Source organism: Lissotriton vulgaris, chromosome 3_1 (assembly GCF_964263255.1).
Source record: "Lissotriton vulgaris chromosome 3_1, aLisVul1.2, whole genome shotgun sequence".
NCBI classification, from domain to species: Eukaryota; Metazoa; Chordata; class Amphibia; order Caudata; family Salamandridae; genus Lissotriton; species Lissotriton vulgaris.
The window spans coordinates 1883048380-1883336737 of record NC_141689.1 but is presented as its reverse complement, the minus strand read 5'-3'; the positions used below and the strand labels follow the sequence as shown (position 1 = coordinate 1883336737).

Here is a 288358-nt window from a genome sequence, read left to right as displayed (position 1 = left end):
CGTACAGCACTCCTAAGAGATACTCTCTTTCGTTTCTTAATACATCCTCTTCCCTCAGCTCAGCTTTCTCATTTTTCAAAGTGGTTATTAGCATGGATCTGCTAGAAAAATGGCAGAGGATAGGGTTTAAGAAGTTAAGCGATTATATGGAAGATGGCGCTTGGATTAGGATGTCTGATATGACATCCCGGGTTCAAGGAAATTTCTTATTGCTGGGATCGTATAAGTTGATTTATGGAGTTTTGTCCTAATTAGACCCTTCACTCCTTTTTTCCCCTGCTCCGTTATTCAATGCATTATTTTTCTTAATACGAGAAAGAAAGCCGGGGGAGTGGAAACGATGCTTAACCGCGAATAGGGACCCGTACTTATGTCTTAAAGCAATTAATAAGTGGCAAGGGCAGGAAAATATGGTATTAACTTCTGCTGTATGGAAGAGAATTAATGTACTGAATTTTTCTGTATTAAGAGGTGCCAACTGGCGCAGAATGCTGTTTTTTAGTAAATGGCGTCTGTATTTCACTCCAGCAACGATTAGTAAAATGTATCCTAATTGCTCTTCCAATTGTTATAGGTGTCTGCATTATAATCCTGTTAATTGGTCTCATGTTGTTGCTCAATGTTCTAAAATTGTACCTTTTTGGGAAGAAATATTTGTATTTATGCAAAACCAGTGTAAAATCTCAATTTCGGTTAATCTTAAATTGATTTTGTATGGATTTGATCCTGAATTGATGTTAGATGGGCAACTAGTTAAACTAATATATATAGCTATGGCTGTAGCGAGATCGCTAATTCTTCAGAACTGGCGTTCACAATATTGCCCTAATGTACATGAATGGTGCTATAAAATGCAAAAAGTCAGAAATAGCGAACAATTGTATGCTCAAAGAGTTGGGGCGATTCGCAAATTTGAGAAAATCTGGGGTTCGTATTTCGATTTTGATTGATTCAAATTGATTATGTTGTTTTTTTTTTCTCTTTGTTCAACCCTTATGAGATGGCCTTGTGTGCGGCTCCTGAATTTGTTGTGGTATTTGTACATTCTGGTTAGCATATGATATGTCAGTATATGTTTTTGCTTAGCTTATCCAAGACTTCAATAAAAAAATAAAAAAATAAAAATAAGATATATGCTGATTTAAGAAAGCAGTATTTCCATTTACATTGCATAAGAGAAAAGCTCAAGCCCACACAAGTTAAGGTATTCAGTTATGTAAAAGTACTCACACATACACATAAATATTGATAATAGAATTTGCTAGACTGTAGTAATTGTGCTTATTTCACAAGTGCAGTCAGGTGTCCTCTATGAAGGAGTCCAGTGACGATACCGGTGTGGCAGTCTTTCTTTCTCTCCCATTCCCCTTTCCCCCCCTGTGTCTGGCATCGGAGTGATTCCGGTTCAGGAGCATACGGTAGTTGGGAAATATTCTTGGAAGATCTTCGGCCATTCAGCTCCTGTGGAAGGTTTGATTTTTGGTTCTGGTTTTGACAGCTGGTTACCTTCACCTTGGCTTCAAGCTGGACTGGTGCTGACTCCCCAGGCTGAATCTGATGTCGGGCCCCTCTGGCAGTGGTGGAAGCAAATATCTATTGGTGGACAGAACAAAAGGTCTTTAGACAAGGCACAGAAACAATCTATCAACAGAGAGGATAGTCTCAGAATACTTCCTAGTCCAGGGACGCCCCTTATATTAGCACGGCACCCAAGAACCACTTCATTTATCTATGTGAGATTAAAAAAAACAACAGCCTGGACCTTTTGGCAAGTATAAAAGGAACTCTTTAGTGAACTGACAAGAGTAATACATCACCCAATCCCAAGCAGCCAAGGAAGTCTGTGTTCATTTACTAAATTCAGAGGAAAAGAGAAAAACAACACAGACATACCCTAAATCCTTACATTGGTGTATTCCTTTGTACTCATCTGGAAACCCTCAAGAATAAAGGAAATGTTCTACACTTTTACTCATAGATTTTAAACCACTTGTACAGAACTGCAGACACTTCTAAAATGATTCTTCTTAATAAAAGCACCTACATTGTACGCTTAGGACCATGCTCTCATGTTATAGGAGCAATAAGAAAATCTAAAACTGCTAATTTAACAGGGATCAAATTTTCTCCAGCAGGACATGTTATGACAACAAACTCCTGTAAAACAATATTTTCTTCAAAAATATTTGCTGAGGATCACATGGGCATCTTCCCCGCGTTCTACTTTTCATGATCCAAACTATGCAACATCAGCTCTAATAAGGACTGTCAGTTTATTTACACAGACTATCTAATAAAAACTAACAATGCCCTTGCAAAACTATGTTATACAACAAAACAAAATGCCAGTACTGCTCAATGACTTGTGGAAACTTCACAAAACAATGAATTAACCCCTTCCATGCGGGGCTCTTTCCCCCACTGTGCTGGGGCGGGGGCGTGTACAGCGCCCCCATGCTCATGACGAGGTCAGCTCATCATGAGCTACAGCGCTCCGGCGCTCATGACGAGCTGAGTTCGTCATGCCACACCCGTTCCAATAAACCGCTCAGCACAGCAGGGGAATCAGCCTAGCATGCGAGCGTTCCACGGAACGGGCGAGGTCATGATGAGGTCAGCTCGTCATGAGCACCAGAGCGCCGTAGCTCATGACGAGCTGACCTTGTCATGAGCACACAAAGGGTTAAACAATTGTCCTGTTTAGAACAATAATACAGTCTTGACTAAATCATCTAATCAAATTGATTTATTTTCATTTATCAAAACTTCATGATTTTTTAGAATTTTTCATTTATTCATTTTCTAATACAAAACATTGGATTCTATTTACAAAACAAGTGGAGCCCCTATTTAGTAAATGTTCTGGGGGAGCTATCTCAGAAGATGAGTGAATAGAAAAAAGATTGTTTGAATTCATTCATACTATAAAACTGCATATAAACAACTCAGTCATTCGGTGATGCAGTCAAACTCATACCAAAAACAAAACACTCATACAACAGTTGGAAAAAAGTGAAAATTAAAAATAAAGAAAAGAAAAGGACCACACCTAAGAAGAAATTCTCTTTTCTCTTTTAGTAGGGGGTGTGATACTAAAATGAATTCCTTATATCCACAGATGTCTTAATCTCTAACAGAGGACATCTCTCCTACTCAACATTTTTCATAAAACATTTTTATAAATGAATTGATAAACCGATTGGCCCTGTAAACAAAGGTCGACCCGTTTTGAATCTCCCAATTGCGGATATTCTCCTCAGGACCATAAAGGGGTTCTCTGAAATACAAAAATAAATACCATTCTTACTTCTGAACCACACACGCAACCCTCAACTTAATGGACAGTCCTACAACGCTCATGCTTTATCTCTCGGTCCTTGGATTTTCAATTAGTTGATGTTCTGTAAAATTGGCAAAGGAAACCAATGAGTATATCTATAATCAAAGGGGGTGATAGACGGTTGCTTGAATCCAGTGGCAAAGTGAGCAAGGGACTCACATCTGAGCATACCCTGCCAACTTCAGGCTGGACTGTTCCCATGAGGCACAGGGTCAGACTGATTTGCATATGGCCATGTCTGAACTGGGGTGGCAGAGTGGGCTAAAGAACGGTGACAGATTAAACCCAGATCAGTTGACTGGGGGTGAGTGCTTGTATTGTCAACGCTCCGTACATCATTTCCATTGGTTTTTCTTTGTTCGCCATAAATTGGCTGGGTAAGCTCAGACGTGAGTCCCTTGCTCACTTTGCCACTGGATTCAAGCAAGCCGGGCTGAAGAAGGCTGGAATGCCAGAAACCGGTCCTCGGTAGCTTGTTTCCGGTCCAGGGAAGGCATGGCTTGGCAGTTCGGGCTGGACTGTTCCCATGAGGCACAGGATCAGACTGATTTGCATATGGCCATGTCTGAACTGGGGTGGCAGAGTGGGCTAAAGAACGGTGATGGATTAAACCCAGATCAGTTGACTGGGGGTGAGTGCTTGTATTGTCAACGCTCCGTCCATCATTTCCTTTGGTTTTTCCTTGTTCGCCATAAGTTGGCAGGGTATGCTCAGACGTGAGTCCCTTTGATCACTTTGCACTGGATTCAAGCAAGCCGGGCTGAAGAAGGCTGGAATGCCAGAAACCGGTCCTCGGTAGCTTGTTTCCGGTCCAGGGAAGGCATGGCTTGCCAGTTCGGGCTGGACTGTTCCCATGAGGCACAGGGTCAGACTGATTTGCATATGGCCATGTCTGAACTGGGGTGGCAGAGTGGGCTAAAGAACGGTGACAGATTAAACCCAGATCAGTTGACTGGGGGTGAGTGCTTGTATTGTCAACGCTCCGTAGATCATTTCCATTGGTTTTTCTTTGTTCGCCATAAATTGGCTGGGTAAGCTCAGACGTGAGTCCCTTGCTCACTTTGCCACTGGATTCAAGCAAGCCGGGCTGAAGAAGGCTGGAATGCCAGAAACCGGTCCTCGGTAGCTTGTTTCCGGTCCAGGGAAGGCATGGCTTGGCAGTTCGGGCTGGACTGTTCCCATGAGGCACAGGATCAGACTGATTTGCATATGGCCATGTCTGAACTGGGGTGGCAGAGTGGGCTAAAGAACGGTGATGGATTAAACCCAGATCAGTTGACTGGGGGTGAGTGCTTGTATTGTCAACGCTCCGTCCATCATTTCCTTTGGTTTTTCCTTGTTCGCCATAAGTTGGCAGGGTATGCTCAGACGTGAGTCCCTTTGATCACTTTGCACTGGATTCAAGCAAGCCGGGCTGAAGAAGGCTGGAATGCCAGAAACCGGTCCTCGGTAGCTTGTTTCCGGTCCAGGGAAGGCATGGCTTGCCAGTTCGGGCTGGACTGTTCCCACGAGGCACAGGGTCAGACTGATTTGCATATGGCCATGTCTGAACTGGGGTGGCAGAGTGGGCTAAAGAACGGTGATGGATTAAACCCAGATCAGTTGACTGGGGGTGAGTGCTTGTACTGTCAACGCTCCGTCCATCATTTCCTTTGGTTTTCCTTTGTTCGCCATAAGTTGGCAGGGTATGCTCAGACGTGAGTCCCTTTGATCACTTTGCCACTGGATTCAAGCAAGCCAGGCTGAAGAAGGCTGGAATGCCAGAAACCGGTCCTCGGTAGCTTGTTTCCGGTCCTGGGAAGGCATGGCTTGGCAGTTCGGGCTGGACTGTTCCCATGAGGCACAGGGTCAGACTGATTTGCATATGGCCATGTCTGAACTGGGGTGGCAGAGTGGGCTAAAGAACGTTGATGGATTAAACCCAGATCAGTTGACTGGGGGTGAGTGCTTGTATTGTCAACGCTCCGTCCATCATTTCCTTTGGTTTTTCTTTGTTCGCCATAAGTTGGCAGGGTATGCTCAGACGTGAGTCCCTTTGATCACTTTGCCACTGGATTCAAGCAAGCCGGGCTGAAGAAGGCTGGAATGCCAGAAACCGGTCCTCGGTAGCTTGTTTCCGGTCCAGGGAAGGCATGGCTTGGCAGTTCGGGCAGGACTGTTCCCATGAGGCACAGGGTCAGACTGATTTGCATATGGCCATGTCTGAACTGGGGTGGCAGAGTGGGCTAAAGAACGGTGATGGATTAAACCCAGATCAGTTGACTGAGGGTGAGTGCTTATATTGTCAACGCTCCGTCCGTGGAGAAGTGTGGCTCACTGGTTAGAGGAGGCAGACCTGGAAGCAGAGGTCAGCCCGGGACCAGGGTTCAATTCCCGGCTCGGCTGGGTCTTGAGTCTAAAATGTCCACGGACTCGACAATTCTCACTCCGGTGCCTACTCGAACCACGGGTTCACACTCTGCGACTCTGGGCAATAGCTTGCTTAATCTCCACAACGGCCCCTCGCGGCGGGATGCCTGGCTTTCACCTTGCGGATGCCCTGCCGGGTATCTCACAGGGGAATACCAGGACGGGTTCCCTAAGCAAGCGCCGGGACGCCCCGTTGGGGCAGCTGTGCGCTATACAAGATACACTACATTTACATTTACATCATTTCCTTTGGGTTTTCTTTGTTCGCCATAAATTGGCAGGGTATGCTCAGACGTGAGTCCCTTGCTCACTTTGCCACTGGATTCAAGCAAGCTGGGCTGAAGAAGGCTGGAATGCCAGAAACCGGTCCTCGGTAGCTTGTTTCCGGTCCAGGGAAGGCATGGCTTGGCAGTTCGGGCTGGACTGTTCCCATGAGGCACAGGGTCAGACTGATTTGCATATGGCCATGTCTGAACTGGGGTGGCAGAGTGGGCTAAAGAACGGTGATTGATTAAACCCAGATCAGTTGACTGGGGGTGAGTGCTTGTATTGTCAACGCTCCGTCCATCATTCCCTTTGGTTTTTCTTTGTTCGCCATAAGTTGGCAGGGTATGCTCAGACGTGAGTCCCTTGCTCACTTTGCCACTGGATTCAAGCAAGCAGGGCTGAAGAAGGCTAGAATGCCAGAAACCGGTCCTCAGTAGCTTGTTTCCGGTCCAGGGAAGGCATGGCTTGGCAGTTCAGGCTGGACTGTTCCCATGAGGCACAGGGTCAGACTGATTTGCATATGGCCATTTCTGAACTGGGGTGGCAGAGTGGGCTAAAGAACGGTGATGGATTAAACCCAGATCAGTTGACTGGGGGTGAGTGCTTGTATTGTCAACGCTCCGTCCATCATTTCCTTTGGTTTTTATTTATATCTATAATCAACAGCCTTTGTCTCACAGGGTTAAGACAACCTTTGTCTCACAGGGTTAAGGAATTGAAATGGTGCTTACTTGGCAAGATGTATTTCCCGTCAAGAAAAGGTGGAATTGTTTGTATATTTTTTTTTTATGTCGGCTGCAAAGATCAAAAAGAGTAATGCAGTACCCATTAGTTGCAAAAGACTTGTATCACCATGAACCAAATAAATATATTAGTGGCCAGTGTAAGAAAGAGTTACCTTAATTAAGTCCAGTGCTGGCGCATAGTTTTCTTTTTTATCCGTGTGCCAATTACTCTGTAACGTAGAAGAAGTGATCATTAAAGCCTATTTTGCGAAAGCGTGTCATTTAACATATCCCGAGGTTAATTATGGCGGGGGGCTGGATTCGCTCGTTAGCAGCGCAGGGCGGCGTAGTCTAATAATTAAATGACTTCTTGCAGTCGTTTGCAGTTTGTGTCCCGGTTACAATGCTAAGTATAAGCAAACTACAAAAAGTTTCAACAGTGCCTCATTGCTGCACAAAAAGGGCACCAAATCCTCCTGGGAGCAAATGTGTGTGTTTACATTTATTCATGAAAGCTCATCAATCGCGGGAACACGTACACAATGCTATATCTCCTGACAAGGACTTTGTATGCACCAATGTCTAAATTACCGCAGAAGTTTACTTTTTAATTTTCCATGGGGCTATTAGAGCGAGGGAACAGCAACTCGGTCCTCCGCTGTCTCACGTTCCAGTGAGGTCTTTTCCGGCGCGTTGATTAAAGCGTCTGAGGTGGAGGCAAGCATCATGGGAAATGTAGTGTTGCATTGCCACTATGTTTACTATCGCGGAATTAGTCGCGCCCAAAAGTTCAACTTTGGACATATGTGGATGACTCAGCTTATGAAAAAACAACCAAAATGAGTTGGTATCTCCTCCTTTACATTTGAATATATAGTGCAAAACCAATTCAAGCTAATAGATTATTTTGTGCTGGCAATTAGCCCGTGGTCGGGAAAGCCTTAAGATTTCCAATGGCCTTTTTAAAACTTCGATCTATGCATACCTGAAGCATCTTAATATGCGAAGCTTTTAATGTATGCTATGAACAAAATATTGCTGGAAAGCAGTTGGATAATATGGTATCTGACCTTATTCACTTATAGATGGTACAGTTCTGACATCTCATTTAGACCACTTACTGCCACATAATATTTTAAAATTAGCATTGCCTCTCTCTTGGACAGCTTTATTTCCAGGTCGCCTCCTCTGGGGTCTGATTCAATTTTTGATATAACTGTCCATTTTAAATCATTCTCGGTGTGTGCGTGTTCAATCCAATGTTGCACTAATGGTGAACTTAGAACCTTTTTACGAATTCTGGACTTAGATCCGTTGTCTAATTTCCTGATTTGTTTTCCCAATATATAATTTCTTACAAGGACAAACGATGCCGTAGACTACATATTTTGATTAGCGATTTGCAAATTTGTCATGTTTCCATGAGATTCCGTTGTGGTGGAACAGGTCTCCTTCAAGGGTAAGTGGACAGTAAATGCATGTTCCACATTTGTGATGACCAGTGATTAGGGGCAAGTTGCCATAATCTCGCAGTGTCAGATTTTTTGTTTTTGGAATTGCTGCACGTACGATTTGGTTAGCGTGTGTGGTTCAGAAGTAAGAATGGTTTTTATTTTTTTATTTCAGAGAACTCCTCCATGGTCCTGAGGAGAATCTCTGCAATTGGGAGATTCGAAACGCGCCGACCTTTGTTTACATGGCCAATCTGTTTATCAATTCATTTATAAAAAAGTTTTATGAAAAATGTTGAGTAGGGGAGATGGCCTCTGTTAGAGATTAAGCCATCTGTGGATATAAGGAATTCATTTTAGTATCACACCCCCTGCTAAAAGAGAAAAGAGAATTTTTTCTTAGGTGTGGTCCTTTTCTTTTCTTTATTTTTAATTTTCACTTTTTTCCAACTGTTGTATGAGTGTTTTGTTTTTGGTATGAGTTTGACTGTATCACTGAATGACTGAGTTGTTTATATGCAGTTTTATAGTATGAATGAATTCAAACAATCTTTTTTCTATTCACTTATCTTCTGAGATAGCTCCCCCAGAAAATTTACTAAATAGGGACTTCACTTGTTTTGTAAATATAATCCAATGTTTTGTATTAGAAAATGAATAAATGAAAAATTCTAAAAAATCATGAAGCTTTGATAAATGAAAATAAATCAATTTGATTTGATGGTTTAGTCAAGACTGTATTATTGGTCTAAACAGGACAATTGTTTAATTTATTGTTTTGTGAAGTTTCCAAAAGTCAGTGAGCAGTACTGGCATTTTGTTTTGTTGTATATCATAGTGGCGCGGCCTTGCTGCTCTTTAGCCAAACCCTTGTTGTTCCTTGCTTGCAAAACTATGTAGCATGAGAATAACATACAATAATGTTGTTATCACCTAAGAATTTTAGAACAAAAACTACCCACATCTAGTTCCCCTTAAAGGTCAAATAAGAGAACAGCAATTTAGGCTACTAATCCTTTCATAATTTCATCAAGCAGGATGGGCAGTAGCATCACATATATACATATTAATTTTATTAATGCTAACAATGTTTAAAACAGTATTACTGAATAGCCAATTAAATGGCTCATTGCTATTTTACAGACAGCTTAGACAGGCTAAAAAAATTGAGAATAAAAGAGAGAAAACATAATTTTGCCTACCCATAATTTGTAGAGGAGCCAGCCTCCTTCCCTCATTTTGACAGTAGGAAACCTGAAACAGGTTTCACTTCTGTCAACACTATCAACCCTTATTTGTATCAACTGGGCATAAACAACGTTATAGGAGGTAAAAAGAACATGAATAACCAACCACCAATCCCTTTGGCAAGTATACTAATCATAACATGAGGGCGCATGAATTCAAATGAAATTTCATTGCCTCTGCTTTTGTACAGTAATCTCCAAACTAAAAGCATCAGTGCTATATATATATCAAAACTATCTGTTAATCAAAGTTCACATATACCATTATATTGCCTTTTGATCATATGAGTGCATATAGAGCTTGTTTTTGCCCAAAAAAAGTAAGTAAAACTTCTCCTTCTCTCCCCGGTCATCTTTCAGAAAGTTTCAGAGGTCAAGTTGTCAAAGCAAACCTTGCTCTGGGAGCCCTGCTAGGCTTCTAAATATAGAACTCGATCTTTAACCCATTAGCAACTGTCACATTTTGTGTGCAAGGGTTACCATGCGGTCCTCCTAATTCAAAGCCACCCTGGAGACAGAGAGCTGGACAGCAAACTATTCCCTTGTTTGCCAGTTTAGAGGTAAGAGGATAACTTCTGCTGGCTTTTCAAATTTATTTTCCATTGTAAGCAGTGTGTGGTATACTTTTCTAGCAATATAGAAGTCAGCTGTTTGTGTTCTACCTAAATGTGTGCATTTAATGAAGCCTAGGCAGTTTAAAAGCTGCGCTGAGTGGCAGAATTGTTTTCAAATAGTGAATTTTACCCAATTTCAACTTTGGTATTTGGGGCACTTAAAAATGAATATCCTACAATGTTTTTTCATAATAGTTATCCCCAAAATGTTCTCTACACATTCCAGAGATGGGGCATCAGAAATATATAATGTATACCCTTATAAAAATGAGTTTTTTACGCCAGCACAGAGTGACATTTCACATGCAAGTTTCCTCATTATGCAGTACATCACTACTTACATTTCTTTTAATGCTAGGAGGTCACAGTATGAGTATTAAGTTTTACAAAGATTAAAAACAAAATAATTTAATGCACATCTTTTTTAATTATTATTATTATTATTATCATTATTTTAATTAAACCAATCATTTTGATAATTCCATATATGAAAAGCAAGCTTCATTCCTTGTCTATCATATTTAGACATATTCATTCATAGGCCTAAGCACAGAAGCCTAACTTGAAACATGAGCAATTTTGCACCACTTTTTAAAGGACAGTCATTATATAACATAAGAACCACGAATGTGCTTATGTAAAAGGGCATTAAGAAAGGAAATCCTTAGTATAAATGTTTTTTCTGTTATCCAAAATAATGAACCTGATTTTTGTAACGTTTTAAAAGCATGCAAGCCTCTATATCAGTTTGACACTGACTTAAAATCCTAGCTGAGTCAGCATCCCTTTCTCTCCGTGGCCTATAGTCAAAAAGCCAGCTGCTTCTCAGCGATAGTTAAAACACAGCTGTTGGAAAGCTTCATTTTTAGTGTTGAAATGTAAGCACTGTGACAGTCTATTTAAAACTGAGGCATTTCAATGTATCGGTCTATAAAGTGTGTTTAGTTCAACAACAACCAATTTACTCAGATGATATGGAATGTCTTTTAATATCTAATACAATGTATCTAAGGAAATGCTGTAACATTTTATATGTTAGTCATAATCATTACAAAATACACAATTTCATTTTTGAGGCCTATTTTATTCCTATTGAATGTGAATTCTAATTTTATCTTTAGCAATGTGCACACATGTATAGGGTCTTACTCCGTCAATTTAATAGTAACATGCAGTTATGTATAATATGTTATATAATTGATTTCTGGATTTTTTATTTAATATTAAATAAATGACATTTTGCATAACAGAATGATGACAGCAATAAAAAAAACACAAACAAACACATTGAGCTCATTCCAGACATTTACAGAAGGGAATTATACACTCAGAACACACAATACAGTGCACTTAAGGCTAGCCATTCTTACACAAAGAGCGCAATCACTATTTACTCACACAAGTACCACCAATGTGAAACCACAAACCACATAGACATTTAAACACACATTTAACCCACAGATCAACACTTAGGACAGAAACAAAGGACAGCCCAGAGACTGTACTGAAACCAAACCATTTGTAAATACTAGTTGTAAGTCATATTTACAAGAAGAGCTTCTCAAAAATATTCCAAAAGACTGCACAAAACAGCCCAACAGACTGTTCCATTTTCAAGAAGTCAAAATACACTCAATTCACTAGCTTTGGCTGGCAGAACACCAAAAAAACACTCTGCATCATTACTAAGTGCACAGAGCAGAATCCTTGTACATATTTTAATTCCATGGGGTACTGAGTCACCAAGGAAGAAATACTTTTTTTATACCTAAACCTATTTAGGTATCACCTCCAGGGGAGCCAGCTAATTCAATTCACAGCCCATTATGGTACCTCCAAAAAGCAACACATTCTTTGATGTGTGCTTGAAACAGGCATGCCAAAAATATTGTAAAATATACAATACTATACGCAAAGTGCACTTACTTAATGTGCCGTTCAAATTTTATAAAAAGTAGAGAAAAGTTTCCTCCTTACCTGCCTACACAAATTTCAATTTATATATTTCCATATTCCAAAATCCCAAAATTGGCCAATGCAAATACCAAACTTAACAGCAAGCGTCGCATCAAACGACCTTACTAATCCCAAATGTCCAGATTCCAACTGCCAAGTTCTGAGTGGCCTAACAGCCGTTTTCAGAATACTCACGCCAAAAAGGTTCTCAGTCAGGAGTGGTAAGCATGTGGAGGATCAAAATCAGGAAGACCAGAAATATACTGGGCAGCAGAGACAGAGAATCTCCGCACATAGTACCTCCTTAGTAGAGTCCTGTCCTGTCCTCCTCAGTAGATTTCTGTCTCCTTTCAAGATCACTCCCTTGGATAGCCACTTCTCGGATGAGGTCCATGTTGGGGCACCAATTGTAGAACATAGAAACATTTTCAGGGGTCTCACTGATAAACCTGGTTCTTTTAAACCAACAAAGAAGATATTGGCACAGAAGCTGTAATATAAAAGACATCTTTTATTCACCTCAGATGAGGGAGATTATGTCACACAGTACCCTCAGGAAACTGTATGAGGCAGTCTAAGGAGTACAGAAAACAGGGACCTTATATATGCTTAGGTTACATTATTCAGCATAAAACCAAGGGAAGGTCCTGCCACATGTAAGCATGCAAAATGACTAATATGGATATACAAGATTTGCTTGCTCAACAAAGTGGGAGGAGAGTTACTTCTCCTTACATCAGCAAGAATAGCCTGACAGTTCTAAACTAGGAGCAGGTGCATTCTACTATCTAGGCCTCTCTGAGCATGCGCAAGGCTCTGAAGAGGGAAACAGCACATGGCAAGCACGTGGCTAACTAAAATGGCTGCCAAGTACAAAATGGCTTTCAGCTCTTGCTAACAAATCCCTGCAATCTTCAACAAGTCTGCTTTCTGCATTTTCTGCCTGGTCCTGGACTTTAGTCTGAACACGATGTGCAAGGTTGATAATCAATGCCCCTTGTTATTCTGTTTTGGTCAGTCCCTAGCACCTAGACAAAACATGCTAACAGCTGCACTCCTGGAAACTCATGCTTTGATATTACAGGGATGCATGTTGTTCAAACACACACTTGAAGGGGGACCTTTCCAGGGCGAAGAGCTATGATGTTCCTATGATGAAAAAATTCCATCTAGAGACTAAGGTATGGGGTCTGCTGACAAAGCCCAGAGATCTTCCTTTAAATAATAAAACTTAACCTTACCAAAGGGGAGGGTGGTGAGGCCTGATAGTCCTTTACCCACTGTCTGTATACAATGACATCCCCCTTTATAGTCTATGGAATTGTAACAATGCTAACTGTCTGTTTTAGGTTTATGCATTTCGCTGCTGGTAGTGGCTCGTATACTGCATTATAGATCACATTGGTTAAAATAAACATTTTGAACTATACAGTGATTCTGTCCATTCATCCCAAAGGGCATAGCCAAAATTGGTAGTGCCCATCTGGTGTGGAGAATGTTGTCCTCTTCTTTGCCCCATCAGTTAAGGCGATCTGATAGTACCCAGACATTAAATCAAAGGTACTGAGGTACTGTGCTGCCCTCAACCAATATTATGGACAAGTACGAGTTAGGCAGTGAAAGGGTATGTCTTGCTACCACGATTTCAGAGAGAGTCAGGAGTGTTGTGTTCTGGGTTGTCTAATCATTTGTAGCTTCATGATTATGTAGTAGAACAAATGAGACACTATAACTCGTCGGTTTTTTGGATTTTGGATACTAAGGTGGTAGGAAGGTTCAGCCCCTATACACTGAGGTCCTGTTTTCCTGCGCATAGTTCTGTGTATGTGCATAATCCCCGCAACATGGCGCGCAACTAATCCCTGTGTTGTTGAGGGTGAGATGGAAACTACTATAGACCTTTTGCCTGTTCTGCCTCCATCCTCTTCCAACGCAGAAGTGGAGTATACTTACCCCGCAGATGAGTCCCACAGTGAAGTCCCATGCAGTCCTCAACGACACCTGACTGATGCTGCCCTACGACCTTTAATGAACATGGGTGAAAGCGAATATTTTGGTACCCACGCAAGCTTCTCTTATGACTCTGCCTCCTCGTCTTCCACTTTGGCACTTCCACCGACAAAAACAAGTATTTTCATCTCTTGGTTCAAAAAGACTTACCTGCTCTTGCCCTGGACCTACATCTGGTTGGTACTTATCCTGATTTTCTTCTTCATGTCGATTGGATTTGTGAAAGTATTTTTCTAGCTCATCAATGGTCATTATTTGCCAGTAAGCTCTGCTGTGAAATTGGTCGATGGAATTCTGGCCCCTCATACATCGTCACATATCATGAAACGTTATCGAACTCTTGTGAACATTTCAGCTTTCCCGGTTGCAGATGGCATCGTCAGGGATAAAGTAGCATTCAAAATTCACAGCCTGAATGAAGTCCTTAAGATACCATATGTGTTTCATTTTTCATTAGATGTGGTAACACAGGACATACATTCTTATGATTGGGATGTACAAGCGTACATTCACTGTTTTCTGATTAAAAGTATTATGCTGCTTTTGATGCTGAAGATGTATATTTAAATTCTGCCAATTATGCTGATTTATTCTGTTATCAACACTATGGGCATCATTTCTTACACAAAACAAACACTTTAAGACCTGTTTTTAATTACACGCAATGGGAACATTGTCCAACTCCCTTACAGGCGAGTTCTAAAACCCTTAGGGATAAGTTCACCCATTTCACTGATTATAACACGTCCAATCCAGAATTCTATTTCTTTAAATTGCAGTTGTCGTCTCAATCCAAATTTATTCTGACTTACACAAAATGAATCTACTCCAGTTCCTTTAGAACTGATTTGGCCTTACACTGATATCAGCACTGGAGATATACCATTGATTTGAAATCTATATGGGGCACCAAGTCTTGGCAGGTTCAGGGAACTGACACTTTGCATCGTGCCTGCCTAATCCTGACTCAAATGTCATCTTTAAATGATACAGTGCACCAAACTACTTGTATTGGCCTGGCACCTGCCCAAAAAAGTAAATATTCCATCCATTCCGTCTTTAGCGGAATATGACAATTGACGTACACAAATAAATTAAACGATCGATGTATTACAAGCTTTGTTTCGAAATGACACTTTCAATGTCTCTGATGTAGACCCGTCTGGATGGTTGTTGTTGCAAACCAATTCAAATGCATGTCAAATGCGTTTTTATAATGCAACGCCTGGTTTCACGCAGACTAGACCAGATCCACATTCACATTCGGTCACGACATATTTGGTGGGTAAATTGTGCCAACAATGGTTGGAACACTCCACTTTGTCCTCAGTAAAACAACACCTGTCACTCTTTTCGAGCGAAATCAATTTGGCTCATTTTATCTTAGGTCCTAGAATTCCTAGAACAGAGAGGTTTATCTATGCAGCTTACAATGAAGTATGGAAACATTCGCAGATTGAGGCAGCGCTTAGTCTCCGCCAAATTGACGAAGCAAATTTCGAAAAAGTCTTGCAGTGGTCGACAATAGCATCAATACACAGTCTTTACACATTTATACCTTGGATAATATTGTTTAAGCTGTTATTGATATTGTTCAGAATGATATATCTGTGTTATATCATCAGTTACAATCAGTGATGCAGTTTGCATGGACATTACAGACTCTCAAAATGGGAAAAGTCCATTGGGATTATTTGAATGCTACTGCTTTGTTTTAACCATTATCTCTAACTGATAAACAGAGATGCATGTCTATGAAAGATGCTACATACACACTATTACCTACTGAACGATTAGAACATCTGTCATTCTCTGTGTCGGAGACAGATTCAGCTGTATGGTTAATTCATGGGGTTATGTCTCTCCCATTTTCGCTGTTTCAGTTTAATTTTTGCATGAAACATTTCCCACTTGGCCGCTTTGAACCCCTAGGTAGTGCGATTCTCCATGAATTATGGTATCTGCCTTTCACTTACAGATGAGGTATGGGAAGGGGTCCCAGTAAACATGAACAATAATAACAAAGAAAATATAAACAATCAAAGAAACCAATTATAAAGACACATTGTTTTATTCACAATGTGCTAGTATCATGTATATACGTCACTTTAAACATACATTGATCAGTGACTATTTTGTAGTGCCCCAAAGGTTGGGAAAGGGGGGAGGGTTTGTGATACGTGTGGGTAATCGGTGAAGGAAAAGAGGGTTTTTAGTGACAGTAAAATCGGCGAATAAGAGTAATTCAATGTAGTTACATATCAATGTACCCAAACAAAACGACCAATAAGTTCATATAAATTCTTTCACAAAAATCATACTCCAAATGCACAACTAATGAGAGCAATAGGGTGTGGAGTTGACTGCATAAAACAAAATGATGTCGACGTTTCGACCCTCGTTCGCAGATGTGGGTTTAAATCTTGCCGTGGGGTCTTCTTCAGGACTGGGGAGATGGGGGCACGTGACCTAGTTAATGTACAAATATACACGTATTAGTGTGGGGAAAGAAATTCCCATATATTACTCAGGCTTAAAAAACACACCAATCTTTTGATGAAAGTGGCTGAAGGTTAGCAAAATCTTGTTGAATGCATATAATTCAAACAATGTGTCGCCACGAGTACGACTTGTTCAACCAATGGATGTATTGTTAATCCTCAATCGAGATCATTATGCACAAAAAAGGGGGGAAGCAGTCTGAAGATAGGTCACACCGCACTTGGGCAACCCATCCAAAATACCAATGGGCTATACGTGAATTAGCAACAAACGCTAATAAGTACAGGTCCAATATGTTGATCGACACTATACAATCCAATCCATGGATACCAAATATACCGGTTAAAAGGTCAAACTCGGAGAGGTTATAACTTACCACCGAGGTGGTGTGCAAAAGGACCCGTTAGGTGGAGGGTAGATATCGGTAGTAGATCTGTAAATTAAAATTAAGTAAGGGTCTTATTATACTGATAGTGTTATTTTACACAAAATGCAGAAATCACCGCATGGTAGAGGACTTACCGAGGTATCACTCGGAACCGCCTAATGAATTATTGGTCGGGGGTCCGTAGAAGCATCAAAAGGGAAAGTAGCTCTAAATGTAAAAAAGTATAGAGAGAACCTTTAAAAACTGTCCCCGCAGGGCCGGGAGGGTTAGAGCAAAAAGCAGAGACCAATCTAGAAACTTACCCGACAGCCGTGTTGCTTCAACTTTCGGCGTGGGGTAGCAGGCACTCGCGCTGTGGCGTCGAGTCCGTGGCAGGACTAGATCAGGAGATAAAAGAGTATGCAAAGCGTTACTAGTCTGCTGGGAGGGCGCGGACTGAACGCATGAACTCGAAGAATTACTGGTGCTTACCGGGGTGAGGAATTAATCCGGAGCCGTTCACTGCTCGCCGAGGGAATGGCGAAGCAGAGTTCCGCTTACAGGGACGTTGCCAGGGTTACACGTCACGTGATTAATAGGCATGGTGGACAGACTCAATGAGTCAGTGGGTCGCATAAAGTCAGGCACTTGTTGGAAACACACATACGGATTGGTACCCATAACGCTTAGTGGGTTAGTGCACATTTTTGATATAGCCATTAAAGGTGACTGAAATAACATATTTAAAAATAGACATAGCGACTGGATGGAATCCGGTAACGGGATATAACCCTCAGAACGGAGGTATTAATAGCCAAACCAAAATAGGCAATTGGGTACTTATTGGTGGAGCAGATTACGTGCATATGAGTGAATGCATCGATTAGGGGATAACTGTGAACATCCACAGACAAATGCTATTCTTTATAACAACCTAAACGCTGGCTATGGCACGAATATAAATGGGTGAATAATAGCAACATGCCCACGAACTAATTAGTCTCATCACTTAAATAACCCTTCATAAATTGGCTGGGTGCTCTAATACAGGGCGTACCTCACGCACGTGGGTATAGGCCACTGTCGCTCCCTTCTGATGGTTATTTATGGGCAAAAATGCTGGTTGTTGCGCAAAAAATGGTTCCTGGATAATATCACCGTAATCACAACACAGTTGGTCCAGATCTTGGACACCCTAACTGAATTTATTGGCAATGCTCAAAATACATGGCGTACCTCACACACGCGGGTATAGGCCACTGTAGCTCTGTACTGATGGTTGATAATATACACATAATTAAGGTTATTGCAACATTGTGGGAGTGGCGTACCTCGCACACGCGGGTAAAGGCCATATACACATTGTCGCTGCTCGTCGGTGCAAAATTGGGCTACTGATGTCTTAACTATATGCTAAGGCCAGACATATTGAATCATCATACTAGGTAGATTCACTGATAGACAGAGTGTAATGTCAGGCTCATAGTTAATTCTAAGTATGGATACAAGGACAATATCATTGAAACAATCATCAAGGTAGAATAGCCAGTTGGGAAAATGAACTATCATGTTCGTTTAGCCCAGATTCAATGGAGTTAAAGGTAAATATCCACTTTAATTCCCGGGTGTTAAGGATGTTTGAGATATTACCTCCCCGTGGACCCAGTGTCGCTTTCTCTATGACTAACCACTTGAGGCTTTCTGGTGTATGGCCTACTGATAAGAAGTGGTCAACTAGCGGAGCCCCCTGGGTTTTGCATCTGATCCGGCTCATATGCTGAAGTATCCTTGCTTTCACTTTTTGTTGGGTCTGGCCAATATAAATCAATTGACATGGGCACAAGATGGCGTAAATGATGTTTTCAGAATTGCAGTTGGTATGCGATTTCATAACAATTCTGTGTCTTCCGTGTGAGAATTCCTTTGTTTGAATGGTGCTGGCACAGGCTTTGCAGCAACCACATCTAAAGTGGCCCAGAATGGGAGGCAGATTCCACATTGTTTGGATAGTTGGATCCTCCGGTGCTTCTGGCCTTTTTGAATGCATGAAGGGGCAAGTCACTTTGTTGAATATCATCAGAGATAAGGGCCCAGTGATGGTTTATTATCTTTTTTATTTTGTTGCTGGCGGTGTTGAATGTAGTGACACACACGACAAAAGTCTCTGTTTGAGTTCTTCAGACTCGCTGAAATAGTGATCTTTATTGGAGCAATTGCGGCGGATGCGCAAAAATTGCCCAAAGGGGAGGTTGTCTCGGAGGGCACGTGGATGGTGACTCTCGTAGTGCAGAAGGGAGTTTCTTTCAGCCGGTTTTCGATATAAAGTGGTGAGTAATACACCAGCCTCCTCATAGATGGTGAGGTCTAGAAAATCGATCCGATGATTGTCTGATTGAATAAATAAGATCACTATTTCAGCGAGTCTGAAGAACTCAAACAGAGACTTTTGTCCAGGGGTTACCCAAAACAACTTGTCAAGCGTGCACGGAAAAGAGCCTGGTTCTATCCTCGAGAAGAACTTTTGACCCCCAAAACCGACAGAGATGAATCTGAACAGAAAATCGTGTGTGTCACTACATTCAACACCGCCAGCAACAAAATAAAAAAGATAATAAACCATCACTGGGCCCTTATCTCTGATGATATTCAACAAAGTGACTTGCCCCTTCATGCATTCAAAAAGGCCAGAAGCATCAAGGACCTTGTGGTACGTTCCTTCTTGAAAACACCGGAGGATCCAACTATCCAAACAATGTGGAATCTGCCTCCCATTCTGGGCCACTTTAGATGTGGTTGCTGCAAAGCCTGTGCCAGCACCATTCAAACAAAGGAATTCTCACACGGAAGACACAGAATTGTTATGAAATCGCATACCAACTGCAATTCTGAAAACATCATTTACGCCATCTTGTGCCCATGTCAATTGATTTATATTGGCCAGACCCAACAAAAAGTGAAAGCAAGGATACTTCAGCATATGAGCCGGATCAGATGCAAAACCCAGGGGGCTCCGCTAGTTGACCACTTCTTATCAGTAGGCCATACACCAGAAAGCCTCAAGTGGTTAGTCATAGAGAAAGCGACACTGGGTCCACGGGGAGGTAATATCTCAAACATCCTTAACACCCGGGAATTAAAGTGGATATTTACCTTTAACTCCATTGAATCTGGGCTAAACGAACATGATAGTTCATTTTCCCAACTGGCTATTCTACCTTGATGATTGTTTCAATGATATTGTCCTTGTATCCATACTTAGAATTAACTATGAGCCTGACATTACACTCTGTCTATCAGTGAATCTACCTAGTATGATGATTCAATATGTCTGGCCTTAGCATATAGTTAAGACATCAGTAGCCCAATTTTGCACCGACGAGCAGCGACAATGTGTATATGGCCTTTACCCGCGTGTGCGAGGTACGCCACTCCCACAATGTTGCAATAACCTTAATTATGTGTATATTATCAACCATCAGTACAGAGCTACAGTGGCCTATACCCGCGTGTGTGAGGTACGCCATGTATTTTGAGCATTGCCAATAAATTCAGTTAGGGTGTCCAAGATCTGGACCAACTGTGTTGTGATTACGGTGATATTATCCAGGAACCATTTTTTGCGCAACAACCAGCATTTTTGCCCATAAATAACCATCAGAAGGGAGCGACAGTGGCCCATACCCACGTGCGTGAGGTACGCCCTGTATTAGAGCACCCAGCCAATTTATGAAGGGTTATTTAAGTGATGAGACTAATTAGTTCGTGGGCATGTTGCTATTATTCACCCATTTATATTCGTGCCATAGCCAGCGTTTAGGTTGTTATAAAGAATAGCATTTGTCTGTGGATGTTCACAGTTATCCCCTAATCGATGCATTCACTCATATGCACGTAATCTGCTCCACCAATAAGTACCCAATTGCCTATTTTGGTTTGGCTATTAATACCTCCGTTCTGAGGGTTATATCCCGTTACCGGATTCCACCCAGTCGCTATGTCTATTTTTAAATATGTTATTTCAGTCACCTTTAATGGCTATATCAAAAATGTGCACTAACCCACTAAGCGTTATGGGTACCAATCCGTATGTGTGTTTCCAACAAGTGCCTGACTTTATGCGACCCACTGACTCATTGAGTCTGTCCACCATGCCTATTAATCACGTGACGTGTAACCCTGGCAACGTCCCTGTAAGCGGAACTCTGCTTCGCCATTCCCTCGGCGAGCAGTGAACGGCTCCGGATTAATTCCTCACCCCGGTAAGCACCAGTAATTCTTCGAGTTCATGCGTTCAGTCCGCGCCCTCCCAGCAGACTAGTAACGCTTTGCATACTCTTTTATCTCCTGATCTAGTCCTGCCACGGACTCGACGCCACAGCGCGAGTGCCTGCTACCCCACGCCGAAAGTTGAAGCAACACGGCTGTCGGGTAAGTTTCTAGATTGGTCTCTGCTTTTTGCTCTAACCCTCCCGGCCCTGCGGGGACAGTTTTTAAAGGTTCTCTCTATACTTTTTTACATTTAGAGCTACTTTCCCTTTTGATGCTTCTACGGACCCCCGACCAAAAATTCATTAGGCGGTTCCGAGTGATACCTCGGTAAGTCCTCTACCATGCGGTGATTTCTGCATTTTGTGTAAAATAACACTATCAGTATAATAAGACCCTTACTTAATTTTAATTTACAGATCTACTACCGATATCTACCCTCCACCTAACGGGTCCTTTTGCACACCACCTCGGTGGTAAGTTATAACCTCTCCGAGTTTGACCTTTTAACCGGTATATTTGGTATCCATGGATTGGATTGTATAGTGTCGATCAACATATTGGACCTGTACTTATTAGCGTTTGTTGCTAATTCACGTATAGCCCATTGGTATTTTGGATGGGTTGCCCAAGTGCGGTGTGACCTATCTTCAGACTGCTTCCCCCCTTTTTTGTGCATAATGATCTCGATTGAGGATTAACAATACATCCATTGGTTGAACAAGTCGTACTCGTGGCGACACATTGTTTGAATTATATGCATTCAACAAGATTTTGCTAACCGTCAGCCACTTTCATCAAAAGATTGGTGTGTTTTTTAAGCCTGAGTAATATATGGGAATTTCTTTCCCCACACTAATACGTGTATATTTGTACATTAACTAGGTCACGTGCCCCCATCTCCCCAGTCCTGAAGAAGACCCCACGGCAAGATTTAAACCCACATCTGCGAACGAGGGTCGAAACGTCGACATCATTTTGTTTTATGCAGTCAACTCCACACCCTATTGCTCTCATTAGTTGTGCATTTGGAGTATGATTTTTGTGAAAGAATTTATATGAACTTATTGGTCGTTTTGTTTGGGTACATTGATATGTAACTACATTGAATTACTCTTATTCGCCGATTTTACTGTCACTAAAAACCCTCTTTTCCTTCACCGATTACCCACACGTATCACAAACCCTCCCCCCTTTCCCAACCTTTGGGGCACTACAAAATAGTCACTGATCAATGTATGTTTAAAGTGACGTATATACATGATACTAGCACATTGTGAATAAAACAATGTGTCTTTATAATTGGTTTCTTTGATTGTTTATATTTTCTTTGTTATTATTGTTCATGTTTACTGGGACCCCTTCCCATACCTCAATTGATAACCCAGGTCCCCGTAATTCTATCTGGGTACAACCCCCCTCTTTATATTTCACTTACAGATGGCAATGGGAGCATAAGGAAATTTCCTAACAGGGGATGACAGTGATTCCACAGTGGGACATTCCCTAGTCTATAAACACATTAAGTTGAACGGTGCTTAATGTATTCATGCCTAATCTTTCTTTTTTTTTTTTAAAGGAACTCCCATCAAAGCAATAATTCCTGCATTTACATTGCTTACTAACGGCAGTTATCTTATTTTGAATAACGACTGCTGTGGTTTACAGACAGGAATCCCGTATATAGTAACAGTTTCACAATGTGTTACTTGTTGCTATATTTTTTTCCACACCCGCATGGGAAAGTAGATAATTCCACTTGGCCTTCCATTACAACTTTGTAAACAGATTTCAACAAATTAAGCAGATTAAAAGCGCTATTGTGTAAACAAGAAGTGGCTTCTCACTTCGGCTCAAGAGACCTTTGAATTGCAGGTGGCAAGAAGACCTAGCGAGATTCAGTCACTTCTGAACACGAACTTCCTACTTCACTTTGGGGAGCTGATACATTAAATATTTAACGCGTCTGATGCCAAAGGTCTTTCTCATTTTTTTAAGACCTCTTTTCAGATGATATTTGGAGTAATACCTGCTTTTATTCATTCTATTTTATCTAGCGTCTCGTGAGGGTTCCCATTATTACTAGCGCTAGCTGGTGGAATCCTGATTCTTCTGCTCCTCCTCTCCTACGCAATGGCTGCTGCTCATCTTGTGGTAATGCACAGACCAGGCCAGTTGCAACTGTATCGTGACCGAATTTAACAACTTGTTGGATTCTTGCCATAAGCAACGCTTAGCGTGAGTTACAGACTAACTTTTTGCTTTGCCTACTTCACTTGAGCGCAACCTGTGTTCTACTGTCAGCGGTGCCCCTTCTATGGGGCTTTGGATTTATGCCTCTCCAATAAATCATGTTCAGACCCAGATAATGACCAGGGCACTTAGTGGGCAATTGGCAGGCCTTGTTCTGGGGTTGGCCGTATGGCGCGTGTGGCTGCATTTGGAGTCTTGAATGAGTGGAATATCTGTGCGGCTGTGCAGAACCTCTTGCAACGGAGTTTCATTGAATATCATGCAAGTTGCCTGGAAATGCTCTTGGACGCATCAGATTACGAGGAGCACGTCTCTTCCTTAGGTCTACTTGATTGGATGACATCGCTTTTTTCTAATAATGATAGGGATGATCTTTTGGAATGAATTGCATTCTTAAGTTCATGTACTTTGATGAATTTGCCACCTCCATATTAATCACATTTTCTGTGCAACAACCCAAAAAAATTAGAATTTTTCCGATTTGGTTTTTTCAAGCGCTTCTAAACTCTTCTTAACTTTGAATTCTGTTTTGGTCTTTTGTCTGTTTACTAGGACCTTACCAAGGGGAGGGTGTTATATGGCCATTAGGGTCATTGTCGACATTGCTAAGTTAGCATCAGCTCTCCTGCCTTGATGCTGCTTTTGCGCACATTACTACACAACTTTATTTCGCAAGACTCTGTTTGTGCCCTTCACATGAGAACTGTATGCTTTCTGAATTTGCTGCCTGTTCCTGGAGTTTAGTCTGAACACGATGTGCAAGGCCGATAAACAATGCCTCGTGTTATTGTGTTTTGGTCAGTCCCTAGCACCTAGAAAAAACATAGCTGCACTGCTGGAAACTCATGCTTTGATATTACGGGGATGCAAGTTGTTCAAACACACACTTGGGGAGGGACCTTTCCATGGAGAAGAGCTATTCCGTTCCTATGATGTAAAATCTTCCATCTAGGCACTAAGGTATGGGATTACTGACAAAGCCCATAGATCTTCCTTTACATAATAAAACTTCACCTTACCAAGTGGAGGGTGGTTAAGCCTAATAGTCCTTTATCCACAGTCTGTATACAATAACATCCCCCTTTACATTCTAAGGAATTGTAACAATGCTAGCTGTTTTAGGTTTAAGCATTTTTCTGCGGGAAGTGGCTTGTATACTACATTATAGAGCATGTTAGTTAAAATAAACATTTTGAACTATACAGTGACTCTGGCCATTCTTAATGTGGACAAGTACAAGTGAGTGAGCTAAAGGGTATATATTGCTACCGCAATTCCTGAGAGAGTTGGGAGTGTTGTGTTCTGGGTTGTCTAATCATTTGTAGCTTCATGATTATGTAGGAGAACAAATGAGACACTATAGCTAGTCAGTTTTGGGATTTTGGGTACTAAGGAAGTAGGAAGGTTCAGCCCCTATACACAGAGGTCCTGTTTTCCTGCGCATGGTTCGGTGTATGTGCAGAATCTCGCAACAAGATTACTCACCTTATAAATACTCCTTCCAAATGGTCCAGAAAACTAGGTCCCCAACAGAGACTTTTCAGCCCTGTCAGGTGTTCCCACGCTACCAGCCATGACATAACTGGAGTACATTAGGCGCAATCCAGACATGGGCATCAATTTCTGATCTTTTTTCCAGCAAATACAGCACCCAATATGTTTGCATACCATAAGATTGTATTGCTATCAACACTAGTTGATCAGGGTGGATTACTGATCACAGCACTAGGTTATTGGGGAGCAAGTGGGACAATGAGGAATCGGACTGAAGATTGTGTATCCACCAGAATTATTGTCTCTGAAGGCAATTCACTTTTATTTCTCATGGATACATCTGTCCACACATTCTTCTTCTTCTTATGAATTAGTCCCATAGCAGCACTTCTCAGGGAAATGTGATTGAGTAGTGCTGGTTATGGGGAAATCATGCAACACAACTCATGCAAAGTACCTGACTATGTGCTTGAGATCTGAGGCAGTAGTGCTTTGCAGAGGTATGCAACGACAACCACATAGTTGCCTGGCATATGCCAGCCTCTAGAAAGAGAAAGCATCTTTAGCCCTTATGCCATTATGGAGAAAACACAAATGGCCTTTGGAGAATCTCTGTTGGCCAGATCTTAAAAACAAGAATGACCCAAATTGAATTGGTATGTCTGTTCACTGTCCTACCCTTTCTAACACCAGCAAAGCACACAACGCGCTGCTGTGTGCAGTCATTGTGGAAAGACACTGCATATCTGGAGCCTAGCCTATGCAAATGTTCCTCCTCCATGGTCGGATGCAGATAATGAAACAAAGATGGAAGGTTACTTTACTGGCCCATAAGAGGTAAATAACCTACTTGGGGAAGAAAGGATAGACAAGCACAAAGCATCAACTTACCAGAGTAGGACATTTTCTGATAGGGTCTGAAGTTCTTCAACCAAAGTAATTGCTACTAGCAGCACTGTTTTGAGAGTAAGGAGTTGAATTGGGTAACACTGTTTTGGCTCAAATGTAAATGTCACCAAGAAAGCTGAGCCAAGATTCAAGTCCCTCTGCAGGATACTAAAAATAGTTGAACGTAGCAAATAAAGCAAATCTTTCAAAAATGATTAGTGGAGATCATGATAGAGGAAGTTGATAGAAAGACAAAAATTCAGAGGTATCCTGTAACTGCTACTTTCAAAGCCTGCTGTGTAAGGACACCTCAAGGCGTCATATTGGAAAGATGTTATAGGGTTATTCCTTTCTGCTCACATCATTGTGCAAACTTGTACAAAAGTCCAGTGTAGATGGATTTTGTGGTAGGCTTCCTGGCTGCCAAGATGACTTCAGCGACCCCATCAGGAAGGTAAAGTGAATCTTACTAACATCACACTACAGCCACCTGTGCAATTGCAGTGTATGGTTATTGGGGTGGTGGACCTGATCATCCTGTTGCAAGATCAGGTCCACCCAATGTGGGCAGGAAATGATGTCCGGAGATCAGGGTACTAGACCCGCCTCACCCAGTCTATAGTAATCAGGATCAGCTGTACCTGATCCTCTCACACTTTGTGCAGTATTTTATCCAGACGTGGGATCATCTGGAACAACTCTAGCATCCCAAGAGCAGATGAACATGAAGTAAAAGTTACCTACCTTCCGTAACTATTTTTTCTGGTGGATAAACTATCTAACCACAGATACTCATCTTGTGAATATTTTTCTGCCTCAGATTGGCTGCAGAACCTTTTAAAGCGGTACCCCTGGCTCTGCGCCAATATTGTTCTGCTCCGGAAGTGACATTCACCATACCTATGCATGCTAACGTCAGTTACTTTTGTAGGGTAACCACGCTAGTAGGTGGGTATGCAGTCCCATGCACACTGTCATTGGAACAATACCAAGGAGATGAGCCCTACATAGGGCATAACCAGTTCTGGGTTGCTTGTGTTCTGGTTCAGGGAATACCACCCTGGCAGTTTGGATTGGATTGTTCCCATTGGAGCGGGAAGAAGGCTGAGTTTTAAATGGTTGGGTCCAAAATGAAGTGGCATGGTGCGTAAAAAAGATAGACTGGGATGATGCCTGAGTTATTAGCAGTGACTGAGATAAATTCAAGAATTACACCCATCACCTCAGAACAAAGCTTGTAGAGGAGAAAATCCACTTTCCAAGTGTGTGCCTTTTTGACTCATCATCAGCCTGAGCGGTAGGGGTAGCAACAAGCGACCTGCCTACCAATAGGTATATCTGAATATGGTTTCACTCAAGTGCCCAAAAAGGTATCTGTGAGGACATCATTAAATGGCAACAGATTTTCAGTGGGGGCTTGACCAGGCTGAGGTACCTCACTCAAAACATTAGTGTTTACCTCCATATTAGGTAGCTGTAAGTCCAAAGCTTTTGCTGCCTTTTGCATAACAACTGAAAAGTAGGAGCATTTCTCATTAACAGGACCAGAGACAGACACATGGTCAGTATCTGGAGAAGTATCCATATCACTGGCATCTTGGAGTTCTTCATACCAGTGTTCCTCATTATATTGATGGACATAATAATCCCTTCTTCATAACTGTCAATGCTTGGGTCAGTGCCATAAGCATTGTGCAAAGTGTGGGTCCTATCGTGTTATAATGGCAAAGTAACAATCAGAAGAATTCCTTGTTTGCTGCATGCTGGCTAGAACAGGATGCAGTCTCGATCAAGGTCATCATGGATTCAGCTCAGAGTCGTATAGAACAATTGGCTGTAAATCCTTTGCTGGAGTTGGCAATGCAAATGGAGCCAGCACAAGAGGTCATGCTGGAAACTAAGTTGGCTCCAGAGCCGGTCATAAACTGGATGCACATTCAAGGGTCACAGACAGCGCAGAGGGTGGATCTGCCGGCAGAAACCCATCTGGAGGCCCCTGTAGATCCTTGAGATGCAAAGGCATGCCAGAAGGAACTAGTAAAATACCAACATGTGCAGTGTGCCTCTCTGAATGCATCTACGTTCTGCTGCATTGTAGAAGGATCTGGAAACTCAGGATGCATCAGGAGTAGAATCTGAATTGGCTTAGATTGAGATCGGGAGTGAGACCGGGAGGCACGCCGACACCCTCACGCCCTCTGCACAGCAATGACTTCAGGAGTGGGACGTTACTTTCAACTTTGACCAGTTGCAGCATGGAGTCTCCTTATATTTGCTGATATACAATTAAAGTCTTGAGGAACCCTATGCCCTTCAGATTCATCTGGGCGGTCATCACAGGTCCTCACGTTGTGCTCTAACCCCAGGAATCAAAGGAACACTTTGTGATGATTCGTCACAGGCATCTGTTTGGAACAGTCCCTACATTGTTTAAACCTTGTTGTCTTATGAGGTGACATTTTCACTTGCACACTGGTAAACTGTTAAATGAGGTTTAGAAAACCAAGGAGAAGCTCCAGATCTGCATCTGAAGGCACGGAAAGGTACTATGTCAGCATAAAAGGCACTTATATTCCACTCCACTCTTAACCTACAGAGCAGAAAGACAGTGCACACCTGTGGGACATAATCTACCTTCCCATAGATGTACTGGTTTAATAATTTTGGGATCCAATATGACGTCTGTGGAATACTCACAAGGCAAGAAATCTGTGGTTAGAAGTATCTATCAAAAGGTATTCTGCAGGAAACCATCCAGTGGGAATTATCTGGTGCAAAACTGGCGGCAGTACCAAGCCATGGGAAATAAGGTCTATCAAGGACAACACCAATATAGAGAATACTGCCTCGGTCACCTTGGTGTTAAGTGCAAAGTCATGGTCTATTGACAAAACATGACCGAAGACATCTCCTCTCACAATGAGGGAGTAGGCTAGATGGGCCCCTACTGGGAAGTATCCACATTTCTGCGCTCATGTCCACAGGCAAATTCTTGAGCAGCTTAAGGCCAGTGAAACCATGCCATGTTTTTAATATGACAGATGGAAGTGGTGTTATCAAACAGAGTCTGAATGTCTACCCTTAAGATGGAAGGGAAAAATACATTCAGGACAAGGACTGCCTGGAGCTCAATCGCTTTTATGTGCAATTGCTGCTCCGTCTCCAACCAAAGGTCCTGCGCTGGTCTGTTGCCCAAATTAACACTCCAACACAGGCCGGCAGCATCTTACATTTGGTCTGAGCCTGTAGAGGGATGAATAGATGACCCCCCTAAGGAGGTTTGAGGATGACTATCAGTGCAGATCTTACTGCACGAAGTAGAAAGTCAGCATATGAGCCAGAGACTTATCTGAGGAGGCAGTGGCTTCAATATCAGGGGGGTACATGAAAGGATCTAAATCGCCAACTGGCATGAGGCACCAACAAGATGAATGAGGCTCAGAAGGTGCATGACCTGCAGGATTGGGATTTGACTAGGAGTCAGCCACATCATATTTGTTGCCTGAATATCTGCCATTCTTTGAGGAGGAAAGGCCTTCACAAGGGTTTTGTTGAGTACCTTCTCAATAAAGGTCCTACTGTATCAGAGCGAAGTGAAACTTCTGGACGTTGATGGTAAAGTCTAGGTTGTGAAAAGGAGCAATCATGTTTTGAAGATGGACTGGGACCACTGTTAGAAACTCTGTCATAACCAACCAGAATTGAGGCACGAACATGTGAGTACTTGCTGAAGGAAGGGGGGGGTGATCTGTAGAAAAGATAAGAAGGGACGGCATTGCCTCAGAGAACTAGCTAAATCACCCAGTGGTCTGCTGTAACACTCTACCTTAAGGTGAGAAAATGGGAAACCCTATCCATCACCAGAAAACTACACGGTAATTAGGGGTGGTGGGTCAGAATGGTTTTGGTGACAGCAGCAGAGCAACAAATGACAGTGGGGAAGGAATCTGCTGGTCATGTTGCTGGCAACACCCTCTTGATCCAACCCATGACTCTAAAGGAGCACTACTGTTGTTTTGTCAATTGATAGTTGCATCTTGAATAAACAAGACACTTGCAATACTGTTGATGAAAATGCAGAGTCAGCCTTCTCACCAAATAGTGGCTCACCATGAAAGAGCATATCCATAAATGAGCTGAGAGGTCTCCTTAATATTCAGTGTAATCCTTCCAAGCATGTTGACGCAAAGAGACAGTCACACCCACAGAAAGAGCAACAGTGCTGAATCCATACTTTATGATCGGATTTGATTCACCGAGACTAAATACTCATCAAGTCAGAGAATTACTTTTTCAAATGGTCTGACAGGCTGACAATTGCAAGTTTCAACAGTTCCCATAATATATATTGACCATAAACTCAGATGTTATTATTAAAGTGATAGTCCCACTTACAACCCAATGTGTCAAGCTGCTTGAATTACAGGTTTGCTTGAATAAAGACCTGGGTATCTCCATTGAAAACCACAACTTTCTGGAGAACGGGAGGAAAAAAGTGCAAGTCACCTGGAATGGGCCTATGGTGTCTGACAGTCTGCCCGTGAACTGCAAAGGCCAAAAAAGGTTCATCTCAAGCAGTCATTAAAGGGTTCAGAAACAAGGGCTCTGCATTAGATGTGGAAGATTGCACGATTTCTGTCAGAAGGTTTAAACTTTTGTAAACGGCAAATCAAAACCAAATCCTCTGCCACTTCCAAACTGTTGTAAAACATGAAACCTCCTTCAAGATAGGAACAGATTGTTAGGAGACTTCTGACGGAGTATCCAGGATTCTGGTATATTGAGCATCTAAGTGGATGTGGCATTAATATTGTAAAGTAGCAGGCCTGCTCAACCTTAGAGTTGTCATCCTCTGTGCAGCCTTAGACCTTATCCTCCACAGCTAAGGCATCTGTATCAATCGGAAGGTGTCTACCTTAAACACCCCCGCATTAGCACAGCCTGTTGAAGAGCTATCTGGGAAAGAAACATACATCAATAGTCAGAACTCGACCTGGATGTCTTCAGCAGAAGAAAGTGAAATCCTGCTCTCATTTGTGGTGCCTAGGGGGTGGATTTGGAAGAAGGATATTTACCTGATATGGCATAGCATCTAATAAGTGGAACTCTCAACATGTCACACTCCTCAATGATAAGCCTGGAATACAAACAGAGCATCTATTTTTCCATGACGCTTTTTCAGACACTTGCAAAAGAAAGCCAGTATAATGACTGAGACACCAAATGAGGAATCTCTTAGGTGAATTTTTTTTTTTAAAGAAACCTGGGCAGCTAACATCCTAAGTGATCAATGTTGACAAGAGAAAAAAAGACCACCATACAAACGTACTCAGGGTGAAAATAAGGCACAGCTGTGTTCCAGTGATTCTTGTTCCTCAGAGAAAATAATTATACAGCCTATGTCATACGGCCACCTACCTGGAACCCATAGGATCCCAATGAGGCCGCAACGCTAGTTCTCAAATCCTTCCGAGCCTTGCGCTCAGGTTAAAGGAGGAGACACTACTTTGGTGGCAAATCCCAGGAAAATGGAGTTGGAGTAGAGAGAGCGAGTAGAGTCAAAGATGCTGTGGCTCATCTACCCACCAGCAACACTGCAGCAGGCTTATACAGGAAGTCTGATGAATGGTACCAGCAGATATAGTACCTGTAAACAAACAAATAAGAAGGCTTTATTTAGTCTAGTATTAACTATATCCCTTTAGGTATCATCTCACTAAAGCTTTTCAAATGTTAACCAGGCTTTTGTTTTGTTGTTCTTTTGTTTTCATTTAGATTGTCCGTAGAGGCTCCTTCATCAAAGTTCTCGAAACTGTAGTGAGTATGATTTCAGCATCAAACCCACAAGCAAATTTGGATGGGGTTAGCTTCACCCAAGTCCTCTGGCAGAGCCCTGCCAACAGTATGTACAAGTTGAACAAAAACACTGGTTAACATTGTTTGCAGCACCATGTTGCGACTGAGCTCACTACCTAGTAAAATCAAGTTTGCTAATGCCTGTCTCCTTTTTCTTGTTTCCATCCAGGCGCGAGACTAATGTGGGATGTTCTTTGTAGTGAGGTTGAAGTGGGTGGCTTAAGGCAGCTGGCAAGACAGAGTCCTAGAAGCCGGGAAACAGGTAAGTGGCAGGCGAAGAGGCTAAGCGTAAGGGGAGGAGTGTTGAGGTCTTTAAATAGGACTGCTTTAGAACGTTCTTAAAGGTCACATTCTAATTGTTTGTAATAAAGAACAGGTGCAGATAACTTGATGAGGCTGCCTTCTAGAAGGTGCTTTAGAGTGTTCACAAAGGTCATGTTCTAATTGCTTATAGCAAGGAACAGGTACAGGGGATTCATTTGATGAGAGCTGTCTTCCGGAAGGTTCATGTTGAGGTCATCTATGGCGTTTGCCTGATACTTATTTGGATTTTCTGGATGTTTCTGTGGCACCTGAAACCTGACCTTGCATATGCATGGTAAAACATTTGTAAAAGCTATTGAGCCTTTTCAAAGAACCCTTGAACACCAGATGCAGCTAGCTATTATCAACAGCATGTAATATGTTTAAAGGGCAGGGTACAAGATGTTTGATCATTCATAAGTGTTGGAAGGAATGATATGAGTCATGCCGGTATATTGTGATAGTCAAGAGAGGTGAGCTAAGGCAGGAGTCCTGACAGCCTAAGTGATGCGACTTGCCAATTCCTGGATATAAGGGTTCCCAGATTTGTAAAGAAAGATCAAAATTATCCATGTAGGGAGTACTGCCTACATGTACCAACTAATATTAATTGTTTTGCTTATCGACAGTTAAAGTTGTTTTTTTAGTATAATGTAATTTACTGTTAAAAAATAAAGACAAAAATTATGTTCTCTATGGTTTTCTTAAATTAGGTTAGGATTTGACAATGGTTATAAGTATTATAAGAAGAATTCCCTCTACTGATCACTGCAGTGGCACCTGCCAAAAATAACTGGATAATTTGTAACCATGGGCGTAGTTCGCGTAGTCACTCTACATGTAGCTATGCGAAGTGCACTTCGCACTATGCAAGCTACGCGAGCTGCGTAGTGCAGTAGGGAAAATGCTGTTCACACTGATTTCACAGTGCCGGATGCTTGTCCGCACTGTGCAATCATTGCAAACGGCATCTTGCACAGTGCAAGCGGTCGTTTTCTGCCGCTCGAGTATAGTTGTGCTCGAGAGACAGTTTTCTCAACGCGGACTGGAAGTTTCTCATTGCTAGCGGTGGTGAGCATATGCGACTACTCGCAATGAGAAACCTTACCTCCCCTCGTTGAGATCTCGCCGGGAGGGTTTTTTTTCACGCTCGCGATCAGCAACTTGATGTTGCTGATCGCAAACGAGGAAAAAGTCTCGCTGGGATGTCATTTTGCTCACGCGCGGTCACCAACTTGATGTTGAGGACCGCGAGCAAGCAAAGAATGCCCGCTACGCGTTTTTGCACTGTGCTACCTGCACTTTGCTTAGCGCGTAGTTGTGCAAACTACACGAGCGCAGCATAGTCCTACGCCCAGGGTTAATATTTTGTAGGTCTCAGAGAGCAGGATTATGTTCCCTAAAGATGAAGGGTTCTCTGAAAATGCAATCTACTTCACAAAGCATGATTGGGAGCAAAAATACTTTAAAGGCATTTACAAATTATTGCTTATGCTTTGGAAGAACAATAGATTGTTCAAATATATTCAGATGCAATGTATTTAAATGTACTATGATGCCGCAATTTTCAAACTTTGGGCCTGCAGAGTGGCTCAGTAAATGTATTCAAATCATTGTTCTACTCTGACTATATGCATGCTCACTAGCGGTTGCCAAACTCGAACACATACCCAAAAGTGAGAGCTCAGCCAATCACAGAAGACATATATTATGTAAAATAGTATCTGGCAATAGACTGCGCCAGATAAATGCAACATTGTCTTGCAACAGGCACTGTCTAGAATCAAGAACAATACACACACTAATGGCCCAAAATGTCACTGGTTATGGCCAAGGTTACTTTGTATGCAACACAAGCTAAAGCCACCTGGAAAAGGCACACCGTATGTTTATTGTCCTCATGGTGAGAAGCTTTGAGCAATAAAACTAGGTATAGAGAACTTAGTAGGTAGGTGGCTCTGGAATAAGTATGACAGAAAAAAGGGCAAATAAAGAGGCACAGAATGATGACTCTTATGTCTATGAATACTTGTAGTTGTAGCCCGTTATGTTGATCTGTTAATAAGGGCCTGCAAATTAACTTTCAGGTGTGGTTTGTTTTAATTGCATAGATATTTCACCAGGGCTGTATGCAAGCAAGAATAATTGACCCTCTGGTTTTAGTAGTTAAAAAAAAAATGCTCGAACTGGGGTGAAGAGGGACAAAGGCATGCCTGGGTTTTGGTGTAACTGTACTTACTATCTATGCCCCTGGCATATTTCAATTTACTGTGATGCCGACAGATTAATAAACCAAAATGTACATGCAGTTGTTTCTTTTCTATTATAACATACAAAATTACTCCAATTCACTGCTGTCATAACTAATGTACTTTTTTTTCCTGTTCTGGGTATTTCCCTGCCTGGGCATCATGTGTTAATCAGTTAGTCAGAACGCTGAATAAGTGACACTTTGGCTAATACTATATTCTGCAATGTGATAATCAAGTGTATGTGAATATATTTGCAGCATTTAATTTAAAATGGTGGCTGCTTCCTTCATTTTTTATAAGCTTGATATTGAGAATTTCTAGAACAGTTATGTGCCTTTTTTTGATATTCAAAAGAAACTCTTGGTGAACGAACATAATTGAAAGAGCATCAGACCATTTTCTATTAATTGTCTCCTCTAAGAGTTTTTAACAATTGAGAATATGTTATAAAAGTCAAAAGCAGAAGACGAAGGACAGAGAGGAGTCTGCACGCCAGGCGATACTGAGAGAGGTGGTAACAGGGACTGGAGGCTCTTAGCCTTTGCTCTCTGGTTGATCAGTGCAGCCGGCCTTATGAAATGAGAATAGCAGACCTTGCTATTTTATTAAACACAGAACTCCATTGTTTAAAGAGATATATACGGGTGTGCCCTGTTTCTGAAGCTCAAAACAGCCTTTATTTTCTGCTTTGGTAGAATTAGATTAGTGCAGAATAAATGTAGGATTATTACAGATTAATAAAAACAATCATGTTCTAGTGGCATTTATTATTTGCTCTTTTGGTAACTTTTGCCATACTGTTTATCTTCATTGTAGGTACAATTCATATTGTGTGTAATACATGAGGCTTTTAAAATATTTTAAATGTATCATTTGTGTTCTAGTGTTCTTGAAAGTGTTATTCCTTTATTAAAGAAGATTTGGGGTTTCGCTTATTATACTTATGACATCTCATTTGATTAATCGTTACCTGGAATACAGCTTGTTTAAATATTGTTAAGTGGGTTGTGGAATGGCTATAAAATCACACATTTTCTGATTATGGATGCACATTCATTAAGTCCTTAAGGTTGGGGGTCTAGAAAACAGACATCTGTCTCTGGAAAAATCTAGAGAACGTGTTATTTGGTGCCCGGCTGTGGGGCTTGAATTTTCAAAATCTTTGAGTAGTTTTCAATGATGCACCCTAGAAATCATTATTACAGTAAACAGAGATATACATTATAATACTGCGTATGTGCTTAGGCTTAGTAAGGTATTTTCTATTTGCTGTAGATTGGTCAGTTTCTTCCCTTAAAATAGGATACTCCCCCATTTTGTTTGAATCTTATGTTTTTAAGCCTGTTTGTTGAAAATGGCACAGGTTACTATTTTAGTAGGTCTATACTACAGGGCACCGGTCACACATTTCCTTGCTACGGATATCCCTAACACGTGGAGTAAAGAAACGCTTGTTGTTAAAACACATGCTGCATATCGTTTCGATTTTTATTTCTAATGGATGGAGTTTGATCCTGTGTATACTAATACTTTGGAAGGAGTAGTTTCTGTCCTGTAACTCCAGTTCTGTAGTAGGGGTATCTCTGTTATAGTCATAATCTAGTGAATAGTCCCGCCCATGTGCGTGGACCCCGGCAATCAAAAATAATCTCTTAAGTTGTCAAAAAATGCAGAACTGCAAAGACACTTAAGAAAGAATTTAAAGACAAATAATGCAGCCTATATCCACAGGCTACACTGTCCAGTACTTCAACTAGAAATTCCACCAAAAGAACCACACATACAACACAGCCTGCCCAGTTTCTTCCATAGAGAAAATTGCCTCTACCAGTAAAAGCCTCTGGAATGATAGCGAGGAAGGCATGGACAGACAAGCTCCATAGGGTGCCATTATGTGGCCTAAATAGGATACTGTGCCTTTAAGAGAACTTTCCAGAACTTCTCCCAGTATCCCTGAATGCATAGCAGGTCCCTTTTACTTTCAGTTCTTTTTGAAGGCGTAACACGCCAGACCTGAAGCATTCCTTACATGAATATCCTTCTCCACTGGGAAGGAGGGCGGGCGCTTATGACTATAACAGAGATACCCCTACTACAGAACTGGAGTTACAGGACAGAAACTACTCCTTCTGTAGTAGGGGAGCTCTGTGTATAGTCATAATCTAGTGAATAGAATGGCAAGCCCATCCAAACACAAAAGCGGCGGTGGAGAGAAGACAATTAACACCACTATTGTGCGAACAGATTTCGCAGCGAAGCCTGCCCAACCTGAGCGTCTGTCCTGGCATCAGTGTCCAGACAGTAATGCTTAGCAAAGGTATGAACCGACTTCCAAGTGGCTGCCTTGCAGATTTCTGCAATCGGAACGTTACGGAGCAAAGCTGTCGTGGCAGATTCGCCCCTGGTGGAATGAGCCTTAGGCTTACCTCCTAAGGTCTTATTAGCTTTTTGGTAACACAACTGTATGCAGGACACAATCCACCTAGAGATGGACTGCTTAGAGGTAGCAAGACCCGTCCTGACCGATCCATAATTGATGAACAATTGGTCTGACCTACGAATATCTTTGGTTTTATCCAGATAAAATTTCAACACCCTGCTAACATCCAGGGAATGTAGAGACCTTTCCGCTGAAGATGAAGGATTCTGAAAAAACATAGGCAAAGTTATGGTATGGTTGACATGAAAATCAGAAATAACCTTGGGCCGATGTAATGGCCACAAGGAACGCCACCTTCCAGGACAGGTGCTGCAACAAAGCCTTATGAATAGGTTCAAAAGGCTCCTTCATCAACCTGGACAGCACCACATTCAATTCCCATGAAGTCGAAGGAAGCCTGATAGGAGGGAACACTTTCTTCAAGCCTTCCAGAAAATCTTTGATCACAGGGATCTGGAAAAAGGAAGCCTGTGAAGGGCATTCCCTGTAGGTAGTAAATGCAGCGAGATGAACCTTAATGGAGAGCACATTAAGTCCAGACTGCTCCAAATGTAGGAGGTAAGGAAGGATGACATCTTCCTTGCACGTCGTCAGGTCATAGTTCTTGGACTTGCACCAGATACAGAACCTCTTCCACCTGTAAGCATAGGAGGTCCGAGTGGAAGGCCTCTTAGACTCCTTCAGTATGTCCATGCAATCTTCAGGTAGATTCAAATGGCCATATTGCACTCTCAGGAGCCATGCCGCCAAACTCAAAGACGAGAGGTTGGGGTGCAACATCTGCCCCCGAACTTCGTGAGAAGGTCCGGCCTGCACGGCAGCCGTATGTGAGAAAGGAGAGACCGGTGAAGCAGGTCCGTGAACCACCACTGCCTGGGCTATTCCGGGGCAATGAGTATCATGCGAGCTCTGGACCGGGCCAGCTTGATGAGTACCGCCGGAATCAGGGGAATGGGTGGAAAAGCGTACAGAAAGCTGTTCAACCAGTTGATCCATAGCGCATTCCCCAGAGTCCCCTGCTGGTAGTACCTGGAAGCGAAGTCTCGGCATTTGCTGTTTTCGGTGGTGGCGAACAGATCTACTTCTGGAGTCCCCCTTCTTGCGAAGACTTCTCCTAGGACTTCGTTGTTTATGACCCATTCGTGGTTTTCCTGAATCAGTCTGCTCAGTGCATCTGCCTGAAGTGGTACAAAAGGGGGTGGTGATGGACGGAGCATCTGAATCGCACAAACACTCACACCCAGTCAAAAGATCTGGGTTTAATCCATCACCGTTCTTTAGCCCACTCTGCCACCCCAGTTCAGACATCGCTATATGCAAATCAGTCTGACCCTGTGCCTCATGGGACCAGTCCAGCCCGAACTGCCAAGCCATGTCTTCCCTGGACAGGAAACAAGCTTCCGAGGACCGGTTTCTGGCATTCCAGCCGTCTTCAGCCCGGCTTGCTTGAATCCAGTGGCAAAGTGAGCAAGGGACTCACGTCTGAGCATACCCTGCCACACTTATGGCGGCCCAAAGCGGTACAAAAGGGGGTGGTGATGGACGGAGCATCTGAATCAATCAAACACTCACACCCAGTCAAAAGATCTGGGTTTAATCCATCGCCGTTCTTTAGCCCACTCCGCCACCCCAGTTCAGACATGGCTATATGCAAATCAGTCTGACCCTGTGCCTCATGGAAACAGTCCAGCCCGAACTGCCAAGCCATGTCCTCCCTGGACCGGAAACAAGCTTCCGAGGATCGGTTTCTGGCATTCCAGCCATCTTCAGCCCGGCTTGCTTGAATCCAGTGGCAAAGTGAGCAAGGGACTCACGTCTGAGCATACCCTGCCACACTTATGGCGGCCAAAAGCGGTTCAAAAGTGGGTGGTGATGGACGGAGCATCTGAATCAATCAAACACTTACACCCAGCGTAGGTGTCCTCGTGGAAGGGAACCCCTCTGAGGAGATTCTCCGCTGAACACCACCACTTCAGGGACTGAAGAGCATGTCGAGACAGTCGTATCTTGTCGTCCCAAGATCCTTTCCTCTGATCCCACTGGTCCTCCAAGCACTCCTGCAACAGTCTCATGTGCAGTCATGCGTGCGGCGTTAGGAAGATACAACAGGCCATCGATCCCAGTAGAGAAGACACCGTCCTCACTGTTGTAGATGGAGTGGTCATAAGAGCCTGAGCCTTCCGAAGGAGTGATAATCGTCGCTCCTCCGAAGGAGACACGCTTGCTGACAGCGTATTGATGGAGGCTCCCAAGTACTGTATGCATTGGACCGGAGTTGGGACGGACTTGGACTTGTTGATGTGCAACCCCAGCCTGTTCAAGAGAAAGCACATCTTCTGGAAGTGTGCTTGAGCTTCCGAGAAGGAAGAGGCCTTGATCAACCAATTGTTCAGGTACGGGTAGACGAACACCTTGTTCTTCCTGAGGTGTGCTGCTACCACCGCCATGCACTTCGAGAATGTTCTTTGAGCAGACTCCAGTCCGAATGGGAGTACTGTGTATTGATAATGATTGGCGCTGACTTGGAATCGCAGGAACTTCCTGTGTTTGTGTGCAATGGCCACATGGAAGTACGCATCCTGTAGGTCTATAGCACATAGCCTGTCTCCCTGTTGCAACTGAGGATAAATCTGATGCAACGACAGCATGCAAAATTTCTCTCTGCGAATCCACTTGTTTGCCTGCCGCAAGTCTAGAATGGGCCTGAACTCGTTCCTGTCCTTCTTGCGAATGAAGAAGAACCGGGAGTACAGACATCTTCCTCTTTGAGACAGAGGAACGTCTTCCATCGCTCTTTTCCTTAACAGGATATCTGCCTCCGCCTGAAGCTCGCGCAGTTGAAACTGTGAGCTGACCGGCGGAATTGCTGGAGGCGGGCTGGTGAACCGAAGACTGTATCCATTGCAAGCAATATTCAGCACCCACTTGTCCTTAGTAATTTTTCTCCACTCTGCCAGAAAAAATTGAACGCTTCCCCCCACCGGAGTGGGTAATGGATGCAGGGGAAGTAAGCGCTCAGGGCCTAGACCCGGCCGGGCCTTTGGTCGCTGGTGCCGACTGTTGGCCGCCTCTGCCTTTCTGGCGCTTCTGGAACGGCCTTCGTAACTGCTGCTGTTGTTGCTGCTGCTGTCCCGAAGTTTGGCCACGCCCTCTGCCCTGTCCACCGAATCGTCTCTGGAACGGGCGGTACGATTTCTTTGTCTCTTTGGGCTTTTCCAGACCCACAGCTGTGAGTGTCTCAGCCTCAGCTTTCATGCGGGCCATTTCGTCATCCGCATGTTTCCCGAACAGGGTTTCGCCAGAGAATGGCAAATTGGCAACCCTTTATTGTGCGGCAGGTTTCAGCGACGTAAGGCGGAGCCAGGCGTGTCGTCTCTGGTTAATCCCATGGCAGAAGCAATGCGCCGCCAGGAGGGAAGAATCGGCCACAGCACTGATGACCTGATTCGCCACCAACATCCCCTCGTTTAACACCTCCTGGAAATCTTCTCTCTTGTCGCGAGGCAGGTGTTCCACAAACTGCTGGAGGGACTCCCAGAGGGCGCGGTCATAGCGCCCCAACAGGGACGTAGCACTCGCCGTCTTCATGGACGTCGCCGACGTCCCACAAACCTTCCTCCCAGCAGAATCCATCCATCTAGATTCTTTATCTGGTGGGACTGTGGATGACGGAGTGGTGGCATGCTGTTTACCAGCCGACGTCACTATCACAGAGTCTGGAGGGGGTTCCACCCTTAGAAAAGCCGGATCCAAATCGGGAGCCCGGTATTTTTTCTGTAGTCTCGAGGGGGCTGCCTTAGTCACCGTCGGGGTGAGAAAAAGGTCCATGGCCGGATCCTCCAGGCCCGGTACCAGTGGCAGTAATGGTCGAGATTACCGACGTCTTGGCCGTGGGCACAGTCAACGAGATGCCCAACTTTGCTGCACCCCTTAACAGGACGTCGTGAAAAGACGCCAGACCGTCGACCAGTGACACCCTTGTCTCCGGTGACTCCGACAAAGTTGGAGAGTAGTCCCTGGTCCCTGAGGACCTCGTATGGAAACGAGACCTGTGCCTCCTGTGGCGTCGTTTCGATCTCATGGATGACCTGTTGCGCGATCGTTCCCTCCTCCTGGAACGAGAACGCGATCTCCAAGTCCGTGGACGCTCCGCAGGTTTCCGTGGAGGTGTCCTCCGTGGCCTATCCTGGGTTTCGGCTTTAGCGTCCCCTTAGGCGGTGTCAGAAGTGGAGGCAGTGACTCCGATCTTGGTGGAGGAACTGGAAGTGTCTCCGACCGAGGGACGGGTCCACGAGGCGGAAGTGGTGGAGGTGGTTGTCCTGAGGGAGGAAGTGGTGGAAGTGGAGGGTTGATGGGAGGATCCTCCTTAGGTACAGGGGGAGGAGGCTCCTTCGACCGAGGTGGTGTATAAACCACTGAGTACACCGAGCCCGGTGACTTCTTCGGGGGAGGGGACTGCGAACCAGCCCCTCCAGCAGGTGATCGCCGTCTCCGGCGGCCTCCACCAGATCCAGCGTGACTTCTGGCTCCAGAACTCCTTCTGCGCCGCTTAGGAGAGTTGGAAAAGCTCCTAGACGCCGATCTCTTCCTTCTCAACGCTGAGCGTCGTTTTTCCGGCATCGAATAACACCTCCGCGACTCTGGCGTCAACCGACGCCTACGCGACGTCGAACGCTTCTTCCTCGATGCCGAACGCCGCCTCCGCGACATCGAACGTTCAGCCCTCGACGATGAACGTCGGCTCTTCCTTGACGCTTCCTCGAGGTCCTCGATGTCGAGGATCCCCTCGACGCTGACCGTCTTCTCGACGCTGACCGTCTTCTCGACGCCGACCGGCGGTGTCGCATTGACGGCGAGTGCCGATGCCTGTCGCTCCTTCTTCAACGTCGATGGCTCGACGCTGACGTCGACGACGACGACGAAGAAGCCGTCGACGGTGATCTCGACGGCGGCCTACTCAGGCCCTTCGACGTCGATCCTTCACGCCGTCTCGACCCGAAGCCCCAGGGAGATGGGGAACACACCGTCGTCATCCCTCTCGACGTCGTTGATGCAATCGACGCCGACGGAGACCGGGACCGTTTGCTGGTCTTCCTGCATCTGGGGAGCCCCCCCAGAGTCCTCAGCAGAGGCAGAGGGAGCCTTCCCAGTCTGCCCAGACCCACCTGCAGCCTGCAGTCGTCTGTCCTCTAGGCCTTGAAGCCTAATCTTCAGCCTTTCCCTCAGGGTCCTTGCTGAAAAGTTCTTGCAGATCTCACAATCCTCAGGGACATGTGCTTCAGGAAGACAGATGATGCAGACGTCGTGTGGATCAGTCTTGGACTTCTTCCTCCCACATGCTGGGCATTTGTCGAAAAGAGCAGGCATTTTAGAGACCTAAAAAGCCTGAACAAACACACAGGAGTGAAGGGAAACACCAAGACACAAACTGAAAACACTTTTAAATCACAAAGTGCACAAAAATCCAATAAACCCTTGAAAAAGGGAGAGCTCAATGCACCAGGGTCCTGTTTGCAGGAGCCGGAAAAAGAACTGAAAGTAAAAGGGACCTGCTATGCATTCTGGGATACTGGGAGAAGTTCTGGAAAGTTCTCTTAAAGGCACAGTATCCTATTTAAGCCACATAATGGCAGCCTATGGGGCTTGTCTGTCCATGCCTTCCTCTCTATCATTCCAGAGGCTTTTACTGGTAGAGGCAAGTTTCTCTATGGAAGAAACTGGGTAGGCTGTGTTGTATGTGTGGTTCTTTTGGTGGAATTTCTAGTTGAAGTACTGGACAGTGTAGCCTGTGGATATATGCTGCATTATTTGTCTTTAAATTCTCTCTTAAGTGTCTTTGCAGTTCTGCATTTTTTGACAATTTAAGAGATTATTTTTGATTGCCGGGATCCACGCACATGGGCGGGACTATTCATTAGATTATGATTATAACAGAGATCCCCTACTACAGAATTAAGTTTATTATACACGATAGGGGCATACTGACCTCAGTCCTATGCCAAGCCTATCGTGTATGCTATTCCAATGCGCAGAACCTGTCAGGGAAATAGGAATTACACTACATGAGGGTAACTCCAATGCTTTCTGAGAGCGGAGTAATTCATTCCTCGCAGCATCTCACCTACAAAATGGCGGGCCATCGGAGTTCGCTGATGAAGCAACATTTCTCCTGGACCTCACCAAACGCTCCAACTGGGCAGCCTGGTAACTATGTGCGGTGTTTTTTCACCTAATCTAATCAGACCATGACTTGCGCCTCAGTTCGCAACAGATCTACCCTGCTTTTTCCAACGCAGCAGCTCCCAAAGTTCATTGTCTGTACCTAAAATGGTGGCGTCTGGCCCTTATTAAACTGCACATCTTCCCTGTAACTCGCAGTCTTAGATATCTACATGGCGTATCTGTGGGGAGCAGTGCAGAGTATAACTGAATTACCTCATCATCCCCAGGGTGCCCCAGTGTGTCCAGACGGCACCTAAAGATCCTTAATAGCCTTAATATCCAGGTGGAATATCCTGGAGGAAGAGCCTTAGAGCTCTAAGGCTCTTCCTCCAGGATATTGGCGGGCGCATTCACTGCAGCTTGCCTCAGAACCTCTTGCCACAGAACCTCTGGCCCCTCACTGCTGCTAATGTGACTGCTTTTGTTGTGAGTGCCTTGTTGGGTCATAAATGTTCTCATGTTACCACATCCCAGCATGTATGCCTGACAACAATTTGGATCCTACTGGATCAGTTCGATCAGCATGCTTAAAATTCTAGCCTAGTGGCCTTGGGCTGCCACGGCAAATTCTACCTGCCGGCCAGCCAATGGGCTGTTCTGCTTGCCTGCCTGCCACTTAGAGCTCTTGCCAGCACCTCGCAGGAGCAGTAATGTGCAACGCTGGGCAGTAAGACATTTTGGGTTCCACAAACAGTGCTCTACACTCTCCAGTCGTTATCTGCCAGACTGCAGTTTAGTACTGTTTAGAGTTGTGAGCGTGCTGGAGTATTACCTGCCATTATGTGCCCCTTGAAATCCGCTCATCTCTATAAGCAGTAGTGTTCTCAGTAAGTACGGTGTGCCTGGTGGAGTGCTACACAAGCAGTAGTGGTTACTGAAGCAGGTGCCAAAATAAACTACACCAAATACACCAACGTACCTTCTGCCCGTAGTTCTCCCACAGCAGCGCTCCACCGCTGCCTCAACCCATTATTCAACAGTTGTCTGGCTTGGTGGCATAGCTCGTCATAGCTCATCTGGCAGTCTACTGTCAACCATCTGGCACTCCGCTGACAAATGATACAAAGGGTGCATCAGTAGATCATGTCTGAAATAAAGCCAAACTACACTTCAAACGCTCAAAGGCCTTATCGTCTCATCGGACTCTCCAATTAAGGCTAAGGCAGACATTAACAGCACTATGGAGATGATTCGGAAAAAGTTAGCAGATGTACAAGATCTGGCAAATTCAACTAAAAAAAATACGGACGATATGCAGCAAGAGATGACCGCCATCAGCACTGATATCAATCAACTCAAAATTACAGTAGCCGAACAAAGGATAAGCAATGTTGAAGATGCCAGTACTCGCCACAACAATGACATTTCATACCTTCTATATTCAACCAAAAGCAAAAAGAGAGAAATTGCAGATCTCTAGGACTACAAAAAGCGAGGAAATAATAAGATCTTTGGAATTCCAGAGGGCCCAGAGGATGTGTACAGTTCCTACATTTCCTTCTTGGAAAAATGGATCCCTCAAATTACAGGAATCTCATTTAACAAAGATCTGGAGCTAGAACGAGCCAATAGAGTCCCAACTTATAAACTAATCATCTGCAAACCACTAAGGTTCCAACACGCTGAAGCTATACTTAACTATGTCCGCAAAAACCGCCAAATCACTTGGAAAGGCCACAAAATAATTTTCACACAGGATTTCTCAAAACCTACTGTGGAAGCAAGAAGGGGTTTTCTATCCCTCAGAGACAAACTCTGTGAAATGAACATTCAATTTTCCTTCTCAGGCCCAGCCAAGTTCAGAATTACAGAAAAAGGGAAGTAACACATCTTCTCAGACCCATATGGCGTCTAAAAATTCATAAACAAAATGACCTCGCAAGAGATGGAACACTAACTTGTTTTCTAACAAAAGGAAGTCATAGTGCCCCAACAATAATCCTCTTCATCATTGTTAGACCTGGTATAATTGGCGTGAGTCTCCCTTCCATTATTTACTGATTGCCTCCTCTGTTTTTGATCTGTTTTGCTGGTTAGATGCTTTGGGCACTGTGCCACTGTTATTCAGTTCCACAGTGCAAGTGTGCGCCCTATGTAAGTTGATACATTGATTAGTGATTCAATGATTGGGTTCTTTGATTTACTTGTCAGACCCTAGTACAGTGCATCATGTGTGCCCAGGGCTTGTAAATCAAATGCTGCTGGTGGGCTTAAGCAAAAACAACAGTTGATGGACAGAATGCAGAACAATGTCATACATTCACCCCAGTACAGAGATCTGGGCCTAAATCCATAGTTTCTTTGCACTCCACACCACCCCAGTTCAGACATGGCCATATGCAAATCAGCCTTGACCCTGTGCCTCACGGGAACAGTCCAGCTCGAACTGCCAAGCCATGTCTTTCCTGGACCGGAATCAAGCATCCTAGGACCGGTTTCTGGCTATCAGCCATCTTCAGCCAGGATAGCTTGACTCCCAGTGGTGTGGAGAGCATGGAACTCACGTCTGAGCATACCCATCCCACTCGGGTGACAAATGCAAAAACAATAGAATGCAGAACAATGTCATACATTCACCCCAGTACAGAGATCTGGGCCTACATCCATTGTTTTTTGCACTCCACACCACCCCAGTTCAGACATGGCCATATGCAAATCAGCCTTGACCCTGTGCCTCATGAGAACAGTGCAGCCCGAGCTGCCAAGCCATGTCTTTCCTGTACTTGGAATCAAGCATCCTAGGACCGGTTTCTGGCTATCAGCCATCTTCAGCCAGGATAGCTTGACTCCAGTGGTGTGGAGAGCATGGGACTCACGTCTGAGCATACCCATCCCACTCAGGCTGACAAATGCAAAAACAACAGTTGATGGACAGAATGCAGAACAATGTCATACATTCACCCCAGTACAGAGATCTGGGCCTAAAGCCATCGTTTTTTTGCACTCCACACCACCCCAGTTCAGACATGGCCCGAACTGCCAAGCCATGTCTTTCCTGGACTGGAATCAAGCATCCTAGGACTGGTTTCTGGCTATCAGCCATCTTCAGCCAGGATAGCTGAACTCCAGTGGTGTGGAGAGCATGGGACTCACGTCTTAGCATACCCATCCCACTCGGGGTAACAAATGCAAAAACAACAGTTGATTGACAGAATGCAGAACAATGTCATACATTGCAGCACTGGTTGTGCCACCCACAGAAGCAGCTTGTAAATAAGCATGGGCGAATTTTGCGAATTCGCGATCCGCGAATTTGCGGATTTGCGAATTCGCGATCCGCAAAATTCGCGAATGTGCGCAAATTTTTGTTTTTTGCGTGTTCGCTGGGTTTTTTGCGTATTCGCAGGGCTTTTTGCGTCTTCGCGAGCCGCTTGCATAGCGAAGTTACCCATGCAGTCGTTTATGGGAGAGGGAGGGATAGAGAGAGAGATAGATAGATAGAAAGAGAGAGAAAGAGAGGGAAAGAGAGAGGGAGAGAGAGAACGAGAGAAAGAAAGAGAGGCAGGATCTCTGAAGGGCCAGATTCCTGAGTTGCCCCTACAGAACATACAGCTTTTTATTTTTAGCAAAATGCATATGAAAATTATGCTGTAAAGGTCTCTTTTAGTTTAACCCCTCCTGACAACTCAAAATGGGTGTATTTGCCATCCTCTCCCTTCTTCCTGTTTTTTATATCTGTAAGTGCTTCCTGATGAGGTTTAATTCCTTGGACAGGTGCCTCGTTGCCTACTTGTAACTATTCTCTGACTCTGCTTCAAGGGTCAGAGCAGGGTCAGAGAATAGTTCCAAGTAGGCAACGAGGCGCCAGGAAGCAATTAGCAGCAGGTGTCCAAGTTGAAGTTAATTTCTTTGTAACCCTTTTGTAAAAGGTTACAAAGAAATTAGGTTCAACTTTTGCACCTGCTGTTGTAACCCTTGCTTGGCTGAAAATTCGTCTCCGCTGATTCGCAGATTTTACCGCGATTCCGCGAGATTCGCGGATCGCGAAATCGTGGAAAATCCACAAATTCGCCCGCGAAACGGACTTTACGCCCACCCTTACTTGTAAAGTGTGTCTCAGGCTTGCCATTGCAGAGCCTGTGTGCAGTCTAGTACTGCCAGGTTAACTTGGCAAGTGCACCCATTTGCCAGTCCTTAAACCTTCCCTTTTCTTCATATCAGAAACCCCTAAGGTAGGCCCAAGGGCAGGGTGCATTGTAGGTATAAAGTAGGACATACTCTGATATGTGTGGCTTGTCCTAGTAGTGAATTACAGCCATTTTCATTTTTCACTATTGCAAGGCTAACTGTTCTCCATAGGCCAGAATAAAATCTTATTATCCTAACTGACCCAGGGAACATGGTAGAAATTCAAATTTAGTATGCCTGAACTCAGAATGATGAAATTCGTCTTTTAGTGAAGTTGGTTATAAGATTCTGTGTTTGAAAATACCACTTTTAGAAAGTAGGTATTTTCTTGCCTAACCATCCAGCCTGCCTCTGCTAGCTTGTGTATTGGGTGTCTGGTTTTTTGAGGGACAGGGTCTGGGGGATTCCAGGAGACAGGGTGAGTCAGCACAAGGCTAAATAGACATATCTGTATGCAGATGGGTGTGAAGTGTAGCACCTAGGTCTAAATAGGGCTGTGCCTGCCTCCCACAATGCTGGATCCACCTTCTGTGGTGTGTCTGATGACCCTGGCCCACCCTGCCAAAGGAAAGCAGGAGCCATATTAACAAAGTGTTCCAGGATTGCACAGAACTGGCTTGGACTGGGTACAGGACCTTATGCCTTCAGATGAGAAAGGATTTGCTAGTATAAATATGGGGACTCAGACCCCAAGACTTTAGATCACTTCTGGAACAACCAGACGAACCTCTGCCAAGGAAAAGAACCAAGGAAGCTGTAGGAGTTGGACTGCCCCCCTGCCAGTGTGCTTGTTGGTCTACAGTGGTGTCTTCAGTGCCAAGGAGAGGAGAAGGAGCTTTCAAAGAACTTTCATCATCTTGCAGAATATTAATCCAATGGCTTGATTTAAACATGCTTTCTGACTGTAGTCTCAGGGATACCAGACTTCACCCCTTCTGTTTGCCTGCATCCAGAACTTGCTGTTCTAGCTGCTACAGAAGGAATTCTGCAATACCGATCCTGGCGAGCGACGCCGTCATCTGCATCAAAGCCCTGAGCGCTGCTCCGACTTGCAACATAGACCAGGCGTGCCTGGTGGGGACCCAATGATGAAGCATGTCACCAACTAAGTTGGTGAGTAAGGGTTCTTTTAAACAAGATTGATTCCTCGTGTTGGCTCTCCCTCTCTGTCCATTGTATGGCCTCACTCTTTCTTTGTTTTTTGGTATTCATTAGGGAGACTAATAGTGACTCCTACAATTCCCTCTCTCTCTTGATATCATCCTCTAATACGTTTAGCCATCTCCTCCTAGAAGGCGGTGATTTCAACCGCCCCCTTGAGACTACCTTGGACCGCCAATCCACCTGTAGATACTGTCCAAAGAAATCTCACAACCTACTACAAAAGATTTGCTCAAAATACAATCTCAAAGATACGTAGCGCTTACAACGCCCTGATAGCAGGGATTATACCTTCTATTCAGCCCATCACAATTCATACACTAGAATCAATTACATTTTAATCTCGGGTAATTACACCCACTTGATCAACCAGACCAATATTTTTCCAAAACTTGTTTCCGATCACTCTTGTATTAACAACCTTCTTAGTGGTAGCCACGTAGGACCGCCTACTAAGATTTTGCTCTTCAATAATGACATTCTAGCTAACCCGGTGGATGAGGGAAAAATCTAAAATTACCTGGCTGCAAAAATCCTGGCAACTAGACTTAATGTTTATCTCCCCAGGCTACTAAGCAATTCTCAAGTAGGCTTTCTCAAACATTGAATGTCTAAACCACAATACACGTCTCTTTTGCCACGTTATAGATAAAGCAAATAAATCCTCCATACCCTCAGTCGCCATAACACTCGACACGAAGAAAACGTTGGATAGAGTTTCTTGGGCTTTGCTACACCAATGCATGATATCTTGACCTGGGCCCTCATTTCATCAATATGGTCATGGTCCTTATAAACATCCAACTGCTCGTATCTCAGTTAATGGTTCGCTTTCTCAACCACTTACCCTTCAACAGGGAACAAGGCAAGGTTGCCCCCTCTCCCTATCACTTTTCCTTTTATCTCTAGAACCCCTGTTATCAGACATAAAACAAAACCCTGCAATCAAAGGTGTAGGATTTAATGAAAAATAAATCAAACTAGCTGCATACACTGACGATATCCTGATAGTGACAGAGGACCCTAGCATATACAGGCCCTCATATCTACCATAGACCTCTACTACCTAAACTCAGGGTACAAACTTAACAATGATAAATCGGAGGTGAAGCTACTAAATCTTCACTGTACAAAAGAGGTGCTAAGCCCTTCTGGGCTAACCTGGCAAACTGGTTATATAAAATATCTGGGCATTGAATTTGGAGCTGATCAAATTGCCACCATTAAACACAATTAATCGATCACTCTCGACTAGACTAACTACTAGCAGCATGGTACCCCAAATTCATCGCTTGGTGGGGCAGAATCGAGACCATAAAAATGATGATCACCCCTATAATAAATAACCTGATCAGAATGCTTCCAATACTTCTCTCCGATGACTTTCACCATAAAATAGATAAACAGATCTCTAAATTCATTTGGCAGGACAAAAAAGCCAGAATATTCTTGAAAAATATCAGACTACACAACTCGTTGGGGGCGCCAACCTAGCCAATTTCAGGGAAAACAGAGCTCATATTTGATTCACCCTCTGTGTGATTAAACCCCAGTCTGGCTAGAAATGGAGAGGATCCTCCTAAATAACCATAACAAGCTAACACTACTTACGTCCGACACCAAACACCTCAACAGCTCCAAATATATTTTCAGAAACACAAAATGATCCCTTTTAATAGATACAATCCTATCAGTTGGAATAAAGCTATCCAATTCCACCTCAATTTGGAACAACCGCAACATTAAATATAAAGGCAACATGCTGTACACCTCCAATAATGGATTGACCACCCCCAGCACACAACCACTTACCGTCACAGAACCACAAGCAGCCTATCGCACAAGTTACTACTTGTGTAACGATATATCTGTAAGAGACATTAGTTAGTGATAGATTCCTTACCTTAGAATATCCCCAGGCGTCAGACTGGATCCGGAAATTTTTGCGTAGCAATACCCCATGCGCGCCGGTAGGCGTCGTCTGCGGCTCCGCGTCCGTCGTCGGCGTCGTGAGCGCCGGGATGACGTCGTCGGAGTACTTAGACGGCGCCCATGCGCGCTGACGTCAGTTCTGATTACACAGCTTTTCCGCGCCAGATACTCAGAGCCATGATAGAACTAACACTGGTGCCATGAAACTAGGGCCCTGAAAGGGGATGACCCTAACCCTAGATATCGGTTCGCAGAACGGGGAGGATGGGTGGGTCGGTAAGGAATCTATCACTAACTAACGTCTCTAACAGATATATTGTTACACAAGTAGTAACTTGTGCATCTGAAAGAGACACGTTAGTGATAGATTCCTTACCTTAGAATAGATACCCCAGCAATACCAACCCCGGTGGTGGGTCTGCGAACCAATATCACACCAGAAAGTCCTGGAGGACGGAACGGCCAAAGAAGCCATCCCTCCAGACTTGACTGTCCAGGCAGTAGTGTCTTGCAAACGTGTGCAGCGAGGCCCACGTAGCTGCCTGGCAAATGTCCTGTAAGGGGACTCCTCGGCCCAGGGCAGTTGTTGTCGCCGTGGCCCGAGTGGAGGGAGCCCGCAGCCCAGCCGGGGGCTCCTTCCTCGACATGGAGTAGCATGCTTGAATACACAAGATGATCCACCTCGAAATGGTCCTCTTGTGTACAGCCTTTCCCTTCTTCGCGCTCACGTAACCAACAAAGAGTTGGTCATCCACCCGGAATTGGCGTGTGCGGTCTAAGTAGTAGGAGAGCGCACGTTTTGGATCCAGACGGTGGAGCCTCTCTTCCTCTTTCGAGGGATGCGGAGGCGGAAAGAAGGTGGGCAAAGTGATGGACTACCCGATGTGGAAGGCCGTGACAACCTTGGGCAGAAAGGAAGGTCGTGTATGTAACACCACCTTGTCAGGATGAACAGACAGGAAAGGTGGAGAAGAAGAAAGAGCCTGGAGCTCACTCACTCTCCTGGCAGAGGTGATGGAAACCAGGAAGGCAGTTTTCAACGTGAGAAGACGGAGAGGACAGTTATGGAGTGGCTCAAAGGGAGCACACATCAGATAAGTGAGAACAAGATTCAAGTCTCACTGGGGCATCACGAAGGGAACAGGAGGGAACATGTGTGTGATGCCCTTCAGAAATCTACTTACAATGGGGGACTTGAATAAAGAAGGCTGACCAGGTAGCCTCAAGAAGGCGGATAGAGCAGAAAGGTACCCTTTAAGAGTGCCCAGAGCAGACCCCTGCTGGGCAAGGGAAAGAAGAAAGAGCAGCACTTCCGAAAGGGGTGCAGAGAGAGGATCCACAGCCTTTGCTGTGCACCATGCCACAAATCTGTTCCACCTGCAGGCGTATACCGACTTTGTGGAGGGACGCCTGGCTGCCAGAATGATATCACAGACTTCAGGAGGCAAGTCAAATGGCCTCAACTGCCGCCGCTCAATCTCCAAGCTTGTAGGTGGAGACTGGACAGGTTCGGGTGCAGGACCGTCCCCTGCTGCTGCGACAGAAGGTCCTCCCGAAGAGGCAGACGAATCGGGGGATCGACTGACATGCTGAGTAGCTCAGGATACCAGTATCTTCGTGCCCAGTCCGGAGCCACAAGGATAACCTGGGCCCGGTCGCGACTGATCTTCTTCAGTACTCTGGGCAGAAGTGGTATAGGCGGAAAGGCGTACAACAGACCGCAGCTCCACTCGTGACGAAAAGCATCTCCGAGCGAGTGCCGCCTTGGAAATTCCAATGCGCAGAACTGATGACATTGCGCATTCTCTTCTGTGGCGAATAGATCTAACCAAGGCTCTCCCCACTGCTGAAAGAGACCTTGCGCCACGTCCGAGTTCAGACGCCATTCGTGATCCATTATGCATCGACGGCTGAGTTCGTCCGCCCTGGCATTCAGAGAGCCTGCCAGGTGTTGAACCACCAGGGTCACGCCCTGATGTTCCAGCCATTGCCATAGGTGCAGAGCCTCCTGGCAAAGGGTCCACGACCCCACTCCGCCCTGTTTGTTGCAGTACCACATGGCGGTGGTGTTGTCGGTGAACACTTGCACTGCACTTCCCCGGACAGAGGGGAGGAATGCCTTTAGTGCTAGACGAATCGCCCGAAGCTCCAACAGGTTGATATGGAGCCGGGACTCCGCCGGAGACCAGAGGCCTCTGATCTCCACCTCTCCCATGTGGCCTCCCCAGCCCTGGAGGGACGCGTCCGTCACAACTACGTGCTCCGGGTGGGGCAGGGAGAGGGGTCTGCCACTGACCCAGTCGCGGTCCGTGAGCCACCACTGCAATTGTCTCACAGTGCCCTCCGAGATCAAGACATGATCGGACAGGTTGCCCTGATGCTGGGCCCACTGAAACTTCAGGTCCCACTGCAGAGCCCGCATCCGCCACCTGGCGTGACGCACCAGAAGGATGCAGGAGGCCATCAGCCCCAGGAGTCGCAGCCTCAACCTGACCGAGACTCGGGATAACGGCTGGAAGATGGGAACCAGAGCCTGAATATCCCGAACCCGCTGTTCGGGTGGGAAAACCCGAAACTGCGCCGAGTCGAGAACCGCTCCGATGAAGAGGAGCTTCTGAGAGGGACACAGGTGTGACTTCGGCACATTGATGGAGAACCCCAGCAGGTGCAGGAGGTCGGCCGTAGTCTGGAGGTGGCTGACGACTGTCTGGGGCGAGCCCGCCTTCAACAACTAGTCGTCGTCGAGATACCCCCTGCCTGCGCAGATGAGCTGCGACCACCGCCATCACCTTCGTGAACACTCGTGGGGCGCTGGTAAGGCCGAAGGGGAGCACGGTAAACTGAAAGTGCTCTTGGCCTACCGTGAACCGCAGGTAACGCCGGTGGGCCGGCAGGACGGGGATGTGGAAATAGGCGTCCTGCAAGTCCAACGCTACCATCCAGTCTCCCGGGTCCAGGGCAGGGTGGGATGGGTGGACAAAAAGCAAGGGTCGCCCGGGGCCTGGCGGTAGCGTCTGGCCACGTTCCTATCCACAGGTGGGCCTGTGGCGGGCTTGGACCAAGTGCCCAGAAGAACGTCACATAAGGCCTCATTGAACGGCAGCAGGGGCTCCGCGGAGCTTGACTGCGGTTTGAGGACCTCAGTGAGGAGATTAGTCCTCACAGCCGCGACAGGGAGCTGAAGGTTTAAGGCCTTAGCTGCCTTCGTCAACACTACGCTGTAAGTAGAACCCGCCTCCGAAGCCACAGTCGGAGGCGATGTAAATCCAGTGTCTGGCGATGTGTCAATACCACTGGCCTCCCCAAGCTCATATGTCCAGTCCTGCTGTGACTGGCAATCCTGTGCCAGAGGGTCCTCGGACCCCTCCCAATGCTCCTCGTCACCTGTGTCCAGGAAACCAGGATTAGCAGACAGGGCCTCCTCGTGGAGATAAAAATCCCCAAAGGCCGACGGAAGCGGCGCCCTTCCGGCGCCTGAGTAGGACCGCAGGAAACATTGGGGGCGGCAACCACATTGGCCGCCGGGGGCGACACCTGAAGGGACGGCGCCGGCGAGGTCGTAAGGTCAACCGTCGAGGTCCTGGATCCGGAACCGGATCCAGCGAGGTCCTGCGGCGCCGAGACCGAAGTCGCCAGCGGCGTCGGAGCCGAAGCACCCGACTGCGTCGGGGCCGAAGCGCCCGACCCGGAAGGACCTCCAGACGGAACCGATCTGCCCGAAGGCGCCACGGGAACCGACTGAGGAGGGAGGGCCCTCATGGCCATGAGGTACCTCTCGACCTCCTCCGGCGTCGCGCCGTGCCCAGGGACCCGAAGGTGTGGGGCAGGCGGCGACGCTTGCGACTCCCGCGGAGCCGCGTGGGCAGTGTCGCCCGAGTCCCCGGCCGCATCGTGCGAGCGTCGGGTTGGGTCAGAGGATCGATGACGTCGCTCCGACCTCTCATGCCTCTTACCTGAGGACTTGGAACCAGACGATCGGTGTCCACTCCCGGAGCGTCGATGACTCCGACCTCGCGACCTGTCCCTCGACCTCCCGTGGGACCGGGAGCGGCGAGGGGCCGACTGCCTCAGCTCGAGACGCTTGCGGGACCGCTCCCGCCTAGCCTTCGACGTCAGGGCCCGGCAGTCGGAGCAGGTCCGATCGTCGTGGTCGAGGCCTAAGCACTTCAGGCACCGGCGATGGGGGTCCATGACCGACATGAGTCGACCGCACTTCGAGCAAGACTTGAACCCGGGCATCCCTGGCACCGATAAGTCGAGAATTAGACAAAAAAGAGATAGATCAAAAGGATCAAAAAGTTCAGTCAAAAATTGACTGGGGGTAGAGCTTCTTCCGGATCTGCGCTAGCTGGCGCGGAAAAACGAAGAACTGACGTCAGCGCGCATGGGCGCCGTCTAAGTACTCCGACGACGTCATCCCGGCGCTCACGACGCCGACGACGGACGCGGAGCAGCAGACGACGCCTACCGGCGCGCAGGGGTATTGCTACGCAAAAATTTCCGGATCCAGTCTGACGCCTGGGGATATTCTAAGGTAAGGAATCTATCACTAACGTGTCTCTTTCAGATACCTAGAGCCAATAGAATTCTATAACTTCCTTAAAATCAAAGTAGCCATCACAAACTCTAAGGTTCATATTGACACACCCTCCCTACAAAATATTATCCTGAAAATTAATAAATCTGGCTACCAAGTTTCCTACCTTTACTAAAATTCTATGTCCCAAATCATCGCAACTAAACAAGAACTTAACAACCTTTTGGTGAAACCACTCTTCCAAGGCCATTTCACCCACAGACTGGCGCCCGGATTTGGAAATCAGTTACCTACCAAAACATTTCCCCTGTACTTTCGCAAACTAAACTCTGGATCCTGCACAGAACATTCTGGACCCCAGCCTGCTTACACAATGAAAATCCTAGACAACCCTACGTGTTGGAATTGTAAAGAAGAGGTTGGGGATATAGCTAATCTCAACCTGCACTGCAAGGTCCTCTAACAATTTTGGGATAACATTTTCTCTTTCCTATCAGACCTATTCAAATACAACCCAAAAATTGGATTTGTATTCCTCATTAAAGGGTTTCTCATCAGTAACTTAACCAACCCCGCAGATAAAGCTGTGCTTGACTTACTATTTATATCTGCGATTAAAGTAGTCCTATCGAACTGGAAAAATACGCATTCTCTTTCAACATTTGGTTAAAATGGGTCACTCACCTTAGAGGAGCTGCCAACATTTCTCTTCAGCACTCACCTTGGAAGTCTACCCCCAAATCCATTTGGGTCACCCTAGACTATTACTTTGCCACAAATAAACCCCCTTAGACACAACTGTGCCTTACACTCCTCTAAAATCGTACATTTGCAGAGACCTTTTATCCTCATACACTGTATGCGCCCCTCTGGACCTATTTCACGCTCATCCCCAATTCGCCCACTGCAAGCCCCCTTGCACCTACGTGTCTATATCATGTCCTGGCTCAACTTATCCATATCAAAATAGTACTGCTGTGAACGTATTGGTGTTTCATCCTCTCCCATACTTGCCTATACCTTTGCCTTTGTACACACACTATTACCTTAATAACCAAGTTCTCCCTCAAATGCGCACAACTTTTGCAAATATCTACTAAACCCCATTGTTAATTTGCCCGCAGTAATTCAGACTACTACCAATAGTCCGACCCCCGTTTAATGGGCATGCATAGACAAGTTACTGCTTCCCCTTTGGCTTTTCTTTCCCCCTTTTGTTTTATATACTTAGGGGTCTTTGTTCTCTGCATACATAATTTGATATCTTATCTGATGTTCTCCACGAAGTTTGCTTTGCACTGTACTGTATCATTGTTTTATAATATCGTACTTTTTCTATCTCAATATAAAACCTAATAAAAAAGTTTATAATTAAAAAATGTTGACAGTGTGTCATTAGTTTCTAAGAGTTTGTAGAAGGTTATTACAAAAAAATACATAATTAATTAAAAAATTTAGTAGAACAAAAATAAACCTGAAAGTGCTTCAGGCCCCTTTCTGTAAATTTTCTCTGGTGGACAAGTTACTTACCTTCGGTAACGCCTTATCTGGTAGAGACATGATCTAGCCGAAGATTACTTACCTTTGAACTTACAGGCGTCAAGTTGGAGCTGGAAGATTATTTTTTTTGTTAAATCTTTTTATGAACATTTAAAATAAAACAATTTAGCACCAATGCATCACTTAGGCCACATGGGCTCAGTCGTCCACTATGCCCCCCAAAACATATTGACAATGACATGTAAAACTTCCACATATAGCTGCAACTGGGTCCTCCAATCTGCTGTTTGCTCTACCAGTAGAGTATCTCCTGGTATGTGGAGGGTTACATACACTACCTCTAAATGTGTTCCACTTTCCCGAGACACGGTCCCACTTCCGGGGGCAACATCTAGTCTTGTAAACTTCCACAATCATACACCAATCCATATCACGCTTCCATTCAGCCAGAGTCGGTGTCTCCGCCACTCCCCATCTCCGAGGAATATTGTGTTTCGCAATTACTAGTCGCATAGTAGTCCAGAGCTGCTCTGCTCGATTGCCTCTCATACATTCAGCAAGCACACTGTAGGGGACAGTGAGATGGCGCCACCATTTACATCCTTTATACATGCAGTTATTGCACCCCAGAATGGCTTAATAGAGGGACACTCCCAAAGAGTATCGAAGAAGGCGCCAATACCTCTGCATGATCTTCTACACCCTGCTTCTTCGAGCCTGCCCATTTTAACGAGTGTGGTGCATGTAATATATGATCTGTGCCGTATTTTCAATTGGACAAGTCGCAATCTTGAAGATATTGCCACCTTGCTAGGAGAAGGAACGCCGCCCTCCATTCCTCTTCCTCTAGGTGGCCGACGTCTGCCTGCCACCGATTCCGAAGACTGAGGACTGCCTTTAAAAGGACTACAAGCACACAGCAGCGCACACAGATATGGTAGGTTATTGATGATTATATATATATATATATATATATATATATATATATATATATATATATCGGCGAGATGGCCTTACCCGACTTGTATTCAGAAAGGAGCCGGCCTTCCAGAGGTGACGCCTCCAGCAAGTCCTCCCCTCCTGAGACTGCCCCCCTGAGGGAGTGACTGATTTGGGAGTATCAGACAGCTCATATTCTCGCTGCAGTACCGTGAATGGGATCATTGCCCTCCTTGCCCACAGGTCTTTTACCCTCAATATGCCAATGATATTCCATTTATGAAACCCTTGATAATGAACCAGCTTTCCCAGGCCTTCTGACCACCGGAGGGGTGTGGCACATGCCACTTTGTTACTCCATTCCAGCTGTTTTGTTACTGTGCCAAATTTCGACCTTCTGGCCCGTAACTATTGATAACCTCCAACTTAGCCACCCAGTAGTATACACGAATATTGGGAAGTGCAATTCCTCCATCGTACCAGCCTCTGGTGGCTGTATGACTAGCCATGTGGGGTGGTCTCCCATTCCATAACAAGTTTCTAACCTCCCTGTCTATTGCTTTGAAGTATTTATCCGGGGTTGTGTAGGGAAGATTCTGAAGGACAAATAGGAATCTTGGAAATGCCATCCTTTAAAATAAAGCTGCTCTTCCCAGCAGTGAGAGCGGCAGAGCCCACCAATGTTGCACATCTCCACTCAATCAAACAAGTGGAGCAAGAAGGTTCCCCTCGTAAAAGACATCCTCCCTGGAAAGGACATCGATGCCTAGGTAGGTGAATCCCTCGGTCTCGATTTTAGTTCCACAGCCTGCTCGCTGGGGAACAGTACCGATTTGGACCAGTTGATGGTAAAGCCAGAACACCGCCAAAAGTGGAGCATATCTGGAGGACCTTGGCAATGGAGGACTGTGGTGACGTGCCGTACAACAGCATATCATCTGTGTATAGCAAAATCCTGTCCTCCCGCCCCACCGTCCATCTTAGTCCCCGTATAATTGGATCTCCCCGTATCCAGCTCTCCAAAGGCTTCAGTATCAAAGCAAACAGGAGTGGGGACAGTGGGCAGCCCTGCCTTGTTGCCTGATTTAAGTGAAATGTATGGGATGCATGTCCATTAACTACTACTTAGGCCAGTGGTGCTGTATATAATAATTGAAGCCATGCCAGAAATTTGCCACCCTAACCCATGCGCTCTAGGACTGCGAACATGTATAGCTACTTGACTGTAGTGAAGGCCATATGGGTCAGGCGACAGTATCACAGCGTCCTCCTGTATGTGGTCTCCTCGGCCTAGAGTTGAATTCAGCCACCTCAGTTTGAGGGCTGTGTTTTGACCCAGCAAAAATCCGGACTGAACCGGATGCACGAGCTTGGTTACCACTGGGATCAGTATTCAAGCCAGAACCGTGGCCAGAATTTTGACCTCTTTATTGAGGAAGGAGATGGGCCTATAAGAGGAACACACCTCAACTGGTTTGCCATTTTTGTGGAGCACCACCATGGACCAAAGTCATTGATCCTTGGGCAGTTCCCCCACCGCTTGCTTTCTTCATACATGTTAATAAGATGGGGTGCCACCTTTGTGGGAGTTAACTTAAGAAGCTCGATTGTGACGCCATTAGGCCCCATGGCCTTGCCGGATTGTATATTATGTATAGCTGCAACTATTTCCTCTGCCGTAAAATCTTTGTCAAGCTGCTTCCTATACTCTTTCAGGAGGACTTGAATCGGGAAGTCCTTTAATAAGTCTATGGAATCTTTGAGCATGCCTGATGTCTCCGAGGAATAGAAATGTGCATATTGGTCCGCAAAGGCCTCTGCGGTATCCTGTGGTTCATGCAGCCACTCTCTCTCTCTCGGAGTCCCTTATGGTCTTCAACCATCTCCCTGCCTTTTCTCTCTTGTCAAACCAGGCAAGTAACTTGCCAGCTCTATCTCGGAGCTCATAAACTATGCTGCATCGCCCAAAGTCTACTTTTCAGTTTCTGCCACTAGGTTTCTATATTCTTAACGCTTCACTGCAAGTGTATGCTGAGTATGTTCATCTAGTAGGGAGGCGGGGGACTGTTCCAAAGTCAGAATTTCTCACTCGATTGAGTCTAACTTGGCCCTTTTTCTCTTTCCCATGTCCAACCATAAGGGAAAGAGCTTGCTCCTTAACAACCATCTTATATGCTTCCAAGATGGTCTGAGGGGATTGGACAGGCTCCATATTTTTTCTATAAAAATAGTACTGTGTTTTTTACAATATCTGCTTTCATGTGCTGGATCGTGAGGTACCAAGGTCTAATTGATATGGATCTTTGCAAGGATTTTTTGCCCAAACTATATTTGGCCCACAGTGGAGCGTGATATGAGATCCCTCTAGCTAAGTGGCTTACTTTCAAGAAGTACTTTTTGTCCCCTGCAAAAGTGAGGATGTGGTCAATCCGAAACAGTCTATTATGTGCCCCCGGGTAGAACGTGAAATATTGCATTTCAGGGTGGGCTTTACGCCACACGTCTATTAATACCAGGGCAGTCAAAAATTCAGACATAGTATTGCGTGTGTTAATTCTCGGCAGGAGTCCATCTAGCTGATCATTGAGGGTCATATTTAAGTCACCTCATATTACTAGTGCGCCCCATCGGAAAACTCAAAAATTATTTTGCTCATATCTGGTAGTGCTATGTTGTGCAGGGCAGAGGGTATATATGCAGACATGACATTGACCCTTATGCCCTCCCAGCATCCAGTCATCCCTGCAAATCTACCTTGCAGATCAGTGTATATGTCTGTCACCGTGATGGGGAATTGCTTGTGCATCAACATCCCTGCCCCTCTGTAGCCTGAAGTGAACCCTGAGTGTACTATGAGCCTGTACCCCCTTCTATTGAGCGCTTCACAGGTGTTCCTGATCAAGTGGGTCTCCTGGAGCAGTACCGCGTTCAGAGCGGGTCTTCTAATATATTGAAGTACTATCACCCTCTTGAGTTAGTCCATTAAAATTCCAGGTGAGTAATCGAAAGGAGGCTGCCACACTTATCTCCCTCTCAGGAGCACCCATCCCATGCACTTAGTCAACCACCATCTGTGTGGTCGCAACTTGAAGGAAAGATTGTCTCTGACCATGGTGTGGGCACGGCTTACTCTTGTCCCATACTGCCCTGGTGATTCAATGGTGTACTAATTGAACTAGCCTCAGGAGTGTCAGTAGTGATCTATTTTGCTGCTGCAAGTGAACAATACAACAAACAACGCTACAACCCCACTCCCTGCCTCCCTACATGACGGGGTCAATAGGCCCGCCTCCCCAATTGTGCAGAGTGCCCGTCGCCCAACCATCCCTACCACCTAATGTTCAATAACTGTATATAGTGGTGTTCTATTGCCCTCTGGGATCATCATACGTCGTCTACGGGTCACCTATGTTACCCACTTATTATATACCGGTCTTGTAGGTAATGACAAATACCTAATGCCTTACACCAGCTTTATCTTTATGTTTTAGAACTGTGTACTGTAAAGCGCTCCGATACCCTTGTGTGTCACGTTCGCGCTATATAAAACCTTATAAATGAATAAATAAATCCCTGTGTTGGAGGAGTGTTGTGCCAGACCCAAACCCCACCGTCACTCCTCATTCTGCTACAAAAGATACATGAATATAAGTATTGTTATACTCAACCGCTCCTTATTTTGCCGACCTCCGGCCGGTATCCCAGCCCTTTACACACACGTAGTATAGCTAGTATCTCTTTAGAATCTGTTGGTCTCAATGGGGCCACCTAAATGACTCCTCGGGTCGAGTTGCAATGTACCTGAATAAGCTGTCCCAGTCTCCCATACCCCAGGAAAAGTCCCCCCCATCCAAGATCACCAATGTGGACCCTGCTGGACAGTTTACGAGCTACTCCTAGTGGGATGGTCTTTGTCTCCATGATTGGGATCCTGCCGCTTCTGTGGTTTCCCTGCTGGCAACTCTCACCAGTCTGAGTTGTCTCGGTCGCCCACTCGCCGCCATCCTTGCAGCCAGTCCAGGACTTCTAGCGGCAGGGTGAAGAACCAACTTTTGCCTTCTGCCTCTACTCTCAAGTTTCGCTGGGAACAACATGGCATATTTAAACTCCCTCTCTCTGAGGGTTATTTTAAACCTCTAGAAAGGTTCGCCTTTGCCTCTACCTTGGAGATGAAGTCCGGGAAGAATGTTATTGTGCAGTTTTCATACTTAAGAGGCCGCGCACTATGTGCAGTTTGAAGAATAATGTCCTGGTCTCTACAGTTAAACACCAGAGCCAGGATGGGTCGGGGGTGCGTCCGGCTTAGTCCTCCCCCCTGGCACACGATGCACCCACTCTATGGAGAAATGATTGGAGAGGTTCTTGGGTTGTAGATGCTTCATGACCAGGTTCTCCACAAGGAAATCCGCGATGGGTCCCTTGGATAATGGAGTAAACCCAGATCAGTTGACTGGGGGTGAGTGCTTGCAATGTTCAACACTGTATCCATCATCCCCTTAGGTTTTGCTTTGTTCGACCCTAAGTTGGCAGGGTATGCCCAGACATGGGTCCCTTGCTCACTTTGCCACTGGATTCAAGCAAGCCTGGCTGATTAGCCAGAAACCAGTCCCAGGATGCTTGTTTCCGGTCCAGGGAAGACCTGGCTTGGCAGTTCGGGCTGGACTGTTCCCATGAGGCACAGGGTCAGACTGATTTGCATATGGCCATGTCTGAACTGGGGTGGCGGAGTGAGCTAAAGAATGATGATGGATTAAGCCCAGATCAGTTGACTGGGGGTGAGTGCTTGCAATTTTCAACACTCCGTCCATCATCCCCTTTTTTTTGTTTTGTGTCCGGGACTAGGCCTAGAGTTGCATCCCCCTCCTTTTTGACCCTGGAGTCCATTTTTCTGAAGTCTGACCTGCAGTAGGGATATGTTTATGGAGACTGAGTCTAGGCGCCCCTCCAAGGAGGTGCAAGCACTGGTAATAGACCCCATTAGATCATGCATCGTGGAGGATTCCTGCTCGGTCAGCTTCTGCTGTCCTATTATACTAAGCTTGATTGCGTTGTCCCTCCATCCTGAACTTTATGCCATGAGAATTTGTCTAGCTTGAGCCACGTCTGCCTTTATTAATCGACATTATTACGACCGGGGTAGCTAACGCCTAAGCTGGTGTGTATACGGTTGGGGTACTCAACGCCACCTACTGGGAGAACCCCAGGTGGCCTATCGGTGTTCCTCTTCAAATAACCTTGTTGCCCCCAGAGTGCTTGCCTGCAATGCTGCAGTGTTATAGCAATCTAGTGCAGCCTAACTGGGGTGGCAATTTTGGGCCTTCCTGTGCTAGGCTGCATCTCAAGTGCAACTTAAAGTCAGGATGGCTCCCTCACGTAGATGGAATGTCTTTATAGTGCTTTGGTTGTATAGGCGTTCCATAGGATCTCCGGTCGAACGCACAACCGGCCACACTGCGTTATTCTGGTTGCCCCGCGCACACCCCACTGGGTGACAGTTGGTCCTGTGCTTCCACTGGGGAGGGGGGGTGCTATATCACTGGGATCTTACTTGCCAGTAGCGCCCTTCTCGGGAGTCCACACCTCGGCTGCCCATTTCAGAGCCCCATTTGCCACCATTCACTACTCCGATAAGGAGTGTGCCACTTCCGTACATCTGGGTCTGCTGACTCAAGGTCAGGCTCGCGTCCACTTCACACTGCAGCTTCTTTGCTCTCCCAGGCCAATAGTGTTGCGGGCTCCCGGTAGCACTGACAGCCGCCGTTGATCACTCTGAGCCGCATCGCCAGGCTCCAAACATCACGGCTGCCCGATGCAGGTCTTGTGCAGATGGATTACTTCAGGATATTTATGGAGCAGCGACGGTAGAGGCCGGAGCCGAGCTAGTGTGTGACCATCTTTTCCGGCTGTTCGCCACGCTCTCCCACCCAGGATCCGGAAAGGTTTTCATAGCAATACCCCAATCTGGCACAGCTCAAACAATGGGTGACTTCTCCAACTCACGTAAAAGGTCATCTCTTAGATCTAGTGTGCACTAACTTTCCCATCAAGGCGTTAAGCTTAGAAAAGGTAACATGGTCGGATCACGATCTTGTTAGATTTTCTTGGGAGGTGGAAAACGGAGGTAGATCTGCTCTTGCACCGCCCGTTAGCCACCCCCAGAAGATCAACTTGGTTGCGTTCGGCCAGGAGCTATTTAAAACCCGCCCGAAGCTTACCCCTAAGATGGATGAGGCGGTTAACGATTTTAACGGGTGGGTGTTGCAGGCAGCTAATGAGTCTACTAGACATGCCACTGTATCTCGGTCCCGGCACATCCCTTCTCAACCCTGGTTCTCTCCTGCGCTGAGGGAGTTGAAACTGGGGTGTAAAAAGTTGGAGCTATCTTGGAGGCGTGGGTACAGCTCAGACGCAAAGGCCGCCTTGTGCTCATCCCAAAAAAAACTACTATGCCGCAATTAAAATAGCTAAAGGGAACTACTATGCAGGGAGAGTTGCTAAAGCGGAAAATAACAGTAGAGAAATCTTCTCTATTGTCAAAAGTTTTGTTTCCCCGGCTGCTGAAACTACCATACTCCCGTCTTCCGGGCAATGGTGCGAGGATTTGTCCAACTTCTTCATAAATAAAATAGTAAAAATTCAGCAGGATTTGCTTTCCGCACTACCGGCGGATAGCTCAGGGGATGGCCTCCCTATCCTGCCATGCCATTGTGTAACTCAGCAGCTCACAAAATTTTCGCTGGTTGCGGAGGATGATGTCATGCCTCTTCTTCAGTCCCTTAAATCGGGCTCCCCCTCCGACCCCTGCCCTGCCACTTTCGGAAGTGGCCAGTATTGTCTGCAGTGATGTCACTCAGATAGTGAATCTTTCCCTATCCTCAGCAGAGGTCCCCGCAAAGTGGAAGCAGGCTAAGCTTCTGCCGCTTCTGAAGAAACCAGGGCTAGATGCTACTGTTCCCGGAAAATATCGTCCCATTTCCCTTTTGCCAGCATTGGCCAAAACATGCGAGAAAGTGGCCTTTCACCAATTGGAGAGCTTTGTGGAGACCTCCAATGCCCTACATCCAGCCCAGTCAGGCTTTAGGGCGGCCTACAGCACGGAGACGGCTCTGGTAGAGATGGCGGAGTAGATTCAGGAGTGTCTGGACGGGGGCGGCAGAGCGGTCCTGATTTTGTTGGACCTCTCTGCCGCGTTCGATACCGTCCCCTACGAGCTCCTCCTTGCCAGGCTATCCGCAATTGGCATCGGCGGCAATGTCCTGGCCTGGCTGTCCTCATTTCTCTCAGACAGGACACAACAGGTCTGGATGCCACCCTATGCCTCTGAGCCTAAATCACTTCTTACCGGGGTCCCACAGGGATCTACCCTTAGTCCACTACTTTTCAATATCTACATTACCCACCTGGTTTATCTAGCGGAACAGTACGGGGCTAAGATTATAGGGTATGCTGATGACACGCAGCTGCTCTTCACTTGGCCGGATGATCATCTGGACACTACAACGGTCCAGTTATGCTTGTCTTCAGTTTTTCGCTGGTTAACTTTGGCTCAGCTAAAATGTAATGAGGATAAATCGGAGGTCCTCTTTTATGGCTTCTTCCTCCCCTAACTTCAAAAATTCGCTGTGGCCCCCGAATATTCCCAGTCCCAAGGTGATGGGTGGCCCTGCCAAAAATCTTGGTATATGGTTTGGGAAGGATTTAAGATTTGAGGACCACATAAAGAAATTATCCGGGACATGCTTTGCTACTCTAAGAATGCTTCGAAGATTTTTTCCATTGCTTCCTAGAGAGGCTAGGGAGACTGTCGCTCGAGCACTTATTCTAGCAAGGCTGGATTATGCGAACGCCCTGTTTAGCAGCATTGCCGCTTACCTGGTTAAGCGTCTGTTGGTTATTCAGAATGCCGCCGTCCGTCTCCTATTTAATGTTCCGAGATGGAAGAGCGTTCGCTCTCATATGTCTAGCCTTCATTGGCTGCCAGTGCCACAGCGCATCCTTTTTAAATCCTTAGTGCTCTCATTTAGAGCCACCCCTGATCAAGGACTTGTCTATCTGAAGAAGAGATTTACTCTCTATGCTCCCACAAGAGCGCTTAGATCGGCCTCCTTGTTTAAAATGACCCTCCCTCGCTTTAAGCAAACCAGACTAGGAGGCCAGTCCATTGCAGTAGTGGCAGCCCGAGCCTGGAATGCCCTTCCCTTTCATTTGCGCTCCTCAGTGTGTAGCCCAGTTCGAGAGAAACCTGAAAACCCATCTTTTTAGGAGTGTGACATAAGCTGCCTCTTGTTTGTTTCTCCTCTGCTCTTTCCCATCGCGCCAGGATACTCCCAAGTAACAGAGCGCGTTATAAAACGATTTATACATACATATACATACGCGCCAGTAGGTGGTGTCAGTAGACTCTGCGTGATGTCCTAGGGGTCGTGTTTGTCGTCCTGACGTTAACATCGTCAATATAACCGCCACTCCGACACGCTGTCAGTACTTTTCATGACATTCCAACCCAGAAGTGCGGAACCATGAAGGACTGGCAGCCGGGTGGTAAAAAAAAAAGGCAACTAGGTCCCTGAAACGAAAAAGCCCTCAACACTAGAACCAATCCGCTGTACGGGGAGGATGGGTGGGTCAGTAAGGAATCTGCAATTAGATCATGTCTCTACCAAATAAGGAGTTACTGAAGGTGAGTAACTTGTCCATCTGATACAGACATCTAGCAGCAGATTCCTTAACTTTGAGCAGACACCCAAGCAATGCCATTCCAAGAGGAGGGACTGCAGAAATGTCTAGACCAGGAAGTCCTGCAAAACAGAGAGACTTAACAGGCCTTCTCTTCAAACCTGGGAATCCAGGCAGTTGTGTCTGGTAAACGTGTGCAGCAGTGCCCACATGACCGCTTGGCAGATATCTGAAATGGAAACACCACACTGGAGAGCTGTGGTGGCCTCTTTTGCCCTGGTGGAATGGGCTTCAAGCCCTTCAGGAAGATCTTTCTTGGCTAAGGTGTAATAGATTTTGATACAGAGAATAACCCAGCAGGATATAGTCTCTTTTGGACAGCAGGCTCTTTCTTTGCACCCCGGTTCCCTTTAAAGAGTTGGTCATCAACCTAGAACTCTTTTGTTCGCTCGAGGTAGAACAATACCTATGTTTTGGGGTCCAGACGATGGAGACACTCCTCTTCTTTGGAAGGGTGTGAAGGTGCATCGAAAGTGGGTAGAGTAACTGACTGCCCCATATGGAATGGTGTCACCACTTTCGGTAGAAAAGATGCCCTTGTGCAGAAAACCACTTTATCAGCAAGATAGTCCGGTAAGGAGGCTCTGATTACATTACCTGCAGTTTCTTCACCCTCCTGGCAGAAGTTATAGCCACTAAGAAGGCAGTTTTGATGGCGAGCAGCCGTAGAGGGCATTTGTGCAGTGGCTCGAACAGTGCACACATCAGAAAGATGAGAACCCAATTAAGGACCCACTGTGGTATAATAAAGGGAGATGAGGGCTAAACCCTTCAAGAATCTGCACCAGTGGGGATTTGAAAAGAGGAGGCTGATCAAGCAGCCGAAGTAAAGAGGAAAGGGCAGAAAGATAGCCCTTCATGGTGCCCAGAGCAGAGCCCTGCTGGACCAAGGAAGGTATGAACAGGAGGATATCAGATTAAGATGTAGATAGAGTTAATAGACCGTTCTGTACAATATTTGCTAAATTTGGACCATCAGCAGGTGTATAAAGACTTTGTGGAGTGACGTCTGGCTGCCAGAATAACCGGACAGACTTCGGGGGGGGAAGGTCGAAAGCTGTCAGCTGTTGCCGCTTAAACTCCACGCAAGGAGGCGGAGAGAGGACAGGTTCGGGTGGAGAACCCTCCCCTGCTGCTGCAACATGAGATCTTCCCGAAGGGGCACCCTGATCGAAAGATCAATGCTCAATCCAAAAGCTCAGGATACTAGAATCTCCGTGCAGAGCCACAAGAATGACTTGTGCCACTCCTGATCTTCTTGAGCACTCTGGGTAGGAGTGACATGGGTGTAAAGGCATACAGGAGGCCGGAGCACCACTCATGATGAAGAGTTGAAGAGTGAGAGCTGCCTTGGAAACTCCAGCGCACAAAACAAACATTGTGCGTTCTCTAAGCAAGGCTCTCCCCACCGCTGAAAGCGTCCTTGCGCCACTTCCGGATGGAGACGCCACTTGTTATCTGCTAGGCACTTTCAGCTGAGTTTGTCCACTCTGGCGTTCAGAGAACCGGCCAGATGCTGAACCAACAGGGTAATACCCTGCTGTTCCAGCAAAGTCTGGAGACGCAAAGCTTCTTGACACAGGGTCCACGACTGCACCCTGCCTTGAGAGTTGCAGTATCACATGGCACGTGTTGTCTGTGAGCATCTGAACAAGCCTCCCCTTGATGGATGGCAAGAAGGCTTTTAGTGCCAGCCGGATCGCCTGAAGCACCAGCAGGTTTATATAGAGCCGGGCCTCCACTGGAGACCAGAATCCCTTGATCTCCATCTCTCCAAGATGGCGGCCGCATCCCAGAAAGGACGCATCTGTCACTACTGTGAGGTCTGGATAGGGAAGGGCGAGGGGTCTGCCTCTGACCCAATCAGGGTCCGATAGCCACCACTGCAGGTCTTTCGAAGTGCTCTCCGAGATCTGCACCTGGGAGGTGAGATTTCCAAGGTGCCGCGCCAATGGAACTTCAGGTCCCACTGCGGAGCCTGCATGAGCCATCTGGCATGGCCCACAAGCAGGATGCAAGAGACCATGAGGCCCGACAGCCTCAGTCATTATCCCCGAAATCCAGGATAGAGGCTGAAATATTGGTATTATAGCCTGAATAGCCTGTACTCGAAGCTCGGGAGGATAAGCCGAAACTGCACCATGTCCAGAACTGCTCCAATGAAGGAGAGTGTCTGAGAGGGAGTTAGGTAAGACTTCGACATGTTGATAGTTAAACCAGTGAATGCAAGAGGTGCACCATAGTCTGAGATGGGAGACGACTACTTGGGTGAGCCCACCTTCAACAGCCAGTCGTCGAGATAGGGAAAGAATGGATCCCCTGATCTCCGCAAATGAGCTGCGACCACTTCCATCACTTTGGTGAACTCCAGCAGGGCCCTGGTGAGGCCAAAGGGGAGCACAGCAAACAAAGTGCTCCGGGCCCACTGTAAAGCACAGGTAACTACGATCGGCCGGCAGGACAGGATTGTGGAAATAGGTGTCCTGCAAGTCTAATGCTAAGATCCAGTCTCTCTAGTCTAGGGCAGACAGTACCAGAGTCGGTGAGCATTCTGAATTTCTCCTTCTTGAGGAAGTAGTTGAGGGCTCTGAGGTCGAGGATAGAACAGAGGCCTCAGTCCTTCTTTGGAACCCAGAAATAACGGGAATAGCAACCCCAGCCTATTTCGGGCCGGGGAACCCTCTCTATAGCTCCCTTGGCCAAGAGAGCCTGAACTTCCTCACGGAGTAGTGCAAGATAATTATCCGTTAACCGATCATGAGTTGGAAGCATAGATGGAAGGGTAGTCTTGAAGGGGAGGGAGTATCCCCATCAGACGATCTGCAACACCTATCTGGCCGACGTGATGTTGCACCAGTGGTGCAGGTAACGGCGTACCCTTCCACCCACTGGACACTCCTGCCCCGAAAGTTCCAGACTAGGAAGGCTTTGTGGTGGAGGAGGGGATTGTGGCTTGGCTCGACTTGTGGTCTCCTGACCCTCGAGGACAGGATGAACCGTGGCCACAGCCATGCAGAGGTTGTTGAACTTGTGGAACCCGCTGGCTGGAAAAGATCAGTGTGGTTGGAAGCCACTTCCGTAGCCACAAAAGGAGCTAAAACAGACGCAGGCCGGGGTGTAGTACTGAGGTCCAAGGATTTGGCCATAGCCCATGAATCCTTGAAGCGCTCAGACGCTGCATCAGCCTAGTCTCCCAAGAGACGTGAGCCATCAAAAGGCATGTCCATAAGGTTTGCCTGGACATCCCCCGTAAAGGCAGACATCCTGATGGCCACTGTTGAAATCGTTCGGCCCAGCGAGTCACTCGTGTCTGAGCCGCAGCAACCTCCACTGCATCTCTCCCGTCTTATAATGCTTGGAAGAGCAGGATCTGCCTCCTCCGACGAGACCCTAGGCAGCATCTGCACAACAGTATCCCCTATAGAATTGGTGTAACGGCCCAAAAGGCATGCAGTGTTCGAAGCCAATGCAACGCTGGAGGAAGAGAAAATGTTCTTCCCAAAGGTCTCCAGCCATTTAGATTCCCTGTCCAGAGGGGCGGAAGGGAATGCACCAAAGGAAGAGTACCATTGGGTTGGGTAACAATAAACATCTGTTATTCAGAGCCAAGAGACCTCTTCGGGGTGAACGTGCGCTTTACAAATACACGTTATGTAAGTGGATGCCTGCACCACCAAGCTTTGGCGGGGGAGGGGTGGGCAGTGATGAAAATTGGGTCGCCTGGTGCAGGGCTACGGCGGCGGGCAATCATTCAATTCACAGGAGCTCCGGTACTCCGAATAACGTCCATTAAGGCTTTGCTAAAAGCCAGCAAGGGTTCCGATGAGGAGACACCAGGCTGCAGGACCTGAATGTCTTCACAGCCACTGTAGGAAGCTGCACGTTCAGGACCTCCACAGCCCTACACACCACTATAGCAAACAACGTATCCTCCTCAGTAGGCAGGTTAGGGAGAGACAGCATGCCAAAATCTAGGGAGGTGTCTAGGCCACTGGCATCCCCAGTTCCTCATACCAGTCCATGTCCTGGGCCTTCGGGATTTCCAAGGAATCCTGCTCCCCCTCCCAATCCTCTTGATCCAACCCTATACCTTCAGAGAGGGGCTAGATGGAATGAAGCTGTACGGTTCTGTTAGCGCCGGCCTTGGTGGATGCCAGACTGGCTCTGTATTGTTTGGTACGCGGGTAGGTGATGCGGCGCAGGAAACCTCGGCGTCTAATGTGGCGCTGGGATTGTCTCTGTGGAGGTGCCCGCTCCACGGAACGGGGCCTAGAATGCTGAGGCCACTCTGTCTCGGCAGATGATGGACGGTGCTAAGTCAGAGCATGATTCGACTACTTGTGCTTCTTGTGGTGCCTCTTACGTGTTGACTTTGACGAAGAGGACTTTGAGCCCCCAGAGCTATGCTTGGACCTTCCTCATGACTGAGAGCAGGACTGGGAGCGAGATTGATGAGGTCGTGAACAGCTTCAGGGAAAACTCCCTCAAGCCTTCGGCACCACAGCCCCGTAATCAGAACAGGACTCTGTCATGGTCATGATCCAAGCAGCAGAGAAACACAAGGTGGGGGTCATTTACCAACCTGGCACAGTGACTGGCCCTGCATGGCTTGAACCCGAATTCGTCGTACTGGACATCCTAACACACAAAAAGGAATCAACAAAAGGTAAAACAATCTCGGTGAAAAAGTGACGGGGTAGCTCTCTTCAACGGATCGAAGCTGCTGGTGTGTAAAGAAAAGAACTGGCGTCAGCAAACCAGAGTGTCGGTATACTGACGACAAGGACGCCACAACCATGACGAACAAGACCAACACCACTTACCAGCCCGGGTACAGCTATTAAAAATCTTCCTGATCCAGCCTGATGCCTAGAAGTTCAAAGGTAAGAAATCTGTGACTAGATGTCTCTATTGGATAATTTTTTTTACAAGAATTGGATTATGTTCTAAATGTTGAGCGCAGAAGACAAAGGGCAGAAAGGAGTCACCATGCCAGGTGACACTGGGACAGGCAGTACAGAATCATATCTATGGTTCATACTGAAGGTTTCCAGGATGAGAGGCCCTTAGCCTTCCCTCGCTGGCTTATCAGTGCAGCTCACCTTGTGATTCATGAATAGCAGACCTTGCTATTTTTTTTAATAAAGAAGTTGACTTTCCAAACTGGCATTCAAGAATGTTCCATCTCAAACACGAAATAGGCCTTATTTTCTAATCGTCTAGAATTAGATTAGAGATTAGAAGTTGCAAAACGAGTTGGGGATTTGCTGTAGAATAATAAAAGCAATCATGTTAAAATTGTATTTATTATTCACGCTGTTGGTACCTGTTGCTGCCATATTAGTTGCCTTCATTGTAGTTAGAATTCAAACTGTGTGCATTAGAGAATGATTTTGAAAATTATTGAAAATGTATCCATTAGGTTCTAGTTTTCATGCAATCTTAACCCCTTCCTCTAGCACCACTGACCCCCTTTTATTTTTAACCCCTTCGAAGCTAATGACGAGCTGGGCTCGTCATGGCGCTTACCTGCCGTGCGCGGATGACAAGGCCAGCTCGTCATGAAATAAAGTAAAACAGCAATTCCCAGCACAGGAGGGGAAAACGCCTAGCAGCCATGTGGTTAAACAAGAAGTAAAAGAGTTGAAGCCTACAAAGCAGGGCTGCCTTTATCACTAAATTGTACTGAAGTAAAAAAAACGGTAAAGCACTAGCAGGCTGGACCTCCCTTTTCCTCCACGGGCCAGAACGACAGCAAGTTGTACAAAATTCCCTTTATTGTCAAAAATAATCTGTAAATGTACATACCTTAACTCAACGTCCTTTATTCAGGTAATTGTAATGTTATTCATGTACTGCATACAGTTTGTTTTTACAAAAAAGTAGTTTATTTTCAGATATTTATTTTTTCACAAACATTATCTGTTAATATATTGTCTCCACCTACAAAGTTGAAATAATATGAATACTGTACAAGGCAGATCGTTCAGCAATGGTGCCACTAAGTTAATACAAGGACAAAGTCTTTTGTTCCCTGAAAGGAAAGAGCTTTTAAGTACTACATGTATGGTCAAAGGATATTGAACTTTAATGACACTCAGCGTGCACATGAGTTTTGCTGCAGAAACAATGCCAACCTTTGCATATCAAACAATGGAGGAGAGACTTCTGGGTTTTATAATTACATGTTTTGCCGGATGAATCATATATTCCTTTAGCAGGATGTTCGCTGTACATTTATATACAACATCAGTCGGCTAGAGCACAGCAGTGTCATGCTATCATTCAAAATAAAGATGCCATAATTCCTAACAATCCCAAGGCATCTAGAACGCAATATATTGCTTTGAAAATGCAGAACATTTCAGATACTGACTGGCTATATGATTTTTTTTTTATCTTGGGAGTGGGGGGAGGGGGGTTGTGGAGGAGGAGAGTAGAGAGGCAGGTTCATGAAATAGTATACATCTATTTATATAACTTATTTTACATTTAAGGAAGCAGACCACGTTATCATAAATATACAGACCAGTATATAACATTAAAGAACAAGAATGTGAACGGGAAGAGAGCTCTGGCATAAAGATCAATCCGCTTGGCTTCTGACGGAATGACTGGCTTGGCAGGAGGTGGCTTCTTGGCATTCTTTGCTTGTGATTTCCCCAATCCATTGAGTACCTCTATGGGTTTTCCGTAACAGTCATAGTTTGACAATTCAAAATCACGAGGTAAGCTTCCAACAATGCTGAAGTCATTTGTTCTCAGGTCAGATTTGGAAGTGCAAACTTTTTTGCATCTGTTTTCAGCCACCTGAGAGATAGAAATTAAAGAATTATACAGAACACAAGCGGAAAGGGAAAACAAACGACCTTGTGGTAAAATATGTTAATTGCGAAAGAAGTCTGAAATAACGTTTGGATAAAGAACTTCTAAGGTATCAAAAATAGCTGTAAAATAATTTCACATTTTCAAAATAAAATTACATTATCATACGTCAAACAGTGACAATAGCAGCTTTACATAAAAGAGGCATGAGTAAACACAGCTCAGTTTAGATTAACATAGCAGAATTAATGCAATTTAAATGCGTAACAGAAATAATGCCGTTCACCTTCATGGACTGTTCTTTACTTCAGTTAATGCAATGTTATGTTAAATACCCTCTCAAGCACTTATGCCGGTAGACGTCACAGCACATTTTTAATCTATACTACTATTATAAAGAGAGAACACAAACCTTTGAGCCAGGTAAACTCGAAAAGTACACCATCAATCAAAACACCCAAGACATCTTTGAAAACCTCAGGGCAAGCAGAAGGACATAGGCTATTAAAAAAAATATATATACGTTGTTTAAAAAATTTCGAAATAAAAATAAAGTAGTCCCTAGCAAGTAGCGCCGGCCGCGACGTCTGCGTGATGACATCATTTGCGTTTGCGCTCCCTGGCAACACTTCCGGAAATGGCGCCGAAGATCGTGACCTGCCGGGAGGACTGCCGCGGCCCTGCTTGCTGCTGTGCGAAGTGGCGGCCTGTGCGGGTGGGGTGCCTGGAGAGTGGCGGCCTGTGCGGACGGGGCACCTGGAGAGTGGCGGCCTGTGCGGGCGGGGCGCCTGGAGCGGGACCGGCGGCTGAGGTAAGGATCTCTGGGACACGGGCGGGAGGGGTCCGGGCGGGAGGGGGCGGGAGGGGGCCAGGGGCAGAAGTGCACGCAAGCATCAAATACTGCCCCCAGCCCCTTTCTGCCCCAGGCAACGCTGGGGCGGGCTGCTAGTATATATTAAAACAGAACGCAAATCTGAACAATCCAGATTTGCGTTCTGATTAAATATATTAACAAAAATTTTTACCAAACTCGAGTTATTTAAAAAAAAAAAAATTTTTTATTGGTTTGAGGAAAAATCAGCCTGAAGACGCAGATGTATAAATAAATCAGGCTGTATTTAAAATATATTGAGATAATTCAACTTCTCAATTAAACAAATTAAGTTGCTATACGTTATACTCCTCAAACCATTTCAAAAGTAGCTCCAGGTAGTTTAAGTGATAAATCACCCTGCAATATTGACTTGGTGTAGATAACCAGCATGCACAGGTCTCCAGATTATTTTTTTTTAAACGGCGAGTGTCCTTTGACAACTTTTGCAGGAATAATGTTATTCTCTAGTTGATAAATGTATGGAAACGTATTCCGCCACTGATCTGAAACTGGTGGGTTATTTAGTGACACATAATCAAGCGGCAACAATTACAACACATAGCCCAGGAGACTCTTCTGCTGCCTGTACATGTAAATCTCACATCACAGTTGGAGTATTAATTATTACTTACGGTCACATATTTTGAACCATCTTATTTGGAATATTCTAACAAAACTTCTGTTGACAGTCTGAGAACATGTGTAGATCTCTAACATCCTCTAGTTCACACCTTGTGCTGTTAGAATTCACCCTTCCTTTCCATTTAAAAACTGTGAAGGAGTGTAACATAGTTATTGATTATTTTGAAATGATGAAGTTTGTCGTTTTAGGCACCTTATGATCCTGATGAATGGAACTTAAAATCTCTTCTTTAGAGGTTAAGCTATCCATATCACTGCTCCAGCGTGATGCAAGTGCTTCTAGACCATTGTTCAATGTGTTTAAAATACTGTATATTTTTTTCGAATCACAATTTCTGCATACCTTTCAAAACATATGTACAATACTGGGATAAACTCTGCGTTAAGTTAACTAGGTTAAGTGAGATTTAAATATGTCCAGATCTATAAAGATACTTTAAAAAACTCCGTCAGAGGAAATCCATACTCATTTAGCAACTCTTGGTAAGAGTAAAAAATAACATTATTATACAAATTGCCTATAACCTTAATCTCCTAGCGGCCCACGTTTTACAGCAAAGGTCTTCACAGATTTCGGGAGAGATTTATTATACCATTAAGGGCTGTATACCGTAATTGGGGTAATACCTAGCAGCTTTCGTAAATAGCTGATCTCACAAAGCATCTACCGATTTGATTAACCAAACAGAAATTATATATCTAGGGAGATAAAACTCATGTAGAAGATGATACTAGTGAGGATATGCTTCTTTTATAAGTTCAAGTTTATTGAAACCAAGCAAAATAGGAGAATATAACAGTGCATCCAAAGGGTAAAAAACAATATATGTAGAAAGAACTGGGCATAAAGCAAATATATAGTAAAATGGAATCAATAAACACTTATTCTAAGTCAAAGAAAAAAGACAAGTTCAAAAAACAGAAGCAAGGTATACATTGTATGCATAAAAGCTATATATATCTCAAGTGAAAATAAAGTAAAAGCAATAACATACATCTGGCAAAGGTACAAAAGAAAGGATCTTGAAAAAGACACAAGTGGAAAATTCAAGGAGGTTTGCAGACTTCATCAGAGCCAGCAACGGGATTTGTAATGGCGGTGGAACTGGAAGGGGAACAAGTGAGATATGCTTCTGCCCCCATAAATGCCCAAGAGTAAAACAGAACATAAGGTAGAGTCAAACCCTCTTTTCCAAAGGAAATTTAACAAATAGGATTGCCGGTCTGCTCTTCTTATAGCCCCGTATAAAACTATTGATTACAGACTCAAATTTCTTAAAAAGGTAATTTAAAACGGGCAATGGAATTGAACAAAAAAGGAAATAGTCATCTTTACCAAACAAATCAGACTAGTATGTCACCTATGACAATTGTGCATCATTACAAGGGATTGCCTGTATGAAGTCTCAATGAATTAATCTTCATCCCTGAATACGTTGCCTCGCTGATACCCTTCCCAACATATAGTGTACTACCATGATTCAAGGTATCTGTGTTTTAGTAGAGTTGAAGTGCTACCCCAAAACCTTACCAAACTGAGAAGCCTAAAACTCTAATTGCACCCATTGTTCTATCCAAGGTGATTTTCAATAGCCACATCATCAGCATATGCAAAAACTTTCAACTTGTATCCATTGATTTAAACTAGCGCAATAGAGATTATCAATACATTTTTTTTAATAAGGTTCTAAATATATGGCAAATAATAAGAGGTGTATTGGGCATCCTTGGCCTGTTTCTCTAGTGACCTCAAAGGACAGTGATACACTGTCACTGATAATCCTAGCCTGTGGATTTTAGTAGAGCACTCCATCAGTGTAATGTAATGCATGCCAACCCCTCTCTTGCATACTGACATCAGGTAGAATCAAGAAATCTTATCAAATGCCTTTTCAGCACCTAAAAGAATCATGGCCACCTATTTCTGTTCAATTTGAACAAAATCAATAAAGTAATAGTAGTGTTAATATGTTCAGTAGTATCACATCGGGGTCTAAACCCATGCTAATGCTGGGATACCAACTGATCTATAGCTGTGGCTAATTGAGTTGCCAGAATTTTAGAAAAGGTCTTTGCATCGCCATTCATTAAAGCAATCTTCAGCTAGTTAACCTCTTTAGATAAAGACCAATAGATTTGCTGTTTTCTAGAATTCTGGGACTGTCATTCCAATATCAATACTGGTGAATACTTTATGTAATACTGGAACCAGTACTCTGCCACATATATTGTATCTTAGGTTAAGTTCTACAGATTTGTACAGCATATGAGGGTATCCTGGAGCTTAAGGCAGGGGCAGGTTGAGAGTTCTCTACTGTGGCCCTACTGTTGGTCAATTGTTTGTTGCCACTATAGATCTCATCAATGGTAAAGGGTTTATCCTGCTTGTTGGTGGTAGCATGCTTGAGGTTCTTATTGATTGAATTCAAACAGTTGGCACCTATACTATGTTGGAGCTCCTCATGTGTTTCTTTATATAGCTTCTAGTAATAAGCGTGAAATAAATAGGACTCTGGTATCTTTCACTAAATCACACTTGTCACTTACAGACATGATTGATTTTTCAGCCATTCTTTTGTTCTCCATGCCAATATACATCCTATACTCTCACAACATTCATGTGCCCAATTCTTTCTTAACATACACTGAGTATGCCATAAAGCAACTGAAACTTCCAAATAGAGTCAGGAGTTCTTCTGCTTAGTTACGTGACTGCTGCAAGTCTAATTTCTAATACTGCTATCCTGATCTGTCTTTTTTCCTCTAATATTAGGTATAGTTAATAATTAAACCCCACATATCGGTTTTTAGGGAGTCCTAGATGATAGTATGGGAGAATGCAGAGGCGCAACTAGAGCCAAATTTCGGGACGGGGGGGGGGGGGGGTGTGGGGGGGGCTGAACCTTTAATCAGTAGGCAGAGTGGGTGTTGCGCGCCTGGGAGAATGTGGTATTGCAGATGATCAATATGCTGCCTGCAATTACAATCAGCAACAGGACCGCTGTGTTAAAGCATTATTCTGAACCAGAAGTGGATAGGCATCCATGAGCATGTAATAATGTATCTGAATGAGCGGCAGACATGCTTTTATAACATTATTGGTCTATATATTATTGGTCTTGTGGAGAAGTGTGGCTCAATGATTAGAGCGGCAGACCCTGATGCAGAGGTCTAGCCCGGGACCAGGGTTCAATTCCCCGCCTCGGCGGGTCTTTGGCTCAAAATTCCACAGACCTGATAATTCTCGCCTCGGTGCCTATTCCAATCATGGAGTCCCACTCTGCAACTCTGGGCAATAGCTTGCTTAATCTCCACAACGGCCCCCACAACGCTAAGGATGCCTGGCCTCCACCTTGGGGGTGCCCAGGAGTGGACGCCTCACAGGGAAAGCCAGGATGGGTTCCACAGCGGTATTCGTACAAGCGCCTTGAGACCCTTGCAGGTGAGTAGTGCGCTATACAAGTATCAATTTACATTTTAGCTAGGCAAGAAGGTTTAGAACCTTTTACTCTCCAATCGTGACAGTGATTTCAAGTGACAAGCAATTCCTTCTAAAATTTGGTAAGGTGATGCAAGTTGCAGGTATCCTAGCTTGCCATATTCCATCGGTTATGTGGAGGTGGTGTGTGTCTGGACACATCATCATTGGAATTTCGTTGTTATCCATCTGTTCTACATCGTTTACCATTTGGCACTGCCACATAACTGTGTAGAAAGGTGGGTTGTTGATACTTTGTTTTATTCCGCAGTCAAAGACTGACATAGTTCTCTTCAAAACAACCAGGTTTACACCCCTTTTCTGAACCTTATATTTTCCTCAATGCCTCAAAATTCAGCCGTTAAGGAATTCCAGATTTTGGCCACTTTGACCAAGAATACAATCTCCCTATGGGTTTCTTATTTTAAGACAGTATGATGATGCGAGATGCAAGCCTAGAAAGTATGGTCCTGTTTTGTCTGTAGTGCTTTTATTTTATCTGTACGTGTAGAAGTCCTTTTCTGTGAAAGGTTCTGTAGGGATGAACATCAATTGTCTGCCTAATGGTATCCAGAGAAATGGTTGCCAAGACTAGAGTACTGTGTTCCCTGGGGCGAAATAGAAGAGACTATCTGCTGCATTATTATGGTCACAACAGTTACAAAAGCCTACATATTATATGGGGTGAAGGCGGCTACTGCAAGTCGCCTTGGAGTTCCGGGACCAAAAAGTCCCTCAGTCCTCTGCCTCGTCATATACTTATGTACAGAAGGGGGCACTGTATCTCAAAACAATAACACATCATAAAGGCCATACCCATGAAAATTATGCTGAAGTGACATTAATCTGTGGAACTTTAAAGTTGCAAAACAGTACTAAAAGGGAGCGTACCTCCACTTTTGTAATTTCTTGGTGGCAGAAGTAAACTACTTTGAACAACAAAGCTTTTGTCCTCTGATGAATGTACAAAAACAAACACAAGCATACATAGTTTAACATTTTGGGCCCTCAAAATAAGGTTAATGTAAATTCTGCTCGGTTCGCTGTAACGCTGGCAAATAATTAAACAATGCATGTTGATTTTCATAGAAATCTTGTCACAAGGCCAAATGCAATGCTCAACCGAGCCCAATTCCATCAATTGGTCATTAAAGGCAAGACATTTAGCCTTAAGCATGTTAAAAGATTGCACAGTTGTTGACTAACGGCCAATGTCGTATACAAATGAGCGTCTGAGGACAGAGTGGTACTGCAGGTCTCAAAAGTGGGATTGCTGAGCTCACAAGTCTCTAACCCAAGTAATCTAAAATGATGGTTAAAAGGTAAAACCGACTGGCTGAAATCCTTATGAATAAAATCTCCATTGCTGCTTAAGAAAGATGACATTTCGAAACATCAGGGTGCAGAAAACTGTCCACGCGAAGAGATGCTGTGCTAAGAAGGTAATTGACATTCATCCAAACTTTAAATTATTCTCTCGCGTTCTACGATACAATACAATTACCCCGTTTTTAGCAGTAAGGTGTCGTCAGCATAGCCCCACTACCTTTCATCCATAGACTACAAAATTAATTGCCAGCATGCAGCGATTTCACTCTGTAACTTGTAAATGTGCACAGGCATCTGTGTCAAATGGTCAGACCACATCTACATATTTACTAGTCCCTCAACACAAATCGTTTTTTTTTTGTTTTTTTTTTAATTTTGAGCAAAAACCCCCCAAACCTTTAGCATTTACAAGCTATTAACATCCATAGTGAAGAACGGGATGTAAGGACCAGAACATCCACTGTAAAGTCGTCAAATTGCCAATAGGCCTACAGATTGAGTAAATTAATGACGTTACTAGAGTCAGACAGTCTCCAACTCAAACCTGTTTTCTTGAAGTAACATTATAGAACAAATTACTAACCTTTGGTAACATTTCTTCCGGTCAATATGAGAGCTCCAGCAGATCAACTTATAAACCTGAGAGCCACAGACTGGCTCCAGAATTTATTTTTAGAAAAACAACGTGTCATTGGCGACACCTGGCACTACTAAGCAGGAGGACTCGGTTTGCATCCCTGACATCAGCTGTCTATTTTACCATGTCCCTACAAAGGCCGAGGACGTTCGGGTCACAACCAGAAATTATTCTTCTCTTGCGGGCATTTTGTGAGACAATATTACTAGAGTTGTGTCCTCACTTAAGAAATGTCAGCAACTTGTATTTCATTACTACACTTCCGACCGTCTTCCACAAGTTAGGATCTTCAATTGCCTACCAAAATGAATCATCTACACTAAATGGATGAGCTCTGTGGATATATTGACTGAGGCCCTTCCTGGCGTTCAACTAATACGATCGCCCATCTTCCATGGAATGGAATGGAAGGAATTGTCAGGAGGACGGAAGAAGGCAGGACAGGCAACGTAATTACATGTTGTTAGATCAGGCATCTTTTAGCGTGTTTCCCCTGGCTTTTTGCTTTCTGACCTCCCGGTTTTGACTCCGTTTTTGCTGGTTTTAGGTCTCTGCGCACTTTTTCACTGCTGTTCAGTTTTAAAGTGCAAGTGCTCCCGTTGTAAATTGCTTTATGGATTGGTGTTTCCATGATGGCCATATTTGGTTTACTAGTAAGTCCTTAGTAAAGTGCATTAACAGTGCCATGGCCTCTAAATCAAATGTTGCTAGTCAGCCTGCAGCACTGATTGTGCCACCCACCCAAGCAACCCTAAAAAGGGGTCTCAGACCTGCCACTGCAGTGTTTGCGCACAGTTTCTAACTGCCATGTTGACCTGGCAAGTGCACCCACTTGCCAGGCCCTAATCTTCTAATTTCTTACACATAACTCATCTCTAAGGTAGGCCCAAGGTACCCATGTGGGCAGGGTGCTGTGTATGGTAAAAGTAGGACATGTACTGGGTTATGTGACATGTCCTGGTGGTGAATTACACTGCATTTCGTTTTTTCACCACTGCAAGGCTATCTGTCCCATAGGATAGAACGGGAGTTAGTTATAACATCTTATAAGCCCATCTTCCCATTGGGACGAGATAGGAAGATAAAGGTTAGTATGCCTGAACTCAGAATGTAAAGATGCATCTTTTAATAACGATTTTTACATTCTATTTTTGAAAATACCACTTTTAGAAAGTAGGTATTTTCTTGCTTAGTCATCCTGTGTGCCTCTGCTAGTTTTGCGGCTTGACTGTCTGGCCTTGGAGTGACAGGGGCTGGGGATGAGCATTCACTGTAGACAGCCACTCTGTAGCTACCGGCGTGGAGATGGAGGACGCGAGATAGGCGCGGAAGAGATTCTGGAGACTGGCTAACGGCGGAAGGAGTAGTTTCTTTTCTGTAACTCTAGTTCTGTAGTAGGGGTATCTCGGTTATAGTCATAATCTAGTGAATAGTCCCGCCCATGTGCGTGGACCCTGGAGCAATCAAAAATAATCTCTTATGATGTCTTCTTTGCAGTCCTGCATAGGCACTTAAGAGAAAATCAAGACAAATAATGCAGCCTAACACTTCCAAGGCTACAAAGGCCACCACTTCATCTAAACAGTGAAAAGGAAAGCTAACAATGTCAGATTTTACAAATTTTACCAAGTTTCCTTCAAAGAGAAAACTCCCCTTCACCAAAATCCTTGAAGTGATGGAGATGAAGAATTGGACAGACAAGCCCCCATAGGCTGCCATTATGTGTCTGGAAAAGGGATACCGTGCCTTTAAGGAACTCTCCAGAGCTGCTCGGTATCCCAGGATGCACAGCCAAAGTCCTTTTACTTTCAGTTCTTTTTGAAGGTGTATGAAGCCAGGCCTGTAGCATACATTACAATACCATTTTCTCCACCGCGGAGGAGGGCGGGTGCTTATGACTATAACAGAGATACCCCTACTACAGAACTGGAGTTACAGAAAAGAAACTACTCCTTCTGTAGTAGGGGATCTCTGTGTATAGTCCTAATCTAGTGAATAGAATGGCAAGCCCATCCCAAACAACTAACCCGGCGGTGGAGAAAAGACAGACAACACCTCTATTGTGCAAATAGATTTCTCAATGAAGCCTGCCCAACCTGAGCATCTTCTCTGGCATCAGAGTCCAGACAGTAATGCTTAGCAAAGGTGTGGACCGACTTCCAAGTGGCAGCCCTGCAGATCTCTGTAATGGGAACATTACGAAGCAAAGCTGTTGTAGCTGCTTTGCCTCTGGTAGAATGAGCCTTAGGCTTACCCCCTAAGGCCTTGTTAGCCTTCTGATAACATAACTGGATACAGGACACAATCCACCTCGAGATGGACTGTTTCGAGGTGGCAAGACCAGTCCTGACCGACCCATAATTGACAAACCATTTGTCTGACCTACAAATGTCCTTGGTCTTATCCAAGTAAAATTTCAACACTCTCCTGACATCCAGGGAATGAATAGACCTCTCCGCTGGAGTAGAAGGGTTCTGAAAGATCGTAGGCAACGTTATAGTCTAATTGACATGGAAATCAGAAATCACCTTAGGAAGGAATTAGGGTGAGTACGCATCACAACCTTAGCAGTATGAAATACAGTATAAAGTTCTTGGAAACACAATGCCTGAATTTCACTCCCCCTGCGTGCCGATGTAATGGCCACAAGGAAGGCCGCCTTCCATGACAAGTGCTGCAGAGAAGCCTTATGGATAGGTTCAAAAGGCTCCTTCATCAACCGGGACAGCACCACATTCAGCTCCTATGATGGCGAAGGACGCCGAACAGGAGGAAACACTTTCTTCAATCCTTCCAAAAAATCTTTAATCACAGGGATCTGGAAGAAGGATGTCTGTGAAGGGCATTTCCTATATGCAGTTAATGCTGCGAGATGAACCTTAATCGAATGAAAATTAAGGCCAGATTGAGAAAAATGCAAAAGGAATGGAAGAATGACATCTTCCTTGCAGGTCGTCTGATCATAGTTCTTGGAAGTGCACCAGATGCAGAACCTCTTCCACTTGTAGGCATAGGCAGTCCTAGTGGAAGGTCGCTTAGCCTCCTTAAGTACATTCATGCAATCGTCCGGCAGATTCAGGTGTCCATATTGCACTCTCTCAGGAGCCATGCCGCCAAACTCAACGGTGAGAGGTTGGGGTGCACCATCTGTCCCCCGAACTTCGTGAGAAGGTCCGGCCGACACGGCAGCCGCAGGTGAGGTAGGAGAGTCCGGTGAAGCAGGTCTGTGAACCACCACTGTCAGGGCCACTCCAGAGCAATGAGGATCATCCACGCTCTGGACTGAGACAGCTTGATGAGCACCGCTGGAATCAGGGGAATGGATGGAAAAGCGTACAGAAAGCAGTTTGCCCAGCTGATCCATAGCGCGTTCCCCAGAGTCCCCGGTTGGTAATACCTGGAGGCGAAGTCTCGGCATTTTCTGTTTTCGGCGGTGGCGAACAGATCTACGTCCGGAGTGCCCCACCTGTCGAAGATGTTTCTTAGCACTTCGTCGTTCAGAACCCACTCGTGGTTTTCTTGTACCAGCCTGCTGAGTGCGTCCGCCTGCGCATTCTGCACACTTGGCAGATGGGTAGCCGTTATAGTCAGTCCTCTGGCTAGCAGCCAGTGCCAGATCGCCTGCGCTTCTTGTGACAGTGTGCGCCATCTCGAGCCCCCCTGCTTGTTGAGTTAATACATTGTGGTCGTATTGTCCATCTGTACAAGCAAGGAGCTGGTCTGGAAGGACGGATGAAAAGCCTTCAGTGCCAAGTGGACAGCTCGAAGTTCCAGGAAATTGATGCGATAGTTGGATTACGCCGGGGACCACATTCCCTGGATCTGTAGATGGTCTGAATGCGGCCGCCAGCCTTGGAGAGAAGCATCCGTGATGATAGTCTGAACGGGAATGTCCTTGTGGAATGGAACCCCTTTGAGGAGATTCTCTGCTGAGCACTACCATTTCAGGGACTGTTGAGCGTGAAGGGACAGCCGGATCCTGTCGTCCCAGCTGCCCCGCTTCTGGTCCCACTGATCCTCCAGACATTCCTGCAGCGGCCTCATGTGGAGGCATGCTTGTGGTGTGAGTAAGATGCAATAGGCCATCGACCCCAGTAGAGAAGACGCCGTCCTCACTGTCGTAGATGGAACCGCCATGAGAGCCTGAGCCTTCCGAAGGATCGATAAGCGTCGCTCCTCCGAAGGAGACACGCTTGCTGAAAGAGTATCGATGGAGGCTCCCAAGTAGTGTAGGCACTGGACAGGAGTCGGAACAGACTTGGACATGTTTATGTGCAACCCCAACTGGCTCAACAGAACTGCCATCCTGTTGAAGTGCAATTGGGCTTCCTGGAAGGTGGAGGCTTTGACCAACCAGTCGTCCAGGTACGGGTAGAAAAACACCTTGTTCTTTCTCAGGTCAGCCGCCACCACTGCCATGCACTTTGAAAAAGTCCTGGGCGCAGACTTCAGTCCAAACGGTAGTACGGTGTACTGATAGTGGTTTGTGGCGACCAGAAATCGCAGGAACTTCCGATGTTTCCGTGCAATGGGCACATGGAAGTACGCATCTTGCAGATCTATCGCGCAAAGCCAGTCTCCTCTTTGCAGCTGAAGATAAATCTAGTGCAGAGACAGCATGCAAACCTTCTCCCTTTCCCCTTTGAGACAAAGAACGTCTTCTATTGCCCTTTTTCTTAACAGGGTATCGGCCTCTGCTTGGAGCTCGAGCAGCTGGAACTGCGAGCAAACCGGTGGAATCGCTGGAGGAGGGCTGATTAAACGAAGACTGTATCCATTGCAAACAATATTCAGCACCCACTTGTCCCGAGTAATTTTTCTCCACTCTGCCAAGTAATTCTGTATGCTTCCCCCCCACCGGAGCGGGTAACAGAAGAGGGGGAAGTAGCACCTCAGGGTTTCGACCGGGTCGGGCCCTTATTCGCCGAGGACTGCTGTCCGCCTCTGCCCCTCTGACGCTTCTGGAATGGCTGCCGCCGGTACTGCTGTTGTTGCTGTTGACCAGCTTGACAACCTTGCCCTAGTCTTTGAGAACCATACCGCCTCTGGAATGGGCGGAAGGACTTCCTCTGCTCTCTTGGTTTCTCCAAGCAAATGGCTTTAAGTGTCTCTACCTCAGCCTTTATGCGGGCCATCTCCTCGTCCGCATGTGACCCAAAGAGAATCGATCCAGAAAATGGTAAATTAGCGACTCTCTGTTGCGCCTCCAGTTTAAGAGATGGAAGGCGCAACCAGGCATGTCGTCGTAAATTGATGCCACGGCAGTAACCATGAGCCGCCAGGAGAGAAGCGTCCGCCGCAGAGCTGATGACTTGATTGGAGACCAACATGCCCTCATTCAAAATCTCCTGGAAGTCTTCTCTCCTATCCCTCGGGAGTAGCTTCAGGAATTGCTGCAGGGACTACCACAAGGAGTGGTCATAGCTACCCAAGAGCGCCGAGGCACTCGCCGCTTTCATGGAGGTTGCCGCCGTCCCGCAGACTTTCAGTCCAGCTGAGTCCATCTGACGACTTTCCTTATCCGGCAGCACCGTAGAAGGCGGGGCAGTAGCAGGTTGCTTCTTGGCCGCAGTTACGATAACCGAATCCGGTACTGGATCTGATCTCGGGAACGCCGGATCGGAATCCGGGGGCCTGGACTTCTTCTGCAGCCTGGACAGAGCTGACTTTACTGAGGCCTGAGTCAGAAAAAGCTCCATAGCCGGTTCCTCCAGTCCTGGCAACAAGGGGCGAGACAAATGCCACTTGTGTAAGGTTCAAATATCACCAATATCGAAGGTGTGGGTACTGTTAAAGTGATCCCCAACTTCGCTGCCCCTCTCAACAGCACCTCCTGAAATGTTACGATGTCATCCACCGGTGACACCCTCGTATGGGGAGAATCCGATAAGGTGGGAGAATATCTCTGGCCACTGGAAGAGTCCGTATGACGGGACCGTGACCTATCCCTCCGGTGACGATGACGGGACCGTGTCGAAGACTGACGGTCACTCCGTGATCGGTGTCTCCCCCTGGACCGTGACCTAGACCTCCGAGGCCTCGGGCGATCCACTGGCCATACGGGAGGTGGGAGCTGCGGAGGCAGAACAGAAGTCCTAGGCTGTGGAGGCCTCGTAGGCAGTGACGGAAGGTGCGGCAGAGATGGCGGAGGCAGTTGCGGAGACGGAGGTGGAGAAGTCGGAGGAGGAGGCAAAGGAGGTAGTGGAGGAGGCTTCCTCTGAGGCAATGGCGGAGCCACTGGTGGAGGCGTAGGCGTCCTGGGCCTAGAAGGCTAATAAGTCAGAGAATATTCGTATTCTGAAGACCTAACCACTCTCCTCTTCTTCTGCGCAGGTCTTGAAGAGGATGCCCTGGAGGCAGACCTCTTTTCAGCCGGCGCCGCTGCGGCTGGGGACTCGTCGATGCAGAAGACAAACTGACTACTGAGGCAGAGGACACCGCCCTTGAACACCTCCTTGACGTCTACTTCTCCTACCTAGACGTCTATCTCTTCGTCTTTCTGCTTCTCGACCTCGATCGTCTAGACGTCGAACTTCTCTTCTCTTAAACGTCGGCTTGTCTTTCCTTGACGTCGAGTCGACCTAGACTGCGAACGGCGGTGTCGCCTCGGCGACGAACGGTGGTGCCCCCTGGACTCATCTCGACGTCGATGATATGTCGACGTCAGTGAAGTCCTAGACGTCGGCCTCGTCCGAGGTCTCGACGTCTTTGTCCTCTACGTCGACAACGCTTCGACCCAGAGCCCTGGGTCGACGGGGAACAAATAGTGGTCATGCCTCTCTACGCCGAAGCCATCGACGTCGACCGGGACCGGTGCCTTTTCTTGACTGAGGAGCCCCCCAGAGGCCGAAGCACGGGCCGAGGACGATGACTGAGTCCCTCCATGCCCAGACCCACCTGGTTCCTGATGTCTCCTCTGCTCCAGGCCTTTGAGACGAATCTTCTCCCTGTCACGCAGGGTCCTCCTGGAGAAGGATTGACAAATCTCACAGGCTTCAGGGACATGGGAGGAAGGGAGACAGAGTATCCATACTCTGTGGGGGTCAGATTTAGCCTTCTTCCTGGCACACTCAGGGCATTTGTCGAATAAAGCGGACATATTCAACAGAAAGAGTGGACAATGGCTAGAAAGCACAGTAAAAGGAAGAGGAAGACCCCAGACGTCGAGTGAAACACTCAAAACACTTGAAGTCCAAAAATTGAAGAAATACCAAAAAGGGTCAGCTCAATGCTCCAGGGTCCTGCTAGCAGGAGCCGGAAAAAAGAACTGAAAGTAAAAGTACTTTGGCTGTGCATCCTGAGATACTGAGGGTCTCTTAAAGGCACGGTATCCCTTTCCCAGACACATAATGGCAGCCTATGGGGTCTTGTCTGTCCAACTCTTCATTTCCATCATCTCAAGGATTTTGGTATTTTGGTGAAGGGGAGTTCTCTTTGAAGGAAACTTGGCAAAATGTGTACAATCTGACATTGTTGGCTATCCTTTACACTGTTTAGATGAAGTGGTGGCCTTTGTAGCCTTGAAGTGTTAGGCTGCATTATACCAAAAACTAGTGAAAGGACTGGACTTAACTTTTTTTACTTGTGCTGAGTGTCTCCCAGGGCTTGAAGTAGAGCTTGCCTCCTGTTATGAAATCTCAGGGAACTTCACCAACTTCTGGGTACCACTTCTGGAACCATCGTTTCAGTTGCCACAGAGAAGGGAAAAGCAACAGACTCATTCATCTACTCAGTCGCCGGCTCAATGTCCTGAAGGCACTGTCACATCTCGTACTGCAACCCTGGTCTCACCGACGACTGCCACCAGCCGCTGCTTGCACCGTGAAATATGGGCACTACACTCTGCACCGCCTCACTTCTATTTGCCATCCTGGTCTCGCCGAGGTACTCATTGGCTGCTGACTTCAACAGTCGTGACCGCATCATGGTTGGGGGCACCGCTTGTAAGTTTTGCGACACACCGCCTCATCCCACACAGCAGTCTGGGCTAACCGATGCCAGCTCCCGCTAACCAGCTCTGCCGCTTGCACCGTCACCTGCCAGTACCACAAATAGCACTGCCTCCCCTCCACATTGTAGCCCTGGTCTCACTGACAGCGCTAGATGACCGTCACCGAGCCGCTGCCTACACGTGCCTTGAGGGCACCCCACGCTGCAGCTCTTCACTTCACACTGCAACCTCAGTTGCCACGACCGGCTCCCACCAACGTGTCGGCCACAACGGAAAAGGTACTGTTTATGAGTCTGCTGACAGCCCGTCGTAGTCACACGGAACTGTTGGATTCTGTTTTCAGTATCGCGGTAGCCCCGAATGGAGCCATCGACTCGGAAAAACTGTGTTTTTGAGATATTTTTGCAATTTTAAAGGATATCTTACAAAGTACATATTTTTAAGTACTGTATGTTGGGTTCTTGTTGTTTTGGTCTTGTTTTGGATATATAAAAATATTAGATATTTTTCTCAACTGGGGAGGTGTCCTTTTGTAGTGTTTTCAATGTATTACTGTTGGTTATGTGCAAATAATTTGCACACTGCATCTGAGATATGCCAGACTGCTCATGCCAAGCTACCAAGAGGGTCAGCAGGGGTTATTTTAGGAGTGTTTCCCCCCCTTACCTGGACTAGGAAGAAGGGTTCCTACTTGGACAAAGGTGCAAACCATTGCCAACTACAGACCCATTTCTAAGGTGAAATTCCGTTCTGGCTTTAGTTAAAAAAGGGGTGGTTTGATTTGGCAAACAACTTTATCCTTAAACATTGTCTTTTAAGAAAACCGTGAACAGAATAAAGCTTGAAGCAGTCTGCAATTCATTAAACCATTAGGCCCTAGTTATGGTCAATGTAAAAACGATCCTCTAGGTAAGAAACAATAGAGGGTAAAAGTGCATTGCATTGGTTCAAAGGAAGGCCTCATTTAAAAAATCAAGCAATAATGTCACATTAATTAAATAAGATACATGGGCCATAAATGAAATTCAGATATATCCGCAATATGCTCACAGCAATACAACAGCTAGAATAAGTGTTATGTTGAGATTTCTCTCTTAATGTTTTTATCACTAAATCAATGAAACTGTCAATAGGTGCATAGACAGTTAGAAATCCCAGCATAATAAAACTCTATTGCGCTGTCCACAGTCCTAACCGGATTTAGAATTGAATTGGTCGTTACGTGCCATTCCATCAGATCATTTGCGTCAAGATAGATGCATAATAAGAGAACCAGGGATTCTGGCTTGAGTGACAGTCTGTAGATCTTACAACCTACTCTACTGGAACACAGCTTTTAGCGTATTCGGTTATATCAAGATGCTTGAATCTAAATCACTAAAGCAAGCACAAACAAAAGGTCACCAGCAATTCAATGAAGTACGCATCTTTGGTGGTCCATAATGGCTAAATAACATAGCTTCAAAGACTATTTTCTTTTACAACGGTAAACAAAACAAACCATTTTTACAATATCTCTTATGGAGTCGTTTTCTGGTGGATACTCTGTAAATTGAGCACCTTTTGAATCTTCCCATGCACCAGACTGGATCTGGATAAGTTGTACCAGCATTACTGCACCAGAAGGTGGCACTAAGCTGGGTTTGGATGTAGGGTTCCACCCCAGACGTGACCTCATTGTAGCCATACAGATGTCACCTGGCACCATTATGCTAGTTCCTAAGCAGTTTTTCCCATGCCCTTAGAAATCTTCACTGCAAGTGCGTCCAGTAACTACCCAGCAACAGCATCTCCTCCTCTGACACAGCAGGCTGCCTTGCCCCGCTGAACTTTACCTTCTCAGACATTTTTCTTAAATATTTCTTCAAAGTCTGGAAACCGGGTCCAATCCACTTCATGTATACTAATTGTGCTCCTTAATGGTCGGCCATAACTTTCGACTTTGCCCCGGTCTCGTGTGATTAGATGCGTGGTTGGCTCTTTATTCTTTTTAGGTACTATTTTTTTAGTTTAAACTTAAGAAATTGAAAACTTTGGTACCACTGATTGGATTTGTTTTTTTTGGTGTCAAATAATTTATTAAAAATGTACTCTTTTTCAAAAGTAGCATGGGATTTTTCTTGTGTTGTGTTTTCACTGTATTACTGTTTAACTGTTACATAATTACTTTACACATTGCCTCTAAGTTAATCCTCACTGCTTTTGCGCCAAGCTACCAGATGCTTAAGCACAGGTCAACTTCGGGAATTTGTGTTTCACCCTGACCAGGATTGTGGCTGTGGCTGGAGTAGAATTTTCCACCCTCAACTAACAACCCAATATCTTGCGAGTGTCCATCCAGACAAGGGACCAGAATATTTTAATGGATAGTAGAATCCACCTGGACAGTGTCCTCTTTCAGATAGCCTTGCCTTTTTTTTATCACCAATGGAAATTGCCTATCATCCCTATCGAATAACCAGGTCCTGTCAATTTAACAGCTGACTGCTCTACGAGGATTCAAATGAGGGGCCCCCTCCTTCTCGTTAATGGGATGAGGTATAGGGTAAACATAGTTGAGTGATTTACTGACCCGCCTGCATGGGGTCATAAACATTGGAAGGAAGGAAGAGTCTGTCCTCACAATTAGTTTGTCTGGAAAGAATGACATCACTGTGGGGCTGACTCAATGTCTGCAGCTCACATGTCGAGCAAAAGTAATGGCAATCAAGAAAACAGTCTTTTGCCAACAGTCTCGACGGGCAGCTATTCATGCGGTGAAATGGAGACCCTTCAGAAATTGAGAACCAAATTAAGGTCCCACTGAGGTATAATGAATGGTGACGTGAGAAACCCATTTGAGAATCCGCATCACGTTGGGGACTTAATAAACAAGGATGGCTTGGTAGATATATTGTGAAAGAGCTGGGCTCTAAACAAATTACTTTAAGCATTTTCCTGAGGATGGTCTCACTATTAAGTAGAACAGAGACCGAAACATCAACGCTTCTCCACTACGTGCATTTTCAGTAACAAGACTGTCATTATATAGATCTTTTCACTAACGGACTTATCGCAGGACTATTATTTTATTGCGAGAGGAAATCAATACTAATGCATCCTTTATCACAGACTATATTACTTAAACTCATGAAGGTCACACTGGTGTTGTGTGCCAGAACATTTATAGCACCCTAATTTATTCATGTGATTATTTTATTGTCATTAGTTTCGGTTTTCTTTGTTTGCTGTGTTAGTAAAGAGTTCTCTTTTGTATGCGTGGTTGTCAACATTTTTTTTTTACTATATTTGTTTGCATTCAGTACTTGCCCTTATGAATAGATGTTATATTCATTAGATTTAGAACATATCCCACAAATAGTACACAGAAAGATTGGCTTGTGTGCACCTTACAGTTGCTTACAGGGCTAAACCTGGCCAGGCAATATAAAGAGAAGTGCACAGCGCAACGTATCGCACAGATGTGCCTTAGGGGAAGTAATATTATCTCCGGATACAAAACAGACATGCCTGTCAGAATAAACACATTATTTTAGATGGCTAACATGCTGACATAATGCCTTTCACCACCACTGCCCATACCTGGAAGGATGGAAAGAAGTTGCTGTCCCTGTTGATCTCCAGTCATGGAGGAGCAGACTCTGGAGCCTAGTGTGCAGAACTTTCCTCTCTAACTGCATGAGAAGGTCTATTCGGAGTAGAAGCAGGAAATTATGAAATAGTGACAGGCATGATTACTCCGGATATCAAACCATATACAGCCAGCCGGGCACAAACCGAGTAATCTGTGCCTGTTCCAGTCACATCTCTTTCAAGAAACCAGATAGTAGAAGAATGGGAGGGAATACGTAATGCGGAGGGAAAGCCCAAGCTTGGATAGACTGCGTCTCTTAGAGCGCCATGAAACAAACTGCAGGACGCAGAACAATGTTCAATGTACATTCCTGCAAGTGGAGAAGAAATACACCTGAGGATTGCCCCAGAAGACAAGTCAGACTGGGGATCAGCAACTGGTGCTGAGGTCTATCCAAATGGGCAAACTGTAAATTAAAAATGGGTGGAGCCCACTACAAAAGCACAGGTAGCTCCTATGCAACTGCAGAATCGAAATGTAAAACGTCACATCCTCCTGTGGTTTGATGGACACCAACCAGTTATACCAGAGCCACAGGAATTATGCAAGCAACAACATTCCAAATTTCTCTTTGCTGGGGAATGGCTGGAGAATGGCATGAAACTTGCTATGTTGTTAAGTTCAAAACCAGCAAGAGTAACATTCCTGTCCAATCTTTTTCTGGGACTATCTTCACAGCACCTGTGTTTAGCAAAGTCAGGACTGAAGGCCAGGTCTGTTCCCTTTAGGGGAAGCTGAAGTGCTTTACTACTGGAGCAGATAAGGAGGAGAGCTTGAGCTGAATTTGTTGGCCCTTGAATCTGCCATGCCATCTACAGTGCCAGAAAATAGTTTTGGCTGCTGTTGGACTGGTGAAAGACAGATGCTGGCAAAACACATACCCCTGGAATAGCCATGAAGCTTGAGGATAGGGGAAGCCAATCCAAGTGTACAAGCAGTGTCCAACTCCTGCATAAAACCATCAAGGGCAAAATCAGCATTTTTGCTAATGTGAGAGGCATCACAGGGCATGTCCATCACATTTTCCTAGATGCCCCCGAAGAAGCCACTAAAGTGAAGCCATGCATGATGCTTGATGGCTACCAAAGAGCCCACTAACCTTGCCACAGTGTCCATGGCGTTTAGACCGGACATCAGAATATGGTTCGCTGCTTCCTTAACTATCATGAACCACCTCTTGAGGATAGGGGAAGCCAATCCAAGTGTACAAGCAGTGTCCAACTCCTGCATAAAACCATCAAGGGCAAAATCAGCATTTTTGCTAATGTGAGAGGCATCACAGGGCATGTCCATCACATTTTCCTAGATGCCCCCGAAGAAGCCACTAAAGTGAAGCCATGCATGATGCTTGATGGCTACCAAAGAGCCCACTAACCTTGCCACAGTGTCCATGGCGTTTAGACCGGACATCAGAATATGGTTCGCTGCTTCCTTAACTATCATGAACCACCTTCAGAAAAGTTATCCTTAAGATGGACTATGCGGCTAGGCAGACATCTGTGCTATCCCTCTACAGGACGAGGGATATTGATTTATATTAGTTAAGTGCGTGAATGCCAGAACGTGTCTTGGCACTAGCGTCTGCAAAGTTTGAAACAAAGAAATTAGTAGGGGAGTGAAAAAAAAAGACAGGGTTTCAGTGGTTTATTGAAGCTGGCCAGATTTGATGGTTTCCGAGATGCCAGAGATGTTTTTTCAACATTTTAAAGTGGAATAAACAAATCTTCTTACACCCCAAGACACTTTGTTACATTTGGGGTCTGACAGTTTTGGATACAGCTGGGCGCAAAGCTCTCCTTGGTTTGTTCTATGTGAATTTCTTCCTCAAGAAATCTGGTCCTGACCCATGGACTGAAATATATGCCATGCAAAGTACCTTAAAGGCCACTTGTTTCCTAAAATTGAGCCAGTGAAACTCCACTAGTGCATGAGAGACTGTTTGAAATTTGGGTATTACCTTTAGGAGAAGGGCTTTTGCATTCTGCAGTAGTTGGGGTTTGTATAAGAAGCGTTGATGAATGCTGTGATGACGGGCGTCACAATAAACACCAGCTCGGACAATACAGGAGCAAAAATTACTGACTTCTGAAGGTCAAAAAGGATAAATGAAAAACAAATTCTTGGGGTTCTTAAAAGGAAAAAGCAAGGGGAAGGGAGATTGTTGCTGTGATCTCCGAACGTAAGGTTGGTGTTGAAGATAACCCCAAAGTTCCTGACATTCGGGACCAAGGTAAGAAGGAGGCAGAGGGACTAGGGCCACCAAGAAGGATTGCAAAATAAGTTGTCTTTACCAAAGAGAAGTATCTCAGATTTCTGAGTTTAATCCATGACTGTTGCTTTTCATCCAGCTGCAGAATTCACACATGCAACTGTTGAAGCTGTGAGAAAGCTCTTCAACGTTGCTAGGAAGGGACACTATCATTTGGGTGCCATTGGCATAGGAAATTGTAGAGAAGCCCAAGGTTCCAATCAATTTGGCCAGGGCAGCATATATATATATATATATATATATATATATATATATATATATTAAAAAGTGTGGGGCTCAAAGATGACCCCTGAGGGACACCACATGGCAATAAGAAAGATGTTGACTGAAATTCTCCAAGGGAGACCGAATGCTCTGTCAGTAAAGAGGGCTGGAAGTAAATCAAGAGCTGTTCCATAAATCCCTATCTTGGGCAGGCGATCAATAAGGACAGAGTGGCTCACGGTGTCTAAGGCTGCAGACCAATGTAAAAGGATCAGCGCAGCCTTCCCACTGCTGTACATGATCGATCTTATCTTCTCAGTAGCCACTATCAAGGCCTATTCTGTGCTAGGATTTTTTCTGAAATTGTGTTGAGCACAGTCAAGAAGCTCTTTTTTGTTTATATTCCGATAGGGCGGTGTTGAGGTGCTTTTCAAGAATTTTCACTGACATTGGCAGGAAAAGAAATCTGCGGGTAATTTTTTTTCCTTGTTGGGATTGAGGGAAGGTTTCTTTAAAAGAGGAAACATGTAAGCCTTTTTCCATTCAAAAGGAATCTGCCCAGCAGTAATAACATTGTTCAAGAAGGTATTAACAGGAGCTGATACCGTCCCTGTATATATCATGAGGAGGAGTTAGCCTAGATGTAGGAGGACCGGAGTACCAGACTTCCTGAAGAAAAGAACAAGTTACTAACCTTAGGTAACACCTTTTCTGTAAAAACTATCTAGTTGGAGAATCCTTACTTTAGAATATTTCTAAGGCGTCAGACTGGATCAGGAAATCGTCGAGCAGTAGTCCTGTATGCCAGTAGGTGGCGCAGTTCAGCTTGGGTCATCTGTCAGAAGTGATGTGTGTGGTGCAATATAGACACCACCCCAGCATGCGTGACATCAGTTTCGTTTAGCAGATTTTCACGTCAGAAATGCGGAGCCATGAAGGATATTGACATACTGGTGTGCATTACTAAGGCCCTCAGAAGGGAGGCCCTACTGAATAAGCTCGCAGAGTGGAGAGGGTAGAAGTGCCGGTAAGGAATCGGCAGCTCAATCGAGTCTCTACAAGTGAAGGCATTAGCGAAGGTAAGCAACTTGTTCATCTGATAAGAGACTTCAAGCCTTCCTTACCTTACAATAGATACCCAGTGTTCAGCGCGGGAGAGGCGGGTAAACCTAAACCGTGGGAAGTCCTATGGATGAGAAGGTGAGGAGTAACACTGGTGCCGTATCGCTGTCCAGATTCTATCTGAATACGGGACCTTTCATAACTAGATATTGATCCCAATTACGTGTGCCCAGGACATTGTCGCTCTATTCCAATTTATCCCTATCAGTTTCTGCGAAGGGAGGATCAGCCAGTGTTGAGTCTGCAGAAGACGAGCCAGGATCCAGATCTCCAGTCTTGACCCTGTGCCTCATGGGAACAGTCCACCCCGAACTGCCAAGCCAGGTCTTCCCTGGACTGGGGGTGAATGTTTTGCCAATGTGCAACATTCCGTCCATCACCTTGTGTGTTTTGCTGTTCTCCCTATGTGAGAAGGGTATGCCCAGACGTGGGTCCGGTGCTCACTACGCCACTGGAGTCAAGCTATCCTGGCTGATGACGGCTGATAGCCAGAAATCGGTCCCAGGATGCTTGATTCCTGTCCAGGGAAGACATGGCTTGGAGGTTCGGGCTGGACTGTTCCCATGAGGCACAGGGTCGAGACTGATTTGCATATGGCCATGTCTGAACTGGGGTGGCGTGGCGAGCAAAATAACGATGGATTAAACCCAGATCTGTGCCTGGGGGTGAATGTTTTGCCAATGTGCAACATTCCGTCCATCACCTTGTGTGTTTCGATGCAGTTTTCTGACAAAAGTCTGCTTGTCCCTGAAAGCTGGGAAGAAGATGATTTCAGCACTACAAACCCTTCGTTGATACCATTTGCAGGAGAAAAACCAGACTCTTTCTTCTGCAGCACTTTTTCCTCATTTTCCCCCAAAAAATCCGAAGTTTAGCTTTATTTTGGCTCATTTCTGGTTCCCCTCCAGGGGAATACCCTAACCCTGGGTACCTTTAAAATCCCTATGATGTTAGAAGAAAAGGGCGCAAATTTGGAGTGGACACCTTATGTGGACAAAATGTTACAGGGGCCTAAGCGCAAACTACCCTAAATAGCAAAAATAAAGGCTTCGCACAAGGGTGGAAAAGACATCAGCGAAAGGGCTAAAGTGTTTCCATGGAATGAGAAAAGCGCAAAGTGTCTGTAGAGTCCAACTAAAAACATGATAGCCCTAAGCTGAGACTGCCCATGTTGTAAAGGGGAATAACACTCTGTAGGATGTCTATTGCAGACGACACAATGTTTCACAGAGTAAATCTTGGTGGATAGAGTAGTCCTACCATTATCAACTACTGCCACAGCCCTTTCTAGATATGTCTTGTCAACTTCACACATTCTTGCAACAGCGACCTGCTGGGAAGTTTTCCACACTTCGTTGTATATTGCATACCGAAAACGCTTTTGATGTGGTCTTTGAGGACACAATAAGAAGTCATTAAATCCCATGTCATCAGAAAGAAGTGTTTCACCTGAGACAACGTGGATCAATCAAGGCACAACTTTCCAATGGTTTATTTTGTAACCACCGTCAAGTGTTGTGTCTGCACGTAACATGGGTCTGGCTTATTGATCCTGAACACTTTGATGTTATCATGAAAACTTGCCTGACATCTGTTATTATTTAACGGCCAGACTAACCATCCCTCCAGATTGGTTCTTTGAGAATTTTATGTTCCGTTGCGAAGCATGTTGTCTAAATTTTCCTCTGTGTAGTTTGTGAATTGCTGCCAATTCGCAAAACGTGCAAATGAGGGAATGTTTGGTGCATTTATTTTTTTATCTTGACCAGGCCAAGACAGGGTATTTGCTGCTCAGTTTTGTTCTCGCAAATTATTTGGTGTGGTACAAGGCATGCTCTATATAAAGCTTTGTTCCCCTGAACTTGCCAATCTATTGTTCTCCAAGTGTATTTTAAAACAACTTAATCCTTCCAAAAGTCAAACTCTTGTACAAACAACAGGGTAATGAAAGATGCAGAATAAATCTGCTTGGTGTCAGGGAGCATAGTTTTCTTCACCCGTGAAGGTGTGAGTTTATGATAATAAGACTGGGTCAGCTGAATTGTGACCAGAAAAATAAACAGAAAAATATGGAAACTTCTGTGTAAATACTTTGGAGCTACCCCGAGGCGGTGTAGGGCATTGTTCCCAATGAGTGTAGTTCAATACTGCATGTGGAGTACTTGCTTTATGCAGAAAATAGTGACCATAATGGTGGGTTTGAAAATTCCATTTCTAGAAAGAAGGTATTTTCTTGCCTAACCATCCAGTGTGCCTCTGCTAAGTTGTGTATTGACTGTATGGCTTTGGAGTGAAGGGGGCTGGGGGTGTACATTCTGCTCAGACAGCCACTTGGGAGGCCAGGGGGAGGGCTAGGTGAGGCCTGTCTTTTCAGGGTGATTCAGGGCTGGGCTGAATTCAGAGTAGGGGTAGATTTCTTTCACACCTGAATGTGCCTGGTCTGCCAAGGACAGTGCTGTCTCCACTTCCTGCCAGAAAGCTGCACCAGAGAGGACAGGCTGGTTTTGGCTGGGCAAAAAGCTTCTTTGCCACAGAGAACACAGGATTTTGTATTATAAAAAGAGGAGCCCAGACCCCAGACTTTTAGATTACTTCTGGGAATCAAGAGGAACCTTTGCTAAGGAGAAGAGCTGGACAAACTGAGGAGGAATACTGCCCCTGTGCTGTTTGGGGTTGGCCTGCAGTGGCTACTTTTTGCCCATAAAAAGAAGAAATGACTTTGCTGTGTTTCTGTGACCCCTGCTTGAGGAAGATCTCCAAGGGCTTGAAATAAAGCTTGCCTCCTGTTCTGAAGTCTCGGGGACTTCACCCCAGTCCCCCCAGAACTCCTTTGCTGGGAGTTCTGACCTGCTGAGAGGTGCCTACCAGTGTTATGGATGTCTGGAGGTTGTTTTGGGACTGGAAACTGCAATAACAGTAAAAAGTGATGCATCGCCTGTTTCGGACGCATCGCAGCAGTGCAGGAAGAAAGGGTCTGCCATACCACGAATCCTGTGCACCAACGTCCGATATCACCGCACTGATTCTGACGCAGGCCCTGTTGTAGAAGGACCAACACATCAAGTGGACGCCACTGAAACCACTGCAGCACATCCCGGAACTTCACGCATCACACTGAAGAATCTAGTCTCCTATGCATTGCCTCCCCCGGAGCAAGGAACTGACGTATCACCTTCCCTGAGTGCAAGGAACAGACGCATCACCCTCCCTACACCCCTGTTTGCTTGTATTCTAAGATGCATCCAAGGTACTTTGTGTATATAGAAAAAAAGGGTTGCATTCAACATTTTCTTGGAATAGAACGGTTTCTACCTTTTAGGAATTATATTTTTAGCACTGTATTGTTGATAGTCATTTTTGGTCTTGTTTTGGTTTAGATAAAGGACACTTATTTTTCTAAAATGGTGTGCAGTCCATTTGTAGTGTTTTCACTGGATTACTGTAGTGTGCACAAATGATTTACACACTGCCTCTAAGATAAGCCTGTCAGCTCGTGGCAAGCTACCAAGAGGGTGAACAGGAGTTATTTTAGAAGTGTATCCCCCTTACCCTGACTAGGAAGAAGGGTCCCTACTTGGGCAAAGGTACAAACCATTGCCAACTATAGACCCCCATTTATAATGTCCCCCTTATTACACCCCCCCCCGACTAGCTAATTCTTGAGACCTGCACCTCCTTTCTTTTGGATGTTGTCACATCCTTTCAGAAGTACTAATCTATTACCTTACCTACCTTCTTTGCTTCGCCTGACCATTCCAAAGAAGAGGAGAGGCTCCCCCATCTGGGCCAAATAAGAGCGTTGTTGTCCTATATTGATTCCAAAGGAGAGTTCCAGGTCGACAATCAATTCTTTGTAGAACATGTTGGGGCTAAGAAAGGGAAGGCTGAGCAGAAATGTACCACATCTCACAATGGATTGTGCTCTGCTGCTCATTGGCCAAGAACCAACCCCCTGAGTGCTTGTGAGCTCATTCTACCTGAGCCAAAGCTGCAACCACTGTGTTAGCGCGTGGAGTCCCTGACCTGCCTGGACATCTGCCAAAAGCAAAAGGAACAAATGATCTACGGAATGCTGAAAAATGCAAACATTCACTCCGGTCACAAAGATCTGGATTTAATGCATTGTTCTTTTGCTCACCACACGACCTCAGTTTGGACCCAGCCATATGCAATTCAGCCTTGACCCTGTTCCCCATGGTAACAGTCCAGCCCGAACTGCCAAGCTGTGAATGTGCATTTGGCCGTGTGTTCAGGGTTTTCCCTGCTGATGCATAGCAAATTTGGATTGCTTCTACAATCCAACAAGCAATTGTCCCTTTTGTCACGGGTGCCCCTTTTTTGGAATCGGAGTAAGAAACGAACAACTAATTGTTTTTATGGATTCATTTTGTCTCTTGTAGATAGTACAGTATAGTCCTTATGTCCAAGGTATGGAGGCTTCCCTTTAGTCGGGTTTGTGGATCTTTGAAGAAAACTGCTAGCTGTATGCTTTGGTTCAAATGGAATCTGCTGTGAACCTTAGTTGGAATTGAGGGTTTGTCCTTAAGATAACTTTGTCTTGTGCATTTGTATTGTACGCTTGTAGTTCACTTACCCTTCGTAAAGATGTAATGGCTATTAAAAAGGTATTTTTGATGATGTATTTAATCAATCAATCAATCAATGACATTTATAGAGCGCACTACATACCCGTAGGGTCTCAAGGCGCTGGGGGAGGGGGGGTGCCGCTACTGCTCGAACAGCCAGGTCTTCAGCTTCTTCCTGAAGGAGAGGTGGTCTTGGGTCAGGCGCAGGTCGGTCGGGAGGGAGTTCCAGGTCTTGGCGGCCAGGTAGGAGAAGGACCTTCCTCCTGTATTCGCTCTTCGGATGCGGGGGACGGCGGCGAGAGCGTGGTTGGCTGATCGGAGGTGGCGTTTGGGAGCGTAGAAGTTGATTCGGCTGTTGAGGTAGCTCGGGCCTTGGTCGTGTAGGGCTTTGTGTGCGTGGGTGAGGAGGCGGAAGGTGATTCTCTTGTTGACGGGGAGCCAGTGAAGGTCTCTCAGATGTCCGGAGATGTGGCTGGTTCGTGGGATGTCGAGGATGAGTCTGGCTGAGGCGTTCTGGATCCGCTGGAGTCTCTTCTGGAGCTTGGCGGTGGTACCGGCGTAGAGGGCGTTGCCGTAGTCCAGTCGGCTAGTGACGAGGGCCTGGGTGACGGTCTTCCTGGTCTCGGTGGGGATCCACCAGAAGATCTTCCGTAGCATGCGTAGGATGTTGAAGCATGCCGAGGAGACGTTGTTGACTTGCCTGGTCATGGAGAGGGAGGAATCCAGGATGAAGTACTGCTTTGTGCATGGGCTCGAATGGCTCTGTCATTAGTTGTGTTAGGACTGTGTTTAAGCTCCACATCGGTGCTGGAGACTTTCTAGGGGTGCAATTCTTTTTGATCCTTCAAGCAATCTTTTGATGACTGGTGCTGTGAAGAAACACTTGCATGATTTTCCCCTGGTATAAGCTACAATTGCCACTAGGTGCACTTTGAGGCTTGAATAGTTTATGTTACTGTCAAGCAGGTGTGTCAGATATATGAGCAGTGTCCTGCGTGGAAATTGAGCTTGGGGTGTTTTCTTTTGTGCACCATGCGGTGTACCGTTACCACTTTGCTGAGTAGCATTGTCTTGTGGTTTGTTTTCTTGCTTCTTTTAGTATTTCCATTGTTCTTTGAGGTAAGTTCAAATGTCCGAACTCTAAGTATACAGGCGCCAGGCTGCTAGGCTGAGTGCTGATGGTTCTGGGTGAAAGATTCATCCCTCTTGCATAGTGAGGAGGTATTTGTCTGCTTTGAGCTAGATCATTTGTCCTTTAGACAGATCAAGCAGACTTGAGTACCAGGTTTTTCTTGCCCATTGAGGGGCTATAAGTAATAGATTTGTTCCTGATTGTCTGGCTTTCTCTAGGACTCTTCCTATTAGAGTAATTTGAGGAAAAGCGTAAGCAAATGTTCCTGACCAGTTTAGTGACTGACCTTTTGATAGGTGGTGACGAAACCTGGAGGCCAAGAATTGGCATTTCTTGTTCTCTATTGCTGCCGAATAGGTCTATCTCTGGGGTCCTCCAGAGGTTGAAGATTTGTTGCATGCAGGGTTCTCCGCTTCATTTCCCACTCAAGCGTGCTGCTGTTCTATCAGCTGAGTTGATCCGCTTCTCAGTTGACCTTTCCTGGCAGGTGAATTGTCTGTAGGCTGATTTTCCTTGAATTGGCCCATTTCCCCAAATATCCTGTGCTAGTTTGCTTAGGGTGAATGACTACATACCTCCAGGTTTGTTGAACTGAACATGGTCATGGTGTTGTCCGTTTGAATGAATACGATTTTCTTCACTATGTAGGCTTGGAATACCTTCAGTGTCAGGAACACCGTCTTCATCTCTAGGAAGTTGATGTGCTTTATGGAGTCTGAGTCGTTCCATTGATCCCGTACACTTAGGTACCCTGAATGTGCTCCCCAACCCTTGTGGGACGCATCTGTTGTGATGGTCACTGAGGGAGATCTGCGGGAGATCTGCCTAGTGTTATGTGCTTGGATGCCCACCATTGTACCTCCATCTAAACTTTGTTACAACCAATAAATCTTCCCAACTCCCTGTGGCTTGTGACCAACTGCTGCAAAGCCACTCCTGAAGAGGGCGCATGTGTTGGTGTGCATCGGTGATGAGGGGGATGCATGTTGCCATCATGCCCATGAGTTTCAGGACAGTCCTCACTGTCAGAGACTGACCCTTCTGGTACAGGCGAGTTTCTTGTTTGATAGCTTGTATTCTTTTTTTTGTGTTGGGTATGCCCACGCAAGCTTTGAGTTGAATCTTGACGCTAACAAGGTTTTTCCTTCCTCTGGTATGTGGATGACTTTTTGGTGGTTTATTGAAAAACCCAACTCCTGGAGTGTGTTGATTACTTGATGGACATGTTGTCTAATTAGTGGTAGACGTGGATCCCTGTCCTCCTTAGGAGTGCTGCAGCTGCTGTTAGGCATTTTGGGAAGATGCTTGGTGCAGATTTTATCCCGAAAAGGAGATCGTCGAATTGATAGTGAGTGTTCTCGTGGAAGAACCAGAGGTATTTCTTCTGAGCTTGGTTCCTGGGAATGACAGGTGTCTTTTAGATCTATTGTTGCAATGAAGTCTCGTTTTTGCAGTTGTGGGATTATTTCCTGTAGTGTTAGCATTTGGAAATGTTACGTGTGAATGAACTGGTTTATGAATAGGTGGTCTGAGATTGGTCTTCGTGTGATATCTTGCTCCGGGACTAAAGTATGGTAAGTAGTTTCTTTTGTTGTGTTTTCTTTTTGGAACCTTTCCTATTACTCGTTTCTGCAGGAGTTCCTTTATTTCTATTCTTAACTGTAAGAGTTCTGATTTTAGGCACTTTCTTCTTTGGAGGGTTTGCATGGGTGTATTTGTTAATTCTATAGAATATTTTGTGTTGTACTAAATTTAAACTCCAACTGTCTATGGTGATGTTTTCCCATTGTTGCAGGTGGTGTGCTATCCTGCCTCCCACCGATGTTGAGTGTGGTCCTCTGTTGTGGGCAAGTCACCTCTCAATGGCAGTTCCTTGCCTCTTCTGCTTCAATAGGGCTGCTTTGGTTGTTGCCATGCTTGGTACACGGACTGGTGGTTTGACTGTCTGCCGCTTTGATTATGTTGTTGGTGGTGGCCTGTTGAGAAGACTCCTCTTCCTGGGGTTCTTCTGGTGTTAAAACCACCTCTTTTGAAGGGTTCCCTCTGTTGTCGGGCTCCCATAGCTCTGGGAGTTTCATGGTCTTTATCTGTTGTAGTGACTTTTCTACTTCCTTTCCAAAGAGGTTGTCTACTGTGAAAGCCCTGTTAATAATTGAGGTTTGAAGCCTGATCTTCATAGCCAAGCGTGTCTTTGTAACGTGGTACAAGTGCACATTTGTCTGCTGGCTGTATCTGCTGTGTATAGGTCTGATTTCAGGCAGGTGTTAGCTATGTTTTTACCTTCTTGTATGATGGATTTAGGTCTTTTCATATCCTCCTCTGGGAGCTTGCTCATCAGTTCCTCAATGTTATCCCATTGGTGGTGGCCATACCCATTAAGAAGAGCAGTGGAGTTGGCAATGCGCCATTGTGTTGCTGCTTTTTCCATTTTTCTGCCCACCATGTCCATTCTCTTGCTTTCTCTTTCAGGAGGTGGGCCAGTGGAAGAGTGGGCTTTGCCCCTCTTTCTTGCTGTGGTGACAATGATTGAGTCTGGCACTGAGGTTCCCTTAATGTATTTAGGGTTCTTTGTGGAGGGTTTGTACTTCTCCGCCCTTAGCGTCACCCCTTTAGCGGAGGCTGGTTCTTTGATGGCCTCTTTTCCCTGGTCCAGAATGATTGGTAGCATTGGGAGATAGTGTTCCTTTGGTGGATCGTGTCAAAGTCTCTAGAAAGAAGCAGGAGTCATCTTTTTCCTCTTCTAGGGGACCCCGAAAATGTCAGCTGCTCTCTTGATGAGAATCTTGTAGAAGGCTATTTCATCCAGTGATGAAGCCTTTGAGGGATGGCAACAGATCACTTCTTCTGGGCTTTGTGTCGAGGTTGTTCCATTGTTCCTCTTTAGTCAGAGGCTGCTTCCTCTTCAGGTGCGTAGAATTTTTCTTTGACGTAGTCTTCGCAAGGTTCGGGGGTTGCCGGCGATTCGAGGACCTCTTCCTCTTCTTCAGCATAGACGGTGGGAATATGGAATTCCTTCAGCGCTTCGTCAAACTGCTTTTTTCTTTGAAAGCACGCCGCCATTTCCGCTTCGAGGCGCCTATTCTTTTCAACCTCAAGGGCCCTTTCGGTGTCTGAGGACGGGGAGATACTCTTCTTTGGTGTGGTGACTTCTGGCTTCGAAGGGGATGTCTTTCCCTTCGCGACCTCTAATACGGCATTTGTCTTGGGCGTTTGAGGACCTTTCCTCGTTGGTATCCCTGGGGGGGGTGGGTCCGAGGGGCTCTTTTGATTGTGGCTGACCCTCAATTGTCATTTTCTTCTACACCTGGGCTGCCTTTTGTTGTGCCTTCTTTTTATGGTCCTTGGGTTCCGACGGTTGGAGTTTCTCAACTTGTCCGTCTTTTTACCGGTGTCAGTCGCTTTCTACGCGATACGCCTCTTCTCAGCGTCCCCTTCGAGCATCTTGACGTCTGAGCCTCTTTGTGTTGATTTTGTGGGGACACCATGTTCGTCCTCATCGCTTGAGAGGCCCAAGTCCCTCAACGAAGGTTGTTTCTGGCTCTGTAGCATGGCTGTGTAATGGTGTCCTCTCTGCTTTCGGCAAACCTTACGGGCTTGCAGTCGTTATCCTTGTGATCCTCTGGTAGACTGAGGTTACAGACGTTGCGTGGATCGCGCTGTGCAAGTTTGTGGTGGCACTTCGGGCAGAATTTGAAAGGTGTATTTTCCCTGGCCATGGCCCTTACCTCGCCATCTGTTGATCCATGCATGTCAATTCGGTGTTACTTGACGTAAAAGTGGTATTCGGAGGTTCTTTCTATTCTCTGGTGTCTTCGTAGTCTATGATCAGTGGCATTTGTAGTCTAATTCTATGATTTTTTCCGGGATTTCGTCCAAATCTTCGGAGAGTCCCTTTGCTTCCAGACCCAACAGTGGAAAAAAGAATATGAACATGGCTACCATGCACAGGAACTTCAGGGGCGCTGTCTGACGTCACACAAGGGATGGACCTAGCACAAATTGGTGGTAAACGACGCCCAAAGCAGCAAAAAAAAAAAAAAAAATAGAAACAAAGACTATTGCTGACCCAACCACTAGATGGCAGAATAATGCAAAGCAGAAAAGGATTCACACTGCAAAACTAATGTGATATCGCTCATCAGGCGGCAAAGAGCATCAGGAACAGCTCCCGCAAAGCCTTGTGGGTGCAGCATGGCATGGCACTCAATGCATGTCTTCATTACATGGTCGCATTCCACAAACCAGAGGCAAACAAGATGCAGGTCTGTCAACTGTCAATGACAGGCCCCGCAGTGCTTGAAGCCTGAGTTCTTAGTGGGCATCCATGCCACACCAGAAGCACTTTAAAAAAACTTTGACAAAATGTTGAAAATATACAATAAAAAAGTGACTGATAGGGTGGCTCTCTCCGGATTTGCTTTGACTGGCGCAGAAAGAAAAGAACAGTGAACTAGGACGTCGCTTATGTAGGCATTGAGCAGGTCACTTCAGGCGCAGGCAATGCCACCCGGAGCCGATCGAAGCCACAGGGGTATGGCTCACCAAAAATTTCCAGATCAATTTTGATGCCTGGGGATAATTCTAAGGGAAGGCATATATGGCTAGAAGTCTCGATCGGATAAGCTGGATTACCTAGGTGAAGGGTCTCACTACGGCATATATTCACCTCCGACAAGAGAAGGATTCTGTTAATTGAAAGCTGGTCTTTGCTGAAGATGATGCCACTGAGAGGTGTTGACCCTCTAATGATGACAGTATCATCTCTTGAGATCAACAAGAGGACTATGACATCTTTTTCTTTTTATCAAGGTGATTACTTCCAATATCTTCACTTCAGTCTTCAAATTGTTCCTATGTCAATGAGGAAATTAACTAAGAGGAAAAGTCCAATAAGGAAAGGTTTTAATAATTTTTGCTGACAAAGACTTGAGACAAGTTAACCGGTGACACGAATGTCTTCAAAATGCATGGTGGCAGGAATGAAGGAATCATACTGCCAAATCCAATACATTTGCTCCACCACTCATCGCATACTTCAGCATCAGGAGGTTTCCATTTAAAACTTTCAAAAAGTGATCCAGCTGCATATTCTTTGGCAAGTCATCTGTAGAACTTTCAATGGTTTAACATACGGATACATATAGAGAGACTGGCATGGAGCATCACCAGAGCCTTCATGAAATGGCCAATGATTCACATATTTCTCATCCTACAAACTCCAACTTCATGTACTACTTGTCAGTACAAAGTGATGGGAGGGCACATCAACTTACATACAAAGACTACGAGGACAGTGTCTTGATAAGATTTTCCCTTAAAGAAATCCAGGATTATATGCTGGTGGTTTGTATTTCCTCGCCAGAAGAGTTATAGCTGTATTGGGGGTTGTAGGTGCAAACAAATGTTCCATGAGCTACTCAATTAACCCTAAATTCAATAGTGGAAGTCAGTTTCGGAATATATTCCTGGGTCTGAATTACAGAAGAATTAGGTGTGGGAAGCTAGCATGGTGACGCTATGCTTATCTGCACAGTTTGCCAAAGTTATACTGAGCATGCCTGCAACTCTGCCAAGACATCACAGAAAGTAGTGATGTGGTCTACAGTAGATATACTTACAGCCTTGATGGCTTCAATGTAGGTCAAATATGTATCCCAGCCTGTATCTCGGATGGTTATGTTGTTTTGAGGAGTATAGTTCCATTGTTGTGTGTGTAATCCCATTAGTGTATGATACCGTCAAGTTGTGAGCGCTCTTTTTGGTGTGAGCATTTAGCATGGAATGTAATTTCTCGAGCTTCATCATGTCTTTGGGTACACAACCAACATGATTTCAGTCGAAAAGTCAAGGTTTACTACAAAAAAAGCCCACTTGCTCTGTGAATAGCAACAATCTTAGTATTCAGATAAAGATGTGGTTTCAATGTTGGTGCTTTAATGCTATAGTATGTCTCGATGCTGAAGAGGGCAGGTTTCCTTGATGATTTAGTATTCCTCCATGTAGTTAAGGTTCACGATATGTTGCTGTTACACCTCTACTTGACATTCATCAAGTTAACAGAGTGGAAGAAGGCTGAAGTTGATGTTCCTTGTTTTCTTAGTAGTGCCGCCTGAGGGAGAGGGCCTAGAAGGGGATAGGTGAATAACATTGGCGGGTGTACGGTCCCTTCCCTCCAGCGATCTGATTACAAAGTCTGCTGGTATATTTGTTGATTATTTGCTGGCTGATGTCCCCTGTGCCTTTGGGAGTTCTCCCTAATGCATTTTTACAGCACTCACACCCCTTCATAGCATGGGTGTCCAAAGGTGGAAAAAAAATACAAAAGTGGTTCTGATCAGTCTTGTTTGCCCTACAAGAAGGGCACTTCTCAAAAGGTGACTACATACCCAGGATGAATGCCAAGAAAATGATTCACAATGATTAAGAAAAATAGTGTACAAATAAAAACAGATGTATAGTTAGACGAAGCAGAGCTCCATTTTCAGAGATTAATACACAAAGGCCACACAAAAGTGAAGCATGTGCCATTAAAGCCCAAAATGGGCTACTAAAGCTGGTGGATACCTTGGAGGTATATTGTAAAATGTCAGTTATTAGAAACTAGTGCCAATCTGGCTCTATTTCCAGGAGTTTCCTTCCTTTTCCACCTTTTACAAATGGTGTAGGAAATCAATTATCACATAGTTTTACACTAGTGAACTTGCCATAAGTCTGACTTAATATCTTTTAAATGCAAGTTTTTGTCTAAAAATATGCTAACATCTCCTTTAAAGGTTCTCCAGGATCCCATATGTGCTGGGATATTCAATGTAAAAAGAAAGCATCAATGGCTATCTAAAGATACCTTGATGGAGATCTCTTCTTAGGTAAACATTGCGAGAACTCTAAGAAGAGATTTCAGGACAAATGGCAGGACTTTAGAAACAAAACATTTATTGTTCACAGTGAACATGAGCATTTCAACTGCTTCTAAGCAAATGAGGTAGGTATGGAATAATGTGTTTTGTGGGTCTGTGTAATTCATTTGATCCACCAGCTGAAGTTGTAGGAAACTCTGGCAATGTTGGTTCGCATTCTTTCTTTATACATTTGTTGGCTGTTCTTCAGTCCAGAATGGGCCTCTTCTGTGCATCAAAAGGTATGAGGTGATAATGCCAGTGTTCTTATGTGAGAATGGTTTCCTTGGTACATACATTGTTTCTGATGTATTGGGTAAAATTCCTAGAGATGCACCATTTGCAATTTATTACATTTACTTCTCTTGCAAATGCTAGTGGGTAAGCTTTATAGCAGAGCAGGAAAGTCATCATTTAGTTGCAACAATGTGTTTACCCACTTATGCTAATAGAGGCTGGCCTGCCTTTTAAGCCAATAGTCTGCTCTTGGTGTAAAAGTGTTTGTTGGGGTTTCTACTGCTGTGAGAATAGCTGCTTCATATACCTTCAAACCATGTCCTCAATTACAAGATTCTGGAGGTCTTTAATACCACAAAATGTTGTATGAAAGCTTGTGTCCTACACTTTGATGCCTACCACCACTCCATCAGCCAATGAGAGAACATAACTGTGAGAAAGTGCCCTCTTTCTTGCATGGTATGCCCCCACTTTTTGCTGAATTACTGATGTTCTTTGACTGAGTGTGCCCTAGGCTCCTGCTAATCAGGTACCCAGGGACTATGTTCCTTCCCTAAAAACTGCATTGAAGCCTAACCCCAATTGGCATCTCTGGCCACATGTCAGCCCCTGGTAAATGGTACCACAAGTACCCAGGGCCCTGTGACCAGAGAAGGCCTCTAAGGGCTGCAGTACTTCTTAGAGATGCCCCCTGAAACTCGACCAACCTCTAGTGACCTGACTGAGTGGCTGCTTAGGTTACCGCCACCAGACATGTTTTTGGGCCCCGGGTCGAGAGCTGCTGCTCTCAGGGGTCTGAAACAATGCCCATCCTGGGACGAGGTGCCAAGCCTCCTCCCCCAGGACGGGCAGGGTTCACGAAGGAGAAGTTTCAAAGGCATGCCGCTTTTGTGAGCCTCTCTAGACCATTTGCTGCTTTCAGCAACTGGTCCTACACCCCCACTTTGGGAGGGAGAACCGGCCGGAAAAACAAGTGAGGATGAGGAGAAGTGGTCCCAATCTCTGCCAACTCCACCCCTAAAGTGGGGGAGGCGAGATGAAACACAAACTCAAGTCCCCGCCATCTTAAGGATAGGGGACCCAGCCAACCAGGGACAGGCTCCTGCCCCCCTTTCACTGGAGAGCGGCAAAATAGGGGATGTACCCAACCCAGGGATGGGACCCATTTGTCCCTGCCCTTTACCTACCTGTAACGACCCTAAATGTAGTATTAAGGGGCACCCTGAATCTTCCTTCCTCAGATCCAGAATCCACATGAAAAAGAATATAAGAAGGACGAAAAGCCGTGCAGAGCTAACAAGAGGACGCCGCCCACTGACTTGGCACCAGCCCCGTCTCCCCTCGGACCTGCTCCTGCGAAATCCTGGTGTGTCCTGCAGCCAGCAACCTCGAAAACCCCAGAGGACCTGCCTGCCTTCACTTCCAAGGCCGAATCTCCTGTGAACACAGGACTTGTTCAAACTGCAGCTTGTGGTGTCAACCAGAACCCGCGAATCCAGCCCACTCTGCAACCGCTGAACCCGGCCAGAGGAAAAATATCACAAGGAGGTCCCAGTGGCGATCCGGACCAGAGATCCGTCGACCCCGGACCTGCCTCAAGCCTCCAGACGACGCCTGCAGCCTCAATCCAGAGGACCCCCCCTACCGCGACCAGAGCCGGTAAGAAAATCTGATGTCCCAAGGCACCCCTGCACCAGACGCCCCACAGCCTTGTGTGCCCAAACCAACGGTGCCTAACAAACCCTCAACATCCCAACTTACCCCTCAAAGTGGTGGTCACCCCTGGAAGATCCTTCTTGTGAGCCTGCAGTGTTCCTTTGTCTCGGAGGTTCTCCATTGGAAACAGGGCACCCGACCTCAAAAGAGCACCCTGCACCAAGCTGCCCTAGGGCCGCTGAGGGTGCACCTTTGGTGCTGCTTGGGTCCCCAACTTGCCCTGAGCTAAACCCTAGGAGCTTTGCTCCCACAACCTTGCAACCTTGTGGCCTGCTTGCCAGCAGCCACCAATCGGAGACCCCCCTATCCTCCATAGGATAACATTGGGCCTCAACACTCTGCACCCGGCTGCCCTAGTGCCGCTGAGGGTGCAATTCCAGTGCATCACTGACCCTGGGAGACCCCCGAGTCTAACCCCAGAACCTTAACATCCACAGTTGTTTACTTACCTACAATAGCAATAACCTGGTTTTCCTCCATAGGATAACATTGAAAATTTTCCATCCAAAAAACGACTAAGTGTGGAGTTTTGAAAACGAAAGATATGCTTTAAAAATCGTAAAAATAACCAAAAAGTGTTTTCTCACCTGTTTGCAGGACATGCCCCAGTGCTGAACCTAAGCATCCAGCACTGAGTTAGAAAAAGTAACGTAGAAGTAACTTACCTGCAATTTGTTGACAAAGCCTATTCATTTCAATGTACAGCTCCAAAAAGTTGTGGCGTTTTGAAATCTGAGAATATTCTTTAAAAAAATCGCACAAATAACAAACGCATTTGCCCACCTGTTTACAGGAAATGTCCCAGTGCTGAATCTAGGCATCCAGCACGGAGTTAGAAAAAGTAACGTAAAAGTAACTTACCTGCAATTTATTGAAAAAGCCTATTCATTCCAATGTACTGTATGTGCCAAGTGTTGCATCCTGATACTGCCTTACTGCTCGACCAAGCTACCACTATTAGAGAGTTGGGTTGTATCTAATTTTAACCTCTGCCTACCTCTGGGGACACTTGGACTCTAATCACACTACACCTCATTTTGGAGTAGTATATATAGAGCCAGTTTCTTACAATAACTTGCAACCTCATGTAGTTCACCATTTCTTCCAAGAAAAAAAGACCGCATTCACATAAAACATTAACCTTTCTTTTTATCCTGAGCTCACCGACAGCAGGGTTCTCCGGTGCTAGTCTACCCACTTCACTTCTCTGAACTCGTGTCAGGTCCATGGCTACAAGATCCAAATTCATCTCAGAACCACACATAACTCACAGTTGCATCTCTTGGAAGGCTATGCACTCTACCAAACAAAAAATGCAATCTCTAGCGTGGTCTTACCTGATAAGCACAGAGAATTCTAGGTGGCAAGCTAACTGGCAGTAACATAACATCTGAGTTGCTACATATATTTTTCACTGGGATCAGATATACATCCCCACAAGAACAAATATTGTCCAATTTTCATGGTTTACTCTCATGTTAGACAGATTTATGGTCTCAGCTCGTGGCTCTGTCGTTGGATCTTGAGAGTGCCTTATGCTCCCACTGTTTGCTCTATACAACCTGGAAAAAAGGCTTGAGAGGCCATGTAGCCATACTGTGTTGAAAGAGTGCAACATTCTAGCATATGCTTGGTGGGATCATACTATACTTATTGTGGTTTCTCTAGCTGGGACACTTTGAAACGTTATAAAACCTTCCACAAGTGAAATCATGGAGTGCAACTTTGTTAGGGAAGACCAGGAATAACATCTTCGCAAAGACTCCTAGACCGTATTCCTTCCTACAGTGATTTTCTTTCTAGCATAGTCACACAATTTCACGTCCTCGGAGTACATCTTCCAGACTTGCAGTCCTTGTCAGGAGTTAGTATATGAATTTAGAAAATCTTCTCACAAGCAGGGTCTATGGGAATCTACTGATCCGGTACTTGCTTGCTAGGTGGGACTGACACAAGTAGTGCTTTATCACATGCATTCTAAGGACAGCTATCTCCCTACTCAAAACTGACACCCTTATTGGAATACTTTTTGCTGTTGAGTGTTTAAATGTATGAAGCTCTTCAATTACAATTCTCTTGCAAAGAAATGCTTCGATATTGCTGTCCATAAAGTTGAAGGTGTTGGATTTGTGCGATTCAGATCAAATGTCATAGTAGGGTGTGACATGATGGCAACAGTAAGTGTGAACAAAGTCAGTCTTCGGAGTTGGTGGGGGCGAGGGGGGACTGCTGCTCTCTCTCTCCTGTTCTCTGCACCGACCTACTGGGGGAGGTGAGTCAAAAGCAGTCTCAAGAACTAAGATAGAGTCAGCAGCTTGCCTAAAGTTTTCAGTAGGACAAGAACATGAAGCACACTTTGAAGAGGTTCTAGAATGCTTACTCCTTATCTCTGATACAGAATCACCTATTTGGGTTACATTTGCTGTCAAATAACGTCTGTAGGTCAAATTTTGCAATATGGACGCCATCGGATTTAGGGCCATTTAGTAAATACAGGACCTAAGCAGCAATACGTAACGAAGGAAAGTTCAAAAACAACAGAGAACCATAGTGACTGTGGACAATCATACATGAAAATTAAACACTGCCCCCAAAAATTATAGTGTGAAAACACACAATAAAGTATTTTGAAAGCACAGCTCAACGCGGGGTCCGTAGATTCTGCCTCTACCCTATGGGAAGGTTTCAAAGCATTCAATCGAGGAGAATGCATCTCCAAACAGTGTCCTCCGCTCTATTCGTTCCGCCCTGGCTAAATTGGAGGTGGAGATGCAGGACTTGGATGGCGCCCTTGCGAACGGCCTTAGCCCCGACGTGCTGGCGCAGCTGCGCCAAAAACATTGAGTTTTCGGAGGAGGCCGGCCGGGAGCTGTCCTTTCCGGGGAGAGAGGGCCGAGCCCGCCGCTTTGGGGCCGCCCAGGACGCACCCCTGCTACCCTACTGCGCCCGCCGCAGCTGCTTCCTACATTACAGCCATCAGCGATGGGGGTCCAGATCGCACCACGTCCCCAAAAGAAATCAAGTCAAGCTTCCTCGTCTTCTATTCCCAACTCTATTCCGCTGGCCCCTCTCCGTCCTTGGAAGAGTTTGACCAGTATTTAGAGTCCTTTGCCCTTGTCTGGCTTGCGGATTACCACCGAAAATTTCTGGACGAGCCCTTTTCGAAGGAAGAAATACTGGCCTCCATTAGCGGCCTCCCCGGCGACAAAGCTCTGGGTCCAGACGGCCTACCCGCCTCTTTTTATAAAACATTCGCCCCTATACTGGTCCCACATCTAGCGTCCATGTTTAACGAGTCCTTCGATACGGGCGCTCTTCCGCCGTCTCTCCGCGAGGCGTCGCTGACTCTGCTCCTCAAACCCGATAAGCCGGCTGACCGATGTGATTCCTATCGTCCCCTCTCCCTGATCAATATAGATAATAAAATCTTCGCTAAGCCGATTGCCTCCTTCTATTAATGCCCACCATTGCCCTTCCCGACCAATCTGGCTTTATTCCTGGGAGGGTGACCTCTCATAATTTCTGCACCATTTTTTCTGTTCTGCACCAAATCAACCCTGCCCTTCCGGCTGGGCTGCTCTGCTCGACGCCACCAAGGCGTTTGATACGCTGGAGTGGCCCTTGCTTTTTTATATCTTATCACGTATGGGTTTCAGCGCCCACTGCCTGCGAAATATCAAGCTCCTATATACCCACCCAACTGCTCGGCTCCGTAACAATGGCTGGGTGACTGACCCCATCAACATTGCTCGGGGCACCCGGCAAGGCTGCCCATTGTCACCCATGCTTTTTGCCATTGCTATGAAGCCCTTGGCTGCTCGGCTGCGGCAACACCACACTCATAGGGGCATTGAATTTTCAACACTCTCCCTCCTGGTTTCCATGTATGCGGACAATGTTACTCTACGTTCGCCATCCTCAGGACAACCTCAGTCCCCTGGTGTGGGAGGTTGTTCAATTTGGCGGGCTCTCGGGTATCCAGGGGAACTGGAGCAAGTCCCTGCTCTTCCCCCTGACGGATGCCACGCTCCCTTTCGAGACAGACTTTCCTTTCGAATGGGCGTCTGGCCCTATGCGCTATCTGGGTATCCGGCTGAGCAGGGATCCAGACGAACTCTGGAGGTCCAATTATGGCCGCGCAGTGGACGGGTTTGAGTCTAAGATCCCTCTGTGGAGACGCTTACCTCTGTCCCTTGCTGGCCGCATCGCTATAGCCAAAATGGTGGTCCTTCCCAAGTTCCTCTATCTTTTCTCCAACATTCTTATCCCCCTTACCGCGTATTTTTTCCGCAGGATCCGGTCTTTAGTCGTTTCGCTCGTTTGGGCGGGGCGGCAGCCCAGGATTGCCTATGACATTCTTACCTTGCCTATGTCGGCCAGCGGGTTGGGTGCACCTAATTTTCGTTTCTGTGCACTCTGTGCTCAGGCAAGCTTCCTTCACTTTTGGCTGCATCCCACCCCCTACCAGCCTCACGTTGCGGTGGAAGTGGACATTGCTTCCCCCTTGCCACTATCTATAGCATTGTTTGCCCCTGCTGTGCGGCCCCGGGTGGAGGTGGATACGGTGGAGACGCTGCGCTGGGCATGGTCCTCTCTGCGCCGACTTCCAGGTCTTTCTCTCTTATCTGCTAATGCTATGCCAATCACTGGCCACCCGGATTATCCGCCCCTTCAGTTTTTTAGTATGTCTCGACATGCGGCACTGCAAGGTTTGAGAACTGTGGCAGATCTGTATCCGGAGGGCTCCTTCTACTCCCTTCCGGAGTCCCCTTCGCTGATTGATACACTCCTATACTATCAGCTGCAGGCCACTTGTCGAAAATTGCATCCGACCTTTCCGCAACCCCGGCCCTTGATTTTGTATATACCTCTGCATCCCTGCACAAACTTGTCACTAGATTGTACGCTTTTACCCTTTTAGCCTCTTCCATCTCCTCGGCTCGGGCGCGCGAGGCGTGGAGTGCAGATCTGGGCGGGGATGTCTCAGAGGCCGACTGGCTTTATTGCTGCAGCCAAACTACAAAACCCTCCCCGAATTATCGGCTCCGTTTAGTCCATTTCAAGTTTCTGCAGAAGTTTCACCGCACCCCGGTTCATCTTCATCGACTGGGGCTTATTCCCGAGGACTCTTGCGTGCGCTGTTCCGCTCCGGCTGCAGATTTTGTCCATCTGGCTTGGCTGTGTCCTAGGGTGCAGGAGTTCTGGCGGGAGGTCTGCGCCGCTACCTCCGAAATTACCGGTGCTGCTGTCCGTCCTGACCCACTTCTTTGTCTCCTCGGCTTCGTCAAACCTTGCCCAGAGGCCTCGCGCCGTCTGGCATCGATGCTTCTGGTATTGGCTCGGCGAAGGGTGGCAATGTGCTGGGGCCGAAGGCCTGCCCATGGGGTTGCGAACTGGCTGAAGGATGCCTCCCGCTGCCGGACGCTCCTTTCTGAATTTTGGGACCTGATGCCTGCTAGATCTAGACCGGTTGATATTTGGGGCCTCCTGGTCGCCTATCATCTCACCCGCTCTTCTTCCGGCGAGGCTGCCTCCCCTTCGCCACTTGCCGGCCGTGCGCCCGCAGTGGATGCAGAGGTGGCTAGTGCCTGACCCCCACCCCTCTCTTCCTCTGCGATATTGTGATCCATGGGTCCCTCAATTGGGTGCCTTCCGATCGCTGTCCCGTGGGGGAGGTGCACCCCTGGCTCACTGCGTGGTGGCGAACTCTCTCCCTTCTCTATGAACGATTGTCCCTTTAGGACCCAGCCTCCTCTTCCACATCGCTTGCTCTCGGTGTAGCCTCTCCCGCGCTCCCCGCCGGCCTTTGGTCCGCGGCGGCCGCCGGTGCTGGACTATACCAGGCCCCTAATTGCTTTCTTTTTGGTTGTCCCTGCGCTCCTTAGTCCTTGGTGGCTTGCCTTTCTTCTGTTTGTTCACCTGGGAGGTTCTGTTTCTGGGATGTGCTGTATGGCCCTAATTTTGCTCCATGATCACCTTGCTGCACTATGCCGCTTATTGCAATTGACAAGACTTGACTGGATTGTAACAAGCTATCTTGCACTGTGTCTCTGAATGGAACTTCAGATTTGTATTTTATTGCTGTATTGCAACTACTTTAATAAAAAACGTAAAAAAAAGAAAAAGTATTTTGAAAGCACTGGTTTCCAATGTAAAGCAGGCTTTAATTTAATCAAATCAGTCAATGGACAGAGCCTAGTTTGCAGAGATCCAAGAATACGGCAAGTCAACAATCTTTCAGCTACCAAATCAGTGATATTTGACCTGGACAGTCAGCTTGCATGACTTAAATAAGCAATGACGTTTAGAACTCCAGGAAGCTGAGCAGTATTTTTATAAGTGTTTTAGGGTCCTACAGAACAAAAATAATATTTTATCTACAAACATCAATTAGGATTTCATTGTGTAGCACGGGTTTAATTTATTATGGGAGACTGTCATATTCTCTAGTACCAGTACTTATTTATCCAGCATAAAAACAATATAGGATTCTACTATCGGCTGTAATATTGGGAGAAGTACATCAATAGAGGTATTTGGCAAGCTTATTATAAGAGAAATATGTCGTTTGCTCACCTGCAAGGTGCTAATATGGACTGGTGTTCCTGTCCCATTTACAGTGTTCTTTTTAGCTGCATTGGCGCCTTTTCCTTCTGCCTGTTCAGCTTTAGCTATCCTGGCCCTTTCAGCCGCAACTCGCTGTGGGCTGTTTAACAGTACCTGAACAACAGCATACTCAACCAGGGATGCAAACCCAAACAAAAGGCAAGCAATCAACCAAACGTCCAAGGCTTTCACATATGATACTTTTGGAAGTTCTGCAGCAAGAGTAGTACATTCAGAAGCCAAACTCAGAACCGAGAAGATACCTAAAGAGAAGTGATAAAAATTACAATTAGGAAAACAAGAACATTATGAACAAGTGTCAATAAAAATTAAAGAGGATGGACCATTTCATTTGCTTTCTAATACTTACCAATATAGTCACATTAAACTCCAATAAGGGATCTTATACATGAAAAATATGTCAGGATACTGAGCACACAAAGAATGAAACAGCGTAAAGTTGTAGGTCTACTGATTTCTTTCTACTATCAATTTATCACTAAAAGAACACCAATCAAGAGCCAGTGCATAAGGAAAAGAGTGACAAGATCTCCCCCATCAGTCACTACTCAATGCAGACCACCACTGAATTGGCATCTTCTACTGGTCATTCAAATTGTCCTTGTTCAGGCATTTGATAAGGTTAAATAATAGAACTAGTGTTCAGCTTAAGTTATGTGCCTGATCTTCCATTCCCATCAAACTATCTCCAACCTCAGAGACACAACCAGATATTAAACATGCATTCAGCATTCATGTACCACCAACGCTTACAGCGTCTTCAATATCCAAACATCCACATAATACACACTTTGCCCCAATAGAAATAAATCACATTTGTTAATGTTCATTCTGCCTTAAGACATGCCTCTGTTATTTTACATACCAAAACCACGAAATCCAGAGCCAATTTTCATTACCAAGCCCTAACTCACTCCACCACGTTCATGTTCTACAACGCACTGAATAAACTGAACTAAACACACTAACAAAACTGCTAGAGGTCACTACAGTCATAAGGACATAGTCCTTGTAATTTTCACTTGAGTAACACATACTACAGCGCAAAATAAATAATCACTGAAGAAAACACAGAACACAAGATGATGTCCACCAAATATTCGATTGACCCTCCTCTCATGGATGTCAATCATCTAACAGACACAAACAGTAAAACAATAAAAAAATCTGTGTTCTCATTAGTAGATTAAACGCAATAAAAAGCACAGCAAACGCAACACCTATAACCATAAATTGGGGAGCCTCCTCATTAACCTTCCCTTGTTGGATTTGTCAAATTACATTTCCTTCCATTCAAAACAAAGCAATCTTGCTCCTTCCATGATTACCCCAACAATCTACTCAAGCACAACTACACCACCTTAGCAAGCATGTTAAGTACAACACATTGGAGAACATGCCGCTATAATGCAGTCAGCAACAGAAAAAAATGGCATAAACACATGCCCTCAATGGAATTAACTCTCTGAAACATCTGTGTTCATGACGTAGAAGACAGCTCATGTCAGACCTAACCGCCTTAAAGTGGTCTTACCCCAATCTTTTTGCCGGCTTACCTTGTATTTTGCGGATTCCATTTTGTTGGCTGTAGGACTCTGAGCACTTTACCACACCTAACCAGTGCTAAAGTGCACACGCTCGCTCCCCTAAACATGGTTTAATTGGTGTATCCAAAATGGGCCCATTTAATTAAATTTCAAGTCCCTAGAATAGTGCACTAAATGTGCTTAGGGCCTGCAAATTAAATGCTACTAGTGGGATTGCAACACTGTTTGCACCACCAAGTCAAGTAGGCCTTAAATAGGTTTAAGGCCTGCCACCGCAGAGCTGGTGTGTGCTGTTTCCACGGCCATGTTGACGTGGCATTGAAGCCCCTAGCCAAGCTTTAAACGCCCCATTTAATACATATATTTCACACCTAAGGAAGGCAGGTAGGCTCTAGGTAGCCCATAGGGAAGAGTACTTTGTATATGTAAGCTTTACATGTCCTGGTAGCGAAAAACTCCCAAATTTGTTTCTCACTACTAGGAGGCCTACCTCACTCAGAAGATAACATTGGGGATTCCTCATTACGCTTACGAAGCAGTAATCCCTGTTTGGGAGGCAGTATATCATTCATGTTTTACACCTATAGACTTGCAATGATAAATCCTCTTTAATGGCAATGTCAAATTTATCATTAACACTTTGAAAATGCTACTTTTAGAAAGTTGAATAGCAGAGCGTTGTATCGAATATGCTACTTACCAATATGCATCTGTTCTTGGCATGTAGGGCTGCTGACATTCATATCTGTGCATAGATCGCCGCCTAGTGTTGGGTCCGGATGATCGCACATTGTTGTCCTGGAAGAGTCTTCGAAGTATCACGAGATAGGTGGCTCCTCCCCTGGACTACAGTGCGCATGGGCATCGACTGCATCCCCAGATTGTTTTTAGCCATTGTGGCCAAGATGGAGTGAAACTATGTGAATGATGACCATGCTAGAAGTATGTGTGAATGCTGCAGCCGCTACAGGCGACGGGGAGGAGGGCGGGCGATATGAATGTCAGCAGCCCTATTTGCCAAGAACAGATGCATACTGGTAAGTAGCATATTCGGTTCGAGGCACGTGGGCTGCTGAATTCATATCTGTGCATAGAATACATAGCAGTCCCTCCATTAACGGCGGCCGCCCGTGCCAGCTGCAGCAGTTTGGAAAAATGTTTTTAGAACAGCCTGCCCTACAGCTGCCTTCTGTTTGGAGTGCACATCAACACAGTAATGCTTTGTAAATGTGTGTGTGGTAGACCATGTGGCTGCTCTACATATGTCTTCCAAAGGAATATTTCCAAGGAAAGCCATGGAGGCCCCCAACTTTCTGGTGGAGTGGGCCCATGGCGGAATGGTGAGAGTGCGCTTGGCTTTCTGATAGCAGATCTGAATACATATAACGATCCACCTGGCTATACCAGCCTTGGAAATGAGGTTACCTTTGTGCTGTGGCGTAAAGGCAACGAAGAGTTGTTTAGTCTTCCTAAAATCCTTGGTCCTATCAATGTAATACATTAGGGCCCTTTTGACGTCAAGTGTGCGGAGCATTCTCTCCGCCAGTGACTCTGGATTTTGGAAGAACACAGGTAGTTCTATAGTCTGATTGATATGGAACTGAGACACTACCTTAAGAAGGAATTTAGGGTTAGTGCGTAGCACTACCCTGTTAGAATGAACTTGAAGAAATGGCTCTTGGATAGTTAGTGCCTGGAGTTCACTAACTCGTCGTAGCGACGTAATCGCTATAAGGAAAGCCACTTTCCATGTCAAGAATTGAATCTCGCAGGAATGCAGTGGTTCAAAAGGGGGACCCATCAGCCTGGTGAGGACCACATTGAGGTTCCATTCCGGAGCTGGTGGCGTCCGCGGAGGAATGACTCGTTTGAGTCCTTCCAGAAAGGCTTTAATGGCAGGCACCCTGAAAAGTGAGAGGTGCTGTCTGTTTTGGAGATAAGCAGCCATTGCGGATAAATGTATGCGAATGGAAGCATAGGCCAGATTACATTTGTACAGATGTAAGAGATAACAAATGACGTTCTGAATAGATGCATCCAGCGGGTCAATGTTGTGGCCTGCACAATAAATGACAAACCGCTTCCACTTCGCCGCACAATATGTTCTGGTGGTGGGCTTCCTTGCCTCCCGGATGATGTCCATACAGTCAGGAGGTAAGTTGAGGTAGCCAAACTCTAAGACCTCAGGAGCCAGATCGCCAGGTTGAGCTGTTGCGGATCTGGATGCTGAATGTCGCCATGGCTCTGCGTCAAAAGCCTGGGTGTGAGGCGCAGCCTTTGATGCGGTACCACGGACAGTTCCAGAAACGTGGTGTACCATGGTTGGCGAGCCCACGTCGGAGCAACCAGGATGAGAGTCATCTAGTGCTGCTTCAGCTTGCGTGCCACCAGCGGTATTAGAGGTGCTGGGGGAAAAGCGTACGCAAATTTGCCTGACCAGTTCATCCATATCGCATTGCCTTGCGACTGTGGGTGTGGGAACCTGCCGGCAAAGCTTTGGCATTTTGCGTTCTCCTTTGTGGCAAACAGGTCTATCTCTGGATGACCCCACCTTTGGAAGTACGGGTGAAGTACCGATGGATGTAACTCCCACTCGTGCATTTGGTGGCTGTACCTGCTGAGCAGGTCCGCCATCTGATTGTCCTTGCCCTGGAGGTGTTCTGCCATGAGGAAGATGTTTCTTTGAATGGCCCACCTCCACATGCTCTGAGCCAGGTGAGACAACTGTGGAGAGTGTGTTCCTCCCTGCTTCTGAATGTAGTACATGGCCGTCATGTTGTCCGTCCGGATCAACACGACCTTGTTGCACAGATGTACTTTGAAGGCTTTCAGTGCCATGAAGATAGCCATCAGTTCTAGAACATTGATGTGCATCTTCCTTTGCTGTGGTGTCCATAGGCCCTGCACAGTGTAATGGAGTACATGAGCTCAGCATCCCTGGAGAGAAGCGTCCGTTGTCAGGACGATCTGTGGCACAGGCTCTTGGAACGGTCGTCCCTTGCAAAGGTTTCGTGGATTCCACCAATGCAGAGAGTTGTACGCCCGACCGCTCACCAACACTAGGTCTTTTAACTGTCCGTGAGCCTGAGTCCACTGACGTGCTAAGCACTCCTGAAGCGGACGCATATGTAGTCTCGCGTGCGGGACTATGGAGATGCAGGAGGCCATCATGACTATTAACTGCATGAACACTCGCGCTGGAAGCGAGTGTTGAGGTCTGAATCTGTGTATCAGCGATTGAATGCTGCTGACCCTCACTGAATTTGGCTGTGCTGTGGCTGCCAGAGTGTCTATCGTCGCACCCAGATACTGCCGTATGTGGGCGGGTTGCAGATGGGACTTTGGGTAATTCAGTGAGAATCCCAGATCGTGAAGAATGTGAATGGTGTTGAACATGTGGGCGGCACACAGCTGGGCTGACTTTGCCTGGATTAACCAGTCGTCCAGATAAGGGTAGATGTGAATGTTCTGTCTCCTTAGGTGTGCCGCCACCGTCGCCAGGCACTTTGTAAACACCCTGGGTGCCGTGGTGACCCCGAAAGGCAAAACCTTGAACTGGTAATGTTGGTTTTGGATGGTAAACCGGAGGTATTTTTTGTGTGACGGGTGCAGCGGAATGTGAAAATACGCATCCTTTAGATCTAAAGTTGCGAGGAAATCCCCCTGACTGAGCAATGGGAGTACTTGCTGCAGAGTCAGCATGTGAAAGTGCTCCGAAAGAATGTACTGATTGAGGGGTCTGAGGTCCAGTATGGGTCTGAGGGACCCGTCCTTTTTTTGTATCAAGAAGTACAGTGAGTAAACTCCAGTGCCTCCTCCTTCCACAGGCACGAGGTCGATTGCCCTTTTTTGCAGCATGACGAGGACCTCCTGCTGCAATAAGTGCAAATGCTCGGCGGACATAGGACGGTGTCTTGGGGGTATGTTGGGTGGAGTGGATGTTAACTCCAGACAATAACCGTACTGAATAAGCTGTGTGACCCACCTATCTGTGGTGATGGACTTCCAGACTGGCAGGAACTGTTGAAGTCTCCCCCCGACCGGTGTTGCGTGGTCGGGGGGCAGTGACAAGGCGTCACTGTTTGGTAGCGGCAGAGGATCTGGAGTTGTTGTTGCCACGACCCTTGCCTTTGGTGCGGTTTCCACGATAACACCACGATTTTGTTTGGTGTATGTGGACTGCCTGTTGCCTTTGTAGTACTGCGTGGTTTGTGAGAGCTGGCCTCTGGAAACACCTCTAGCGCTTGAGCGACGAAAAGAACCACCCCTGAATTGCTGTGACTGCAAGGCCCCCATGGACTTAGCAGTGTCAGTGTCTTTTTTGATCTTCTCCAAGGTGGTGTCCACCTCTGGGCCAAACAGATGGTCAGGGTTTACTGTCTGATTAAGAATGATGGTCTGTATCTCTGGCTTAAATCCCGAGATTCTGAGCCAGGCATGTCGTCTCAACATGACGTTAGTGTTGACAGCTCTGGCCGCGGTATCAGCCGCGCCCAGCGCACATTTAATGGAAGCATTGGATATTAACTTCCCCTCATGGATGAGCATCTCAGCTGCCTCTTTGTATTCGTCTGGCAGGTGCTGTAACAGGGTCTCCAGTGTGTCATAGTGTGCCCTGTCATACCTCGCTAGAAGCGCTTGTGTATTTGAAATGCGCCATATATTGGCCGCTTGAGCTGCCACCCTTCTCCCCGATGCCTCAAACACCTTAGATTCTTTATCTGGGGGAGGAGCATCACACGTTGTTTGAGAATTAGCCCTCTTCCGGGCATTTGAAAGAACAAGAGAGTCCAAAGGCAACTGTCCCTTGATGTACGTAGGGTCAGTAGGCGCTGGTTTATACTTCTTCTCAATCCTAGGGTTTATCACCCTGGCTCTGGTAGGCTCTTTAAAGATTTCCCCAGCATGTTTCAAGACACCCTTCAACATAGGCAGAGTCTTGACAGTTCTCTCTGAGACGGAAAAGGTGTCAAAAAGAAAGTCCAGGTCAATGGGGTCAGCATGGAGCTGGACGTCATGATTCTTAGCCGCCCTTTCAATGAGGGCATTAAACGCCGCTGAATCCTCTGTAGGCAACGTTTTAAAAGCATAAAGTTGTGTCTGGGGCAGAGTGAGGATCACCTGGATCAGCACCAGCTGCCCAGGGTTCATTGGTATCATCAGGGTCGGTGTAGTGAGGATAGCTGTACTCATCATCATCACCATCCCCAGCGTCCACGTCAGAGTAAGTGGGTGAGACATCCTGGCCACGTGGAGAAAGTGGTTCCACAAGAACGGGAGTTGAAGTGGAATCCTTCTTTTTCTTTAAAGGAATTTTATAGGACTCCATCGGCTGTTCCGGGGCAATTTTCCGTTTATGGATGGAAAGTCGGCCTGTTTCGGCATCGATAAAGTGTTCCTGTTCTTCCAACGAAGACTGTTGATGCTTTGAGGTCGGGACCACTGTCGTCGACTTCGGCACCGAGGGCACCTTCTCGGGAACGCCGGCACCCACCCTAGGGGTGAAAGCCTTCGGCGCTACTTTCGGCGGCAGCGTGAAGTGAAGGGGCGTCAACGCTTTTTGAGGTTTCTCGACCGGCTTCGAAGGTGGAGGATCTTCGGGGCCGACAGTGGAGCCCTTCTCCTTGATGCGCTTCAGAGAGTCCGCCAACTGCTTGGAGAAAGCTGCGGACGGGCGCCCCGAGTCGACGGGAGTCTTCAAGGCACCACCAGACGTTGCCTCGAGGGTTGTGCCGCTTTTGGCCTTGTCATGTTGACACAGAGTCTTGAGAACCTTCGGATTACCGAGTCCCTTTTCTGTGTCGACCACCTTCGGCGCCGATTTACTCGGTTCGACCACCCTGACCTTTGTCTTTGGCGTGGCAGACTTAGTCTCGACGCCCTTGACCTGTGTCTTCGGATCGACAACACCCTTCTGCTTCGTCGGTGCCGACGGCTCCGAGGCCTTCGATCCGACCAAAGTAATGCATACTTTTGGTATCGAGGGGGGCACCTGTGCTTTCGCTTGCGTCAAGACCGTCTGTTTTACTTTCGGTTTCGATTTTGCAGGGTGGGCTCAATAGTAGTGTCTGTAGCCGAGCCCGAAGGCGGGGCCGTAGAGCCCATTGTAAGATCTTGGTAAGGCCTAGTGGCGATCCCTCGACCCGAGCCTTTTGAAGAGTTTCAGCCCCAATGTCAGTTCGAGGCAGCTCTTCGCCCGAGCTATCCTCCATGGCCCCAAAGGCCCCTTCGTCGCCTCCTACCTCGTCGACGACTTCTTCGGCTTCGAACATTTCAGCGTCCGCGTCATAGTCGACCTCCGACGCGGGATTCAACAGGTTTTCACCAACTTCCCGGTCAGCTCCCTCATCATCCCCGGCATCGAAGATGTTCACAGGCGCCGGTGCAGACTGCTGGGCCTCCTGGCGTGCAGCGCGTCGATGCTTAAGCGTCTTCTTGGATCTAAAACGGGAACAAGCCATGCAACTGGCTTCATCATGATCCGGCGACAGACACTTGTTGCACACCGGGTGGACGTCGATGTGGGGATACTTGGAGTTGCACACGGGACATCTAAGGTCTGTGGCGTCGACTGGGCATTCCGCGTCGAGAGCACGCGGTTCTCAGGAATCCTGCTCGGAAGCGAGCTGGAAGAATTAGGCACCGAATGCAAGACTATACCAACGAAAAAACTAAAGGCCTTTTGGCCTTAAGAAAGTTTAGATCGATTCAGACTAGAGGGAACGAATATACATCCGAACCCAATGGCGGAAAAAAACAATCTGGGGATGGAGTCGATGCCCATGCGCACTGTAGTCCAGGGGAGGATCCACCTATCTCATGATACTTCGAAGACTCTTCCAGGACAACAATGTGCGATCGGCGGCGATCTATGCACAGATATGAATTCAGCAGCCCACATGCCTCGGACCTAGCTGTCGCATTTGCTGCTGTTATCTAATTAGACATGGACCAATAACTAATTTTATTGGTCATTGTTATTTATTTAAAGGTCATTATGTACTTTATTTAATTAGTCATTTGTATCAGAAACAAGGAAAACGCCATTTGTTTTTACAATAAACATACAAACAAATTGAAATAATATTCACACATGATAAACACAACAGGCAAAACAAATACAAAATGAATTGGTGAAAAATGTATCACAATATTGAACCAATCATCAATTTCCCAAATGCAGCAACAATAATCATGATTTGTTTTTCAATTCATAAAGTCCCTGTAAACGTTTCTGCCCACTGGGAACATGCAACAGGGCAACAATGTCTCAACTGGGGATCATTTAAGAAGGGCAGTTAAATAATTACTATACATCATAAGAACAGGAAGAAAGGGAAAAGGAAAAAGGAGACCACAATAGGACAATTGAGGTAAAGTATGATCTGCTGAGTCTTTAGTTTCTGTGCCTTTACTTGAAATGGTTAAAAGGATACACTTCTCAATATTACACATGTCTTTACGACCATCCGGTTTTTCAGTCATCCGGGTATGACATGATTTAAAGAAACTTCTCGTCCTGTTCAATAGGCACGAGTTTTTAGTCCAGATTGAATCAGCTGTAGGTAACGTGCACGCAACGCTGAAAGCAGAACCGAAGCTGAAACTAAAACAGAACTGTGGTTTACATTGATCGGGTCTTGACTAAAAACTAGTGTCTATTTAATTTTTATTTCCACACACTAAACCACCACTAATTCACTTTGGATTCCAGAGCAGCGTGCTACTCACTGAAAAGCGCTTCAACATCTCGTCTGGGGTAGTAAGCACAATATAAATACAATTAAATGGAACAATTTTTCTATATATGTTACTTACTCCTGGTTTTAAGTGGTTTACAAAAGGGCTGCCTCTGTTTACTTCATATCTCAAATAAGAATTTGAACACTGTTACATATTGAACACTGCTATAATCTTAACTCCGTCATAATGAATAGTTTCATGTGTTTGGTATGATGGCCCGAACAGAGTCCATTTGTAAACAAAGCCTCTACACACACAGAACCTATGAAAATTGAAAGATCTGACATAAGCAGAGCTGTGGAATATTCAGTCTGTAATAATAAAAAAGGTGAAATAATCAGAGTCTTGCTTGAATCCAAATCTCAACTTAATAAAAGCCCCAAATTAATTTGAGCGGATTTTATCACAGCTCCGATACAGGGCAAATGGATTTTTGAAGCATTCTATTCCTTGGAAAAGTAGATATTTTATGAAATTCCACACCCCTGCCATTGTGTCAATTTCCTCAATTCTGAAATGGAGCAGTGGGAAACAAATTTGGACTGGCATTTGTCATTAAGGACTGAACTACTGGGCTCTCAGGAGAAGGATGCTGCATCAAGAAAGTTGGATCACCTTGAGGGAGTCTGTGGCATCTACCAATAAGGCGATTCACTGTGGGAGTTGAGCAAGGCTTGAACCATGTCACCATAAGGGTCTTTGACAAGGCTTAATTAACTGGCAGTAACAGCTCTGAAGAGGATGGCCTGAGCTGCAACATTTCGGTCAGAAGGTTGGCCTCACTCTACCACTATTGGGAGCTGTAAATATAGTACCTCTGTGGCTACCTCCCATCAAACAGAACAAGACTTTCTTTTATAGGGACTCCAAGAGAAAATTCAGTTCAGTCTCTTGCAAAGTGTCCAAGCCATGGGATTTTGTTAGTCAAGGTATTAGTCAGCAACAGTGTAATGAGAGCAGAAGAAATGGTCTGCCATCTCATTGTTGTCTTCAATGAGGGGGATCATTCCCAAGAGCATCAGACTCCCATCCAAAGAGTATCTCCATGCTTCTGAAAAATTGCCTCCAAAGCAAACAGCATCAGCATCTTCCTCATACTAAGGGTGCGCCTTGTTTATGATGTAACATCATTTGGAGCACGCCACAGACAAAGTCTGTTCTGGGTCCAAAAACTGAGTATGTGGGAATCCGGTACTGGCTTCTCTGGAGCTGAGGAAAGAACCGCCAAGGCCTAGAGTATATCCATCTATATCTCCTCCTCTTGGGACTCTATCTCTTGTACATTTGCAATTTTTTTCTCTTCTATTTGCACCTTTTGTAACGCGTGTATTCCTAAGTCAGCTGAAATTCCAGGAGCCTAGTCCCGACAGCTCGATGACTTTCGGAGGGCTGGATGAGGTCCCCCGCTACACGGCGGAGGAGGGCACTGGACATCGAATGCTGGCTTATGTAAAGCGCTCTGATAACCTAAACGGTTCAAGATCTTGAAATGTGCAACGTAACTGATTCTATGTAAACTGTTGTGACAACATGTAACGGAACTGGTGCTATGTAAAGCGCTCTGATAACCTTATCGGTTCAAGTTCGCGCTATAGAAAACTCTAAAAATAAAATAAATAAATAAACAGCTGGCAGGGCCAATGGGAATTAAAGCACAGTCCAGCACCAGGAATACAAGGGGCAGAGGTGCTACAGGTCCAGTGGTGTCAGAAGAACCACCTGCAGAAGCAACATTACAGACAACATTACGATGCTGTTGGATAACGGTCAAGCAGTGCTCTTGGTACTGCTTGACCCATCCGCCACATTTGATACCATCTCCCACCAGACTCAATTGAGGAGACTGGGAGACACAGGCCTTACAGGGAATGCACTGAAGTGGATGACCAACTTTTTGTCGGACAGAACTCAGACCATTAACCTTGGCTCATTCCACTCACAGACCACAAGGGTGACCAAGGGAGTACCACAGGGCTCATGTTTGAGCCCTACCTTATTTAACATTTATGTTACTCCCTTGGCAAGACTATTAAGGAATTTGGGCTTTATCCCCATATCCTACACTGATGACACCCAACTGCTCATCTTTGTTGACGAAACCAATTCCAACATTAAGACCACTTTTGCAGAAGGCATGAAGGCCATCGCGGAGTGGATGAAAGAACATTTTCTCCAGCTCAATGCAGCGAAGTCAGAGATTATGCTGTTTGGTGAAGCGACTGAAGTGGTCCCCTAATTGGCTGCCTGAGGAATTAGGTCCTTCCGCATGCCCTAAACAGGTGGTAAAAAAACCTTGGAGTTCGATTAGATCAGAAACACGCATTGGGAGATCATGCCTCCTCCACCACCGGAGCATGTTTCCACAACCTCAGCTTACTCAGAAGAGCCTTCCCTTTTCTGCCTTATAAACACAAAAGACCCTGATTCAGGCATTAGTCTTAAGTCGTCTGGACTATTGTAATGCGCTATTGATCTCAGCCAATGAAAGCTCCATAAACAAACTATGATATGAATGTCAGCAGCCCTACATGCCAAGAACAGATGCATAATGGTAAGTAGCATATTCCGTACGAGGCATGTGGGCTGCTGAATTCATATCTGTGCATAGAATGTATAGCAGTCTCCCCCTTAGCGGTGGTTGCCCGTGCCAGCTGCAGCAGTCTGAGAAAGAGTCTTGGGAACAGCTTGTCCTACAGCTGCTTGCTGTTTGGAGTGTACACCTACACAGTAGTGTTTGGTAAATGTATTTATGGTAGACCATGTGGCTGCTCTACATATTTCTTCTAGAGGAATGTTTCCTAGGAAAGCCATGGATGTCCCTAACTTGCGTGTTGAATGCACTCTTGGGGGAACTGTTAATGCGCGTTTAGCTTTCTGATAACAAATCTGTATGCACTTAACAATCCATCTGGCTACACCTGATTTGGAAATGGGGTTGGCTTTATGCTGTGGTGAAAAGGAAACAAACAGTTGCTTAGTTTTCCTGAAATGTTTTGTCCTGTCTATATAGTACAGGAGAGCTCTCTTAACGTCTAGTGTATGTAGAGTTCTTTCTGCCACTGAATCTGGATTTGGGAAGAACACTGGCAGTTCTATTGTTTGATTGATGTGAGACTGGGATACCACCTTTGGCATAAATTTAGGGTTTGTACGTAGCACTACCCTATTTGCGTGAATTTGGATGAATGGCTTCTGAATAATTAGGGCTTGCAGCTCACTAACTCTTCTAAGTGATGTAATCGCCACTAAAAAAGCCACTTTTCACGTTAGGAATTGTATTTCACACGAGTGTAGAGGTTCAAAAGGTGGTTCCATCAGTCTGGTTAGAACCACGTTCAGGTTCCAGACAGGTGAAGGTGGGTGTCTTGGGGGAATCACTTGTTTGAGTCCCTCCATGAAAGCTTTAATAGCAGGTACTCTGAAGAGTGAAAGGTGCTGCCTGTTCTGAAGATAAGCTGCCACCGCAGCTAAATGTATACGTATGGAACTGTAGGCTAGATTGCATCTGTGTAAATGTAACAGATAACATATGATGTTTTGAGTTGATGCATCTAGCGGATTTATGTCATTATTGTTACAATAGATGACAAATCGTTTCCACTTTGCCGCATAGCATGCTCTGGTCGTAGGTCTTCTTGCCTCCTTGATAATATTCATACAGTCAGGAGACAAGTTCAGGTAACCAAACTCTATGACTTCAGGAGCCAGATCGCAAGGTTCAACTGTTGCGGATCTGGGAGCTGAATGTCTCCACGGCTCTGCGTTAAAAGACTGGGTGTTAATCGCAGCCTTTGATGAGGCACCACGGAAAGTTCTAGGAACGTGGTGTACCACGGTTGCCTCGCCCACGTTGGAGCAACTAGGATGAGTGTCATTGAGTGTTGTCGCAGTTTGCGTGCCACTACTGGTATGAGCGGGGCTGGGGAAAAAGCGTACGCAAATATGCCTGACCAGTTCATCCATGTCGCATTACCCTGAGACTGCGGATGTTGAAACCTGGCGGCGAAGCTTTGGCATTTTGCGTTTTCCCTTGTGGTGAACAGGTCTATCTCTGGGTGACCCCACTGCTGGAAGTACGGTTGTAGCACTGAGGGATGTATCTCCCACTCGTGCATCTGGTGACTGTGTCTGCTGAGCAGATCCGCCACCTGGTTGTCCCTGCCTGGGAGGTGTTCCCTCATGAGGAATATGTTTCTCTGAATGGCCCACTTCCACATGCTTTGCGCTAGATGTGACAACTGTGGAGAGTGTGTCCCTCCCTGCTTCTGTATGTAGTACAGGGAAGTCATGTTGTCCGTCCGGATCAACACGACTTTGTTGCACAAATGTACTTTGAACGCCTTCATTGCCATCAGTTCCAGCAGGTTGATGTGCATCCTCTTTTGCTGTGTCGTCCATAGTCCCTGCACTGTGTAATGGAGGACATGCGCTCCCCATCCCAGGAGAGACGCGTCAGTCGTCAGCACTATTTGTGGTACAGCCTCTTGGAACGGTCGTCCCCTGCAAAGGTTTTGTGGGTTCCACCAATGCAGAGTGTTGTATGCGCGACCGGTCACCAACACTAGGTCTTTTAATTGTCCTTGAGCCTGGTTCCACTGCCGTGCTAAGCACTCCTGAAGCGGACGCATGTGTAGTCTCGCGTGAGGGACTATGAAGATGCAGGAGGCCATCATGCCCATCAACTGCATAAACACCAGTGCTGTGAGCGAGTGCTGGGGTCTGAATTTCTGAATCAGTAATTGAATGCTGTTGATTCTTGCGGAGTTTGGCTGTGCCTTTGCTGCCAGAGTGTCTATTGTTGCTCCTAGGTACTGTCATACGTAGGCGGGTTGAAGATGAGACTTTGGGTAGTTTAATGAGAATCCGAGGCTGTGTAGGAGGTGAATAGTGTGGGACATGTGGCTGGCACATTGCTGGGCTGACTTTGCTTGGATAAGCCAGTCGTCCAGATAGGGGTAGACGTGAATATGGTTTCTCCGTAGGTGCGCAGCTACTGTCGCTAGGCACTTGGTAAACACCCTGGGGGCTGCTGTCACCCCGAAAGGCAGGACCTTGAACTTGTAGTGCTGATTCTGTATGGTATACCGGAGATATTTCCTGTGTGCTGGATGTATCGGTATGTGGAAATATGCGTCTTTTAGGTCTAGTGTTGTTAGGAAATTTCCCTGACTGAGCAATGGTAGAACCTGCTGTAAAGTGAGCATGTGAAAATGTTCTGACAAGATGTTTTGGTTTAGGGGCCTGAGGTCCAGTATTGGCCAGAGAGACCCGTCCTTTTTGGGGATTAAGAAGTACAGCGAGTATACCCCTGTACCTTGTTGCTGTACAGGTACGAGTTCTATGGCCCCTTTTTGCAGCATGCTGATGACTTCTTGCTGCAATAAGTGTATGTGCTCTGCGGACATAGGACGGTGTCTTGGGGGTATGTTGGGTGGAATGGAGGTTAGCTCTAGACAATAGCCGTACTGGACAAGTTGTCTCACCCACCTGTCTGTGGTAATGCTTTCGCAGACTGGCAGGAACTGTTGGAATCATCCCCCGACCGGTGTTACATGGTCTGGGGGCAGTGACAAGGCGTCATTGTTTAGCATTGGCGGAGGATCTGGTGTTGTTATTCCCTCGTCCTCTGCCTTTGTTGCTGTTGCCACGGTATCCACCTCTATTGTTTTTATTATAGGTGGTCTGCGTGCTCCCTTTATTGAATGGAGTGTGCTGGGATGCCTGGCCTCGTGCAGCTCCTCTGGTACCGGAGCGACGAACGGAGCCTCTGAATTGTTGCGACTGCAAGGCACCCATAGACTTGGCTGTCTGTGTCCTTTTTAATCTTCTCTAATATTGTGTCCACATCAGGACCAAATAAACAATCAGGGTTCACAGGCCGATTTAATAATGTGGTTTGAATCTCAGGTTTGAACCCAGGAGATGCGTAGCAAAGCATGTCTCCTGAGCATGACACTTGTATTGATGGCCCTGGCTGCGGTGTCTGCTGCGTCTAGCGCACATTTAATGGATGAGTTAGATATGAGTTTTCCCTCTTGTATCAGTGTTTCTGCTCCCTCCTCAAATGTTGTAGCAGTTGCTCTGGTGTGTCATAATGAGCCCTATCATATCTGGATAATAGGGCTTGTGTATTAGAAATTCTCCATATATTAGCTGCTTGAGCAGCCACCCTTTTTCCAGAAGCTTCTAATATCTTAGACTCCTTGTTTGGAGGAGGAGCATCACCAGTGGTTTGTGAGTTGGCACGCTTACGAGCATTTGATACCACCAAAGAGTCCAATGGCAGCTGTCCCTTAATATATGTAGGGTCCACAGGTGCCGGTCTGTATTTTCTTTCGATTCTGGGGTTAACAACCCTTGCTCTTGTGGTTTCCTTGAAAATGTCTCCTGCGTGTTTAAGGACACCTTTCAACATTGGCAATGTCTTGACTGATTTCTCTGAAGTGGAGAAAGTGTCAAATAGGAAGTCTTCTTCAATTGGGTCAGCAGGCATTTTCACTTCATGATTGTGTGCTGCCCTTTCTATTAATGTGTTAAACGCAGCTGTATCCTCTGTTGGCGAAGTCTTGACAGGAAAAGAAGGAGTGTCGGGAATAGTCTGACTCCCCCGTGTCAACAGGGTCTGTCCAGGCTTGAGTCTGGTCATCCTGATCCGTGTCCACAGGGTAATTAAATTGTTCATTGTAGTCATACCCCATATCCTCATTAGTGCGTGTGGGTGAGTATGCAGGTGTCCTGGCCATGGTACCTTACAGTCTCAAAAAGGACTGCTGATGTTGAAGAATCACTTTTCTTCTTGAGTGGAATTTTATATGTTTCAAGAGGATTTTCTGACCTGATCTTCCTCTGATAAATAGTAAGTCTGCCAGAGTCGGAGTCTATATGTAGCTTCGACTGCTCATCATAGGAGGGCTCTTGGTACACAATGTCCTCTTCTAGAGAATGACTCCTTTTCCCCATTGACACCTTCTTGGACGTTTCGATCCCCGTCTTCGGATCGAACGCCTTAGGACTTTGTTTTTTCGCCAATGTGTTTTTGGCCTTGCGTCGACTTAGGCGCCAGTTGCGTTGGAGGCGCGCTCTTCTGCCTCGACTCGACGTGCTCCTTCGAGTCGCTCTTGGACTTCGGCTCGAGGCCTTTGACGAACTGTGGCCTGTCGACTCATTGCTAGAACCTTGCATCTAGAACCTTCCGAGACTCGAGTCCCTTATTTGTGTCGCTGTCCGTCTAAGTCTACCTCGTCGGTTCGACGTGCTTGACTTTAGTCATGGACTTCAGCGTACCGATCTTCGGTTCGACACCCCTTATTTGTGACCCGCAGGGTCGTCAACACTTCTTCTTAGTCGAATCCGATGGATCCGAACTCTTCGATCCGAAAACTGTCTCCAGCAGTTTCGGTTTCGTTTTTGACTCCATGGCTTTCGGTTTCGATTTAACTAGTGACTGGTAACGTTCGACTGATGGCTCGTGTGATATATTCTTAGCCGGGCCGAGACGTGGGGCTATAGAATGTTCGTCATGACCTTGGCTAAGGCCTTTTGGCGATGCCTCAACCTGAGCCCTTGGAAGTCTTTCAGTGTCTGTTCCGGGCCCCGTACTCACTGTTGGGCCTGGTTCATCGCTCGAGTCGTCATCGACTGCTCCGATGGCTGATGAGTCGTCCCTTACCTCGACAACGTTTTCATCCGACGTTTTCTTCGTCGTCTTCATAATAGTGGAGTCATGCTCCGAACCGGAATCCGACTGCTGTTCTTGATCCTCAGTCTCGATGCCCTCATCGTCTTCTTCATCGAAGATATTCACTGGGTCGGGCGCTGGCTTCGTCATCGTCTGCCTCGCTGCGCGTCGAAGTCTAAGCGTCTACTTCGACCTGAATTGAGCACAAGCTAGGCAGTTGGCCTCATTGTGCTCCGGAGATAGGCACTTGTTGCACACCGGGTGTACATCGATGTGTGGGTACTTAGAATTACAAAGGGGGCATCGTTTGAACGAGCTCCGTTCCATCGACGATCGGGCCTCTGGTGTCGAAAAAGCCACGCGGCTCTCTTCGACGTCCTGCTCGAAAAGAACTGGAACAAAGTACTCGGCACCGATCGAAAAGACAATACCGACGACCCCGAAGGCCTTTTACCTTTAGAAAAGTTTCCGAACTTGAGTAAAGAAAGTACATCCGAACCCAATGGCGGAAAAAAACAATCTGAGGATGCCCATGCGCACTGTAGTCCAGGGGAGGAGCCACCTATCTCGTGATACTTCGAAGACTCTTCCAGGACAACAATGTGCAATCATCCGGACCCAAGACTAGGCGGCGATCTATGCACAGATATGAATTCAGCAGCCCACATGCCTCGAACACTATGTTCCTTCCAGAGCCCTTCGCTCTGGAGCTAAAGCACTGCTCCAAGTTTTAAAAAAACCCGCTTGGGAGGTAAAGCATTGTCCATAGTGGATGAATGAGGCCGAAAGCCAGTCTGATAATGTGGGATTACTTGATTTTTCGAGATCCATAACTCTAGCTCTTTCAGGAGCATTTTTGCAAATGCCTTTCCATCCACGTCCAGTAATGCAATTAGTCTATAATTCCCTGGATCAGCGGCATCCCCCTTTTTATCAATGGGATATAGGATGGAGCCTTTCCAAGAGTCCGGAACCACAGAAAAGTTATGGAATGACTAAATAAAGTTTGAATGTGGGGTGCCCAGTAATCACAGTCTTCCTTAAAGATATATCCAGGCAACCCATTGGGCCCTGGGGCCCAATCCTTCCTGATGCCCTGGAGGATAGTTAGTGTTTCCCTTTCTGTTAGATAGAAAATACCGCATTGCTCTCTTCATGTTGGAGGGCCCAATGGGTGCTTTCTGATCGACGTATAGGTTGGTGGCATGAGCAGCTCATTTGTTGGCAGGGACACCATTGTGGGTGTGTTGGGCACCATTTAGGCCATTAACATAGCTCCAAAATTCCTTGCATTTATTGGGAGCTAGCAATATGTAGATGTGCCTCCATTTTTCCTCTATGTTGATTTGTTTCAGTTGCCACCCAATTTTTTTGTGCGTTTTCTTTGCTGTCTTCAAATGTTCTCCTGTTTGAATGGACTTTTCCTTCCTATGCTTTAATTCTGCCAAACTGCATCTCTTTTTACTCTGAATGAGGATTTGGTTGTCCGTAGGATTGAGTTACCCCATTTGTTGTTGTGATTGGATTGCTTTCCTGGAATCAAAGTATTGAATAGCGAGGTCATAGATTCGGCAAAGCTGCTCTGTGGGCCGTTTATGCCTGTGTTCTGCTTCCATTTGATATACTTAGCCCGGCTTATAAGCCCCCATTTGATGCGTTTAATTGAGACTAGTTCGTTATCTAAGATGAGCATGCTACCAACAGTTAGATATCCCTCATGCATCATGCTGCCAGTGTTGACCAGAACAGAGATTGGTTGATGATCGCTTCCGGGTGTGGACAGTACCGTATACTCTACACATCTCCTCAGCAGGTTCTTACTCATGAAAATGTAGTCCAGTGTGGAGATGTTTTTAAATGTAGGTTGTGAAGTTGTTTTCAGCTGGCATGCGTAATTCGCAGACCTCAGATTGAATTTGTTAATGTAGGCTTCCATTAGTGTGCGACTGCGGTCCTTGTGATTTTGTTCCAGGCCACATAAATCTCTTATGTTAAAGTCCCCAGCTATGATACATTCATGTTCAGGGTTCTCATGAATATTCTCTAACTATCCTAATGATCCTTCTGATGTTTGTATTTTTGATCTTTTTATTTGGATTGATATATAGGTTGATTATTCCAAGTTTGAACAGAGTATCCTCTACTCTAAACCCATTAATTGTTATGATCTGTACATCAGATGCATGCGTGGGCCAGTCCTCGATGTGGAGTTACTGGTTTAATGTTGCAAATATCGAGATTCCACCAATTGGTCTTCCGAAGATGTTTTTTCTACTTGCCATCGTGTGGATCGCCTAGTACCCGTTGATGTAGTTCGCCGATTCCATCCAAGTTTCCTGCAGGCATAAGATGTCTCCAATCGTCAATGATTTCATTGCTTCATTATTAGTCGTGATTGACTTGAACCCTGCCACGTTCCAGCTAATTAGTCTAAACATTGGATTTAATATCTCTGTATTAGTGCCTCTGTAATTGTGTATTTTAATGTGCATGTCTTGGTGTCGTGCTCTCACTCAAGACACCAGACTCAAATGCGGATCTGTCAGTGACGGGCACCACATGGCTTAAAACCGGTCTTTCTGGAGTACATCCTACACATCACGAGAAAAAGCCTCAAAAAATCTTTCACAAAAGTTTGAAAAGGTCAGACAAAAAGTGACTAGGGTCAGCTCTTCTCTTGATCTGCGCTGACTGGCGCAGAAAGAAAATGGACATCAGCGAGGTTGAGTGGCACTTATATAGGCACTGCACGCGCCACTTCTGGCCTGAACAATGCCAACAATGCCTCGCAAAGCCAAATGACCCAACCTACCGGCTCGCAGGGGTACTCCTCACTAAAGAAATTCTGGATCCAGTCGGACGCTTGAGGAACATGCTAAGGTAAGGAATCTGCAGCTAGAAATATTGATCAGATAGGTCACTCTGCGTGGTCATGCCCAGAGGTGGGATGGAGTCTGATGACACCACCTTCTAACATGCAAGAGTTTCCGAATCCCGCATGGCCCCTTTGGCAGATTTACAAGGTAAGGAAGCTATGGTTAGAAATGACAGACAGACGGACACTCAGCAGGTGGACATTCAGCAGGTGTACATTCAGGGGAATGCACAGATTGTCACTTAGTCTCTGGTTCTGCCCCTTCAACAAAAAGTCTTTTATAGCTTCTGATTTTGTTGCTATAGAAGGAATGGCAGCTGATAACTTTTGTGGCTGTACCTGATCCTACCCGTATTGTTCAAGTATTAGTCTCCCATGTGGTTTTCTTTAACTTGTAGGACTGCGATGATAAGAGCCTCTATTTCGCAAACCTGGCACGGTCTCTGCAATCTGTACATACTCCTTCATTTTCTATACCTTTTCACTAACTGGGTGTCTTAATATATGAACTTTCTCCAATACAGTATTTATTGTGTGTGCAATAGTTTTGACGCCTCAACTGACCATAATGTAAAATGACAGACATAGGACTTAACTGGCAGCATGCCAGGTCTGCTCATTAAGTGCCAATTTTAAGCACATACTGACTATGGTCTTTCCTCTTTGGATCACTGTCTAATTTTCATCAGGAAAGCACTCTATGATTGCTTCTTTTCCCGTCCACCAATTGTCCGTAGCAAAAAAGAAGTTGGCCTAGCAATTTGCCACTGTGTAGCTGCAGACATGGTTTCTCTACCACCTCCAACTTCGTACTCTCTTTGTCTGGAGGTGTACTAGTCATAACAAATAGGTGTAGAGCCCTCTTCCCTACAGTTGAGAGTATGAGCCATTGAGGCAGGGTAATAGAACAAATGTTACTTGTATTTCTGGATGGCTATTCGCATTCCTTGCGGAGGAAAATTGTCATAGCGCTTGCTCGCATTTTAAAAGATTCCTTGCAGGAAAAACTTTGAAAGCACTGGCAGAAATTGGCTATGCCTCTGTAAACAGCTTAATTGATAAACACAAAACAATATTATTCCTGCTCTTCCACAAGACATTGATTTAAAGATTGTGTCCCAACATCTTTCCAGGTGTTGGCTTCATCATCCACGTCAACCTTATCACCTTTCTCTGCAAGGGAATCATGTGATTACTCTTTGTAAACCTCCTGCAACTGCATATTTATATATCTGGCCCACTGGATAATATTCCTATACACGCTTAGCCCCAGTTTACTTTCTAAGCCTCTTCTGTCAGTTCTCTGGTGTCACATATTTCATAAGCAATTAAAAAGCTTTTATCATTTTCGGTGAGTGTTTTTGAACTTGAAAATACTGTGCCTCTCTAACAAAAAAAATGTTTTGTAACCTTATTAACCTCAACAGTGCTGGCAAGGACTGGGCGTGCGTACAGTAATCTTCTGCCATTTGGTTCAATCATCAACTTGAAAGTTAATTTGAAATGTGTATGAAAGTTGCTGGTGTTTTCAAGCGTCTTCAACCCAATGAACCCGAAATGACTACTATTATTCCTAAATCTCAAATCTCTTTATGGTTTCTAAGATGACATTTCAGAGTCACTGGTATTCGGCCAAGGCACTGCAGGTTTCGGAGCATTAGGCATGGTTAACGTGGCCTTTGTTATTATAATAGTGGAATAACAAACTTGGCCTCCTCGTTATGTTTTGATTCAGACATTTCGGTCACTCCTCTGCACTCAACATCTGAGCCCCACCATTTTAGCTCCAAGGGTCTAACAATGTTTTTCAGCCAGACGAAAACGAGTGCCACATCACCCATCTGAAGACAAATTCCACACCAGCAGTTTGTCATAACACAGGCAGTGATGTATACACCCAGGGAAAAATCTAAACAGAGTCATTTTCATACCTAAACACGGTAAATATTTTGAGCACATGCAGTAGTAAAAATATTATTCAAACTACAAACATTTTCCATCAAACCTTAGACTTCCTATGGATACGAGTATTTTCTTAGCGCCTTTGGTACCATGTTTTCAGTGTATGTCTTGGGCAAATTATCTCTTGATCATGATCCACAATATGCCCTGGTACTAAACATTTACTTTACATTACTTCACACTCATGCAAGTCTACAAACTTAATTGTAGAAAAAAAAATGAAATGTTGTTCATGTGGTAAGGAATTGTGAGTTTATGGTCGACATCATCATAGAGGAATCACAATGGGTGCTCCTACAGTCAACGCCAAAACATAAAAGATTTTTAACCCCTTGCATGCTGCCGCGATTCTGCGCCTGTGCGGCAAAATAGCGAGTGGGCGGGTTTATGACGGCCCCCAGCCGTCATCAGCACACGAGTGCTGTAGTGCATGACGGATGGGGGAAGTCATCAGCATGCAAGGGGTTAAACAAGTGTTTTACTACCCTATCACTAATTGGGAGAACAAGTCACAACGCATGAATCTAGAGTAGGCCATGCAGCAAAAGAAAAACTTTATGAAGATATTTTACTATATTTCCAGTAGAACGTGGCAGATCCTGTAGAGAGGCAGCTATTTTACATTTTGTTTGATTCAGAGTATTCTTGTAACTAAAATTTAGATCAATAATTCATGAGAGGAATGAGGATATTAATTAAGTCCGGCTTGATTCTTTCTTTTTACCTCGTAATTCAGAACAGCACACTTCTAATGAGCAGTACGACAAAAAATAAATGTGCCATAGGAAAAACACAGAAATGATCAGAGATAATCAAGACAATTGCATGGTGTTAAAACGAGAACAGAAACATACTTATTCGAAGGCAAGTGATCACAAACCTTATTTTCAGATGTCATATTAGACTTGCTCACTCCGCAGCAGGTATGACAAACAACGTGAAGATGAAGGAATGGTAATGAAAACAGGAGGGAGTTGGGTCAGATAGGTCTTCCATCCATGAGGACAATGTGGTGGCAAGGTTTTCTGGCATAATGATTGTTCCACACTTTACGAACTGAAATCAAACATATGGATGAAGAATGGGCCATGTAAGACAGTATAACTTAAGTGTCTGATGAATGAATATGCATGACAACATAGGAGATAAATGATTCGACTTCTGAAAAAGTATATTGCTAAGGAAACCAACCTGCAAGCAATATTCAATAACTAATTAATATTAGCCTTTCTTGGTAAATTAAATTCCTAATTGATTTGAAACCATAACAATTGTTTTGTGGAAGTATTTAACTTTTGAAACCATGGGAAATATGTATAAAGAAATGTGAGGTAACATCGTGTATCTTCCCAACCAACATAGAATTGATTTGCAATGTAAAACGCCATAATTATGATAAACCATTTACAATGAATATTGGCATTCTCATTTACAACAGGGAAGTAACATCTCTACAAATGTATGAACTGCAATAAAATAATGATTATTAAACCAAATATAAAGATGTTCAGCTATCACGGTAGGACTGCAGGTGAAAAGCAAACTGGATTATAAAATGTGAAAGGCTTTCTAGTAGTGAGATATGCAAATTGATGGTCTATAGCACATAACAATAAAGGCACCCACATTGATTTAAGTTTAAATCGAATAAACCATATTAAATGATCTGAGATCTGTATTACATTTCACTGTGGAAAGGTGTATTAATCGGAGTTTGAACAGTTGTTTTTTCCTATTTATTTATTTGATACATTTAGCCAGATTAGAAACCTGTGCTCCTTTGCTGATGTTGATTTGTTTAAAACTACTTCATTAAAGAAGATGGTAGCAGTTCGAACAGTTCTATATTGCTGTCCTGCCTTCAATTTCTGAAAGGAAGGTTGCACTGTATGAAAGCGTGGATCTGCTGCTATTTATAAGGCAATCATCTTGTAATGGTTTTTGATCCTGGACTGTTCCACTTACCCTGTAATGTTTATCTGTATTCTTATTCCCACTTTAGGATTATTAAACTAGTGTGGGTACAGTAAGGATGTCGTTGTAGCCACTGCCCTGTTTGATTGCTTTTGTGAATAAGGATTTGTTGCAACTTCCATTTGCTTGTCGGACTATCAAAGCGGTGTTGATGTTTACGTTAACCAAACATCATTTTCAATAGAAATGTGTAAATCTGATTTAATATATTCATTTGTAATTCATCTGCAGCTTCCTGTACATAAATCAGACCAAGAGCACGTTGAAATGGGAGTACAGCAAGCATTAGCAGCAACTACAGAACCTGCAATGACACAGGAGTAGAATCCATCATAACGTCTCAAAACCGAATATGGAATAATTTCAAAGACATACAACTGCACATCGATCAATGTTATGTATCTCATACATGTAGGATTACGGCGAAGGGGCTGGCATGCAAGAAAGACTGACTGGGAACTTGGCAGAAGAATACACCACCCTCACTACATCTCACATTGCACTAAACAAAATACATTTTTACAGGAAACACCGGGTATTACATTGTGCTTTTCCCAATACAGAGAAACTATTACAGAATAGCGACTTAATAAATAAATGGCCAGAATCACAGGAAAATTTCTACATTGCACTAGGACGAACTTCCACGTTGCTCTGCAAAGGCATAGTATGCAATAGGTTGCAAACCACCAATGGGACAACAAATGGCTTGCCACTCCTTGCGATCTGTTGTGAACACTAGGCCTGCATGGGACAGCAGACTTACATTGCAGCAATCAACATCGCAGTGTGCAAGTAGTATGATCCAAGTCAATGCCACAACAACAGGGCAATACAAGGGTAGTCCCTGGGAACCCCGCCTGCACCTGTCTGTCTGCAGCGTGCACATGCCAAGTGTAAGCTGTCAAATTTGGGAACATTTCACCCTGGAAATGCTTTGCAAAGGTGCTTCGCAGGCCATAACAGTTTCATGCTTCACAACTGCAAAATGGGTCACAGAATATATTTGCATACCTTTCCTAACCACAGGGAGGCAAATATTCCTCCTGCACTTCCCTATGATTGGAAGGGGCAAAATGTATTGATTTGCAATTCTAATTCTGAATAAGCAAAGCATTGTTGTGCAGTAATATGTCACTGTGCATGTGGAAAATTCTTTGCATTACCTGTAAAATCAATGTCTTCTGAAAATCGGGTCAAAAGTTCTAACGCTAAAGCAGGTTTCAAAACCCAGCCAACTAATCTTTGAAGCCAGCCCGATCATAATGCTAAATCAATTAAGGAAGGGAAAACTGGTACAGGTGCATTTTATCAAAATTTTTGTGACATTCCACCATAGAAGCTTTGGCTAAAGGCATGTACCTCTTACTAAGTTTCTTTGTATGGGAACCACAGCTGTGGCCTGGTATTTGGATTACGTGTAGTAATACAGGTATTGTGTCTCCATGAATCTTGAGAATTGTGTTTTCTCTTAGTTACCATATAATTGCAAAGCAGATCATCATCTTTTTAGGCATCCTTACAGAACTTAGAAAACCACCAGGACAAAAAACCCATCACATGATTTAAGATATGATAGACTATTAGGACATTGACTATTAGGACATTGATTCACTAAGATAACTTGCACGTTTGAGAAAGTTTACACCTTTGGAGAAAGTTTACATATTTGAGAAAGTTTACCCATTTGAGATAGTTTACCCATTTGAGAAAGTTTACCCATTTGAGAAAGTTTACCCATTTGAGAAAGTTAACTACTTTCTGCGATTTGCAAACTCCGGGTGTAAGCTACTACTTAAAAAAAAAAAAAAAAAAGAAAAAGAAAAAGAAAAAGAAAAACAGTAGTAAATCCTGCACTGCACATAGATGACCCTATTGGAAAACATGGTAAAATAAAAAAAATTTAAATGGATAAATTAAACAGTCGCTCCATTTCTTCAGTACAACACTCAGCTTATTATCTTTGTCGACAGTAAGTATAAAATGAAAACGGCAAAGGAATGAGAGCAGTGGCACAGCCAAGATTTCTCGTCTTTTGACTTTGCCAATGCTGTTCGCTATCCCCACGCAAGTGGACCATTGTGTCATGATTCTACATGATGCTTTCTTTTAATTGATCAAAAACCTATTTATTTTTATTATTTAAATAAAGTCAAGGCTTCGCACCAAATTTCACCTGCGAGCCCTTCAACAAAAAAAAAGATAAAAGAAGAAAGTGACAGGGAGGCGCGAGGGAGCAACACTGGAATTGGCAAGAATAGGTAAATTCTTTAAAGCTGTGCAAGCCATCCTTAAAGATTTTTTAAAAAAGCACTGAAGATCGTGAACTGAAAACCCTTAGTCTCTGCACCACAGACATTAGGCTTTGCAGAGTCTGATCACTTTGCAATGGAGTATTAATATCTGTTAATTATTTACTCAATTCTTTGGGTGGATTTTAAGCTTGTTTTGCCATAATGATGACAGATTGTTAATTGTCAAAATATTTTAAACTTAACTAAAACTGCTTGTACATTTTGAGTTCTTAACTTTTGGGCATAGCGTGCCAGTCATTTCATAGGGTCTTGCAAGAAATTATTAATTTTTTTCTGCTTTTCTTTATATTATGTCTTTCTTAAATGTCTTAAATTGTCATGGTTTTAAGTAATCTATACACTGGAGGAGGGAGGGGGTGGGTTGAAAGTAAACGCTACCGAGTGCTGGGAGGAAGATGGAGCAGAACAAGGGAATTAATAGAGGAAGCATTACACACATTAAAGATCAAAATAGAAGCACTCCTACGAGTGCTGAAAGTAAAAGAAAAACAGTCCCCTGCTGTGGAAGGGAAGGATACAAGTCAAATAATCAAATGGATGCCATTGAAGCGGGGGCGGGGGTGTTGGGGTGTCAAACACAGAAAGAGGAAGAAAGCCATAGAATAAGAAGCATGCAAAATAGATAAAGAAAAGAGTAAAATGGTAAGCAATGGGATGGCTCAAAGCCTGTTCTAAGGTATTATACACAAGAGGTCTCTTACAACAGAAAACTAAAAGCAGACTGTAGCAAGACCGAAAAAGCTCGCCAATGTGGCACAATGTTAGAGAAGATTACCTAGTGGCACTCTTGCAGCACTCGCATCAGGATTGATCCAAAAGGACAGCCAGGAGAGAACAACAATGAGCAAAGTAGGAGCATAGACACCCATCATGTAAAATCCAACCTGTCTTCTTAAAGTGAAGATGACTTCCACGCATGTGTAGTAACCTTTAGGAGAAAAGAGCAATTTTATGACACAAAAGGAGGTAAATTGCAAACATATATGGTTCTTTAATTGAATTGTTTTTGATTTATGGCAACAATACCTATTAAAATAAGTTACACACTTTACATTTAATACAATATCGCTGGTAAAAATAATTACGTAAGAAACCAACTTTAAAATCAGTTGAGGTTACAGAAAGGCACTTCAACGCTTTTATTTTGGATAAATATTAAGCTAAATCAAAACCACTCTCTGGTCTTACTGATTCCAAGAAGGACATGATTACTATTCTGAACTGTTTGATGTGACCTTTCAGATATGCGCTCGCGCAGCCTGTATGTGGCACAGTAGAACATCCACCACATGCTGCTGTAGATCAATAATCACATGCCTCAATCTTCCGGTAATAAAACACGTTTATTTGGTGCTTATTTTGTAGCTAATGAACAGATGTTTCCGATTGAGACCTGGCAACAATATCAAATTAAAAATAGAAAAACAAACTAAGAAAATTACCTGAACAACGACTTGGGCATTGCCGGCAAAGGCATTCAGTCAGTCCAAATAAGTCTATGACAACTTCATTTAGGAGTTCTGCCAATCTCCGATTTTTGTCAACTGCCTAGTATCGCCACCTAGCAGTGCACAATGTAGACCCACACATGCTCAATAAATTTCAATATGCCCATCTCTGTACATAAATTTAGTAGGTACTAACATATTGCTCATGTTAATGGTTTAAAAGTGTCTAAAATACAGAGTGCAGCAAAAAATATATATATCGTGGACAGATTTAATTAGAAAAGGTACAGGTACAGTACCATGTGGGCGTGGCGTCCTTGAACGCATGCACCGGCCTCCCTTTGATGGAGGAGAAACAAAGCGGGTCTGGCGTGTGGCACAGTAAGGCTACGCCAAATTTAGAAACAAACTAAACAAATTGCCAGTACTGTGCAATGATTTTGAAGTTTTATTGAAGAGCTACTGATTGCTCTTACAATGCCAGTACTGTGCAATGATTTTGAAGTTTTATTGAAGAGCTACTGATTGTTTCTTCTGTGATTTAGCGCATTGTAAGAGCAATCAGTAGCTCTTCAATAAAACTTCAAAATCATTGCACAGTACTGGCAATTTGTTTAGTTTGTTTCCCTTTGATGGAGAGCAGGAAGGGCTTCAATGCCAACAGGTTGAAGTTGAGCAGTCTCGGCCGGAGACCAGAGCGCTCCAATTTCCATTTCTCCTGGGAAGCTCCCCGACAGAAGTGATGCATAAGTCACCACCGTGGGCTCTACGAGGGGAAGGGAGAGGGACTGCCAATAAGGAGATCGTAATTTAGTTAGCACTACGGTAGATCTCTCTGCAAAATACTCAGAATGCTGAACACGATCGGAGAGACTCCCCTGATGCTGGACGTCAGATCCTACTGCAGAGCCTGCATGTGCTATCTGGTGTGCTTCACCCGAAGGATGCAGAAGGCTATCAGACCCAACAGCTTCACAACTCACCAAAGTACACATCGAGATCATAGGACAAATGTCCTGGACTGCACAGTAACCAGAATGGCTCAGATGAAAGGGAGCGTTTCAGAAGCAGTGAGATGTGACTTCGACATGACATGTTGATTGTGAAACCTAATTAATTAAGATGGATTGCCATAATCGGAAGGTGGGTATTGATTGCCTGGGGAAAGACCGCCTTCAGCAGCCAGTCATCGAGGTAGGGGAAGATTGGAAGCCCCAACCTCTGGAAATGAGCAGCAACCACTGCCATCACTTTTGTGAACACCCGAGGCGCACTGGTGAGGCCAAAGGGGAGCAAGGCAAACTGGAAATGTTCAGAGACCTCTGTGAACCACATATAACATATGGGCTTGCAAAGCCGAGACAGGAAAATATGCATCCTGCAGGTCCAACATTACCATCGAGTCTCCAAGGTCCAAAGCATATAGGGGCTGGGAAAGGGGGAGCATTTTGAATGGGTCTTTTTTAAGGAAACCATTCGGAGGGTGAAAGTTCATATTAGGCTGGAGATGCGTCCATTTTTGCCACCCGAAAGTAGCAGAGGTAGCACCACAAACTACTTCTGTTGTCGAAACCCTCCTTCAACCAAAAGTGCCTGCACCACCTGGTGTAACGAGGAGAAGCGGCTCACACAGCTAGCATGGGATTTCAAGGAATGGGAGGGCATACCTTGCCGAATAAAGTGCACCATCTACTTGTCTTGAGGTGACAGTCTGCAACTTCAGTAAACAGTACTGGACTCTGCCTCCTACGGAAGGGCAGTGTGTCAAGGAGGGTGTACTGAAGAGGATTTGGCAAGGGTAGGGGTGTGAAGGTCTAGACAGTACTGTGTCCATGAGATTTGTGGGAGCCTCTGCCATGGCTATGAAAAGGCTAGGGAACCTCCTGGCCTTGCGGGTACGGCTGTTATAGGCAGGGTTGAAACCCCCTACCTTAGCAATGGGAGGGCCGAAAGGATGAACGTGTTCGGCGAGGAGCATCATACAAACACAAGGAGCAAGCCGTGACCCTGCTATCCTCAAAGTGCTACAGCACTGAATCCCCTTGTCTCATACACATGCGAGAGCCATTGATGGGCAAGCAAAGAAGGCTTGCCTGGACATCCCATGAAAGCCTGTTGACTGCAACAAAGTTTGGCACCCAAGAGCCACAGTGGTGCCCATTGCTCTGCGTCCAAACCATCCAGCATGACTTGTGTGAAACTGCACAAGCTTCTTCTGGGACTATGATAGCACCTGGGCCACCAAGTCGCAAATAGCGTGAAAGTAGCAGCTTGTTAGCTCCCTATCCAGAAGTGCAGTGGGAAAAGCATCAGGGTTGATGCTGACTGTCAAAGTCTGCACTTTAAACTCTTCAGGTGGGATGCTGGGTGGGGAATGTCTGGTCCCATTACGCAAGGCAGTGACAAAGGGCAGCCTGGAGGTTGACTGGGACACCTGAGCAGGGTTTGAACCACGCCCCAGAATGACATCCGTAAGGGCTTCATGGACTGTAAGTAGGGGCTCTGCACTGGTTTGCCACAACTGCAGAATCTTAAGTGAAACATTAGTTTTAACTTCCACTGATGGGAGCTGGAGATCAAGGGACTCAGCTGCCTTCTTCTTGACCTTGGCGAATGACTCTACCCAGTGGCTGGATCAGGTGGAGAGAACAAACCTCTGTTTGGAGAGGTGTCTAACCTTCTGGCGTCACCAAACTACTCATACCAGTTTTTCTGAAGGAAGGACTAAACGATATCAGTGGGGTTAAAAGGTAGGTTCTATGCTTCGTACTCAAACTCCGGCCGGCCACAGGACAAGGACACCCTATCTGGGCCCGAAGGTTGCCTGGGCCCATACACGCCAGTCTATACCCCATACGTGGCTGTCGTGGTGCTGCCTCAAAGTTTGACAGAACATTGGGGCTGCCCTCATTGTGCAACATTGGTGATGTCGATGAGGGACTGAACTCTGTCAAGGGTCATAGAGCCGGAATGGATCTCCAGCCTGGAAACAGATTCAGAGGTTCCAACCGGAGTCAGGGGAGGACCTGCTGACGGTAATTACGGTATAACACCTCTCAGCTTCATGGGATCAGAAGGCATGCCCAAACATGCAGGCCATGGCCTCAAAATACCTAATGTTGAGAAGCTGTCGCTCCAGGAAACTGTGGTTGGCGTGGGGAAGGGGTAGCGCCGGCCCCACGAGTGGAGAACAGGAGCGATGATTGGAGGCACAGGATGTCCCCCACACTACTTCCAGAGACTTGGAAAGGATTGGTGAAGTCAAGCGATGATTTGACAATTTTATTTGACTTAACCAAAAATGACTGACCACAACTAGTCGCAAGAACTGCTCCGGGAGTGGGGCTCAGATGGTCTGCTGGACAGAGAGCATCTCCAGGGCGATTTGGGGTCTTGCGTTGCCATATTGCGAAGAGCTTTATTGCCTTCTCTCGAATTGCTTTTAGGTGTATGGTGAAACAGTCGGAGCAAGACCTAAGAGTCATGGCCTGACCCCAAGCACTAAGACCACTTGGGAATCTGTCACACACATCGGTCTCTGACATTCCCCACAAGGTAGAAAACCTGTAAATTTTGATGGGGCAATGGCTCAACAAAAGTCTAGGAAAAGTTGGTCAAAAAGTGACCAAGGGATCTCCCCTGATTCGCGACTGCTGATCTGTAGAGATGCGAAAAGAAAGAAACAGACATCCGAGCGCAGGGGTGGCAGCTATATGGGCATCGCGCACGTCACATCCATCATGGAAAATGCCGCAGGTCGGAGGTTCTAAACTGCGCCGGTGGAACTCGGCAGTGAATACCAGACTGTGGATGGTTTTCATAGGGACGCGTGATCGATTGACACGTGTGACCCAGGGACAAGGGTTGCAGGTACGCAGTAACGTCGCCACCCCCAGGTGTTACGATTAAACACAAGAGTGAATGAATGACAAGATGAACCCCTGTTGGCCCTGATGAAGTTGCACAAAAACACAGCAACGAAACATGTTGGCAACGGCAATGAATTATTAGATATGGTTTAATAGGAACCATTTTTAATTTGGAGTGCTTGCAGCCCAGAATAAAGTGTGAGTGGCCAGTAAGCCCTGCAATTTTAGTGGTGAGAATTACACGCATCATTTCTCACTGGGGTTTTGTTGGTATATATGTACACACAATAGTAAGCGTTGTCTGTCTTGCATTACTATTACACGAGTGACGGCACCGTTTGTGGCTCTCGAGAAGGAGAACAAGCACCGTTTCTTTTTGTTTTGTCTCTTTAACTTCTTCTCTCATTTTTTTCTTTCTCTTAAAAGAGAGGGAGCTACCTATGATGAGAAGTGGGTATACTGGTAATTGTTAGCCAGTAACCCCGTTGGCGGTTCTAGCTTGAGGTACTCTCTCTCTTCTCCCACATTTTTTCATCGGATGGAAGTTGGGGAGTGTGGATGGTAGTGGACAATTTTATTCAATATTTTTTTGTGAAAAATGACACTGACTTAAATGAGTAGTTGGATTATACAAACAAAAGGGTATTGTGGAAATTATTGAACACCTGGTTTTCGTCACAATAAATAGGAATAAGTCTCTAGAACGTGAGGCCACATTTTGTGTATCATGTTCTGAGTGGGGGGCGGCCTCCTCCTTCCTTCCCCATTGGCTCCTACTATATTGACGTGCAGAGGTAAAGCTCAAGATTTTCCAAATCCAGTCTGATGCCTGGGAATATTCCACAGTAAGGAACCTGTGGTTAGAATTCTCTTTCAGATATATATATATATATATATATATATATTTTAAGCAGTACAAAGGTTTGTGGCATATTTTGATGTATGTACGTTTTCTTTTTCCCCACTGCACATGTACCCTTTTACCCAGGAAAATAGAATCAGAAGGTGGTGGAAATATTATAGGGCACTGAGCTTCAGGTCAACATTGCAAGACATCTAGATTCTGCATATTGGCCATACCAAAAGAAAATAGAATAAAGAACATGATGCTACATCAAGACAGCCCACTTGAACAGGGGCATGCGGCAAAAGGGCTGTGTTGATGGATTTAGGGTTCAAAGGAAATAAAGAAACTTCTTTTTGTCACTGGTGGGACACAGTCTGCAGTATGAAGAGTAGTAATGCTAGGTGCCGTATTTCCTCTGGCATAGGTCTCTGCGACAATGTTGACATGTTGGTAATGACAAAGAACTGGTAATCTTTCTTTAGGGTATGGCTTGGGTCTGCTGGTTGTGGATGCTGTTATGAGAAGGTGAATCATCCAAACTGTAAGTGTTCCTGGGTAGTGTGGCACGTTAATAAATGAAGCTAAGGTGGTTTGAGCTCTTACATACAATCTGTATATATCTGTCAGAGGGAATTTGGCCACAACTTATAGTCCCTGAAGACTAGCTTTGTTTTCAGTCCAACTGTGTAGATGAACGAGCCTTTACTACCAGGCGGTTTGTAGCAGAAGAGAAAGTGGATGATTTTGTTTGGGTATGTTTGGAATTATAATTTGAGAGTTGTCAGCATATGTAGTCAAGCATCCTCCTGTGACAAGGCTTCGCTCTGGCAGGTTGGAGTCGTTCTCTGGCACAAGGTAGACTGCAATGGGTTCAGGTTCAATCATCACTCTGCACAAAGATTAACTTGGGATGTGGTCAGAATATGAAACGGAGATGCGTTTTTCTAATCTAGTGTTCAAAAGGATCCATGAAAGTTACGTGCCCATGGCCAGGTTGTACTTGCTTTTATTTATCAATTACTTTTAATATGGGTGCGTACACACACAGGCATAATTAGGAATGTACGCTGGAGTCAGTTTACCCTGTCAATTGCAAACCCCAATTGTGCTTCACTTTCAATGTGCTTTCCATTTCTACAATCCCGACACCCCACCCACCCCAAAAAGACAATTTTGAACAGAAAACAAGCGGATCCTGCTTAAACCGGGTAATATAGTTTGTATTTGTATTTATTTGTATTTATTTATTTGTAAAGCGCTAACATTCATCCTGAAAGGACATCACGGCGCTGAAGAAAGTTGCAAGTGATTTGACATCAGCTCTGATTGAAAAATTATTGATCTAGCCTGGGAAAAAGGAATGTTTTCAGTTGTTTCTTAAATGAGACAAAGCAGTCATTTGTTCTAATTTTAGGGGGTAGCTCGTTCCACTTTGTTGCCGCAATGTGAGAGAAGGCCCGCTCTCCCATCCTGACAGTACGAGCTCGGGTGATTGCTGCTCTTCCTAACGTCATAGATCGTAGGTTTCTAGAGGGTTTATGAAATCTAACCCTGTCATGTAGGATGGTGGGGCCTGAGCCGTGGAGTACCTTGTGAGAAATACACAACAGCTTGAAAATGGCTCGTTGCCGCATTGGGAGCCAATGAAGCTCACGCATGCAACTTTTAGCTGAGTCATATTTTCTTTTATTGCAGATGGCTTTGGCAGCGGCATTCTGAACCATCTGTAATTTAGAGAAGAGATAATCTGCCATTCCTACAAACAGAGAGTTACCATAGTCCAGCCTACTCATCAGTAGTGACTGGACTAAGGTTTTCCTGCAATCCGTTGGCACCCAGGGGAAGACACGTCTAAGCATCTTCAAGAGTCCAAAGCTCCTTCCGCAAGTTATGGAAACATGGGATTTCATGGATAAGTCCCTATCCAGTGTTATTCCTAAGTTTTTTGCTTTAGCAGTAGGATTGGGAGGCAAACCCAAGTCACTTGGCCACCAGCTATTGTCCCAGGCCTGTGTACCTCTGCCGAACAATAGGATTTCGGATTTGTCGGCGTTTAGTCTAAGACAATGGTCCTGCATCCAAGTTGCTAATTCAGTCAGACAGTTCGTCAATCTAGTTTTGGAGTCATCATTTCCATCAATGGTGACCATCAGCTGAGTGTCATCAGCATAGGAGCACATTTCGACACCCCACTTTTTGCCAATGGTTGCCAGCGAGGAGACGAATACATTAAACAAAGTTGGGCTCAATGATGCCCCCTGGGGAACTCCGTATTTTATGAGTCGTGGAGGGGATGTGTAGTCACCCAAGCGCACTGATTGGGTTCGATCCGCTAGGAACGATTGTAGCCATCCTAATGCTTTGCCCAGTATTCCTTTCTCTGCCAGGATGTTCAATAGTTGATTGTGGGGTACGGTATCAAAAGCCGCTGATAAATCAAGGAGTATCAGTGCGACTGTTCTACCCTGATCCACCTTGGTTCTGATACTGTCTGTCACCGCTAAGAGTGTAGTTTCGGTGCTGTTGTTTGTCCGGAACCCTGTCTGTGAATCGTCCAGCAGACCATTTGCTTCCAAAAATGTGGAAAGACTTCTATTGACTAACTTCTCCAGAATCTTTGATAAGTAAGGTAGCTGGGATATTGGTCTGTAATTGGCCGGATTGTTTACGTCTGCTCCAGCCTTCTTTACTAAAGGGGTGACTAGGGCCTGTTTCCATGATTTTGGGAATTCAGCGGAACTAAGGGAGAGATTGAGTACTCTAGTAACTACTGGACATATTACAGGGGTTAACTGGGAGAAAATGTGATGTGGACAAGGGTCAAGTGGGGAACCCGACTTGACCTCAAGCATGACCTTTTCTACCTCCTCTTCTGAAAAAGGGCCGAAACCGTGGCAGCTGGTATGTGTAACGGTTGGTACATATTGTTCATTGATTTTGGTCAGGTGATTAGGAAAGGAGGCATAGATGGTATCAATTTTTTCACAGAAAAAGTAATTAAGCTTGTTACAGTTTTCCTGTGAGGGGGTAAGATGTAGGGAGAGATTGGTTGGGTTGCATAATTCTTTGACAATTTTAAAGAGTTCTTTTGAGGAATTTTTATTCTCAGATACTCTACGTGTGAAGTATTCCTTTTTCGCCTTTCTGATTGCCCTGTGATAGAGTGTTTGAGCTTTCCTGAAGTTATCTTTGGTCTCGTCTGTTTTGGATATTCTCCATTTATGCTCAAAGGAAGTGCAATTTCTTTTTAGAAGTTTAAGCTCTGGTCCGTACCATCTCTCTGATTTTCTGTTGCCTGGTGTGCGACGAGATTGGTTGGTCGAACAATGTTCAAGAGCATTTTTGATGTTTTTGTGAAGGAGATCTATCTCCTCATGGATATTGGTGCTTGTGCAAGAGGGGTGTGAGAAATGATTTCTAAATTTATCAATTGTGAAAGATTTCCAATTTCTCGTGTTTGCTGTAAATACACTGTTTTTTGGTCTGGGGGATTGGAAGATTAATACGAAAGGTAATCAGGTAATGATCGGTCCATAACAGTGGTGTTAGAGGGTCGATGTCTATAGATTCTATATTAGAGAATATCAGATCTAATGTGTGTCCTGCAGTATGAGTTGGTTGATGGACTCTCTGAGATAATTGCAGGATAGCCATGTCTTCCACTTATAGATTCGTCAAGGAGCTACTGCTGTTGTCCAGATGTATATTAAAATCTCCAAGAAGGAGGATATTCTTGTTCTTCAAACAGACAGGCATGATTTGTGTAAGTAATTGTGTACTAAAGTTTAAAGTGCAACCTGGCGGATTATAGATTAAAAAGCCTCCGAATAGCACATTGGTGTTCATAGACACAGTAAATGCCAGGACTTCATATTTTTCAGCCGGCACGATACTCTCTTGCTTGCATGAAAGGTGGTCTCTGAACAATAGGGCTACACCACCACCCTTTTTATCGACTCTGTTAACATTAAGTATCTTATAGTCTGGGGGAAGGGCTGTGACTATATCAGGGATATTGTGGTCATCAAGCCAAGTTTCCGATAAACACAGTAGATCAGGTTGATGTTCGTTAAGAAGATCCCAAATATAGGTGGAATGTTTGGGTAGTGATCTTGCGTTCGTGTAGATGCATTTAAGGGGAATTGTAGGTAAATTTAGTTTCACGGGATTCAGCGTGGGGGTGCTTTCCCATCTACAGTTGTAACAGCTAAATGGGCCGTAAGTGTCCATCGGACCCATGTGAGCGCAGTCAGATGTATTTATGGGCGTCTTACTAATCAGATCCAGCAATTCGCGGCGTGTATAAGTAAAGTTCCCGCTTGAGTCTGGAATCTTGCTAATAATTTTGGCAGGGGTCGTGGCCCCTGTCCCCGGTCGGCCGCGGACGGGCGCAGACGGGCTTGGCTTAGGCGCGGCTTCGGCGCGCATCCGGCGCGCCCGCTGCGCCGTCTGGCCACCTGACACATGATATAGAGGGAAGGGAGAGAAGAGGGCGGGAGGACGGCGCGACTAGAGCGCTGTCCCCGCCTCACTCAATATGGCGCCCACCGCCGCCGAGTATCGGCTGAGAAGCGGCTGGCCAAGTGATAGGTAGCTGGTTAGGGTGTCAGAGTGCCTGTAACTTAAATTCCCCTTATTCTAAAAGCCCCCCAGGATAAAATGATGCAATTTTAAAAATGTTTAAAAACGCTCCAAGTGCTCAGAGTTCAGATCGCTAATTTCAACACAGATCACCGCATTACACGTGCAGCTCGCAGCCCCAGTTCCCTCACTAGGGAGAGCTTCTAGAGTTTTTCTGAATCAAAGTCTATAACGGTATAATCTGTGGTAGCCAGACTGGTAAAAATGTGCAACATTAAAGCAAAAGTAAATAACATTCATAAGACCTCATATCTCATGAAATTAGCGATCAAGAGCATTAATGTAATTTCCAGGAAAATGGCATAGAAAAGAAATGTAAGTGTTTATTTTCTGAGAAAAATATGAATGAAATAATAAGTACAATCGGGTCTCCTTGCCAAAGACTGAAACACAACTTTGTTCTTAAGTCTGAATAAAGCACAGTTATGTTTCAAGAACAGTTAACATTAAGTTCTACTTCATACTTACCAGTGCCTTTATAGTACTTGGTGCAGTTACCATATTCAATATCCTCAGTCTTAATGTCAAACTGAGGTAAAGCAATTTTCTCCATCTGAACAGGGTCGCCAGACTGCCAGATAAACCGCAGATCATCTGTTGTATAACCAACTGTGCAAGGAAAATCAAAGTCGTGATCATGGAAATGACAAGCAGAGAGCAACTGTAATTCAAATTTATCTTTCAAACCTAGGAGATATCCTATGTTATAAGAGTGCATGATTGATAAAAGAGGACTCTAAAGAGTGGATAAGAACCAGCAGCACAACATTTGTGAAAACTCACAAGTAGAAAGGTTTAAAAGTATTCAGAAAGGTTTTAAATGCACTTGATACTGCTATAGAAAATAAATTAACGCACCAGACGTGTGGAAGAAGTACAACAATTAATTTGAAATTCACAAGATGTTTGCAGAGGGGTTGAATGCTTGGAGAAATGTTTTATTGAAGAAAAGATGGATATGACAAATACAATTTATTATCCAGCCATGGGCATAAGTAGGAAAAGTATAAGGTATAAATGACATCATATTTTATCTAACATTTCATGTGGGTTGAAAGCAATTGCCAAATATACATTTGGAAATGGAACGATTTGTTCTGCATTGTAGGTTCTTCATCGATGGTCATACACTTTAGAGTAATTTGCCGCTGCCTGAGTGTGAGCAACACTCTTCAGAAGCCTATTGATGGCACAACAATTCTAAAACGTCAGCTGATGTGTTTTCAGAAGAAGAAAATTTAAAAATGCATTACAGCATCGGAAATGTAAAAGGAAACAAGCACTGGCGTTGCCAATAGGTCTCGCAGTAGGAAAGTTGGAGCTATTACAATTGCAAATAACAATGCCTTTTATTTTTGTTTTCATTTTAAAAACATAAAGGGCTTTGTCATGTACAAAACCAATAGCTCCAACTTTCCTACTGCGAGGCCTATTGTGCACTGCACAGTGTGGGTGAAAGTGGCACTGCATGGGTGTGAGTGGCTGTGGGTGAGTGGCGTTGCGTGGGTGAGTGGCGTTGCGTGGGTGAGTGGCGTTGCGTGGGTGAGTGGCGTTGCGTGGGTGAGTGGCGTTGCGTGGGTGAGTGGCGTTGCGTGGGTGAGTGGCGTTGCGTGGGTGAGTGGCGTTGCGTGGGTGAGTGGCGTTGCATGTGTGAGTGGCGTTGCATGTGTGAGTGGCGTTGCATGTGCAGTAGTTTCTAGCTTTGTGCGCTAAAGCTTTGTGCCTATATGGGGCCTTGATGTCCAATTGGACCGGAAATTGGCAGGCTGCATGTGCTTATCTGCCATTAAATCCTCATTTCTGTAAATCCCCTTGGGACGAGATACTATTGCCCAGTAAGTGCCCCCGTATCAGGATAAGTGGCTGCCCCCTGGGGTTGGGCTGAGGCCCTTCCTTCTCCTTTTGTCACAGCACAGCTAGAGAGTGCGCTGTGAAGAGCTGAGAATGGGGCATTGCTATGTGCTTTATTGCAGCCATATAACTGTCTCCGAAAGCAAGAGGTGACGGACCAACACGGGGTGGGGGGAAGGGAGAGGTAAAATGAGATGAGCGGACGTTGTTCTAAAAAGATTGAAGAGTCGTGGTTTCCTCTGAAGGCACCGGGGCACATGTTCAATGCTGAGTCGAAGGAGGGAGCACAAGGAGGGAGGCGAGAAGAGGGAGGGAGGGGGTCACGGGGAGCTATGGGGAATGCTATGCTGACATTTTTAACACCACAGACACGCATATAAAAAAGCCATTAACAAAAATAAGCTGTGTTTTAGGAAGGAAGAAGGCTGTTTGTGAGGGTGCACGTGTGATTGTGTAGTGTGGGCTTGCATGTGTGTTTGGTATGGAAATGCAATGTATGCATATGAGACTGCATGTATGAATGTGCATGTTTATAGAAATGTGAGTGCGTGTCTATTTGCATGTATGTAATTATTTAGGCACCTGTGCTCATGCATGAGCCTGTGCCTTGATGTGGGCATTCCCACGCATGTGAGTATTATTGAAGGTCTGTTTGCGTACAAATATGTGGTGTACCTTTGTACAAGATTATCCATGTTAATTTTCATACCGTCAAATTGCATATTAAACTATCTGAAGGTTCTTCTCTATTGGCCCCGTGATAATGTTATTCTTTATAAAACCATTCTGACAAGCAACCTGCTGATTGTGCGTGCAAGATATTGGGGAAATCCGAGTGGCATAACCAAAGAAGGGGCTCCCGCAAGAAACATAATGAAGTCAGACTGCTATTGGAATTTCTTATTTTGCAGAAACAATGCCCTAAATCTGCTGCTTATTTCTGCAATACAAAGATGCACATCCCAGTGGTGCGTGCGCGCGCACACACAAAATGTTTAAAATGCCATGCAATGCCACATTTCCATTAGTGAACTGCGGGCCTTCTTAAAAGGAAAGAAGAGACCTGGTGGGGGGGGAGGGACGAGGGGGAAGATGACAGAATGAGAGATGGGGAGCTAATGAAACAAGCATTGGCGGTCCCTTTCAAGTGAAAGCGGGATGTAATTAGGGGGAGGAGAAGTGAGGCCGAGACGCTGGGGAAGCAACAGATGCCGGTCAGAGTGCATTTTGGTGTGAAGGGCTGGTAAGGCTAGGACTGAGTCAGTTACTTATAAAATAGTTTGATGCTTATGGATTACGAATTATAGCCAAGCAGCCAGTGTTAGGCTGTATGTTATGTTTTTTTTTTTAAAGATTGTTAAACATGGGTTAGATGTTAAAGGAAGACTGGTGGCGGATATGTTTGGTTGTGGCAAGATAGTCATACCTGGTGCAGCAGCAGAAGTGGGCTATTTGTGTGGGCTGTATAGAGTGCAGGCATGGTGAAAGGAGATGCGTGGAGGATGGGGGCGGGCTTGGGAAACAGAGTACGGCCGGCCTGCGGCCGTCCATGAATAATTAGGGGAGGAGAAGCCCTTTGATGTGCTGGGCTGGCCCTGAATGCGCGTGCTTGTTCACGCGAACTTCATGAAAACCGAGGGGCTGAAAGCCCTTTGGTTTGACGATGTTTTCGCCACTTGAATTCTCGCTCCGCTCGATGCGCTTGCGCACATCGATAGGTCGCGAGACCTAAAAATGGGTCTATCATTTAAGGAAAAGTGCAGCCAAACAGCATTTCATTAAGGATTCAGGAAGTTCCACTACCCAGGATGCATTGTATTGACAATTGCCTCCCACATTCAGTTCTTTTCTACGAACGCGTGAGAAGAAATGGAGCGTTTTCCCACCTGTTTTTCAAACAATGTTTTCTCTGAAAGTAGATTTTTAGATCTTCATTTGACATCACCAGCTAACGACCCGGACTGAGCCATTTTACTTCAAATTCCTGCATTAGTTCTTTTCAAAACATCTTCACTATTTGTGAAATGCCCTTCATGTGGCAGACAAAGGCAGCCTCCGAACTACACAAAGTGTGTGTAGGGTTTCTACCATTGTGAGAAAGTACCTCTGCGTGGTCAACTGCGATTTTTGTGGTAAATTGCTACTGGTTTCTAGACCCTGTGCACTGGGACACTGCTAACCACGCCACAGTGCATGTGCTCTGATCCCTAAAACATGTTAAAATTGGCTAACCCATAAATGGCATATTTACCTTTCGAATAAAGCTATAGTGCATGGTACCTAAAGTACACCCATAGCATAGAAAGGTAATTAGTATCTATGGACTAACGCAGTACTGTGCTGTTCTGTAGTGTGAAAAGACAAACATGACTAGGCTCACCATTGTAGCCTGGCTGCTGCACTGTAAGACTGCAACCTGACCTACCCAGAGAAAACCTCCCTTTAAATACTAATAAGTAACTTCTATGTAGGCCTTCTGGACCACAAGGCAGAGCGCATGGTATTTGAGATTAGGGCATGTAGAAATTTAAAGTTAACATGGCCTTACAATAATTGGGCACCAAAAGTTATTTTTACTGTTGGAAGACTACCTGGCCCATTGAAAAACACTGGAGAGCAATATTAAATCTTAGTTCTACTATCTCAAGCTGAGGAAGAGCTAGCAAATTAACTCAAAGATTATTTTCAATATTTAATAAAAGCCCAACTTGATGGTAAAGTCAGATTTTTCATAAATATTAAAGAAAGGGGTTGTTTAGGAAGTTAAATTTCCAATGCCTGAAGCTCCTAGAGGTTAATCTGCATTAGCTTCTAATTGTCACCCAGCTGGTGAAGGGGCTGATAAGTTTTGAAAGCTGCTCTTAGAGTAGAGACAATGGTGTGGGTGAAGGGATGTAGTTCATTCCTCTGGCAGGAAGACCACTTGGGCAGTGCCCAGGAATTTAATTTTCTTCTAAGGGGCCTCCCAGTCACAGGCAGATGTCAAATTACTCTTTCGCGTGCCCCAGCCTTTGTCCTACCAGTCAGACAGGCACTAAACAGTGGGAGGGAAAGCAGCCCTCCAGAACTTGTTTGGACTTACTAATGAGGAGAGGAGTGCTCATTACCCTGGCCACATGGCTGCGTGGGCACACAGGCTCTGCACAAGGAGAGAAGTAGGTAGGGTAACCCTAGGAACTTTTACTCTATTGGTTAGGGAGGAGCCAGGAGTCTCCTCCACCTACAAGCAAGTGCCGGGCATACATTTGGCACCCAACACTCTCCTGGGAACACTATTAGAATTGATCAAGAACCGAAGGATTGCATCTGCTGTTTGACACCAGTGAGGAGACATGAAGGGTTGGATCTACTCCCACTTGTGCTCAGGAGAAAGAAGTAGACTCAAAGCGTAAACTGGCTAACATCCTGTGTATGTCACAGGGTCACAACAAGCTGCATGCAGACTTTTCCTGAAGTGCCCAGCTGAATAGTATCAAATGGACTTGAAGTGGACCCTGCTGGTAGCCTCTGCTAGATTAATTAGTCCCCCCCAAGTTCTGTTCCTGATGTCCTGGAACACTTGCTGTGTTCGACTGGATTTCTCCTAAGATATTTGAAAACGTGGAACTTGACATTTCGGACCCGAAGACCTTCAGAAAACCAGGACAAACCTGCCAAGCTGAACTGCCAAAACACGTTTCTGCTCGACTGAAGAAACACTTTCCCCCAAATCGAAGCTTTTCCACAACAGCAAATTTGTTTTAGCACAACCTTGTCAAGAAGGTATCCAGCCTCGTACAGCCCACATCAGACAGCCCACAGCCTTGTGACGCTGGAGAATGTGGAGCTTCGAAAAAGAGTTTAAGCACAAAGGTAAAAATCTTGACCGGGCTAAGTGCCAAAAGTATCTAACCGGTAAATGGAATTGCCTAGGTGCGAAATTTTAATTTTAGAACTTTTCTGCCAGAACCAACAGCTTCACCAGCACCTTATCCAGTACCTATCCAACGTCATGGAGCCCTACTCAAACAGAGCCTACTACCTTGTCCCACTGAAGGATTTTGACTTCCAGAAAAAATATTTATCCCAAGGTAAAACCTCCGTATGAGACTGCATTTACCATAATGCCAGGGTAGAACCTTGCTGGGAGGTGAAGAGGTGTGCTCCCACCCCTGTTCCTGTTTAAAAGTATTCTCATGAGTCATTGAGCTGACAAGCTCGTGGAAGAAGCAACCGTGCGCCAGTGAGAGGTACTTGACCTGATATGATGTTTGGCAGCCTACTCAGCAAACCCCAAATTTGAAGCCTGTAATCTCTACTGATGTTGGATAAAGAACCAGAAACATGTGTCAAGCTTTTAAACTCAACTGATAACGGTTAAAGAACCAGAAACACGTGTCTAGAGATCAGAACTATCTGCGCCAACTCTGGCGAAACACTCGTAAATACTTTAGCAAAGCAAGCAACATGAGACTGCATTTACCATAATGCCAGGGGCGAACCTTGCTGGGAGGTGAAGCGGTGTGCCCCCACCCCTGTTCCTGTTTAAAACCTCTATCTGTTGAGCCCGGTTGGTGTACACATTCCAAGGAGTAAAAGAGTGTTGGGAAGGGCGCAAGCCCCACTTGGATTTTGTGTGGGTTTTTTTTTTCCAAATAACCTGAAGACTCGGGCGCAATAGTAACTACCTCGGGATCGGCTCCTGGTTTGTTTGGACCGGGAACAGAACCAGGATCAATAATTGGACCATCCTTGATGAGCTGTCTTCTGGTGGCAACGTAGTTTTGCCTCATGGTCCCTTATCGTCTTCGGGTTAATCAAAGCATTGCAGGCCTTAACCTTTGTGATTTGACCCCAGGCACCATAAGGGATCGGTCACAAACATTCACGTGTGACAGTCCTCACAGGGTTTAAAAACAGTCGACGTGGGAGGTGACCTTTGCCTTGTACACAGTGATATATGTTAAGGTAAAAGACATCACAAAGAGGATTGAGATAGCTTCCGATTAAAGTTAGGTGGCGCAGAAAGAAAGTAGCTGATGCCAGCCCATGGAGTGGGTGCCACCGAAGCTTGGAGATAATGCTGGAAAGGTTTATAGATCCAATGTGATGCCTGGGGAACATTCAAAAGGGGAGGATTCGGAGGTTAGAATTCTCTATCAGAAATGCTTTATTAGCAGATATCTTCAAGGCATCCACTTGGAGATAATTGTATGCAATCACAAGGCACTATTGTCTAGATTCAGACATGTAAGCTAACGTTACAGTAGATCAAGCTACTTTAAATAAATCTGTTTGGGCCATTAGCAGGCGGACTCTGGATTTCTTATATTCTGTTTGTATGCCAGAGACCTGAATTAAGAAGTTTGCTCTTAGCCTGATATTATCAAAAGTTTTAGGACTATAAAATGAAGACCCTACGAAGCAAACAAAATGGTTCCTTTCTTGAAGTTCTGATTCGGCATCGTAGACATCTTCATTGGAATCGTAAATGACCCACTGTGTTCCAGGCTGGGCTGTGTTGGACATCTGTTTAGAACATTTGAAACTTCAATTACTACACTGTCAAGGTATCTTTTATCTAATATCTCATCATAAAAAATCAGAGAGTCAACTGCCAGTGCAAGGCATCATGGTAGTGGGAGCTCCTAAAGCCTTAAATAGACAGCAGTCTAATTTCACAGCTTTACAATCAATGTGAGCCTATCAGGCTGCTCTTCTGATTCAATGATACAGATATGTTTTGTTTTAGATTTCATATGATGCAATATAGTTTTAAAAAAGCTTTTTTTTTTTTAACTACATCGGTCTACATCTAGCTTTGGAGAAGCTTCCAAAGGCTGCAGCTCATCACGTGGACATATTGACAATGGCACCAGGTGTGCATAATTCTATGAACACATACTGAAGACTAAGTGTTCCGGGTCCACGAATCGGGTGTGGAATTATTTGAATGTTCAAGAATGTATCAAAGATTTCCATGATACAGAATCAGGAATATAAGTATCCATTTATCATAAAAAAACTGAAACTTCCTCACTGGGAGTTGGAAAACATACCAAGTAAGTTACATATTGCCAATAACTTCAGGAATCAGGCCACTGAAAGGATGAAACAGGCTGAACAATCAACTTCATTTCTGACTAATACAATGTTTAACGTACTAGTGTGCCACAATTTTTCATCATATTATTGAAGCAACATAATGGATGCTTACAACGAAAACCTACGCACTTGCACCTCTTACTTGGTCAGTACTCTAGGGTGCCTAAACTTGAAAAAGTGCAGCAGAAAGAATGTGGATGTATTTTTCTTTTCAATAATTTCTCACAATGATAATCTTGGAATTACTGAATATTGTCTAATTCAGTGACCCAAGAGTGATTAATATACGAGTCTCTGTTACAAGTCTACAACTGGTGTAGAGTCATGTACTTACAGCTCTCCAGTTGCATTTTGCAACGCTGTGTATCCATAGGAAACAAAGTCAAATCCAGTGGACATGACAGGGTGATTGATAACCTGAAAAACAGAAATATTGCAAAGATGACTAAGTCATATAAAAAAAAACCTTCATAACTGCAATAATCAGATTAAAAGCAGTACCTCATACTGACTAACACATCGCCATCACGGAAAATGAACAAGAGGATATTTTCTTGGGTCACATCATGAAAATTGGCACTCTTTTCATTTGCAAAAAACAAGTCTGGTTTCCACAAGCATTTGAACATCGAAGGATCGACTGTCAATGAATCCGAGCCTCGAAAATCATTAGGAAGTTTAAGTCTTGGATCATTCCACCTCTGTCTCAAGAAGATGTTAACTCGATAATCCTGAAAAGATTATAAATTTGAGTTAGTACATTTATAAAGTCTTAATTTTAAACACAGACCAGATCTGTTGAAGCAATTGTTTAACAGAAACTTGGGAGGCATATTCTAAACAACATATATAGTTCTTTAAATGTTCTGGTATTAAACAGGACTAGCTTGTGGAACAGACTGGATGGTATAATTTAATTCAGTTTATAGAAACTGAAAATAGGCATTTGTAACCATTTTACACTGTTCTAAGTATGAAAAGATTTTTTCAAAAAAAAATATCTTTTCTTGGCATCAGCTTATACAGTCAGTCAAGCAATCTATAGATTGTACACATTGATTTATTTTATTTATTTATTTTGAAAGTTTTATATAGCGCGAACAAGATCTTTACAGATATCAGAGCGCTTTACAAAGCAGGGAATACAAACAGGAGAGTGAATAACAGGCCATTAGGTATAGCGTAGTTGTAGGAAATAAGTGGGGTGGGGTAGGTACATGAGGGAGCATAGTAAAACAGGTACATCAATAATGCAAATAGTACAAATAGATGTGAGCATAGACAGTCAGGTAAGTCAATAATGCAAGTAATACGAGTCATCGAAGGGATCGAACAGATAATACAGATTTGCGCGGAGACTTTAAAAATCCACGATAATAGATCAAGTGTATTTAGCCATGAGGATAGCTTTTACTTCTTTCTTAAAAAGTGTGATGGAGGAGATGAGTCTTGTTTCAGGAGGGAGTGAGTTCCAGATCCTGGGTGCCATTCCTGAGAAGGAGCGTTTATAAGTTTTTTCCTTCCGGAATCTTCGAGGTTTTAGAAGATTGTTTGTGCCTCTAGTGTTTCTGGAGCCGCCTGAGATTGTCAGCTTCTGGGTGAGGTATCCGGGTGAGCTCAGGTGTACAGCCTTGTGTGTCATGCAGGCTATTTTCAGATGTATTCTGGCTTCAAAAGGCAGCCAGTTCAGGGATTTCAAGTCAGGGGAGATATGCAAGTGTTTTCTTGACCCAGTGATGAGTCTCGCTGCAGCGTTTAGAGAAGCTCTTAGGGGTGCAGTAGTAGTTAGAGGGAGACCGCAGAGGGCGATGCTGCCGTATTCTATTCGAGGGATGACTAGTGCTTGTACTGCAGTTTGGAAGTCTTTGGCTGGGAGGAAGGGTTTGAGTTTCCTCAGGGTATTGATTTGGTAGTTCGCTCCCTTAGTTGCCTTGCTGATATGTTGCTGCATGTTGAGATTGGTGTCGAGTGTTATGCCTAAAGATTTTGCTGAGTCCACGATGGTGGGTTGGACATTGAGTGCAGTTAGGTGTTTAAGCCAAATTTGAGTACTAGAGATCTTCGCGGGAGGTGAGATCAGAAGGAACTCTGTTTTCAGAGCATTGAGTTTGAGATGATTATCGGCAAGCCAGGATTGGGTGCTTCTGATCGTTGAGTTCAGGAGTACAATGTATTTGTGGGATTGTAATTGGAGATATAGTTGGGTGTCGTCGGCGTACATGTGAAAGAGTACATTGGATGCTTGTAGCATGGTGGTGAGAGGTTGCATAACTAGGTTGAACAAAGTTGGGGATAGGGAGGATCCTTGGGGGACGGCTAACGATACAGGTATTGGCGAGGACATCAGGTTGTTGCTCTTGAATTTCTGCGACCTGTTGTGTAGAAAGGAAGTGAAGCACTTGAGAACAGTCCCAGATAGACCCATTCTTGTGTTTAAAAGTTCGAGTAAATTCTCATGTTTAACGGTGTCGAATGCTGAGGAGAGATCAAGAAGGATGAGGAGGCAAGTATCATTTTGATCTAGGGTTTGAAGGGCGTCGTCAATTATGTGAGTCATAGGAGTTTCTGTACTGTGTCCTGCTCGAAAGCCTGATTGATGAGGGTTGAGGAGGTCAAACTGATCAATGTGTTCAGTCAATTGTAGTTGTGCGCATTTTTCCAGGAGTTTAGCGAGAGTGGGAATGTTGGTAATGGGACGGTAATTGTTTAGATCAGATGGGTCGGCTGTAGGTTTCTTTAGTAAAGGTGTGACTTGTCCAACTTTGAGGGAGTCAGGGATGGTTCCTTGTTGAAGTGAGCTGTTGATAATTTTAGTCTAGAGTGGAAGGAGCAACGGGGTGAAGTCTTTGACAGCGTTAGCAGGGAGGGGGTCCGTGAGATGATTGGATGGTTTCAAGGTGCTGAGCAGTTTGCCAATTTCTTCTTCAGAATAGGTGTCGAAGGATGACTGTTGGAACTGGCCCTTCTTGCAGGGTCATCCCCAAACTTTTTGCTTCTTCCTCCCTTATTTTTCCTGACCCGTGGATGTTGGCAATAGGACTCTGCGCACTTTACCACTGCTGATCAGTGCTAAAGTGCATATGCTCTCTATGTAAATTGTTATTCTGATTGGATATACATGTTTGGCATATTTGTATCACCATGAAGTCCCTAGTAAAGTGCACTGGGTGTGCCAGGGCTGGTGATGGCAAATGCTACTAGTGGGCCTGCAGCACTGATTGTGCCACCCATAGGAGTAGCTCTAAAATGGTGTCTCAGGCCTGCCACTGCAGTGCCTACAGGCAGTTTAGAACTGCCATGTCCTCCTGGTCAGTGTCCCCACTGGCCAGGCCTAACCCTTCCCTTTTCGTGCACATCAGTCACCCCCTATGGAAGGCCCAAGGTACCCCCCTGGGCAGGGTGCAGTGTATGTGAAAGGTAGAGCATGTACTAGTGCAGGTGACATGCTCTGGTAGTGAATTACAGCCATTTTCGTTTTTCACTATTGTAAGGCTATCTTGCTCCATAGGTTAACATTGGGGATGCTGGCTACAGTGGTTAACAGCATTTCTTCCCATAGGAACAAGATACATCCCTGAACTCAGAATATAATAACACATCTTTTAGGAAAGGTGGTTTTTAAATCCTGTGTTTGAGAACAGCACTTTTAGAAAGTTGCTGTTCTCTTGTCTGACCCTTCTGTGTGCCTGGGCCTGTTTGTGTATTGACTGTGTGGTTTGTGAGTGACAGGGGCTGGGGAATTCCCCCAGAGGCTGGATGAGTCAGCACTAGGCTGAATGAATGCAATTGCAACCTGAGTGGTGGGAGGAGTTAGCACCTGGGCTGAATAGGGCTGTGCCTGCCTGCCACAATGCTGGCTCCACCTCCTGCTGGGCGGCTGAGGACCCTGCCCCTCACTCTGAAAGGAAAGATGCAGCCAGCACAACAAAGTGCTCAGGATCCACCCAGAACTGGTTCAGACCGGGCTCAGGGCCCACATGCACAGAGAGAACAAAGACTTTAGGGGTATAAGTACAGGACCCCTGACAACAGAAAATTAGATCATCCTGGAATCAAGAAAGAACCTCTGCCAAGGAGAAAGCTGACTCTGAAGAAGGAAGATTGTCCTGCTGTTGCTCTGCTGGACTGACCTGCTGTTGCTTTGCTGCCAAGGAGAGGGAAAGGACTTTGCTGTGAGCTGTGTCCCCTGTCTTGAAGGAATCTCCAAGGGCCTGAGAAGAGCTGGCTCCCTGTTTTTGAAGTCCCAGGAACAAAAGGACTTCACCCCCAGTTTCCCTGAACTCTACTGAGAGAGTTCTGTCCTTCCTAGAGTGCTTGATCGAGTTGTGGGGCCTCTGGAAGTTGAACCTGAGCTGGGAAGCTTGAAACTAAGCTTGAGAGACTTTTGAAGCTGAAAAGTGTCGCATCACTCGCTTGCGGAGCGCATCCCCGACAGTGCAAGAAGTTTCCCGCAGCTACGTAGGTCGAGATCGGCGCAGCGCCCGACGCCGCTGCCGGAGCCGTCGCATCCTTCGCTTGCGGGACGCACCAGACCGGTGCGGGAGAATCGAATATCGCTGCGAGTGTCGTCGCAGAGCCTGTCGTCGCTGGGTGAGATCGTCGCACCGCTTGCGGACCGCATGACGTCGCTGCAAACATCGTCGCAGAACCATCGCATCGAGGAGCTGCGAAAGAGAGGATCACCGCTGGACCGCGCATCGTCGCCCCGGAGATCGTCGCAGCCCCTACGAGATCATCGCATCGTGCCTTTGCGAGAACAGACTTCCTACGGAACCTACGCACCGGAATCCACGCAAGTGGCCTTCCTCCCCATACAGACCGGATTCGTCGCAACACGCCCGCTGCTGCAGCGGGGCTGTCGCATCGCCTCCCCAGGGTCTCAGGAGTAACGCATCGCTTGTTTTCCACCGCACCAGCTTCCTGCTTGTGGAACTTTGTTGCATCTAAAAGGTACTGTGAGTAAACGTGACGCAACTGTGAACTTTTCACACATCTGTGGATTATTTTAACGCAACTTAAAGAACTTTGATTACAACCTGAAGAACTCTTTTGAAACCATATTCTTGAACTGTGTATGTTGGATTTTTGCCATTTTGGTCTTGTGTAGTTTAGAATAAATATCTTTATTTTCCTAAACTGTTGTGGAATCAGTTTGTGGTGTTTTCACTGTGTTGCTGTGAGTGTTGGTACAAATACTTTACGCATTGCCTCTGGTTAGCCTAGACTGCTCAGGCCAAGCTACCTAGAGGGCGAGCAGGGGTTATCTAAGAGGGTTATCTCCTTGCCCTGACTAGAAGCAAGGGTCCCTATTTGGACAGTGGTACCTACCTCTGCCAACTAGAGACCCCCAGTTCTAACATTGGTGGTCAGGCGGTGGGATTTGAACTTGTATTTGTACTTGACCCACAGTAATTGGTGTACATCACTAGTGAGTGCAGACCACTACGCCACCGCATACTACATTTTTTATTTTTGGCTCTATTTTTGATCGTTACCCTGAAAGAATCCAAGCATCATGTCTCAGAAGGGTAAACCAGCAAGTGATGTTGCAGAACTGGAGTTTGATATTGAAATGTTAAGTGATTACAAAGTAGGTCAACTCAGGCAGTTCTGCAGGAACTTTGGATGCCCCATGAAGCGCCGCTCCAAGAAGGAGGAGCTACAGGATGCCTTAAGGGCCTGGTGGGAGACCAAAAAGGCTGGGGAGACAGATGATGCAGAAGTGGATGCGGATGCACAAAGGGATGGTTTCAGGCCACAGGATCTGCCTGTGTTCAGAACAGCCTCAAGGGCTGGCAGCAACCATTCAGCTGAAAGTTTTCCCCCAGAGGAGTTGGAGGAAAACCAAAGGGCTAGAGATCATAAATTAGAAATGTTGAGGCTTAAAATGAAGATGAAGCAAATGGAAAAGGAAAGGGCGGCGGAGGAGAGCAAACATGCCCGTGCCCTGGAGGAATTGAAATTGTCCTTGGCCCATGAATTACGAATGAGGAAGCTTGAGATGGAGCTCAAGAGGCGTGAGGCCATGAGGGTCTCAGCTGAAGAAAAAACATGGGTAGCTCAAGAGAGGAGCTTTGCTGAGTTGGAGGTGGAGTCCAGCTCAGATGGTGGCAGCATGGTTATGATATCTAGTGCTGAGAGAAAGGTACAAACACCCAGAGATGCCTGACTTGAGGGAGGGGGTCAACATACACCAGGGGGTTCAGGTTTATGATGTAGTTCCAGTGGAGTGCAGTGTCCCTGAAGTAGATTGGGGGACTGGCACAGGGGACCATATTCCTAGTGGCGGGAGGGACACTCTACTGACTCTAGATGAGAGGTACAGGGAGAGGGATTCCCCCGTGGTAGAAACCTTGGTGTGCGTGTGTGAAGACCAGCCGGAAGAGTGTGGGTTGTGTGACAGAGACAGTCAGATACTGTCTTGCCAGTCTCAGGAGAGTGGTGTGGGGTACTTGTGTGAGGCACTGGAGGGTGAGGCAAAGGGTAGCGTGGTTACCAACTGTGGGGGGATGTGTGATTCATTTGATGGAGAGCATATTTTAAGTCCCTGTTTTCCAGAGCTATGCCAACACCCGGTGGAGTGTGAGTTCTCTGACCCCCAGAGAGCTTGCATTGGAGGCAGACCTGTTGGTGAATTCCAGAGAGTCTGAGGAGGCATTGGGGAGTGATCCCAAAAGGAGTGGCTTAGATATCTTCCAGACCTGTGAGGTGGAAGAGGTTCAGTGTAGCCCGGTTAGGTCCCAGTGTAGTGGGAGGGGTGTAGGGGCTCATGTCCGGTCTCAGTGGAGAAGGAATGAGTGTGGGACGGTGTGTCTCACGGTGCCCGAAACCCAGTCTCAGGGCCTGGAGGGTTCCTTAAGGGAACACCAGGTTGGGGACCTAGACTGTACTTGTAGGCCATTTGAGGAGGATCTCCCAGTGTCTGTTGAACGGGGAGTGCCTGTAACCAGGCCTCCATCAGTTCTGGTGTTTGGCAGTGCCGCTCCATTTGGGAGGGTACAGAAGTCCAGACTGAGGAGGGGGAAGGAGTGGGAGAACCAGTGGGTCAGGGACCAGTCAGAAGGGCTGAGTCTCCCAGGAGTGACCATGGTGACACCACTTCTGTCCTGGGGGATCTTCCCGCACTGTCAGGTGGACAGGGGTCGGGAGATCTGCGCCAGGCAGACTGTCACAGGACACATGAGTTGTGTGTCACCCTCAAGGGGGTACTATGTGAGTCCCCAGAAGTCCTGGCGTGCCAGGCGAATGCACAACCGCAGGTTTTGGTCCCTGGGTTGGGAGATCAGGTTCAGGATCTGCCTGACCTGGAAGGGAGGACATCTGTAACCAGTGTCCTGACCGATATGGTTCCCAGGGGTACCCCTCCAGTAGGAAGGGTGCAGCGCTCTGGAAGGGGGTGCAGAGGGAGGGAGCACTCGCCTCTGACCCCGGTGCAACCTGAGGGGTTAAACCCTAGGTTGGGAGACCAGTTGCTGGAGGGAGGTCCTGAACTGGTAGGACAGTTGTGTTCTTGGTTGTCTTGGTGGACGGATACAGGTCCGGGACTGGTGGGTCAGTGCCAGAGTGTCAGACCTGAACTGACAAGAGAGAGAGTGGACAAAGGGTGCCAAGCACCTGGGGCTACTGCCCCCCCACCCTCTGATGCCACAGGGGTTTGAGAGCCATGAGAGGCATGAGGCCTGGGTCTCATCCCTGATCACTGTTGGTGGTCACTGTGGCTTGCTGTTGGTCTGTTGGGACACACCTGTGAGGAAATTAAGGTTAGGTGCTGCACAGGTGGTGTCCACAGGTGAGGTGAAGGGTTCATTATGGATTGGCATGGTGGACCCTGAGAGTATGGATAGAGTGATACAACTAGGTTCAGGAAAGCGTAGAACAGGAATAGTGCCCTGCCGTTTGGGCCAGGTTCCGTGTTCTATCGCCTTAAGCAGGGAATCCCATCGAGGTATCGTTTGGTCTACCCTGGCTTTAGGCTGGAAGGGGGGTGTGTTGGAACTGGCCCTTCTTGCAGGGTCATCCCCAAACTTTTTGCTTCTTCCTCCCTTATTTTTCCTGACCCGTGGCTGTTGGCAATAGGACTCTGCGCACTTTACCACGGCTGATCAGTGCTAAAGTGCATATGCTCTCTATGTAAATTGTTATTCTGATTGGATATACATGTTTGGCATATTTGTATCACCATGAAGTCCCTAGTAAAGTGCACTGGGTGTGCCAGGGCTGGTGATGGCAAATGCTACTAGTAGGCCTGCAGCACTGATTGTGCCACCCACAGGAGTAGCTCTAAAATGGTGTCTCAGGCCTGCCACTGCAGTGCCTACGGGCAGTTTAGAACTGCCATGTCCTCCTGGTCAGTGTCCCCACTGGCCAGGCCTAACCCTTCACTTTTCGTGCACATCAATCACCCCTATGGAAGGCCCAAGGTACCCCCCCTGGGCAGGGTGCAGTGTATGTGAAAGTTAGAGCATGTACTAGTGCAGGTGACATGCTCTGGTAGTGAATTACAGCCATTTTCGTTTTTCACTATTGTAAGGCTATCTTGCTCCATAGGTTAACATGGGGGATGCTGGCTACAGTGGTTAACAGCATTTCTTCCCATAGGAACAAGATAGGACATAAGTATCTAGTATCCCTGAACTCAGAATTTAATAACACATCTTTTAGGAAAGGTGGTTTTTAAATCCTGTGTTTGAGAACAGCACTTTTAGAAAGTTGCTGTTCTCTTGTCTGACCCTTCTGTGTGCCTGGGCCTGTTTGTGTATTGACTGTCTGGTTTGTGAGTGACAGGGGCTGGGGAATTCCCCCAGAGGCTGGATGAGTCAGCACTAGGCTGAATGAATGCAATTGCAACCTGAGTGGTGGGAGGAGTTAGCACCTGGGCTGAATAGGGCTGTGCCTGCCTGCCACAATGCTGGCTCCACCTCCTGCTGGGCGGCTGAGGACCCTGCCCCTCACTCTGAAAGGAAAGATGCAGCCAGTACAACAAAGTGCTCAGGATCCACCCAGAACTGGTTCAGACCGGGCTCAGGGCCCACATGCACAGAGAGAACAAAGACTTTAGGGGTATAAGTACAGGACCCCTGACAACAGAAAATTAGATCATCCTGGAATCAAGAAAGAACCTCTGCCAAGGAGAAAGCGGACTCTGAAGAAGGAAGACTGTCCTGCTGTTGCTCTGCTGGACTGACCTGCTGTTGCTTTGCTGCCAAGGAGAGGAGAAGGACTTTGCTGTGAGCTGTGTCCCCTGTCTTGAAGGAATCTCCAAGGGCCTGAGAAGAGCTGGCTCCCTGTTTTTGAAGTCCCAGGAACAAAAGGACTTCACCCCCAGTTTCCCTGAACTCTGCTGAGAGAGTTCTGTCCTTCCTAGAGTGCTTGATCCAGTTGTGGGGCCTCTGGAAGTTGAACCTGAGCTGGGAAGCTTGAAACTAAGCTTGGGAGACTTTTGAAGCTGAAAAGTGTTGCACCGCTTGCTTGCGGACCGCATCACGTCGCTGCAAACATCGTCGCAGAACCATCGCATCGAGGAGCTGCGAGAGAGAGGATCACCGCTGGACCGCGCATCGTCGCCCCGGAGATCGTAGCAGCCCCTACGAGATCATCGCATCGTGCCTTTGCGAGAACAGACTTCCTACGGAACCTACGCACCGGAATCCACGCAAGTGGCCTTCCTCCTCATACAGACCGGATTCGTCGCAACACGCTCGCTGCTGCAGCGGGGCTGTCGCATCGCCTCCCCAGGGTCTCAGGAGTAACGCATCGCTTGTTTTCCACCGCACCAGCTTCCTGCTTGTGGAACTTTGTTGCATCTAAAAGGTACTGGGAGTAAACGTCACGCAACTGTGAACTTTTCACGCATCTGTGGATTATTTTAACGCAACTTAAAGAACTTTGATTACAACCTGAAGAACTCTTTTGAAACCATATTCTTGAACTTAGTATGTTGGATTTTTGCCGTTTTGGTCTTGTGTAGTTTAGAATAATTATCTTTATTTTCCTAAACTGTTGTGGAATCAGTTTGTGGTGTTTTTACTGTGTTGCTGTGAGTGTTGGTACAAATACTTTACGCATTGCCTCTGGTTAGCCTAGACTGCTCAGGCCAAGCTACCTAGAGGGCGAGCAGGGGTTATCTAAGAGGGTTATCTCCTTGCCCTGACTAGAAGCAAGGGTCCCAATTTGGACAGTGGTACCTACCTCTGCCAATTAGAGACCCCCAGTTCTAACAATGACCATGTAGCATTGTTTTTTGGTTCAGTGAGTGCTATGCAGTGGGGTTTGGAGTAAAGGCTTGCGTCAATGAGGAGATCACTCTTTATGTTGTCAATTTTTTGGATAAAGAAAGCCGCAAAGTCTTCACAGGAGGGTGCTTCGCGCACAGTGCTGAGTGGTTGGGGTTGTTCCTTAGATTGTGTTCTGATTAGCTCAAACAGTTTTCTCGGACGGTTTCTTGCTTGGTCGAGCTGGAGGCTGAAGAAGGCTGATTTTGAGCGCTTTATTTTCCTGAAGTAGGCGTTTCTCTTTTCCTTCAGGGTTTTTAGGTGCAGTGCAGAGGGAGCTGATCTCCAGGTGCGCTCTGCCATTCGCATGGCTCGTCTATCCTCATTGAGACTCCCGTCGTACCATGGATTGGAGATTTTAGCGGAGACTCTTTTTAACTGCATGGGTGCAGCCTCATTAATTATTGAGGTCATGGCGTTGAAATAGTGGTCAGTCAAGGACTGGACGTCCGTAGCGCTGGTAGGAGGTCGCAGCTGTTCGGGGGTAAGGAGTTTGGGTTGAGTTTTTTCAGGTCTCTTTTCCAAACTTTAGGCTTGGAGGGTTGAACCGTGTTGAATTTGACTTTTTCATTGATGAAGAATGTGACAATATGATATCTGACCAGTCACAGGGTTGAATAGACTCAAGTTGGATAGCGTCCTCTTTGGAGATAAGGTTGAGGATAGAGCCTTTCTCGTGGGTCGGGCTGTTGCATAATTGTGTGAGGTCAAGGGCGTTGAGGAAATTTTAAAGACTATTTACCACCGCATCATTATGATCGTTCCAGTGGAGGTTGAAGTCATCAAGGTATATTTGGGTGAGCTGTCTTCCGGAATTGGTCGAGATCATATCCATGATTTGTTGGGCGAAGGTGAGGTTGTCCCTGGGTGGGTGGTATATGCCGTGAAGAGAGCATATCGGTTTGCCCTCACTGATGATATCGAGGCAGATGTATTCACAGGAAGTTGGGGGAAGGTAGGGAAGGTGCGGTGACTTTCAGAACAGAAAGGTTATTCCTGTATATGCATGCGATTCCACCACCTATCTTGCCAGACCTGTCAAGTCTAATGATGTGGTAGTTGGGGGAACCAGAATGTCCATTATAGGTGTAGAAGATTCGGTTAGCCAGGTTTCAGTCATGATGAATAGGTCAAGGTCCAATGTTAAGATGAGATCAGCGATGGCGGAGGAGTGTCTAGAGGCCGATCTGCAGTTGAGGAGCGTGCATTTGAGACGGGGAGTGTCAGGGGAGGTAGAGGGTTCTAGAGTGAGGGGACTTTTCTAAGGTTATTAGGGATGGAGATTCTGTTGTTTAGTGTGGGGGGTCTACGGGGATTTGAGTGTATCGTGGGAATGGATAGGTGAGTGGCGGTTGTGTGGTTTAGGGGAGCTGGGTCGTATGAGCGGAGGAGGGTGAGTGTGTCGAGGTCCGAAAGAGGGTTGCATGGGCGACGGGGGCGGTTGTTGCGATTGTGGACAGGGATCGCGGTCCAGTGAGGGGGTTGTAGAGTGGGAGAGTCATCCGGAAGGGTGGGGGGCAAGTTGGGAGGGGGGGTAGTGGTGAGTGAGGGGTGTCTGGGGTGTGTGAGGAGTAGTTCTATGATGGTGTGAATGTCTTCTTTAAGCTGGAGGGGGTGAACATAATCTTGTCCAGCGTGGGATAAGTGTTGGTGTTGGGGATGGAAATCATGGGTGAGTGACCGACCTGAGAATTAGCGTGCGGGTGAGGGGGTGGGTTGGTGTTCGTGCAGGGCTCCGTGGCGTCCGTGTACGGGTTGGTGTTAGAGAGGAGAGGGGGGTTGGGAGGGATGGGTGTGGATGAGGTAGGGAGGAGGTTGGTGGTGTAGATGAGAGCATTGGTGGTAGGCGGAGGGAGCCGGGTGGAGGTTGAGTGTATGTTAGTGGTGATGGGGGAGCAGTTAGGGTAGTGGGGGCTGAGCGTGGGGGGGAAATGGGATTGGGGGTGGTCCTGTTGTGGGGAGGGGGGAGTTAAATTAATGGATGTGGTGTGCTCTTCGTAGTTAGTTAGCGGGTGGTAGTGGGGACTGAGAATGGGGGGGGGGGATTTGTCGTTATGCGTGTCGTTCTGGTGCTGAACTAGGTTAGAGGGGTTGTGGGTGGGAGCTGTGATGTCAGGGGAGAGGAATGGGAGAGGTATGAGTGGGGGTCCAAGGGTTGGTGGTAGGGGGGCGGCTGATGTATGAAGGGGAGAGATTTGTGTCTGTGATTGAGGAGTGTGGGGTGGTTACGGCAGGTGGGTGATTGACTAGGGTGCTAGGGGTAGAGGTGAGGTGCTTGTCGTTCTGGTGCTGAGCTGGGTTAGAAGGGTTGTGGGTGGGGGCTGTGAAGTCAGGGGTGATAGTACTGGAGGAGATATGAGTGGAGGTCCGAGGATTGGAGAGGTGCTCTTTGAAAGTAGGGAACAGGTTGTCTAGTAGTTCCAGGTTCCTGTCTGTGGATTGAATTAGGACAATCCCGTTATTGTAGATAGTAATGGTGGTTCTGCCTGGGAAGAGTTGGGATGGTGTGATGGAGAGAGTAAGGCCATGAGCGGATTTCCTGGTGGTAGAGACAGTGAGTAAGGTGAGGAACGCTTTTCTCCATTGAGCTCTGCGTGTGGTGTGGAAGATGAAATCGATGTTCAGGGATCCATTGACCGGTGAGAAGAAATGCGTTACTTACCTGTAACAGCAGTTATCCAGTATTTGGGTGTCTTTCATAGATTCACATGCCTGAATCATTCCCCGTCGCTGAGACGGGAGCCTCCGGTACATAAAAAAGTAATGTCCTAAGGACATACATAGAGAATATAGGCCTAAGGGCCTCCCCTTTTGGGCCTTTCCACGTCCTTATGTAAAAGGACCGAACTCTCATCGTTAGCTAGGTGTCGGCAAAAGGGGTTTCAGGGTGGGACCTCAGGAAGTTGTGTTTAAAGCGTTTAGCGGCTTTTTTGGCGAGTGTGGAAAAGTAGTTGATTTTATATGTGTGCTTGCCGATGGGATCCATGTTGGGATGGCGGTATAGGTAGGTATGTGAGGGTGAACGATCGTGATACACATGTGCAAAAACAAATGCAAACAGTAAGTTACATGGAACAAAAGTGACACTAGTGAGAAGCCAAAATAACCAAAATATAAGAGGTTGCAATCGGTGCAGTCCAGGAATAGAAAGTGAAATGGGTGCAGCTTACAAAAATGTACAAAATATATGAGGTAGCAATCAGTGCATTACAGGCATAAAAGTAAAATGGGTGCAGTTTACAGAAATGTACAATATACAAATAGAAGTAAAATACTGATGATATACTGGAACAAAATACAGGTGCAAACAAAAAGCTACATGGGTCAAAAATGACACTAGTGAGCAGCCAGAAATATATGAGGTAGCGATCGGTGCATTACAGGTGAAGAAAAAGTGAGATGGGTGCAGGTTACAAAAAAAATGTACAAAATACAAATAGAAGCATAATACTGCAGTAAAAGGCAGACGCTTAATCACTCGAGTGTTTAGATACAGAGCTATGTAAAGTGTGAGGTAGTTGAGATTAGTCTAAAATGGCCAGTTCTTAGGGTCTGGTTAGATAGTGAGAATGACTAGTCCATGATGGCCGCCAAAGAGAGAGAGACCAGCCTAAAATGGCCGCCAAAATAGGGGAGATAGATACGATAGTCCTCTGTTAGTTGTTGTTGCTTTAAGAACAGGGAAGGGCAGTTTCCGTTTCGATTTGAGCAAGCCCAGTTCCTAGCTTGCTGGGAGGGAGTCTTATCTCTATTTTGGTGGTCTTGTGTGGAGGAGTCAAGCCGAGGAGCTTCAGACAAGACAGTGTCTGGGTGGCGCCATTTTATAATAACGCAATTAAGGGGTGTCACAACTTATTCACACAATACCAATACCAAATGACAAACCAGGGCCACCAACTGCATGTCCCGCTATACACAACCTCTACTTTCAAGGCCGTCCCATGGACCAGAATAGCAAAGTACGGGCTGTTTGTACCCCCTGTGTCCAGATAAAAGCTCCTCCATGCTACCAACATCATCCGCTGGATTGGCAGGGCATACACCTGAGCCTCCAGTTGAGGACAAGGGGCTTGGAGCATGGAGGAAGGACTTGGCGTTTCCTCTGTGGTAGGCTCTCCTCCTTGTTTATTGCCACTTTTAATGTGAGCCTGCAAATGTTCAAAGAGTTTGTTCCATCTGCTAAGTATATAAACTTAACTCTACACAACGCGCTCTCTTAAATAATAGTCTGCAAGTATTAAACACTTCGAACCAAAAAGTGTAGACATTGGATTAGTCTTAGAACCAACACTCTATAAATGTAACACTATCTTCAGCAATGAAATGCTGTAAAATATGTATTTATTTTCATCTTCTAACCTGTATGGACAGGTGACATATTGTTTTCTTGCCCATGGCAAAGGGACACAGATTAGGAGTCATGAGTAAATTAGTGAGGCTATACCAAGAGTGAAGTTTACTGCTCAACACCATTTTCACCAACTGGTTATTGACAATTGATATTCCAGAACATTCCAGATATACTTTACTAAAAATCACAAAAAACGGTTTAATAAGGGATCCATATTGCCCTAAAAGAAAAAAACGAACTGAAATGTGCAAGTTTTGTTAAGCTATTCTCCGGACCTCGCATGTGAGACATAACACAAATGGCATCAATATCTCTGAAATTGGTAACTAAACATATCTATTGATGGTCAGTGTAAGCAAACCTTTTTTAGGACGAGCCTGGGCAGCGCATGGGCTGCTCTACGAGCCATGCTGTACTGATTATGTACTAGAAGCCCCGCCCACATTTGTTATTGTCGTGCGTCATTGTCCTTTTAAATGCTGGCTTCCGATTCGTTATTAGGCCTGCTAGGCCCTCCTTAGTACAGACTTGTCTTCATTTGTAACCTCCCATGAGGACTCTCCCTTTTACTTCAGTTGTTACAACGGTACATCTTCTTTAATCCGTATGCACTATTTTCTTTCATGCGTTTCTCTTACTGGAGGATGGCCTCTCGTGCCCAGTTGTGACCACCGGCTTGTTTATTTACCTTGTAGCAAACTTGGAGTTAACAACGTAGCCATGCCTTCTCGCATTTGGAATTCAATAGGTCTCGCATTTGCGAGAGTTTAAGTTATTGGCATTGTAAATGACAATGCCTTTTATTTAGGTTTTTTAATGATTTATGTTTTAAAAGCCAAAACAAATAAAAGGCATTGTCATTTACAGTGCCAGTAGCTCAAACTTGCGTAAATGCGGATTCTAAAACCTTGAACTTGGATAAAGAGTTTCTTGGATTTTTGGACAATATAAAAGACTATATAGAATTACGAAGTGTCCTCAAGGTGACTTCTATGCATTTACGTATCCCTTTGAAAGAGGGGAATAATAAAGTTGAATTGGGAATAATAAGATTGAATTGGTAACCAATCTTTTCTCCCTTTGAAGCACTAAAAAATTGGATAATTGTGTGTTTACTTAGCCCGTGATTAGAGTTGAGCGCCCAAGGAGTTAAGTTTCCTGGTTACCAAAGATAAGTGTTGTCTTTTCATATTGGTTTGTTCTTTTGAATCCTTCCTCAGACCTTAATGTCATATTTATGTGGGGAGAGTAAAACTGAAGGTATAGGCTGGGTCAACAACAAAAGGTCAGCTGTGTCCTGCAGGCAGTAGGGGCAAGTAGCCATTAGTTGCAGTGGTGAGGAATGGGTGTTTGGGGTGCCAAGCACTGGGCTTAGTCGCTGGTAATAATCAAAGGAATAGATGGTGTTAAATATTCCATGGACTCTACTAGAGTCAGACACATTTTCACAGCTAACCAACTGAACTGAAGGAAGAACTTCTTGATAAGGGAAGAAGGGAGACAACTGCAAAACCATGAACAATACCAATAGCGGACAACTGTAGTTGCAAGTAACTAACATTTTATTCTCCAGTATTGGATCCTTCATTGATTCACATGCTTAAATTAAGACTCGCCAAGTAGTACTGCCAAAGCACAAATGGGAAATGAATGAGGGTCACCATATTCTGGGAGGTTATCTGGCAAGTCCTGTCCAATGGCTGTCTCTTAACTCGACTGGGCAGGCAAACATCAGAGGCTCATGAAGGATTGTGTTGTTCTGCACATTGCTGCTTTAGATATATTCATGAATGGGATACAGTGAATAGTGAATGACATGCCTCAGTTGTATACGGCTCTTACTTGCCCTGCAATGGCCTGTCAGACTTGTGTGACTTAGCGCAGGGCATGCCACTATCCATCTTGCACAGACCTTTGTTGCTTCTACTAAATGAACCAGGGTTAATCCAAATGCTTTACATTTCTGGTTCTGTGTACGTGGAATTCCATGAATATTTTGGCAACCAGAGTGTATAAAACGTTCTCCAATTCCCAGAAGGCCTGAGTAAATAATTTGGGAAGAATAGTTTCAATGCACAGAAGGTGCACTTTTGGTATGAAAACAAAGATTAGACTTGATAGAAATTTGAGTCAGTAGCTCACCCACACGCCTTGTAGAGATGATTTCGACCTGTCCTCCTAGTTGCTGCTTTGTGAATAAGTTCTAACAGTACTCAGGAAGGCTGTTGGAACAAAAAGCAGAGACCAGCTACTGATGGTTTGTGTGGTTGTTTTGAATTCCCGAACTAGACGATCTGCTCCTTACCACATTGTTGAGTGGAAAACATGCCTGCACGTAGCAAACATGCTGTACACTTCACCGGTACAATGATAGTACTCTGATTTTGCCTTCACGGAGACCAAGGATGGAAAAGATATGCCCCTTGTAAGACAGCCATTATGCGCAGAACCACTTCGAAAGTTATGTGAGCTCCACACTCCTCCACACAAGGTTTGAGTGTGGGGTGACATTGGTAGCAGCAGTAACTACAATGTCAAACATGCCGGATGGACAGAAAGAAGCTACTCCATTACACCAGTTAAAAACAAAAGAACTACCCTACCACCACCCCATTTCAAACATGCAGACAACCGAGCGTGGAACTCACAGAAACAACCTAAATGAGCCAATCCTTGTTGAGCCGTGGCTTTGGAACCCAACATAAACATGGCTCACTCCCTGGAGTGAAAGAGCAGCACCCTCCTGATGCAATGCCGATTTTCTTCAGTCAGCCCAAATCGTTTGACGTAGTGGTAGTTTTTTAACCGTGCAATAATCGCGATGTCCATGTGCCACCTGGTATGATATGGTAAAATGCTTCGCCAACAGTACATGGGAAGCACATTACCCTTGATGTGAAACAGTCACCCGCTTTCAATAGGACATTGTCGTAACGTATCCCATAAATTGCAGCACCATTGTAACAGGCCACACAAGTCCACTCAGGTGAGCCTGACAGACGGGTCATTGCAGTTCTGAGTTGTTGCCGATCTGTCCTTGCTGCAGAGCCAACTTTAGCTAAGCTTGCATTTGCCTCCCTATACTTGCCCCAGTAATAAGACTGCTAAATAATACTAAACAGCAACTTCACTGTCTACAATCTTGGGTTGGACTGTTCCAACCAAACAGAGAGCAGACCATTACAAGAATTCTGTGGTCATGCTTTGCTATTGACCACTTACCTCCTCGGTCCCTCAGGACCACAATAGAAAAAGCTGCATGGCACCTTGGTGGAGATATTGTCCACAACACGGAGTGGCCATGAAGAGACCATATAATTTAAGCTGGACTGGACTGGGGTGTATAAGCAACTAGTGAACCCTCAAACAATGGTAGCCATTTGAACATGGCCTAACATTACATAATTTACATTTAAAATCTGCCCCAGTGTTTTTCAGAGACAGCATACTATACAGACCAACTGGTGTTTTACAATCCACTGCATGCGTGTTCAATGGTCCTTAACAACGATCTGGCTGGGGCGCACAAGTTTGAACAAGCAGTTGACTTGAACAATAATCTACAAATTACCCACAAGAACGCTCAAGAACAGGATTCTTACTAGTAACAGAGACAAGTCATGATGCCCCTGGACTTTTAGTGGCGCGATACCCTGCATAAATCTCCTCCATAGTCTTTACTTTTTCTGTGTGCTGTGAATTCTCAGATGCAAATACCACGTATCAAAACCATCTTTCTGTATAGGTGCTAGCATGGAGGGGATCTAACACAACTCTCAAAGTTGACCATAAATTCATTTCATTCACACCATCTTGACCCGCACTGCCAATCCAAGCCCTGTATTTCCAATACCGGTCTTTCTTTACTATTGAATCGATTGGATCCTAGGGGCTATACATTATAAAAACATCTACAAACATTTTTTTTTTTTTTTAGATCAGCACCGCTTCAATCATGCTTGAACATCAAAAAAGATGCTCCCTAAATAACATCTTGAGAATCTTGAGCGAGGGAGCTGATCTCAAATAAGAAAGCAAGCTTATAACAATTCTTTGGCAAGCAAAACAAAGGAACAAAATAGAGAAGATGCACAGAGAGGACATGGCACCAAAAGGAGAGACAGAAAAGCAGAACAGAAAGGCTTTGAGGAAATGCAGGGAGATTTTAGATAACATAGAAAAAGGGAGACAGTCATCAAATAACACCTAGATGCTACACAAAACAAAATGTGATTCACAGTAGAAGAGCAATATTATAATAATACTTAACATGATAACGATGAGGAGAAATCCAGGAATGAGGAGGCAAAGAATTCAGTAAGAGGAATATAAGCTTTTTGGATAGACTAAAAAACCTCAGATATGTATTTAGAGTGATGAAGAGTAGCTGAAATAGGAACAAACTCATGTTTGGAGAATATGTCAATAGAAAAGGAGGATGCTTGCCACAGAGGGAAATTGTAATCAAAATCAAGTGCCTGCTCAAACAAAAAGCCACAATTCCAGTTAAAAGAAGAAACTGGAATTAACACCGAAAGAAAAAACCTCGGTGGGTGTGGAAGGGTGAGGGGCAGAAGCAACAGAGTTGGACCCTCATTCTTTAGGATTAATGTGTGTAAATAAGATTTTACAACCAAAAAAATAAGTTGAGACATGTTAATGTAAAGGAGGAAAACAAGAAAAAAAAAGGAGAAAAGAAAAATCAGTCTTTTAAACATGAAACAGCGAGTGGAGACGAAATGTAGAAATAATAGTGAAAGGTGAAATACTACATAAGGAATATGAGTAAAGGACCCAAAACTGAACCCTAAGGAACTACAAACTTAACCAGATGGAAAAACAGAAAAGGTGTCCTACTCGGAAACTGTTTGAAAGTGACTCTGTACTTATCTTATTGAACTCTCGTAGAGTGTGACATGCTCAAAGAAGAAAGAACGTAATGTAAAACAGAATAATTCACCATATTAAAAGCTACAAGAGAAACAGTTAAGTGCTTGTGACAGAGTGAAGAAGAGAATTAGATCGAGTAATGCAGATTAAGTAAAGTAACCACTACATAAATCGGAAAATGATTATGTTACTTACCCAGTAAGCATCTGTTCTTGGCATCTAGAGCTGTAGATTCACATGCTTTGCCTACTCCTGTCATCTAGTGTTGGGTCCGGATGTTTGCAAGTTGTTTTTCTTCTATGAAGTCTTTTCCCAGTCACAAGGTAAGGTGACTCCTCCTTTCGGTAATAGTGCACATGGGCAGAGACTCCATGGTTAAATTGTTTTCCCGCAAGAGGTCGAGAATGGAGTAAGTAAGTGTAGTATACAGACTTAAATGTGTATGAATAAATAATGAAGAACTGCAACAATTATAGGTGCCCAGGGTCGCGGGTGGGCGCATGTGAATCTACAGCTCTACATGCCAAGAACAGATGCTTACTGGGTAAGAAACATAATCCGTTCAAGGCTTGTGTGCTGTAGATACACATGTTTTGCATAGACTACAAAGCAGTATACTCCTAAATTGGTGAGTATATTGTAAATGTTGCAGTTGTTTGAAACAGTGTTTTAAGTATTGCTTGGCCTACATTAGTTTGTTGGCGTGCTAACACATCTACATAATAGGGTACGGTAAATTTGTTTGGTGTAGACCATGTAGCTACCTTACATAAGTCGGCAAGAGGAATGTTACATAAAAAGGCCACAGTGGTCCCTATTTTGCAAGTGGAATGCGCTCTAAGGGGTATGGATAACATTCTTTTAGCTTTTGCATAGCATGTTTGAAAGCATTTAACAATCCATCTTGAAATGCCGGATTTAGAGGTGGGATTGACTTAGCGACGTGGAGCAAAAGCAACAAACCGTTGTTTCGTGAAAATCTTTGGTTCCATCTATGTAGTACAATAAAGCTCTTTTGACATCAAGAGTGTGCCAACATTGCGCATTCTTGGCAGTGGGGAGCAGATTGAGGCAAAGTTCTCCACATTCGTGGAAGAGACCTTGCGCCACCTTCAGCTGTAGAAGTCATTAGTGATCCGGTAGGTGCTGACGGCTGAGCTCATCCATTCTGGCATTCAATAATCTTGTCAGGTGGTTCGCCACCAGGAAACTTCCTTGATGGTCCAGCTATTTCCAGAGGCGCAAGGCCTCCTAGCAAAGGGCCTGAGTCCCCATGCCTCCCTGTTTTTTGCAGTGCCACATAGCAATCTGCCTCAGCTCCCGTACGTTAACATGGAGCCAGGACTCGACGGTAGACCACAGGCCTCTGATTTCCTCCTCTTCCAGATGGCCAACCCAATCCAGAAGCGATGCATCAGTCACAACTGTCTGATCTGGGTGGGAGAAGTGGGAGGGGTCGGCCACCAACCCGATTTCGGTACAGCAGCCACCACTGCAGATCATTCGCAGTCCACTACGAACTCTGGAACTGGACGGAGAAGTCCCCTTCATGTTGGGCCCTCTGGACTTCGGATCCCACTGTGGAGCGCACAAATGCCACCTAGCATGCTGAATAGCAGAATGCAGGAGGCCATTAGTCCCAACAGCTTCAGAGTCAATCTCACTAAGATCCAGGACTGCGGGTGAAAGATCAGGATCATAGAATAATCATCCTGAACTCTTTTTCTTGGGGAAAAGGCACAAAACCGAACCATTTCCAGATGAAGGGAGGCGTCTGGGAAGGAGTCCGGTGTGACTTTGTGTGCGTTTATAGTGAACCCCCAAGATAAAAGGTTCACCCTAGTCTGGAGGTGGATGACGACTGTCTGAGGCAAGCCTGCTTTCAACAGCCAGTCATTGCATCCCACCTCCGAAGGTGTGCTAACACCATCCCTTTCGTGAATACCCGAGGTGTGCTGATGAGTCCAGAAAGGCGAACTTGAAATGCTCCTATCCCACCACGAAATGCAGGTACTGCCAATAGCCCGGCAGGATCGGAATAGGGAATAGGCCTCCTGCAGGTCCAAAACCACCATCCAGAGAAGACCAGGCCTCGATTGCAAAACTGCTGGGCTCCCCGCTAGGGTGGGATAGGTCAGGTACACCTTACCCTAAGCCATGAAAGGAAGTGGAATTGCTGCTGCTGGTGAGGCTAGGCAGAAAGGCCTAGAGAACAAGCATTAGCTCTACTCTCCCAGAAGCACTCAAAAACGGAGTCAGCCTTGTCCCCAAACAAGCGATTCCCATTGAATGGTATGAGCCTCAGTGAGGACTGCACATCGCCAGAGAACCCCAGAAGACCATAGTCACATGTGGCAAATAATGGTAACACTTGTACTTATGGCCTGCCCATACGGTACTGTTCAAGCCATAATAAAATTGACAACTTGGCCGCATCTCAACCATTCTGAATTGCCTGTAAAACGACAGGATGAACGTCGTCCGGAACACCAGGGAGCACTTCTGCCACATAGTCATAAAGGCAAAAACAACAGTTGATGGACAGAATGCAGAACAATGTCATACATTCACACCAGTACAGAGATCTGGGCTTAAATCCATTGTGTCTTTGCTCACCATGCCATTCCAGTTTGAACCCAGCCATATGCAAATCAGTCTTGATCCTGTGCCTCATGGGAACAGTCCAGCATGAACTTCCAAGCCAGGTCCTCCCTGGACTGGAAACAAGCATCCTTGGACCAGTTTCAGGGTTTCACACCTCTTGAGCCAGGATAACTTGATTCCAGTGGCATGGAGAGCACGGGACCCACGTCTGGGCATACCCATCCCACTTGGGAGTGACAAATGCAAAAACAGTTGATGGTCAGGATGCAGAACAATGTCATACATTTGCCCCAGTACAGAGATCTGGGCCTAAATCCATCGTTTTTTGCTCACCATGCCATTCCAGTTTGAACACAGTCATATGCAAATCAGTCTTGACCCTGGGCCTCATGGGAACAGTCCAACCTGAACTGCCAAGGCAAATCCTCCCTGGACTGGAAACAAGCATCCTAGGACATGTCTGAACTGAGGTGGCGGAGTGAGCTAAAGAATGATGATGGATTAAACGCAGATCAGTTGAGAGGGGGTTAGTGTTTGCAATGTTCTACACTCCGTCCATCACCCCCTTTTGTTTTACATAGTCATAAAGGGCATGGGTGTAGCAGCCAGTAAACAGGAGGCATTGACTGAATGGAAGGCCAAGCTGGCTGATGAGAATAACTTCTTTCTGAATGTCTTCTCTCTTTTGGATTCGCTTTCAGGATGAGTGGTTGGGAAATTGTTGGGGTTAGTCCGGCTAGTGGAAGCCTTCATCACAAGACTCTCTTCGGAGAGGGGTGATGTGACAAAAAGGCTGGGTCATCCAGGGTAGTATGGTGGCACCTGGCAGTCTGTTGGTTAACCAGAGGACAGGTAAAAGGCTTAGCCCAAGCCCATAGGAGGGTATCTGTCAAGGCCTTATTAAATGGGAAGAGGCTCAGAAGCAGTCTGGCCAGGCTGCAGGTCATTGGGCAGTATATTTGTGTTTGCCTTCATGGTGGGAAGGTGGTCAATAACTTCTGCCGCCCAATGCAGGACCATGGATGCATGACCAAGGCATAGGGCTAAGTGTACACATCACCCTGGTCGCCAGCATTATTAGAAATCATCCCAAAAAGGGAGTGCAGTGGATGTGGTTTGCCTTGTGTTAAAGCTAATGCCGAGACCTCGGTCAGAGTCAGTTGCAATGTCAGTCGAAGTCAGACAGGCATAGAGTTGCATTGGAAAAGATAATGGAAGTCACCTGTCCTTTCTGGTGCCGAAGTTGGCATTGGCCTTAACATATCCAGGCCTGGCATGATAGCTGGCGCTGAGGGAGGTGGCGGAACTGGAGCAAAGCACAGATGTGGCATGGAATGTCCTGCTGACGCAGAGGCCAAACCTGGCAGTAGCAATTCAGGAATAAGACCTCTCAGCTCCATGTGTGCTCGAACGTGCTCCAGAGGGAGTCGGCAGAGATCAGAAGAACCGTAGCATTGCTGTGCAGAATATACTGGAATCAGCTGCGGAATCAACTCAGAAGTCGTGCGACTTCAGGAGTGAGAATCGGATTGTTGGTATTGCCCACATGCTTAGTCAGGAAACTGGTAATGACTCTGACCTGAGGATTTGTAGTATAATAAAGACTGTCCTCTAGAGCAGCTCTGTCAGCTCTACTCGTGCACTGAGGTTATATTGAGCTGTTTTGTTTGTACAAGTCGATTTAATGCCCATTAAATTCCCCATGTTACACTAATGTTCTGATTTGTTACCTTTGCCTCAAATTTTAAAGCGCTCTGATATCCTTCGGGATCAAGTTCGCGTTATATAAAACTTTATAAATAAATAGGAACAGGAATGAGTACGAAATCAAGCCTTGGACTTGAAGTGGTCCGAATGCTACGTCTTTTTATGCTTAGTGACGTTAGTGACATCTCGTGCTCATGGATGGCCTTCAGGTTCATAGAGGCGCAGAGTCCGCAGGTCTTGGAGTCGTGGCTCGACCCCAGTCACCAAAGGCACACCTGGTGGGGGGGCCTGGGACAGGTACATGTTTATGACAGTCCTTACAGAAATTAAAACCTGTCACTTTAGAAGTTTACATCCCCTTTCACTTGAAGATGTGTCAGAAATCTCAGCAAAAAGTTCTTTGAGAGATGACAAAACTCAGGATATGCGTCTGGCGGAGTGGAAAGAAAGGAACAGACATCAGCGTGCGAGTGGCTCGCCTATATAGTCCCCACTAGTCATTTCTAGAGTGGAATGGCATGTGCGCTTAGCCGTAAGGTGCCACCTCCGGCACGCAGTGTTACGGTGCAAAACTTTCTGAAGCCAGTGTGACACCTGAGGATCATCAAAAGGTGCGTAATTTGCAGCTAGAAGTCCAAAAGAAATCAGTTAGCATTTGGACCAATGATGGAGGATAAAAATACCAGTTTTCTTAAAGTATTCCTTATGCATGTGGTGGTATAAAGGGTCTTTCTTTTCTGCACTATTCTCTTTAATAAGGCAATATAGATCGAGTTAATGCTATCCGGTCCATCCTGCGCTTTCAACATCTTTCATCTCATCCGTCTTGCAAAAGGCTGCTTATTTTACACATTTATTCTATTCTTCTTAGTGACGGTCACTCTTTTGCGATATAGGGGGGGGGGGGGTGTTCCAGTATGTGGAAACATCTGGCTTTCTTCTCCAGGATGCTGCTCTGCTTAAGTTGCACCTATTTAACGTAGCTCAAATGCATGTTGAATGCTCATTGCGCCACTGGAACCAAGCTACACCCGACTGACGAGACCCAATCAGGGTGAAACTTGTTCTCAATTGCTTGCGTTTCAGCGTTTTGGCAGTTCAGGCTGAACTTTTCTTATTGGAGTAGGGTCAAGACCAATATGTATATGGTTGGGTCCAAATGGAGATGGAACGATGTGCACAATAACGATGCAGTTATTATTAGTGACTAAGATTAATTCAACCATTCCATCCATCACTTTTTTGTATACGTCAATGCCAAGCCTTAAGTGTGATCAGTATGCAGAGTTAAATGAAATCCTTGCTAAGCCCTTGCAACCTCACCCAACATCAATATACTAATCAGGACTCAATTTAGAGGACATGTCCAGAGACGCAAATAACCCTTCTTACCAGGCTAGTCTTCTTACCAGGCTAGTGATTTGTCCCTAATCGAGAAATAAGTTTTAAAAAATATAAATCATTGAAGGTTTGCTTAGGTCAACTTGAAATAAAAAAATGAGTCTTACCATAGTGGTCTCTTGGATAGATCCAAAGCTGTTAATGAAAATGTTGACCACTACATCTACAGGAATGCCTGAGGATGGAAATAAATACATTATTAAAGAGAGTATATAAAACACAATCATGAAAATAATTGCCTAGAATATGACAAATTATGAAGCACATCAACCAGAGTCTGCCAAAATGTCACTAATTAACTGAAGGTAATGACAGCAGTTTTCAGAAATACACAACAGAAAACAGGGACAAACTCTTCATTGTTTTACATGGGACAGACTCAACCAGAATGGGTTTCAGGTAAAAAGAAATAATCTAAATTGTTTGCACAGTTGTGTGTATACTGTAGCAGCCACCGAGGTGTACACAGAAGAGAATCCTGTCCCAGTTGCTTCCCTATATTCATGTTATTAACAGGCTTTGATTTTGCATGTAGCCTATTAATTCTTTTTAACTTGGTTGGTTAAAATGATCCAACAAAGCCAACCATTTAGTTACTTGGCATTACTCTCTTAGTAGTTGCTTTGAAAGGATAGCTTTCTTTCCGAGAGAAGGAAAAATGTCTTCACCATCGTAACAAAGTTTCAATTCTATTAAGGACTCTGAGGCAAGGATTATGCCTTTTTTCTCCGCTTTATTTATACAGCAGCCACTTTAAAAACAACACAATCAAACTCTTTCCCAAGAAACCTAAGGGAAAAACAGCACATTATCCAATCAACACAAAGCAAGCCCCATACTAGTCCTTCCTTTATCTGCACACACCCTCTTTCTTCGTGCAACCAAGGTCCAGTCCTGCTCTGTAGTTAATCCTGCTTGTTCGATTCATTCCCTGAAGACAAACCAAAATATCCAGAAATATGACTCTCAGGAGGTCTTATAATTTTTAGGTACACTAATATTGACCATAACATCTCCATAAATAATATTATTCAGAATACATTATACAATCATAATTATTCACAATTGTCCAAAAAACTTTACTTACTACCATACATGGACCACGAATATTTGTTCTCCATCTGGACCTGGAGTAAATCTTGGGTGGGATAATCCTTTCATTGTAGTCCTTAATAGAATTGAAACTTTCCATTAGGAGCGCTAGGATATTTTTCATTCTAAGGAAGGACTGAAGAAGAGGATTAAGCTTGTTCAAAGCTTATTGACCACAAGGGATGTCACATCTACCACCGGTTTAAAGTAAAAACATTTGAAGGTAGAATCGGAGGACCAATCAGCAGAATTCAATGAGAAGGCTTTTGCTGCCAAGGCACCTCTAGTGGAATATGCACCGAACTTAAATACGTAATTTCCAGCTTCCTACATCAGCCATCTAATCCATCTAGCAGTGATATTCGATATGGAAACCCATAAGTCTGGAGGAACCATGCATCGGACATGAGGCCTCCCCAATTGCCTGCAAATTGAGCCACCTGTGGTGAGGTCCTCTGCAAGAGTAGAAGCATCCGAAGTTAAATTGGTCTTCCCACTGACCACATCGAGAGCCTTGACCCCTGATGGGGTGGGATGAAGTGGTACCGACGGCCGCCCTCCTCCATGACTGGCCCTTTAGAAAACCCATGGGGGGAAAATACACTTCATTGATACTTGGGCTTTTTCTCCAGTTGAGTAAAAGTTGCAACAAACCCGACCAATTCTATCACAAAGGGATCGCTTGAAAGTCTTCCATGTGCAACAGGGCCTGTTTCGGATGAAGCAAGATCAAGGAGCTTGGGATCCACATTTATCAGGAGTGGTCTCCTTTGCTCTGTGGACAGAGCACATTGAGGGTTGCCTAGGAAAATTATACTGTTTTGCTTTCTCAGCCATGTTGAGGATTTTTGTGAGGGGTCCTGTTATGCCCATCAATTTGTCTTGGTAAGACCGCCAAAAGAGGTCTATACCTTTCTAAGGCTCTCTAATATATTGCCTCAAGAAGGTTGCCATCCTAGCATCTATTTCAGTTAAGGCTATCTTGCCCTCCAGAGAAGGAAAGGGGTACTCCTGCGGTAGGCGAGGCAGAGATTCTATTACCAGCAGCTTTCTCATCTGACCCACAATGCACAATACTATTTTGGTTGATGGAGACCATTCGGAAGAGCGGAGAAGCATCATCTTGTCTGGGTCCTGCAAGTCTCAGGTGTCTGTGAGAAGGGATTTTGAGATGGTCGTATACAGGTCTGGGGACAGCCGCCATGACTGGGAAGGACCTTGGTCTCCATCTTCCCAATGAGAAACCTCTGCTTGGGATTCACCCCATTCGAGGGGAGGTTAATATCCCCCGGAAAAGCCCCAGGAAGGGTCATGGAATGGAACTCTGGAAAGTCAGAGAGTAAGGGCTAGGAGAGCAAGGCCCTGTTGAAGCAGTCAAACTTAGCCATGTCCACGCCCTAGACACGCTTCCTTTTTTCCGCTACTTATTGAGGATTTTTAACAAGTTACCACCTGCTGGCGGGGAGGGGGGGGGGGGGGGGGGTGCAGGGAGGTTCTTGTGCGAGGGATGGGTTCTCCATCAGATTAAAAGGTGCAGGCTGACGGAACGTCCTTATCAAAAGTTTGCACTCTAGCAGCACTATAGGCAACTGCCTGATGTTTGGACATGCCTACTGCATCGGAATTCATTATAGACTGGGTAATAGGGAGGATTGCCCTCTTCGTTCCCATATTCATCCCCAGATGGGTTCCTTTTTTGTGGCCAGGGGAGGCTCAGTTACAGTTATGGCTGCTGGAGGCTGTACCTGTTGTGGCGCAGCTATAGAAGCTTCAAGGCTCCAGCAACGGTTTAACCCTGGGACCAACATACCCTTGCCCTATATCCGCCAAGTGCCTGGGATGTCACTGCGGGTGTGCAAGCAGGTTCTGGATCTGAAAACTCAATACAGACCCCCTCAGAGTGTCCCAGTAATCGGCAACTGGCTGGAAATTAATACAAACCCCATTGGGGCGTCCAAACCACAAATATGCTGGAATTACCAGTGTTACAGACTCGCTGAGACGTTCTTCTCCAGGACCTGTGGATAAGTGTGGCTCAGGGGTTAGGGGCGGCAGACCCGGAAGCTGAGATCGGCCCTGGACCAGGGTTCAATTCCCCGCCTCGGCGGGTCTTGGGCTCAAAAATTCCACGGACTCGATAATTCTCGCTCCGGTGCCTTCTCAACTCACGGGTTCACACTCTGCGACTCTGGGCAATAGCTTGCTTAATCTCCACAACGGCCCCTCGCGGCGGGATGCCTGGCTTTCACCTTGTGGATACCCTGCCGGGGTTATCTCACAGGGGAATACCAGGACGGGTTCCCTAAGCAAGCGCCGGGAAACCCTTTGTGGGTAGCTGTGCGCTATATAAGCTCAAATACATTTACATTTACATTTACCTGCGGGCAAGGCTTTCGAAGCAGCAAAGACTCCAATTTGAATTACCCTGTCAGCGTGGCCTGCAAATGGGACTCTATGAACCAATGGGCAGAAAGCGGCCTCTAGATTGATGAGGTCACGCTCGCACATGAATAAACCAGCATTAAAATTACTGACCACCAAAAACTTTAAAATCAGTCACAAAATGCACAGAGTGACGACACACTTATCTCAGGGCTGATGAGCAGCCATGAAAGAGGGGGTGTGAAGTTAAAGGAGGGACTTATAAGGGGATTGACGTGTGCCTACTGGATAATGTGCTGTTGATCTCTTTCCCTAGGTTTCATGGGAAACAAAGTTTTACCATGATGTTTTAAAGTGGCTGCTGTTCAAATAAAGCAGGAAAGCACAATCCTCGCCTCAGGTCTGGACATAGAATATAGGCTGCAGTTTACTTATATTTTCCGATCACTTTTCATTTTTATTTGCTCAGGCAACACAGTTCCTGTTCTGCTGAATAGTGGAATTTTACGACCATTACAAGCGTGGCTCAATATGATTACTTGACTGAAGCGAGAGTCACTCTGCAGCGCTCTGATGCTCCTCTTGCTTGCCCAGTTTCGGTTCTTTCTGTTTGAAAAGCTCTGGCTCAGTTCTCTTTTTTTCAATGCATTTCTTTAAACTTAGCGCTAGACTCCAGTTAATTATTTTAACTTTTAATTTTACAATTTGCATGATTACATTAGTTTGTATTAATTTCACAGTACCCGCTTTGGAAAGCTAGTTTTCCTTCAACAACGGGAGGTTCTGGGTTTCAGTTTATTTTTATTACCTACCCCCCCCTTTATTTACTTCCTTTACCCATTTCCATGGTAACTCAATCAGTTCTCACCCTCTGGGTTTTGTAATATTTCCAACCTCTATGAGCACAGATGTTGCCTGACCATTTGCACTTGTCCGCCCCTGGTGCTAGAGAAACTGCAATTTTGACTTCCTACCTTCTCTACCTCCAGGCTTCACTATTAATATTAAGAAACGGATATGGTACATTTGATTAATCCTTCTACCATTTCCGTGTCTTCTGGCATTGCAACTTGTACAACTAGTACCAGTAGATTCTCCCTGGCTCCCATCCAAAAGGATATCCTCCCACCTTCGATGAATCCTACTCTATTTCCATTCAATCCGAGCACATAAGGTTAAGCTATCTCTCACAATAGCCTCTATGAAATAAGACATTTAATTCTTAAAGAAAAGTGGCGTCATAAATAATTAGCGGGGCCAGTGTCCATAAGCCAAACAATTATCCAACAAGAACACTTCCAGAAAATCGGCAGCACCGTTAACATCATTCAAAGGGACACTTTTACAGTGTCTCGCGGGTAGCTTCTAGTACCTTCCCATCAGTGGAATCGCTGGTATTTAAGTTATGTTATCTTCTAATGCGATTAGCGCCTTCTCTAGTGTTGTTTAGCACTGGTCCCTGGACTCTTATTTAATTCTTATTTCAGACTATCAAACTACTTTTTTTTTAGCCTCTACTTACCACCCAACATGTTCGTTCCTAATCCGACTAATGCCTTTTCAAATATCCTCCAAGTCTTACAAGTAATACCTGCCCTTTCTTTCTCAACACGGATACTGAATCTTACACACATTGATAAGTCTGCTCTCGACTCCACTGCCATTCTTTAAAGGTTTCATTCAAGGCACCTCCATTTTGGTCCCATGATTCTATACTTAACTTGTTAAAATGAAGCCCAGGGGCAAACCCTTAAGAGATAATCTGGTAAAAAGACAACAGCCTGCAACCAACATTAATTACCTTATGGTCATCAAAAGCTATAAGAAAGCAATAAAATTAATCGTTGGATTGCAAATATTCCTTACCGGGTTGGCTCTGGCACAAATTCTTCACAAACAATGTTTTCTAGTGTTTTTAAGGACAAACATTATCCAAAATACAACTTTCTTACTTTATTCTACTGTTGCCTAAGTGGCCTCTTTGAAGATTTCTGAAACCTTAATAGTTCATGAATATGTTTAAGTCTTCAATTTAGATATCACTATCATGCTAGCTTCTAAGATCAAACAATTGACTGCTCAGTGAAGGATGCGGCTCCAGAGGTGCCCATGATAGCAAGTGTGTGGCAGACAAAGGATGGCCATACCAAAGTTCAACTTCGCTTACTAGGGATATATGGGAACTAGACAGAGTGGCCAGTGAGTTTATTCACTGAAATTTGAGAAGAGCATAGGAGTGTTGCAGGTATGAAAAGGAACAAGGTTCCTGCTAGGAGGTATACTGGCGCCCACAGGACTATGGTTGGGCAGCAATCTGAAACTGGAGATCATCCCTGGTTCTAAGGATTATGCTTTGGTAGCTAGTGGCACTGACATGGAGTTCAAGAAGTAAAGTGCGCTACAAAAGTGTAGGCGCATCCCTGAAGTGGGCACACTTGTTCGGGTTCTGGGTGTAGATTCCCAAAGAGAGTTCAGATATGAAAGTTCAATGAATAAAGTTTCAACAATTTATTTGAAGATGTTTGTTTTTAAAGTTTCATTTTTTCTTATACGATATGTTCATCAAAACATTGGTATTAATCAACATTGGGATTTCGGACTAACCAAGTCCTTTATCAAGGAGCACTGTAACAAAAGAATGAACAAACCCTAATCAATAAAGTTGCATCATAGGCATACGTAATGCATAGGTGACTTGGTGGTACATCCACATGCTAACCTTTGTGACATATTGGTGAAGAACGTAAGGAATTAACAAGTGTGTTGAGGGTGAAAAAGATTATGCGTGTTAGGGGTGAAGAACGAAATAGAGATTAGAAACTAAATTGGAACGTAATTAAAATACCGGGTGAAAGAAAAGACTCATGAAATGGTGCATATCGGAAAGACCCGTTAGAATCGAGGATGTAAAACGGAACGTGGGGGACTGTGGCGAACAGTGACAGAACAAACCTCAGGATGCGAGGCTTACACGACGGACTTCATTGTAAGGGAGGTGGCTGGAAAGGAGAAAGAAATAAATGAAATAAAGATCGCGTTAATGCCAAGCAGGGTAAACGCCATGGGACTGGGGTGTGGGTTAAGACGGCAGTCTACTTACAGCAGCCGGTTTCAGCGCTTGCGTGTAGAAAGTCGGTTCAGCAGTCGGGAACAACGCGGAGTTAACGCGGAGTTCGACAATTCAAAGCTAGCGTGGACCAAAATAGACAAAGGACTATTGGGTTTGAGTGGGGGATTGGAAGGTAGTGATGGCGGTCGCCATCTTGGACAGGGGAAAAAAAAAGGAACAGTGTAAGAAGAAGTAAAAGAAAAGATAGCAATACCTCATGCTTAAAGTACAAACAGCAGAGGCAAAGTAAATAGCATCACTGTGGTGCCAGAAGGGCATCATAAAAAACAGCTAAATTCAGTCCGGTCATTGAGACCCCACGGTTTCTGGGCTTGAAGTCTGTAAATCCAAGAAATTTCTCTCTGCAAGAGAAACTTATCATTGTCTCTTCCTTCAATTTTGGGAACGGTTTCTAGGACCAAGTACTTTAATTGAGCCACGTTATAGTTGGCTTCATTAAAGTGAATTGCTAAGTTAGACTTGGTGTTTTTTGTGCGAATATTCGATTTATGTTCATTGAGTCTAATCTTTATTTTCCTGCTGGTTTTGCCCACATATATTTTGCCGCAAGGGCATTTGAGCAGGTAGATAAGGTTAGAAGAGTCGCAAGTGGCGTCTACTTTTAATTTGATGTCGTAGCCTCTCATGGGGTGGTTGATGTGGTTTCCTTTGATAATGTTATTGCAATTGTTGCAATGGTGACAAGGTCGTGTGCCGGTGTGTTTAGCAGGAGCGGTATCAAGGTTGGTATCGGATAGAATTTCTTTGATATTTCTTGGGCGAGTGTATGCAAAGATTGGAGGCTCCTTGAAGAGGTCTCCGAAATCCGGTTCAGATGCAAGGATGCGCCAGTGTTTTAGTATGGTGCTTTTGTAGATGTTACTCACTGTTGAATACCTCGATACTAGGACCATCCTCTGTTGGTTGCTCTTATGGCTGCTCTGCAGAGCATCATCGCGGGATGTTGCGGTGGTTCTCTCAATGGCTTCCTTCAAGATTTGTTCAGGATATCCTCTTTTCTGGAATCTTGATGCCATGGCTTGAATCTGGTTCAATCTGGTGTCTGGACTAGATACAATTCGGGTAACTCTCAACATCTGGCTGTATGGTAAGTGTTTTTTGAGGGCATTCCGGTGGAAGCTGCTGTAGAGTAAAGTGTTATTTCGGTCCGTGGGTTTTCGGAATAAGTCAGTCTGAATTCCATGATTGGTGATCTTGAACAAGACATCTAAGAAAGCGATCTCTTGTTTGTTGATGTTCCACGTGAACTCTATGCGGTCATCCTTAGAGTTGAGATCCATTAAGGCGTGTTCTAGGCTTTCTTGTGACCTCTTCCAAATAAAGAATAAATCGTCTATATACCGCACGTATAACTTGAGATTATCCATCCATATTTGGTTCCCAAAGATGTGGTGAGATTCAAAGTTGCCCATGTATAGATTTGCATATGTGGGAGCCGCGCAATTGCCCATGGCCATTCCGGACATTTGAAGGTACCATTTCTGTTCGTGTACAAAATAACTGTGGTACAAAGTGTAGATCATAAGTTCAAGTATGAAAGTCTTCATGGGATCATTGATGTTGGTTGATAGTAAGGCTTGTTCCACTGCAGCGATCCCTCCCTCATGAGGGATGGAGGTGTATAGGCTTTTAACATCTGCGGTGCAGAGAATTAAGTTTTCGTTAGCATCAACTTGTATGGAGGAAAGTTTTTTGAGAAAATCCGTAGTGTCCTTGATGTGGCTGGGAAGTTTTAGGACCAAAGGTTGTAAGTAACGGTCTATGAATTTTCCTGTGGGTTCATGAATTGAGCCCCTCGTTGAGACTATTGGACGAAATGGAGGATCCATTAGGTTCTTGTGGATCTTTGGTAGCATGGTAATAGTGGGGCTTCTAGGGTGTGCCACTATCAAGTATTTCTTAGTCCTGTCATCAATGGTGTTGTCAGCAGCTGCTTTGTTGATGATGTTAGATAATTCCGTAGTGAATTCGCTGGTGGGATTACCTTCGAGGGGTAAATAAACGTCAGAATCCGAGATGTGCTCGGTAACCCGTTGGTCATATAGTTTCTGGTTGAGAATGACGAGGCCTCCCCCCTTGTCTGCCTTCAGACACTTGATCGAAGGGTTCCTGGCGATGTTCTTTAGGGTGTCTAGGTCTTTGTTGGTAATGTTTCTGTGGATTTTCTTACGGTAATTGAATTTGGCTATATCCTGTTTCACCAAGGTCTCAAAAGTGTCAATGCTCTTGTGGCTTGCAGGTGGTATAAAGGTGCTGGATGGTCGTAAGCCCAAAAGTTGATCTGGTTTGGGTTCTCTGGGTGGCTCTAGGACCCTTTCAAAGAAGTGTTTTAAACATAGTTTCCTCGTGAATTTGAAGGTGCTAACTTCCAATTCTAGTAAGTTGGTGCTGCTAGTGGGTACGAATGACATCCCTTTTTGGAGAATCTTCGTTTCATGATTAGTCAAAGTGGTGTCAGAGATGTTTATAACTAACGATTCCTCTTGGTTTTCGGTTTGGTTTTCTGTGGTAGTTGGGTGCTTTCGGTGTTTTTGTCCTGCCCTTTTGCCCCGTCTGGGTCGTCGGTTCTGTCTGGGCTTCTCTCTAAAAAAGGCTCCGTGGTGGTTTGATCAATCGTGATAGTGGATGACGTTTCACTAGGTGAAGCCGCAGAGGTTGTAGTTGATGCTGCTGCTGGAGTTTTTTTCGGTGGACGGTTAGAGGGGTCACTTCCAGAGGATGAAGTATCTGTGTTTGGATTAAATGGTCTGTTTCTGCGGCGTTGGGCATACACGTCTGCCCACGTGTATACCTCCCCTAATTTATAATCCAAGGTGTCCCGACGGAACTTTCGGATCTTCCGGTCGTTAATATCCTTGGTGTGTCTATCCAATTGTTTGTTGATATCTTCCAGAGTAGCAGCGAGTTCTTCAGGTGAGATCGAATCTTTGAGTTCACTTTCAATGGTGGAAATCTCTTGTGATAATTCCACTAGGATTCCAGACAGTTCCTCAACAATAAGCAGTATGAGGTCTAAACTGCATTTGTTGAGGATGCCATTCCATCTCTCAACAAACGCTTTGGAGTTCTTGCATAGAGACGGTTTTAAGGCAATCCGTAGGCCACGGGGAATGCGGAGGACCTTATGGTACTTGATTAAGGTGTTAGCATGGAGTTTTTGATTGATGCGACGTTTGGATAAGTAGAGGAGTTGTTTGATGCATTGTTCTTTGGATCTGATGGTTGTGGTCTGAGTCAAATCTTCATCAATGAGGGCATAGATTCTCTCCGTTGCTTCAGTGTCGAACGCTAATGTTTCAGCATGAGCTTCGGTCGATTTTGAGATTTCTTCGTATTGCATGTTTACTTTCTGGATGGGTGTGTGCTGCCTGCCCAATGAACAGTATAGGCAATGAAAATGAAGGAGGTGTGGGCACGGCGCACCACGTTAGTTTGTGGCAAGGTTTCAAAGAAAGGTAATTAAGGCTGGTGGATTTGAAGGTGCTCCAACAGGTGACGCAACTGTTCGGGTGAGTCTGTAATTATCACCTTAATCAAGTACCATAAGGTCCTCCGCATTCCCCGTGGCCTACGGATTGCCTTAAAACCGTCTCTATGCAAGAACTCCAAAGCGTTTGTTGAGAGATGGAATGTGTCAATGTGTCGGAGAAACCAAATTATTTGGACGACATCCCAATCATGGATATGAAACCCTTGACCAACTCTTTGCGAAAGTCAAATCAAGATCTCCATGTGACCCGGCCCCTGCACACAGGCTGAGTAAGGTAAAGGAAACTATCCTCCCAGTGCTCCTGGAAATCCTTAATCTGTCGTTAACTACCGCGACAGTACCTGTGAGATGGAAACAAGCTATGGTGAAAGCACTCATAAAAAAACCTAACTTGAATGCTGAAAACTGGAGCAACTACTGGCCGGTATCACTACTTCCCTTAGTAAGTAAAATGCTGGAACAAGCATTTGCAATGCAATAGGTCTCGCATTTCCACAAGTTTGAGCTATTGGCATTGTAAATAACAATGCCTTTTATTTACGTTTGGTTTTTAAAACATATATAAAAGGCATTGTCATTTACAATGCCAAAACGTTAAACTTGCGTAAATGCGAGACCTATTGCATTGTAAATGCTGGTTAATAAATGCAAGGGAAGCGTTAAAGAAATAAATGCGCTTAACAAAATTTTACATATGCTTTTCATAATAAATGATTTAGGTCTACTGCCTTTTTTGCAACTTTTCATAATAAACAGCTCAGCCCTATGGCTTTTGGCATAATTTTTCCCAATGAACAGGTCATGGATATAACCTTTATTAGATCTCGCCTAAGCAGTCTGTACGGGGAAGCCTCTTGTGGACAATATCAAAAACAGACTATGGCCTTAAGTTGGTGGCTTTATTTTCACTCATCTGCTTGCGTCTCATTCAAAGGTTTGCCTTCTGCTTCTTGTGCTTGTACCTCCCATGGAACCTAGCCTCATTCTCATCCTTTTGATTCGCTTAACTGTATCTTAAAGGACTCCATAGGAGTGCATGCTCCCAGCTCTCTCTCCCATGTGCTTCTCCACCTCCCACATACTGCACTGCTGTCAAAAATGCTTATTTTTTATTTATCTCTCCAAGTGGTGTCTGACATCTTGGATTGGTAAACAAAAAAATAAAATAATGATTGCGCCATTCAGTAGGTAAGCGAATGCATGGTGATAAATGCATGCGCATTAGTCATCACACAGAAGCAAGTGCACTGGATCCTGCACGCACCAGTAGCAGCACAATTCATTTGAGCAACTCGTGACATCTCTTTCTTTTAATAATGCAGAACAGCAGAGGCAAATGGCCTTTTGTATTTACTCACGCTGTAGAGGTGTGACCTACTGGCTTTGTCAATGCTAGTCATTGGCTTGTCACCATAAAACATCACACATACGATAATGAACACAAGCTCTTCCACAAAGCAGCCATCAGTATACAGCCATAGAATGGCAACTATGTGCAAAACTATTGGTGTCAAAATAAAATGCAACCCTTCTCAAAATGCCCAACAATGATTCTTAAAGTGCAAATCTACTTGCAGGGTTTGCTACAGGGCGTAACCAACACCAAAGGTCTGGCCTACTATGGCAATCTGATTTTCCATGTAACAAACTACACACCTACAGTCTAACTCAGTGTAATGACAATCCAACCTTATAGGCCTATTTGCTTTAACGTATGCTTTTCACAACAGAGGCCAGCTCCACTGTGTTTATCATAGTAAACATATAAACGAATCAGTCCTATAACTTTTATCGTAGGCTCAACACCAGCACCAAAGGCTAATGTATCAAGCATAAGATTGACCCCAAGGCAGTCACCAGGCCAATAGTTGGACAAATTATAAATATGTATATTACATTTGTCAAAAGTATATAAAATCCCTCCTAATTAAGTCCAACAATGATTATTATAGCGCAAATCTTTTACCTCAGGGTTTATCCGAGGGGGCCCAAGATCAAAACTTTTGCTTACTAGGTTTATCTATGAAATTCCATGTAACTAAATATCAGTCTTCAACACGAGGCAATACTACGCTGTTAAATACCTAAAGTCAGGCAGGCCGGGCGGGACAACCGGAAACAGGAAGTAGGAGGGCGGGAGCCTACCCCGCCTCCCACGGAAGAGCCGCGATTGTTTGGAGCACCGGAGCAGGCAGGAGCCTACCCTGCGCCCCGGTGCCGAAGAAGGGAGGAAGAGTCCTGCTGTCGGTGAGAGCCGCTGCAACCAAGGAAGCCGGTGAGTGGGGCTTCGCCTTGTTGTTGGGCTGAGAGGGCGGGGGGCATGTGTGTGTGCGCGCGTGCGGCAGCGGGCTGTGTATGTGTGTGAGCGTGCGTGTGTGTGTGTATGTGTCTTGGAGTGTGTGTATGCGTGTGTGTGTGTGTGTGTGACTGTGGGGGGGTGGTGGGGGTGGGTTGCCTGTCTGGGTGCCTGCGTGTCTGTGTAAGTGCGTGTGCACGTGTGTGTGTGCATGCATGCGCGTTAGGCTGACTTGCTGGGAGTATGGGAGGGAAGTGCACGGCGCGGCGCAGGACGGAACGTGCGCATTCGCGCACCCAAATCTGCCTTCAAAAGCTCGTGACAGTTTCTTGTCCTCATTCCCCCGTGTCCGATAGCTATAAGTCTCCGACCCTGGACGCATCCTTCGGATGCGAATTCCAGGGCGAGACCTAAAAACACGTATATACGGCTCTGTCCAACTACCTGGAATCCCATGAGATCTTACACATCTCCCAGATAGGTTTCCGACCTAACCATGTGACGGAAACTGCACTCTTAACAGTAATGGAGGAATCCAGGAAAGTGCTTGATCTAGGAGGGACAGTGGCAATTATCTTGCTTGATCTAAGTGCCGCATTTGATACGGTAAATCACAGCATCTTATTGGACAGACTTAAAGAGGTAGGAGTAATAGGGAATGCGCTCTCGTGGCTTAAATCCTTCCTGACAGATAGAACTTTCCAAGTATTCAAAGTCCCTTCCTTATGGAGCTCAGATAGTCAAATACGCTGATGACACCCAATTGGTGGTAGCCCTCAATCATCCAGAGAAGTGCTCCATTAACCTGGAAACCTGCCTGTGAGAAGTTGGCCGGGTAAATGATGCTCACTAGTTCTAGTGATCACCTTGTACCTTGCCAAGCAACCCTTATGATGATTGGTTGTAAGTCAAACTTATAGACCAGTTATCCTAGTGGTAACGTGGACAAAGCAGTCTTAGGCTAAACTCTGAAAGGCATGTGAAGCAAGCTGTTTTACCATATACAACCCCCTTGAATACCAAATGAAAGGACACCACCCAGATATATATTGAAAATATATATATATATTTATTAACTACAAATATCCCCTGGACTCTTTATGAGCACAGAAGCACAAGCGTTAAACAAAACACAGTTTAAAATACACAAAAGTTGAACATGGATGAGCCCTAGGGGCCACCTAAACCATATACTAAGAAAGTGGTATAAGAGATACCAATCGAAAAGGAAGTAGGCCTAGGGCATTGCTGGAGCTGATCGGGACTAGCAGTGACTAAGTCGGGAAAGGCCCGCGGGACTCGGGTGCAGTGTTTAAAGTGCACGCACTCACCAACGCAATGTCTATGGTGCGTAAAAGTTATAAAGTTAGTTAGGAACCTTCCGAGTGACCTAGAGGAGTGAAACTTAAGACACAGACACTAGAGGTGTGTACCAGTGTGGGAACACCAGCGTTGCTGAGTTACCTCACCCACAGGACGCGGGTGCATAGGGTCGAAGTAGTGTCTGGTTTCGTCACGCTGATCGATGGTGCTTGGAGCTGAAGATGCTGCAGGCGGCTCGATGTGAAGAGTTCCGGTGGATCCAAGGGTGGATCTGATGTCGTGAAGACCTGAAAGCAGAGGGGACAATGTTCAAAGTCACTAGCCAGTGACTACCGTGGAACCAGGATGGAACCAGGCGATGTCAGGTGCAACCAGGCGAGGAGGTGTAGCTTCTCTCTGCAGCCACGTGGACACGAGGGGTCGAGGACATCCAGGAGTCGATCACGAGCTGTCCCACGCAGGCTTCTCGCTGTTGGCGGTCTCGGCAACTTGATTGGAGCAAACAGGCCTTGGCTAATGCACGCCACGCAGGAATCGAAAAAGGCTTATCACTCGGACCAGCAAGGTCAGAGCGGGTGCTCCCTTTTACAGGAGCGAGGGCAAGTCTGGAGCAACCAGACCCGCAGTGTAAGTTGAAGGTTTCGTCACCAAGATGGCCGCTGACCACGTGGCAAGTGGCCGGGATGGCGCGTCGAGTGGCACAATGCAAAAGGGCCCCACGCAGATCGTGGAGATGCTGGGGGGCTGCTCTACGGTGCAAGGGCTGCTCGGTGGTGGGGGTTCTCAGTCCCCAAAGCACAACGTCAAGGGTGCCTCGGATGCTGCGCAGTCAGCTTTTCGGGTGTCTTCCAAGAGGTCCGGTCCCACGTCTCTCGGTGCCTCCACGGGTCCCTTCTTTGCAGGGACTGTGGATCGGGCTGTGAGAAGTCTGGGAGTCTGGGTCTTGTCAGGCTCTGGGCTCGGGCTCCGGCGGGAGGAGGCGGCAAATCAGATGTTGAGTTGCTGGTTGGTACCTGTGTTCACAGGGTGGCCACTCCTAGGCCACAAGGGAGATACTCTTCAGTCTTCTGAGCAGCAGAATATCGAAGTCCAGTCGTCGTCTTAGTTTTCAAGTTGATTCAGGATGATCTGAGGTGCTATGGCACTGCTCCCACTCTTATGCCCAATCTGAGGGGTGGATCACCTGCTAGGTCCCTCCTCTGGGTGGGACCAGGAAGGGTGGGCGGTTATACCCCCTTTCCTTTGTCCAGCTCCTCGCCAGGCCTGGGTCTGGAAAGTCCCAGGACCGGTTTGGACTGGCTTATGCACGAGGACACCTTGTGTGCCCCGGGCATGTCTCAATCTATTCAGCCCTGTCCTACCCAATACACAAAATCCTGTCTGGGGTGGTGCTCGCACCTCCCAAGGCAGGAAACCCTTTGTCCAAGCCTCCCTCGCTGGAAGGACTCCCAGCAGCAGGAGGTCAGACTTGTGTCTGTGGTGGCAGCATCCATTTTGTGATGCTGAGGCTCTGGTTAACTTTAACCGGGGTTAAGGCTACATACATGTCGTGTCCCTCTAGAAGGGTGGAATGCTATCCCCGTTGACAGAACTGTCGAAGGGATAGTATTCCAAATCGTATGACACCTTACTCGACATGTTTTGATAAAGCCAAACCAAAGTTAGCATATAACCGCGAGGATTATAATGCACTTAAGAGTATATGGTATGGCAATATCCCGGAACAGCTAAGGGAGTTGTTCCCGACAGCTGCAGACAGGCTCAGCTCATGCTAGAGCACCATCTCACATATTTCCAAGCACTCTGCCTCCAGGATTGATGAGGCCTTCCATAGGAGTGGCTGATAGGAACATGTGTGTCCAGTTTAGGTTAGGTATAGGTATACTACACCTAAGCAAGAGGTGATTACACCAACTTGCCCCAGCTGAGTGATCAGCCAGTTGTGTCAAATATGGAGGCCAGGCCAGGGGTGGCACAATACATGCTGCAGCCCCTGGTAGGCCTTGGAAACACCTATGCCCTGGGTACCTAGGGTACACTGTTAAAGGGCCAATAAGGTGAACCAGTTCCAATTCGTAATGCACCTAAAGTGCATTGGCAGTAATTTAGGGAGAGAACAGCAGGCTGTGGGTCTGATTAGCAGGCCCACAGCCACATTAAGTCATAAACCAGTGAAGCAAAAAGCAGAAATTTGGGGTGACCATAGGATAGCAGACCCTACTCTCCTACACTGCCTAGAACAGGTGGCCACCTGGATGGAGCAATCCTACCTCAGGCTTAACGGGGACAAGACTGAGCTAATGAGCCTAGGAAAAAAAGTAGAGGCACATTCAAATATAAGCTGGCCATACTGCCTGGGCCTACCCCCTACTCCCAAAGATAGGATCAAAAGCTTAGGAATCTGGCTCAACAGTTCTTTCAAACTTGACCACCAAGCGATACAAGTAGCAGCCATCTGCTTTGGTAACCTAAGACAACTAAGAAAGATACTATCATTACTCCCTGAAACCGCACGCAGAACCATGGTACAATCACTGATACTCCCCTGGCTGGATTATTGTAACTCATTATACCTAGGAACTCCTAACACCACTATAAAAAAGTTACAAGTAGGGCAGAACTCCGCGGCCAGACTACTACACAAAAATACCGGAAAACAATTGGCAATACCAGCAATAAAAGAACTACACTGGCTGCCCACAGCATGACGTATAAGGTTTAAATTCCTCTGTATTGCGCACAAGATTCTCTGGGGGACAGGCCCTAAAATCAAGCACTCTTAACTTTCCACCGACCTCTGCGTAATCTAAAATCTGCCAACCTCTTTCAAGCCAGGGTACCAAAAACAAGGAGGGTACGATCAGGTGGACGCAAGTTTTCCTACAATGCCTCCATTTAATGGAATTCTCTGCCGCCCCAGCTTCGATCCACCCCACATCACCTTACATTCAGGAAACTAACTAAAAATGTGGCTATTCCAGAACTTGCAGTAAAGACCCTAATCTGTCCGTTGTTGCTCAGCGCTGGGATGCCTAAGGGTAGCCATGCGCATAATAATAATAATAATAATAATAATAATAATAATAATGGACGTGGATGTGAGAAAAGCAGGGTGCTGGGTGCTTCCTGTGAATTATTTTGCTGAAAGCATGTTCGTATCAAAGTCTATATGGCCTGAAGATCATCAGTTGTGCTAGTCTGGGCACAGACTGTAAACCAGGTTTCTAGTGAGGTCGGAACCACTCCAGAGAAAGAGAGACCAGAGAGGAATAGATCCAAACCAGATTCAATGGCAGATTCCGAGAAGGCACCTGTCCTGGTGCCTGTATACCATGTGGGCGAGGATGTAGAGGAGATGGAGAAGAGGGCCATCACCCAGAAGCAGGTAATGTGTTGTAGTTTAAGTCCCTGAAAGAGCTGCAGGAGCAGCTTGAAGAACTAGGATGTAGAGAGGTTTTGTAAGGTTCAGTCTGAGCGTCCAATTCTTGTGTGCCTGCAGAAGGTTGCCCAGGACAGGTCCCCACTGGAGCAATAGAAACTGGTGTGTTCCTTTCTTATGGCTAGCTTCAAAACCAGACCCTTCATCTAGTAATATTTTCTACTTCTGGGTGGGTTTAATCAGAGTTAGGGTAGCTCTTAGATATTGCAGGAAAAAAGTTTAATTATCAACAGTGTCAACCAAACAAAAAATAGGTGATTGTCTGCCACCATGACAAGATTAACAGAAGGAGTACTACACTAGTACTTATGTGGGAAGTCTCAGCCTCATTGTGACCTGTGAGTATCTTTTCTACGTTAGTGCCTGTATATCGCCCAAAAAGGGTTGGATGGCCTTAGTCCTTTACATTGAGCTCGCCTACCCTGAGCAAGCAGCCAGCAAAAGGCTGGTGGATTCGCAGATGCACATGAATTTAATACTGCAATTAGAACATGTGATACCCTTAGGTGACCACCAGGCCATTAAAGAGACCAAAGGCAGGCTAGCACATCTGTTTTACTGGCCACGGGGCAGTCAGTATATGGAGAGGTTTTGCCAGACTTGCCTGTCTGTGAGGCCAGCAGCAAGTCTGGAGGACAGACTAATGCACTTTTGGTGACCATACCAGTGGTGGGAGTACTCTTTGAGCAGGTCTGAATTGGCAAATTGATCTTTTGACCCTCCCTCATCCTCAGGCAACAAGTACTTTTCCCGGTGTGGTGGATGAACCCATCACCAGGTACCCTGACGAGGTGTCCTTGAGGAGGACTAGTACTGAGGTGGCAGCTGTAGCTCTCCTTGGGATCTTTTCAGGGGTGGATTTCCCCCAGACCATTGTTTCAGACACAGTAACCACTGCCATCTCCTTTTATATGAAGTCAATGGGGCAAGATTTAAGTATGACCTATCACACAGAATACCACACCCAGATCAACTGATTGGTGGAAAGCTTAATTCAATAAGACCATAAATGCATGATGGGGACTCTATACGATCCCCTCAAGAGGAGTAGCTTATCTTGCCATGCATGTTTGCTTACAGCAACAAAATGCAGATAGGAGTAGGGTTCAGCATCTCCGAACTACTTGTTTGATTTGACAATCTATCCGAGATTACATGATGTTGGTCAAGGAGGAGGGGTGGGAGGGCAACCCTAAGGCCTGCAATATGGTGGATTATACTCCAAAGCCTCAGGAGGCTGATGGCCTACCTCATGGGTAAAGTGAAGGACAATCTTCAGGCCAGACAGGGCTAAAGAAGGCTATACTGATTAGGTACCAGGAGGACCAGAAAGTTTGAGTTCTAAAGCTAGTCAGTCCCCTGGCTATGGAGTACAAGTGGTGAGGTCCCTGCAAAGCTGTCAAAATGATCTTTGATGTCAACTATTTGACACTGGTGTCACACGGGAAATGCATAGGGTGTTTAAAGGCAATCAATGGAGGCCTGATCTATGCAGGGCCTAAGAACTCAAGGAGAAGAGGGGTCCACTCCCTGACCTGGCAAGACAATGAGAACTATGGTTCAGCGAGGAAGTTAAGGTTGCCTTTTAATAAAAAACTGAACCGCAAGCAGACTGTAAAGCAGTGATGGGGAGATTATCCGCACTCCTCTTGCTTCCCCCAGGGTTGATTCCGCTTTGTGTTTGAAACAAATACAGAAGACACAAAGACCCCTGTTAAAAGTAAGACAGACAGAATGTGAGTTTGGGTCCAACAGTGCACTAAGAATTAAGTGGACAAGAAGCTAGATGTGGGAGTTATTGAGCCCTTCCTTCATCCATGGGTCTGCTCAGTCATGTTGCTGCTCAAGCAGGGATCAGATGATATAGGTTTCTGTGTGGACTATCACAGTCTAAAAATGGAGACCTAACGAGATGCCCATTCTATCTCATAAGCCATTGACATGGTGTATAAGCTGGGCTCAGCAAAATGCCTTAGTACTTTTGATCTGACCAGTGGCTTATGGGAGATTGCCTTGACACGGATTCCAAGAAGACAGCATTTTCAACCCAGAGTGACTACCAATTTAAGGTAATGGCTTTTGCATTGAAAAATGCTCCTGCCATTTTCCAGTGACTGTCAACCAGGGCTCTGTATGGCTTACCTGGATGACACTACTTTGATCAGCAACTCATAAGAAGACCATTTGTACCTTTTGTAGCGGGTGAGGATGGTGAGGAGAGTTAATCAGAAGTGGATAGGACACTTGTAACCACTTATACCAGAGAAATATTGGAAAACCCTCATAAACGTTGTGTACAACGAGAAGCGGTATATCTTATTGTCCGCCCCACACAAACGTTATGGCAACAGTCATTGGGTTTAGCAATTTGTGTCTTGCCAGCCTCACCCGAGGCGATCTCTGGTTTTTTCGTGGCAGTCTCCAGAGAATTTTTGAGTCACCCCACTGAAAGTACACAAAGAAGGTAAAATAGTTGCCAGACGACTTAGATGCTCTTTATTAATATCGCTGGACTACTAAGTTAAAAAAGATTGGTATGCTCACAGGAAATGTAGGAATCCTTAGCATATATTAATGGGACTGAAAAAAACGTCGACATGTTTCTGCTCTATTGGCCCGTGGGTCTAAGAGCATTCGTCAGGACACATACAACACTTAACACAAATAAAACTACATATCACTATTTGTGATGTAGACGGGTAGATTTTTAAACTTAATAGTCTTACCCTTTTGAGGTTCTATGGAGTCACCTAAAAATTATTAAAGAAAAGGTGGGGTCACTGGTGGCATTTAACCAATGTTCTGGAAATGGTTAACAAAGAAAACATTATGCTGTTATCTTAAAAGCTCAATTGAGACCATATTTATCAATTTGGGATAACAATAACGATGGTAACATTACAGGCGAGTAAATGGTGGCGACATATGACAGACTAGCATTTGTATAGCAAGTATGTAACTGTGAATTACCCAAAATAAAGTATAACATACCTCTAAATTGGGTGAACTTTGAATGAACCTGATAGAGGAAAAGGGGATAGTGAATATTTAACCATGTTGGTGGCGAAGAAATGTCCAAATACCTCAAGTGAGGTCTTACCTTAAGGGTGATTATATAAGGTTCCCTCAGGAGGTAAGGACACTTGTCCCAGGCTATAACGACATCAAGCAAATGTTAGTAACCATGATGCCGCTTCGTGGCGATTAAGCGCGGGCAAAGAGTAGAAAACTTACCCGCAACGGAAGCGTGTTCCGCGTCTTGTGCTGACTCTGCCTCCTGGACGCCAGGAGCACGCTTCCAATGGCGTTTTAACAGCGCTCGTCAAGGAAATAGAAATAGGACGTGTTGTACACAGAACGAAGACCAAGTTAGGCTGGTTAAATAGCAAATTCAGAATCATTTTATACGCTTAAATGAAATTATATGTTATCGACGATGTAATTTCATAATTATCATTGCGCTACTGAAAAAATTGAAATTATAATTTTTCTGGACTTTGTGATGTGGAACATTCATATATTGAAGCCTAATCATGCAAAATATCACGCTGCAAAAATTATGGTTCTCTAAATGCAAAAAATCAGCGTGCAAAGTGGTGCCAGCAGATGTCATCATTTAGACCGTACTTATTGGTCTTAAGGCGGTCCACCCAACGTTGTTCTTTTTCGTATAGTACTTTATCAACATTGGGTATTGTGTCTGATACTCTTTCTATGACTGTCCACTTTAGGTCCTCAACGCTGTGTTTTTGTTCAATGAAATGTGCACAGAGCTTGGTTGTGTTCTTTTGTAGGCGAATATTGCTCTTATGTTCCCCTATGCGCAATTTCACCTTTCTGCAGGTCATACCGATGTATTTCTTATCACATGGGCATGTGATCATATAGATCACATGGGAAGTGTTACAATTGCTGTGTTGCCGTTGGGTCCATGTGAATGTTGTAGACAGTTGTAAGGTCTTGGAAATAGACGTAGATTTACAGGCCGTGCAGGAGCCACATGGGTAGTGGCCTGTCACTGGTGTCATATTGATGTTTCTAGTAGGGTTTGTTGGGTTTATTTGTTTTGGACGGGTATGTACCAGCAGATCACGTAAATTCTTTGTTCGTCTGTTCGCAAAGCTTGGTTTAGAGAACCATAATTTTTGCAGCGTGATATTTTGCATGATTAGGCTTCAATATATGAATGTTCCACATCACAAAGTCCAGAAAAATTATAATTTCAATTTTTTCAGTAGCGCAATGATAATTATGAAATTATCTCGTCGATAACATATAATTTCATTTAAGCGTATAAAATGATTCTGAATATGCTATTTAACCAGCCTAACTTGGTCTTCGTTCTGTGTACAACACGTCCTATTTCTATTTCCTTGACGAGCGCTGTTAAAACGCCATTGGAAGCGTGCTCCTGGCGTCCAGGAGGCAGAGTCAGCACAAGACGCGGAACACGCTTCCGTTGCGGGTAAGTTTTCCACTCTTTGCCCGCGCTTAATCGCCACGAAGCGGCATCATTGTTACTAACTTTCGCTTGATGTCGTTATAGCCTGGGACAAGTGTCCTTACCTCCTGAGGGAATCTTATATAATAACCCTTAAGGTAAGACCTCACTTGAGGTATTGGGACATTTCTTCGCCACCAACATGGTTAAATATTCACTATCCCCTTTTCCTCTATCAGGTTCATTCAAAGTTCACCCAATTTAGAGGTATGTTATACTTTATTTTGGGTAATTCACAGTTACATACTTGCTATACAAACGCTAGTCTGTCATATGTCGCCACCATTTACTCGCCTGTAATGTTACCATCGTTATTGTTATACCAAATTGATAAATATGGTCTCAATTGAGCTTTTAAGATAACAGCATAATGTTTTCTTTGTTAACCATTTCCTGAACATTGGTTAAATGCCACCAGTGACCCCACCTTTTCTTTAATAATTTTTAGGTGACTCCATAGAACCTCAAAAGGGTAAGACTATTAAGTTTAAAAATCTACCCGTCTACATCACAAATAGTGATATGTAGTTTTATTTGTGTTAAGTGTTGTATGTGTCCTGACGAATGCTCTTAGACCCACGGGCCAATAGAGCAGAAACATGTCGATGTTTTTTTCAGTCCCATTAATATATGCTAAGGATTCCTAAATTTCCTGTGAGCATACCAATCTTTTTTAACTTAGTAGTCCAGCGATATTAATAAAGAGCATCTAAGTCGTCTGGCAACTATTTTACCTTCTTTGTGTACTTTCAGTGGGGTGACTCAAAAATTCTCTGGAGACTGCCACGAAAAAACCAGAGATCGCCTCGGGTGAGGCTGGCAAGACACAAATTGCTAAACCCAATGACTGTTGCCATAACCTTTGTGTGGGGCGGACAATAAGATATACCGCTTCTCGTTGTACACAACGTTTATGAGGGTTTTCCAATATTTCTCTGGTATAAGTGGTTACAAGTGTCCTATCCACTTCTGATTAACTCTACCTAGTTCTGGGGAACAGATAGGACAGCCATTCCTCTTCCCTCCCATTGATGAACTCGAGGATGGTGAGGATGCAGGGGTCCAAACTGACTGTCAAGGAAGCCAAGTACTAAGTTGGTTGGTCAGTCTGTTGTTTATCTTGGGCATCAGGTGGGCAATGAGAAGATTAAACCCCTTTAGGCAAAAGTCCAGGCAGTCCTAGAGTGGGAGGTTCTCACGACCCACATCAGGATAAGGGCTTTATTGGTTACTACTTGAACTCTGTGTCAAAACTATTATTATTATTATTATTATATTTCTTATATAGCGCCAGAATCGACCCCCGAAGGGATATCTCCGCGCTTGCCTTGGGAACCCGTCCTGGTTTTTCCCTGTGAGATAGCCCCTACAAGGCATCCCCAAGGTGAAAGCCAGGCATCCCGCCGCGGGGGGGGCGTTGTGGAGATTAAGCAAGCTTAATGCCCAGAGTTGCAGAGTGTGAACCCATGATTAGGTCAGGCACCGAAGCGAGAATTATCGAGTCCGTGGACATTTGAGCTCAACACCCTGCCGCGTCGGGAATCGAACCCTGGTCCCGGGTCTGACCTCTGCTTCAGGGTCTGCCTGCCCTAACCAGTGAGCCACACTTCTCCACAAGTGATTTGGTTGGGAGGTGGGCTGTGGGTTGGGGGGATAAACTAACTATGTTGTAGTTTATTATATTGTTTGGTATCTGTGCGAATGTGGTTCACTGAATGGGATGGCTGGGTGGCCATCACAAGTAATAAAGTAACTATTGTATGAGATGCTTTCAAACATCGTAGTAATTTAAACCAGGGATCAACCCCTGGTTAGCTGTGGCACAGAGCAGATAGGTTTGACTTGCAGAAAATGTGTAAATGAAACAGTTCAAAAGCCAGAAAACACAACAAAAAGAAAAAGATTATAAGCAACATAACACTAAAAAGACAAACACCTGGCATGCAGAACTTGAAATATGGATTTTTAATGATTTAAGTGAAAGTCGCATCAAAAAACAAAGCGCCTGGTCTCTATGCCGATGACATCACTGCCGCCCTGGATCGCCCGGACTGCTCCGTCCCAGTCTTTCCAGCAGAACTGGAATCCTTTGGGGTTGTCTCCGGCTTCAAAATCAACCAAGGGAAATCCCTTGGGCAAGAACGCCCAAACGCATACCCCTCCACCTGCCTACGGAGGAGGAGTTCCATCGGCAGCACATCTCCCCTACCTGGGCGTCACGCTTACTGCTTCCAAGGCCTCCACGCTGACTCTCAACTATACGGCCCTATCCTCCCGGATTCAGTCCGACCTTGCACGTTGGACCAAACAGCCACTCTCCCTACTGGGTCGTGTCGCAGCGGTCAAGATGTCGGCCCTGCCTAAAATTCTGTATTTTTTCCAGACTCTCCTGGTGCTCCCCCCTGCGGGTACCATCCAGGCCCTCAAAGACGCCATCCATCATTTCATTTGGGAGGGCAAACGGGCGCGCCTACATAAACAACTAGCCTATCGGAGCCCGGACGAGGGAGGTCTGGGTGTTCCCAATCTTTTGCAATATTTCCAGGCTGCGCAACTCCGATTTCTGGTAGAGTGGTTCAGGCCGGAGTCCGAGAAGCGCTGGTTATTCCAGGATAGGGCAATGGCAGGCACCTCCCTTTGGAGGGTCCCTTTCCTTCTCAGACAGCACTGAATAAGCTATCTCCTAAAGTCTCCTATCACTCGCACTGTCATGCAGGTCTGGAACGCGGTCGCTGTCAAAAGGGGACTCACCACCTTCCCCTCTCCCCCGACGCCTGTTCTGGACAATCCAGAGTTCCCACCCGGCAACGCCCCCAGGGCTTTCCCACAATGGCGAGGCATCAGTAGCTTCTCCACTGGTCAGCTCTTCGACTTGCAGGGTTTCCTCCCCCTTAAAGACATAACTCAAAGTTATGACGTTGTTTCACCTCATCTATTTCAATACTTCCAGCTCCGACACTGGCTTACCCATCCTGACATAGCACCCCTGGTTGGCAGGCCCATGACAGCCTTCGAGAAGTGGCTGGTGACGAAAGATTCAGACAAGCACCTTATAACGGACCTTTACAAAATGCTTACTCCCACTTCCCCATCGGGCAAGTCAGCAGGCCAAAAGAGGTGGGAGGCAGAGTTTGGGAGGGCCTTATCACCCCAAGAATGGCGTTCTGTTTACTACAGAGCCGCTCACACCACCCGCAACACTGCCTCCAGGGAAGCGGCGACGAAGCTAGCCATATACTGGCACCTCACACCGGTCCGGCTCAATAAGGGTAACCCTACACGAAGCGCGCTATGTTGGAGGGGCTGCGGGGAACTGGGCACCCTGACTCACCTCCTCTGGGACTGCCGTGAATTCCAAGACTACTGGAAGGCTATCTTGGACGAGATTGACTCCACATTCGACACGGAAATTCCCAGATTCCCGGCATACACCCTCCTGGGCTTACCCAACGCACTCACCTTCCCCCCTGAAATCTCTGAAGGGTTGCCAGATGGGGGTTGCTATGCAGGCCGCAACACAACACGTCCTATCCCTGTGTGGCTCCACCACCAGACCCACTCACACGGGATGGTTACATAAAATATGGTTTACCCAGGGCATGGAGCGCATTCACGCCACGTTCACGCAATCCACGGCTGCTTATCAGAAAGTGTGGCTTCCGCTGCTCTCCCTTCTGTCCAAGGAATTCAATGAGATCCCGTGTCCCAAGTACCTGCACATTTTACGACTCACAGCGACTACAAATGACTCCGCAAGTTCATCTGAATGATGGTTTCGGCCACTACACGACTATGACTCTGCTTGTCCCACATGTTCGGCACACTGGAAGTGGTGGGAGCGGGGAGGGAGGTTGGGGGGAGCGGGAGGGGGTTAAAGTTGGGGTTTTTCCTTCTTACGATTTCATTGCTGCACTGGAGGGAGCGTTCATACTCCCAGCACTACGTTATTGTTTCACCAAATGCAAATAACCAAACATATGCTTATTGGATACTGCATATTTCTCTGCCTGACTGCCTTATATACCTACTATGTCTCCCTTGCAATGTTTTGTATACTGATGCTCATGAAACTAATAAAACAAATTTGAAATAAAAAAACAAAGCGCCAAATGGTAGCTAATGGTCACAGTAGATCGGGATGATGGAGCAAGGGTTGACTACATAAAATGTATTGTTACCGGTGAAAGTCTGGAAGTCAAAAAGTTCTAATAAGTTTCGAAGTTCCACTAATCAGGAGGAAAGCTTTTGCCCAAACACCACAAGAGTACGCATCCGGGGAGCACATAGAGACTCATAAGTTATTAAGCTAAGGGCAACAGCAAAGTCCAATCCAGGTCCTGGTGCCACGGATCAGCTGGAATTCTTCAGGGTAACGCCCTCTTCAGCTTTATGTTCCTTAAGCCACCCAGAGGATCAGCTGTTTGATCCTTAGAGATCTTCCAGTCCCTGAATTTCAAATTGAAAGGGGTCCAATCGCTTCAGGTCCTTCTCAAAGGTAACAGATGCAAGTGCAGATGGTTCAGTCTGCGTGGTATCCTTTGGCAAGTCCAGCAGTGTTCTGTTGGGGTGCCACATTTATGCCTGGCACTAGCTAGTGAGCAGGATGACTCCTCTGCACACCCTAAACAATGGGGTAAAAGTTCTAAAGGTCAACCTACCCATGTTTGTGTAAACCATGTTTGCCTTACTGCAAACAGGCCCGAAATACTATATGCTAGATCATTTTCAAGAGTGTTCTTAAGTGAATGTCTGGAAATGCCACATTGATGCCCGGCATGAGCTACTGGGTGTAAATTACTCTTGGGGATGCCCTAAACAATGGGGTAAAGGTTCCTGGGGCTTACTCAACCCTTTCAGGCATTTGCAAGATGGCCAAAGTCTTTTGCCACACTAAACTTGGGCTCTAAATGCAGAGGGGTGTTTGTGGGAGCGTCAGGAGGACATCACCAGGGTCCTACTATATTGAACACTAAATTCAAGCTTGAAGCAGGCCCAGTATGCACAACAAACCCAGACACACATCTGGTAGGACAAAAGCAGGGTAATTCAGCAAACAGAGGGCATACACAGGTATAATGTTCTCTCCCTTTCAAGTGTGCCTAATTGTTACATGTGGCTTAAAAAACCTGTTAAGCAGGATTTGATGGTGTGCTGCCAAAAGGATGCCCAAAGACCCCGCTCTGAATATCTGTGGAGTTCAAGTGGGTCGTCTTTGCCCATTCTGGCCAGCCTGTTTGTTCCTGGGAAGTATTTTACGCCTCTTTCACACTGATTTTTGGTCTTCAGCACAGGTTGGGGCCTGGCAGAGGCCTATGCTAATTAATATTCTGACAGTTCAGGCAAGTAAATGGCAACTTTCTGAAAGTTATTTTTCTTTAAGCATTATCAAAAATATGACTTCACCAATTAATTGAATTTTTAATATCCATTACAACTACCTGAGATAGCAGTACTAGCATTAAATCTGTACTCTGGTTTTCTATACAGGACAGCTAGCCTACCACAGTGCAAATAGATTTTGGGACCTTGTCACTACGGGCATGGTTACATTAATTGTCTACAAGCTCCAGTCTTAAATACCATGCAACCTACCTTGTGGGCTACAAGGCTTACCTAGGGGTGACTTTATAAAATTGTGAAGGGAGTTTTTTAACCACTCAAAAGTGGTTATTTTAACAGGTCGCACTCCAGGCTTGACACCGCAGCAATCAGGCTACAATGGCAGGCCTAAAGCCACATTTTCCTGGTGATACTAGTGGAAGGCACAATAGGCACTGCAGTTCACGTTTAATATTCCATGTCAAGAGTGCATTTCTGCACCATATACTATGGCTTCATAGAAAAGTTAAATAACCTATTCACAGATTAAAATATTTATGTGTTTTAGGGGTCAGGGAACATACACCGAGCACTTGACATCAGTGCTGCAGTGTACAGCCAGTAAAACAATTCAGTAGAAAAATTGAGGTTACCAAGCAAAGAGGGGCATTTTCTCGCAGTATTTGCATAGCACTCACCTTTCACAATGAACATAGGCTGGCGAATTCAAGAGAATCCGAAGGTCTTAATGAAGTGTTATTTAAACATTGTATTAAGTAGCAACTCATACAATTTTGTGTCACCTGGTTTGGATTCTTATTACCCTCAATTTACTTCAATCATTCTGCAACATTTTGCATTAAACAAGTGCTGTGCATTTGACATTTTTTAAGTGACTGCAGTCTTATCATACGTAATGCTCAGTTCAAATAACTTTATTTGATTCAATGGAATCATAAAAGTTTACATACATTAAAAAGTAAAACAAGACAATATTCATAAGACAAATTTTGTGCATAGATTAGATTTGCAGTACACCGGTTTTCTTTTCCTAAGTCATATTATCCCAGCACAGATTTTAAGAAAACCTCCAATCGTTCATTGACAATGTGAATACAAGATATTCAAAATCCATAAGATCACTAAAAATGTTCATTGTACAATTCATAATGTTTCCTGATTAAAAGTGCAGTTCTAATGAAGTTAAGCACTGTGCTGCATATAGCAGCAGTAGATAATGACCATAGGTAATTAAAACCCTCCGGATTAGAAAAGGGATGGATTTCCATTAAAATTGTTTTAATACAACGTGCCCTTGGGTCCTTATAAAGTGTGCAAAACAACAAAGTGCATTGTGCTGAATTATTGCAGGGACAGGGAGTTAGTCTAACACCAACCTACCCGATTGGGAAAAGCCACAACAAAGTGCAACATCCAAAGACGAAATCTGGTCATAAGGAAACGCGATTGAACATGCACAGTATAAGACAAATAAAATTGCTGTTGACTTGGAAACACAACCTGGTGATCCCTGATCCCGGTTAGACATACATAATTCAGTACGAAAAGCATTTTTTATAACCTGTTTAATGTTCGATTGAATACCCTCGGGATTATCATAGTAATTTAACATGCCTATTTTATAAAAAAGTATCTTTGACATAACGAAGCCAGGGAAGTAACATTGCATTATCAAGATTCATACAATCGCTGAGAATACTCCTTGAGAATAATAAATCCTCAGGAGGTCCAGATTTTCCCCCATAAAATCAATGGGGCAATATTTATCCTATCTTTTACTTAATCCAGACCCACTTCAGAGTGACAGAAAAGTGTAGAAGAACTACTAGGAATCAATCTTTTTAAAAATGTGTTCTCTAAAATCTGAATCTGGGCGCTTCTTTGGTAGTCAATATACCTGCCCCAAAGGTGGCTACTGACAGGCATTTGGATTTATATAAAGTTAACATTTCTGCAACCAGCTGATGTCCGAGCTTACCAGCAAAGCGAAAAAGACCCTCTATCATTCTGCTGGTGTTTTGACTACTAGCCACAATTAGATTATCCCAATTTAATATTAAAAACATTCCCAAAATAATTAAAATATGGCACCTTATCAATAAGTAGCAGCCCGTCCCGACCTTGTCCGGGAGCAACAGGCTTCCCCGACCCCCGCCCGCCCCGACATTGTCCAGCAGCCCGGGCCCCCGCCCGGCCCGTATCCCCCGCCTGCCCGGACTCCCGCCTGCCCCGACATGGGTCCACTTACCTCAGCCGCCGCTCCTCCCGCCTGTCCGCTGCTCGCACCGCCGCTGGCCTGTCCTCTGCTCCTCACGTCACCGCTCCTCCCCCGCGCCATGTCCGCCGCTCCCTTAACTTAGTCGCCGCTCCTCCAGCCTGTCCGCTGCTCGCACCTCCGCTGGCCTGTCCGCTGCTCCTCACGTCACTGTTCCTCCCCCGCGCCTTGTCTGCCGCTCCTCGTTGCGCTCCTGGACGCCGCTCCTCGTCGCGCTCCTGGACGCCGCTCCTCCCCGCGCTCCTGACGTGAGCACGCACGTCGCTGCCGGCACTACTTTGGAGGGATAACTTTTTATTTTTACTGTAAATTTTTTAAATAACTTTTTTTTTACATTTATATAGCCTATAACCATCTACACACCCTGACGATTCCAACGGTGTATCGGGTGTGTGGATTTACGCTGTGGTTCCCGAGTTTACCCGCCTCAAAGGCTGAAAGTTCTTCCTTTATTATAGTAGTATAGATTGTATCCTTTACCATGAATTCTCTTGTTTATGTCTGGTTTGGACCACATCATAAAAAATTATATATTACTCATTTTAACTGCACATATGTTTGCTAAATGTATGTAATTTGGACTCTGTTAATGACAACAAAATAAGTATACTGAGGGAGCGTCTCAAAAGGGCATCATTGGCCAAACGTGCACTACAAAAATACCTGTAACACAAATACCTGTAAAACACCAGAACAACACGCTTTCTTGAGATTTACAGATGGTGTGCATCCACGACCTGAACTGTGGACATCAAGAGATCAATGATTCCAATGACAATATAAAGTCTAGCAGTGAACACAAATTTATATTTAGCTATCTCAAACTGCAAGCAGAATAAAAGAAAATAAGCTACTTACCTGTAAACTGTGGTTCTCCAGTATTGGTAGCTCTCATAGATACACATGCTTGAATCATTTCCCGTCGAAATGGGAATCCCTCGGTATATAAAAAGCAGTACATAATTACTCTAACATTAAAGTTATAAGAGAAAAATCATTCACTTTAATAACTCATCCTAGTCATTAGGTATGGTCCAAACTCCAGACACTCAGGCGACAGCACCCTCTAAAACCCTCTCCACAGAGACTCCAGGATCTCAGATTTTCGAGCAGAAGTGTAGTATGTGTAAATAAAACAGGAAGACTCTATGGGGAGGAGGTTGGGTCACATGTGAATCTATGAATGATACAAATACTGGAGAACCACAGTTTACAGGTAAGGAACTTATTTTCTTCTCCAGTATTGGGGTATCTTTCATAGATTCACATGCTTGAATCAGAGTAGATAGCAGTTATCACATAGATATGAATGTTCATACAAGAAAGAATGTAGTACACAGAATACGAAAGAAAATTGTACATCACCCAGTTTATATCACACTTATGTACCACTTATTTATATACCTATATAGTAATCTGACAATGCCTATGCACAGTCACAGTGACCTTAACTATAGCAATTTTAAAACTTAAATGAAGATGGGAAGGATAGAGGCTCACCTCATAGAAAAAGATTACGTAGCAACGCCTGTCCCACAGCTGTATCAGCATTACTTGCAGCTTCCAGACAGTAATGCTTGGTAAAAGTGTGCCTGCTAGGCCAAGTTGCTGCTCTGCAAATGTGTTGAATAGGCACACCGGCAAAGAGAACTGTTGATGAGGAGACTGCTCGCGTAGAATGCGCTTTAACTGTTGAATGTTGAGGTGTGCCTGTTTTCTGATGGCAAAATTGGATCGCACAGAAAATACAACGTGCTATGGCTTGTTTAGCCACTGGATACCCTTTCCTGATTTTTCCATAGGTCACAAAAAAGCTGATCAGCCTTACGGATACAGGCGGTTTTCTGCAAGTAAAATTTTATACATCTCTTAACATCCAGGGAATGTAGGGCCCTTTCTGCTGGTGTCTGTGGATTTGGGAACAAAGCCTTTAGGATGAATGATTTGTTTAAGTGAAAATCTGATGGGACCTTATAATAAAGGTAGGATTAGTTCGAAGTATAACAGAGTCCTTAGTAAACTGGAGGAAAGGATGTTGAGTAGTGAAAGCATGTATGTCGCTTACTCGTCTAGCTGAAGTAAGAGGCAATAGGAGTGAGGTTTACCATGAAATTAATTTAAGATCAGCCCTATGAATTGGCTCAAAGGGAGCTTTCATGAGTTGCACTAGAGCAAAGTTGAGATGCCAAGGCGGAGGAGGGCGTCTAATTAGAGGAAACATTCTAAACAATCCCTTAAGAAATTGTTTTATTATTCTTGATGACTAAAGAGACTGAGCCATTTTGCAGTCGAAACAAGGAAATTGCGGCAAGGAATACATTAAAAGTAGAATGAGAAAGGCTAGATTTTGCCAGTTGGAGGAAAAAAGGCAGCAATTGTTCTGGCCAAGACTGAATAGGGTGCACTTCAGAAGTTGCACACCGACAGAATCTCTTCCACTTCGGTATATAAGTCTTGATAGTGGAGGGCGCCCTGGCAATAGCTCAGACCTCCCAACAGTAAGCAGGTATAACTAAGTCTTCAAACTCATATTATTCAGGAGCCAAGCTGCTAATCGCAGAGATGTTGGTTCCGGATGGCAGACCTGGCCGCAGTTCACCGTCAGTAAGTTCTGTAATGGGCGCAACAGTCTGGGTTTGCACTCTGATAATAGCAGAAGTTCTGTGAACCAGAATTGGCGAGGCCACCTGGGAGCTATGATAAGTATTCGGCAGGGTTCTTTCCTCATCTTCTTAAGCACCCTTGGGACTAAAGGAATTGGAGGAAAGGCGTAAGCATAAATCTTTGACAAATTTATCAAAAACACTTTCACGCACGATCCCTGTTGCGGTAGCAAACTTGTGAAGAATTGGCATTTGCGTTCAGAGTGGTTGAAAATAGGTCCAAACTCGGTTTGCCCCAAAACAGATAGATGTGATCCAAGTTTGGTTGGTGCAGTTCCCATTCGTGGTTGGTTGCAATTGACCTGCTCAATGAGTCCGCTAGGATGCTGGCCACTCCTGGAACATGCACTGCTGTCACTGTTATCTGATGTTGTATAGCCCAATCCCAGATTTGCTGTGACTGCAGGGATAGCATAGTTGATCTTGTCCCACCTTGTTTGTTTAAATAATGCATGCTTGTTGTGCTGTCTGTCCGAAATAATACTGAAGCTCCTGATATTATTGAGAGAAAAGATTTCAGAGACGGGAATATTACCTTCAACTCTATAAGGTTTATGTGCAATGTTAGTTGGTGGTTGTCACATTTTCCCTTTCTTCCCAGTCCTTCTAGATGTGCTCCCCACCCTTCGAAGGATGCATCAGCTGTTATTGTGAAACCTGGTGAGTCCACTATGAACAATAGGCTTGCCACTATGTTTGGGATGCAAATCCACCATAGGAGTGCTTCTTTCAGTTGAGGTGTTATTCTGATATCTGGACCCTGAGATCTGTAGCCACTGCTAGTCCAGTTCCTCTTGCAAGGTTCTCATTTGCAGACGACAGTTGGGAACTAGGGGAATGCAAGAGGACAACTTTCCCTGAAGCAATTTGTACTTGCGGACGGAAATGGACTTTCTTGTGAGCAGCAAAGTTGCTAACTTGTAAATCTTTTGTTGTCTTTCTTGTGAGACAAAGGCCTTTGCCTGATAGTGTCCAATGTTGCTCCTAAGAATGTTTTCACCTTTGAGGGGTTTAACTGAGACTTTGGTAGATTTATTGAGAGACCCAAGGATTGGACGAGAGAAAGACATCTTAGTGTGACTGCTTGCCACTGTGAAAGATTTCGCCTTTAAGAGGCAATCGTCCAGATAAGGGAAGATTTGAACTCCGTTCTGACATAGATGGGCCGCTACTGGTTCTAGGACCGCGGTGAACACTTGGGCGCTGAGCGAAGGCCAAAAGCTAGGACTTTAGATTGGAAATTTCTGCCAGCCTCCCTGAAGCGCAAGAATTTCTTGTGTCTGGGGAGGATAGGATGTGAAAAAAAGGTATCCTGAAGGTCTAGGTTTGCCATGAAATCTTCCTGATTTATCAAATGAAGCACTTCCTGAAGAGACAACATTTGGAAGGATTGCTTTTTTAGAAATTTATTGAGGCAACAAAGGTCTAAAATGGGACGCCACTCTCCTGATTTCTTGTTTATGAGGAAAAACTTGAATAGCACCCTGTGGCCCTCTGTAAATGTAGTACCACGTCAAATCGCTCCCTTCCTTAACATTATTTTTATTTGGGACAAAAGCTCTTTTAGATCAGCAGGAGGAGGACCTTAGGAGGGTAATTTGGAGGAATCTTTAAGAATTCCAAAGTGTGACTCTTGGAAACTATGTCCAAAACCCTTCTGTCCGTTATTGCAGACCATTCGGAGAAGAAACAGGAAATTCGTCCACCAACCTTGACTGGATTGGTGGGAACAGTGGCCGGCAGTGGGTGGTTGTCACCATTTATTGGAGCTATCTTTGCCTCTGTAGGCATTCTTTGTAGGCAGCGGCAGGAGGTGCTTAAATGACTTGCTGTTGTGCAGATGGGTACCTTGATTGACCTTGGTACAGTTGATATTGTTTATACTGGTTGTAGCCTCCTCGAAAGGATGATGAGCCACGATCTCTTGCTCACCAAAAGGGCGTTTTTTTTAAACTGTAGAGTGCCAAGAGCCTTTGCCGTATCAGTATCCTTTTTGATGGTCTGAAGGGCTCCGCTATGTGCTGACCAAATAGGGAAGCGCCATCCTAATGCAGGTCTATCACTTTTGTTTGAACTTCTTGCCTAAAAATGTAGCCTTAAGCTAGTCCCGACGCCTCAGGACCGCAGGCCCAGCCAGTTAGCGGAATCCTGTGGAAGAAACATCCACTGAGCAGTTGATGATCTCAGCCGAGATCTTTTCTCCCTTCTGCAGAATCTTTATTGCTTCAGCCTTGGATTCATCCAGCAACATTTCTATAAAAGGCGAAATGTCCGATCACATTTGCCAGTCATATCTGCCTGGGACAGAGAGAGAATTGCCCGCTCTGACAGTTGTTGCCACCATGGTGGAAAATATTTTGCTGATGGAATCGGGACGTCTTCCATCTCTATCCAGAGGGGGCGATAATAGAGACTCAGGATTTCTAGCACAATGCTGTGCCGCCTGTGATATCACGGAGTCAGGTTTAGGTTGCCCAATAAGGCAAGCAGGAGAATTATCCGGAGCATTGTAATTCTTTACCAATTTAGGCAAGACTGCTGGAATTGAGGCTGGAGTTTATGACCTTTAAGCCCTCCTGCCATATGAAGTCTACAATTGGGACAGATCAGAACGGTTTCGATGTTTGTTCCTTGAAATCCGATAAGAAACAATCAGCCTGTTTAGTGACAATAGGGAGCTGAAACCTCTTCGCTGCTCTCTCCATAAGGATATGGAAGCCCCCTATATCCTCAGGTGGTGAATCTATAGGAGGTGGAGTGGAAGGCGATGGTGTCTGGATCTGGTAGTCATCACGTTTGTTGGGAAGGGATATCTCGTCCAACTCTTCCACTTCTCTCTCTTCATCAGTAGTATGGTCCTCTTGGTCCTGATATCGCGTTACTGTAGGTACTGTAGAAACCGGCAGGGGGGTCGGGGGCAGGGGGGTGAGAATAGGACCAGCAAGGAAGGCAGCAGAATAGGTGTCTGAGGAATTGGCATTTGGATTGTTTGTTTAGATTGCATTTCTGGACTAGTAACCTCAGGGTAAAATACATAGTCCTCAGTCATCGTCCTGGCACTTAATCACTTAATGAGAAGTTTGGACGGACTGGGAGCTGCTCCGAACCTATCATCATCATCTGATTTCTCTTCACCTGCTCTATAATCAAAAAGATTTTCTGGAGGACAAGAAGACACCTTACTTGGAGAGGTGTGTACAGGCAATATTGCCTCCTGAGAAGGCCTTCTCTTAGGTAGTCCTAAATTGTCAAAGATGAAGGTTTCATCAACAGTTCTTCCGTCGACAGTCTGGACATTAACGAAGTTAGTAGACGAGGATACCATCGCCGAAGCTACCGTTGTCAACAAAGGAGACTTATTTTTGGGAGCCGCCGTCAGCAGGGGCGGCGATGAGGCTTCCGTCGACGACGATCCTGACAAGGAGCGCTTCTTTTTTCTTTTTAAACTTTTTATTGCGAATTGCATAGTATGATGCAGATACAAACCTATAGCGCAACATCTGATTACTATAAACAATACTTCTTGATACTAAACATTCCACGTAGTGAATGCCCCGCCCCCACCCAACTCAGGTTCAATGGACGGCAATTCCATTAGCTCGCCGACCTGTTGTGAAGGAGAGGTACAAATATTGCCTCTATACTTATTCCACTTCCCCCAAACTTTATCCCATTTTTTGGGGCATCCTCTAATTACATAAACCGCTCGACCCGCCAGCTTACACGTCAACATCATGTTCCCATTCCATTATCGTTGGCAAATCCGGGACCTCCCCATTAACATGCAATATTTTGTTTTGCAATCATATAACCCACTGTCGCCCATAATTTGTCCATGCAACTGAAATCTGTGGCAATCCAAATGTTGAGTAAAGAGGTCTTGGGATACATTGGCTAGGTACTCCCACATACCTCTTCAATCACACCATGTCAGTGATCCAAAACCCTTGAGTGAGTGAACAGTCCCAGATTGTGTGGAAAAAGTAGCCTGTCTCCCCACACTTCCGCATGCAGTCAGCCTCAGTAATGCAACCCATCTTAAGTAAAGTGGTAAGTGGGACATAGGTGTTGTGAAGTTTTTTAAGCTAAACCAGCCGCAGTCGCGACGTTATGACCACCTACCGCGGGGAGGATAGCGCATCAAGCCAGTTCTCTTCCTCAAGTTCCCCCAGGTCTGCCTGCCAGTGAGCACACAGGCTCACCGGAGGGTCTGGAGAGTTAAGTAATTTCGCTCACGTACATGAAAATAATCAAGTGTGCATGGGGTCAGCAAGCAATCTATCCCCAAGAGGTGCGGATTAGGGGATCCCATCTATAACTTTAGTTATTGCCTGCAATGCATGGGGGGCGCTTCTTTTTCCATCGATGATGATGACAAAGTTATCAATGACAGTCTCACCTTCACGGATACCAACGTCGACGGAGAAGATGCAGACGACAATCATTTGGGTCGAGGAGAAGAGAAAGTCGGCGTCCAGGCGACGGAACATCTTTTCTGGGTGGTAAAATTGTCTCGGGAAGAGACCTTGATGCCTGGTTCGATTTTTAAGAGGATTTTGAAGGCATAGACGGCACAGATTGACCCTTAAGAGGGGCTGCTTCCTGTTTTGAAGATGAAGGCTGATCTTCATGTTTTTAGGTGGGATGATGTTTTTTCAATACCTTAGCAGCCTTAGGAGATACCAGATCTGCCTCACTAGCTCTATTTTTAGATGCTGAAGTCTTTAAAGAGGAATCACTCTCCTCGTCAGATAAAGGATTGTCCTTTGTTTTAAGCTTCTGTAGCCACAGAAGAAGGCATCATCCTTTATCGCTCAAGGTTTTTTGAGAAAAAGTCCTGCAAATTTTACAGTCTCTCACCTGATGTTCAGGGTGAAGGTAGTAGATAAATCTCTTGTGGGGATCATCTGGGTGAAGACCTCATTTCCCCTCAAGATTCACAATGCCTCAAGAGAGATCTTTTTGAAGAGTAAGTTGAAAAGCAAGATCTAAAGAAATCAGAAGGTCAAGAAGAAGAACTGAGCACAGCTCGGGGAGACTCCCTTCACAAGATGCGCGGTAGTAAACCGGAGAGCCTAGAGCCATTGTGGAGAGGGTTCTAGTGGGTGCCGTCACCTGACTGGCTGGAGTTTGGACCATACCGAATGACAAGGACTAGATATTAAAGTGAATGGTTTTTCTCTATTAACTTAAATGTTAGAGTAATTACTTACTGCTTTTATGTACCGTGGGACTCCCACTTAGACGGGGAATGATTCAAGCATGTGAATCTATGAAAGATACCCCAATACTGGAGAAAACAGGGCTTCTGTGCTCCATGGCCAGGAGTTGAATAAAAGCCCCTACATGAAAATTACTGTTTTGACTTTCCCAAATAAAATGAATTTCCACTGCATTTTAGTGCATGTGTGCGCATGGGAGAGTACGCTTTTGTCTTTATGAGTCAGTGTATGCAAGTAAATATTCAAACTTATCCTACCATGCTACTACCTTTGTAGGTATGAGGTTTGGGTGGATGAGTTCTATGGAGGAGCTATCCTTGGCATCCGGTGGTGCTTACTAGCATAATGATGGATTACTCAAACAAAAGTGCGGCTAAACCCTAGCCCAAAGTTATCCAAGATGCAATGAAGTATATCTTTGTAAAGCAGTGGCAATAACAGGCATAATAGTGACCCTGATATATCGCAGACAAACTTGCTTTAGCGGTGCCATACATGGCATAATGGCAGAGTCGAGAGCAGGCTCACCCATAAATACTTGTATGTTTGCTTGAGACTGTCAGGCAAACCCCAATATTATGAAAAACAGAGAAGGGAAGCTCGAACCATTTAAACAATGGAAAACAATCATACGAACACTGTTCTCTACAGGACAATAGCCAAAGCTACAGCGATTTTTCGACTAAAAGCACTCATCAAATGATCTCACAGGCGTTGACAAGCAATGTGCAAGCGGATACTTTTGCAACCTTTGTGATTCAATTCAACCATATATAACTTTTGGTGGCATCATAAGTTATTTCACTTCTCCTGAGGTCACAGAGGATAAAGGACATGCCTAATAACGAGTAGCCCCCTCAGGAAAACTTAAGAGCTGCTCGTCTGCTTCAACATATTTCTTGTCTCACGGCATAGTTCATGTACTTTCGCTTAGGTTTCTTGTATTCAAATCAGATGGCATCTGAAATAATCAAGAGGTCCCCGGATGGACTATTGGACCTTTCTCCATCGGTCTCATCCTCTGCCCTACTGAGTTGAAATATGTCATTATTAATGAAAAAATTAAATAAAACAGCTGTGTAATATGCAGAGAGCACCAATTTCGGGTTTCCTGGTACGAATACAGTTTGTGCAAACAATTGCGACCTCTGAAAAAATACATACTGGCTGGGTAAACTGTACTCTATCACCACCAACCTTTGAAATTAGGTCGAATTCTAGGGTCGTAAGTCAGCAACAATTTATTCAGGATATTGCTTGTAGAATTAGCAGGTACTCTTGCAAGATCTTCTGCCGACTGTTGTCTGTAAGAAAAAACAGTATAACTTAAAAAGGTTACCTTGCGTTAGACGAACCTGTGGTACTGAAGGTTTTAGTTATTTTCTCTTAAAATATGAAAGAATGTATTCCTCATGATTACACGCACAACTCACAGCCCTTTCGAGTAAATTGTTAAAACAACGCAACAAAACACAAGCATTTGTTACAATTTCGAAAAACGGTGTCCGAATAAAACATGTTTTGCTTGCTTCGAAGGGAATTGATTGAGAATAATAAATTAAACGTATTACATTAATTTACTATTAACAAATATACACGAGTGCTGCCATTATTCAAAGTCAAAAAATGGTTGAGGAAGCAGTAACTAAACATTTCTTTCTTAGAAAGAGACTCATTAGAAAGAGGAGTTTATGGCAAACAACTTTTAATACACAAATCCTTAATAAATAATAAGGCTATCCTACCACTTTCCAGTGGTTCGTCAACTTTTATGGTGGGATAAATCACCAGAGACCTACGAAATAACATCTGGAGGAATGTGGGGAATTTTTTATTAAAAAGAAAATGCTAATCTACAAATAATGTTAATTAATGTGCACAACTAATGAGACTTAAAACTCACATTTCATGCACAATTGCACTAGACAATCACACTTAAAGGCGTTATGCATAATGTGCTGAGATGCTGACATAGTAAAGTTAAAAGAGCTAAAAAACTGTAAGTTCAGCATTTAAATCTGGACCTTTTCAACTGATTTTTATCAATAAATAGTTGCTGTGCAAAAAAATAAAATACAATTCTTATTCATACAGAGGTTTCATCTTCAAAACATTGTTAGCTAAACATGTTATTTAGAAGGTTACGGATGCGTCTTACACATGGGAATTGTGAGAAGCTGGCTTGGTATATGATGCACACTTATTTAAGTGGGCACACTGCACCAATTCAGACAACCCTTATAGTGGTATTCGACTAGCTTAGAAAGCGCTCAATGTGGTAGCTGTGGCAAGCAGCCTTCAGGCTTAGTCCAGAAGGAGTGTAAAGAAGCTCGTTTTACCAGAGCTAATCTTACTGGTTTAGATTAAGTGAAAAAGAACTACAGTGCATTTATAAAAATATGTATTTATTATAAGACACTCAATAGCACCTACGAATATTTCCTACCCAGAGATCTACACAATGCACACAATACGTTGCAAATAAACAGGTAAGTAGCACACATACACAGTGGTTGCCAGGGGAAGACCAAACTATGTACTAAAATAATGGTATGCGAACCATGACTCAAGACAAGACTATACCCAGAAGACTTAGAAATGCTGGGGGCCCAAGGAACCACACGAGGTAAGTAACCAGGAACCCCACGGAGGCCGCGTGCAGAGTGGGAGCACGACCGCAGGCTCAATGCAGGTCAATGGGTAGGTCGCTGTGGCAATTTTGAAGGACCCTTCCCAGTGGATCCTGAAGAAACCCCGGGGGAGACAGAAGGTTGGAGAGCCATCCCACTCATGGGTATGCTAGGAACCAGGATACCTGCATCAGGGAAGCTTGGTGCATAGGTATAAAGTGGCGTCAGAAACAGTCATCGAACTCAATGGAGGACTTCAAGAAGATACCGCTGCCGGAGAAGGTGAAAGTGTCCGGTGGAACCTAAAGGTGGATTAAAGATGAGAAATACCTGCAAGCAAGGGGGGACGGAGTCTATGCCACTCAGGAGTGACAGGAGGCACGGAAGACGAATGCCCCTCGATGTCGGTTGCTACAGAAGAGTTGACGGTGACCTTGGAGCAGCAGCTGTGCAGACCAGGTGACGCTGTAGAAGACCAGGAGCCATTCACGGGCTGTCTCACGTCAGATGTCGAGAGTTTAGGGGTTATTGTCCGTCGGGAGCACCAACAAGCCTTGGCAACTGCAAACATCGAAAACGAAAAAAGTGCAGTGTCAGGACCAGAAGGTCCAGGTGACTCACCATGAGCAGGACCGAGCAATCAGTGGAGCCCGCTAAAGTCAAAGATGACTCAAAAGGACCTACAAGCCAGAGGCACTGGAGTCGTAAAAGGACCTTGAGCAGCTCACCAAAGACGCAGGCCAACGGTGCAAGTGATGACAAAGATCTTGGTCGCAGGAGATGCTGGAGTTTGGAGCCCGAAGATCTTGGGGTAAGGAAGCCAATAAGCCTTTGCAACAGCAAGTTGATGCAGTGCACAGGGTTTAAATTCTGTGCTTCAAACAAGGGATACTGGCCTCAAACTTGGTGAGAGGACAGGGCAGGCCTCTATGGATGTGAAGAACCACCACCTGTGTTGCTGAGCCTTTGGGAGTCCATGGCAGCCCAGGATCCGCTTCGTTGTGGTGCCTGCAGATGCAGGAAGTGACTCCATTTCAAGTTGGCTTAGGTGTCCACAGCCTTGGAAGGTTCCTGTATGGAGCATGGGCACAGACGGATGTTGCAGCAGACTCACAGGACGATGAGACCAGGAGCAGTAGGAGTTTTCCCAGTTACAGTCTTGGAGCCCAGAGCAAGGTCCAGAGAAGTCCAGAGGGCCCAGATGGTCGAAGAAGTGGTGGCTGGATATGAATCTGGTCCCACAACGAACCTACAAGTAAGCACTTAAGTATCCTAAGAAAAGGATTGGGATGATTCAGGGTTCCCTCCCAGGGGAGGGGGTCGGACAGTGGAGAGGATACTCCTATGTCCCTTGTCCAATTTCAATGCCAGAGCTGGAGCCAACGGCTCCCTGAGATGGTTTGAACTAGACTATGCAAGGAGGGCACCAAATGTGCCTCTCAAGTAGACTAAGTGGTGCTGGCAAGCGCTCCCACCCGGCCACAATACACTAAACCCTATCTGAGAGGTGATCTCACCTCCCTGTAACAGGATACTTGGCTCAGCAGCAGGAAGGCAGAATCGGGTCTCTGGTCGGCAGAATCCATGTTGTGCTGTCTGGGTCTAGAAGACTGGTACCAGGAGCACAGAGGGTCTCCCGGATGAGCTTTACAGTGCATGGAATCATACCTCCCACACGGTTTATGGTGTGACGGTACGATTCAAACATGACAAGGTTCATTACAGCCAGCGTGGAGATTGTCATCACGTAATGATGCATGCCCACTATGTATTGTAAGGAGTAGTTTCTGTCCTGTAACTTCAGTTCTGTAGTAGGGGTATCTCTGTTATAGTCATAATCTAGTGAATAGTCCCGCTCATGAGCGTGGACCCCGGAGCAATCAAAAATCTCTTAAGCTGTCTAAAAATGCAGTCCTGCATAGACACTTAGAGAATTTAAAGACAGATAACGCAGCCTATATCCACAGGCTACACTGTCCAGTACTATCCACAGGCTACACTGTCCAGTACTTCAACTAGACATTCCACGAAACCACAAACAGCACAGCCTACCAAGTTATCATCGAGAAAAACCTCCCCTTTCACCAACAAAGCCTCAGGAATGATAGAGAGGAAGGGGAGGACAGACAAGCCCCATAGGCTGCCATTATGTGGCTCAAAAAGGGATACTGTGCCTTTAAGAAAACTTTCTAGAACTTTCAGTATCCCAGAATGCCCAGCAGGTCCCATTTACTTTCAGTTCTTTTTGAAGGCGTATAACGCTAGACCTGTAGCATTCCGAACATGAACATCTTTCTCCACCGGGGAGGAGGGCGGGCACTTATGACTATAACAGAGATTCCCCTACTACAGAACTGGAGTTACAGGACAGAAACTACTCCTTCTGTAGTAGGGGGATCTCTGTGTATAGTCATAATCTAGTGAATAGAATGGCAAGCCCATCCCCCACACCAAAGCGGCAGTGGAGAAAAAGAAGTAAAACACCACTACTGTGCGAACAGATCTCGCAGCGAAGCCTGCCCAACCTGAGTGTCTGCCCTGGCATCAGTGTCCAGACAGTATTGCTTAGCAAAGGTATACACCGACTTCCAAGTGGCCGCCCTGCAGATTTCTGCAATGGGAACATTACGTAACAAAGCAGTCGTGGCAGCTTTGCCCTTGGTGGAATGAGCCTTAGGTTTACCCCCTAAGGTCTTATTAGCCTTTAGATAACACAATTGTATACAGGACACAATCCACCTTGAAATGGACTGTTTTGAGGTAGCAAGACCTGTCCTGACTGACCCATAATTGATAAAGAATTGGTCTGACCTACGAATATCCTTGGTTTCATCCAGATAAAATTTCAACACCCTCCTGACATCCAGGGAATGTAGAGACCTTTCCGCTGGAGAGAAAGGATTCTGAAACAACGTAGATAAAGTTATGGTCTGGTTAACATGGAAATCAGAAATAACCTTAGGAAGAAATTTAGGGTGAGTACGCATAACAACCTTAGCAGCATGAAATACAGTGTAAGGTTCTTGGCAACACAACGCCTAAATTTCACTCACCCTGCAGGCCGATGTAATGGCCACAAGGAACGCCGACTTCCAGGACAGGTGCTGCAACGAAGCCTTATGAATAGGTTCAAAAGGTTCCTTAATCAATCTGGACAGCACCACATTCAATTCCCATGAAGGCGAAGGAAGCCGGACAAGAGGAAACACTTTCTTCAAGCCTTCCAAAAAATCTTTGATCACAGGGATCTGGAAGAAGGAGGTCTGTAAAGGGCATTTACTCTAGGCAGACAGGGCAGCGAGATTAACCTTAATGGAATGAAAATTAGGGCCAGACTGCGCCACATGCAAAAGGTACAGAAGGATGAAATCTTCCTTACATCTCGTTGGATCATAGTTCTTGGACTTGCACCAGATGCAAAATCTCTTCCACTTGTACGCATAAGAAGTCAGTATGTCCATACAATCTGCAGGGAGATTCAAATGGCCATATCGCACTATCTCAGGAGCCATGCCGCCAAACTCAAAGACAAGAGATTGGGGTGCACCATCTGCCCCCCAAACTCTGTGAGAAGGTCCTGCCGGCACGGCAGCCGGATGTGAGGAAAGAGACCGGTGAAGCAGGTCCGTGAAACACCACTGCCTGGGCCATTCCGGGGCAATCAGGACCATCCGCGCCCTAGACTGGGCCAGCTTGATGAGCACCGCGGGAAAAAGGGGAATGGGTGGAAAAGCGTACAGAAAGCTGTACGACCAGTTGATCCATAACGCATTCCCCAGCGTTTCCTGCTGGTAGTACCTGGATGCGAAGTCTGGGCATTTGCTGTTTTCGGCGGTGGCTAACAGATCCACGTCTGGAGTGCCCCACCTGGCGAAAACGTCTCCGAGCACTGAGTCGTTTATGACCCATTCGTGGTTTTCCTGGATCAGTCTGCTCAGTGCGTCCGCCTGAACATTCTGCACACCTGGTAGATGAGTAGCCGTTATGGTCAGTCCTCTGGCAAGAAGCCAGTGCCAGATCGCCTGCGCCTCCTGCGACAGGGTGCGTGATCTCGAGCCCCCTTGTTTGTTGAGGTAATACATAGTTGTTGTATTGTCCGTCTGTACAAGCATAGAGTTGGACGGATGAAAGGCCTTCAGTGCCAAGTGAACAGCTCGGAGTTCCAGAAAATTGATGTGATCCGTGGACTCCGTCTGGGACCACGTTCCCTGGATCTGTAACTCCCCGGAATGCGCTCCCCAACTGTGGAGAGAAGCATCAGTCACGATAGTCTGAGTGGGAATGTCCTTGTGGAAGGGAACCCCCTTGAGGATTCTCCGCTGAACACCAACATTTCAGAGACTGTAGAGCGTGCAGAGACAGTCGTATCTTGTCGTCCCAGTTTCCTCTCCTCTGGTCCCACTGATCCTCCAGACACTTCTGCAGCGGTCTCATGTGTAGCCGTGCGTGTGGTGTGTGGAAGATACAGGAGGCCATCGACCCAAGTAGAGAAGACACCATCCTCACTGTCGTAGATGGAGCGGTCATAAGAGCCTGAGCCTGCCGAAGGAGTGATAAACGTCTTTCCTCCGAAGGAGACACGCTTGCTGACAGCGTATTGATAGAGGCTCCCAAGTACTGTAGGCATTTGACTGGAGTTGGGACAGACTTGGACACGTTGATGTGCAACCCCAGCTTGTTCAATAGAATGGACGTCTTCTGGAAGTGCGCTTGAGCTTCCGAGAAGGAGGATGCCTTGATCAACCAATCGTCCAGGTACGGGTAGACAAACACCTTGTTCTCTCTCAGGTGTGCCGCTACCACTGCCATGCATTTGAAAAAGGTCCTGGGCGCAGACTTCAGCCTGAACGGTAACACTGTGTATTGATAGTGATTGGTGCAGACTTGGAATCGCAGGAACAGTATGCATACTGTAGGTCTATCGCGCACAGCCAGTCCCCCCTTTGCAGTGGAGGGTAAATCTGGTGCAAAGACAGCATGCAAACATTTTCTCTGCGAATCCACTTGTTGCAAATCCAGAATAGGCCTGAACTCGTTCTTGTCCTTTTTGCGGACCAGAAACAACCGTGAGTACAGACATCTTCACCTTTGAGACAGAGGGACGTCTTCTATCACCCTTTTCCTTAATAGGGTATCGGTCTCCGCCTGGAGCTCGCGCAGCTCAAACGGCGAGCAAACCGGTGGAATTGCTGGAGGCGGGCTGGTGAACCGAAGACTGCATCCATTGCAAACAATATTCAGCACCCACTTGTCCAGAGTAATTTTTCTCCACTCTGCCAGAAAATATTGAACGCTTTCCCCCCACCGGAATGGGTAACGGATGACAGGGAAGTAATCGCTCAGGGCCTAGACCCGGCCGGGCCTTTGGTCGCGGTGGCAGATTGCGGACCACCCCTGCCCCTCTGACGTTTCTGGAAGGGCTTCCTCTGGAACTGCTGCTGCTGCTGCTGTCCAGACTGTTGACCTCGCCATCTGCCCTGCGCGCCGTACTGTCTCTGGAACTGGCGGTAGTTCTTCTTCTGGTCCTTGGGCTTCTCCAAGCCCACCACCGTCAGAGTCTCAGCCTCCGCCTTCATGTGGGCCATCTCATCGTCGGCGTGTTTCCTGAATAGGGTCTCGCCCGAGAAGGGCAGGTTGGCCACCTTCTGTTGGGCTTCAGTGACGTCAATCTGAGCCAAGCGTGGCGCCTCTGATTAACTCCATGGCAGTACCCGTGGGCTGCCAGAGAGACGAGTCTGCAGCTACGCTGATCAGCTGGTTCGACACCAGCAATCCCTCATTCAGGATCTCCATAAAATAAATGAAATAAATGAAAATATTCCAAAATCTTTAAACTGAGCTGGAATTTCTGCTCTCCTGCGCGCAGTGAGTGTTTGGGTATTAAAGTCAGAATCAGCTGTGCCAGAACTCTGTGATGAAAATAAAAATTGAGTGCAAACCAGACTGATGTCATCCTCAGAGTGCAGACATCCCACACGCACCAGTAGTTCAATACAGAGATACTAACATGTTAGGAATACTCCATGGAAGTCATAGCAGTCTCAGATAATGAATGCCTAGATATGTTCCACCTCTTAAGCCGCATCAAGGCAAGCTGCTTGTGCAGAGAATGAAGAGTGGAGAGCATGCTCAGCATTTTAAAAGACGCAACTCACAAGTAAGCACTTTCAAGTACAGCGCATGACAACCCACGTGCCATTGTTTTTAAAAAAAAAAAAAAAGCAACTACTGCAGCGTTACAAAAGGGGACACAGGCATATAATGTAGGCTCCATTTTAAATTAAAATTAAAAAATAAATAACGCTCACACAAAGGGGGCAAATAAATGGGGGAAACCAAACAATCCCAGTGGCAGCAAGGCTCCACAAAACTGGACCTTTTCCACTCACCAGCGGTACAATGAAATCAGTTCAGTTCAAGTGTTTAGTTCCGCATACTCGCAGCCAATGCACTGTAGGTTCGCAAGTTATGTAAAGACAGCAGCTGCAGTTTCAATTTGCGAATTGTTACTAGTTCATCAGCAAGCTCCATCAATCAGTGCTACCAATGCCCTCCATAACATTACTCCAGCAGCGCCCGTGACAATGCCCTGCGATGAGACTGATGGAAACAGACACCGGTGGGGCTACCAGGTGCATTGATTCTTTGCAGGCTTACCAAATTTCTTGGAAGAACTCTTAATTATATTTCAGTTTCAATCTTATCTCTCCTTCCGTTGTAGTAATTCTCTCTCCACCCTTGTCGCAGTAGAGGCCTTTCCTCCACAGTAGGTCCGTTTTCCGCTCGTCACCAGTGAAATAACGTAAGAATGAGGGTAGGCAGAGAGGATAGTGAATCCAAAAGGGTAGTTTATTCTTCAGATTAAAGTAGGCGTCTTAGGTTACAGAAATAGTAGGTTAAAGGTAGTAGAAGTCGCAGCCCCGCTGGGAGCTGAATCCCAGCTGCTCAGTCCACACAATCCAACTGGCATTTCACTCAACCAGGCACACATGAACATTCAATGACATTACTCACACTGGCAGAGCAGCAGGGCACAGAACACGGGAAGGAATAAATATAAAGAGGAACAGGATACCACAGTCTGCTTATAACAAGGAGTGTTCCTAGAGTGGGTTAGAGCACACCCTTTAGCACCATCATATGCACATCGTTGTTCCATGCTGATCTGAGACGGAGTTTCTTAAAGCTATGATTGATTCTTGATCTATTGAGCTAAATTTAATACTGAAACTTAATGGTTTCTCTTAATTCGAGAACTCTTTACTAGTCTCACCATTTTTCACTTCTCATTCCTAGAATAGGTATATTTCTTTTATGGAACCCACTTCATGTATTTTTTAATATTATTTATTGATTGACTAATATCAATTTCTGTTAATATTGGATGACAGATTAATGAGAATTAACTTGTGACTTTTAAATAAAGGTGATTTACTAAATATTGAGTAATAAAACCTTTTAACTCATAAACTTTTATGGACTGAGATAGCTTCGAACTGTAATCATTTAATGTGGTATACAGCTGCTGATCTGTTCTAAAACAACACCAAAAGATCCCTTGGCCAAAGATAGCGGGGATTTGCCTTGATAATCGTAAACTAAGACTGATTGATAAACTCACTGCTCCAGCAAACTTGGTACCAGAGGAATGGCTTATGTTATGACCCGGGGAGCTGTAAGTCATTACCCCAAGTTAGAGTAATGCCCAGGTCCCAAAAGAAGAATTTTGAGGATTGATGAAGTGCAGTTTTGAAGTGGCCACAGTAGATATAGTTTTATGGATGGGGTCGTTTTATGCCTCACATTTACGGACGCTAGATTTTCCAATTTCTAGATTATCTCTACCATACTATCGGCGGCCTTCGACACGGTCAGCCATAAAATACTCCTGGCCCGCCTAGCTGAAGCAAGGGTCCATGATTCTGCAATATCTTTCCTTGCATCATACCTTCGAAATAGAACTTTCTTTGTTGAGTTGGGTGAGGCAAAGTCCAAATCATTCAGTTCACTGTGTGGGGTACCCCCGGGGTCTGCATTAAGCCCTACCCTTTTTAATTTATATGTAGCTCCGTTGGCAAAAATCATAAGGGAATGTGGCTTTACCCCAGTATCTTATGCTGACGACACCCAGATAGTGGTGTATCAGTAAGGAGGTGAATGAGACAGCAGCTAAATTCAAACATTGTTTGTCACAGGTCAGTCAGTGGATGATGGACAACTGTCTAAAGTTGAACAGCGACAAGAGTGAAGTGCTGTTGCTGGGTGGTAATGATGACATCTGGTCGCCAGCATGGTGGCCAGACAATCTGGGGAGTTGCCCAGACCCAGTAGACAAAGTAAGGAACTTGGGAATTACCCTAGACATCAAGCTTTCTTTTGATGCTCAAGCAAACAAACTTGCATCCACAGTTTGGCTCATCCTAAAGATGATAAAGAAACTACTGCCCTACATACCAGATGATACCCGAAACACAGTAGTGACGGCATTGGCATTGTCTAGATTAGACTATGGCAATGCCTTGTACGCTGGAGCCAGAAAACAAATCTTAAACAAGTTGCAACGCCTACAGAATGCAGCTGCGAGGCTGGTGCTTGGTATCCCCAAATATGAGCCAATTACATCTAAACTAAAACTTTTGCATTGGCTCCCAGTGGAAAAAAGGGTCTGTTTCAAATCACTATGCCTGGCATATAAGGCTGTTCAGGGCCTAGGCTCACAGTTTTTGCGAACTAATTTGAAACTGTATGAACCAGGAAAGATGCTCAGATCAAGGCAATTGAAATTAATTAGTATCCCAAAATTCAAACTAACCAATTGGGGTGGGAGAAGTTTTCTGGTACATACAGCGCGGGCTTGGAACCGGCTGCCACTTGGTATAAAAGAAAGTCCAACACTGGCTCTATTCCGAAAGGCAGTGAAAACTTGGCTTTTTACGGCTGACTGTTAAGGGAGTTATGTTTCCATAGTTGAGGCCTGCTATATGTCCTAGCGCCAAGACGCCTTCGGGCAATCGCGCGCTGTATAAGTTGATAAATCAAATCAAAATCAAATCAAACTTTAAGGGAGTGAAAGTCTTCTTTACAAATTCCACATCCTTTATGGTAATAGAATCAGGCTTTAAAAAAAGGTCAGTCCGCCCCAGCTCTTCAAAACAGCCTCCCACATATTTTAACCAGGGGATACGTAACATATGATCAAGGCTTATATTTTTAATAACTAGGGCCAAATGTAGGTAGCCCAATACCGGTCGGTAACAGCCGAAATTCCCGAATTTCGGCTGTTAACGACCGGTATTGAGCATTTGAGATGTAGGGGCTAAATTTAAGGATTCGGTAATTTACCAAATCGGTAATTGAAGGAATCAGTAAATTACCGATTCCTTAAAATAATGTTTGGGTAAATTACCGAATCCTTAATGTAGGGAGCACTCAAGTGAGTGCATTTCTGAGTTAAGGATTCGGTATTTATCACCAACTAAAAGTTGGTGGCAAATATCAAAAACCTTTGAAAAAGCAAATTTGTGCTTTTCCAAAAGTGCCATGTGGCAGACATACATAACCTTAGGACATGTACGTGTGCCACATGTGCACCCATGCACTATTCAGGGGTGCAACAGGGTGTCAATGTGACATCCTTGTAAGTCTTCCCCCTATTACAGATACGGTAAATACCGAATCGGTAATAACCGAATGTTACCAATTCTGTAAAATTTACCGAATCAATACCTACATACCATTTACAGATTCTGAAATACCGAATCGGTAAAATTGGCCAAATAATCACATATGAATGGCAACCCCAGTTCTTCATTTACCACCAAACTTGATGTTCCACTGGGCACTCCGAGGAGACGTTTTAAAACTGAGTTTTCTGCCACCTGCAGAGCGTCAGTTGCTTTGTAGCCCCATATTTCGCGCCCATAGCTGGCAATAGCAAAACTTTTAGCCGGATATATTTTTACCATTGCCGCGATCGGGCGCTTACCCATCTTTGCGGCAAAGTTAAAAATTTCTGCATTCGCCCTCATAACCTCCCCCTTTTTTTCCTCTGAATAAGGGCCCCCCCTGTTCAAGCGGTAGTTTATTAAAACACCCAGATATGAACATTGAGGTTATAGGTACTTTCTCATTACCTACTTTAAACAGGTACTGTTTCGTCGGTCAAATCCCGACCTGCATAATATAAGCTTTAGAATGATCAATTGCGGGTCACGGGCATCCATAAAGCTCCGAAAGGTGTCAAGCAGGGTCTGGAGACCCCTTGCCGTCCTAGCAATGAGGACTGCATCGTCCGCATATAGCAGGACGGGCAAACCTCTTCGACCCACATAAGGGAAATCGACCCGTTTGTACCAAAGTGTTATCCAAGTCATTGATGTATAAATTAAATAAAAATGGGGCCAGGATGCATCCCTGCCGAACCCCCCCTCTCAATTTTAAAATCCCTAGATACGCGGAGATCCTGGGCATATCTGATGTTAGCCTTGATGTCTCTATGCAGATCCTCCAGGAAGTCAACCAAATTGTCCTCCACCCCCATGGCCCTCATGGATTGCCAGAGTTTCCCCAATTGGCAAAAGCAGAGGAAAGATCTAGGATGGCCATGTAGATCATTCCTTGGCGGGCAACGGAATACTTCCCCAGGATCATATATAAGTTGAGGCATTGGCCAAGGTGGCACGTCCAGGGCGAAACCCATATTGTATATCAGAGACTATTTCAATCTCTGCCGCCCAGGAGGATAATTTTTTCCAATATCACGCCACCCACGACCTTGACCACGGAATCAAGAAGGGAGATCGGTCTATAACATGGTGCTATTACGATCGCCCTTCTTATAAACTGGCACAAGGGATGAGGTGCCCCAGGAGTCTGGGCAACCGATCCTGGCTGCCGCATTAAGCACAGCCATCAGTACCGTAGCCCAAAAAGGGGGTTTGATTTAAAAAAGGATCAGGAGGGATGCCATCCAGGCCTGGCGCCTTATTACACGATAGCCCTGACATGCCCTTCTCCACCTCTTTCTGCTCAAACAATACTGGGGCGTTGGTGATAACCCGGACTTGGAGTTGTTGTTGATCCGTGGCACTTATAATTATAGATTTAAAATGGGACACCCATTGGTCCTCAGTTATATTAGCGCCTACTTCTCCATCCCTAGCCTTCTCGAATAAGGGTCGATTAATAATGCCCCAGAACCTTGCGCTGTTCCCTAAGGTACTTGGCTCCAGTAATTCTCTACAGGTTTCCTCCTTCAATTCGCCCTTGTGGGTGACCAAGGCCTGTTTATAATCGAGACGGCGGGCACAAATCAAAGCCAGATTTCTCAGGATAACTTTTAAAACTTCCTTTAGTTGTCTCGAAGCCTTGGAGCAGGATTGGTCAAACCATCTAGGGTCAGATACCACTGACCTATACACGGGAGTGCCCCTATCCTGGTGATAATGCCATTGAACACCCTCTGGATGGGAGCCGGGAGATACACAAGAAGCTATTTCGGTCGTACACCTCAGACAGACATCACTCCCCATCTTCGCAAGAAACCTCAAAACCTGGCTCTTCGACAGACCCCCCCTCCTTGATGGAATGGAACCTGCACCCCCCCCCCCCCCCAACCCTAGCACCTTGAGACCCTTACGGGTGAGTAGTTGCGCTTTAACAATCTCCTGATTGATTGAAGTGCATGACACTTGTACCTCGCCATAAAATGAGTCCGGAGATATCTGTGACCATTTTAGGCGACGCCTTCCATCCGTAGATCTTAACGTGCCTGGCTCTATCAACCTAGCTTGTATTGTCAACAACCTACCTCCCAAATGCAATCAGATAGTGTTATGGTCGCTAAATGCGCTATCCATGATTGTAAACCCACGAAAATTGGGCTGAAGGCGAGTTGAAATCAGGATGTGATCTATAAAGGAGCCATCACTTCGTCCTGTAATTGAAGGAACAGACTGTATGCTAAAGGGGGCAGAAAGAGACATTGATGGTAAAAAGTCAAATTTGTTGTACAATCCCCCTGAACAGAATGCTCAAAGTGAAATCCCCGCATCCTGGCACATCCCAGCTCTGCCATACATATAGTTTTAGGATTTCCACAGGGGTGAATATTAAAATCCCCCGCCACCATAAGATTATGTGCAACAGTACCGCAGGACTGCCTTATGAGGCAGCCAAGCTGGGCAATCTTGCACTCTCCATGGGCACTTGTTGCATTATAAAAATTAATAATGCCCATACTGTCATTCCCTCTCCTTAGGGCGATAGCTTGAAGGTCCTTATTAGCAGTTGGAGGCTGCTGAATCCTACAGGTCACAGTCAATGGTATAACAATTACCAAACCACCTATAGCTCTGCCACAGGCTGGCGGGAACGCAGGAACAAAAAAAGCTTTATATCCCTCCAAAAATAGGTTGCAGTTCACCAACCAGGTCTCCTTGAGATAAATCCCAGAGAATTGCCTGATGAACTGCACCCATAAGGGGTCCTGGAATTTACCAGCCATTTGTGCAATATTCCATGACAGGCCATTATATGCATCTACGCTAGAGATCAGCTTATGAAGTGCAACCGGTGAAAACACCCTCTGCTGGGGGCTAACCATCCCAAACAACTCCATAGCGCAGGGCACAACACTTTGTGTGGAAAGACGGGGGACCCCTGATGATTGAGTGCGTCTCCAACGGGCTCTAGGTTCTTTAGCAGTCAGTCGCACTCATCTAGCCTAGATAGAACTGAGAATCTATTGGTTAGCTCTAGCCTGGGAGTAGGCTGATGCCCAACTGTTCGAAACCGAGCCCCTTGGGATTGAGAATGTCTCCTCCCCTATTACCTTTGATGGTCTTTGGTTCCACCTGTCGCATGAGATACTTATGTTAGGGCGCCTTATATGATCAACCTTATAGAAAAAGCCCAGAGGGAGAACCTGGATACCAGAATCACTGAATATAGGATCAAGATAAGCATCCCGTAAGATTATATCCACGAGACAGGATCAATTAAAATTCACAATAATACAGTCACCCCCTCCGGGTTTCCTCGAGCACCCTATCCAACCCACACGACGCACCATGATGATAATACGCTCTACCATTGGACCACAGATGTGTTATTCAACAGCCAGTAACCTTATTTTTAAGTTGGGTAAAATCCTCATGAGACCCTTGTGAAAGTGGTGGGACGTTCCCCAAGATTATTACAAGGGGCGTGGATTGAGGTGGGAGATTGATGACCGCTAAATTCTAAGTGGAGTTTGTTGGTTGTCCCTGCGTTACTTCCGTTGATATTACTGATCTTAGGGAAGCCAAGCCCTGGGGATTAATGGATGGGACCCCCTTGGATACCAGTCTTTCTCTTGTATCATCAGCCAACCCCCCTAAATCTTGGGACGCCATATTTTTGCTGAGAGGCTGAGCTCTGCCAGAAAGCGGGGGGTCTAAAGCTAACCCGGGCAAGGATATAGTGCCTGGAGCTATATTGTCCCTAGTAGAGTCCACAATCACAGGCTGAGTAAGTTGATTGGATTGTGTAGACCTATTTTGTTCTACTAAGATTTTCTCTATTAAATGTAACCTATGCAAGATGGGGTTCAATTTGGCGTCCAGCAAACAACTCCTAATTGATTTAAATGCTTCCATCATAGCCAGATAAACTATATTTGAGGCTGGCGATACAGGTAGCATATTGTTAGAAGCAAGCTTGGTGGGTACATTAGTTTTAGTTTTTTTGGCTTGACTCCCTATTGACTTAGATTTTCTTTTTATACTCCCACTTGACCTTTGAACCACCCTTGGATGTTGTAAGGGACCAGCATTGCTGGGTGCTTCTGGGGACTTATATTTATTAATACCACCATTCCGTCATAGGGGAAGAGACACCACTCTCCCTGTTCTCAATAATAACAGCAGGAGAGAGCGGCCTGTGTGGCACCTCACAGGAGGTTCCTTGCAGAGGAGATGAAACTTCATTGGCCTGAGAATCGTTACCAGACCCAGGAGATAAGAATATACTCGGTGCTTCAGTGACTGACTCCATTGGAGGGTTAATAGGACCAGCCAGGAGAAGGAGTAGGCCATTAGAAGGCGATCTAGAGACACCTGTTCACTATTTCAATCTCCTCGTCTATAACCGATGCTGCTCTCATTAAGAAAGCATACATGGTTGAGACATTAGACCTAGTTGCAGCTTTGGTCCCTTCTTGACTTACTTGAGTTTTCCACCTCCCCATGGCAAAATAACGAAATAGACCCCAAATATTTGCGTAAAGTTCACAGCACCAAATACCCTAAAAGAACCAATGTTAGACAGCAGACCGTAACGGGACCCTGCGAATAACAACAAGAGTGTCAAAAGGTCCTGATTGAGTGATACTACACACACAATATGGTGCTATATCTGTGCACTTCTACGAACAGTCCAGCTAGGTGAAGACAAGGTCCCAGTCCAGCAATTCAATGTGCTCTGAAACTACAGATAAAACCCAAGAGGGCAGGGGGCCGGGTCCAGACTCCTCCTGCCCCTGACTGGCACAGATGGGCCCGCCCTTGGTCCGGGCGGCGTCCCACGCCATGCCGTAGAGGCAGCGCTTTATGAGCGGTCACCATGCCTCCCCCTCACTTGCGGCAGCTGTGGGCTTACTGGTGTTCCCTGGGGACTTGAGTCCTCGCCCAGGGTGTTAGGCAGAGCATCCCTCACGATCTTCCAGCAACAGTGGCAGGAAAGACAAATGATTCCCAGCAGGGGATTTAAAGCGGAATGTCAGCGGGTCCCAAATGAAAGGATAAAGAGAAGAGAAGCTCCGCGCCGCTGGGAGAGAGGCAGCACTTTATGCGCAATCACCACGCCTCCCTCGCACTTGCGGTAGCTGTTGGCTTACTGGTGCACCCTGGGGGCTTGAGTCGTCGCCCAGGGTGTTAGGCAGCGTGCCCCTCACGATCTTCCAGCAACAGTGGCAGCAAAGACAAATGATTCCCAGCAGGGGATTTAAAGCGCGATTTCAGGGGGTCCCAAATTAAAGGATAAAGAGAAGAGAAGCACAGAATTTGTCACTGACTTGGTTTTAAAACTATATAGTGTACAATGTTTGGAAAAAGTTTCTTCAAATATTTATCATTTGCACATAACCAAGTAAAGTGTTCTGATTTGTTTTCCTCCAATTTAAACTTACAAAACGTTTTCTTTCATGGTTTCTGATCTACTTGTACTATTCATATACAAGCTGTTCAAATGTTGTTTTGAAGAAAAAAATTGCTAAGATGACAAAAAGCATTAACTGTAAAAAGAGAAAGAAAAGTAAACAACATTTTCCAGGAACACATGAGCAACAATTAGTAAAAAGAAACTGACATTTGACCTCTTTCTTTGAGCAGTTGGCAAATGTATCAAGATAAAACAAGATTTAAAAGCATTTTAATTGCTCACTCACTTTCTGAAGGAACTGAACACATGTTTCTTCCAGCTGGAGTTTACTCCCAGCAGGGTCGAGTAAGTGCTAAAAATAGCTCAACCTGATCAAATTTCACTCGCAAATGCGAGAGGGCGAGTGGATTTTTCGAGGCATGCAGGTATGCAGGGGTGTCAGAAGCAGGTGTACAAAGCAGGGCTCTAAAAATCCACTCACTATGGCAGCCAGATTTAATCAGGAAGAGCTATTTTTAGGGCCTACTCGCCTATTCTGGCAAGCTGACCACAAGTGTTCTGCTTGCTCACAAGGTGAACGAGCAATACAAATGCCTTAACATATTGTTATCTTGTCACATTTGCAAGCCTTTCACAGACAGAGGTCAAAAGTCAGTTTATCTTCCTACTTTTACTTTTCTTTCTGTGACTGAAGTAAGAGGATTTTGTAAAGTGAACTGAGACAATCGCACTGCATATGAAATGAAAGGATGTAAGAATTCAGGTTTTTGCCAAACACTGAAACAGCAAACAAGTGAACTGTTCAGACGATTCAAATATATTTCATTAGTTAAAGACATTGTTTAATTCAGGGGTTAAAATAAAAAAACGTTTTTATAGTATCAAAACAAATCATAACACTTTATTTGGTGATGTCCAAATGTTAAATATTTTAGCTGAAACCCAATTTCCAAACATTGTTTATGTACAATATAGTTTCATCAGTAAAACTACATTTTAGTGGAAGGTTTGTGGTCAAAATGTGCTATCAGTAAATGGCAGTGCACTACCACATCTTGCTTTGGTAATATATTTATGAAAAGTGAGTTTTTAAATATGAACTGGGAAATATTCCTGCTCCTGCCCAGATGACCATGTCATTAGTGAACCAAGAGGCAAGCCAGGGATCATGTGTACTCTGTATGTGGGCTCGAATCGGATTATACATGGATCAAACATTTAGTCTAGTAAATAAAGAGTTTTTTGTGCAGCTTAAATAGTGAACATGCATATTTGAAGGTGCTCCCTCATGTGACAATGAAGAAAAAGGCGGCTCCATAAAACAAAAATATTTGCCTAGCATCAAACAATGAGACCAGTTCACGGGTCAAGTACATTGCAATTAGGTCGAGTAGACTATTCAGGTTACTAGACCTGCAGCTCTAGTAATATTTTTATGATTTTAAGCCCTGTGAGGGGCCGATAGCCAGCATAACCAAAGACCACGTAAATGATTTACATTAATCTTAAGCATATCCAAATTGGAAAAATATCCTTTATATCTAACATGGCGGGGGGACTGAAAAAAAGGAGTGTGGGCGAGGGGTGGGGGGGGGGGTTTGAGAGGATTAAAAATGGAGACGGGAAAATTGAGCTTCTGAGAGGTCACCTCAGCCTTCAGGATGTTTGTAGTGCTGTCACGCGCCACAAACAGCAAGAGGAAATTTAACATCTCTCCTGGCCACCTGCCTTTTACCAACACAGTGAGGCTGAGCAAGGTCAATAAAAGGAGGGGTTTCACAAAGTATTTTTTTTTTTTTTAAAGATTTTGCAGTAGATTTTGTTAAAAAACCAGCATTTTACACACGTCTCAAATTTTGGCAAATCCCGAAAAATATAAAAACTTGAGGGTTTGATTAAAAGGGCAGTTTAAAGCCAAATTCCCTTGAGCAGCTTTTGTTGTTTTCAAGCAAAGAAAAAGCTACAAATGCAAATACCAACATTTCCAACAAACAAATGTTAGGCAAGTACATACGATGGACACAGATACTGCTTCTTTTTCCCTTTTCCTTTTTTTGAAGACTTTTCTTTTGAATGTGCTTCTTCAATCCAGCAAAATAAAAGAAACAGGAAAGTTGCCAGTAGGAGCTTCATCTTTACTTTTCAATTTCAGGAGAACAACTTGCTCTACAATTTGAAAGAAAGATAAAATATGAGTTGTTGTTAATGTGCATGTGCCTCTGGAACTTATTCAATTGAAGGTACTAAGGCTATATGTGTATAACATTAAAACACTTGAATAAAACTCATTATGCCACTGTATTGCTTAGTTAATTTAAATAAATATAACGTACGTAATAATGAACTGAAAATAGCACTGTGTGCTAGGAAAATGCAACAGAAGCTCTAAATCAAAACAGAGAACTGAAAACATTAGATTCAAGCATAAAAAAGCATGCATCTTCAAACAGTAGTCTATTATTGAATAACGAAATCAAAAACCTGCCGCTTCACAGAGGCTTTGATGCCACAGGAGGACTTGGCTGAATCGGAGCGTACTGAGACAGCACAGAGTAAGAGACATAATGGGGATATTGCTATATGAGGAAATTCTACTTTAAATAGATAAAAATAACGGGATCATTACATCAGAAAGAACAAACGCGTGGAAAGCTGGAATCTCCGAGTTAACGGTCAAAGATTAGCTCACGTGATTCACAATGATTTAATATGCAGATGATGAAGCAGAAAAAAATCATGGACTTACATTTTTTGGATGTTGACAAGAGTGTATTTCTGTAAGCATGAGCACAGATACCCAAGGCTAGCTGGGCATGGAACTTCACAAGACATTCATTTCACAATGAGGGCACTGAACCCCATGTTAGTTATCCAAGAAACATAAAATGCTACATGCCTGAAAATATTGATGCAAGACTTCGAGCTGAACAGGTTACATCATAATATTTGTGATACTGATCTACCCTTTTAATGCAATGTTAAAATGCGTTCTTAATACAGGTGTACTAAGGGACACAATAATAAGAAACTTATGTCACTATACGGCTGAAACATTATCTACTGTAGTAGGTAGTTATAGTTAGGATCAAGTTTCCATAGGAAGAGTTTTTTGATTTGCCAATAACTTTACGACATTTTTAAAACTATTGAGGTGGTCATGTCAGCTGCTGCCGTGAAAATTTTGAACTGATCTGTCAAGCGGGCCGAGAAAAAGGGGGGTGTTAAATAGCTGTATCCTCCACCATTTATGAGGAAATGAAGACAGAAACGGCATACTTGTAGAAACGTTTATTCTGTGAGTTGCATCAGTCAAGTACAAGCCAAGAATACTGGTAACTGACGCTCTCCCCGCATATATCCCCCAGACTCCTTTCAAACCACAACATACCACACGGTTCCTCAGAATCATACCCGAAGCACTCCACACGCGGAAACCTTTTCAAACTCAAACATACTACGAGATATGTTGTTCCTTACGTGTTTTATCTTTGTTTCTTAACCACCATGGTACCAATTTCGTACTGGGCTTCCGCCCGCTCAGTAATTCAAAAGGTGACAATAAAGTAATTATTAATTAGGAGCAGTTCTATAATACAGCAACATAGATTGAAGAGCCTTATTCCAACACACACCACCTTTAACATCCAATTGAATTGCCTCCTTAACAACTCTATTGAATCTCTCAATTTGACCATTGGCGTCAGGATGAAATACAGCAATCCTCTTGTGAATGATACCACACCTTGTTAAATAATTAAATAATTTTCCATCTGCTTGCTAACGTTACGTTATCCGTAACTATCTCCTGAGGAATTCCTTCTCTTCAGAAAATTTCATCCCAAAAATGTATAATTGTGTCAGCAGTAACTTCCCTAACCTGCTTAATCTCCAGCCATTTTGTAAAATAATCCATGAGTACAATGCCAAATGCATATTGCTGTGGTCATATGCTAAGTGGACCAATTATATAAATCCCTAGTTTATTCCATGATGAAACTGGTAAAGCTACTGGTTGCGGATAAGTTGGCAATGCCTTAGCTGACTTATCACTATCAGCACATAGTCTGCAAAGTCTCACCTGATGCTCAACATAGGAGTCAAATCCTGTCCACCAGAAATTGTCTTTTAATCGTCGTCTAGTTATTGAAATACCAAAATGCCCTTCATGAGCAAAATCCACAAACATTTTCCTGAGACCAAAAGGTGGAACAAATTTGTCTTCCCATAAAATAATGCCATTCTCAATGGCCAATTCATCTTTAACTTTATGATAGCTCATTAAACTTCCAATGAGTTCTTTCTCTTCAGGCCAACCATTTAATATGAACTCCATCACTTCCTTGAGTTCTTGATCTTTATCCATTTCCTCATTCCACTTTTGCTCATGCACCACAGAATCCTTACCAAATACTAAATTCACATCACATACAACATGCGCTACTTCACACCCGTCGTTATCAAAATTGTCTGAATCCTTGCATGGAAGCGAAAGTCTTGACATACAGTCAGCATGAACATTAGATTTCCCAGGTACATACTCTAATGAATATTGGAAATTCTGTAATCTTAAAAAAAGTCTAGCTAACCTAGATGACAAGGTCCGGCCCCCACCAAGTGATAAAATGTGCACCAGAGGTTTGTGATCCGACTTCATGGTAAATTTTGTACCCCACAAAAATTGTCTAAAATGCTATGCACCCCAAACACATGCTAATAGTTCTTTTTCAATCACAGAATAGTGACATTCAGATTCCCTTGGTGTCCTTGAAGCATACACCACAATCCATTCCTTGCCCCATTCTTCTTGGATCAATACTGCCCCCAGACCACAATTGCTTGCATCTACCATTGCTATACAATGTTTACCAATAACAAATGATTTAAGACATGGAGCTTTGCTGATCATTTCTTTTATAGTAGTAAAGGTTGTTGTCATGGTATCAGTCCAATTAAACTTGGCATTTTTCTTAAGAAGATTCCTGAACGGTTCAATCACAGTTGCATAGTTTGGAATAAACTTAGCGTAGAATTCCACCAAACCTAAGAAAGCTACCAATTGTTCCTTGTTCTCAGGAATGGGGGGAATTGTTAATGTTCTCCAAATGTGATGCTTTAGGTTTTATGCCATTACCACTGATGCAGTGTCCTAAGTATTCAATTTGCATTTATCTACGCGAAGTGTCAAATCTTTGTCTGATAATGCGTTTAGCACTTCCTTCAAATTCTTGTCATGTCAATCATCATCTTTACCAAAAACCAGAATGTCATCTTGAAATGCTATCGCTCCTGAAAGACCACTCAATGTTTCTTTCATCAACCTTTGGAATACAGCTGCTGCACTGGCCAAGTCAAAAGGCATTCTGCAAAACCTATATAGTCCATCTGGTGTTATAAATGCAGTTAGGTCTCTTGACTCCTCATGAAGAACAACTTGATGATATGCACTAGCAAGATCTAAGCATGAAAATACCTGTGCATTAGCAAGTGTTGAAACCAACTCATGCAGATTGGGAAGAGGATGAGAATCCACACAAATGGCATTATTTAAACTGCGTAAGTCTATGCATAAGCGGAGGGCTTCCCCAGATTTAACCGAAATCACCACTGGTGAAACCCAAGGAGATGACTCAATAGATTCAAATATTTTTTTTCACACGTCATTAAGCATATTTTTTAGTTTAATCCTATAAGATAAGGGAACATTCCTAACTCTATGGCGGAATGGTAATGCATTGGCATGTACTTTTATTCGATGTTCAAAACCTTTGTATTGTCCCAATTTATCACTGAATAATGACGGGTATTGTTCTCTGATCTTAAAAACTAAAGGACACTTATCGTTCTTAGATGGAACAGAGTTGATTTGAGACATATTGACTAAATATACTGGCAGATCAGCATTAGGATCTAGTTTTATACACAATTTCTACTGATGTGGCCACCCCAATAGTGATTCACCCACTCTTGTAACATAAATCTTTCCACACGTGTTGCGTCCGTGAAAAGTTAGATCTGCTGTGAAATATCCAATGAGTTGTAATTTGTGACCAGTGTAACCACTAGGTGAGATATCAGGTTGTATGAGCTCCACATTAGGCCAATTAGACTGGACTAAGGTGGGAGGTAAAACCGTGTACCATGAAAATGAATCTACAAAAACTTTTGTTTGTTACTCATTAATATGAATGTAATATGATGGAAATGTCGTTGTACTTATCTCTTAGGTTACACATAGTATGGTATTAACGTCATAGTCACATTCGGCTCTTCATTTTCTTGGATAGTACCAACTCTTCTTTCCGCTGACCTACATACTCTTGAGAAATGACCTCTCTTTATTACACCTAGCACATACTTTCTCCACAGCAGGACATGACTTTGAGTTTCCAAAATGATAACTACTGCCACACCTAAAGCAATAAATACTATTCCATTTTGGATCTGGTTTTTGCCACTCAGGTCTTTGCCATCTATTTCTGTTTTATCATAACTAATTCCTTTGGTTTATGATTTTTTTTGCTCATCAGTATCCTTTGGCTTGTCATTTTCTTTGTTGACAATACGCACCTCAGATTTATCACATGACCTGATTTCCTCTACAAACTTTTCTGAATGTTCTATGGATTTTGCTATTTCAATAGCTGCATTCAAAGACATATCAGAAGTAGTCCTCAATCTTTGTTGTATCTTTTTGTTGTTAGTACGCATGAGAATCTGATCTCTTAAAACCTGGTCATAGTTGATATGTTAAAAATCACAGGTAACTGCTAGAGCTCTTAACGCAGAAACATAATGGTCAATAGATTAATCACTATTTTGCTTCCTTGAATAGAATTTAAATCTTTCCATAACCATATTAATATTTTTTCCATATCTAATAGATAGTTTAGAAGCAATTTCATAAACATCCAAATCACTTGTAGTGCTTAAAGGTGGCAAACTTTTATATTCTTTAAGGGCTATTCCTCCTAGACAATGCTTAAGTAAAGCTAACTTCCTATCTGGTTCACATTCTTCACCTTCAGAACATCAACGTAAGCAAGAAACATTGCTTCCCAAATATCCCACTCAATTTGTGGATTTCCTGGTAAAGTTAAAAAGGATGGAGGAGGTTGAATTCCAGACATACTTAATTAATCCCGATTTATGCCAATTGGAAAATTTCGCAAATATAAATTTGCAGTCAGATAGTCAAAATCGCCCTTAAAATTAATTGTGTGCGTGTCACAGATGAAATCAATTGAGTTTGCCTTCATAAATATGTGACACGCAATGTATGTGTGTGCGTATCACAATAGAATACTCACAAGCAGGTCTGCGATTTTCATGTATTAGGTAATCCTTTTTGTTAAGATACGTGATCTCTTAAAATGAATATAGATGTAGGTTCTCTTTAATATTAATCGCAACTGTTTACATTGTCTTTCTGCCTATCTCTTGCAGCCTTGTTGCTCTGAAAATTATTTGCATATCAGAAGGCTACAGTTTTTCGACTTTCTACATATTGGGTATTTATTGTGTTGTTTTTTGGCCCAAAGATATAGGTATTGATATGAGGGCTGCTTTCTTTTTTCTAATTCTCAGTTTTTGATTCGCAGCCTCATGTCCTGATAACTTCTTATATATCGGAAGGCTTTTATTGCTGTTTAAATACAATAGGTAATCATGCTGGCATAATCTGAAAGTAGATTATCTTTTGCTAACCTTGACTAGATCTTAGTTTTATATGCTATGTATATGTGTGGTTATTTAGGGGCACATTATGTTCTGGCTATATAGTCATGAGCTATTTGCATCTTAACATAGGCCGTTCTTCCATTTGTTCCAACTACGTTTATCACTTTGGATCCATAGAATCATGCTTAAAGTTGTGCTATAGACTCCAGAAGGCACCACTTGTCGTCTGAATATATTGGACAATTACTTTAAAAAGACTATGGAGTTTACATTGACTGTGTAGGTTTATGATGTATTCCCATTGACTTCATGGGCCTCTGATATATGGTTATTCACGATATTTTCATTATTTAGAAATTCACAAAAGACGTTCACTCGTGACAAGCGACATTTCCTCCATCAAATATAAGACGGCGCCTTTCTTATCTGTTAGTGCCTTGACTGTTTTATCAACGTTGTGAAAATCAACAGCTCGCCATAAGATGTTAGGAAGAGTCGACTATTAAACTAGTGTAAGTATTATATGAACCTTTGGGAATAGACCAGTTTTGAATACATTAAAGCCCGTTTAATTAATGGGGGCTTCTTGACATCAAAATACTTTATCTTTCTCACAGATAATTCAATTACTAATCCATGTGAAAAGGGTTTTTTAGCACCATTTTATCAAATTATCGAAAGTTTTCTGTGTAAGTATTATAATAAGCCTTACTATATCCTAGATAGATTCTTAATCAATGCTGTTAATGCACTCTTATTGACCGTGGTCATTTCATTATGGCTATATATCACGGATTCACCGCGGCTCTTCTGTGCCGATTGTTGTGGAGGGCAGGTGTGGTCGACATCTTCTCCGAAGTCCCGGCACCCCGCCCGACCGTAGGCTGCAGTCTAGCAGGGGGAGGGGCTTGGTCTTCAAATAGATCAGTTGCCTGGGTGGCCAGGCGATAGTTCTGGGCGGTGGCAGCGCCTGGAGCTTTGCTTAGTGGCGAGCAGATTGCGAGGGACTCTCCTCTGCTTTTCTAAACCCAGTGCTGTGTTGCTACACTTTTAAAGAACGCTGCGTTTTAATTGTGATTTTACCTGTATCTTGATTGCATTTTTATTCACTTGCTTAGACGCCTCCTGCCCAGTTCCACCGCGGCTCTTCTGTGCCGATTGTTGTGGAGGGCAGGTGTAGTCGACATCTTCTCCGAAGTCCCGGCACCTCGCACAACCGTAGGCTGCGGTCTAGCAGGGGGGAGGGGCTTGGTATTCAAATAGCAATGCTTTTAGGGACGCGCAGTGGTCGAGCGCAGCGGGCGCGCCGACTGTGCGCCGAAGGAGCGCCAAAGGAGGGCCCGTCTGTGCCCGTCCGTGTCCCAGACGTGCTCTGTGCTAGGCCCCCTGTCTGTACTACCCGGAATCAAGGGCCTGCTTGGCTAAGGTACTCCCGGGATGAGCTTTTTGCTTTTAATGTTCTCAGGTGTGACGAAGAAGCCCCCTGGAGAGTAGCAGACAGTCTATCCCGCTTGTGCTTGGCATGTAACTTTCACTTCTGCCCCACGCTTAGCTGCTCTGAGCAAGTCAGCGCGGACCCTATATTGATTAGAGCAGGGCTAATTAACCCCAGGTCTATGGTGAAGCATGCTGCCGATGTTTTTGAAATATTGGCGGAGGACCAACTTGATCTGTTTTTTATCACCGAGACCTGGTTAAATGACTCGTGCGCCCCGGTAGTGGAGCTAGCCATGCCGCGGGGCTTTAAGATCACGAGGGCGGACCGCCCGCTCGGTAGAGGGGGTGGAGTTGCAGTGATCTATAGGGATAAGTGGGCATTCTCCTGCGAACCCCAGGTCAGATTGGGAGATGCGGAGTTGCTCCACTTCTCGCTTGTACTTAACCCACATTTTACTCTAAGCGGCACATTGGTGTAAAGGCCCCCGGGGAACGCTGGGGCGTTTATTGAGGTCTTAGAGGAGGTTATTGTACCGCGAGCCCAGAGATTCTCAAAGTTTTTGCTCCTAGGAGACTTTAACATTCATGTCGATGTATCTGGCTCTACTGAGTCTAAACGTCTAGGTGAATTCTTAACTATGTCCCACCTCAATCAATGGGTCGACGCCCCAACTCATGTGGGTAGCAACCTCTTGGATCTGGTATGTTCCAACTTTGATATTGTGATGGCAGGTCCTGAGAGTGTGACATGGACGGAACATAAACGGATTAGGTTCTCCTGGTCCTTGGATAGAATGGTGGGGACAAAGGGTACCCCCCCACTTGCGCATTCTCAGAGGATCAATTTAGTGTCCCTGGCTGAATCCTTATCCCAAAACCGTCCTACATTGACCTCGGAGATTGACGAAGCGGTCAGTGTTTTTAACGCATGGGTTGAACAGGGATCAGCTGCCTCTATCAACCAGGGTTGTATTCGTAGGATGCGGTCCTCTCCCTCTAAAACATGGTTTTCCCACACTCTTCGGGAACTGAAGCTTGGCTGTAAGAAACTCGAACGAGTTTGGAGACAAGCCTATTCTCCTGCGGCGAAGAGTGACCTACGATCCGCACAGAAAGAGTACTACGCGGCGATTAGGGCTGCCAAGAGCACCTACTTCGCAGGTAGAATTGAAAAGGCAAACAACAATAATAAGGAAATCTTCTCCATTGTTCAGAGCTTATCATCACCTTGCGCATCGCAGCCTATGCTACCTTCATCCAAACATTGGTGCGAAGAGGTCTCTTCCTTCTTCGTAAATAAAACTTAAAATCCAAGAGGAATTACGAGCTACCTGTGACAGCTTTAAGCCCTCACCAGCTCTACCACCTCTCCTTATGCCCATAGCCAGTTGAGAAGTTTGATGTCTTCTCTTCTCCTACTGAGTCTGACATCCTGGCGGTACTAAAGGCTCTAAAAATCAGGGTGTCCTTCGGACCCTTGTCCTGCTAGGGCCCTTGGCGGGGTGGCTGAGGTTGTGTGCAGTGAGGTTACTCAGATTGTTAACCTCTTTTTCTTCAGCCACTGTCCCGTCTTGCTGGAAGCAAGCCAAACTCCTTCCTCTTTTAAAGACTGGGTTGGATCCGGCTGTCCCTTCCAACTTCCGGCCTATCTCACTACTGCCAACTCTGGCTAAAGTTTGTGAGAAAATTGCTTTCCGCCAGCTAGACCATTTTATTGAGTCATCTCGGGCGCTGCATCCGGCCCAGTCAGGGTTCAGGGCCGCCTATAGCACCGAAACGGCCCTGGTTGAGATGTCTGAGGCGATTCGGGAGTGCCTGGATGGAGGTGGCAGAGCGGTTCTGATTTTACTAGACCTCTCTGCCGCCTTCGACGCGGTGCCCCACAGCCTACTTCTCACCAGATTGGCGGCAGTAGGCATTTCCGGATTGGCACTTGATTGGGTAACATCCTTTTTGGACAATAGGACTCAACAAGTCTGGATGCCTCCTTACGCTTCTATGCCCAAGAACCTCACTACCGGTGTCCCACAGGGGTCTACTCTTAGCCCCCTGCTTTTTAATGTGTATATGACGCCTTTGATTTACCTGGCAGAACAGTTGGGGGCTAAAATAATGTCCTACGCCGATGATACCCAACTTTTGTTCACTTGGCCTTAGGACAATTTGGATACATTGGCAGTTAGATTGTGCCTCTCATCTGTCTTTCGCTGGTTAGCACTTGCCCAGCTCAAGTGCAATGAAGACAAGTCTGAGGTTCTTCTCTTTGGATCCTTTCCCGATAATGTTGGTGTTCTCTTATGGCCACCTGACCTGCCTCGCCCCAATTCTATGGGGGGCCCAGCTAAGAACCTGGGGGTTTGGTTTGGGAGCAATCTGAAATTTGAGGACCACATTAGGAAACTCACCGGCACATGCTTTGGCACTCTCAAAACCTTACGTAGGTTTTTTCCACTCCTTCGCGAAAGGCCAAAGAGACTGTGTCACGCGCCTTAATCCTCTCCAGGCTTGACTATGCAAATGCCCTGTTTAGTGGTCTACCTGCTTACCTGATCCAAAGGTTGCAGGTGATCCAAAATGCGGCTGATCGCCTTCTGTTCACACTGCCTGGGAGGGTTAGCGTTCGCTCCCATCTTCGCAGCCTCCACTGGCTTCCGGTGGCTCACCGGATTCTGTTTAAATCACTGGTCCTCTCCTTCCGAGCTATCCATCAGCTCGGGCCGATGTACCTGAGGAAACGGTTTATCTTTTATGTTCCGAACCGTTGCCTCCGATCGACCAATCAATCTCTGATGGTGGTGCCTAGATTCAGGTACTCTAGACTGGGTGGCCAGCCCATTTCTGTCAGGGCCGCCAGGGCCTGGAATGCGCTTCCTCTGTGTCTCAGGGCTGCTCAGTCCATTTCTGTTTTTAAAAAGGAACTGAAAACCCATCTGCTTAATAAGCCCATCTAACTGCCCCCTCTCCTTTCCCTCTTGATGCCCTACTCTGCTTGCCACTTCCCCCTCTGCGCCAGGATACTAGTTTAGTAACAGAGCGAGTTATAAAATCTTTTATAACATAACATTAATCTCTGGCCATTATCGTGATGGACCCTGATCCATCTTATCACCTAGTTTCCATATCTTTATGAATGGTCTAAAATGAGCATTGAAGAAAACTGTTTATATTAAGACTTATCTTTGGTAGTCTTTCTTGTCTATTTAAAAATGAGAGGCCCCATACACATTTTTTAATTGTTCATTTGTGGGTTCTGAATGGAATGATTGGATTTAATTTTTGTACATGCGATATATTAAAGATGTAATGGTTTTAATGAAGGTATTTCATTACACAATTCTTCCAGGTAACACGTGGCAATTCATGAAGGCGGCGCTGGTCGCCGAAACGCGCGTCGAATTTGAATTATTTACTGTGCCACTTGATGTGTTTTTTCAATTGTATAATTGGGATTCTGTTTTATTAATACTGTTTGATTTGATCTATATATCATATATGGAAACAAATTTTTAATAACAAATGTGTTTTTATATGTAATTTTGTCAATAAACAAACAGAACCTTAGTTTTAATGTGTTATTTCAGTTGTTAATGTGTTGCCTCTCTTAGTTGTCATTGTACAGATAAGACAATACAATTGCCTAGGTGGTTATTTTTCATACACGTTCCCGATCGTCGCCACTGTTGAATAGTTGTATCCTCTTAACATTTATGAGGAAATGAAGAAAGACACTGCATACTTGTAGAAACGTTTATTCCGTGTGTTGCATTCGAAAATACAAGCCAAGAATACCGGTAACTGCTGCTCTCCTCGCATATATCCCCCACACTCCTTTCAAACCACAACATACCACGCGATTCCTCACAGTCATACCCGAAGCACTCCACACGCGGAAACCTTTTCAAACTCAAACATACCACAAGATATGTTGTTCCAAGTTGGCACGCGCATGGTGCGCACATGCCAACTTCGAACAACATACTACAGGGGTCCCAAAACGCTTTTTCTCCATGTTAATTTCCAAAGGAAATATTTTCGGCTATAACCCAAACTGCTGAACGAAATTACACCAAATTTGGCAAAAAGGTTGCTCTTGGTCCAGAAAGCACTCTTTTTGTTAAATAGTGTGTACTGCATTTGCCATTTTACACGTGCTAAATCACGTGTTGACCTCGATTCCATGTAATGCTCTGATCTTCCATTTTGTTGCATCGCACTTCCATTTTGTGTTGCCTTGACCTGTAGCTACACTTCAGCAGTAACAAACGTGTTTTTTCACGTAAACCAGTACAAGCTGGTGCGAGGCATCTCGTTAGGTTATGTTGTACCTTCAGCTTGTTTTTCGTGCATTCTATGCTTATCTCTAGGACAGAGGGAGGATGGCCGTGCAAAGCTCAAAGGCCAGAGAGATAGGGAAAGGAATGTCTTTTTGCTTCGGCACAGCCCAAACAGAATCTGTCCAGGTCTGTCTGGGTGGGGCTGATGCAGATATGGGGCCAGCACCTGTGAATAGATGGGCGAGAGCGCCTGCTAGAGACTTCTCGAACATGTTGATTTAAACTATAAAAAACAGTGTCTGTGGGGTGGAGGTCAGGAACTCCGTCTTGGAGTGGACGCACTCGCGGGGCAACTTTGGTGCCCAAAGAGATTACTCCCTGAGCCCTGGTCTACGGGTTCCCAACTTGGTGTTCAGTGCTTGGCCAGGGATTTTCGCAGCCTTCGACACAGTCTGCCATGGGCACCCTCATACATCGCCTCAGCAACGTCAGAATACAAGGAAAAGCCTTGGACTGGATCATCTCGTTCCTCGCCGGAAGAACCCAGAGAGTCCGCCTCCCCCCTTTCAAATCAGAGGCCACCGAAGTCATCTGCAGAGTACCACAAGGAGCATCACTCAGTCCCACCCTCTTCAACGTCTACATGAGTCCCCTCGCATCCATCGCGCGACAACACAACCTCAACATCATCTCCTAGGCTGATGACACCCAGCTGATCCTTTCCCTCACCAAAGACCCTAACATCGCCAAATGTTCATGAAGTCATGAAAGAAGTAGCCGAACGGTGAAAAACAGCCGCCTAAAACTTAACTCAGACAAAACAGAAGTTCTCATCCTAGGATCTTCCCCCTCTGCCTGGGACGACTCATGGTGGCCACCGCCCTGGGCACAGCTCCCATACCCACAGACCACGCACGCAACCTAGGCTTCATCCTTGACTCCTCCCTCTCGATGACCAGACAAGTTAACGCCGTCTCATCTTCTTGCTTCAACGTACTTCGTATGCTTAAAAAAATCTTCAGTTGGATCCCCACCGAAACAAAAAAAGACGGTCACCCATGCACTGGTCACTAGCCGACTGGACTATGGAAACACCCTCTACGCCGGAACCACAGCCAAATTACAGAAAAAAACTCCAACGCATCCAAAATGCATCAGCCAGACTCATACTGGACATCCCTCGTCAAGCTCACATTACCGGCCACCTGAAAGACCTCCACTGGATTCCCGTCAACAAGAGAATAACGTTCAGTCTCCTCACCCACGCACACAAGGCCCTCTACAAACTAGACCCGAATGCCTCAACACACGACTGTCCTTCTACACACCCACCCGCCAACTAAGATCCTCCAACCAAGTCACACAGTTCCGCGCATCCACAAATCCACCATGGGAGGAAGATCCTTCTCCTACCTGGCGGCCAAGACCTGGAATTCTCTCCCCACTCATCTCCGCCTCACACAGAACCACTTTTCCTTCAGAAAGGAACTTAAAACCTGGCTATTCGATAAATAACGCTCCCCCTCCCACAAGCGCCTTGAGACCCTCTGGGTGAGTAGTGCGCTATACAAATTCTTGAACTTGAACTTTGTACATTAACTGTTTATATACCGGAAAGTGGTGTGCAGAAGTTCAGATTACGCAAGTGGGCAAAGCAATACAATGGTGTAAATCCGTTCAGTAGTTTGAGAAATTTAAAAGATTTCTCTGATATACAACTGTGGCTGTGGCGGACCAGAGAACAGGTGGTGGAAAACACACCAGAGGAGCGCGATCGCCACTTGCGGCGTGGATAGTATCCCAGCATAGGGACCCAAGACCGTGGGCCTTGTTGGCCGCCCCTCCCCCCCCCCCCCCCTTCCCTCTATTTCGCAGCCACAGGGGAGGAGATTGGAGAAGAGGAAACAGGGCCTTCCACAGAGAAGGGACCTACAAGCTTCTGAGGTGGCAAAGACCAAACACAGAGGGAAGAGGCCGAGACCCCAGAGCATCACGGGTAGTTGAAAGAGAACTACAATGACCACCGGTCAGGTGAAGAAAGACCACTCCCTCAAAAAGACATTCTTTTGCGGCCCCACAGGCGGTGGTGCAGCTAAACAGACCCCCCCCCCCCCTCCCGCCTGGAGAAGCGCCTCATGCTTCGGGGTCTAGCATGATGGAGGAGCAAGTGACCCAAGCGTTTCTGCAGAAGGACCTTTTTCTGTCACTAAAGGAGGATCTCCAAATGGCCAAGAAGGCCCTTGCATTAGAAATTAATGAGATTAGAAGAGACACATATGCGCTCGGAGAGTAGCAGCATTGGAAGACAAAGGGGGCAACCAGGAGGAAGAGTCAGAGGCCCTGAGACAAGTGATCATTCGTCTTCGGGAACAACATATCGATCTACAAGCATATCTGGAGGATCCTGAGAATCGTTCCCCCCCCCCCCAAGGAACAACGTTCAGATCCGAGGAGTGGCGTCAAAAGTAGAGGGAAACGATCTCTTTGGGTATGTCAAAGAGTGCTATAACCAAATACTTGGCAACCCCCAGAATAGTACTCTCAAATTGGACAGGCCACATAGAGTGAGGGCCCCCGCTTGGACAAGGCACCTACAAGGGACATCCTAGTCTGTGAGCATGATTTCAAAACCAAAGAGGAAATATTATGCAAAGCAAGGGAAATGCATCCCATTTCATTCCAAGACCAACCCCCTAAACTATTCCAAGACCTGGCTGCATTGACATTGCAGATGCGAAGAGACTTTTGCCCAGTGACTGCTTATCTGTGAACCCAGAATATTGCGTATTCTTGGGGTCATCCCTTTAGACTTATCTTCCGATGGAAGGGCAGACTCTGGCATATGCGCTCACTGACGGAAGCATGCAGGTTGCTAGGACTAGATCCTCCCGGAGAGCATGGAGACAAGGACCGGGAATCCACGGTTCGTGGGGAGCAGCAAACGCTTTGGCGTCAGAGTGCGAACAAGTCTGATCAAGCGGAAATTGCGAGAGGGCAGCAAGCAGCCTTTGAATCGATCCCATCCGCGCTGACAAAAGCGGAGGACAATTAAGCATCCGTAGCAGGGGTCTCCTCTAGCAGCTTTCTTTAGCGGTGGCGGGGGGAGCGGCGAGAACTTGACCAGTTAGGATTTTTGGGGAAAAGAGGATTCAGGCTAAGGGTAAATCTACTCACCAAGAATGCAACCCTCTAATCTTAAAATTCTCTCACTTAATGTGAGGGGACTCAATAACCCGATTAAGCGCTGCGTGCTGATATATTTAGAAAAGACAAAAAGCAGATATCTGCCTGCTATAAGAAACTCACCTTTTAGCCAGGGATGGTTACAGGCTTAAGGCAAGGGTGTTTCCTATCCAGTTCTCCTCTAACTGAACTAAAACAGCACGAGTGGCCATCCTAGTATCTCGGGCCTTCCAGGGAAGGGCGGTACAGAAGGAGGCGGAGATCAAAGGCAGACTACTCACCTATCGCCTTACAGTTGGGGGCCAGAGACTAATAGTGGGGATGATCTATGCGCCTAACAAGGGTCAAGAGGGTTTCTTACACACCGCATCATCAAAGGTCTTTGCCATGGATAAACGTAGCATAATACTAGGGGAGAGACCTTAATTTAGTATTTAATAACACCACAGACAAGTCAGCACAACGACAAGGACAAGTGGGCGCGACTAAGGAAACTAGGTCCGATTTACCTCTGGAGGGCTTCCCACACTCATGTAAGGAAATACTTCTACTACTCTAATGTTCACAAAAGATATGCTAGATTGGATTATCTTTTGGGTACTAAAGAAATATACACTGCAGCAAACCCACACCGAGATACTTACGGCTACACACTCAGATCGCGTGGCAGTGGTGAAAATGGTGTCACTTCTGCCCCGGACTCTTCCAAGTAGACAGTGGCAACTAAGAGACACTCTACTCCTGCGCAAAGAGGTAGTGGAACGAATAAAACATACAATGGAGGACTACTTTGCGCACAAAGATAACCCGGAGACCAGCATATCCATCCTATGGGGGGTGCTTAAAGTGGTGGTACGAGGCGAATTTATAGCGATATCGGCAGCAGACAAACTTAGGAGGGAGAAGAGAGAGAGCCCATCCCTACAGATCAGGGAGCTAGAACACATACATCAGAGGACTGGTTATTCCAGGACAGGGCAGTAGCAGGTACGTCATTGATAAAGAAGGTACACAGACCACGGAGTCTTACCTATTCGACAATACACGGACAACAATAACGACATTGGATCAGACTACCATTAAATACAACCGAACGACATTTCCGTCGCCCATGACCCTGTTATCTGATAACCCGGACTTTGAGCTGGGAATGAGGGAGGGGGGGACGTTTGCGGGGTTGCGCCGCTCTGAGTGCCGCACTATGGGTCCGTTTTTTAATATTGAAGGGGTAGTATTGGTGCAACAAATCAAAGCAGACTATGGCATCCCAGAAGCAGAGCGTTTAAGGGACCTCCAGCTTAGACATTGGGTAGTGCAGCCACAAAACAGACGCTGCACAACCCCATCTCACTCTCTACGAGCGATGTCTCCTATCAAAGACTCCCGATAGAGGACTGATCTCTGACTAATATAAGTTACTGAACACTCGAAACAAGCACATATACAAGCAGGACAAGGTAGATGGGGAAAAAGACATGGGGAGATCCCTAAGCAATAAAGATTGGGAAGGTATCTGTCATAGAGCGCGTCACATTGCCAGAAATATGGCTCTTATGGACACGCTTACAAAAGTAGCAACTTCCTGGTACTATACACCAGAGAGAGTACATAAGGTCAACCCATCAGTAAGCACAGATTGTTGGAGAAAATGCGCTAAGCAAGGTACACTGGAACATCCATTGTGGGAATGCCCCCAAATCCAACATTACTGGACCCAGTTTTTGGATGAAATTGACAAGCACCTCAAGACCAGCCTACTTAGATTTCCTGCACATATTTTGATCCACTGAAGTCTAGAAGAGGGCGTTTGATAGGCATAGCTTTGAGTACTGCCATGCAAAATATCCTTGCACATTGGGAAACCCACCAAACCCCCCCACACACAGGCTGGATAACCTGTTTATGGCATGTACTAGGATTCGAAAAAATAACACTTCTGCTTGCCGGAAAGGGTGAGGACTTTCGGGAATTATTGCTTACCTTACTGACAAGTATTTCCATGAGCTCCTGTTCCACAGATATTTGTTATACAGCTACACTACAAATTTTCTAAGGCCTGAACAAGGTTGAATGAAGGATGGGTGGTGGTGGCTGGGTTGGGAGTTTGTTTATCCATAAGAAGGCGGCTTATATGCTCTCAATGCAGGGTTCTGCACAGCCCAGAAATGTGCCAGGTTGCTTGCTGGTGTTTGTTTTGTTATTTTGATTGAAACCAGCAATAAAAACATTTGAACCATAAAAGTGCACTTATGTACCGATTTTTAAAAGAAAAAAAGAAGGAGTAAACAACCTCAGGGCTCATTTCTAGAACACTAGAATAAGCCTTTGCATGGTTTCCAGTTACATCTAAACTGAACTTAACATAAACTTCAAAGAATGACAATATTCACTGCAAAAAGACAATTCCGTGCATAAATCACAGCCCGTACCACTGACTTATTTTTAAATGTATGTAAAAATGAATTTAAAAAAATTTAAATAAATAAATTAAAAAAAAAAAAAAAAAAAAACGAACCTGATCCTACCTGTACCTGTCTAGAGTCAGTGAATAAATCTCGACGATTCTTTTCATGACATTATTAAAACAGTATAGCAACACTACAAAAACAAAACATGAGAAATAGTTAGCTATTAGTTCTCACAGTCACACATGCCAATCTTAAAATTCACTAACAAGGTCAAGATAAGTAGGCCTGTCAACATCTGCCAACAAAGTTGTGACATCTTGGTCACAGACACAAATAACCTCCTAAAATAGTTATTTAAACAAGCATTGGTTAAGCCAGTGTGACTGACCTTGCCAAGCCCACAATGTTCTTATTGCAAACATCCTCCTACACCTGTCGGCAGCCTTTGACACGGTGGATCACAATCTTCTCATCAAGGCTCTCAAAGACCGAGTAGGTGCAGACGAGGTGGTCCATCAATGGTTCTCCTCCTTCTTTCACATTCACTCCCAAAGGATAAAAATCAAATCCTTTACGTCTGACCTACTCCCCGTCAACAGAGATGTCGTCCCCCAAGTATCAGTACTCTCCCCCCAACTTTTCAATATATACATGGAACCCCTCACCACCATTCTAAAACAAGCCAACATCCCCTTCCACCTATATGCTGATGACACCCAGATCTACTTGGAAACCTCCTCCATTAAATGACATTCTGAGACTCAACAATACTCTCAGGGAAATTCAACACTGGTTATCAACTAAACACATTGAACTCAACCAGGAAAAAAAACTAAATCCTCCTAATCTCCAATAAAGATGAAAACCCACATATCGTAGAGTGGCTGAAAGCAATCTATGCTCTCAACGGTAATCTCACCCTGGCAAACTCGGTAAAAATCACTTGGAATCACCCTTGACCGAAAACTAACCATGAACAACCACATTAAGAACTCTGCAAAGGGTGCCTTCCTCAATCTGAAGCTTCTCAATAAAATCAAACCCTACATACCTCACATGGACCCCAAACAAGCCACCCAATCACTGGTGTTGTTAAATAAATAACATTAAATTGCAGACATTAGCAAAAAACATCAAAACTGAGGATGTAATCAGTAAAAATCCTGCAGGTGTGCAAATAATAAAAACATGACCTGTTTAAAAAAATAAATGGAAAGAGACATCAGTCTCAAATTTGTCACCAGCTGACTTTGACAATAATTTTAGCCACACCACATCCATGAGGCGTGGGAGGGTGTCTAAGGTTTATAACAAAATTAAAAAAAGAGAAGCATTTGATGTGAGTGTCACGTAATTTCATAGGGGAGCACACCACACATGCCCGGATGCAGAATGATATGGGTCCCTTTTTTCTATTTAGTTACTGATCCAAGTTGGGTCAATAACTAAAATTAAATGTGCAGGCATTTTTTTTTTATTTCCCAAGGCAACATGCAGAGATCAACACAGAGTACAGGGGTAGGAGGTACACAAAGGGTACAGTTCCGAAATGTAAGGAAAGTGGTTTATTATATGGTGGTATGTCGATGGCTCTACTAGAAGTGCTTTTCTAGAACCCGAAGAGCGGACTGCCGTCAACATTGGCCTGGGGTTTCCCTGCAACACAACTCGATTGCTACATATCACATTGATGTACACATTGGCGCGGGAGCTATGTTAACTTTCAGACTATGGGGCCACAACAGTATGAACAATAGATGACTACGATACATATGACGCAGTTATACAACTGTGACGTGAGCTGTACCTCCGTACTGAGAGGTTTGGCTAATATATGAAGCAATGGAATAGTTGTAGCTTCTCCAGGAGTACTAGCTCGTTGCCTCAAAAACTAAGAGCATAGTGTGTCCTTCAAAAGGGAACTGGTAGCGGCATACAGTACCGTCTTGATCTGTTGAGATTATAGCATCACACCAACTCAGTGGCGCTAGTAATAAACTGGTTGACACAATGTTCTCCTATAGTGGAGAAGTGTGGCTCAAGTGGTTGGAGCGGCAGACCCTGATGCAGAGGTCTGGCCCGGACCAGGGTTCAATTCCCTGCCTCGGCGGGTCTTGGGCTCAACATTTTCCCGAACCTGACAATTCTCGCCTCGGTGCCTATTCCAATCATGGAGTCCCACTCTAACTCTGGGCAACAGCTTGCTTAATCTCCACAACGGCCCCTCGCAGCGGGATGCCTGGCTTTCACCTTGGGGATGCCCAGTAATGGGTTATCTCGCAGGGGAATACCAGGACGGGTTCCCTAAGCAAGCACTGGGACGCTTTCGGGCAGCCATGCGCTCTATAAATCAAATTTCATTTCATTTCATTTCATAACATCTTTTCAAATGAAAAACAGCAGTAAGCTGGAGATCACATGACTCATAATGGTCGATTATACAGATTAGACCACCAATGAATGACAATAATGCAAACAACCTATGGCAAGGATTGTGTGTGTGTGGACCTGCACAGACCTATCAGAGGAAATAAGGCATTTAACAAGGTTTCGTGTAGGTTTTCTCTGATTTCTATAGAGCAGTGCTTTGTCTCCCTGAGTTGCAGCCAGGTGAGGTGGGGCTTGTTCCTCCTGCTAAATAGGTAAGTTGGAGTAGCAACACATCAATGAATGTAACAACACTTGATGTGATCACCTATGAGATATACATATAGATGGTAATTAAACGATACCAGGATGTCGATATTTGTAGATACCTGATGTCTGTGCTTACCTCTTTCGATAAATAACCATTAAACCTAAATAATGACAAGTATGTATCTATTACAGTGGCCAATCAGCCCATACGCAGAAGGAATTTACTAGACACCGAGGATTTCAGGGGAAACAGTTATTTTTCTTTCTTTTTTTACACTTTATTTGGTGTTTATGTTACACATTGCAGTAGCAATTATATTGAAAGGTCCTGAAGAAGGCAGAGGATAGAAGTGTCCCTTTATACTGCTGAAACATGTTAATCTAGTAACCATTCTGGCAGGTATTTGTTAAAAATGCCTTATTTTGCACTGTTTTTAACAATGGGCATTTAAGTAATAATAATAATAATAATAATAATAATAATAATAATAATAATAAACACAATGAGTCTCTCACTTACCCAATTTTAAGTCACATTTTTGATACACGATTCATGCACTGCAATTTTTTCACCCATCACAAATCACTACCAGCTGACCTCTAGAAGGCTATCTAGTGACTCATACTTTGATGTGGGACATTACCATCAGGTCCCTGTGTTCATCATTATGCTTCTTGATGGAAATGCCAAATGGAGGCCCAGATGATGATGACTAGGGCGGTATTGAATGGTGGCTGATGGGTGCCTTTATTCTTAAGGAGACTCTTGTCTACATACACGTAGATCTTTTAGGTTTTTTGGATGATTGTCCCAGTATTTTTTGTAACACACAACATAATGTAAACAGCTGTAAATTAACTGTACACAAACAACTCACTGTGCGGTGCATAAGCTTTTCCTAAAGGCAACCATCTGGTATACTGTAATAAGATTACACATACATATGTACACAATGTAAATGTCAAAACAATATATCCTTACTAATAGATTCTAATAAGGATTAACATAAAACAAATTGTCTAGCCCCATTGTTTGTAAAGGGGGTCACCAGCACCAAATCTTGTCAAGTAACGTAATCTGTGCAATTCCATGTAAAGAAATACCTGATTATAGGCATAGCGCATTGCAAATAGGTGAATAGCAGGTTTTTTTTTTTACCGCAAATTCTTTTTTTGACTCTAGGTACCCCTTATCTCACACCACGTCCTAATCCTGAAGAAGACCCCACTGTAAGGTGCAACAGAGCCTACACCACACATGGGTCGAAACGTCGACTGTTTTTTAACAAACCTACTCATCTTCAACAAGACCATATGAGATAGGTTTTCATGTATATCTACTAATGTTTGTGGCAACAATTTTATGTGAAAGATCCATGTCCCGCACCTTTGCAGTTCATATAGAGTTGCACAGCCGTATATTCTTAGTGTCATTAATGATTCACTTACACCAAAGTTTTTCAAAATTTGACCATCTTTTATTTTCATGATTTGTCCAGGTTTCTTTATCACGCCAGGGCCAAGAAATTCATGTGAACTTATGCGTATAAATACTTCATGGTTGCCCACCCAGGCTTACACATGCGCAATGCTCTGAACTTCAAGTCCTCCACATTATACTAAAATTACGTCACACCCAATGCATTTCGGAAAAACCTTCGTCAGGGGTATCTGTAATGTTAAGATATACATATATGAGTCACTGCCTATCTAAACACACTTCAAAAATACAATTGATATGTCCTCTGCACATTAATCATTTTAGCAGAAACCCGTTGTATCCCACCTCATCGTGAATATCCTATGCGACCAGTGCTAAACCTAATATGACCCCCATACCGTGAAAACCACCATCTTATGTTAAATTGTCAAAAGAAACCTCTCGGTACTTATCACAACCTCAAAACATCCCCCCTCCAATACCCTCACATGTCACGTAACTTTACTCTATCCAGGTGTAACCCCCGATCCTTGTGACAAAGAAACTTGGACAAATCATGAAAATAAAAGATGGTCAAATTTTGAAAAACTTTGGTGTAAGTGAATCATTAATGACACTAAGTATATACGGCTGTGCAACTCCATATGAACTGCAAAGGTGCGGGACATGGATCTTTTAGATTATGTGTAATGCGTGACCACGGAACGGAACACGCAAGGGTGATGCACGCTAAACCGGATTAAAATTCAAAGGAACCAATTAGCGAAACAAAGAAGGGAGTGCTACAGGATCTTGACTGCTGTAAACAATTTTATGTGCCCATGTGATATGAACCAGTCAAATTGTGTGATCACATGCAACCATTATAACTGTCCACTCACTTCCTTGATCCTCAACAAACACCTTCCCCCCTTCTTACCCTTTCCTTTTCTACTACGGGCACATGTATTTATGCTGAATATGTACAATACATGAAATGTATGACAATGAGGGTGTGAATAAATAACATCACTCATAAAGTCGGAGTATTAGTAATATGTACACAATACTTTGCAATATTTTTAGGTCGAGCTGACGTAGCATTCATGCGAAAGCATGAATGCTGTCAGCAAGAAAACTAATGCTATCCGTATTTGGGAAAGTGGACAGCAGAGTGCCACGCGCTTTCCCAGTGTCGGATTTCACCGCGGGAGCGAGCGCGCTTGCGCAGACCGCAGGGCTTGCATGCAAACACGGCGCGCACACAGGCAGGCCCCATCCCCTGCACGCACAGGCACACGCGCACACACACACACACACACACACACACACACAAGCAGGCACACAGCCCCCCACCCCCCCCCCTCCCTGGAGTCGGGCTCGCACCATCTGCCAAGGGAGCCCCGCAAAGCACTCTAGCTCCTCTCCCACTCTACCAAGAAGCGGAGCTCTCCCAATAGGCATGGGGGCCTCGCAGTCTCTCCACTGGTCTTCACCCGGGCCCCCTCCTGGGACCCGGGACTTCATGCGGCACTTCTCGTCTCCAGGCTCGCGCTCGCCAAAACGAAACTGCAGAGTGGCGCGCATGCGCAGGCAGCCCCCGCCCTCCCACTCATCATCGGCTGCAGGGTGGCGCTCGGCGGATTCTGTTTTCCTTTGCATTGAGCACACCCAAAACACCGCCCCCATGCCTGCCATAAGCAACTGCTTCTTTGCGATGCTCTTGTTTTCGCTCACTCCCCAGCCCCCACCCGACTTGTTTTCATTTCGCGGCCGATTTTTGTTTCGCCGCTATTGCTACCCTTGACTGACCCTCTTACATGCACTAGAGCTCTCTTGTTTTATTTTTGCTCGCTCGCATGCACACAACTCCCGGTCACGGCCGCATGTCTTTTGACGATGTTGCAGAGGGTCCCGATGCTGTACAGCACCACCAAAAGCATTTAAGAGCCAGTAGGTTCCAAAGTCGATAACAATTAATGCTTGCTCTAATTTGTGTCTCTCACAATCTCTGCGTCCCCCCATGGCCCACTCTTAGTACCTGCCTCTGACCATCAGCCCTTCATTCGTACGCGCCTCTCCTGCTCGGGCAGCCATTTCAGCTCCATTCCCCAATCGCCGCGCTCATTCTCCCCATTCTGTTGAGGTTTACATGTTTCCCCTTCTTTTCATGCTCTACTCCCTTTTTTAAGCAGATTTATATAGCGCGAACTCGACCCCAAGGTATTGAAGCGCTTTACGTGAGCACATGTTACGTTACACAAGGACTTCTTTTCATGTTTCCTCCTCAATATCCCCCGTCTCTCTCTGTCCCTTTACCCCTTACTCTCTCATACCCAAGTCCTCACAACCTTCTTTCTCCCCCTCCCCCACCTCCTCCGTGCCCCCATTTATTTGTCCTTACCCCCTCTGATTCTGTATGCCTCCCCGAAGCTCAGGAGACCTTCCCGTCTGTATTTGCGGAGTCGGGACCGGAGCCCTCCCCGGGGGTACATTCCCCACAAGCATCATGGCCACGCAGCGCCGGAATTGTGTGGCTGTTTATTTTTCTTATGGATGATGCATAGGTGCTTTCATTCCGCCAGTCGCTGAGCGCGAGCCGGAGAGGTTTCGGCATCGCCGAGTGGCGTTTCCAGTGCCTTGAAGACACTATCTCCTGGTTGCCCCATTTTGGGACCTGGAATATACGGAGCTCGGACTCATGGAGGCGGCTGTAAATCCATAGACTACGGGCTACTGCTTAAGACGCAGCAGTTCATGGCTTGTCCCGCGGCTCCTTGAGTATTTACAATGTGAGGACCCCTGGGCTGACGCATTGGTTCTATGCTACCCTCTAGTGCTCACAATGCTTCGCATGGAATCGCAATTATCATTATACAAGGCATTGCTCCCTGCATTCCGTAGACAGAGTACTGAATGACCAGGTATTCTGAAACTTTTGCAACCCACTGACAGGCACCATGTGAAACTCGCTTTGCTGTGTCTGCTGCTCTCACCCTTTCCCTTGCAGCGGCCTGTGAGCAACACCGTGAGTCACCTCCCTCGCAGCCCCCCTCCACGCCACTGTTTATATTTAACTATGGCGGGCCGTGCACTGCCCTTCCCCTGCTATCATCTCCCACAGCATGCCCCTGTTTATTGTTTACGGCGGCTAGTAGTGCTGTTATTGGGACAGTCCCAGCAGTTTATGGCACTGCGTGAAAGCTTGTACGGTGCTTTGATAAATCACGTAAATACAAAACATGTTGCATTACAAATGCTATAGGTGTCACATTTGCAAAAGGTAAAAGTATTGGCATTGTAAATGACAAAGCTATTAATTTGGCTATTTTCAAAACCAACACATAAATAAAAAAAATGTCATTTACAATACAATTAGCTCAAACTTTCCTAATGCGAGACCTATTGCAATGCAAATGCTTGTTTGTATATGCGAATGATACATAGTCTGGGACCCCTATTTATTTAATATAGGCATAGCGCAGTATAGCTATCCACCCATAAAAGCGGTTTGCCTTTAACACATACTTTTCATATTATGCACGGCATACTTGATTTATCATAAAACATTTCATTATAAACAGATTACACCTGAGGAATATAAAATAACATTTCCCTGTGACCTGAAAAGGCCTCTGGATTCATCAATGGATTGACACTTGGTACAGCCCAGGCCTAGAGAAGCGCACAGAAGATGGGAAACAAGTGTGCAGAAGCTGGCAACACTCAAGACATATTTATAAAAATCACAAATATGTACAAAATTACAGTTGGCAAAATAATGTACAGCCCCTCTCAATAGGGCTTAACAAGAATCATCACAGTGAAAGTCTACTCTCCCAGGGTATCTCAGAGTGGGTGACCAACACCAAAAACATTCCCTACATTGGTGATCCGTGAGATTACATGTGACCAAATGCATTTCTATGGTCTGTAACAACAATTTACTGTTTGAGGCCTACTGGCTTTGCCATATGCTTTTCACAATAAATATCCAGGCCTGCTGCCTGTGCAATAAATAAAACAAATAACAAAATATGCCAGACCTATGGCATCTGGCATAACATTGCCTTGCATAGCAATGAAGCCCATAGATGTTATCCATGTAGGTTAATGACTGCCCTACTTCCATCTGTGTTGCTGCCTGAGAAAAACACTAAATTATCTAGTTGTCAAAAACACTTAATTAGGATTACACAGTCATGTTTGTGCCTCCGAAAGTTCAAGCTCAGGCAGATGGATAAAATTAAAATCCGCTGTGTGGAGGGCAAGCACTTTTTTGTGGGATCAGAAATCCGCCCAATCAAAACATGTACTCCTGGCTCCCAGCATGTGGGCAAAGCCAAAGCCCCTCTCCTGATGGTTGTCACATAATTGTCTGGGGACAGCTGCACGGTAAAGCCAGCCCATAAAGAAGAGCAAACCAAGAACTATGTGTCCATGATAATTATATGGTGATTACACAGTCTTGAAGATATGCAGTCTTCAACAATCTTCTTTGCCCAACTAGTCTGCAATATTCAGCATTTACCCATCTCATACATAGCACAACTGTCAGTATCAAAATTACCACAACCTTGCACATGACGTGGCTAAGAGTTCCCAACTTGTTCAGTCTTCTAAAATTTAGTGCATAACTGAGATCCCGTATTCTTCCATCTCTCTTTACAGCAATCACCACCCATATCGAAATACACAATACCCTTGTTTAATATCATTCATCCTGAACATGAAGTATGATTTGCTTTCCTTTCCTTGAATGAATACCTTTTTTCCTGGTGGTACCAAAAGGCCTCAACTGATATGTCTCTACTGTCTTGTGGTACTTCTGTAAAGTGCAACTCAGAATCCTTACTTTTTGTGGCGTTATTGATCTGCTCTCACATCAAATTGGTTTCTCAGTGATAATGTGCACTCCTGAGCAAAATCCCTCTTTTTTCAAACATCCTTCGATCTCAGTGGAGGTTAACATCATTCCACTGTCTGCCAATACAGAAACTTGAACGTTTTCATTTGATCCTACCATCCAGACATGTAAACACATGCTTACATCATTCAAGTTTTATACTTACGGCCAGTTTGCGATCATGCGACCAACTCAATTACAAAGTAGTTCCTTGCCCTATTAAAATACTTACTACGTTCCATTAAATGTCCCCAAGTCGCAGGTGATGGTAAACTAGAACACACCATTGACAGAGTCCTTGTTTTTCATTCCTTACCACTGCAACAGCACTCATTACAAACTCACCAACTTATCTGTATCTAGATCCACCCCTGGCCATTCATAATCCAGTCTCAACCTTTCTTTAGATTGGAAAATCTCTACATCGCACATGGGCTAATGCTATCAACTGGTTTGGGAATGAATTATCTTTTGGAATTAACCCAATTCATCTAAAGTCGTATTTGATAAAAACGTTCTTCCTTTACTGGCCAAAAGCGTTCACACCCTACTACTAGCAATGTCACTACCTCCAGCAGCAAACTATTGACTACTTGGCCTTTTATAGGCATTAGATCATTTATCAAGTCTTCCTTTCATCATCCGTCCGCTATTGCCATTTCAGCAATTAGTGAAACTTTCTCCTAAGACCAAGCCTTCTCGTCCATATCTTCTATTTTATCACCCACCAACCTCAACAAGAAATGTACTGCACAATTCTGCTCTGCTTGCAGGTTCTTGCTTTCTTATTATCCATTTACATATTCTAAGAGAAAGGGAGTCCAACCCTGTCTTCATGAAGATTTCTTTAATAGGCTTAGTGATCCCTTCTGACAGTAAATCAAGCACACGACTGGAAGTGCTCCCCTCTTAATTACTGAATAATTCTTGTTGATCCTCTAACCACCCCTGAATGCAAATACTATGGTTCTGTCATGTCTACTGCCACTCTACAATAAAACTGCACACGAACTCTTACTAAAATCACTAGTGATAATAGTATTCAAAACTATATAAACTGATGACATCACTTACATGTTCTAAACATTTTTAGTTCTCAAATTCTTCATCCCATTTAAACTCAGAAAGCTTCTTTAATAATGTTCTCTGACACTGTCCTGTTAAGAATATCATATCAAAATCAGTTTGTTGTAATACTCTGCCATGTCTAGCATGGTAAGTAATCCCTCTTACAATCTGCAAGAGAAACTAAGGTTATAGTTAGAAGTGCTTCCATTGATTTTAGACCGCTATAGGAATCAGATAGTACAAAGTTTATTTCAGTCTTACCACCTTGGTACTTACTAACAGTGTTAAACCAAGCTCAAGAAACACTGTTTACATTGTTCTCACTTTGCGGTCATGTTCCTCTCTACTTTATCTGTTAACACGTAGTTATAAGAAAAATGTACTCTATCAAGGTCACCCGCCATTCTCGCTGCACAAATACTGTTAAAGCCAATAGGTCACTTTATAAAGGAACACTGGCATTCATATTTGCTTGCCTTAACCCCTTCGACGCTGATGACGAGCTCAGCTCGTCATCAGCCACAGGTGGCGTGTGCTGATGACGAGCTGAGCTCGTCATGTAACGCGGAAAAGGGAAAACAGCCGCACAGCGCAAAAATCAACGCAGCAGCGATGCGGTTAAGAGTTTAGAAAAAAATAATATTGCCACTTTTTTGAAGCAGGCTGCATTACTTCGGCTGTTACTAGAGTACCCACAAATCAGACATAAGTGCATGCTCCAGGACGCTGTAGTATCTTAAGTAGTTACAGAGGTCTCACAGGCTTTCATCTCTGTTCATCTGCCCTTACAGTTCTCCTTTTGTTGAAAGTAATACTGCCGATGTGTGACCAGAAGGCCTATGTGAGAGTAGAATGGGTAGGTGAACATGGAGCAGAGAGAGCAATGTGAGCAGAGAGACCAAGAGAATAGAGGATTGTGTGATAAGCAGGAACGGAGAGGACCTTAGGTACTTAAAGAGGGTAGGAATAGGGGGTGGGGGAGGCATTTTCTGAACAGTAGTAGTATTACACAATTCAATTCAAATATTTATTAAGATTTGGAACTCACATGAGATCCATATAAAAGTGCATACAGATTGATACAGGAAGGAATTAAACATAACAAAACTCATTCCACAAACAGCAAACGTAATAAATTGGCAAGGCGTATCCTAAAAAATACAGAAATGTACGAGGAGCAGTAAATAGCAACTAGTTCAAGTACAGAACAAAATCCAGCATTCAAACTCAGCAGAATGTTCGGTTTAAGCAGTAAGAAAAAGATTTACTAAGCATATCCTAACCTGTGCAAATAATTCAATAGCAGCAGTGCATGTGGAAAAGGCAATTCAAAATCTCACTTTGGCTGAGTTTTAACTTAGCAGCAGAGCAAAAATGGGAAATGAACGCAGCATCTCCCTCTTGTGCAAACAGCAGCAGAAAACAGTAATTAAAATATATACATAAACTCCTTAAAATAATTTAAAAGTTTTATACACAGAGCTTCATTTTTTGGACAAAATAAAAAATTGCGGGCTAAAGCTACATTTTTAACACTATTTCGACAGCGGCTCGAGGCTAATGCAAGACATGATCCAGGGTCTAAGAACTCCGTTTGGAGAGGTTGCAGGTTTTTCCATTTCTCAAATTTGGGGACCAGTTTGCTGTTAAAGATCGTTTAAAAGGTAGAAGATTCATGTGACATAGTGTGAGAAATTGTCGGGTTCTATGCTGTAAATTCCAGTATACATATTTTTGTAACGTTTTTGGTGTGTTTGTTCTTGCTATTAACTCTAGTCTCTTTTTGGAATTACAGAATTCAATGTTTCTATTAAAGCTAATCTTACCACTGGAGATTTTTAAGAAATATTTAAATTCTGATGGTAGAAGAGTAATCACTAATTTTTCTTGTACAGAGAAGTGTTTTAGGGCAAATAAAAAAATTGTGATAGACAGAATAATTACTTGCCTGAACACCGAAAATTTCTTGACACATGATACCTCTTAATGAGTCTTGATCGCTATTTTTCAACTGGTATCCCGAGCGTAAAACCCTAGTTAGACCTTGAATGTAGGAACTTATTAAGCCAAATTCCAGACTTTTAGCAGCTGTTGGATCTAATGTACTAAACAGTATTACACACTGACGGGGCAGTGTGCGAGTACAGGAGGAAGGAGCAGAGATTTTGCAATTTAGTCACAGCATTGCTCAAACTTATAGTGGATCAAATTGCACACGCCACAGGTGGATAAGGCCCACTGCACTACAGTACTCCCTGCAATTCTTCCCAATGCATATTCAAACTTGGGTTGCACCCGACTCTGCTCCTTTGGCACGTTCCCTTTTGCGATTTCTGGGATTTAAATCTGTAGAGCACTCTGGAGCAGTGGTTCATAACCTGTGAATGCTGGTTCGTGAATGCTGAGAAAACTACATACTACCACCAGGTACATAAAGTGCATATCAATACTAAAATGTGTACACTGAACTTTCTAAAACGCACAGAACTCCGGAAGGCATTTAAAATTGGAGGCAAACATTCTCAGGCAGATTTGTAGGAGCAGTGCAAGTGCATCAAACAGAAAATAGTATGAACGATTGGTGGCAGCGACTTTGGGAAAGCTTCAACCCACCAATGAAATTTGTCGTCTACGCCAAGTAACAAAAGATGTACAAAAAACGTAGCCTCGGGGGCAAGAGAACCCTACCTTAGGGTCATTTGTGTAAAACACAGCTCTAGCTGCCTGACGCATGAAACACATAGGTTGTGCAGATTACAAATACAAAGAGAGGTAATAAATTACCCTGGGCTAATGAACGTATCGAGTTCCAGAGAGAGAAATATGCAGGTTACAGGTTCTTGCCCCAATAGGTTAATGCACAGATTGGCGATTGCGTTGTAATTAATTCCTAGTGTGTCCCTCATCGCGGAACCACGAATGTACCGACCATTCAATGCAGTGTCAGAAGAGTCGCAAGGTTAGGAACAGGAATAAAAAATGTCGCACCCAATACCACCAATACCCTGCTGGGCCTTAAGGCTGTCCCATTCTCAACATGGCAAACCAGGTCACGCGGTTATCAGTGCCTACGGGGGTCTCATGACTGGATTATGACCCCCATGCCCTTCTACCCAAGTCAACATCAAATCACAAACAGATGAGACCCTTTTCCAACCGTGGCGGCAACAGAGGCGTGCAGAAACCCTTCTGTAGGTGACATGAGGCTGCCGCACTCACCCAAGTGGTACAAGCCCGTTAAAGACGCAGGCCTGAAATTGGGGACAGGATGTCACAAGGGCCATCCAAACACGGAGTCTCGGAGGTTGGCCAGTGCACAAGGAAGCCTCGCACACGGTGCGGAAACGTGATAGGTAAATAGCGAGGGACCGGAGTCGGAGAGGTAAGATGTTCCGAGAACGAGTGGGCAAATGATGACGCGCTTGCGATGAAGGTACTGGCCGGATGGCTCTAAATACTGCGGAACGCAACACAAAATGCGGACTCCAGCAATACTGACTCTATCTAGGTGATGAATCTACCTACCAGCGTTAAATCCTATTAACGCGAGCCACTCGAACGGCTGTCTTGTCACCTGGTTCACTATAGAGAGAAGGTTTCTTCACAAACCCTTAATAAAAGAGTCAGCATTTCTGCAGCAGTTTTGGAGGTGCCCGCCCACTGGCAGGAGACAGCTACTGAGAAGCGTAGCAGCAAAACAGTGTGTTGCGTGTGCAGTGTCGGCTAAACCTTGACCAATCAACGAGCGACAATAGAGTTCCGGTCAGAACACTGGCCAGTAGAAAACCACAGTCAAATCGACGTAGCCAATAAGCAATTGATAAGAGATCATGCAACCAACCTTCTGGTGTCTGAATTTCATGGTTAACGAGCAACAGGAGACGCCCACAAACAGTTCAATGGCATTCCAACCAATCCTAGATGACTATGTATTTCATTTACAATAAAATATGTTTTACTCCATCCCATTGGTTGCCAGGTTCTGATTGCAGCAGTCAGCTTTTAGATAATTTGTTGTAAATGCTATGGTGACTTGGCGTCCCGGTTGTCGCTATCTGAACGAGTACATTTCTGTAAATTTGTCACGTTTATTGAGCTAAGGTTGAGGATGTGGCGTAAGGGGGCAGAGCCGCCGACTTTGGAATTGAGGAATTAGCTTCGAGTTTTGGTGTCGGCTCAACATCCCGCATCGTTTAATCTCCTCGTGCCTACCGAAACTGGTGCACATAATGACCGTGTCTTGTTGTGTAATGTAACTTGTGATCATGTAAAGCGCTCCAATACCTGTGGATTAGGTTAGCGTTGTATAAAATGCAAAAAAATATTAAAAAACACAAGTTGGAGGTGGAAGAGGGTTAACGCAGGCCGGTATACTGTTCATTCAATTGGAGGGGGTGGGGGGCTATCCTTATTGCAAAAACAAGACAACAAATTCTATGTCAGGACAGGAGGCTCCGATTATGCTTAGTCTCATTTCTTTACTGACACATAGCAGCCAATCACATTACAGTAAAGAAAAAACAGAAACAGGGCGACCATAGAGTACACCCCTAGTATATAAACAGTCTCAGAGGTAACCACTTCCTCTTTCTTTGCTGCTCCGCAGCCAGTTAAGTGCATTATACTTACTTGACTTTCATTGCTTGGCGTTCTATTGTTATTGTGCCTTGTGGTTTATTGCCGCTTTATGCTTTGCCATTGCGCTGTGTGTAACGCGCGTCTGGGGCTTGTTCTCCGGTGTTGTTAGTCGCGTCTTTTCGCCGGCTTCCAGCGTGCATTTTGCTTTGTTTACCGGAGCGTGTGTTTCACCTCCGTTGAGTCGCCGAGCGCTTCCCAGCTGCTCGCGCGCTGTTTGTGGAGCGGGAGCAGGGGTTCCGTTGGTTTTGAGAGCGCGAGCGCTCTTCGACGGTTCTAACTGGCAGGCGACAGTCGCGCATGCGCGCTGTCCCATTTCCGGCTGTTTTCTCTTCAGCTGGTTTGACGAAGGCGTTTGTTGACGTTTGCCCACAACCTGTCAGTGCAGTTAACCCCGTCCTACGCTGAGGTCTTTTAGGACTTTGGTAGGGTGTTTTCTTGGCATAGGCTCTGCCTAGAGTGTAGTTTGGTGCAGGCTTTGGCTCCCTCCACGTTCTAATTGCTATCAAGGCAGGTTTTTCCTGCGTTTAAGCCTGCTTTGGGGTTATACACTCCCCCTTGACTGGTGTCTCCGACACTCCATATTCTAGTCGTCTTGTGGGCTGTTAACTCTACCTGGGTGTAGAATGGCTGAATATTTTGATGACGTGGAAGACGACTACTACTATGCTGATGAGGAGGAAGGCTCCTTGGAACAAGACTTAGTTGAACAATTGGATAAGGGTGTTCAAAAGTCAGTCAACAAAGCACTAGTGCGTGCTATTAACCCTTTGAAACGTCATCTGAGTCTTTATGCTCAACAGCAGGGCTGGTTGCCTGCTTCTAAGAAGACGGCGAAGTCGCCGGTTAACCCTCACAAGAATGATTTTCAGCGTCTGGCGAAAAGTTTAGCATCTGCGCCATCCACGACTGCTGGTCTTCAGGAGGCTGATTCGGACAATGGGTTATCCTCCGCTTCTTCAGACCATCTTTCCCCTCCACCTAAAAAACGGGTCTGTAAGGAGCATTTTGTGGACGCCCCTGAGCGTCCTCCGGTGCTTAATTTCGAGCCGGCAGACATTGTTCACCCCAACTCTTCATCATGGGGGCCTTCTCCGGCTGTAGCTGCCTACATTGAGGCACATATCCGTCAGCCTTTTGAGGCTTCGGTTCGTGCCAGACTGCGCTCGGAATGCCCGAGGCCTGATTTGTCTGCTCATTTATCTGATACCCCTGAAGTTGACCCAATGATGGTCACATATTTGAAAAAATATGCCAAGGACCCAAAGAAGGGCCTGGATAGATCCTGGCGGGCCTGCCAGGATAAGATGTTGGACGTCCTTGGGCCTCTCACAAAAATTTTGGACCTAGGTTACAGAGCCCAGGAAGCTTCTGCCCTCGTCAACCCTAAGGAGATGATAGAATGGGCGCAACGGGCAATTTGCCAGTTAGGTAATGCGAATTGTGCGATATCTGCGGAACGTCGCAGGTCCATCTTATTAAAGCTTGACCCTAGACTCTCTGAATTGGCCACTTCTGAGTCGGGCCCTGAGGCGGACGGCCTCCTGTTTGGCCAACCATTCCTTAAGGAACTCACGCGCTTTGTATCAACCTTTAGTGGCATCGACAAGGCGCAGGCCTCCTTGCGGAGAGCCATGCGTCCGGTTTTTGGAAAGGCCGGACGAGGTAGGGGACGCTCGTTCGGCCGTGGTTCGGCCAGTCAGTCCCAGAGGGGCAATTCATCTCAACATAGAGGCTCCTACGACGCAGGTTATTCCTCAAGAGCCAACTTCTATCCTTCCAGAAAGGGAAAAGGCCAGTACGGCAAAGGACGTTCCGGTGGTCATCAGGGACAGTACCAGGATTCCCACTCTACAGGTGAGGCTGATTCCTGCATGCGAGGTGATGTTGGGGGGTCGCATTCAGTTTTTCCTGCAGAATTGGCGCATGCTCTCCGGCGATGCTTGGGTGCTACAAACTGTTCAGGGGTTCCGAATAGAATTCTATCACCCGATGCATCAGTCCTGTCCCCCTCCTTGTCTGAGTTTTTCTCTTCAAGATCAAGTTTGTCTTTCCGAGGAGATAGATTCTCTTCTCAAAAAAGGGGCGGTGATTCCGACCACCCGTCATCCCCAGGGGTTTGCCAGCTCTGTCTTTCTGGTCGAGAAAAAAGGAGGAGGTGCTCGCCTTGTTCTCAACCTGAAAGAATTCAACGGGGGAGTCGTCTATCGACATTTCAAGATGGAGGGAATCCATCTCTTGAGGGATCTCCTTCGGGAAAAGGATTGGATGGTCAGGCTGGACCTCAAAGATGCATATCTCTCGGTTCCGATTTACAAACCGCATCGCCGTTTTCTTCAGTTTCGCTGGCAGGGAGTCTGGTACAAGTATCAGGTTCTCCCGTTCGGTCTTTCGTCGGCACCTTGGTGCTTCACGAAGCTGTTACGACCAGTTGTGGAGCATCTGCGGTCTCTGGGTGTCCGGTTGATTATTTATCTGGACGATATTCTCCTTATGGCGGATTGTCCAATCAAACTTATTCAACATCTGGAATTGTCCATCACTCTTTTACAGTCTCTGGGGTTCCTGATCAATGTTCAGAAATCAGTGTTGATCCCGTCCCAGCGTATAGATTTCCTGGGTTTTCAGATCGACTCGATGTCTTGTCAGCTTCTCTTGCCCAACCAAAAGATGCGTTCTATCAAGAGAGAGTTGACATCTGTTATTTCCAGACCGACTGTGTCGTTGAGGTCGTTGGCACGTGTAGTCGGTCTACTGGCTTCTTCCATCCAGGCGATCTTTCCGGGTCCCCTACATTACAGGGCAATGCAGCGCCTGAAAATTCTTCATCTCCGGAAAGGCCTCGGATACTCCGATCAGATTCCTCTTACGGAGGAGGTCCGATGGGAGATGCAGTGGTGGTTGGACCACATGGAGGCCTGGAACGGCCGAGCCCTCTTCGGTGTGTCTCCGGATCTAGTGATAGAGTCCGATGCCAGTCGGTGGGGCTGGGGAGCCCGTTGCGGCTCGATCTCGACAGGGGGTCGTTGGTCCCCTCAGGAATTGACGCTTCATATCAACTGTCTGGAACTCCTAGCGGGTTCTTTTGCGATCAAATGTTTTTCCCCTCTGCAAACCAGTTGTTGTGTCCTCCTCCGGATGGACAATGTTTCAGCGGTCCGCTATGTCAACAAACTAGGCGGGACCAGGTCCAGAATCCTGGCGGAGATTGCCAAGGATTTTTGGCACTTCTGTCTGCAGAAAAAGATCACTGTTATTGCGGAGTACCTTCCGGGATGCCACAATCAGATAGCGGACTGGCACTCCAGACATCTCCGGGATTACAGCGATTGGAGGCTGCATCCTCGGGTCTTCCGTGCTCTCCATCGGCGTTGGGGTCCTTGCCAACTAGATCTCTTTGCCTCACGCCTCAATGCGCAACTTCCGCATTTTTACAGTTGGAGGCCGGACCCTCAGGCTCTGGCCACGGATGCCTTTCTCCAGCAGTGGCCATCGACCCTCTGTTATGCCTTCCCTCCATTTCTGATGATTCCCAGGGTATTGGCCTACTCCAAACGATTTCAGACGGATCTGATTCTGATTGCCCCTCTCTGGAGGGCTCAAGCGTGGTTTCCGGTCCTTCTAGAAATGTGTTCGGCTCCACCGTTTCTCCTTCCCCCTTTGTGGAATCTCCTGTTGGACCCTCTCGGAGAGCCTCATCCCCTGATCCTCTCAGGCTCCTTCCCACTCCTCGCGTGGAGGATCTCGGGGATCGCTGGTCGCTCCCAGGCCTTTCAAGCGACGCTTCCAAGCTCCTTAGTGAAGCATGGGCTCCCAATACTCACAAACGGTATAAGGGGTCTTGGAAGCGTTGGTGTGATTGGTGTTCACAACACCAAGTTGATCCCGTTTCAGCAGATATCAGCATGATTGTTAATTTCTTGGCCTCCTTAGCCACCTCTGGTCTGGCTTATTCAACTATCAACGGTTTTCGATCGGCTATTTCGGCGGGTCATGCCCACATAGATGGGAAACCCGCAGGTGAACATCCTTTTGTTTCCAGGTTACTTAAAGGGGTTCGTTTCGCGAAACCTCCCACTCCTAAGTATGTTACTTTGTGGGATGTGTCGGTTGTGCTCAAGTTTTTGGAGGCCTGGCCTCCCAATGCGTCTTTATCCCGCAAACAATTATCTGCAAAACTAACTATGTTGTTATGTTTGGTCTCCTGCAAGCGCGTGTCAGACGTACACGCTTTGGACCTGGCGGGTCGCAGCTTTACTCCTGAAGGAGTTTCCTTTCGTCTCTCCAGACGTACCAAATCTAATACACCTTCTATTTCTTATCCTTCTTTCCCTTCTCACCCCAACCTCTGTGTGGTTCAATGCCTCAAGGCTTATGAGGTGAGTACTGCTTCTTTGCGCTCTGACATGCAGGGTCCACTTTTTATTGCATTGCAAAAGCCTTTCCGCCCTGTCTCTCCAGCTACCTTGGCGCGCTGGGTGCGGGGTCTTATGTCTGAAGCTGGAATTGATGTTTCGGTTTTTGGCGCACATTCTGCACGGGGTGCGATGGCGTCCGAAGCCTATTCCATGGGTGTTACTCTGTTTGATATAATGAAGGCTGCAGATTGGTCATCTGCTTCTGTGTTTAAGACCTTTTATTTTAAACCTATCAGTAGTGTTGCGTCTGTAGTAGTGGATCAGCTTTGAACAAGCATAATCGGAGCCTCCTGTCCTGACATAGAATTAAAAATTTGCAAACATTCGTGACAAGAATTTTCAATTCTATTAAGGACAAGGAGGCGAGGATTATCCCACCCGTTATCTATGCATGTATTGATTAGATTGTTACTATGCAATACTTCAAAAAATCTTTCATAATGATATGTGAAGAATGCTTTGATTTTTCTGTACCCACCCTTATTTGCTCATGATTACACAGGACGTGTATTACGGCTTTGTGTCTCTTTTCAGGCTCTGATCCCAAGTGAGGTTCCTCCGGCTCCGTCCTTGTGGAAGTTCTGCTGCGAGTTTCTACTCCTCGTTGGCCTGCTCCTGTTCCTTTGGATTTTGGAAGTTCCTCCGCCTCCTACTTCGGATTTTGGCCCTTTTGGATGATGTTCTCCTGGATTCCTCTGATGTTACTTGGTTCTTCATTTTGGATTTTGGACAAAGAAAGAGGAAGTGGTTACCTCTGAGACTGTTTATATACTAGGGGTGTACTCTATGGTCGCCCTGTTTCTGTTTTTTCTTTACTGTAATGTGATTGGCTGCTATGTGTCAGTAAAGAAATGAGACTAAGCATAATCCTCGCCTCCTTGTCCTTAATAGAATTGAAAATTCTTGTCACGAATGTTTGCAAATTTTTAAGTGATTTTTTCTTTCATTATAAACATACTGGTGAATTCTGAATACACCAATCATGCTTTTGTGGATTTGACAGTAGTGTTCATAGGCTAATTCCTGGGCTGCCATGTTTCCAGTTTGCTTATGTGTGGCCTTAAGGTGTCTGCAACATGCTTATGTGCATGCCAACATTTTAGAAGAGGAAAGTGGGAGATCTTAAAGAACATTTTCCGGGTAATGTATTTCTCCTGTTGCTGCCTGCATTGGGTCTATTGGCATGTAAGGGGTTTGCAAGTGTGCTGCTGCAGGGTTGCATATCAGAAATGCGAATATAAGTTTTTTCCTTATTTGTCAGGAGCACGGAGAAATCGCTATGGCAGGCGGAGAGAGCGTGACAAAAATGTGGTGCACTGGCCTGCAGAATCAGGTTACTGGCAGTGCACAATCTGTCCCTGTCGCTGAAACCCGCAGAGGTATAGAGTTTTTGTATGCAGGAATCAGGAAGCAGTAGACTAGCCTTGAAATGTATAGTCTCCCGTCTGAATCGGAAGGATTGGCATGTGTTGTGTGTGAGATTGCATGTCTTATGTATGACGTGAACGTTGTTTTATTCTTCTACGCTTCTAAAATGCTTGAAATCGAACTTGTGCTAACATAACTGAAGATGGTAGACAAAAGAGGGTGACTTGGGGTTCCCTGACGCTCTCTTAGAGGTAAACACTCAATTGGATATATGCAGGTAAGTAATGCGGTGCAGTTGTAAGGAGGGATGCTCACCCAGCATCCACAAACATAATCAAGGTTCTAAGTAAACTTAAATACAGCCTTATGGCACACACAATAATTATTAGTCCAGTATTCCAGTGTTATACTTGATCTTGAAGATTATGAGTAGTTTTATTCAGAAAACATCTTTGATCCAATTGAGTCAAAACATGTTTCCTTGTAATCATTAATTCAGCTGGGATAAAAGTACCAAAAACAATAATAATGCATTTACTTATTGTTAGACTTGGCTTTTTCAGGGTTTACTCCAGAGGTTTTGCTTTTTGACCTCATGTTTTTTAACTTGTTTTGGTTGGTTTTAGGACTCTAGCACTTTATCACTGTTATTCAGAGCTAAAGTGCATATGCTCTCCAAGTAAATTGTGTTTATTGAATGATGTTTCCATGGTTAGCTTATTTGATTTTCTACTGAGTCCTCAGTACAGTGTTGTATGTGTGCCCTGGGCCTGTAAATCAAATGCTGTTAGTGAGCCTGCAGCACTGATGGTGCCACCCACACAGGCAGCCTTTCAAAGGTGTCTCAGACCTGCAGTGTCTGTGCACAGTTTTTACTCACATGTTGACCTGGCAAGTGTACCTACTTGCCAGGCCCAAACCATCCCTTTTCTTAGATGTAAGGCACCCCTCAGGTAGGTTGCAGTGTATGTGAAAGGTAGGACATGCACTGGTGTGTTTTACATGTCCTGATTTTAAAAGACTGGGTATTTATGTTTTTCACTATTGCAAGGCTATTTGCCCCAGAGGCTGACATGGGAGTTGCTTTGTAACATCTTAATAGCATAACTTTCCAATTGGACAAAGTAGAGAAATGGAGTTTAGGCTTCCTGAACTCAGGATTGAAAAGTACATCTTTTAGTAAAGATGTTTTTAATACTGTGGGGTCGATTCCGATTCGGGAAAAACCACTCAGAAAAGCCATACGGAGCGTTTTTCCCGTACGAATCGTACCCTGCAGCGTCCCCGTACGTACTATGAAGTACGATTTGTACCAGGAGCAGGACTCCGTACGAATCGTATAAAGACTGTACGACTTGAATCTCCGCACTGTTCTCCCTCGGAACCCGCTGTACACGACATCCGTACAGTTCGAAGCAGGTTTTCCCGACCCAGCAAGTACGATTTGTGTCGGGTACTCACCGTACAACGCTTTTTTTACGGGAGCCCAAAACGTCCAGAGATACAGAGTTTGCCTCGAAATAGGTACGGAATGGCCCCGCCTCCGGGTACGGTGCGTACACCCCATGTCTGCAGGGGTACGGTGCGTACCCCTGCGATCATGGGGTGAATGCACTGTACCCCTGCGATCATGGGGTGTACGCACTGTACCCCATGATCGCAGGGTGTACGGTGCGTACACCCTGCGATCATGGGGTACTGTGCATACACCCCATGATTGCAGGGGTACGCACCGCACCCCTGCGATCATGGGGTGTACGCACCGTACAGTGTGTATGCGATTGTGTGGTTGTCCGTACAAATCGCCCTTACCTGACATGGACCGTACGAATCGCGTCCTTATACCCCGGTCCGGATCGTACTCGTCGGGTCGTACAGCCTGTTTACGAATCGTACGGTTCACTGTAAAGGGTCCTTGTCACACGGTTTCACCCTTGCAATTCAGACGGTTCGCGATGATTCAGACGGATTGAAGAGATACGGATCGTACTACGCGATTCGGACGGATGTGTACGATTCGTACGGAGAGGGCTCCGGATACGATTCGGACTGATGCTTTTTTTTCCCAAATCGGAATCAACCCCAAAGTGTTTAAAAATACATGTTTTGGAAAGTGGGTCTTTTCTTGTCTAACCACCTATGTGCTTCTGCTTGTTGTGTGTTCGCTGTCTGGATTTTAGACTGACAGGGGCTGGTTTGTGCATTCACACTATACCGACACCAGTGGGGAATGAGGTGTACCTTGCCTTTCCTGGGTGATTCATAGCCAGACTGAATATACCTGGCTGCATTTAGAGTAGTGGGAATAGTTGTTGCTTGCACGTAAATGAACTGTGTCTGTGTTCTACAGTGCTGTCTCCGCTCATTGGAGTGAGCTGTGCCTGAACCAGGCAGGACTGGATTATGTATGCCAGTGGAACTTTGTTTGTGCCAACTTCAACGGGAAATGTGGTATAAATATTGGGGCCCTGACCCCAGAACTTTAGATTACAGCTGGATTAAGTAACCTACCAGGAAAAAGAGCTGGAAGGCTGTTTCTGTCTTAGGCAGGGAAAGGACTGGACTATCTTTTTGCATTCTAATTATCTCCAAGGGCTTGATGTAGAGCGTGCCTTCTGTTGGAAGTCTCAGGGAAATGAAAGACTTCAACATAATCTGGATACTGGCTTCTGGAACTGGATGTTTCAGCTGACTCAGATGAAAAAGGTAACTCAGTGCAATCAACAATGCTGCTGCCGGCTCGGTGAGATGAAGTCACCGCAGAGGGGACTGCCCCACTTCGCGCCGCAACCCTAGTCTTATGGACGACGCCGTCCAATGCTGCCACTGAGCCGCTGCTTGCCCCATGACCTGTGGGCACTGCACTCCACACCGCCTCGCTTCACACCGCTGCCTTGGTATCCCTGCCGACTCCGCGACACTGTCACATTCAGCTTTCCTTGCCAGTTGAAGAGAGCCAGAAGCAGAGGTCCAGCCCAAAGAAACCCAAAGGGGGTGAAATGAAGCCCTGTGATGAACGCTGCGAAGAAGAGATACGAAGTGAAAGAGGAAGAGCCCTGAAGAAGTTCCTTTGGCAATAAGGAACAAAACGCGTTGGCTGTTTGCAGTTTTGAATGATTTCAAGAATAAAGAAGAACAATGGAATATGATTGTTTGCTTTGATTTACTGTCTTTGAGTGCACCTTCCTTATTTGAAAACTTCTTCGAATCTTGTAGCATTTAACAACGGCGGATGCTAGAAGTATTTGCACCCAATTTCATTATATTAAATCAGGAATTTAAACCTTAACTTAACCTTGGTCTGTCGTTGTTGGCTTCCTTTGGTTACCGTAACACCCATACTTAGGTTTCTGAAAAAGCTCATCCACCATTTTATCTCGATCCATCATGTTGCTCATATTTTAAATTTACATTTATTTGTGTTTCTAGGGGCTGCCTGACCAAATCTAATTTTAGACAGAAGAGGGTGACTTTGGGGTTCTTGCTGCTCTCCTAGAGGTAGTCACTCAATTAGATTTATGCAGGTAAGTAATGCAGACACTAGTATGCAGTACCTTTGCTGATAGTACAAGAGTATAAAATACTATGGGCCTGCTATACCAAACCAGTTTGCGATCGCAAACCATGTGATTTTACAAAATCACAGGATTTATGACCACAAAGTGGCTTTTTGATATGTATTAAGCCCAGTTTGCAGTCAGAAAAAAAGATTCTGACATGCAAAATGGGGTTACCGACTCATACTAAATCATTATACAGGGGCATTCCCTCCTAATTCCTTCTAATTATAATTTGGTGTATTACGTATCAGTAGTTTGCAATAACAATTGCAGTAGCAAATCATTGAACAGTAACCTATTCCTCAAAGGAGGTGCTAACTGTGTTGCAAAGGGGAAGCCGTCTCCATTTGATAACTTCCCCTTTGAGAAACATGTGGGTGACGATGGGAGGAGGGGATACTGCCTGCTCCCCTGAACTCCAAATGGAATTTTTTTTAGAAGCTGCACTGGTTCCTAAATATAGGGGCTGCTTTTATAGGGAAATTCCGCTTGAGAATGAGAAATTTCCTAGCTAACGTAACAGAAAGTTTCAATTCTATTAAGGACTCAAAGGCGAGGATTATGCCTACTTTCTTCACTTTATTACATAGCAGCGAAGATAATAACTAAGACTTCACTTCCCATGAACCAAAGGGAAAGTGTAGTTAAACAAGAAAAATACATGGCAACAGCCAATCATCAGTCATGAATCCAGTGTCCAATCAGGGCCCATCAACAGTGTTCTCTCCTCTTTCTGGGCACGTAGACATCCTCCCTCTGCTCTTCAGGAATCTTGTTTGTGTGAGTCTGAGGCTGAGGGTAAGAGGAACATATTACCAGAGGAACACCTTAGAAATTTTACAAGAAAACTCATACACATTGCTGTATAACTTGAATCCTAATGCATCGAAATAAACACACCATAATAAACAAACCATTACTTACTGCAATATGGGGAGGGGTCTCCTCCAGGAGTCAAGGGCTGGATAATCCTTGCCTCCGAGTCCTTAATAGAATTGAAACTTTCCGTTACGTTAGCTAGAAAATTTGTCATTCTATGTCAGGACTAGAGGCGAGGATTATGCTGGTCCAAAGCTTGCCCACAACCAAATGAGCTACATTCAGGATCGGTTCAGAATAAAACCGCTTGAATGTGGATACTGATGACCAATCTGCCGTGTTGACTATATCCTCTAAACGCGCTCCTATACTGAAGGCCTTTGAAGCTATAGCACCCCTTGCGGAGTGTGCCCCAAACTGGCTAAGGCTGATGCCTGTTTCCTGCATCACCCAGCGAACCCACCTGGCAATAGTGGGTGAGGAAACCACTTTAAAAGGTTTCCTCAGCGAAATAAGGAGCTGCCTCTCCCCTGGGCGGCGATACTCCTCCGTCATCTCCTCATACTCCTTGATGCAACTAACCACACAAAGTTTGGGGGAATCCGGACACTGTGGGTAGGAGATCGATCTGGAATGGCAATTAGTGCGTCTGAGTAGAGTGAACGTCACCCCATCTGTAGTAAAATTCTGCTAGATGTGAGAAGTTGGCCTGGTATATAATGCTCACTAGTTCTGGTGATCACTTTGTACCATGCCAAGCAACCCTTATGATGATCGGTTGTAAGTCAGCGTTATAGACCAGTTATCCTAGTGGTAACGTGGACAAAGCAGTCTTAGGCTAAACTCTGAAAGGCATGTGAAGCCAGCTGTATTACCATACACAACCCCCTTGAATATCAGATGAAAGGACACCACACAGATATATATTGAAAATATATATATATTTATTAACTACAAATATCCCCTGAACTCTTTATGAGCACAGAAGCACAAGCGTTAAACAAAACACAGTTTAAAATACACAAAAGTTGCGCAATATGGATGAGCCCTAGGGGCCACCTAAACCATATACTAAGAAAGTGGTATAAGAGATACCAATCGAAAAGGAAACAGGCCTAGGGCCTTGGGAATCGCTGGAGCTGATCGGGACTAGCAGTGACTAAGTCGGGAAAGGCCCGTGGGACTCGGGTGCAGTGTTTAAAGTGCACGCACTCACCAATACAAAGTCTGTGGTGCGTAAAAGTTAGAAAGTTAGTTAGTTCGGAACCTTCCGAGTGACCTAGAAAGCTGAAACTTGAGACACAGGCTCTAGAGGTGTGTACCAGTGTAGGAACACCGGCGTTGCTGATTTACCTCACCCACAGGAAGTGGGTGCATAGGGTCGAAGTAGTGTCGGGTTTCGTCACGCTGGTCGATGATGCTTGGAGCTGAAGATGCTGCAGGCGGCTCGATGTGAAGAGTTCCGGTGGATCCAAGGGTGGATCTGAAGATGTGAAGACCTGAAAGCAGAGGGAACAATGTTCAAAGTCACTAGCCAGTGACTACCGTGGAACCAAATTGGAACCAGGCGATGTCGGGTGCAAACAGGCATTGAGGTGTAGCTTCTCTCTGCAGCCACGTGGACACCGGGGTCGAGGACGTCCAGGAGTCGGTCACGAGCTGTCGCACGCAGACCTCTCGCTGTTGGCGGTGTCGGCAACTTGATCGGAGCAAACAGGCTTTGGCTAATGCAAGTCACGCAGGAATCGAAAAAGGCTTACCACTCGGACCAGCAAGGTCAGAGCGGGTGCTCCTTTTTACAGGAGCGAGGGCAAGTCTGGAGCAACCAGACCCGCAGTGTAGTTTGTCGGTTTCGTCGCCAAGATGGCCGCTGACCACATGGCTAGTGGCCGGGATGGCGCGTCGAGTGGCACAATGCAAAAGGGCCCCACGCAGATCGTGGAGATGCTGGGGGGCTGATCTTCGGTGCAAGGGCTGCTCGGTGGTGGGGGTTCTCAGTCCCCAAAGCACAACATCGAGGGTGCCTCTGATGCTGCGAAATCAGCTCTTCGGGTGTCTTCCAAGATGTCCGGTCCCACGTCTCTCTGTGCCTCCACGGGTCCCTTCTTTGCAGGGACTGTGGATCGGGCTGTGAGAAGTCTGGGAGTCTGGGTCTTGTCAGGCTCTGGGCTCGGGCTCCGGCGGGAGGCGGCGGCAAAGCAGACGTCGATTCGCTGGTTGGTACCTGTGTTCACAGGGTGGCCCTCCTAGGCCACAAGGGAGATGCTCTTTAGCCTTCTGTGCAGCAGAATGTCGAAGTCCAGTCGTCTTCTTAGTTTCAAGTTGAGCCAGGATGATCTCCTGTGCAATGGCACTGCTCCCACTCTTATTCCCAATCTGAGGGGTGGATCACCTACTAGGTCCCTCCTCTGGGTGGGACCAGGAAGGGGGGAGGTTACACCCCTTTCCTTTGTCCAGTTCCTCGCCAGCCCTGGGTCTGGAAAGTCCCAGGACCGGTTTGGACTTGCTTATGCACGGGGACACCTTGTGTGCCCCGGGCATGTCTCAATCTATTCAGCCCTGTCCTACCCATACACAAAATCCTGTCTGGGGTGGTGCTCGCACCTCCCAAGGCAGGAAACCCTTTGTCCAAGCCTTCCTTGCTGGAAGGACTCCCAGCAGCAGGAGGTCAGACTTGTGTCTGTGGTGGCTGCATCCATTTTGTGATGCTGAGGCTCTGGTTAACTTTAACCGGGGTTAAGGCTACACACATGTCGTGTCCCTCTAGAAGGGTGGAATGCTATCCCCGTCGACAGAACTGTCGAGGGGGTAGTATTTCAAATCGTATGACACCTTACTCGACATGTTTTGATAAAGCCAAACCAAAGTTAGCATATAACCGCGAGGATTATAATGCACTTAAGAGTATATGGTAGGGCAATATCCCGGAACAGCTAAGGGAGTGGTTCCCGACAGCTGCAGACAGGCTCAGCTCATGCTAGAGCACCATCTCGCATATTTCCAAGCACTCTGTCTCCAGGATTGAAGAGGCCTTCCATAGGAGTGGCTGATAGGAACATATGTGTCCAGTTTAAGGTTAGATATAGGGATACTATATCTAAGTAAGAGGTGATTACACTAACTTACCCCAGCTGAGTGATCAGTCAGTTGTGCCAAATATGGAGGCCAGGCCAGGGGTGGCACAATACATGCTGCAGCCCCTGGTAGGCCTTGGATGCACCTATGCCCTGGGTACCTAGGGTACACTGTTACAGGGGCCAATAAGGTGAACCAGTTCCAATTGTATATGCACCTAAGGTACATGGAGTCCATTTTAAGGAGAGAACAATCAGCCTGGGGCCCTGAATAGCAGGATCCCAGGCCAACTATGTCAAAAACCAGCTAAACACCAGGCAAAAAGTTTGGGGGTAACCATAGTCAGATGTCCACCTTCCTACATAACCCCCCCACCCCCAAACGAAAGGAGATAAGGCTATCCTTGACCAGGTAAGCCTATATTGCCTAAGTGGCCATATAAGGAAGTACCAGCTCTGGCTTGGTAACCCCCTGTCTCATGGTCCACTAAGCAATCCCTCACCCTAAGGGTATCTGAGGGTCTCCACCATAGGGAATCTC

General features: G+C 45.2%; 1 protein-coding gene across 2 annotated transcripts; it reads right to left on the bottom strand.

Annotated features, from left to right (window-relative positions):
- Nucleotides 1-71602: 71602 nt before the first annotated feature.
- On the bottom strand, nt 71603-273615 carry GLRB (glycine receptor beta). 2 transcript variants are annotated; one of them, XM_086962344.1, is made up of 10 exons: nt 273469-273615; nt 242948-243099; nt 224363-224469; nt 186120-186187; nt 161290-161519; nt 161123-161205; nt 153322-153462; nt 142824-142976; nt 115904-116196; nt 71603-72605 (listed from the first exon to the last, which is right to left on the bottom strand). In XM_086962344.1, exons 2-10 carry the CDS (start codon nt 243064-243066, stop codon nt 72309-72311), a joined length of 1491 nt encoding a protein of 496 aa, XP_086818470.1. In that variant the 5' UTR covers nt 243067-243099; nt 273469-273615; the 3' UTR covers nt 71603-72308. The 2 variants fall into 2 exon arrangements, with proteins under 2 accessions (XP_086818470.1, XP_086818471.1); XM_086962345.1 differs by lacking the exon at nt 273469-273615 and adding an exon at nt 273163-273347.
- Between the last annotated feature and the right edge of the window lie 14743 nt (nt 273616-288358).

Bases quoted from the DNA above. Each gene is read 5' to 3' on its own strand.
- GLRB (XM_086962344.1), bottom strand. From the start codon at position 243,066: ATGAAGCTCCTACTGGCAACTTTCCTGTTTCTTTTATTTTGCTGGATT. The intron at 224,470-242,947 runs GTATGTACTTGC...TTTTTCTTACAG, and splicing joins AAGCAGTATCTGTGTCCATC to ACAACAGTCGGCAGAAGATC. The intron at 142,977-153,321 runs GTAAGTATGAAG...TTTCTCCTAAAG, and splicing joins CAAGTACTATAAAGGCACTG to GTTACTACACATGCGTGGAA.